The sequence below is a fragment of the Rhamphochromis sp. 'chilingali' genome (assembly GCF_963969265.1).
Source record: "Rhamphochromis sp. 'chilingali' genome assembly, chromosome: 7".
NCBI lineage: Eukaryota > Metazoa > Chordata > Actinopteri > Cichliformes > Cichlidae > Rhamphochromis > Rhamphochromis sp. 'chilingali'.
The window spans coordinates 32,055,405-32,296,417 of NC_137934.1; the positions used below are offsets into that span (position 1 = coordinate 32,055,405).

At 40.7% G+C, this 241,013-nt stretch overlaps 7 protein-coding genes across 38 annotated transcripts; 3 read left to right on the plus strand and 4 right to left on the minus strand.

Moving 5' to 3' along the window:
• The first annotated feature begins 1,366 nt into the window (after nt 1–1,366).
• On the plus strand, nt 1,367–17,566 carry fxr1 (FMR1 autosomal homolog 1). 13 transcript variants are annotated; one of them, XM_080886913.1, is made up of 19 exons: nt 1,367–1,461; nt 4,542–4,594; nt 6,134–6,227; nt 6,332–6,403; nt 6,497–6,645; nt 6,857–6,950; nt 7,157–7,273; nt 8,721–8,891; nt 10,773–10,851; nt 12,636–12,745; nt 12,900–12,995; nt 13,878–14,103; nt 14,316–14,409; nt 14,515–14,624; nt 14,948–15,157; nt 15,390–15,506; nt 16,118–16,200; nt 16,336–16,529; nt 16,659–17,566. In XM_080886913.1, exons 1-18 carry the CDS (start codon nt 1,411–1,413, stop codon nt 16,522–16,524), a joined length of 2,115 nt encoding a protein of 704 aa, XP_080743039.1. In that variant the 5' UTR covers nt 1,367–1,410; the 3' UTR covers nt 16,525–16,529; nt 16,659–17,566. The 13 variants fall into 13 exon arrangements, with proteins under 13 accessions (XP_080743039.1, XP_080743034.1, XP_080743046.1 ...); XM_080886908.1 differs by having other exon boundaries at nt 16,336–17,566; XM_080886920.1 differs by having other exon boundaries at nt 15,390–15,467; nt 16,336–17,566.
• Nucleotides 17,567–20,865: 3,299 nt separating this feature from the next.
• dnajc19 (DnaJ (Hsp40) homolog, subfamily C, member 19) lies at nt 20,866–25,733 on the minus strand. Its single transcript, XM_080887952.1, has 6 exons — nt 25,624–25,733; nt 25,217–25,268; nt 22,660–22,733; nt 22,439–22,518; nt 22,149–22,219; nt 20,866–21,102 (listed from the first exon to the last, which is right to left on the minus strand). The coding sequence occupies exons 1-6, from the start codon at nt 25,624–25,626 to the stop codon at nt 21,032–21,034; spliced, it is 351 nt and encodes a 116-aa protein (XP_080744078.1). The 5' UTR covers nt 25,627–25,733; the 3' UTR covers nt 20,866–21,031.
• Nucleotides 25,734–30,719: 4,986 nt separating this feature from the next.
• Nucleotides 30,720–229,293, plus strand: LOC308399117 (uncharacterized protein). Of its 16 annotated transcripts, none has more exons than XM_080886123.1 (8): nt 129,223–129,601; nt 183,286–183,587; nt 189,838–189,931; nt 210,506–210,578; nt 216,518–216,648; nt 217,597–217,730; nt 224,172–224,259; nt 228,657–229,293. In XM_080886123.1, the coding sequence occupies exons 1-4, from the start codon at nt 129,594–129,596 to the stop codon at nt 210,522–210,524; spliced, it is 423 nt and encodes a 140-aa protein (XP_080742249.1). In that variant the 5' UTR covers nt 129,223–129,593; the 3' UTR covers nt 210,525–210,578; nt 216,518–216,648; nt 217,597–217,730; nt 224,172–224,259; nt 228,657–229,293. The 16 variants fall into 16 exon arrangements, 12 of the variants coding, with proteins under 12 accessions (XP_080742249.1, XP_080742248.1, XP_080742246.1 ...); XM_080886122.1 differs by lacking the exon at nt 216,518–216,648 and adding an exon at nt 219,003–219,097; XM_080886120.1 differs by lacking the exon at nt 216,518–216,648 and adding an exon at nt 219,013–219,097.
• LOC308399768 (uncharacterized protein) lies at nt 83,404–84,617 on the minus strand. The gene is made up of 2 exons (XM_080887202.1): nt 84,141–84,617; nt 83,404–83,886 (listed from the first exon to the last, which is right to left on the minus strand). Exons 1-2 carry the CDS (start codon nt 84,344–84,346, stop codon nt 83,544–83,546), a joined length of 549 nt encoding a protein of 182 aa, XP_080743328.1. The 5' UTR covers nt 84,347–84,617; the 3' UTR covers nt 83,404–83,543.
• On the minus strand, nt 100,223–115,254 carry LOC308399103 (uncharacterized protein). 5 transcript variants are annotated; one of them, XM_080886092.1, is made up of 4 exons: nt 114,974–115,254; nt 108,624–114,825; nt 104,097–104,185; nt 100,223–101,709 (listed from the first exon to the last, which is right to left on the minus strand). In XM_080886092.1, the coding sequence occupies exon 2, from the start codon at nt 114,676–114,678 to the stop codon at nt 108,985–108,987; it is 5,694 nt and encodes a 1,897-aa protein (XP_080742218.1). In that variant the 5' UTR covers nt 114,679–114,825; nt 114,974–115,254; the 3' UTR covers nt 100,223–101,709; nt 104,097–104,185; nt 108,624–108,984. The 5 variants fall into 5 exon arrangements, with proteins under 5 accessions (XP_080742218.1, XP_080742221.1, XP_080742217.1 ...); XM_080886095.1 differs by having other exon boundaries at nt 108,624–108,803; nt 109,066–115,254; XM_080886091.1 differs by having other exon boundaries at nt 108,624–115,254.
• On the minus strand, nt 147,333–149,595 carry LOC308399663 (uncharacterized protein). Its single transcript, XM_080887024.1, has 3 exons — nt 148,947–149,595; nt 148,526–148,808; nt 147,333–148,398 (listed from the first exon to the last, which is right to left on the minus strand). The coding sequence occupies exons 1-3, from the start codon at nt 149,237–149,239 to the stop codon at nt 147,727–147,729; spliced, it is 1,248 nt and encodes a 415-aa protein (XP_080743150.1). The 5' UTR covers nt 149,240–149,595; the 3' UTR covers nt 147,333–147,726.
• Nucleotides 187,024–189,589, plus strand: sox2 (SRY-box transcription factor 2). Its single transcript, XM_080886113.1, has one exon. It carries the CDS (start codon nt 187,529–187,531, stop codon nt 188,489–188,491), a length of 963 nt encoding a protein of 320 aa, XP_080742239.1. The 5' UTR covers nt 187,024–187,528; the 3' UTR covers nt 188,492–189,589.
• Nucleotides 229,294–241,013: the final 11,720 nt, after the last annotated feature.

The following is a 241,013-nucleotide window of genomic DNA, read 5'->3' on the forward strand; positions in this document are numbered from 1 at the left end:
GACAAATGTCATCACTCTGTATGACTTTGAAGTGACTTGTGCGTACAATGGCAATGCAGGGATTGAAAAGGGAATCACTGGAACAAATCCCCACCTGTAAAAAAAGAGGCGAACAGTCAGAACTCTTTGCAAAAATGAGGTGAGGTCCCTGTATTCTTCTTTTTTTCCCTTCTTCCAAGGCACCACAAGTTTGCCTTTTCAGAGCTATTCATCATACTGTTTAATTTTTCCCTGCTGCTCAGTACACTGCTACATTTTCTTATACCTGAGAAGATGTAGTTTCATAGGCAGGTAAAGCTGGATTTTTAAAATGGGTTTAAACACTGGAAATTAAAAAACTGGAGCATGTATCTCTTAAGTTTGAATCTCGCACCACAGAGATATGCACAGCAAATGTCTTTTTTTTTTTTTTTATCATAGTCTAACTACAGGTGAACAAAGCATTTGACCCTTTTTCTACAACTCTCATTACTGATGACGTTTACTATTAGAGCAGCGTTTCCAGCTGTATCCCAATAAAAGAGACCTACATTTATATTCTGATAGTGCACTTTTTTTTCTTTTTCTTTTTTTTTTTTTACAATTTCATACAAATTTAGAACTGTTGACAGTAGAGTCCAGGAAAGTAATTCTGAAGTAGCAGCAGATAGTTGCCCCTCCTTAAGGTGGGTACTTCCTGTTAAAATGGTGTTTTTCTGTTCCACCCTCACCTAGTGCCTGCTCATAGGGGTACGTTTGATTGTTGGGCTTTTCATTCTAATGCTTTAAGCTCTTTACCTTGCAGGATGAAGTGCCGTGAGGTAACATTTGCTATGATTTGGCAGTATGTAAATAAAATGAACCTTAATTGAATTCCATCAGAAATTGACTGTCTTTAAGTTTGTGGTTTTTTGGGGGGGGTTTCGGTCCTTCACTACATTTGCAGAGTAAATATTGCTCCTAAATATCACATAATCAGACCAAACTTTTTGTGTTACAATCCTTCCACCGTAGTTCTGCTAGGAAACACTGCTCCGGAAACTGAAATGGGGATTTACTTTTTACTACAAGTATTGCATCTGAATCAGCTATCTTGACTAGGTCAGTTTGGTTGTCTGTGTTATTGCAAAGAATGGAATAACATGTACTGAAAGTGATTTAGTAGGTGTCTTCTAATGGTCATTACAACAGCACAATAAAACGGGACTAAAACTACAAAACATAAATAAAAGGGCATTCATCTTTTGTAGTTTCACTTTTGGTTTGTCAGGTAAGCTACATTAGAATAACAAGTTATATTTTCATTTTAATTCAGTTTTAAATGTGCAAATTTTACATGTACTCGTTGTTATACATTTTACTGGTGCTAAGCTGTCAAGTCCTGACGCTTGAAGGAGCACCTGTCGTCCCAACATCCTTTGCGTTTCCAATATGGAAGAACTGGCGGTGGAGGTCCGTGGCTCCAACGGGGCTTATTACAAGGTAAATACCGGCTTATCAATGCAGTTTCAAACATAAAAGTTGTTCATACGGTACAGTATTCTAGTTTAAGTCTCGTGGATTGTGGCAACATGATCCGACTTCCTCTGTACGTACCCGAGAGTTCGATATTAGCTTGTACTAGCAATGCTAGCCATAATTAGCAAGCTAAGCTAGCGTCACTCCCATGTCCTCGCCAGCTGACACTTTTGAGGACCTTTCTTCAAAGCCAGTTTGGAAGAACCGCAGTCTTGCATGCGATAACTTGAATACGTAACACAGAGCAGGTGTTATTAATTTTATTTGACTTCTTGTGCCGCTTTCTCGAGCTGAAAGTTAGCTAACTTGATAGTTGCCTAGCTGTTGACGTCGAAAGATGTTGCTGAAGTAAATAGTATCTGCATGTGTCATCATTGGCTATTGAGCTGATATCAGAAACACGGAGGACCAGCCCATTATACCTTGACGCAGTTTACTAAAGTGTGTCGTGTTGTGAAGGCACCATGGTTGGTGGTGTGAGAGATTTTGAAGTCTCTCTGCACAGACTTCACGACTGACTGTCGCTGTCTATTATTTGATACTCCATCATTCCGAAGCTATTTTTTTCGGTATGTGTGAGCCAGCTGTTCCTTGTCAATCCCGACCAGCTGGCATGTCGAGTGGGTCACTGATACCATCGACTTTAAAGCTATTTCTAGACGTGCTGCCCACAGCAACACCCTCGCCTCTTCTCCCCGTGTCTCCTCTCTCTTCTCATTTTTCTCCAGACTTTCAAGTTTTTCTTTCTTGTCTCACCTTCACATCCCATGACTTCTTTTGTACTACTGCATTTTCACACTGTTCTCATTGCTTTTCCTTATTTAACACACCCCTTTTTTTCCCTGGGCGATTCTGTCCACTCTGCCACCCCTGTGTCTTAAACTCTTTAGACATACGTGTGTGTGCTTTCTTTGAATGTAATCAACACCGTCCTTCACGCAAGCGAGACACATGGCTTAAATAAGTGTCTGAACGCATTGAACCTGGGGTTCAGTACTTCCAAGTCTGGTGTGTAGTGTTGGGTACCTCACGTTTGACTCTAGCACAGGCGTTGTGCCAAAAAATGATCCACTGCCAAAACTGATTTCTGATGTTTCTGTGTGTGCGTGTGTGTTTTCTTTTTGTTGGGGCTTTTTTTAATGATATCTTTACTTATGTTGTTAAATAGACTGTAGTCATTAGGATTTATGTAGGAGTTATACGTTAAGTAAGGAAATGACTAGTTTTACAGTGTTTTTATGTCTCTCTGTTATTGTGCCTGTGTATGAAAGAACTGTGATGATATATTTGTTGCGTTTTCCACTGCCCTCTTGGCCAGATCTGTCTTGAAAAAGGCTTTTGTAATGTCAATATCACTTTCTGGATAAATAAAGGATATATAAAAGTAATTTTGCAGCTTCCACCCTGTGATAGGAATGTTGTCAAATGCTGGAAAGCAGTTCAAACTTAAACTTGCAAAACAAGTCCATACTTATCAAATATATCATTTTGTTTTTTATTTATTTAGATATTTTACACACTAAACTATCTTGTGTTGGTCACTATCTGTTACCATCAGTGGTGCTGATGTCACTGTCACAGTATTAGCATACCACAGTATTAAATAGTAGTGCTAGACTATTATCGGTTTTGGTTACGTACTAAGGTTTCAAACATGCTATCTCACATAGTGTAAGAAAGTATGATTGTTTACTGCAGATAATATTCTAATATGCTAATAAATGCAGTGTTAAACATGTTAAAACATAAACTAAGACAGTGACAACAAAGCTCTCTTTCTCTGATAGTAATTGATCTAACTGCCGAATTACCTGAAGAAGCTCATGAAGCTGTCAGTGTCTCACTAAAATACTTTTCTTCAGTTCACTGCCACTGCCATTGTCCTTTGTTTTTGTTGTTCTTTTGTTTGTTTTCTGGTACGTTTTCTGGAAAGTTGCTGGTTTCACTGCCTGCAAGTTTGGCTTTGATTCAAAGACAGGAGGCCGAGCTGGAGGTGGCAGAAGTGAAGATGTTTAGATTAAGTTAGAAAATGTAATGTAAGAACAAGATTAGAAATGAGTACATCAGAGCAACAGCTCAGGTTGAGCATATTGGAGACAAAGTTAGAGATGCAAGGCTGAGATGGATGAAAAGGATGTTGAAGATGGAGCTGCCAGGCAGGAAGAAATGAGGAGGACATCACAGATGGTTTATGGATGTAATGATGGAGGACATGCAGACTGTTGGTGTGACAAAGAAGAATGCTAGGGATAGGGTGACATGGAAGCAGATGGTCTGCTGTGGCAACCCCTGAAGGGACCAGCTGAAAGAAGTCTTTGTTTATGGCTTTCAGATTTTACTAGTCCAGTTTTAAGACCTCTGCTGCTGAGTGTTGTGGCAGTCATCAGTATCAGTCAGCTGCTAATTGACATCCAACATCCTGAAAGTTGGAGTGAAGCTGTGGGAGGCTATGCTACTTGGTTATTAAATTATTTGCAGGGGAGAAAAGTATTTAAAAATCAGATAATATAAACACATTATGTAATAGTTCTTTTAAGAAAGCCAGTGTGTGCCTTCTATACACAAAAGCTCAAGATCACTTATCTGCGTGCACATGCCCACCTCCTGCAACAAATTGAATCTAAATCTGTGGGAAACGTAGTTATGTTCACATTCAGTTTTACACTTTGTGCTGTCACACTGTATCCTAGTGTTTTAACAAACATGTTCAATTTGCTTCTTTTCATTCAGGGTTTTTAAGTATTTTAAATTCATTATTGTGCACATCCTTGTATACATCCTAGCACTTTTCTTCAGAATTGTTTGCTAGTGCTTTGCATATCTTAGCATGTTACTGTGAGTTGTATAGAGATGAGATAGTGGCAAACAATCAGCAGGAGTGTGCATCTTGTCAACAATGCGTATATACTTTGTGTGCATGCACAAAATAAAAAAAATGGGTTCCCATACCCAAAATGTCACTTTTTCTGCTAGACATAAAAAACTCTTCTTTTAAAGCAGGAACTATATTTAACCGCTGATCTGTGTTTCTGTCCCTCCTGCAGGGCTTTGTCAAAGATATCCACGATGACTCTCTCACTATTGCCTTTGAGAACAAGTGAGTCTTTACTAGAGCTGGGCGATAGAACGATAACGATATGTATCGCGATATAACTTTTACTCGATAGAGAAATTAAGCTATCGCGATAGACCTCGCCGCTCTTGTCCTCTTTTTTTTTTTTTTTTTTTTTTTTTTAAAAGGTCAGCCAATCCAAATTAAGTAGCGCAGAGCCGAACCAATCACAGCCGCAGCGTCACGTCGCGTGACTTGTTACGTACAGCACAAGTGCCAAGCCGCACGTGTGTTTGTTTGGGAAGCAGCCAGCGGGTAATGGAGCCAGCGCATAATGGAGGAAATGAGTGTGCCGACTAGAAAAATCAACCGAGCGTGACCGAAGAGAAAACAGATGATGGTTCCAATGCCGGAGAGATTGTCGAACGGAAGAGCCATAGAAGTTCCGTAGTGTGAAGGTATTTCGGCTATTTCAAGTCTGACAAAAAACAGAGTAGCGTGCACTGTAAATTGTGCCGAAAGCAAGTCTGGAAATACAATAAACTGGTGCATGCGTCACACTGTGCGCCGCGTTATTGTTTCGGTGAAATGAATTTCTACAATACTGTTACTGTTAATTCTACTCTCTGCAGTGTTTAAATGCTTACATATACACACAGTTACTGTCCGTCCACACATACGACTCTGTTCTGCTTCTATGCCCCAGCTTTGTTTACTTTTTCCCACCGAGGCTTCTAGACTTCTGATTGGCCAACATTTCGGCACGGTTAGGAATCTAGCGCCACCTGCTGCTTTGGCATGTTCATAGCAGCGTTTTCCTTCATTTCTGCCTTTATGTGTGGACGGGATTATTTTTTTAAAACGAAAACGGAAAATCTCCGTTTTCAAAAATACCCGTGTACGTGTGGACATAGCCTCAGTCTCTGACTGGAAGCGCTAATTCGTCATTCGGCTTTTGTCAGACTAAAGTAACTGTTAAAACTGTTTGAAAAGCTCAGCTATACAACAAGGAGAGATTGAGAATTTCCTTTTAGTTCTCAGTTTATTTGATATTGACAAAAGTTAGTCAGTTTTGTCTGTTCTTCTGTAAAACAAACTAAGATTTATTTTTAGAATTAATATTTTGTTTCTAAGTGGAATTGACAATTTAGTTTGTTTCGTTTGTTCTATTTTGAAACTTAAACGCTTTAGTGGCTGCCTTTTGTGTAGTTTGCAATATTTGCCTTTATTTATCTGAAAAAGTCTCATGTTCCTTAAGTACATCTACCCTGTTGAACTTATTATGGGAAATAAATATTTAAATAAAAACAAGCTGCTGATTATTTCACATTTTACTTGTGAGCAACGGCACATTTAAATCTTACAAATATAGTTATTTGGCTTATATCGTGATAGATATCGTTATCGCCTGAAATGAAAAAAACATATCGTGATATGAAAAAATCTCATATCGCCCAGCTCTAGTCTTTACTTCTTCTGCATTTGACCAGTTTTCATAAAACATGTAAATTTAATATTTTATCATAGATCCAGAACCACCATGTTTTAGGTAAAAGAAAAAAATGGGGTCTTTTTTTTTCTCAGTTGGCAGCCAGAACGCCAAGTGCCCTTCAGTGATGTCAGGATGCCCCCACCTGCTGATGTCAAGAAGGAGATTGGAGAGGGTGACGAGGTGGAGGTAAGGACACAGATATAAGTTCTCTCCTTTTTTCTTTTCCTCTTGTCCTCACCTGCTTCTTTCTATATGTGCCTTATCCTGCTTATGTTTTCGTCTCCTGGCAGATCTTTTCTAGAGCCACTGAACTTGAGCCGTGTGGTTGGTGGTTGGCTAAAGTCCGCATGATGAAGGGAGATGTGAGTAAAACCTTTTTTGTACATGTGACTATAGGCACTATGAAGAGTATTCTACTTATTCATTTTTTTTGTTGAACCTTTCCATATTTCCAGTTCTATGTGATTGAGTATGCAGCCTGTGACGCGACTTACAACGAAATAGTGACCTTTGAACGTCTGCGTCCGGTCAACACCAACAAGGCCATCACCAAGAACTCCTTTCACAAGTGCTTTGTCCCGGTTCCTCAGGATCTACAAGAAGCGTATGTACAGCACCTTTACAGCAACAAAATTAGAGACAGACAGATTTTAACTAAATTCACAGGCTTGTTTAGTTCATTAGCAGTGAGAGTGTGTATATGCAGTAGAGCCTTTATTGTACCTGTTATATATGGTCTGTCTCGTTTTTTCAGTAGATGTGAACTGTTTGTTTAAGGATTGGAAGGTAATATGTTTTTTGTTTTTTGTGGACAGGTGCCAGAATGAAAATGCTCATAAAGACTTCAAGAAAGCCGTGGGAGCCTCTCACATCTCATACTGCCCTGAGACCAGCCAACTAGTGATTGTGGTAACTGGCTTTCTGTGATTCTGTGGTGACATGTGGATATGTACAGTAGCACCAAGGCTAATGCACGATGTGCTACACCTTTATCCTGCCCTGCATGTTTGTCTAATACATGACTCAGCTGTTCATTTCTTTTAGTGATTATGAGCAGAGGAGTATCCCCACATATTTGCATAAGTCTTTTTATTTCCTGTGTGTGTGTGTTTTAGTCCACCAACGAGACGACAGTGAAGCGTGTGTCTTTGCTGAGTGACATGCACCTGCGCAGCCTCAGGACCAAGCTACTTCTAATGTCACGCAACCAGGAAGCCACAAAACACCTTGAGGTAGGGTGATGGCAAGAAAAAGACCTGTTACTGAGATGTTCTGGGGTTACTGTATGCACTGTAGTTGCCTTGGAACAATCTCAGTTGGTAGTTCAGGCCATTTATTATGGTAAATGGTAAAATACAATCCTATTGCTTAAAGTAAGCTAAAACAATAGCCAAATTATACTTTTTAGTTGAGCAATTGTCGTTTTGCTTATAGCTTTTTATTGTGCCATTTAGTATTGGGCAGTGATCTCCAGACTGATTGTTGTATAATACCATAATATAATACAATAATTGAGGTGGGAGAGTGGGGTTAACATAGTGCGGTGCACTTAATGCAAGCTGTGTGGCTGAAACTTAAAAATAAGAGAAAAAAAGAAAGAAAGAAGTAGGTAAGTAACTGGCAAGTTTATTTTCTACTTCCAGTTCAAAAAGAACTAACGTGTGCTGTTCCAGCAGGGTGGCCTTCATATACAGCAGGGATGGGGGAACTCCAGACCTCAAGGGCTGGTGTCCTGCGGGTCCTTGATCCAACACAGCTGATTTAAATGGCTAAATTACCCTCTCAACATGCCGTGAAGTTCTCCAGAGGCTGGTAATTAAGTAATCATCTGATTCAATGTGTGCTGACCCAGGGTGATATCTAACATCTGCAAGACACCGACATTTCAGGCCTGGAGTTCCCCACCCCTGATATACAGTGATGGATGGTTTAGCCTATCATTGGGTGACTGTAAGTAGGCGGATGATAGCTGAACAGCAAAAACTGTATAAAGTTATAACATTTGACAGACTTTTTTCTTTAACTAAACTTTTTTTCCAACAAACTTGTTCAGTCTGTTTTGATTGTTGTTTTTTTAATTTCATTTTCTTTTTGAAGTAGCTCACCTGTCTCTGCTCAGCCCTGCATCATGTGCTCCTCATACATATTAATCTTTTAATCTAAAGAAGTTAAGGAAAGAAGACAAAGTAGCATCTTTCCAAATACTTTAAAGTTACATCTACAGACAGGAATCCTCTTCTTCTTTGACCTCTAGTTTTGTGATGGTGGATCAGTGTAGCCGTTCCTTACAGAGTTTGAAGTTGCATCTGTGTCACAAGTGTCAGTAATATGTAGAAATACTGAAATGAAGATATAGTGAAGCTGATAAAGTTAATGACTCATGAATCTGATAAGTGTAATGTAATGCATGGAAAAACAAGACAAAAAAATGCCTTGATTGGCAAGCCACTAGCAGTTCCTCTGATCATTGTCAGTCCATGAGCTCAGCATCCTTGGACACAACCATATTACCAAAGATATTTCAATAATCTTAACCTCTGTAAGGTCGAGCATATAGTTTTTGAGTTTAAATTAACAGTACACTTAAATTTGTTATTGTTCAGTTTTTGTACAGGATGAAAGCTTCAGACAGAGCTGACTGAGTTCATTGGTTTTGACTATGTCTTGTGTTTTTCGTAGAACTCCAGGCACTTGGTGTCTTCCTTCCAGGAAGAGTTTACAGTGAGACTGGATCTAATGGGCCTGGCCATTGGCAGCCATGGTAGCAACATCCAGCAAGCCCGGAAGGTTCCAGGTGTAACTGCCATTGAGCTGGATGAGGAGTCAGGCAATTTCAGGATTTATGGGGAGGTAGGTTGGTAATACAGGAGGTAGTAGGGTTACTGGATTGTACACCGGGTAAAATAACTATTTAACATGTCAAAAATGATCTAAGTCACTTTTTAAAGATGCTATTGACATAAATTCTCACCAGATGTCGGCCAATCCATACATGCAAAGAAATCAAACCATAGATGTCCATAAATTATGTGTAATAATGAGAAATGTCTCAGTTGTTGAAGTTCATTCAGTACTTTGTACAAAAGCCTTTGTTGGTGACGAGAGCTTCAAGGCGCCTCCTGTATGGAAAAGTAGTTGTAATGTGGGATTTATGTGATTCTTCCACATAAATAGTCTTTAAATCCTAAAGGGTTCTTCTATGAAGAGTTTTAGTTCTTTCTCTGAAAATTTTATAAAGGAGACAGGTCAGGTGATTGGCTGGGCCATTCTAGCAGCTTTTTCTTCCTCTGAAACCAGTTGAGAGTTCACTTGGCTGTATGTTTTTGATCACTGTCTTGCTGAAACATTCATCCTCATTTTATCTTCATCATCCTGGTGAACGGCAGCCGATTTTTATCAAGAATGTCATGGCACATTTTCCACGTTCATCCTTACTTTAATAATATGAAGCGTGCCAGTGCTGTATGCTGAAAAACAGCCCCACACCATGATGTTCCCAGCTACAAACATCACCGTTGGTATGGTGTTTGTGGGGTGATGCAGTGCAGTGCCTTATGGCATCCAAAGGGTTCATTTTGGTATCTGACCAGACTGTTTCCTCTGGGTATTTCACAGGCTTGTCTAAATGTTGTTGTTAAACATGCTTCAACATGCTTTTTCTTCAGCAATGGAGTCGTGCGTGGTGAGTACAATTGTACTAAAACAATTGTACCTGCTGATTCCAGGTCTTTCTGTTGCTGGGCTCTTGAACAACTCTTCTAATAATTCTTTTCACTCTGCTGTCTGAAATCTTATAGGGAGGTCGTTTTATGTTGAAAAATTTGCAGCAATAAGGTTGTGAAGGTCTTGCGAGAGCTCATTGGTTTTACCCGTCTTGTGTGTTTCTTGTGAGACATCTTAGTAATGGGACAGCTTTTTATAGGCCATCATTTGGGACTGAATCAGCTGATAATGAATTTGCACTAAGTGGGAGGATTGCTTTCTAGTTACTGATAGTTACCATGCCCTTTTTCACATTTTTCATGGGTTGTTACCAATGTCTGGTGACAATTTCATGTCAAAAGCACCTTTAGAAACATACTTGCTTAGAGAATTGGTGACCTGTTCAATACATACTTTACCCTCTGTATATAAAAGCAAAGTAAAAGTAATTTCCACAACAAAATCAGTAAATATTTAGTATTTTATCGAGCTTAAATTGGCTAAATTGTCTTTCAGTATATATTGAATTATCAGCAGGGCTTTATTATTCTATACAACAACATGGTTGTCACTCACGTCTTAGCTCCTGCCAGTGAGGATGTGAGAAAGAGAAGTGATGACGAGGGTGACATGGTGTTTAACATGTGCACTTAAACTGGTAAACAGTATAGATGCTTTCTCTAATGGTGAACAAGAAAGAAGTAATAACATATCTTTCTTATGAAATTGTTGCTTTTAGTTGACGAGATTCCTACAAAGAAATGAACACCATTTAAAGAATCCATAATTATTCCTGTATGGCAGGTTATGTGTGAAGTAATATGAAAATGCTGACATGAAATTGGATTTGCTAAGTCTCTTTTTTTAATGGTCTCACATGGAGAATGTTATTTATAAGAGAAATAGCGTGGGACTCTTTAGACGTGCTCTTTGTGTATATACTGTACATGTTGTACAGTGGTAACTGGGTTGTGTATATGTTTTAGCTGAGTGTGTAATATATGTAAGCGACCCTGTGTCTTCCTTTAGACAGCAGAGGCAGTAAAGAAAGCCAGAAGCTTCTTGGAATTTGTAGAGGATTCGGTCCAGGTGCCAAGAAACCTTGTTGGTAAGTAGATTCAACTATTTTAAGAAGGGGATAAAGAAGTTGGTATTTAGTAACAGCAATGAGTAATTAGTAACAAGTCATTCATTCATTCAGTACATTATTTGCTCAACTTCTCAGCAACATTTAAACAAAAACTTTCATCTACAGGGAGTGCAGAATTATTAGGCAAATGAGTATTTTGTCCACATCATCCTCTTCATGCATGTTGTCTTACTCCAAGCTGTATAGGCTCGAAAGCCTACTACCAATTAAGCATATTAGGTGATGTGCATCTCTGTAATGAGAAGGGGTGTGGTCTAATGACATCAACACCCTATATCAGGTGTGCATAATTATTAGGCAACGTCCTTTCCTTTGGCAAAATGGGTCAAAAGAAGGACTTGACAGGCACAGAAAAGTCAAAAATAGTGAGATATCTTGCAGAGGGATGCAGCAGTCTCAAAATTGCAAAGCTTCTGAAGCGTGATCATCGAACAATCAAGCGTTTCATTCAAAATAGTCAACAGGGTCGCAAGAAGCGTGTGGAAAAACCAAGGCGCAAAATAACTGCCCATGAACTGAGAAAAGTCAAGCGTGCAGCTGCCAAGATGCCACTTGCCACCAGTTTGGCCATATTTCAGAGCTGCAACATCACTGGAGTGCCCAAAAGCACAAGGTGTGCAATACTCAGAGACATGGCCAAGGTAAGAAAGGCTGAAAGACGACCACCACTGAACAAGACACACAAGCTGAAACGTCAAGACTGGGCCAAGAAATATCTCAAGACTGGTTTTTCTAAGGTTTTATGGACTGATGAAATGAGAGTGAGTCTTGATGGGCCAGATGGATGGGCCCGTGGCTGGATTGGTAAAGGGCAGAGAGCTCCAGTCCGACTCAGACGCCAGCAAGGTGGATGTGGAGTACTGGTTTGGGCTGGTATCATCAAAGATGAGCTTGTGGGGCCTTTTCGGGTTGAGGATGGAGTCAAGCTCAACTCCCAGTCCTACTGCCAGTTTTTGGAAGACACCTTCTTCAAGCAGTGATACAGGAAGAAGTCTGCATCCTTCAAGAAAAACAAGATTTTCATGCAGGACAATGCTCCATCACACGCGTCCAAGTACTCCACAGCGTGGCTGGCAAGAAAGGGTATAAAAGAAGAAAAACTAATGACATGGCCTCCTTGTTCACCTGATCTGAACCCCATTGAGAACCTGTGGTCCATCATCAAATGTGAGATTTACAAGGAGGGAAAACAGTACACCTCTCTGAACAGTGTCTGGGAGGCTGTGGTTGCTGCTGCACGCAATGTTGATGGTGAACAGATCAAAACACTGACAGAATCCATGGATGGCAGGCTTTTGAGTGTCCTTGCAAAGAAAGGTGGCTATATTGGTCGCTGATTTGTTTTTGAATGTCAGAAATGTATATTTGTGAATGTGGAGATGTTATATTGGTTTCACTGGTAAAAATAAATAATTGAAATGGGTATATATTTGTTTTTTGTTAAGTTGCCTAATAATTATGCACAGTAATAGTCACCTGCACACACAGATATCCCCCTAAAATAGCTAAAACTAAAAACTACTTCCAAAAACATTCAGCTTTGATATTAATGAGTTTTTTGGGTTCATTGAGAACATGGTTGTTGTTCAATAATAACATTATTCCTCAAAAATACAACTTGCCTAATAATTCTGCACTCTCTGTACTGTGCTTATATATCCTCAGTTTACTAGTGTCTCATCTTTTTGACCTAAGCTGCGACATCCTACCTTTTGATCCTTTTCTCTTTTCTTTGTCTTTAGGCAAAGTGATTGGTAAAAATGGTAAGGTCATCCAGGAGATAGTGGACAAGTCCGGTGTGGTGCGTGTCAGGATAGAAGGAGACAACGATACCAAGCAGCCCAGACAAGAAGTAAGCCTGCTACTGCGATGTGTTTACCCCCAACTGCTAAAGCACTGATCCCTATGACAGATGTTTAAAAGTCTATAGGAGTACAGAGCGTACAAACAGTGTCATTTAGTTGGACAGTCCCATATTAACATCTGTGTTGTGTTTTTTTGTTTTGTTGACACAGGGAATGGTCCCATTCACATTTGTCGGCACTAAGGAGAGCATTGGCAACGTTCAGGTCTTGTTGGAGTACCACATCTCTTACCTAAATGTACGAGCACCTTTGTGCGTGTGTCTGCGTGTTGCGTTTGCTAACCTTTTTCAAATGCTGCAATGTGAATTCCCAGCTATGTCAAGCTGCTTTTAATGTCCACTCTGGCACAAGACTAATGACACTGCCCGGCTTTTAGCATGGAAACAGCACACAATAAACATTGCTCAAGCAGGATTGCTTTTTGTATGTGCTTTGCAGATAGTGTTCTCAGATGTGTTATTATAATTTCTTATATTTAATTTGATTTGAATATTAAGTGCAGAAGGATGGAAAATATGTTTGTATGCAGTAAATAGAAATAATATTGAAATGATTATATTACAATATTGTCAAAATATTTCATATTGGAGGCCGTTACTTTAGTTACAATGAAGCCTTCGTTTCCGTATTGTTGAGCTGGATTTTAATTTACCACCAATTCAGTCTTTAGCAAGTAATCTTATATAAAAACGTAGTGCAGGATTCATAGATATGTGAAATTTGCTCTTCTGCAGTCTGTATTTTGCTGTGTATCCATTTTACACCATGTGTATGTGTGGGTCCTGTGCTGTTTGCATGTTTTGTGCTGCGTTGGTGCTTCGTGTGTGCTTTGTTTTGCACCGTTTGTGTGTAGGACATGGTGGAGCTACTTGCAGAGGGCGCACAGCTAGCGGAAGAGCTGAGGCAGATTGTGGATTATACACAGGGAGGCAGCCTAGCAAGATTAAGAATAAACAACACAAGGCGAATTGGATGTGATGTAGATGTGTGTATGGTCATTATGCATGTGTGTGCCGTGATGACTATTTTAAAACAAAGCTCTCAGATTTGCATTTTTTATTTATTTAGTTTAGAACATACTGCTTTTTTTGTGTTATTTATCGTCTTCCTTTGCTCTAGGAGGTGGAGCAGCTTCGTCTGGAACGGATGCAGATTGACGAACAGTTGCGTCAGGTTACCCAGGGCCACCGACCAGTTGACAGGGACAGGGGAGAGAGGGGGGAGAGAGGAGGCGGGTATAATACAGAAAACAATGCCAATGCCTCCTCTACGTCCGTGCATGGCAGTCGCTCTTACAACAGCCGAGGGCGTGGACGCAGGGGCCACAACTACAGCACTGGATATGGTAGGCATCTCTAAAAATCAAACGCTATATGTGCAAAAAAATCACATATACAGTAAAATCATGCAGGAGGTCAAATGTTTGGATTGTTCGCACCTGTAACAAGGTGTATAACTATCTCCTTCTTTCTCCCTCTTTGTTCTATCCTTTTTATGTGGGTTATTCTTTCTTTCTTTCTTTTTTTTGTCTTCTCACACGTGTTTGGTTACACTCAGGCAACACCTCAGAGCAGTCCAACGCCTCTGAGACAGATTCTGAGCGCAAAGATGAGCTGAGTGACTGGTCTCTGGCTGGAGAAGATCATGAAAGGTGAGGTTACTGTGATCCATATATTGCATTATCTCACCAGTTTTTGACTAAACTGCTGGTTGCTGTTCTGTGTAATCAATTTCATTTGGTTTGGTGGACTTGCAGGGAGCGGGAGAGAGGCCCACGGCCACAGAGAGATGGCCGCAGAAGGCCAGGACCCGGCCGAGGAAGGGGAAGGGGACGTGGAGGAAGAGGAAGTTACAGCAACAGCTCTGGTAAAATTGATAATTCAAGGAAAGTAGGGACACTCTAATTTGTCTAGGGAGCTTGGAAAGAAAAGCGTCTGGACTTGTTTAAGTTTCCTTGAAGACGTTTCATCCAAGAAGCTTCTTCAGTTCTGGACTGAAGCTTTAAGTTTCCTTGAAACGTCTTTCAGGAAACTTAAAGAAGGCCAGAAGCTTTTCTTTCCAAGTTCCTTAGACTACGACCTGGATGATTGGGAACCTTCACAGATATATTGACACTCTAAGTTATCATTTTCTTCTGTTAAAGTTCTGTTTGAAAGTTTTTGCCTATTAATCTGATCCTGTATGTGCAGCAGGGCCTCGAGACCATGAGGATAACCATCACTATGGAGCCTTGGAGGTAAACACAGAGACCGATCAGACAGCTGATACAGATGCTAGCGACTCCAACTTGCCTGCTAACCGCCGCAGAAGATCTCGGCGACGCAGAACAGACGAGGATACCACTCTGATTGATGGCATGAGCGAGTCAGACAACGCCTCTATGAGTGAAAATGGAACAGGTATGAACGTTACTAGATGTTTGTTGTTGTTGTTGTTGTTGTTGTCGTCTCACACAGTGTATTCAGGTTATACCGACTGCTGTTCTGAGCTGTCAGGACTGTGCAGCAGTGCATCATTTCTATTTTGAAACATAAAGGGCGTCAGTGCAGCTCAAAGTAGATGACAATTGTAGATCGCGATGTAAGTCCCTCCACCCCAATCCCTCTGTTTGTGATGACCTGACACCTTTAGATGACCAGGAAGCTAAACCTCAACGTCGTAATCGTAGCCGACGTCGCAGAAACCGTCTGCCTGAAGAGAGGCAGCCAGGTAACCAGGCAACTGGATCACCTAGTGTGCCCTCCTCCAGTGAGCACTCTGAATGACTTGACTAAAAAAACCTTGTGTTTGTTTGTGTTCCACCAACACCATGCTAAACACAAACTATGGAAAACTGAGCAGTCGTGTTCTTGGCTTTTGCTATTTGATTCAATATGGCTGATCAATACTGTAATATAGCATTTTCTAACAAGGTTTGGTACGTAGAAATATAAGTATGCATCTCTTTTTAGCAGAAAACCTTTTTTTACCAATAACTTTGTCACAACTTGCTTTTGCTTTGTCATGCTGACATTAACAGCAATTAATAGTCTTGTTTGTGTGGTGTGTCATTGTAAATTGTTCTAACATATTTTGGTGTAATCTTGAATCTAAAATGCATAATTAGTAAAAAGGTTATTCTCAGACTGTGAGAAAGGGCACTTTTTCTTTAACTGTGTACACAGGTTTAATAGTAATTCACTTCACACTGCAAATGCTGCTGTTGTGTGTGTTTCACTAATCTACAAGAACTGTGAAGACGATACAATCCTGATGAAGTTTGGAATATCTGAAACAGATTTGTGCCTCTGCTCTGGTATGAAGGAGTCAGTCTTCATGTGCTTTCATAGTTTATTTTCTCTGTTGTTGTATTTGTTTAGTTACTGTGGCTGACTACATATCCAGGGCTGAGTCTCAGAGCAGACAGATGATCGAGAAGGACTCCCAGAAAAACAAGGATGTGGTCAGTACCTAGTTTACAATATCCTCACTTCTCGCTGCTTTAAAAGCCTGGCAGTCACTGGTGATTTAGTGTTCGTCATTCATTCGTCATTCTCTCTCACCCATCACACACTGTTTGTCCCACCTTTCTGTTTAGGGTCAGGTGGATGTCATCGCCGAACACAGCCCAAACTCTGCCGTGGCAACCACTAATGGTTCTAACGGTGCAGCCGATGGCGACGGCAACAATGGCACAAGAGCTCCCAGGTCTTCCACTGAGAAGTCCACTAAAGTCTCCTACAAGGAGGAATCTAACCCACAAGCTGTTGTTAATGGACTCTCGTAGTCAGGGCAAGGAAAATGGTTTCAAATATTTGAACTTCTAGAGCTGCACTTGATTGAATCTCCATGACTGGAGCAGCTTCAGAAGTGAACCATAACATTTAAAGCACTGTTTTCTCTCTCTCTTTTTTATTTTAGATTTTCCAAATATTTGTGACCTGTTCCGCTGTGCAAGTTTCAGAGGTCAGAACCTGAACCTCCCTTTTTACACCTGTTTTATCCAACTATTCATTTTCCTTTTTTTTCTTTTTTTTTTTTACAATAGTTCTTCCTGTATGAGCTTGCCAAAGATAGTCAAACACACATAAACTTACAGATGTGTACATGAACTGCTTTTCAGTCCTGTCTTCACTGAGAGCTCTGGGAGAGGCTGCACTGAGTACAGCGTTTATTAAATCAGACAGGGATTCCAGTCAAACCCATACTGTGGTATGAATGCAGCAGTCCTTTTTCTATTCGTAGAAACATCACAGCAGGGTTTTAAAAAGCCTTTTCCTAGTTGGATCCAGAAAAATGCTTCCATAAACTTATTTCAGGATGTAAATTAACTGATCTGCATGGGCAGTAGCACAGTGCAGATTGGCTTGTTGGAAACCCCAAGTATGTTTGACATAAACGTGATTAGCTGTCGTGCCTTGAGAGTAGATTCAACATGTCGTTGCCTGGCTCTGCATGCCATCTGAAATCCTTTCACCTGTTTCTGTGTTAGCCTTCATCTGCCACAGCGGAACCAGACACGGCGTCTCCATGTGCTAAATGTTCTCTTATGGTACTGCGGGAGGTGAAGGCAACCACTGAAACACCCCAAAAAGATTTTAGGGGCATCTTTTTAAAGTCAGGAGTGTCTGTTCTCGTTGTGGGGAGGGTGGGGATGAATCCAGTTATCCTTTATATATATATAAATATATATATATAAATAAATATATCTGTTGAAGAATTTCACATTAGCTGCTTCCTGTTTTTCCAATATGCAACCACTTGGGTCACAGAAGAAATGCTTTTACATCGTGTCTGGAAAAGAAACTGTAGAAGAGTCGTTTTCTTTGCACTGAAACATAACCTTTCTTCTGTTTAAAACGTGATTGTAGTTGAGTCTGAAAACTGGCTTGTTACCGTTTAGTGCTGGACAGATATGTACCATCAGTGCTCGGCCACCTGGAAACATCTCATTCCTAAACATTGTTTCATTACGTACATCCCGAGTAATGCTTGATGCTGATTAATTTTTTTCCCTCACTAGGAATTCAATAAAGTCACTTGAGTTTCTTTTAGGGTATTGTCCACTTTTATCTGCCCACTGTTGGGGAAAACAGAGCCCTGTAAAAACCGACCACTGCGGTGTTGAGATGTTTCCAGAAAACCTTGCCCAGGTGACGATGTCATTTTCATGGTTCTTCCACACTGGCTGGCTGGAAACTGGTCATGACTGTTCCACTAAGGAAGGAGATATATTTGGTTTATTTATTTTTAAGAAAATGTACAGTATTTAAAAAAACAAACAAAAACAATCTCTTCTGTTTTCTTGACACTAACATGCGATGCTTAGAGGTTTTCTTTTGGGACAAATTTGGACTACTGAGAGTTGTGACATCCCAAGTGTTTTTGTTGGGTCAACTACAGTAAAGTTTTTTTTGTTGTTTTTTTAAGGATCGTCTGGTTGGTTGATGTGCAATATGTTTTGTATGCAGGTGGTTCTTAAATAAACTTGATCTTTCGTGTAGATCTAAAACCCATCTCTGTGTCTTGCTTGTGACTGTTAGCTGTTCACATACTTTTCAGGAATGCTGCGTCGCTGCATTGTGTGGAGATTCTGATTTGGATAGTGAATGTGACAATAACCTGTTTACTGATGTGTAAAGTATACTGGTGCAGTTCGAGTTTATTAAACAAGGTTTGTCTTTTTCAAAAACTGAGACATGACCCACATCATCTAACTCTTGACCAAGTTTATTGAAAAGTGTCTTGTTAGTTTTTGTATTATCCTGCAGCCAGAAAGATTATTAAATGTATGAATACAATGTAGGCATCCTTTACTAGCCATGATTTGTATATGATAGCTGTGGTGTCTCTTTTACAAGTTAAAAACTTATGAAATGAGAAATAGGAAAAGTTGTGTCTTTGGCTGAATGTAATGAAGTGTTTTCACCACAGATGGGATCCTGCCAACACACCCTCTTGGCTTCTGTGGAGTCACAGACAGTTTCATGTTGCTAGGTTCACAGACTTAGAAGCTGTTGATTTGGTCACCACTCATGTTTCAGTATCCATCAGACAGAATTTCTTTTTCAGCATACAACCGGCTTCTTTTCACTGGCTAAGCTTCAAAACATTTCCATATGCAAATGCAAAATGTTTCACCTGCTTAAGTTGATTTAAACCACAAATCTGCTTTTGAGTGAATTAACCTGTTACATTGGAACATCACATACAGTGGGGCAAAAAAGTATTTAGTCAGCCACCGATTGTGCAAGTTCCCCCACTTAAAATGATGACAGAGGTCAGTAATTTGCACCAGAGGTACACTTCAACTGTGAGAGACAGAATGTGAAAAAAAAAAATCCATGAATCCACATGGTAGGATTTGTAAAGAATTTATTCGTAAATCAGGGTGGAAAATAAGTATTTGGTCAATAACAAAAATACAACTCAATACTTTGTAACATAACCTTTGTTGGCAATAACAGAGGTCAAACATTTACTATAGGTCTTTACCAGGTTTGCACACACAGTAGCTGGTAGTTTGGCCCATTCCTCCATGCAGATCTTCTCGAGAGCAGTGATGTTTTGGGGCTGTCGCCGAGCAACACGGACTTTCAACTCCCGCCACAGATTTTCTATGGGGTTGAGGTCTGGAGACTGGCTAGGCCACTCCAGGACTTTCAAATGCTTCTTACGGAGCCACTCCTTTGTTGCCCGGGCGGTGTGTTTTGGATCATTGTCATGTTGGAAGACCCAGCCTCGTTTCATCTTCAAAGTTCTCACTGATGGAAGGAGGTTTTGGCTCAAAATCTCACGATACATGGCCCCATTCTTTCTGTCCTTAACACGGATCAGTCGTCCTGTCCCCTTGGCAGAAAAACAGCCCCATAGCATGATGTTTCCACCCCCATGCTTCACAGTAGGTATGGTGTTCTTGGGATGCAACTCAGTATTCTTCTTCCTCCAAACACGACGAGTTGAGTTGATACCAAAAAGTTCTACTTTGGTTTCATCTGACCACATGACATTCTCCCAATCCTCTGCTGTATCATCCATGTGCTCTCTGGCAAACTTCAGACGGGCCTGGACATGCACTGGCTTCAGCAGCGGAACACGTCTGGCACTGCGGGATTTGATTCCCTGCCGTTGTAGTGTGTTACTGATGGTGACCTTTGTTACTTTGGTCCCAGCTCTCTGCAGGTCATTCACCAGGTCCCCCCGTGTGGTTCTGGGATCTTTGCTCACCGTTCTCATGATCATTTTGACCCCACGGGATGAGATCTTGCGTGGAGCCCCAGATCGAGGGAGATTATCAGTGGTCTTGTATGTCTTCCATTTTCTGATGATTGCTCCCACAGTTGATTTTTTTCACACCAAGCTGCTTGCCTATTGTAGATTCACTCTTCCCAGTCTGGTGCAGGTCTACAATACTTTTCCTGGTGTCCTTCGAAAGCTCTTTGGTCTTGGCCATGGCGGAGTTTGGAGTCTGACTGTTTGAGGCTGTGGACAGGTGTCTTTTATACAGATGATGAGTTCAAACAGGTGCCATTCATACAGGTAACGAGTGGGGGACAGAAAAGCTTCTTACAGAAGACGTTACAGGTCTGTGAGAGCCAGAGATTTTCCTTGTTTGAGGTGACCAAATACTTATTTTCCACCCTAATTTACGGATAAATTCTTTACAAATCCTACCATGTGGATTCATGGATTTTTTTTTCACATTCTGTCTCTCACAGTTGAAGTGTACCTCTGGTGCAAATTACTGACCTCTGTCATCATTTTAAGTGGGGGAACTTGCACAATCGGTGGCTGACTAAATACTTTTTTGCCCCACTGTAAGTGTAATTTCAGTAAGCACAGGAACATTTTTTAAGTTTCTGCTAATGCTAAAGTGTTCAAACCAACTAACATTTTACCACATTAACAACAGCGTGCTGTCGCTAAAAAAAGACATGCAACATAATATTCACATGTCCAAATGTATCTAGTAAAATCACAAGTAGAAAAACTGTCTTTGTTCTCTCACAAAATGCATAATACTCAATGACTCCATTAAGTTTAGCAACTGCTTATGAGACATCTGTAGGTTGGACTAAGAAACACACTTCATGTGTGATCTTAAAAAACGCAAAACAACAATTTGAAGTTCTGTCAAATGGAAACCTCTTTATAGAATTTCACAAAGTCAATATAAACTGAGCAGTAATAATGGCAGGATTCTGGTCTGCACTTGTACAGCGTGATTTTATTTTTAGAACAATCAGTTAGAAAAACTTTCAAGTCAGTCAGTGCATGAATAAGCATCTCCACTTTTATTTCTTGGCCTGCCCGTCCATCAGATCCTTTGCTTCGTTTATCTTTGCTGCTAAGTAGGGAGATCCACCTGCAACACACACACACACACACACACACACACACACACACACACACACACACACACACACACACACACTTCACGTTGAACAACAAAACAGTTTCTTTTACTATGCAGGATGTTGACAATACACCTAAGACCTGTTAACAGACTTGCCACTCATGCGTAACAGCTCAGGACTACATTCTGAAGTTAAATGTTATGTAAACTTTATTTATACAGCACCTTTCACAGGTCAAAACCCACAAAGTGGGTAAATAAAAACAATAAAAACAGGCATATAAAAACACAGAAGACAAAACGATAAAACAGCATACATATGACATCATACAGCCTAAAACTAGTTAAAAGCCAGTCTGAATAAGCGAGTCTCCAGCTGCTTGATTTTTTTTTGCATGATCAGCTTTTCATTGTAAATAAAGTGCAATTGTGAAACGTGGTCACCGATTTTTATGAAGGTTCTCGAGCCAGTGCAGTGTTTTCCAGAAGAGAGCTGTGTCGGTTCTTCTGCAGTGATGCCTCAGACTTGTGTGCACAAATACCAGGAGGGTTGAAAGCTTTTAAAGTCTGAGAAGAACTTTATTCCTTGATTTTATTTTTTTGTTGACTGCAAACAAGTTTGAAACTATTTTATTGTTTTATACACCTTGATATATAATCCTAAAGCTGAACACCTCTCTGGACTTTGTGGACCTTGTATCATATTTGTACATTTGGCAGGACTATGTCTGAATGAACTTTTTATGCTTATTCTTTTGTAAAAATTCTGTTGCTCTGCTTTCAGTATACATGTCTCTGATTGTTCTGGTGCTTCAACGCAGCCATTTTTATCCAAATTTGCTGACAGCTACACTGGGAAGTCCCTGCTTGACTTATAAAGTTGACCACCGTTATAGGCAAAGGCAAGTGAAGCCAGATAATGGAAAGATACTCTGATTATACTGAACTTTGTTCATAGTATTTTAGTGGTATTTTGTTTATTTTTTATTTTCACTAGATAACAGACTCATCAGAAAAATAGTCGGTCTTTGAATAAGCACTAAGCTTTCTCTTACCTCTATCTGGATGGTTCAGGATCATCAGTTTTCTATGAGCTTCTCTGATCTTATTCTTGTTGGCTGTGGGACTGAAGACAGAATAGTGGTGCAACAGTAAATGTATGTAACAGTGAGTTATTATGAGTGATTAGTGGTGGTTGTTAAATGTGCTGCTGTAGTGGAGAGACTACAAACAACACAACAAGGTAGCCGTGCAGCACAAGACCAAACCTCTCTGAACCTGGAAGTATTGTAACATCACAGATAGACTAAGAATCAGTGCTGAGTGCTGATCAGCATCCACATACCTGACACCTAAAACCAGAGCAGCTTCTCTCTTTGTCATCTTTGGTTCAAATCCACCTCTATAGTAGCCTCCTCCAAATGCCTGAAACAATGTGTGCAGTCGAGGTTACGAGTTAGGAAAGAGAAAACTAAATGCAGACTGAATGCAAAGACCAACATGTGTCTGTGTTTTCTGCACATCGAACTGGCAGAGTTATCACAGCAAACACGGGTTCCTTCTTACAGTTTTAGGGAAGCTCTGAAGGGCCTGTTTCATCTGGGGTTCCATCTGCTTCATGGCCTGCATGGCATAGCGACCTGGTACATGAAAAAGATGAGACATTTACAGTGATGGGCAAATCCACTTTATCTCAGATGACAAATCAATCTGTGGATTTGTCCCTTAAATGTTTTACTGTTAACACTGATGCGGTTTAGGGTTGGGCGCCGGTGCAACTAACAATACTTTTCCCACGATAATGCTACTATCACAGTACAACAATACAGATACAGTACTGACACTACAAGACAACCTGTAATATATGAAAATCTGAGAATATATTAACTAACAAAAAATCACCTAGACTCACCTAGCTTAACCGAACTACCAAAAAACATTTGTCTTACATCTTCAGTTTCTGCTTAATAATTTATTTGTTGAAAATCAATAAAAAGCCACATAACTTAGAAACTATGATTCTTACAAGTGTGTTGTGTACTGTAAACATATAGAGAGCGTTGTGTAAAGATTTAAAATATCATCACATTTGACCTCTGACCTCTTCTTTAAAGTCAAAGAATGTGAAACTTTCATCTTTTATCTGTAAAACTACTTCAAGTTCTACTACCTTTGTTTAGGACATGATACTGGTATATGGGGATTCTAAAAGTCACATCATAGTTTGCCTCCAAATATCATGTCACCTCTCCCCTCACTTTTACATTTCACGCCTGCCTTTCTTTCAAGTTTATTAATATTATACAATAAACTCCAGTTATTCATGTCCACCTATTTACAAATTAATACCTATAATCTATAGAGGTGGGAATCACCATACATCTCACGATACGATATTATTGCAATTTTTTAAAAATATTTTGCGATATTCAGATTCTGTACATAAAGGTAAACTTTATCAATATTCATTATATCTAATATCAAAGTCTCGCACTCAGTCTTTCTCTCATTTCAGTCAGTTATATTGGTGACAAACTGGACGGTTTGTATTACAGTCTAGTCCAACTTAACTGAATGCAACCATCTGGTACAATTATAGCTATTATGAACTATGCAATTTATGAAAACTATGCAGCTCATTAAGCAACTGAAGAATTTGAAAGTAAATTAAAACAAAATATAATTTTACATTAAATAAAAAAGTTTTAAACTTAATTAAAATAAAACATGTCTTAAATTAAAATAAGTAAACTGTCATGTTTATTGCTGCCAAAAAAAAAGTGAAACACATTTGGACAGTGAAGGAATGTCAGGATTCTTGCTCAGAAAAAGGATCAACATGCTCTGAAGTCATATCACGATACTACACAGTATCGATTATTCCCCCCACCCCTAATAATCCATGACCTACTCCAAAATAATGTTTGTGGAATCAAAGTAAGCATGTCATGCCACCCTTATCTGATTTTTTCCTGCACTTCAAACTTCCTAAACTTTATATAATACTACTCCCTTAAAAGTAAATACTGCCCAGAGATTAAACGACATTGGCAGAGGTTTGCACTCTCAGGTTTCTGTAATGTAAATGTTCTTCATAATTTAATATCTGCTTTGGAGGCGAGGAGCATTCGCATACTGTTAAATTAAACCTTAAACACAAGGTTTCATGTAGTTTCTGTCAACACACACAGGACTCGCCCTTGACCTACTGATAGATGACAAACGGAAAACCAACATAAACATGAAAGTTAAATCATTCAGTGGTTTTGGTTTTGAGTCAAAAAGAATCTGTTATGATATGGGACGGATAGAACAACAGTCTTCCAAAATATAATATTTATCATTTGTGATGATGGTGCTGCAAAACACCAACTATTATAACTGCAAGTCTATTAGTCAGACTGTAAATCTGTGTTTCACACCATCCTTCCTTCCCTTTAGATTAAATGCATTTACAAAGTGCTTCGCAGTCTACAAACATTTCTAACAATGCTTTTTACTATACATACTATGTGTGGAAAGCTCTGTCACACTGCTGCTGCGCTGCCTGCAACATGTGTTACATTTAGTCTGCATTGTGTGTTTAACCTTTTTCTATGTTAAACATTAAAATTTGCTTTACTTTTGTTAAATATGCGGCTCTACTCTATATGTTTGTGATCAGTCACTCGCTGCCAAAACCGCCTCTTTTATGCGAGTGCTGTCATTGCTAGACCAGGAAATCCAGGGTCGAGTTACTGAGTTGATATCTAGCTTAACCTGACCACTTAGCTAGATTGCCGATGTTGAGAGGTCTAACCACACAGTTATATTTTCTTCATTACATTATTTGTAAGACAGTTCAAGCCTCTTATTCCTGCTCGGGATAGTATATTAAGCAAAATGACACTATAAATGTGCAAAGTGCAAATAACACTATTAAAAAGTTGTCAAAAACATATGTAAATTTACAAAAATAGAACTAAGTAGAGCTATTTTTATGTCATCCATATATGTGTATGCATTTTGTTTAATAGTTTCCTTGCAATTCAAGTGCTTTGTACTGAAGTTCAATGTCCATGGTGCTGTACACTCGTGAAACCCTGTCTGACAAAGTTAACAACAAAATTTTCCATTCACGGACCTGCAAATCCAGCTGCTGCCAGAGCCAGTCCCACTGCCACCATGGAGCTGGCCTGCGGAGGCAGAAAGGTGGAAATCAGAAAGCTTCATGACATTAGGGGATACAAAGCAAATCAGCAGACCAGTGACCGCGTTGGAGCTCGCTGCGAAACCCAAGCGGCGTGTTTACATTTGATTTAAACCTATCAATGGTCCAATTATCAGGCTAATAGTGACGTGCTGGTTAAAATAAGAAGAACACCAAACTTTAGCTTAGCTTGGTCCAGTCGTGTTGGGTCATATGCACGTTTAAGTAAAGCTAACACTAGCTTAGCTATTAAAAATAACGCCTTCAAACGCTATTTCCGTAGTCTCTCGAGCATGCAACCATTTTCACATTTCATGTGGTAAATCACGATTTCAACTTACCATGTTTCTGTGTTATGTTCCGTTTATGCTGAAGATTACGACCATAACTTTTGACCTCTCATGTTTTCGTGGCTCAGGCGTCCATGTGTTTATGCCGGAAATGAAAGAGAACTGTCGTAAACGCCGGGTAAACGCAACTCGCAGCTGTTTCCTTGGTTTCTAACGTTTGTGTTTATTCCTGGATAAATAAAAATTTGCGGGAAAGTTATTTGACTTTATAAAACCATACAGTTAAAAGAAAAAAACACAGGTTAAACATTTTAAGGGAAACTTTTTTTAAAAGGGAAAAAAAATTGAAAATAATACTTTACCCAGTTTATGTCAATGAAAATATTCTGTTGTGATTCTAGGATGAGACAAGTACAAGTAGTGAATGTGCAAACTCGTGTTAATGCTTATGCAAGGTAGTTTATTAGTGTGACAGATACTTCTAATAATACTGTAAGAAATAGTGCAATTATACTTAATAGCTGTGATGAGGTGGTAGAAGAGCAGTGTTGATTATTTTATTCAGGTGTCTAATGGTCTTTGGGTAGAAGGTGTTTGAGAGTCGTTTAGTCCTCAATTTCAGACTCCTGTAGTGTGAATAGATGACGCTGTAGGTGATGTTAATTATGTTTTGGGCCCTCCCGATGATGCTGGTGCTATGAATCCCCTGTAGTAAAGGAAAGGTTACTCCTGAGATATACATTAAAAATTTTATCCCGCTGTAATGAACAGTGTAAATAAATAACCACTGTAATTCTGGTAGTAATCACACTTTCAGCTACACATGCATAAGAAAACAACAACAACAACAAAACCTTAAAGATCACAGATGCATACCTTTGTAATTTCTTTAATCTCTTCAGTCTGATGATTTCATTTTCCCCTTTGAATATTGCCTCTAATGTTGGTCTTAGCTGTGTGTCCTTTCCCCTCCCATGCTACTCTTGGTCCTTTTCATGAATGCTGTTGGAAGTTGGAACCTGACATGAACCTTTTTGGCAGTGAGTTCAATTTTATTAGTTTCAAAAGCACATTTTAATTTTTAAATTGTGGGTCTCTGTGTGGTCAAACTAGATGCTATTGTTAGCAACCCGTTAAATACTAGCTTAAACTGAATGCTTTTTGAATGCTTTTCTTGTCACACGTGTTTCTGGTATGTATACTCATATTATAGGTAGCTGGTGAGTGTGATACACCGCAGCTCAGGAGTGACTAGAACACTTGAAGTGTGATACACAGCTAATGTTAGCATTTAAAGTGCACTGGGAGGCCAGGGCTAAAAAAATAATTAAACTAAATAGTAGTTTAGCTAATTAGCAATTTAACCCTTTGTTAAAGAGCTACATGCACTGGAACAGCTAGACTGTTTTCCAGCAAGTAAAACTTCTTGCCAAAAAAGTGCGCGTGGGTTCAGCCGCTAAGCGTGCTGGTTGATCAGAGGATGGCCACCTACATCTACGTCGTGTTCCAGAACAGTAGCGCGAGACGGAGTGTTGGCAAACAGGGAAAGGTGATTTTCAATCAGACAGCACACATTCTTCTTGGCAGAGTCATCCAAGTGTTTTGGGTGGGATTTTAAATTGTCTAATATTTCTGAGTTGAGAGCAACCCTCGGCACAAACAAAAAGTAAACCATCACTTTCTGGATTGTACTGAGACGCTGATGCTGGCACAACTACGGGCATTAGTGATGGGATTTCCGGCTGTTTTTAGAGAACCGGCTCTTTCGGCTCGACTCACTAAAAAGAGCCGGGTCTTTCGGCTGTTTTTAGAGAACCGGGTCTTCAGGTTGTTTTGTTGCTTTAATTAATTTATTATTAACAATAATATAAAATTATGTACAAAAGGAATTACTAATGTAAAAAAAAAAGTGGTTTTATTTATATATGTTTATATATAAATATATACAGTGGCCCCTAGAGACAAAACACGTACAAACTCCAAAACACATTTCTAGCATTAACTGAACTTCAAAACAGAGCTACCTAGATCACTTAAATTACACAATTGAAATATGTGTATTGTTTGTGTATTTATACACAAGCACTCATATATATTCAAATAATTTAAAAAAAAAAGTTCATTTACCTGTTACTATCACACACCAAATCCGGTCGTTTGAAGTTTGTACGTGCTTTGTCTGTAGGGGCCACCTTAAATATACTTTTATTTATTCACTCCACATAAAATGTAATAAATAAATCATATAATACAAAAACCAACTAGTCACATTTCAACTTTTAACTATTTAAATTTTCAGCTTTTTCCTTTTAAACAAATTTAAAATGAAACAACACAAAACACTGCAAATCACAACACAATTAAATCTAAATTAAAATATGAAAACAAAAAGAACATGCATATTCTCTGTCATATAGGCCTGCATGAATAAACTTTCTGAATCCTTTATCATCCGCAACTGAAAATAGTTGTGGGTGATTACTATACTTTTCTAATGTGACGTTGTTGTCCCTGGCTCTCTTTCTCTGTCTCTCCCTCCCGCTCTGTTTCTGTGCTACTGCGAGCGTAACTACCGCCCCTCCCCCCTCTGCCCAGTGCAAAGCACAAGCTCGCATGCGGAGTGAAGTGGAAAAAAAGTGCGAGAGAGAGGGTGATAGAAAGAAAAAAAAACACGGCTCTCGATAAGGAGCCGGCTCGCATCGTTCACGTCAAAGATCCGGCTCTAAGAGCCATTTCGTTCGCAACTGCCACATCACTAACGGGCATAGCTGATGGCACAGCCAGGGATGAAGAGGAGTTTACACTTGTATGGCAAACGAAATAAGGCTTCATCAGGTTAACGTGACACACACAACGTTTTTTCCTATGGTCTGGGGTACCTGCAAACATTATCAGCATCACTCAATTTCTCTTGGACAGAGTAGGGCCCACCGAACTTTGCCTGGAGATAGGGTTTTCAAAACAGCCACTTGATGATGGGAACCAATCAGCGGCTGCCAGCTCTCCAATTAGAAAGAGAACCTGCAGAGACACTCAACGGCACAGAACACACACATGGAAGAAAATCCAGACACTGATTCAAAATATGACCAGAGCCCTAACCCACACTGGTGATTAAGAAGTCTGAAAAACTCACTAAAACAAATTTATCAAATGTTAAACACTAGGCTTTAAAGGGTTAAAAAGAAGGAAAGCAATGGCTGGCTCTGCAACAGCAGACATCCTGAAAGATCCCAGAAGACAATTAAAGTGTGTGATGGCTGAATTATTTTTATGGTTAAGAAAAATAACTTCAGAGCATCTAACCAAGTCAAGAACAATCTTGAGCTGTATCACTGTCAAAGTCAAGAGATGTCCTCATGAATGGAAAGTTTGCAACAAGGCTTTGAACAACTAGAGGGTTCTGGAAAAAAAGTATTTTTGGACAGATGAAACCAAGATGAGCTTGTACCAGAATGATGGAAAGAGAAGCACACGGTGAAGAAGAGAAACAGCTCATGATCTGAAGTGTACAATATCATCTGTCAAACATGGTGGAGGCAATCTTATGATTTAACAATGTATGGCTGCCAGTGGTACCAGACCATTGGTGTTTATTGATGATGTGACTGCTGATAGAAGTATCAGGATGAACTGTGAAGTGTACAGGGCTATACTTTCTGCTCAGATTCAGCCAAATGCTGCAAAACCCATCAAACAGCAGTTGGTAGCACAAATGGATCATGACCCAAAGCATACTGCAAAAGCAGCCCAAAAGTTTCTCAAGGTAAAGAAATGGAATATTCTTTGATGGCCCTAATCAGTCACTTGATCTCATCCAAACAAAGCGTGCGTTTTAGTTACAAGCCCGAATACAATACTGGATACAAGACAATCACAGAGAGACCCACAAACAAGCAGCAGCATTTTTTTTCAAGCCTCTTAAAATGGAAGCCATATATAGAAGTGGCTGTCATTTACTAAACAGCTGGTCCAATACTTTTGTTAAACCCTTTAAATGAAAGCTGAAATCTGAGTTTTTATCATACCTTAAAGACTATTTAAAACTGACAGTGGTGGTGTACAGAGGATAAATTACAAAAATGATGCCATTGCTCAGATAAAACTTATTATGACAGTTACAATACAGCTAGACTAACAGCATGAGCAGACATAACACAAAACTAATAGTCTCATTTTGTGTAGACTACAGTGGAGGATAAAGGCTACAGCTGTATGCTATGCTGTGGTATATAGAGGCACCCTGGCTTTGGGTGACGGCTAGTTGTAGCACAGAAGATACTGTGAACATCTGCAGAGAGTCTGCAAGGAGCAATTTTAAACCGAACATGCCCCGCTGCGTTTCTCCCACCATTGGGCTGAAACATGACGGCAGGCAACACAATGGGACAGTGAAGGGCCTAATTATTGCCCCTATCATTTGCATAATTACAATGTTTTTTCTAAAGCAGGGGCAGTATAGAAATTGTAAATTGTAGTGGACTAGCTGTCTTTCCTTAGTGGAAGTCATATTTAAATGGAGAGAGCCTTTTCTGCTAGCCAGGCAGCCAGGCTCAGGCAAGAGGTCCCAATCAGCCAGCCTCACAGACTGCTCATTCAATAGGATTTAAAAAGCCAACTGTGTGGAGAAATGAGAGTTTTGCCCCCCAAATCATATGGAATTACAGTGCTGGTTGCATATGGGGGGAGCCAGTGGAAGGCACAAAAGCCCACAGGAAGCAGCTATTTCTGTGTGTTTTATTAACCCAACCAAGCAATTTAATTCTTTTGTTCGGGGGAGTTCTACTTCATTGATTAACAAAAGCGGGGATATAATTTTTTCAGCCCCTTTTGAAAAGCCTGAAATGTCAAGCCTTTTAAAGGAGATTATTCTGCCTGTGTGCGATGAATAGAGCCCAGAGTAACCTTTTGTCTACAATTAAATATTCCAGCATAAATATAAAAGAAAATCAGAGATGGGGAAGATTGAGTCAGGAGAGATTGGAGAGGTAGATCCTCTGCCCGATAGTGGCAACAGCCTGGCTCTAATTAGATATGCCAGGCGGGCTGTGAGCAGTCACTCTCCACAGCACACCGAGAGAAGAGGCAGCCTGAGAGAAGAGGACAGAGGAAACCTATCTGCTCATCTGTCTGTCCAGCGCCTTCCTCTGGGCATCCACAAGGTATTTCAGGAGACTTTGTTTTGTTTTGTTTTCCGCTGTTATTTGTTTTCCCGACATCTTAGCTGCCAGAGAGGAAGGGTCTAAAAGGCAATGCCTTCTGGGAACTGCATAAGTAGATAGGGCTGAATGGGGGAAAAAAGTTGTGAGATTGTTTGTGATTGTGAGGAATGATTAGGATGACAATAAGATACTTTAGGGACAAAGAGTGGGTTTTTTGGCACTCTGGAGGTAGACAGCGAGGCTGTCTGAAGGAGATGAAGAGGGATGATATTAAGTTTTGTATCCCTGCAGTGCTGCATTTGATTGTGTTTTGTGAGTTGCAGTTGGACTTGGCATTTGCATTGTGCACTTAGTAGGCTGCAGTGTACAAGGTGACCTGCATGCTTTGATAGGAAAGCCGTGTGTTTATTCCTTACGGAAACATACAGCCGGTGATAAAGTTCTGTCATTAGCTGATTAGAAGTTTGTGCAAATGATCAGATGCTTTCCTCTAAATCGCACAGTTGCATGTAGTTCTGCTGGTTCAATTTGTGCTGAGCCGGTGCTAGTTAAAGTCAGGTTATTACCTCCTGTCAGCAGATTATTTTCCTGTCCAATCATTTTCTGGAGTGACTTCATTAGAACGACACCATTTCAGTAAGTAGGCGTGGTGCTTCTTCTTTTGGCTTTTTGACATCATGTGGTCATACATGGGACACTTTTTGACACAATTTTGATTTCTTTTTTAAAAAAGCCACGTGTTTCCTCGATTTAACCTGATGCTTGATGTGTAAAGTTCTGCAGTTTGTCTTCATACAAGCAAATTACTTTGAAATGAAGTGCTGCTGTGATCTTTGAACCACTAAAAATAGATTCTATCGTCACTATAGAAAGGGGCTCAGAGGAATGTATTAGAGGAATTTGTTTAAAAAACAAACAAACAAAAAGAATATGACTAGTGGATTGTCTTTCATGTGAAAACATTGCCACATAATTCTGAGATATGAAAAGCAGTATTTTTGAAGGTTTGTTGCTGGAGATAAAAAAAAAGCCGAAATATATCTGAGTGCAAGGAGGAACACCTTAGAGAGCCTTTCAGCTACAAAAATCATGCAACATTTTACACAGTGAAAAAGAAAGAAGGCAGTTGCTTTAATGGCCTACGCACAGTTGAGCAATTCAGTAATAATTACAACTGTGAGTTAAGTTTGTGGTGGTGAGCGTGGCGTTGACTCTGCCTGGAAAATAGATGCAACAGGCTCTCTAGGCCAGTCAAATGACTTGATGATGTCATCGTTCTGTGTTGCTGCTCCTTCCTCCCTGTTTTAAATTCTCTCATCTTTAAGTTCTCTATGAAGGTGAAATATGTCTTTTTGCATCAAGCAAGTTGAGAATGTTCATCTTTTGTGTAAAAAGCTGCTTTTCTTCCTTTGTTTTTCCAGTCAGGATGCCCCAGAAAGACATTGTGACTTTTTGCTTTTGTGCCAAGCTTAATTCAGAAGTAGTCACTCCATGGAAGTACCCATCGCATATACTTTTTTTATACGAGGAGTTTAGAATGAAATCAAACTAGATGAGCTTTCAGGGGAAAGACATTTTTTATGTACTAGATTAAAAAAAATTAATGTATAGAAAACTACAAAAGAAGTCTTTTAAATATTAACAGGTTTAATGAGTCTTGTCTTTTTGGGAATGATAAATGATAACCATGATGAACACAGTGTGAGTCACCAACACGTTCACAAATGTTTATTCAGCTACTGTGTTGATGATAAATGAAGCCCTCCCTCGTTCAAACAGTGTCTCACAGATTGTATACTGACAGAACGCCAGCCTGGAGTTAACTGGTGACATGTTGGTCCCAGCTGATGAACTCACGGTGTGCCTCTTGAGATGAATTACCTTGTGTTTGAATGTGAGTCTGATAGATTTCTAAGAAAATCCTGTTTCTGTACTGAACAAAAGCTTCGCCTCACCTGACGCGATGTTACATCTTTTATTTCCGACACAACAGCAGTGCTTGAAAGGGTTTTTTCTTAGAATAGCATCAAATCAAACCTGAGAAACACTGTCCCACTTTAGTTTCACTCCTTTAAATAGACATGCAAAGGTCCATGTGGGCTTGCTGTCTCAGAATATTAACTATTATTAATATTCATTGATGCAGACATTTGGTTAGATAGTAAATACTGTATTCTGATGAATATAACAGTCTCCTATATTTCATACAGTTTGAGGTATGCATATCAGACAGTTAGCAAGACATAATCATTTTTATGGTAACATGAAAAGTCAACATTTTTTAACAGAAAGTTTTTGGATCCAGGCTGTTTGTAAAGCAGTCAGTTGTATCTACCAAATTCATCGAGGTTAACATAATTCATCTATGTGTGTGTCTTGTTTCAGGTTATTTGTTTGATGTGTGGCCCATCAATAACAATCAGCATGTTCTTCTGGAAAAATAAAACAAAACATACTATCCACCCCTGTTGTACCTTGTGCTGTATTCAGGATATTTTCTGAATATTTGTTTTTTCCGATCTGTCCTGTTCACTCCATTGATCATCAACTCAGTGCAATGAACATGTTTTTTAAAAGAAACACAGGAAGCACAGTAAAATATATTTGATTCCCTCGAATTATAGTTTATGGTACTGTGCAACTTGAGCCATCCCTCTTTGAACAGTGGCTGCTTTTTCACTCGTTTTCAGTGCAGTCCTTGGATCTTAGCCCACAACTTGCTATATCTCAGCATGGTGTGCAGTGTGTTCCTGAAACTTCTGAGCAAACTGGACAAGTGAAAGACAAATACAAATGTGTCAGGCAAACAGTATGTGAAGGTCATGTTCTTAAGAATTAGGAAAAAATCCTGTAGAGACCTGACAAAGGGCCTGAGCAGTGTAGCTGGCCCTTCAGTTGATCCAGCTTCTGTTTGCTGATGATTCATCAGAAATTATCTCAGCGGAAGGGTGGAAGAAGGGAAACATGACCGGGGTATACTAAATTACACAAAAACTGGACTGAAAATCATTGGCAATAGTTCTTATGTAGCAGTGAAATCCAATTTTGAAATTCTGAGTTCTAATTGTTAATATTATCTACCATGCTATACATACCAGGAAGGAGGTACAGCTGTGAGTGTCTACAGCCATCTATAAAACACGGTGGAGGCTCTGTCGTGGTTTTGGGCTAATTTCTGCTAGTGGTCTTGAAAATGCTGTCATAACTGATGGAACTATGAATGCACAAACGTACCGTCAGGTTTTGATCAACCCTGCACTGCCATCTGCGGAGCATCTGATTGACAATAACTTTATTTTTAAGCATGAAAGTATCAGTACATATCGGTAAGCATCAAATACAGTGCTAATACATACTGTGCTTTCATTTATCTTTGTAGATTTGAGTAAAGTGTTGCAACTATTTTCTGTTTTCCTGACATATAAAGAAATGAGGGGTATCTCAAAACCTTTGCACAGTACTCTTCTAAACTTTTCTAAACCCTCTTGCATTTACCTAACATCAAGCAAGCCTTTACCAGGAACTGCCCCACATTCAAATCTGTTACCAACCCTGTTTTAATCTTAATCTTAACAGTCAACAGAAATACTAAACTAAGCTCTGCAAGAAGTGTACAACATGAAAAAACCCATCTTTGGGTGTTTTTTAATCATTTTTTTCTATGATTGTGAGAACACCCTGGTCCTTATAAGTAATGAAGCACACAACACACACACACTTACAGCAGTGTGCCTGTGCTCAAGCAGTACTAACACACATGCATAAATCTAATGTCACCTCTATTCCAGCAGCCTGTTTGTTCCCAGAGGGCATCTTCAGAGCTTTGGAGGGCTGATTGGAGGAGACAGCAGTAATGACTGCAGGTCAGGAGGTCACAGCCCTGTTATGATAACGAAATTCTGGGGTCAAACGCCTTAACGGCAGCCCGTTGTGACTGCTGATGATGCCCCGATAACAGCAGATGAATAATACACTGTTATTTGAACAGTTTAAATCAGAATTAAATCAAGATTCATTCATAAATTGAATTTTCTTCTTGCTCAGTTGTCATGCCTCAAGTACGCCAACTCGGTAACCCTGACTGACCCAAATATAAGCTTTTTTTTGGAAAGTTATTTTATTTTATCATGCATTTAATTTGAAAATATTACAGTGGAAGAATTTTGAATGCTCACAGAAAATACGTTTGTGTATGGTTATAGACAGCAAATCAAGCAGAATATTTCAAAAACATACAATTTTGTTCTAATAGTTGCCAGTTACTCTGCAGACAGAAAACAAAACTGCAAAATACCTCACCATGTTTTTAATTTTTCTTTCTCTTTGTTACAGACTTTTTTTTAACAGGAAATTCTTTCTTTCTTTCTTTCTTTCTTTCTTTCTTTCTTTCTTTCTTTCTTTCTTTCTTTCTTTCTTTCTTTCTTTCTTTCTTTCTTTCTTTCTTTTACACCAGAGTAGTTATTTGAATCAAGGCTGGTTGTAAAGTGGTCACTTTTATCTACCAAATTCATCAAGTTTACACATTTTCTGTACAAGGCCAAATAGTCTTTAAACATTGTGTAAAATCCTATAATTAGATTAAATATCAGAGACATAGTAAAAATAATGTTAGTGAGATTTATTACATAATCTGAATTTTATACCAGTGCCAGTGCAGGTTCTTAGTAAGGAGTTACTTTAGTGCAGTTCTTTTCTCATATGCACAACACATGGCTATTGTTCTACAGAATAATCAAACTGGGACTTAGACAGTACCAGTGACTGTAGAAAACTGTTTTCTAAAGTCATTGAATGGTACTAAATGAAATAGATATACTTTTTTTTTAAAGTGTCTTTTATTTCCACATTTTTGACCATTAATGCTAGAAATTGTGCTTGAAATGTTGTCGACCACACAGTCATCATCTCTCTACATCCCCGAGCACACATGGAAACATTCAAACACATACAGTAGGCAGGTAGTCAGACATACAATATTGGCACACTTACTTCTACAGAGAGTCAGAGCACATGTATAAATCTGGCATAATGCTGATTTTTACTTTCCCCAAAGAGGACTGCTAGCTTGGCAGAAAGGAAACAAGAATTATTCAATCAAAAAGCTCTCCTTCCATATCCAGATTTGACTCCAGCCACATAAAGCTGGCCACATAATCCTTTTATCAAACCTTCCGATGCAATATTTTTATTGGAAATGCCCAGAGAGAGAAATAATATTAAGGTCATTTCTATATCTAGTTTATTTTTTTCCTTAGAAAAAAAAATAAATCAGCGCTGCCTTCCATTTTTATCTTGAGACAATAATTACTTCAGGTTTGTGGATGGAGACCTAACTGCTGATTATGAAGGTTCTCTGCCCACTAAGGGAATCTCTGTCTTCATCAGTAATAACAAAATCAAATTGCCCTCATTAAAAAAAAAAGTGTGTGCATGTGTGTGTGTGTGTGTAGAGTTGGGGAGGGGGTCCACTGCGGTGATCAGGCAGGTTGAGGGGAAAATGTAGTCGGTCAGCTGGTGATGTTGGCTGCTACTACTAATATCTCTAAAGTGGTAGATATGGAAGCTGTGAGAGCTGCTATTCTGTCCTGTCAGCGTTTCACAGCTTTATATCTCTGCTCGCCAAAGCTCAGTGGGCTGAGCTTGGTGTGTGCAGCCAGTGGGGTTTTTACTGGACTGAAACCATTTTCTCTACTGGAAGAAAATTATCTCCTTTTCTACTACCTCCTTTGCTTCTAAGGGGTGTTTTGATTGTTTTCTGTTTCCTTCCTGGTGTGAATATAGCTGATAACTTACAGCTATACGTGTAGCTGTTAGATGTAGGTGAGCATCTATTTGTATGTACACCTGGCTGGAAAAAAAATTGGATAACTATCTGTACATATAGGCTCAAAACATGTGAACCATCTGAGAAGTTGTATTCAGTAATAATTTGTAAAACTTGGTCTGATCCAAGTCTCTCTTGCACAGTCTATCCTTTCTCCATGCTCTTGCCTCCAACCCATCAAGGCAGACGGCTGCCCCTCCCTGACCCTGGTTCTGCTGGAAGTTTCTTCCTGTTAAAAGGGGGTTTTTTCTTCCCACTGTCGCCAAGTACTTGTTCATAGAGGGTTGTCTGATTATTGGGGGTTTCTCTCTATTACTGTAGGATCTTTAACCTATAGCATAAAGCATCTTGTATAACGTTTTGTGTGTGACACGTGGCAGGTGAAGTGAACAAAATGTCTGGCAGCCTCTTTTATATGATTTATTTAGCTAGATTTGGATTCAAAAAATGTTTTATATAGCATGGAGACATTAACTCCGTGGGGTTTGGCTACAGTTACTTTCATATTGGTCTTGAATTACTGTTAATAAGCTGTACGACTGTAGCAAATCATAACGTCACACTGCTTAAGTGCTAACATGAGAAAAAAAGCACATCAAGCACAGATTTGTTGAGTTTTTAGCATTGCTAGGGACTTTTTTGTAAAAGACGGTTGATTCCTGATGCTAGTCAGCTGTAGCCATGATAAGAACAGTTCATTCACCTGTTGGCTTATTCCAGTCTTATGTTCCTGAGAGATGGAGTGGTTCAGTAGCTGTGGAGTAGCTCAGTGTGAAGCCGGTCTTTTGTATCAGACACAAGGAAAAACAAAAGGTTCTGCTGTACAACACAACAACGGACAAAGACTAAAATAATGCCCATAAAAGATGCCACTTTTGGCTTTCTGACCTCAGTAATGGCTGCTACTTTATCACACTGATGGAATGATGCAGCCTGCGACCTGGAAATTGATGTCTGGTCAGTGGATCTGAGAATTAAGTGGCTTCTCTCCATTAGACTTTCTGACCGGAGTGGCCATGTAAGGTCCCAGACTGTGTCTTCATCTGGGTGGACTGGTAATGGGAAAACAAGTCATAGTTCACTCTGCTGCATAGGTGTATGTTTGTGTTAGGGAAAAAAATCCAACAGCTACAGAGCTGTGTGTGTGTCTGTGTGTTTGTGTGTTTGTGTGTCTAGAGAGCTATGATTATCCGCTGGAGGAAAACAAGTGCAGAGTGAGGGGTCCATTGTGGAAACAGGATTATAGCCTGTGAGGGAGAACAGAACAGTCTCTGCTTTGTGTTAATGTGCAGTGTTTTCAAGTATAATGTTAAATAACAGCAGATGAATAATTTGAGTTCTGTGCGAGAGTGTGTGTGTGTGTGTGTGTGTGTGTTAGTTGATGATTTAAATAGTGAGTGTGTCTCATTAGTTTTTTTCTGCTGAATATGCAAACCTTGTTGTCTTGGAATGCAGGCCCAGGGCATGTGGTTATTAATATGACAGCATGCACACACACACACACACACACATATGCGCGTGTGTGTGTCTGTATAAGTAAACACTTCCACAATCAGACATCATTTAGTTTGTTTTGATCAAGGTGTACAACCCAGAGCGCACAGAGACAAGAAGAGCGAAAGAAAGGAAGAGAAAGAGAAGGCAGACTTTTCTTTCTAAGAGTTCCCCCATGTCAGTCGTGTAAGAAAGCCACCAAACCAATAATTTTGTCAAGTTCTTTTTTTAGCGGAGCGGCTGAAGCGTCTTTGGATTGCCACATGTATAAAGGCAGCCCATATAAAGCCATTCACAGCACTGAATGAACACGCCATCTGTGGGGCTTTCTTATTTCCTCTTCTCTTTTCTTCGTCTCCTTTTTCAAGCCTTGTAATCAAATTTGAGCAAAATCAAATGGCGGGAGGATAGAGGGAGAGCAGTGGGGGGGAGGAGGGGGGAGGAGGGTTCAATGAAAGTACCTTTTGTTGGTCTGAAACGAGCAAGTAATTTACAAAATGCCCTCCCTTTGTGCAGGGGGCTAAGGGAAGAAAGAAATCAGTAGCTTTTAGAAGCTAGGCCTTGCGCTGCGACGGGCAAGATAATGAAAGCCGTCTTGTGTTTGTGGGCTAGAGAGCATCTCAAAGGCAGACCAGGCCCCGGCTCAGGGTTAGCTCGGCTGCTGGAAAAAAAAAAGGAAGAAAAAAAAAGAAACCCTACAACACTCTCCTCTGTGCATGCGTGTGTGTTTGTGTGTTTGGCAAAGAGCGGCAAAACAGGACTGCTGTGCCCGACTACTCTTGGCAGAGACACTCTGAGGAACAGCCAGAGTTGTCGATGCTGAGGAGAGAAGAGGAATGAAAGAATGACTTCAGTGGCTACGGGTGGTGCTTCATCTCCTCTTACCTGGTGTCCTGTCGCAGGTGCATCTGGCCGGCCCTACATACAGAGGTGGCAACACCTCCGCAGAGGAGTCTGGAGCTGGAGAAGAAGAAGAGGAAGAGGAGGAGGAGGAGAAGAGAAAACATCCTGCAGGGATCATTGTGCTGAAGGATTACGAGGGGCAGGCAGAGGATTTGAGCTCGCTGGTATCATGTTGCATCCTTCTGTTCCTCTGCTTCCACATCACGGGAGCTCAGCACCTGACTGGTGAAGGGACAGTCAGCCTTTACCTGCGTGGACCTGCTACGTTATTACCTAAGTGACACCTGGTTAGATCGCTCCCAGGGATTATTACAGGTCAGATCATTTGCAACATTTAACTTCTGTTTGTGCAAAAACTAAATTAGTCAAACTTGTTATGAGAGTAAACGGAAACTAACTATATTAAACATATCTAGAAGCCATTCATCTGCATAGATACGACAGATGTCTACAGAGGAATAATAAGTTGTTACACGTTATATACTTAACAGCGTTACTAAAAGTTGTAATGACCACATTTGTCCTAAGAAGTTGTTGTAAGGTTATGTTTAAATGTGTGATGGGTGTTTGTGTGGCCTACAGACTCCATCCTGGTTGACAGTGAGTGGACTGATACCTGAAGACACCACCTGAAGTGCAACTCATGGTGAGTCAGGACAAAATATGTAACGGGTTTCTCCTGCTTCCTACACACACACACACACACACACACACTATTCTCACCTTTTAATCAGCTGTTTGTCTGCGTGTGCTTAAAGCAGCCATTGCCTCTTTGCTCCATGTTTGTCTTCATCTTACAAATCTTACATTTGAAGTGCCTGAATTATAGTGAAGATAATTAATGAATTTCATATGAACTATATTAGATTCTTCTCTTTGTGTGTGTGTGTGTGTGTATTAGCTTAAAAAGCCTTTAAAGTTTTCAGATAGAAGAGGTGTTACATTAAAGTAACCGTCAAAGTGTTATTCTGATATGGCTTTGAACATCTTGGACCTTCGTACTCCTCATTTTGTTCTCTGCATTGAAGTCTAGAATTCTCACACTGTCAGTGAAGCCAGAGAAGATCGGCACAAGTGAAGGAAAACTAATCTGAGCCACCTGTCTAAGTTAGAAATCACATGACATAATTTTTAATTGCAAAAATTGTGTTTGATTACAGACTCACTCCTTGTGTCAAGAAAGTAGTGCATGTTTATACTGCTGAAAACACAAGCGGATTTTTGTTGTCAGTGAAACTACCTCAGAACCTTTCTCTGCCCCTGCTTCCTCTTGTATAGAAGAAAAACGAACAGTACAGTGAAAATAAATGAATACAATTATTAGCAAAACAATCACAAAGTCGGACATTAGAAGATTAAGACTAGAATGAATGATGTCATCAGGTGCTGACCTTCTGACCATAAAATGTGACACACCCAAATAAAACATGAGTGAGAATTATACATTTTTGCACCTCCTAATTTACAGTGTTTGCTGTCTTACTCTTAGGTACACTGACCTTATTTAAAAGTCGAATGCTATTTTTTCACATTATTTCATACTTGTACTCCACTGTAGTTCAGAGACATTTTTTTATATACCTTTTACTTGAAAGCCATTGGTTGGTTATTTCGTAGAAGCTGACCAGCAGTTTGAACACACATGTGAGTCCAGTGTGTGTGTATTTACGTGTTAGATAAAGAAACGTTTAGGATCTGCAAACTTCTCCCAACATCTCTTATTTTGTAGAAGATTTTGCAATATTATTTAGTTGTTTTTATATGTATCGGCACCAGGATTTGTCTTTAGTTGGTGTCATGAGTACAAAGTGTTTGTGTGTTACTCATCTAAGTGTAGGTTCAGATTTATAAATGAAAGCTAAGCCGTGCAATGCAGAATGACCATATATACGAAGCAGCAGTGGTGGAATGTGCAAGTGGGAGGCTGGAGGTTAGTTGTCATGTTTATCAAATATGTGAACCAACTTCATTTGTTATTGTCTATCGATACATTAAGCAGTTAAGCAGTTTATTAATATATTAAGCAGTTTCCTGCCACATCTGTATTAAAGCACAGAATGATATTCCATTAAACTGTTATTCGCAGGTGCTCCTGTTGTTTTAGAAGAAATGGATTGAAATGTATCTATGCCATTTAACAGTGTTACTGATCATGCAAAGTGGTTTACATTTAAATAGTGCTTTATTAAATGCACTTGAAGCACTTTACCTGTGTCAAATCCACACCACCACCCTTAGCATCTGCAGTTAAGATAAAACACGCATGTCCTTGGATGGTTGATAGGCACAGAGAAAACATTAAACTTAAACTTAAAGACTCAACAAGGTTCAGACACAGACTCCACTTACTGTGAGACCGACTGATATTGGGTATCTGAGGCCATTATAGACTGATCAGCCAATAGTATCATTATGTATACACCTATGTGCATACACCCATACATACGTAACCTTACAGGACTGATTGATACTGTAAGTATTGATGCACAGAGAGCAGAGGGTATTTTTAAGAATGATGTTAGAGCTGCTTTGCTAGACAATCTATGTGTTGACACCTTTTTAAAATATCCCAAGCATTTGTTTGTACACTCCTGTATCAGCTGAACAATACATTGACCTGTCTAGAGAGCACAGTAGTGTAAAGAAACACCTGAGTGTCTTAAAAGCAAGGGCATTTTAGATGTGTTGTGTTGCCAGTTGAAATTCAATCAACTGCAAGGTAAAACTGAGTGAAACATCAAATCTTTGCTTGCAAGACTGCAAAGAGAAGTTTTGTTTTGTGCTTTCGCCTAAAAAAAGCTCAAAATTGTCAAAACTACTGTTGCTTTATAAAGCTTGTAAGTGCAGACAAAATGTAAAATCATTTATAATTAGGTGTGTGGCTTATTGTCCTAAGGAGTTTTGCCATTCTGAATGTTAAATTAGAATATGTGCGATAGTTAAAATTTAATTTGGTTAATGCTGATTTACCTGAGTCAGTCACCCTGTTACAGAAGTTTCATGCTGTTATTTCTCCTCCTCCTCGTTTTTTTATTCAGGAAACAATAAACAAGCGAGCCACATTCAAATGAGCTGATTTCTCTGTTGGCATATTGAAATGTCAGAATTTGCACTGGAACAAATACGCTGGTTAAAATTCAATTGGAACAGAATGGGTAATGACCTATCTTGGTGTTGCCACACGCTAACAGGCAGAGTCCCAGGCTGCCTGGAGGGTTACAGTCACTTAGTCACATGGCATGCATCAGCGCTTTGATTGTTACCGACACATCTCTAAGCCCCTGGCTCCCCAGCACAGGTGCGAGGATGCGGGGGCGAGGGGTTGGTGGGGTGGGTGAGTGCAGAGGAAGATAAGCATACCTTTTCGCCATGCAGTCAAACTGTTTTTTTTAGATTTCATACAAATAAACAAAACATTTGACTTTACAAAAACAGTAGAGAAAAACAACAAAAAAGGTTCAAAAGATAATTTTTCTTTTTCATTTTGTATGATTTTTTATTTTTATCCATCTTGCAACTGATATGAGCACCTTATGTAAAACAGCAATTTCCTCTACACTGCTTGTGATGCACAGCTCTGGATTAAGTTGTTTAAAAGAGACATTAGTTTGCTGGATGGATTTAGTGTTGAGATGCAAGAGGGTTTTGGGTATTGTGTGCATTAGTCTCCTCTCTGAAGCTTGTGCATAAGAGGTAATGAATATATATGTGTATGTATATATGCATGTGCATGTGTGTGTGTGTGTGTGTGTGTGTGTGTGTGTGTGTGTGTGTAATTCCTATATCAAAAGGAATACAGAGAAACTCAGTAGAAATGGTAATTATAGGGAGGAAAATCTAACTTGATCAGAACTTCGCATCCATCTGTTAGCAGCACAACAGTAGTAGCATTTGGACTAATCATGACAGGCAAAACAGCTGAAACACAATCTGTAAACAGTAGCTGAGTTCCTTAAAAGTCATAGTAAATGATGAGAGCCGGTGTGCTCCCCAAGTGGATTGCAGCCATCAATAAAATGCTGTTATGAAGATGCTTGACGTTGACAGCATGTTGCTGGATTACGTTACCAGCTGACTTCTTCCTATAACTCTAAGAGGTCCACTGGGTTTACAGGTCTTTGAGCCCAAGCATCATTTTTATAACCTTTTATGAATCTTTATAACTCCATAAATGTTTTATGGTGCCTGTAAACATGAATCGTATGAAATAATTGTTTCATCTGTGATTCCAGTTGCTCCTTGTTATCTTTTCACCTCTTCCATCTGTTATTTTCAATTTGACCGCAGAAGCATCGCCTCTATTAAATCTCATGGGTTATTAATCTCCTTTAGGTTGGCAGTGTGTTGTGACCCGTACAGCTCCCTGAGGACCCTCTAATAACTGCTAATGGGCTGTTAAAGTAGTGGGCGGGGCCTGCGCCGCTCACGACTGGATGGCGAGGTCTCACTGCCAATTACAGCTGATCGAGCGGGAGAGGTTGAGGGTGTGAGTGAGACTGCACCTGCATGCATGTGTGTCTATGCGTGTCTGTCAGTCACACTCTTTTTCCACCCAGCTAGCTGTGAGTCATTAGCAGCAGCAGCTAGTCATTAAGCCCGTCATTTCCTCTGTCTGTCAGCTGACCTGCTGATTTGGACAGCTTCTATACTTAACCTATGAACTCGGATTCCCTTTCTTGTGAGGAGTGTGTGTGTGTGTGTGTGTGTGTGTGTGTGTGTGTGTGTGTGTGTGTGTGTGTGTGTGTGTGTGTGTGGGTTGCAGTGGAGGGCTGTGTGCAGAGCATGTTGTATAATCAATCAAAGGAGCCATATTTAATGTTGGGTACATGTGTTTGGCTGTGTGCCAGTCATTGCCATGTGTTTGGTTGAACAAAATTCTGTGAACATTAGTGGTTTCAGCGTGTTTTTTAAAAGTGTGTTACCAAACCTGAATACACGCAAGATCAAAGGCAAGACAATGAACTGATTCCTTTAGATTTTTAATGATTTTAATGATGGAGTTGGCGTGATGTTTTAAATCCTCTCTTATAAACTGTTACGTTTTGCAGTTATTGCCATTATGTAAAGTGCTTCTATGAAAGGGGTAGAAGTAAAAAGATTACCTGAGACTCGGACTCTATAGCTTGTATTTTGAGTCACTCTACTTGTTCCCTAATGTGAGAAACTTTTGGCTTGCTTTTTAAAATCAAACAACTAGTGTGAGTAGATGTATAGAGTCTAATCTGTGTAAAACTGTGTAAATGTCGCTGTGTGGACTATGTGGTGTCTCTGTTGGGTTAAAATCTGAACCAAAGTACGCTAGAGAAGACAGCCATCATCGAAATGTGATTTTCTTGTAACTTTTGCTAGCCTTGTTTCTCTTTACTGTCTTTATACAAAGCATCATATCTCCACTGCCACATTCCTGTAAATACAGTCTAATTACTTTCAAGAATATGCTGCACTTTTACCAAATTTTATGTCTTTGCATAATAGTACTTTGAAAACCTGCTGCAGGGAAAAAAAAATCATATCCTCCCTCACTAAAGTTTTGTACAGGTGTGTACTGTTCCCTTCATTTAAATATCTTCTAATACCTTCTGACTTCTCCACCGCTGGGATTAACCTTGTGCTACTTTGTCTTAACTGCTGCTTCGTGTGGCTCTCGGGGAGCTTTCTGGAGCCCTGCTAGTGGTGATAGAAGCAGAAATTAGGCAGCTTTCTGCCCCAAAGCTGCTGCATTAAGACAGCCCTCACCTTGGCCTGCGGGAGTCGCGTTAGTCGCATAGCTAATCCAAAAGCTAGCAAAGTCAGGCAGTCAGACCTTGAGCTAACTAAAGCTACCTCTTTGTCTTCCCAAGATAAGGTAATAGGGATACTGAGGGGTTAAGGTGAAGTTTTGTGGTTGTATTTCAGTTTCAGGTGCCACTTGTAATGGATGACCAGTGAATATCTCAGGTAGAAGAGAAGGAATCATGGGGGTATTGTCTTAAGAGGATAAGGCAATGAGAGGCTTAGAGAGTTGTATCAGTGGACCAGGATGGGGCGACTTGCATAGTAATACCTGCTATCTAGATGTGACACCTGAGCTTGGCCCTTGAGTACAGTAGGCAGTGTTAATATTCCCTTTTGTCTTGTCCTGATAAGCTAATGAGGTTTATAGCGAAGGGTGATGGGAGTGTTAAAAGCTGCATTAGTGGGCGGAGAGGAACAAACGAGAGCCAAGCTGTTAAAGCTCCTTGTTAGAGTCCGTAGGGCAGGTTTCAGCCCCATGTGTTGTCTTGTGCTGATAAGGAGCAGAGGACAGAAGAGGAACAGGTTAAAATTAGAGCTCAGAAGCGGGAATATTATGATCGACATTTCTTCTTTTCACATATGTAATTTCTGTTTTCTGTCTCTACACGTGCTTGTATGGATTGTTTTAAAAATATTTTTCAAACAACTTAACATACTTTCACATATAGTTTGCTGTTAATCACAGAAATGAAACAAAAGTGTTTGACAAATATTTTTTTAATGATAGCCCCTTAAATTTGTAAAGGCTGTTGCACAGTATTTCCATACTACATTTGAGTCTAATATGACTAAATATAGCCACGACCAACTTTATGTATAGGAATGTATTTATCCTATATATTCAGCTTATAAGATTGGTTTAGCAAAGGCCATATTCAGGAAGCACAATAGTATCAGAGCTTAAAGTAAACACTAAGCTTATATCCATCAGGAGGCAGCAAACCTGTCTTCTAATAAAGAATAAAGTTGCTCCATAACTATTTATGGAGCCAAGTTAGTTTAAAAGTATTGCATGTGTCATTTGTCTTTTCAAACCTTTTTTCTGCTGGCCAAAAAATAAATTTAGTTAATGTTGAGTGTTTTCTTAACACCTATGTAATCCAGTTCTTTACCCTTTTCAGGCAGTCATTGCAAGTACAAGCAAGAAGTGATCACATGTTTTCTGCTGCCTTGATTAGTGGATTAAAGGAGGAAAGTGCAGGACTCAAAGGTGGGATGAATAACAAAAAAAACTTTATTCAGTGTTAAAAACAAACAAACAAACAAACAAACAAACAAACAAACAAACAAACAAACAAACAAACAAACAAACAAACAAACAAACCCACAAACAAACAAACAAACAAACAAACAAAAAAAACAAACAGAAATCCAAATCCGGACTTGGAATCAGGAAAACAAGGAGCACACAGTGGATAAGCAGACACAATGAGAACAGTTAAACAGAAGGACTATTTAATTTTAATCTATTTATTTAAAAGGGACAATGCAGTTTAACATAGCCCAAGTACAAAACATGAAACTGATGTAACGCACATAAGTTTATAGCTATTGCTAATTTTCAACAATTGTCCCTTGTTGGGCTCACAATCAAAATAGATACATTTTACAAAATGTATCTATTTTGATTCATTTTGTTCATTGATTTATTTTGATTATTTTACAAAAACATACATTTTCATAAAACCAAATTACATCATAAATACAACTGCAATTAATAGACAATAAAATAAAATTAAAAATCATTAGTTAAAATGACTACATTTCTGATTTCCCTTCCCAAACTTTAACCTACAGGATCTGATGTCTGTAATCAATTTGATTTCGGTTGGAAGTGTGTTCCACAGATGGCCTTTATGGAAAAAGCTGACTGACCAAATTTAGATCTGCGATATAATATCTTGCAGTTGCCGTTCACCATGCTCCTAGTAATACGAATACTATCTTGTCTCTGGATGTATCTATTGAGACACTCTGGGGCCATCCTATTTATACATTTAAAGACTAATTTAAGAAAACACAAATGATTAAAACTCTTAAAACTAAATAGATTATATTTCTTTAAAATGTGACAGTGATGCCACCGAACAGATTTTTTATCCATTATTTTTAAAGATTGGTTATATAAGGACCACAGACTGAATTGTTGATGGTGCTGCTCGGGTCCAAACTGTCATACAATATGAAAAATGAGAGAATATCATAGAATGCATAAATATCTGAGCTGCTGAAGTAGGTATATAGTGCCGAATTAACTTAAAACAATTCAGATTAGCCTTGACCGTCTTAGAAATCTTCTTTACATGCTTGTCAAATTTAAGATGTGAATCTAAAATTATTCCAAAAAACTCAAAATCTTTGACCTCCTTTATTTCTTTGTTCCTTAACTTGATTTTAAAACCATCAGATAAACTTCGTTTCCTAATAGAAAAACACATAGAAACTGTTTTTTTTAATTCAATACAAGATGATTATGTTTCAGCCATTGTTGGACATCATTTAGATGTACCGTTAAGGTGTCTGCTGCTTCGCCAGGTGACTTAGTTGGTATGTGTATAACTGCATCATCTGCATAAAGCTGGCAGCTAGCTTTTGGACAACTGGCAGGCAAATCATCTATAAACAAACTAAACAGCAATGGGCCAAGAACAGATCCTTGGGGAATACCGATTCTGTTTTCCAACATGGATCACTTTTCTTTATCAACCCTCACACACTGCTCTCTTTTGTGAAGACAGGACTCAAACCAATCAACTGCTTGCTTTGAAAAGTCAAATTTTATCAACTTGGAAAGAAGTATGTCATGGCTGACTGTGTCAAAAGCCTTTTTTAGGTCAAGGAACACTGCACCCACAACATTACCATTATCCAAATTACACTTAATATTTTCAACAAAATAGCAATTTGCCACTTCTGTGGAAAATTTTGGTCTAAAACCAAACTGCATTGGATGAAGCAGTTGGTTAGTCTCTAAGTAATCAATTAACTGTGCTGCCACAACCTTCTCAAGCACATTCGAAAGAACAGGGAGTATGGAAAACACAAAGGGTAATCAGGGAAGTCGAGTTTTGGAAACAAGATACAGGTGAAGACCATAAAGATGATGAAGGGAGTTTTTCAAATTAAAAAAGGCTAAAATAATAGAGAAATAATCAATAATAAAGAAAATGTTAACAGGAATAACATTATGAGCAGAGATGCTTGGTAGCTGTTACTGACTTTACACCAACACTTTCTACAAGTAATTCTTATATAATGAAGCTGGTAAGTTTACATAGAAATATTACGTTAAACTGTTCATCTTATGCATTTCATAAGATTTTACAAAAACAAAAATGGGCTAATTCTTTAAGTAATTTTGTTGCTTGTATGTGACACAATTGAATTGAGGCTAAAACCTCAACAAATACACAATAATAAACATAAATAATAAATAAACAAATATTTCACTATGCTCAATTTTTGCATTTTAATATTGCAAAAATGGATTAACTAATGCTACACAATGGATACTTTGGTTAATATGTTTAGCTGTGAAGCATCATATTTTACTATTGCACAAAGTTACATCACAAAAACTCAAACAGAAATCAAGAGTAAGAAAGAATGAATATTCCTTCTTTTTACCAAATGTGTGGACACTGTGAAAAATATATGTTTTTGTAAAAAATAATGTATACATATCCTTGGCTAGTTTTTTAATTAAAATTTTGTGACTGTTTTCTTAATTATTATTTTTAGCAGGAAATTGTAAAACAGGATGTAATGTTCTGAGAAATTGCCGTGAGTGGACTCTCCAATGTTCACATCCCTGTGTTTGAATAAATTCAGATTATATGAGCTTGCTGATGCTGGTGTTTTGTCTCCCTTGTATTAAACAACTGTTAGTGATTCTTTTTTCATATCATAATCTTGTTTCCTGTATCATCTTAGAGGGATGTTATCAGAAATACAAAATTCAGTTTTTATGGACACACACGTACATATCTAATTTTTTACACAGCTCAGAGGAGGCATAGACTTTATTCGATATTATTAAAAGTAGCGCAAAGAGCAAAAGTAGATCTTTATATATGTAATTTTCTTTTTTCTTTTTAACTATTTTTTCTCTGTGTGGCTACTTTAAGTAATGCACCAAATATTTGATGGACACCAGCTATAGAAACAGAAAAATTAGTACTTAATACTTTTCTCATCTTGGAGGGAAAGTGGTGTCACCAAACTAAATCATGCACAGAGTGAGAATGAATGCTGAAAATAGAAGGTGTCAACAAAGACATGGCTCTGTGTGTGTGCTGCCTTTAAAGATGCCCGGTGGATAAGCAGCAGCGTGCGCTGGTGTTTGTGTCTGAGTGTGGATCTATAACTAATGGTGCCGATTATGAGCCAGAAGATGTGGCCTTGTGTAATTGCCTGCCATTCATCAAACAGCAAGCTGACAGCATCACAATAAAAAACCCAGGGGGAGGGGGGAAACCCAGGAGGACAAATGACTGGAGGTTAGCATACATGCACACGCTCACAAGAAGTTCGATACACATGTGTGAGCGTAATGTAATACAAACACAATTAAACAGAAAAAAAGTATTTCACAATGAAGTGTTCAACATAAGCTGCTTTTACTTTACAGCTTTAATTCTTCATCTGTCTGCGATTACACTGATACTTCAGCAAAACATGTTGATGGTGCAGTTTTGTCTACTTTTGATATTAGATTATATACTTCATCATTTCAGGTATGAACTAGTACTTGGAATGTCAGCCCTGAGGTTTAATAGACCTCTACACCTATTATTGATTGGAACCTGTATTTGTGAGCATACAGGCTTCTGGATGTGCGTATATGCCAATCGCTGCTGTTGATGGCAGTGTGCGCAAGCCTCTTGAGGCCTCAAGGCCTCTCAGATATGTCATGCACACACACAAAGGCAGACCAAGCCGTGCACACATCGACTGGCACCCTGCTCTGCTTTTAGAGCCATTACTGTCAAACAGCTGTTAGCATGTCAAGAGAAGTGCTGTTGATGGGATAGAGCAAAGGAGGGAGAGAAGCTGAAGGATAAATGGTCAGGGCCAATAGATAGATGGATAGATGGATAGATAATTGGGTGTAGAGGGAAGGAGGAGGGGTGCAGGGGATGAAGTGGTGAATGGGGTAGTTTGAAGGGAGCGCAGATGGGGGGTGAAGGGCTGGGCTAGGCCTTCTCTAAGTGAAGACAGATTGATGTGGGTGTCAGAGAGGACTCCAGAGAGGAACAGCCCTTTATTTGACAGTCAATTATCAGATAGACCCAGTGGCCTTGCAGTCCAACAGCCGTCACCTTCATACAGTACACAAGTGCGTTTCAAACACTGGCTTGGGATCTAGAGTTAGACAACTGGAAACGAAAATGAGGTCTTAAAAATATCAGTTCCAGCTGTGATCTGTATCATACTATACTTTGTGGTGTTTCTTACACTTTTATGATACTGACATACTAAGTAAACCCAAGTGAGCAATAAAACAACATACGTAACTCGAATGGTAGAGGCCAAACCAATGAGTGAGTTCAACAGTTTTTCAGTTTTAAACACATTTTTGAGAGATTATTTAAAATATTTGTTCGTTAAAAAAAAACAAAAAAAAAACAAGATTAAGCACAGTATAAAACTGATAACCTAAACATATTCAAATAAACAAGAGAAAACATCTAAAAGTTGAAACAGAGATAGCTGGTAATTCTAGAAGCAGTCCAGTTTAAGTGATGCTATTGCATAATCTTTTAGTGTCACTCACATAAAAACCTGAAAAGTGTGGCGATGTAAGCGATTAACCAAAAATAAAGAAATGTATTTAAAAAAACAAACTTTTGGTAGGTTAAATGTGACATACTCAGCTGTTTCCAGAGCTTTCTACAATCAGAAATTGGCTTATAAACAGTGTTGGTCAAGTTACTTTAAAAAAAGTAATTAGTTACAGATTATTCATTATGTCTCCAAAAAGTAATCCCATTACTTTACTGATTACTTATTTTCAAAAGTAATTAGTTACTTAGTTACTTAGATCCAAGGTTTTCTCTGTGAATTTGTGGCGGCTTGCTAGTTGCTCGGATTTGAAGTTTAATTTTTAGCTGTAAAAAGAAGTGTTCTTCCCACGCAGAGTGTACAGCATGTTTTAGTCACTTTTTACAGAATAAAACTTGAAAGGACTTTCACCCTTTAAATGCTGCATGTTAGTACTTTCTCCCAGACTCCATATTATCCATTGGTGATCTACACAAAATCACAACGGTTTAGTAACACAGTAACGCAACATGCTTACAGGAAAGTAACAGTTATCTAATTACTTTTTTTGCAATAGTAATCCCATACATTACTCGTTACTTACAAAAGGCAATCAGATCACAGTAATGCGTTACGTGTAACGCTTTACTGCGCATCTCTGCTTATAAATATCAGTATGTTCACCGGGAACACACAAGCATAAAGTTCGCAATTTGTCTGTTTTTCAGTAACGATGCTGCAGTCAGTCTTTCTCTTATACTCCCTGAAGCTTGAATATTGAATTCCACTGGACAATGAGCAGCACTGCATCACTTTAAAATTTCACACTGTAATATCATCAGTACTGTATATCAGCATCTAGCATCACAAGAGGCAAATATTCAAATTAACTACAATATATATATATATATATATATATGAGGTGTAAACCATTTTCTATGCCTTGTTAGAGACAATTAGTCTGATAAATAGAATCAATTTTGTAACTTCTGATTATTCTTCCTTAGAAATGTGCTGTAGCTCAGTGATGACATATTAGTTTAAAACAGTGAGTATGTGAGTTTTGGATCTTCTCATAAAATGCAACTTTTGAGGTAAACCACATTTTAGTTGTGGATTTGTAGAAATTACCACCTTTTATTCTCAACCTGTCACTGATCGTGTAAAAAATGAATTGAATCATTTGGAACATTCTCTGTGGCATCTATTAGCAGTATGTTTTAAAATAATTTCAGTTCGATATCTCTGCAGAAACATGATGTATTTTTTTTTCACCACTGTGAGACTCATTTGCTAAATCCACCACAAAATAGAAAGCAATATTTCTCTTTTTATGAGCTTTGAAAATGATGTTGCCCATGTAGCAGGTTCTTTCAGTGAAGCACACTCACCAGGAATGGGGAAGTTTTTGAAGGGGCCTCACAGAGCGCCGCAGCCTTGCAGACAAGGTCGGCAGAGTTGCGTTTCTATTGGCTAGCTGTGGGGTTTGGCGACGAAGCCTCATGTGTGCTATTCAGTACTTAGCCTTGAGCTGGATGCCACAGGCAAGTGTTGCAAAAAACCCCCAAACCAAAACAACAAAAAACCTCCAAAATAAAACAAAAGCATGTACACACACACAGATTGACATGATTACTTCCCACTGGAGCAGATACATAAATAGATGTACTGTAGAGGCCTTTAATTTCGCAACTAGAGATCATGGTAGTTGTGTTCAATTTAAACCAAGCAGGACAGGTAGAATACTGAATCACTTAGTCTTAGTTTGAAACCACTGGATGCACACATAGATAAAAAGAAAAATCTTCAAAGGTAAAAACAACATACAGAATACAATTGAAGAGTCCTGTGTGACCCAAAATATTACGCATGATCTTTGCAACACATGATCTTTGTTTGTTTATTTGTCACCTCCTCAGGCACAATATGATTTTTATTCTATGATGATAGCATCTCCTTTATATGCACAAAACCTTGAATCCTATATTATGATGTCATCACATTTCCTAGCAAATGTCTAGCAACTAACTAAAACCACAGACCATAGCCATGTACTTGTATCTGAAATGACTGCTGACTTGGTGGTTTATCTGCTGACTGCTGAGGCGTACATTTCAAGAAACAGTTAAAGTTCATAAGTTTCGGTGTATATTTCTTTGTGTAGTATATCATATATGTATGCATATACGGGTGTCTACCTGTCTGATTGAAACTTTGCATGAACATCGTCGTACATACAGCGATTACTAACATCTAAATGTTTATTTAAAAAAAGATACATATTCATGTCACGTTCAACACACATCGCTGCTACGTAACTCACCCAAATTTATGTCTGCAGCTGAATTTTGTTCGAGTCAACAGCAGATGTGGGATGAATGATTTGGAGGCTGCTCAGTAAAACAGAAATTAGTAGCATTTCAAAAGCTCGTGTATAATGGAAATCAGTGCAGTGGTTTGCAGTCACCTAACAGTCATTTGGTGTACGATCTCCGGTTAAGTCCCGCGAGTCGTGTTGGGAAGAGCAAATGTGGCAAGCTATCTGCTGTTGGTCATCCCTTGTGAATAAGGGAGCAGCTGAAAGTTGCTATACATGAGTGGATCCAGAACATCACTGATTTCTAGATTGGTTTACAAAAGTTTGCATCCTAGTCATTAATGGGTTACTCATCCAAAGATACTGCAGGTGATATGAAAACATTGGCAGTCTCTGTCCTGTTAAACAGACAGACAGACAGACAGACACACACACACACACACACACACACACACACACACACACACACACACACACACACACACACACACACACACACACACACACACACACACATAAAATTACAGCTGTTTTGTGACCTGAAGATCATATTTTCGGTCCTTCAGTGAATCTATTTTCTTTTTTTTTTACTGAGTGCGGATGCTAGCACTGTGCACTTCATATTGGCATACTTTCATAGAGACACACAGTCTGAAAAGGCAATATCATATGAGCGGCTTACTTTGAAATGCAGGTCAAGTTAACACCATTTAAAATAAAGCCTAATGAGATCAGGAAGACAGTGGCACAGCTTTGTTTCTCGCATTTTCATGGCGTCAGTGCTCTTTTTATGCAAAGTCAACATCAAACCTTCTACGTGTCTTTCACCTTCACTGATCTTCTTTCATGTTGTGCTTTTTAATCACAAGAAGCAGATTCAAAGAACAGTTTTCTATTTCTCAATGTTAACTGCACATTCTTTTCAGGATTCATGAATTAAGACAAAGTTATTAAGAGACCAGTTGTCTTTCTGTGAGGTGTTTGCATTAGGAGGTGCTGGAGCAGCTGCTGTGTAGATAGAGAGATGATGGAGACAGGTGGAGCTTTCATGGCCACATCTGCGAGACGCTTCTTTGTATTCCTGTGCTTACTCCTGTGATACATCTAGCATCTATAGCTTGGTTCTTTGGGGCTGATTTAGTGTGCTATCAGTGCCCCCTGCAGTAAAACCAAAGGGAATAAAGAGACGAGGGAACAAGAGGGACACAGCGGAGGAAAGATATGGAGAGAGGGAGAACAAGAGGATCGTTTTCATTATCTCCAGCCCACAGAGGAACTTAATCACACTCATACGACCGAGAGGTCTTATAGCCAAAAATGGGATCCTGTGAGCAGAGGTATCTGGCAATTTGCAGCAGTCACACAAAAATGCCCAAATCAAATGCCCGAGATTTCATTTGAACAGGTAATGTAAATAAAATGGCAGGAATTGTACACAGTGCCTAAAATCTGCCACCCTATTTTTTAAAAGATGAGCTTCCATGAGTGTACTGGGCAATGATGTCCTTTTTAATTTCAGGGCTCCACAAGGAATGGAGCTACAGAGGGAACAGTATGTGAAAATACATTTACTTTCATCCTTTGTTTTTGTAGGAGTGTTTAGTGTTGAAGGCCTCGTGTTGTTCAATTGTTCCTCCATCAATTCAGCTGCTTTTTTTAAAAGCTGCTTTGAATCTCACTCTTACCGTTATATGCAGGCAGTTACTGGATCTCATGAAGGTCTGAAGGTTGTCAGTGGCACCAAATTATCAGATTTCAAGGCGGCGAGTGTCCGCAAAATTGAAAGTTAAGATCTTTTTATTTTTCTTTCTTTCCCTTTTATTGTTTAATTTCTCATATTTTGCCACAGATTAAGACCATGAGCAGAATCTACTTTCAATTTGAAACATTTTGGCACAAAAAATTTTCAACACCTTCAACCGTGGGTAAATCCTAACCTCTTGTGATGTTGTTTAATCAGTACCGGGTATTCGCGGGTATGCGCAGCTGCTTTCTTTCTTGGTGTTGTAGCCATTTGTAATCCAGAATCTAGCTGTGCATTTCTTTTGATTCCTATGTGAACAATATGCTAAAAATTATGTGCAAATTTCTGCTATTTGTCTCTAAGTTTTAGCTAAAGCCTCCCACCACTGTCATCATTTTTAGATATTTATTCAACAAATGCACCGGTATGTTTTTTTTCTAACGGTACGCAGAATAATAGTAAAAATACTGTCAGCCACAGATTTTACATACTCAGCCCCGATCACCTAAAATATCCATCAAAAGATGCCATCAGTTATATTTACTTACCTAAATTTACAGATTAAAAGTCCATAACTCCTTTTTCTTCCCAGCAGCTTTATTCTTTGGAGCTTTTTCCCCCCTGTGTGTCTCTAGCAGTGTGGTTTTAGCTTTAAAGTGTCTCTCCTCTCTGCCTAATCCTGTTAAAGAGGCAGCTGGGGCTCCAATAGATGGCATCACAGCACTAGGCTTGAGCCATCTCTCTGCTCTGCTCTGCTCTGCTGTGCAGTGCTGTGGTGGGATGCTTGTGAGCCGCGAGCCCTGCTGGGATGTGGACCACATTAACAAAACATAAAATAAAATCAGACAAAAAAAGTAAAAATTAAGAGTATAAGCCAAAATTGAGACAAAGCTCAATATATTATTTTATTCATTTTTTAAAATTTTTATTTCTCTTCTTTCTTTGCTAAATATATCTGAGTAGTTTTCCCACTCGGATTAGTATTAGATTTTTATTTATAGCATGGAAAAACAAAGAAAATAGTGCTGTGCTTTTAGGCATCCTATTACGTGGTAATCTCAGAACATAAATATTTAATATAAACATGTATTTATACCAAATGTGTGATGGCTAAATCCATTTTTATTTCACCTCAGCTAAAAAAAATGGATACATTTAAGAGTATATATAATATGGATAATTGATGTATTTCATGGGGCTTTAATAAATAAAACTGGTGAAGCGATATGTCAGAAAACAGAACCCCTGCCACGTTTCATTTCCTCACTTATTCAGGTTTTATTTCATTACAGTTTGGCCTTTTGAAGCCAGTCAGTCCTGTAACTCAGTGTGAATCACTTTGCTGTTGACAGTTATGACTCCGGATTATAACCTGTGTGTGTGTGTGTGTGTGTGTGTGTGTGTGTGTGTGTGTGTGTGTGTGTGTGTGTGTGTGTGAGGCCATGTCTCTGTAATGTGATTAATCGCACTCTATTATCCCGCCCTCATTTGTCCTCACAATGCACTGTTTTATAAGGAATTAACACAGGTATTCATGGCCTCGCACAATAAATCAACATCAGCACCTCGCTGCTCAAGCGAAATCATATTTTCTGAAGAAGCGTCAGTTTGGCGCCGGTGTGTGCAGCCCTCCACCGATCTGCCGTTGTGGCTTTCAGCTGTAGATATGTGTGTGTTTCGGCTTGGCTTTAATGTGTTTTTGTGTGTGTGTGGGAATCCCCTGCTGGTCTGTTTGGTGCAGACACTTAAGAAAGGAGAAAAGATAGACAGCTTGGATAATAGTGCATTTTTCTACAGCAAAATGTATAAAAAAAAAAAAAAAGGGAGGGGGGCGCCTGAAATGACAAATGATTGTGGCCTAAAACAGGCAGCGACAGAAAAAGAGAGAAAGAAAGAGGTAGATGGGGAGAGGGAAAAAAATGTATTCATTAGAAATTGCACGTGGATAGTAAGGAGCGCCGTGTTGGCTTTCAGTGCTGGCTCGATGTCTCGATTTGAATTTGTGTTTTGGTGCACGACGTACAGAAGCACTGAGTTTGAGTTATCTTCTGAGGTCGGTTGCTTTGTGAGAGACTAAAACGTATAAAAAATATATTGTGTTTGATAAAATAATTTCTTTTGTCTTCTTTTTTGAGATAAAATAAATGTGGAATTTATAGATACAGATGTGACTCTGCTATATTTATTATTTGGCTGATTAATACTGCAGCAGTTAACAAAAAAAGACTCTTATTTTATATTTTCCTTTAAATACTGATGGCAGCTGCTTCTTCTGTGGTGTTGGTCTTACATTACAGCACTGTAATATTTAAAAGGTCAAAGCTCCTCAGCTGGATTTTGTCATTTTCCTCAGATAGAGGTATCATTTCAAAATGACAGCCGCTCCCGTTTAATGTCCTTTAATGTCATTTAAATCTCTAACTGTTGTGTGCAGGCTGATAATCTTCCTCTTTGTGATCTGCGGACTAATGAGACCTCTCTTTCTGCCTCCCTGGGCTGAAGTCTCCATCCTAATTTCTTAATGCTGGAACACAAAGAATTGGCTGCAGTGTGGCCTCAGAGGAGATCCACACTGACCATGATTTGATTGAATAAAGGGGAGGGAAAAGAAGAAGAAGAAGAAGAAGGAGACAGGGTGAAAAGGAGGGAGGCAAAAGAAAAATACAGGCAGTGTAAGAAACAGCGGCGGTGCCGAGCATTTTTAAGGTGGTGTTGATGAAAGGCTGTCATTTTAGCCAATTAAAGGGATGTAAGGGAGGGAGAGAGGCTTAATTTTACGCTAAAAGGTCCCACCTTTGCATACAGGGGAATGAAGGAAAAAAATTGACCAATCTTCTTCTTCCATAGCAATGTCACATCTGTGATTAGCATGCAGGAAAATCCGACATGATATTTAATAGCAGATGAGAGGAAGGACACCGTTTAGAGGGAAGTGTGGACACCTGGGCCGTGTGCTGTCCTGCTAACATCACGCCTAACGCTCAAGGGTAACGCGCGGCCTCGGCTATGAGGCATGAATGCAGATATTTTCATCTGATAACACATTTGCTCCGTGTTTTCTTCACATTTATGTCAGACTAAAAGCTAAATGTCAGCATTACGTGTCTTTGTCACAATCTTTTTGTTCGAAGCGGAGTGAAAAATACAAACACTGTAACCGGTTGTATTTTAGGAAGATTCATTAACATCATTTCAACAAGAAAAGAAAAACTAAAAGTGCTTTAGTTGGGCTACTGCTAACTGATGCAGTCCTTTCCTGTCAAACAGTTTACAGTAAAACAACTCTAAATGCTGAAAAGCTTTACTTAGGATTGCTTGCAGTTTCCTGCTGTAATATGCTAATAAGCTCTGTGAGCCAATGTATACATATAGCTTCCATTTATACTCAAACTAAACGATGTATTTTTAGATGTATATTAATAATACTTAATTGCATGTTAGAAAGCCATCAACACCAAGACACTGTACTGGTAGACAATGGCTTAAATGCATCCGCATCAACCATACCATGACAGATATGATCCTATACGAAATGCTTAAAGCCTTTCTTTATTTGTGAGTCTTCACTCTGATGGAGTTCGATAGCTTTCAGTCTGGCTCTTATTGTGAAATATTTCACAGGATTTCAATCAATCTCCATTCCCGCACTTTCTCCATCTCTCATTCTCTTTGTCTTCATCATCAGACCTCAGATAATAAGCTCCCTCGCTTGTCTGCCTTGTCTCATTCAGCTCGTCTTGTCTCCATCTCGGCGTTTCTTTGCTTATTTTTTTCCCCTTCATCCGTCAGTCGCTCCCTCCATCTCGAGAGGTCTGAGATTTGTTGTTGCTGAGGCACACGAGCACCGTCTCAAGGTTGGCTTTTACATCACAATTTATGTTAAAAAAAAGTGTGAACGTCACTTGTTTTAACTCTCAAGTAGTCTGCACTTTTTGTTTCATGACAGAATGCAAAATTTGAAGTGTTTTCAGTGGTTTATATGACGAGACCGAGGATATCCCACATTTCTCTCATTGTCTGCCTTTGAAAAGCCCAAAACCCACAAGTAACTAATCCTATATTGAATATTGTCTTTGGCTCACAAGTAGTTTAATCCACTGTGCCAAGGAGCTCCACATCAGTGCAGCACCCAGTGACACGATGCTTCGCTAAGATGAACGTAAAAATATGGTCCTGTGCTGTATTTTAAAATGTGTCTCAGTCCTCAGGAAGTTAGTAGTCCCCCCAGAAATTCATTGTTTACTCTGTTGTGACCCAACTTTGTTATAGTACCAGCTGTTTGAGGAAATCAGTTGGCCTTCTCTGAACACCTTAAAAGGAGCTGAAAACACTTTTAGTTTTGGTCTTTTTATAGGATTTCTCAGCAATAATATTAATAATGATAATAAATAAGTGGAGTAGTGCCGCCCTCATCTTTTACAAGTAGCAAAAGTGGGTTATTATTGTGGTGGACACAGGAGAGTAATTAAATAATGATGTTATGTCAGGGTTAGGTAATTGGATTAGCCTCAACAATATTTAGGTGAAGTGCATTAAATGATTTCTGATTTCCACCTGCTTGGTGATTTACTTACGTAAGAAAACATCTTGCTCAGCCTCGATACACGTCTGCAAACACACACACATGCTCTTCACACACACTCGCAGACAACATGAGTGTGTGCTCATACATTTAATGTATTACTCACAGATCAAATACAGGCTACCCACCTCCTTCTCTCCCCAGAGAGAGTGAGTGTGTGTGTGTGTGTTATTAACCCCAGCACCGCCGCTGCTTGTCTGCCGGCATTAACCCCATTATCTTCTCCTCTGTCCCCCCCGCTCTCTTTCTCTCTCCTCCCTCTTTCCAGCAGCAGTAATGAAGTGCAATAGGTGCACTTTTCCTCCCTTTCATGCGCTTATTCTTTCCTCTTTTACTCTCTCCCTCCATCTCTCCACAGTTGGCAGTGGCAGAGGTTAGACAAGCACACTCTCTCTCTGTCTCTCTTTCTCTCGCTCTCCCTGCATCCACCCCCTCTCCCTTCCTTCCTCCCTCTCTCTCTCTCTCTCTCTCTCTCTCCCTCCTATCCTCACTAGGTCCCTGAGGTGCTTTCTGCTTAACAAGGCTGGATATCTGTTTCCTGAAATCAATCGTCTGTCTTAAACGAACATCCCTGACCATCTGCTTCAGGGGCTTACACACAGAGACGCACGCACACACACAGCAAACACACAAGCATTTCGGTTTGTTAGAGTTCCAATCCCAATATTTGTTGAGCGTATGATCCAGCGGGCTCTTCAAGGGCCCCTGAGAGCCGATGTCGGTGTTCTCCCGAGGCCCCTCGGGCTGCCTGGCTGGAGGGCCTCGCACTTGGCCCTGGCTCCCTTCCTCCTTTCCTCTCCCTCCCTCCCACTGTCGCTTTTCTGTTTGATTAATCTCTAAATGTGACATGTGGACGAGGCTTGGAGACTCAGCCAGGAAACTGTGTGTGTCTGCGTGTGTGTGTGCACAAGTATGTGCTGTCTGAATTTTTTTTAAATGCACAGCTAATCCCTTTAGCAAGCTGTTAGCGGTTGCACTGTGTTTGCGTGGTAACAGTGGCACTAGAGGACTTGACAGTGATAATCTCACATCTTGGTGAAACACTCTCACCCATGTTCACCTCGTGACCTTCCGGTTCAGTGATGCTCAAACTTCAAAGGAATGTTTCTAAAGCCCCGTCCACATATAAAGCGATTCCCTCGCTGCCCTTCACTCTGTAGCTGACACTTGGTCGCTAGGCTTTGGTTGAGTAGGTACATTTCCCACCCGTTCGTATAGCATCCGTTGCTCCCAGCGGTTGTCGCTTTAACAGCTTGCATTAAGTTTATTGCCACGTCGTTGCTGGTTACTTCTTGTGTGTTGAGCCCGTAATAATGCATCTCTTGACTGGGCCTGTGTTCTGTAAGGATTTCAGTTTCACAACAGATTTTATTTGACCTTGTATAGGACATATTTGAATAGTTTCCATGAGTGAAAATAGATTTTTTAGATCAGCACTGGAAACTCTGTGTGGAGAGAACTTCTCATTTTGACCTGTAAACTTGGACTGATGGTAAAATCCATTTAGCAGCAAGATGCTCCATAGTTTCACCTGCTAACAAAACAAAGGAAACATTTTCTCTTTCTTTTGGGTTTTTTTGTTGTTGTTTTTTTAATTAGACATTTGAGATTTTCCATATAATAATGATCTCCAAAATGGTCTAATTCAAAGAGAGTAAATACTGAGACTGGAGTCTTTCCAGCTTTAACTCAATGCAGTCGGAATCACCGTTTAGAATCCGGCATCTTTTCAACCCCAGATTCCTCCCCCTCCTCCCCGAGAGCTCTATTGTATTCCTGTATTCCCTCACCCCCAAGTCCCCCTTCAGTAATTACAACCAAAGTCAAAAGACGTTCCTGTCAGTCAAACACTCAGCTGTCACTTTCTGTGCTTTGTCTCTCACATCTCTGCCTGTCTGTTTGTCTGTCTGTGTCTTTGTCTCTGCTGAGCTCATGCTGGTCTATCAGAACAGCACAGTGTCGTTCTGTATGTACTCGGCTATGTTTTGTCTTTGAGCACATATGTGCATTTGCATCGTCTTCATAGTTTATGGGCTGTGAGAAGCAATTAATACCTGCCACTGTCGTTGGATGGTGGAGTGTGCAAAAGTTGATGTCATCGCTGCCAGCACGCAGCGTGCATTGGTGTGGCCTCAGCTGGTTGCACATCTCTTTTTTTGTGACTTTTCCTTAGCGATGTGGTCAGTGATGGTGATGAATGATCTAAAAGTTCCAGGAATGGGCGTTTAAAAATCAAAAACCTGATCTGCTGTAAATATAGCTGATGTCACTTTCAAGAGTTGTCATGTGACTCGGGACTGTATTATGCATGATGCTCTAGTCCCCTGAGCCACTTTGGACATGCACCACACTGCCATTGGGCTTGAAGAGTGGGGTCCTCTTTGACTGAAAACTGTTATAGGTCATAGTTAGAGACAAGGTTCTCAAGTGAACATGAAATTCTGATCAGTTTGCAGGCAGAAGTTGGTGCTTTTTGTGCAAGCTTGAAGAACATGGTGTAAGTATGGACACCACCTAACTGGACTTTCAAGGAACAGTCAAAAACTAGCAGCTGGTTTGGAATCTGTCAGATCCAAGAGAACCTGCCTAATTTAAATTAGGCAGGGACATGAGGGTTTCCAAATAGAGTGGACAAGGCGATCCATTGTGCAGAAAACCATGTATCTGTTTTCTGCAGAACTATTTTGTCTCCTGTTCTGACTTGTTCTATTCCTGGACAGCTACTGAGTTGGTGCAAACTTTAACACTAACAAAAGCTCCCCAAAACTTCACTCATTGTGGTTTGGCACTGTCATGTATAAATTAACTCAGAAAGACATCATTTGAAGCAGGCTGTGCAATGAAAAACTCTTTTATTCATTCTGACATCAACATGTGCCCCCCGTACCACAACTAGACCCAAACACACTGTCCCTTCACCTGTCATTACTCTCTTAAAATCTTTTCAGTCACATACCCTGTGCACATGTAGTGTTGAATGGTGAACGTTTTCCTGTCGGTTGCTGGTGCATTCACCTTGGATCACGGCAGTTTCCATGGATTCAGAGTAAAATAATAAAAACATTGAGTTTGCATGAATAAATCCTTTCTGTTAATTCATATATCCTCATTATTTTCAAGCAATTTTTATTATTGGTATACCTGATAGCTCCAAGACGTCTCAGGTGTCTGTTGAGGGATTTACTTGGAAAGAGATAATTGCTTTGTTTATAAAGTTTCTATGCAGGTTTTTGTTCATTTCGACCTGTTTTACCTCAAATCCATGATAGAACTTTTAATCCAAACTATCTTCACCAAAAATAAGAAACTCACAGCTATATACTGGTTTCTCCCCTCTTTTACTCTCCACTGTTGAACAAATGCAAAAGAATCCCAAAAATAAATCTTAAAAAAATATCCAGCTGTTTACTAGAAAATAGTAACGACTATCATATAGACGTCTGACATCTTTAGCGGTCATTTCAAGACCGATATCTTAAACATGGAAATGTCTGGCTGTGTGAGGATACTAATACTAAAGAGCGTATTTGTGAGTTTCACATGGTTCCTGGTGTAACAGCATAGCCACGGCATTGGCTGCAGGGACTCCAAACATCCTTGCAAAGTATGGGGTGATTGTGCATTCTGTGCATCCAGTGGGGGAAATATTGAGCACTTGGGAACATTTTTTGTATTTAACCCTTTTTTATTCAGCCATTTATTTTATGTACCACAAGTAAAACAAACAAACAAACAAACAAAAACACAAACAAACAAACAGCCTTTTAAAATCAAATGATTCTTTTTGATACACCCTGTATATGGTAACTGAAAGTCAACACACACATACACTGAGCAAGTGAACGCAAGGCTAATAGGGTTAATTGTCATGTAAAACCATCACTGCAGTCAACTTCACGGCCAATCACTCAAAATCTCTCTCTTTACACAGACATATTTACACATACTCCCGTGGGATCTGGCCTTGCCCAGATGGCTTTTTTCCCGGTGGCTGTGTGCTCTAGCATTTGTCTGTGTGTGTGTGTTTGTGTGTATGTTAGCATGTCAGCGAGAAGTGAGTGTGTGAGACCCTGGCAGGCCACAAGGGGCTTTGCGGTGAACACAGCGCATCTTCTCCGTCTAATTAATTTACTATTATATAGCACCTGTTTCAGGCTAGATAGAGCTGGGAGCAGACACACACACACACACACATACACAAGCGCGCACACACACACAGGCTTATGAAATGGAGAGGCAGTGGGGGAGGTAAGGATGGACAGAGGGGAGAGAATAAAAGCTGCAGAGATAGGGAGGGCACGAAGGAAGGGAAAGAAAGGGGTGAGGAAAGGGTGGAAGGAGAATGAAAAGGCAGGCTGGGGAAGTAAGCAGTGGAGGGAGGGAGGAAGGGGGAGGAAGGGAGGGAGACAGTAATAAATGGGTTTGGAACTGATTATATTAAGCCGATTCTTTGATCATATTTAAGGCCTTAAAATGGAAATATGTTTTCTCTGATTGGGGGAGGAATGAAACTGGCAGTAGAGGAGGGGGTAGCTCATTACATTTCAGCAGCATAAAAAAAATAACGCAGCATACACAAATAAGAGTCATTTTCTCTTCTGTCATTTGAATGCAGCTATCACTCCCTCCAACCTTTTATCTTTAACATATTACTCTGTGTTTTGTGATTTATTCCTGTCATTTGTCAGTTTCTCCCTTTTTTTAACTTGTGCTCCTATAAAGCTGCTCTGTAAGTACCAACTCATTACTTATGACTTCCCACTGACGACGTTAACACCTTGAAGTCTGTTTTTAATTCAGTTTCTTAGCAGTCAACTGGATAAATCATTCAAACTTGAAACTTAGAAAAGCCTCGGCAGTCCATTAGAATGATGGAATTTCTTCTTTAAAAGTCAGCTGTCTTACGAAACACTTGCTTCTTTGATAAACAGTTGAAGGTACAGTTGTACTTTAAGTTTCCATGGAAGCCTCTCAAGGTATGTTTCATTATGAAACGTCAACCTGAGCTGCTAATTGTTAAAATGTGTTCTGCTGAGAAATCTGAAGTTTGCTGTGGTATCGCATTGAACTCATTTATTTCCCCACTGTTTCCTTTGTTTCACCTCTTATCAGCCACTGTGTCAATATATTTTTCTACAGTGCATTGCTAAACTAAATCCCTGATGTTCAACAGGTCACAGAAATGGTGCACATTCATACTTGTAGCAATAATTTCTACCTTATACCTGTTTCACTCTGAATCACTCTGGCAGTTTCTGTGATGTTTTCCTTGAGTTTTCAGCTTTGTCAAATAAAAGTCCTCAATAGGATAAAGGTTTCTGTCAGTGTTTGAACTTTAGCTTAGCCCTACAGTCTCAGTAGGGAAAAGAGTGGTTTCAGATAGTGACAGAACAAACATATTGTGTACCTGTGCATTAAAATTGTAATCTTGTTTTGAAATTGTTGCTTCAGTGATGGGGATCAGGTTTTTGACCACTCGCATTCAGTTGCCATCCAAAGGCAACTTTGGTTTGTCACGACAGCAAATAAGACGGAGTCAGTTTGTGTTTGAATGAGGTTAAGCTCTAATTAAATATGGTGAAGTTGGACATTACTTGCATTGTCTTCGTGATACTATGCCAATTAATTGTGATAAAGCAGGACAATGATTTAACTGCAGAATGGCACTGATGAGATGCTCAACTATTTGGCAGTGAGCTGAGTCAAGTCCTCTATTGTAAAGAGATGTTTTGCCTATGAGTTGCTCTCATCGGTACAGAGAGACTCAGATTAATTGCAACATGTTCGGCACTCTGCCTGAGTTTATAAATTAAACTTCAGTTATTTGCAAACCTTTGTCAATCTGTCTGAGAGTTTACAGACAGGTTGCCGTTCATCAGGCGATCAGTGCAATTGGTTTGCAACTGAAAATGCAACTGATAATGAAAATGGGTTGCCCAGAGGATGAGGGTGTTGCACAATCAACCCCTGATCATGGCAACTAAAGAGCAAAAAGTAATGTGTGATACTTTACTTTTTACAACTACACAACCGGCTACAGCACAAACCTATCAGGCTGTTACAATATTTAAAGAAAATACTGAAAAAGAAGTAAAGATTAGTGAAATACATTTTCAGATTCAGACAACGTAATTTCCCCCCCAAAAAGGGCGGTTTGTTTGTTGCTTTTTCACACAGCCTACCCACACATCATACTCACAAGACCTACACGACCTTCTAAGCATGGAATGAGCACTCCACTTTGCAACTACACCTGGGAATATTGTTACATCCAACCAATCAAATCTGTTTTAAAATAGTTTAATTAAATTTTAGTGTTATTTTTTTCTGTTGATATATTTACACCTTAGTGCATTGTGGCATCGCTTCGACATGCTGTCCGTTTAAAAGTAATAGAAGCTGTGAACAGCTGCAGCGAGATATCATCACCTAGCTAATAGTTAATTGTACATCTAACAAAAATGGTTCATTTGGATTCATGTTTCTGGGGTGTGGTGAGTATAAGTGCAATAGTCTGTCAGACTAACACACTTTTATGTGTTACACGCACAATGTATACAGGCCATACTTTAAAAAAATAAAATAAAAAATTGTATGTATAAGAGATATCAACATTTTAGGGTTAGGGTTAGCATTTTAAGGAAATACATAAAATGAAGTACAAAAAAAATATTTTATTGAGTTGATTGATTGATTATCTTGTCCTCAGATCTGAGTATTTGACTTGGTGTAAATAGAATCAGGCAAAGTGGAAAAGATGCTTCGTTTAAATTTGATGCTCCTGGTATGGAAATATGTGAGTAGAATATGTGGCTAAAATGGTTTTCTGCCTGTACTTGTTTCTGAACAGCCTTTCTTCCCATTGTTTTTTTTTCACATCAAGCCCCCATGATCTGTCAGTCAGCCAAGCGATCACTGAGTAACACATCATCCCTGAGATGAATGCACTTTAATTAAGCACAACGCGACTTCTTTCCATGTGTGGGAACGAGTAAAATAAAGCATCAATGATACAAGAACAACTCCGCTCCCAATACTGTGATACACTGCCACCTCATCTTTCTGAGTTCATTAGTTTCCAGACCGGTGCTTCTCCTGGATTACCATAACCTGTCAGCCGTGAAACACCACAAAACAATTTTCTGCTTGTATAAAAAAAAGAGAGAGGAGAAGAAGAAGAAGGAAAAGCAGCCTACCTCGCTCTGTTGCCTTCCACAGCCACAGAGAGAGGGCGGGGAGGTTATGCTACCTGTATGTTGTTCTAATGAACACCAGGCTGAACTAATAAAAACATGTGAGGCGGAGAGAAGAGCTTGGAGTAAAGGGGTGGATGGAAATATCTGAAAGTGGAATTAATGCAGACAAGTGGCTGTGTTTCAAACATGTGATAGCTGTTTGGTTAAATATGACTCATTGATACATGAGGAACTGAGCATGGGCAACTGTGATCAAAACGTAGCAGGATTAAATACATTAGACACCAAATGTTAAAATTGAAAGGGCTAATATTTTAATTTTAATATTTCTTAACATCATTATTAATTTACTACCTTTGCAAATTTCCCTATGCTGTCCTGCTTATTTAATTTAAAGTACCTTGCAGACCAGCACATTAAATGTTTTATTTTAATTATTATTTCTTTTCTTTCTCTTTCTCTCTCTTTTATATGTAATTATTTATGTTTTAAACAGATTATGAGGTCATGGCTGAGGCAGTTAAATTGTAGTTGAGGTATTTTCACATTTTCAAGGTTGTGATCATGGATCAAAACAATGTAAAAAACCAATAGAGCCATATTGATTACAGAACAAATTTTGTTCTCCTGCATGAATTTGCTGTAAATTGGAAACATTACATGCTTGCTGTTTGGTATTGGTATTTGGTGTAAATTGTACTGTAGGTCATCGTCCAATCAACCATCTGGAGTCAGGACACAGTGGCAGCAGGCTACACATGGTAGTCAACACTTGGCGTAGCAACATTTCTCCATTGAGCCTGAAGCATGGACCCAGCATTCCCCAGATCCTAAACTGATCAGACATCCATGGAATGCACTGGAACAAGCCAAATCTACCAAGACATCACGCTATAACCCAGATCACCCAAAGAACCAGCTATCAAAATGCTGGAGCCAGCCAATAACAAAAGACACTGCCAAAGATGCCTATACTCCTCAAGGGTCAGACAGGCCTTGGCAGCTTGAAAAAAACATAAAACTTTAGGTCAGTGGTTTTAACGTTGTGGCTGTTCAGTATTTTTTCCCTTAGATTAGGGTATCTGCCCAATTATAACTTGCCCGGGTAACTTAGGACTTAAAATGTCCTGCGAAATATATACATAAAATTCATTGATTGGATGACACTAGAGTTCAATATTGGCTATTTGAAGATGCATCCGAATTGGCATCTATAATGGCTGAAAAATGAAAATAAAAAAAGTAAAGAAGACACAGGAGAAACACCCTTCAGCCACATAGTTTGTCCACCAGACGGCACTCTGCAACTTCCCTGATGCCAACACAACCACAACAACCAGTTGATCTGAGCAGAGTCAGGCGGTCCGTAAAAGAGTAATCTAACAACTTTTTGTGTCAGTAAAACAATAATATTTTTAAGCAGCATTGTCATTTTATCTTCATAGGAACTCCTACACACAGTGTCTATTTATGGTTTGTGTGTCCATCCATCCATTCGCTTCCGCTTATCCTTTTCAGGGTCGCGGGGGGCGCTGGAGCCTATCCCAGCTGTCATAGGGTGAGAGGTGGGGTACACCCTGGACAGGTCGCCAGTCTGTCGCAGGGCCAACACACAGGGACAGACAACCATTCACACTCACATCCACTCGCACATTCACACCTAGTGGCAATTTGGATTATCCAATTAACCTATCCCCACAAGCTGCATGTCTTTGGACGGTGGGAGGAAGCCGGAGTACCCGGAGAGAACCCACGCAAACACGGGGAGAACATGCAAACTCCACACAGAAAGACCCCGGCCTGATGGTGGAATTGAACTCAGGACCTTCTTGCTGTGCGGCAACAATGCTAACCACCGTGCCACCGTGCTGCCCTGTCTGAAAGAAAAATATATTGGCCAATATATCAGATTTTTATATCAACAAATCAATATTGTTATTGGCATCAGTCTTTAAAAGTTATATATTCGTTAGGCTCCAGTTGAAACCAAACCCATTTTCATTTGAACCAATAAAAATTCTCTAGGGACTATTTAATTCCTTTTTTTTTTACCTAGATCTGTAAAAATAAAATAAATTCACATTAGAAACTGAAAGAATCTGTACAGGTAGTACATTTGCTTCACATTATCAAGCATCTTCACAGGCTTTTATGTCAACTCGAGAGTGAAAGCACAATTATGTTTGTCATATTTCACAAAAAAAACAAAGAAAAGTCTGTTAACAAATCTTTATATTTCACTCTCTTCCAAAACCACCAAAGGCTTCTGTGTCTCTCAACTACATCTTGTTCCTCCCATCACATGATGCTTTGCAGTGTTGATGTTTGATTTCCTGACAACAGCCTGGCGCAGATAAAGAGACTTGCTTCGTGGAAAGCAGACTCTCGTCTCACTCTTCCAACACTGTGAGTTTACCCTGCCCGCTGCTCTCTGTATTTGTTCTGATAAAACTGCTCTCTCCACAAATGAAAAATCGGACTTCTCTGTGTTGACAGTTGAGATGGCTCAGGGCCCTGTGAATATTGACCCATTAGTTTTGGTTGGGTGATTCTTCTGAATGCAAGATACTTTCATAACCAGCTTTGTTTATGCTCATATAGAGTCAAGCAGCATCCACAGATTACATGTACTGTTCAGATACTTTAAACCTCTGGAGAAAAATAACCAAACCTTGTTAATACATGTCCTTGAAAGAAAATCTGCCATCTATGTTTCTAACCATTAAAAATTATTAGCTTTGTGCAGACCGATTATAGGTGTTTCATGTCACATCAGTTTCAGGTAGCATTGAAAGGTCATTTGCGGAAGTCAACATGTGTGGTGTGCACTGACACACAAGTGAACTACCTGCATTTCTTATACTTATTTGCTTAGTATTTGTTGTAAACGATTACATTAAACTGCTAATTTGTTGACAGAAGTTAATGTTTTGATAAAGATGAACAAATTCAGTAGGGATCCCTTTAATTTGGTGATTAAAGAATTGACAGGATGTAAAGAACAAATATTCCACCTTCTAATGATTTTCACTGTGGAAACTGCCTGGGAGGCAGAAATCCTCATTAAAACACCAATAAAGATGATTAAAGAATTATTAAAGGAACATGAGTTGATACTGATATTTCTGTTTTACTATTCGTGTAGCTATAAGGTAACAGTGACTAAAAATATTTAACCTCTACCAAATACGGTACCAAAGAGATTTATTGAGCTAAACAGAAACACTTTTATTAATAACCTTATACACAAGGTCACCTTAATCCATTATATAAAGAGGCAAAACAGAAGCAGCTATTGAAAATATTCATACCCTCTCAACCTGTGTATTACCAGCCATAAATATATGCTTACATCAGTCTCTGCCCTTATCCATGTAACCTAATTTTCTCAATAAGCCGCATAATTAAACAATAATAGATATCACATTTATAAAGGACATGTAAGGATATAAGCCTCACTCACGCTTATGCACATGCATCATTTCAGAGGCTGGGGCTGTAATTTCAACCATTTGTGGATCACAGTGGTAAACGAGTTAGACTTCATGTTTTTTGGTGGCACGTCTAATTCTTACAGAAATGCACGAGCACTCACGCACGTGTGGAGAGAACTCCAACGAGGAGCTGTTTTTTATTCTAATATTTATTTTCTCACTTTCTCCTTCCTCTCATTTCCACATCAATGTGTGTGTTTTTGTGTGTGTTTCTGTGTACGTGTGTGCCGGTGATTACAGTCTGAAGGCTCCCCTACTTACCTTGGCGTGAACAATAGAGAGCTGTGAATAGGAGCTGCTCACGTGGTTTACTCTAATGGCCTTGCAGGGGCAGTTGCTTGCTGTGTGTGTGTGTGTGTGTGTGTGTGTGTGTGTGTGTGTGTGTGTGTGTGTGTGTGTGTGTGTGTGTGTGTGTGTGTGTGTGTGTGTGTGTGTGTGTGTGTGTGTGTGTGTGTGTAAGACATATAGAGACAATGCATGTGCTTGTTGGCTCTATAATTACAGGTGTAATCTTACTATGCAGATGGTTTCATTCACTGCAGTGGGGGAGAAATGGACTGACTTAAAGAGTATAGGTTGCAATATATTTGAATGTAAGCTTAGTCTACATTGTGCTCTTGTAACAGCACCCCATGACACATGGCGTGTTCTGAAAAAGGGGAAATAACAATGTATTGTGAAAAATTGGAAAATAAAAATAATAACAGAGTAGTTCAGCAGTGAAATGCGAGACGGTGTAAGAGGAACATTCTGCTGAATATCTGGCATTCAGTGCCTGTTTTCCCCTAATACCATTATATTGTCAATGAAATGAAGCAGGCTGCAGCTTCTGCATCACGTATTTTACTGCGGTTATACTGTTACACACTTTTTTTTAAAATCGAAACTAGAAAAATCAGCCCTATGTCCAGGTTTTTCCAGACATGCAGCTCTTTTTTCTTTTTTCTTTACCCGTATATGGCACAATATAATTAATTTATCGTGTTATTCTTAATATTTTCAATATACCACCACTATAGTATATTGCGAGATGACAAAAAACTGGCTCGTTTATAAATACTTGACCAAATAATGTATACATGTAACAAAGCTATACAAAGAGCCAAAGCCTTCAGTCTCCACTCTAATTCATCCCAAAAGTGTTCTGTTGTGTTGAGTACAGGACTGTGCAGGCCAGTCAAACTCTTCCACACCAAACTCGCTCATCCATGTCTTTATGCCCTAGTGCGTCATGCTGGAAGGAAGGAAAAACATGTGAATTGCTGTATGTGTGATGACGCTACACACATTCAGTTTCAGCATACGATGTTACGTTCTCCATTTGTGTTTGTCTTCTTTGTGTTTCTGTTGACTGTAGGTAACTTAATGGTCACCAAAATGTTTGATTGGCTATGGAGGTAGCAAGCAAAGCGGCGTACTGGCCGACAAACTACTCCAGTGATAGTCTATATACAGAAAACTGTCTTTATGGGTTTTTCTTGTTGAAGCTATATTTGCTTTCCAATAATAAACTCTTTTCTTTTGTGGGTTAAGATCAGTCTCCAGCAAACAGTGTTAGATAGAGATAAACCCAATACTCCTAATGGACTTGCTACTGTAGATCTCTGTAGCTCCGTCTCTTGCTTGCTGTATATCTCTTCTCTCTCTCGTTCATTGTCTACAAAAGATTACAGAGGGGGAGACACTTTCAGAGAGAGAGAGATGAAGAAAGGGGGAGAGTTGGAATCCTCAAGCCAAGTATTTAGCAGCCAGTTAATGTACTGAGGGATAATACGACGTGTCCACAGGCAGCGTCTTTATGTCCAATGTGTTTTTACCAGCTTCTCAGCAGCTTGGCAGTGTTTACACACTCTAATAACAAGTGGCGTCTTTCAGGGACCCTTTCGGTTCATTCACCATTCAACCGCCAGTCCAGCTTTAGCCTAATCCCCTCCCCCTTCCCAGCACACCACTCCAGTACAAACAGAAGATTTCAATTTTTTCACTGTAATTGCCTGGTTTTTAATTCCACGCACCCCATCAAGCCAAGATTGGAGCTCTAGCCAGATTTCAGGGAGGGGAGGTCATTCTGGGACTGGTGGGCAGTAAAGATTTTTGGGCGGGTGAGGCGCAGATTTGGGCGGCTTGGAAGTGGAACTGGGCGAAGGGGAAGTAGTTTGAAAGTGGTCTGCGTGGCTACGATAAAAAGTAAGAAATTAAAACGTCTTAGTTTTTGAACAGCTGTGGCTGAAGCCTGCGCGTTGTCCGCTGTGGCAGCTCAGACTCGCACAAATAATCTGCTCTGTGCTGGGAGGGAGGCCTGCTGGGCGTGGATGGCGGCATGGATGCAGAGGAAGAAGATGGGGGAAAACAAGGAGTTTGTGGGTGATATTAAACTTTCATCTCTGGTTTAAGGCTGCTGTGTGGTCACTGAGCACTGACACACACATACATACGGTTTTCAGTAGGATGGGCAGTCAGCATGTTTAAAAGTGTTATTTCTATACATTTGAATAGATGTGGGGTGCAGCGATATTTCAAGGTAACTGGATCTTCAACTTTTGTACCTTATTGTGAGATTATCATATTCTCTGTTCACTGTATTGGTCATTTTGGTACAGACTTATGCAAAGTATGATTTCTGTTTACTTTGTATCACTGGTGTTACTGGTTGCTTTGTCCATCTTATCTAGCATAATGCATATGCAGTATATTTATTATATCAAAATACTTTAACTTTTTAAATGTCATGCTTTTCTTATAAATTGCCAATAAAAAATGATTGGATTATAAATGAGAAAACTGTGATAGATGTTTCTTATGGTCTGACATTGAGTTTTGAAGGCATTTTCACCTCTGGTAAACAAGCATTAGACAGTTCAGTAATGTTAGAGCCCAGTAATTTTCCAGCGCTAAAAGCCACTCTTGTCCTACAAAAGTGGCTTGGTGTGATGGTTGCAACCATGGCAAGCTATGCTTCCTTAGAAGAACTTGGGTTGATTTGAAAGATTAGTGATAGACGGTTGTATTCAAACAAGAGAAGCAATCAGAAAACAGCCCTTGAAATATGAATTTGTACTGCCCAGTGAATCCCGAGCCTCTTTAACCAGAGAGATTGCTCTCTGTAAGCATTCCTAACTTTGATTACACCGAGCTTTCCCCAAGCCAACAGCTTTGCTGATTGGTTTGGAATTAGCCAAAACATAACACTGTAAAAGCAACGCAACAGATTCAATGTTATAACACACAGAGAAGGTCAGTTTATAACTATATTGAGACATAACATATTTGTTTTTCATCCATTTATTTACTTGTCTGTTTGTTGTTAGCAGTCTAGCATCCACACTTTTTAAGATATTTTCAAATTTTGTGTGATTGCAATTAACAATAATGCATCGAGCTGATTTCATTTTGGTGAAAAATTTCACACCAAATATATAAATCAGTAAAAAGTTTATATTACCCACAATTTTTTATGGATCGTCTTCAGACTTCACAACAATATATTAGGTCCTGGGGGACATGAGTATCTAGGTTGGCTAAGGAGTTAACATTGACCTTCATTGTTAGCACCAAAGGTCAAAGTTGACCCTGGAAAAAAATTCAAGACCACACTGAGTATATAATATATCATGTGAAAGGGCGTGGAAACAGCTGTGCAGCACACGTTTTATTTTTTTTAGTATTCAGTACGATTTAGCTGTACAAAGTTTCCATATAGTTTCTAAAGTATGTTTGGAAAAGTATAACTGGCCTACAGAAGCAACGACATCCATCACCTTCCAAATAAACTGGAATAACAACTGTACATCCGTCCTCTTTGCCTCATAAGTGTTTGCCTAATGAACTGGCGATCGAATGAAAGCAAATTCCTGCAGCCAGGTTACAACATCTGCCGGCAGGACAGCGGTTGTTATAGCACCATATTACTACCTGTGGACCTGGCATAAGACTTTCGACAAAGACAGGGGCTTAATGTTAGGCTGTTCATGTGCATTTGTTCATGTGTGGCTTACCTTCGTCAGCAGCAAAATTCAACCATCTGCTCTTACTCCTGTGATTATCATATTGTCGCTTATCTAAACTGAAGCTGCCCATATTTAGCTGATTTAAACCCAGCTGATATAATGCAGAGTCACAGTACGCCTCGCTCTCTCGTATACTGTACAAACAGTGCTATTATCTTCAAGTGGACAGGAAAAAGGCTTTGATTTTCTCTTTAATTTGGCTTCTACTTGATGCTGGGATGTTTTCCAAAATGCACTTTCTCTCTCGCTCTCTCACACTAGCTCTCCTCTTGTCTCCTGCACACCTGTTAGCGCCCCACAGATGTGCACTTGCTGCGCTGTACGTTTGTTCGAACAACAACACCGTCTCCATCATCAAACCCAGGATGAGCTAAAACAATCAGGCACCATTTAAACTGAGCGCCGGCCAGCTGCACTGCCCATTACCTCCATTCACACTCAAACGCACTCACACACACTCGCACACTCTTTTGTGCCCCACAACAGCGCCGAGTATGAATATACCGAATATATCCACAAGAGAGTAGTTATTCTCCATTTCCCATCACTCATTAAGGTTTGTGCCGTTCCTCATTTATCTTTCTCCGCTCATCATTAAGCTGCTTTGATCGCACCTTAACGAACGACGCAGTGCTTCAAACAAAAGGTGGATATTGTGACAGTCATAGTTTTTGTCTTTTGTCTCTTCGGAGTCTTTGATTTATTGCAAATGAGGATGAGGGAAGCATTGATTGTGCAGCAGGATGATGGCCTTACCTGCCACACACTATCATGTCTGCTTTTTTTTCTTTTTAACATTAGCATGTTGTAAAAAAAAATGCTGCAGCACTACCACCTCTGTTACACAGAATATTCTCATAAGGACGGAAATGAATTCGGCTCCAAATTGAGGGCTATGTGTGAGAAACTGGTGGCTGCTGACTATGACATCATTTTCAGACAACTTATATCTCTCCAGGAAGTTAGCCCATTGGTCAAAGTGCTTCTAATCAAAATGCTCCCACGCTGATTTTAAAACCGCAGAAAGATGATGATTACAGATCAAAAAAACAATAAATGAACATACCTGTAAGTTGCTCTGACCTCTTTCTTTGCCATGGTAAATCGATTGGTTCTTACATAGCACTTAAACAACATGTGTCATTCACACAAGCACTTTTTTCACACACCAATAAGAACATCAGGAGCACCTCAGGGTTCAGTATTTTGCCCAAGGATATTCTGGCATGCACACTGGAGTAGCCAGAGATCTAACCACTAACCTTTTGATTAGTAGATTACCTGCTCTGCTTCCTGGGCCATGATCCACATTCCATGTGTAGATGGTATAAAACATGGATGTAGCGTCCTGGTTTGTAAAATTAATCCAGTGCAGAAGCACCTTAAACTGAAGAGTGTACACTGTGTTTACTCTAGTGATTACACTAAAGCGTACATTGACTTTGAATTGAAAGTGTTTGCAAAAAGACTTCTGATGCTAAAACAGTCAAGTGAACCTCTGTGAACACGCTCCCAATGAGTTTGTGGGCTCATTTGCTGAAATTAGAGTTTAAAGTTATTACCTCTATTTATTACCATATTATAAACAATGATTTCACGGAAAGTCCATGTATCAAAGTAGCCTGTCAGTGATCTACCTGAAATCCACACAATGCAGGTAAATATTTCACCAGTTTCCTGAAAATATAATTTTGTGTAATGCTGCTGAAGAACAGGCCCAATTTTCTGAGCTGAAGTTGGTTTGATGTTGCTAACCTGTAGGTCCTTGCAGGCAGCTGCAAGGCTTCTAAATCGACAACTGGTACAGTTTAAAGAAAGGAGAAAAAAAAGTGGTGTGGAGATGTGGTCTGTGTGACCCAGTGTACTTCATCAATTACCTGCAAGTCCTAACCTGTAGTACTGAGCTGACCTCGGGGCCCGAGAGGTTAATAAACTATCTCAGTACTGTGTAATTGACAAGCACAGACACCCAGGTACACACACAGAGTCGCAGGAACAGACAGGCTCTGATGGTTTTTTCTCTTTCTCCTTCTCTTCTTTCCCTCTTTTTTCTTTTTGTCCTCGGTTTCCCGCATTTCCCTCTCTCTCCATCTCCTCTCCTACCCCACCCCACTCAAGGAGGTGGAATATCTGTGTGTGTGTGTGTTAGCGTGCATCTGTGTCTGTTGTGTATCATTCCTCATGCGCAGCCTTAGCGAAACTATCAGTGTTATCTGCTAACTTTACCACCTGTGTTAAATTGAAGGCAGTGATGTGGAATAGGCGTCTACCCTGCTTTTCTCTCTCCTACTATCGCTCCCTTTCAATTCATTCTTTTTTAAACCCTCCCTATTCCCCCCTTTTTTGTCTAGTTCTCTTATTCCATTTACCTTGCCCGTTGCCCCTCTCTTTCCCCCCACCCACCCACACATCATATCATCTTCCCATTAAAGAGGATATATATGTGTGTAAAGCGGTTCAGCGGTTGTTGACGCCCATAAATGTGCAGATATACTGTGAGGTTTTTAACCGGGTGGTCGCCTTAAACACACAGCCCAGAAGCTGTTTTTCTGCAGGCTTCCCATTCATCGTCAGCACTTTGCAGCCTGGACGCTACACCCTAACAAACTGTTTTGTCATGTCATGTCGTATTGCAGGTGTCACTAACTTTAGCAAAATCTGACCATGTTTCATTATATGTCAGGACATTTCACGATGGAAGCAAACTGATTTTTGTTTTCTTTTAGGTTTAAGGACATTCTTTTTCAGACACTTGCAATAAGAGATATAATAATTTTGTCTCCAACTATACACTATGAGGTTAAAATAGAGCTGTTCACACACATCCATAAACACTTTGATCAACATAGCGGTGCGTGCAGCATACAGAATCCCAGTATAGTGTTCTTCCCATGCAAACAGTGCAGAGCGGATCAGTAGCAGAGCAGAAAGATTTGATTTGGTTCTGTGAGTGTGTGTGGGTGTGTGCACGTATGTGCGCATCGTGCTGTGATAGTGCATGTACCATGACTCCAAAGAAATCTATCTCCCTCAGTAGATTTCACCCCTCGCTTCATTTCGTTAATGACTAAAACAGCGCCACTCCTCTTTCCCTCTCTTTGTGTGAAAGCCAGAGCTGTGACATGCACGCCGGGCGCGTGTATGCTTCCATGTCTGAGAGGGCTGGAAATGGAAGTGCGCTGCCATTCATTTGTTTTTACGCATGTTTCAAATTTGCATAACCACCTGAATGAAAATTCCAGCTGTTTTTAAAGCAGATGCCCTAAAATCACAAAATATATGTATATAAATTATATTTGGGTGTGAAAGAAAATGTAATATGCTAAATAGGAAAATGCTATGAATCCTGATAGTAGCAGCGTTTTCCAATAAATCTTCTAGCCTCTTCTAGTTTTAATATCGGTAGTTCATCCAGGCTTTGGTGCGTTGCTGCCACCCACAGCTACATCTTCTTTCTCATCACATTTTGCACTTTCTTCTTCCATTAGAGAGTTCAGTCTTATTCTTTGACTGCCTTAATCTGTCCTAAGATAGACTCTACAAATGCTTTTTCTTCATCTTGAGGACCTTGATTAAGCTTTATTCCATTACAACTGTCTGCACATGTGTTTCCTGGTGCCTGCGCATATATGTCCTATGTCCTATGCATTGTGTGTATGTGTGTGTATGTTCTTTGGATGGGGGTAGGTGGTATTTAAAGTGGTCCTATAGCTCATAAATACCCCCACTTACCCCAGAAAGAGAAAGAGAAGGAGAGAGGGAGAGATGGGGGTGAAATCTATTGAAGTGGTTCTGTAAAATGGACTTTGTTCAGGTAGTCACTTTGTTTTCATGCTGATAATATTCATTTAGTGAGGGAGATCTTCCTTCCTTTTCTTCTCTGTTCCTCTTCCTCGTCTTGCTCTCCTTGGTTTAGCTCCTGGCCGCGGGATTAGCCGCCAGAGAAAATGCAGGGTAAAATTAGCCTTCGGCTGTCCTCGCAGGCCGCGACCATTGATTTTCTGCCACAGATGGGGAGAAAACGCTGCTGCTTAATGTTCTTAATGCCGACAGAGAGAAAGTTTTTTTTATTGCCTTGGTTTTTGTTTAGCTTCTCTTCTTTTGACTTTTATGGCCTTGAATGGAACTGCACCTAAATTATTCCTCTCATTTCGCATGTATAAAAAAGAAGGTGGAAATGCACAGTTGGTTGGTGTCATTAATTCTTTTTACGATGAAGTCTGATGTCTTTTTTTAAAGGGGTGCTTTGCTTAGACGTTATATGATGATTGCAATAAACCTTTCCCCAATTTTTTTCTACTTTAACTGGTTTTGGTCAACTTTGGCTCTCCAACTGTAAAGTTATCCCACTGAATTATTTTATTATTGTATGCTGAACTGAAAGGAAATAAAAAAAGGAGCTCAGCAAGCAAAGTTGTGATGAACTTGACTTTATTTCTGATCTGTAAGTCTGACTTTACAAATTAGTTTTGATTACCAGTATTGGACCTGTTATTTCAGTGTGTTGGAGGTTGTTACTATTGTTCTTGTCCTCATTATCTTTGATTTTAAATGAACTTTTGTGCTCTTTTTCCGGTGCTATCACAGTACTACAACTTCTAATTACAGTAGCACTTGGATTCAATACCAATTTTGATACAATTTTGGAATAAATGTACACAATATTGACAGCTTACATTTTTAAACTGACAAAAAGTACTTGAAAAATGCTCTTGTTTAATAGACTTCATGCATTCAAGTGCAAGCAAAACAGCAAATGTTTCCAACATATCTATTCCTAAGTAAAGCATTATAAGCCTCTTAACATCTATAATATAAAAGTCAAGTGCAATTAAAAAAAATAAAAAGCTGTGCAATCTTAATCATTTTCAAGCAATAAATGAGTGGAAAGAAATTAAATTGGGGTAATTACTGTTCTTATAGGATATATACCGACATGCTTCACAGAAACTCATTATTGTAGCCTTAAGTAAAAGACCGCACTGTGACTGGATGGGGGCGGGGCCATCTTGCTAGTGTGGTATGGAGCCAGCTTTCATAGAGAAGAGATAGCAAGCTGACATTGGTATATTCATACCAAGGAAAAGGAGTACTGTAACCATTTCAAATATTCTATATCACTAAGGATTGAAAAGCAGATGCTACTGAAAGCTTCTGACTGGTTTGGTTGGCTTTAAAAATGTTTCCATCATCACTGTAAGAAAAGTGGGGAAAAAGTGGATTTGATATTGATACAAAGACATCATATCACCACATTTGAAAAACATTTTAGATAGTAACATTCCAATAAACAAGATTGGGACACTGTCCAAAAAGTCTGTTGAGACACATTACAAGTAAATAATAATAATTTTAATAAAGTTTTATTAATTATCGATGACCTAGAACTTCTCTCTGTGCTTGTTGTTCCTAGATTACAAATCGGTATTCTTGTTTATTAAATGAGTGGCTTATTTCTGAGAGTAAGAATAGTTTGTTCCTTCACTACAGTTGAAATACTCTCACTTTGCTAGGTACATCTGTTTAACTGCATTAAAGTAGAAATCCAACCAGCCAATCACATGGCAGCGACTCAATGCATTTAGACATGTAGACATGACCAAAACAACCCGCTGAAGTTCAACCTGAGCATCAAAATGGGGAAGAAAGGCGATCCATATTGGACAGACTGTTTTGAAATGATAGGAAAACAACAGCAATTCAAGTAACCACTCATTAAACCAAGATATGAAGAGCATCAACACATTAAACCTTGAAGTGGATGGGCTTGAAGAAGACCACCCTGGGTGCTGCTCCTGTCCGCTACAGGACAACACAACACAACAACAGGAAACTGAGACTACAGTTTATACAGCCTCACCAATACTGGGCAAACATTTCCTGGTGTGATACTACACCATTCAGATGGTAGGGTGGGATTTGGTATAAACAACACGAATGCATAAATCCATCCTGCCTTGTATCAGCAGTTCAGGCTGTTGGTGGTGGTGTAACGGTTTGAAGGATATTTTCTTGGCAAACTTTGGGCCCTTTAATGCCAACTGAACATTGTTTAAATACCACAGCTATGAATTTATTTATGAATAAGTTCACTGTACTCACATGGCCTCCACAGCCACCAGGTCTCAATCCAAGAGAGCACATTTTACAGGTAAATGAGCGAGAGGTTTGCATCATGGATGTGCAGCTGACGAATGTGCAGCTAGTGTGTGATGCCATCATGCCAATATGGATGTGCACAAAGTACTCTGAAGGAAAGCGGGTCAAACCGGACAATATTGAGGTGTACCAGAGAGTGTCCAGCAAGTGTATATGATTTTGATTGGTTGATGAAATGTGCCATTGATGAGTGCAGCTGTGTTGAATAATTACACAGTGAGAATGAAGGAAGCTTAGAAAATGCAGCTTTCTGTGGATACAGACTCTAAAAAATGTACATTTTATAATCCCTAGGTACGATTCCTTGCCATAGACAGACAGACACACACACACACACACACACACACACACACACACACACACACACACACACACACACACACACACACACAGATATACTCTACCACATCTAGTTTAAATATTGAGGTTATCTCCATACTCCATATGATTGACCCAGAGGAGTTAGGTGATGTGGATAATTGCTTTGAGACAAACCAGCTGATTGTCTCCTGCCTAGTCTTGAGGCTTCAGTGTAAACCCATGCAGCAGATGTCTGCTGTTTGTATTCACTTTCGTGCCAGAAGCTTAATTATTCTATTGTCACGATAGTGAAGGCATATCTGGTATATTACTACAACAAGAGGCTCGTGCGGCACACATAGGGATGCTTAAGTTGAAAGTGTTGATGGATGATTACTGTGTGTCTTTATTGGTTGAGGAAGTAACTAATGGGGGGTGTTTAGCGGACTCTGTGATATCCTGGAACTTCGGTCTTGAGTGAGGATCTCAGTGGACTGGGTGGACCTACTTCTCATGTCTGCGAGAAAAAGCAAGCAGGAAGGTCAAGTTTCAGTCACGGTTCCACTTAAATTTTCAAAATGAAGAAATTCTGCACAGAAATTCCGGTGAATTTCTGTCCTATGAGTCTTGAGCAAAACAGCTGGTGGTGGAGTTTCTCCTTGCAGAGTCCATTACAGTTTTTTCTGATTGCTTAAGCACATTTTTTGTAACTATTGGCTAATTTTGCAAAACTCTTCACACAAATAAGAAAACCTGTCACCCAATAATCAAAACATTGTAGTTCTCTTGCAAAAGCAAACACAGCTAGATTAACTCTTCACACCTTCGTAAAAATGGTGTTTCCGTATCAAACAGTACACACAAGCCATCATCTACTAAGCACACAATGCGCCAACTACACACTGATGGTATGAATACAAAACACATCTGGCTTTTGCTTTCTCTGTGCACAAGGTAGGCTATGTCAGTTTGAGCTCATACTTCTGTCATAGATCCATAAGCATAGAGGGATCCAAACTTCAAGTTCTGGTGTTTATTCAAACACATCAAAACAAACACAAGTGTTCATTTCCAAGTATAGGATTATTTGCAATCGCCATAATGACTATATGGGTTACTTGGTCTGCAGTGAACATGCTTCCTCTGCCCCAGCATCTGGTCATCTAGCAATTCTGTAAAGTAACAATTTCAGTATTTTTACATCAATGGTATTGGTGTGTTTCTCATTGGCATATGGCAGTGCTACAAATCTTTGTGCAAAGTGACTGTACTAACCGATTCTCATTTCAAGATGTCCTTATGGTACTTGCTACAGTGTAGCGGCTCGAGTTAGGCTGGACCCGTTGGCCAGCTACCCTCAGGGTCATTCCACGGTTGATTACATGGTCCACTATTGTAGCTCTGATGTCATCAGCAATTCTATTTCTTACTCTTCCTACCCTTCCTCTCCCCCCTCCTCATCTTCCTCTCCCCCTTCCTCGTCTTCCTCTTGCTCCTCCTTGTCCTTGTCGTCCTCTTCATCCTACTTCTTCACCTCCACGTCCTCTTCCTCGGCTTCCTCTACTTCTCACTCTTTCTGCTCCCTCCATTGTACTCCGCACACACAGCTTACCTGTATTATAGGGCTTAGGCTGATTGCAAAGTGAACTAATTATCTAAAAAAGTTTTCACATGTGAAAGTGTGCCAGACAGTTGGCAAATTAGTGTTAATGATAGCCATACATGTGTATACTTTTGCTAGGAGTGTGTTGGAAATTTGGTAATTGAGTGTTGTGCAGTGAATTGTGCCTACAGTTTTGCAAAGTGTGTGTTACAAAATTGCAAACTGAGTGCAAAGCAGTTTTTGTGCTTTTAGTTTTGCAAACTCAGTGAGTGGTTTTGCTATAAGTCTGAATAGTTTTAGAGATTGTGCTACAGGAATCACAGTTAGGGTTTAAGCATTCAGAAAAAACTGTAAAAGGATCACTGGAGAAAAGGCTGCAGTGAGATGTAATTAAGAGTGCCAGTCAAACATAAGGTGGTAGAAAACCACATAGAAAACCTGGTTTTGTGCCTTGACTGAAGAAGTTAATGTTTTTATCAGTCCACACACATCACATGTATTTGTTTGTCACTATTTTTTTTAATCCCTCCATTCGAGCGGGAAGTCGTGCATGTATTCTGCAAACACTGGTTTCCAGGTTGACCCATGACTCATTAGTGGAACATCAAGAAAGTATGTCCTTGTCGACTGTGTTACTTTCTGAGAAAGGCGTCACTCCAATGTCAAATTATATATATATAAAAAAAAAATCACTGATTATTTTATTTAATATTTGTTAATAAAATAAAAACAAACAAACAAAGCATTTTGTCAAAGAAACGTGATCTGGCATGAGTAGTTTTCTAGATACTTTGCACATTAGTTTATTCTCTCTGTTTGCATGCACAGGGGGTTTCTTACAGTTTTTGCCCGTTGCCTGAACACATTTTGCAAAACTTTGCTCATTGTGCCAAAACCCTAAACACAAGTAAACATGACACAACACTGGGAAATATACCATTCACATCTGCACCAAATTGAAACTCTACTCTCAAAACCTAAACTCTGCTATCAAAACCTAACATTCCTTTGTCAAAATGTAACTCTGTTGACAAAATGACACTTACAGAGCAGGAGGAACACACTAGTCTACTTTATATAAAGCACTGCAGTCTTTGATTTCCATTGTTCATTCAGAAGGCATATTTTCAGGAGACACATTTGCAAACAACCAAAAAAGCAAATAGACCTACTCAATATTGTACATTGCAGTACCATGAATTCAGATAAAGCAAAAAAAACAAAAACAAAAAAACCCCCATAATACAGTAATAGAAAAAACACTATATTGTAAACAAAAAATCATGACAATTGTGCATACGTGGGCTCATGGATCCCGCCGTCTGTTGGGGTCTGGCCACAGGACCTCATCAACATCGCAAGCAATGTCTTCTCCCGCTAGGCACTGGGGAAAATATCCTCTTCCATGTCAAAACCATCCATGGATTGCTGTCACCTGAATGTCGCCGCATTGCTCAGGTCGAATCCAGCTTCATCAATGAAAATGTATTCATGAGGCTGTGCAGCTCCATCCATGGCCAAGATTCTCTGAAAAAAAGGGGAACATATCACTGTACTACAGTGCTACACATACAGCACCCTCACCCCATCACACAGGTACCTGTGTAGCTCTCAGAATAGATCCATGTGGTACTGATATGGTACATATTCAGCTGCTACTGGACTTCACCAATACTCTATTGTAAATGTAAGGGACAGTTACACGTACCCGTACATATTCAGCTCGAAGTCCTTTGACCCTGTCACTGTTCCTCTCGAATGGGACTCTGTAGAGCTGCTTCATGGTGATGCTGTGTTTACCCAAGATGCGTCTGATGGTGGTGATGCTCACATGGTCTATGTTGCTGAACACTCGCCTGTCTGCAAGTATTTTCCGTCGTAGCTGGTGGAGACGGATGGCATTGTCTGCCCTCACTAGGTCCACAACAGCAAGTTCCTGCCGTTGTGTGAACAGGCGTTGGCGTCCTCCCCCAGAAGGTCTTCGAGTCATTCTAGAGAAATACAACCACATATTGTCATCGGTTTGCTTATTTTTCTTACAGTACTTCACTGTATATACTGTATCATCCACTGTACAACACTGTACTTCAATATAAGTAATCATGGTATGTTTCACAGAAACTACCACTTTGGCTGCAAAAGGAGCATTAGCACCCCGTACACTTGATATGGTAATGTGATATACTGTAGAACAGTGCTATAAAACCATCTGAGTAGAGCAGAAGGTATGGAGGTGAAGACAGACCTGTTTTCTAGTCGGAATGTTCGTATTACAGATGCCACTGTGAAGCGGCTTAGATGTGGGTGGACTCTCTGCCCAGCTTCCCTCATAGTCAGGCCGTGGTTGATGACATGGTCCACCAAAGTTGCTCTTATATCATCAGAAATATGGGTCCGTGCATGGCCTCTTTGACCTCCTCCTCCTCTTCCTCTTGCTCTCCCTCCATCCATGCTTGCAAAGTTCTTGAAATGGCTAAACTGAGGGCTTTTTGTGGTTGGCTAATTGGTGTTCAGTTTTGCAAGTAAGTGCCTTCAGGTGTATATTTGAGTGGTTGCAATTACCCGATGTGTTTTGTATTTTGGATACATGTGTTTTCCAAATGGCACCCTGAAATTTAATTTTTGAACGAAGTGTCTTATGTATGAAATAGAGTGTAGTATGCAGGACCATGTGTGTTGCATAAAGGAGTAAGTGTGTTGCATAATTGCAACCAGAGTGCAAAGCAGCACTTTTGTTTAAGGTATGGGTACATGTGTTTGGGGTATGGTAACAAAAGCTTCAAGTTGTGTTACTTTAGTCTAAGCATGAGTTTATAGTGTTCAAGCAACGAGCAAAAACTGTAATAGTACAAACTGGATTTTTTTCTTCTTCTTCTTTTGTTATCTGGGTGGAAGAACCATTTTTGTTTAAAGGTCACCGGTTTTCTCAAATGTAGTAAGCAATTATCTGTGTCACAATGGGTTTATAACTAGGTGGGTGAGAGAGGTGTAGCCTCTTCAGTCCTGCTGTTAATTCGAAACCTTACACACCGCGTGGATAAAGAAGGTAAAAGAGAAGAACAGTACGGAGAGGGTTTTTTTTCTGTTCACAGACAAAGCAATTTTTGTCAAATTATGTATTTTGTCATTAAGTTCAGTCTCATGTGGATTTTTATGTACTATGAGTAAACAAGAGCATTGTTGGAGAGAAGCAGTGAAATTATGCTCATTGATCTGAGGCATGAGCACAGATTAAACTAATTAAACTCGTTCTTGTGAATTCTCAGTACAAAACCCTTGTTTTGGGGTTGTATTTATGAAGCCGAGGAGATATTCAAAACCAGCTTATGTATTCTTTGATTTTTTTTCTTTGACAACATTAAATTAGTTATTTTTTACGTCTTCCTGTGTTTTGTGTGTTTGTGTTTTTGAAATGTGTGATATTAAAGTAAACTATGGTGGTTAAATGATGTCAGGTCCTTGGTTGGCATGATAAATTGTGATTTTTTTGTAGTGTGCTTGTTTGTTTTCTGTGATCCAACATTAATTGGACTTCACAGGAGAGTAAAGGTACGAGCTGTTAATGTTAACGAACCAAGTGGAACAGCTATTGATGAGCTTTTTCCCCCCGTGTTTGTCCAGCCTTGGTCTAATTTTGATCTTTAGGTAATTATTTAGTTCAGCAAAGTACAAAAGATCATCTGTTTCTTTGGACTCTGATCCACTTTCTTTAGTTTCTTGAGCACATGCGCACACTGTGTGTAAAGCTTGGAATTTCCTTCCCTCTCTCCCTCAGTCTTTCCGTTTTCCACACTGGCTAATCTCTGCTCTTTCTCTCACTCCAGCCCTTACCATTACCCTCCCCTCGCCTCCCTCCAGTCGTGTCATCTTGTCCATACCCCACCTATCTGTTCGGCTACATCTCCAAGATGCTGTAATTTCCTTGGCCCGGCTTGATGTTTATTGTGAGGCTGAAATTGAAAATGGCCTGTAATGGAGCGAGCCTCGCAGCCCCGGGACCAATTCACAATCTAAATGACTTGCTTCTTTTCAATGGCATCGACTGGAGGGCTCTTTGTGCAGCCTCGTACCTAATCAACCTCCGGTGTGACCCCCAGCTCTCGGGGGCCGCTGTTGGATTAATGATAAAATCATTGGTTCAAACAATTATTCGACCTGAAATGGCTGGCCATTTTATTCTGAAAATTAAAGAATGTGAAATTAATTTTTTTCCCCTCTGCGCCGCGTTATAGCCGCGCCACTTATGGCTGAACTCTGCCCTCTAAACTCTTGATTTCAAATGAAAGAGTGCTGTTACTTTATCTAGTTTCTCTCTTTTAGCTTTTTTTTTTTTCAAATCCCCTCTCTGCGTATGTTGTTGCAAATAGCTTCCCGGGTGTCAGAGTAGCAAGGCTTCAGCTATGTGTTTGTCTTTCCGTCCTTCTGTCTCCCTGTCTAACTTTCTTTTCTATCTGTGCTAACCAACCTGTCTGCCTGAGTGTCTTTCCGCCTGGGTGTGTGCTTAATAGCTATTCTCAATAAATGACTGTATTAGTTGTTTACAGTTTTTTCTGATTGCTTAAGCACATTTTTTGTAACTATTGGCTAATTTTGCAAAACTCTTCACACAAATAAGAAAACCTGTCACCCAATAATCAAAACATTGTAGTTCTCTTGCAAAAGCGAACACAGCTAGATTAACTCTTCACACCTTCGTAAAAATGGTGTTTCCGTATCAAACAGTACACACAAGCCATCATCTACTAAGCACACAATGCGCCAACTGCACACCGATGGTATGAATACAAAACACATCTGGCTTTTGCTTTCTCTGTGCACAAGGTAGGCTATGTCAGTTTGAGCTCATACTTCTGTCATAGATCCATAAGCATAGAGGGATCCAAACTTCAAGTACTGGTGTTTATTCAAACACATCAAAACAAACACAAGTGTTTATTTCCAAGTATAGGATTATTTGCAATCACCATAATGACTATATGGGTTACGTGGTCTGCAGTGAACATGCTTCCTCTGCCCCCAGCATCTGGTCATCTAGCAATTCTGTAAAGTAACAATTTCAGTATTTTTACATCAATGGTATTGGTGTGTTTCTCATTGGCATATGGCAGTGCTACAAATCTTTGTGCGAAGTGACTGTACTAACCGATTCTCATTTCAAGATGTCCTTATGGTACTTGCTACAGTGTAGCGGCTCGAGTTAGGCTGGACCCGTTGGCCAGCTACCCTCAGGGTCATTCCACGGTTGATTACATGGTCCACTATTGTAGCTCTGATGTCATCAGCAATTCTATTTCTTACTCTTCCTACCCTTCCTCTCCCCCCTCCTCATCTTCCTCTGCCCCCTCCTCGTCTTCCTCTTGCTCCTCCTTGTCCTTGTCGTCCTCTTCATCCTACTTCTTCACCTCCACGTCCTCTTCCTCGGCCTCCTCTACTTCTCACTCTTTCTGCTCCCTCCATTGTACTCCACACACACAGCTTACCTGTATTATAGTGCTTAGGCTGATTGCAAAGTGAACTGATTATCTAAAAAAGTTTTCACATGTGAAAGTGTGCCAGACAGTTGGCAAATTAGTGTTAATGATAGCCATACATGTGTATACTTTTGCTAGGAGTGTGTTGGAAATTTGGTAATTGAGTGTTGTGCAGTGAATTGTGCCTACAGTTTTGCAAAGTGTGTGTTACAAAATTGCAAACTGAGTGCAAAGCAGTTTTTGTGCTTTTAGTTTTGCAAACTCAGTGAGTGGTTTTGCTATAAGTCTGAATAGTTTTAGAGATTGTGCTACAGGAATCACAGTTAGGGTTTAAGCATTCAGAAAAAACTGTAATCAGGAAAAATAGCAGATAGCATTGAATAATACCATGAATCAGAATCAAGTCTTCAAATGGAGGGTGAAATATGTTATTTTACTGACTGCGACTAACAGTCAGTAAAGTGAGATATATGAAACTATTTAATCTCGAGAGAGACCACTTCTTGGTCCCAAAATACATCAGAGATAATCTGTGAAGAGAAATGCTAAAACTATGGGGAAGGATGCAGTTCTTTGGTAACTCTTGCCTCTTGGGGGCACTCTGTCTGAGTACAGGCTCTTTGGAGCATCCAATGCAGGGGTGTTGCATTGACAAATAGAATTGCCTTTTGAGGAACTGAGACAATTCATCCATCCATCCATGCTCTGCTGTAGATTTTTTTGAACTTCGATTTAATTCTTTGCTTTAAAAAACTGTCTGAAATGAAACGACACAACAGAAAAAGAGATATTACATCTTAAGTTTGACATGAATACCTGGATCTTTTTCTCATTTTCAGTTCTTTGCCTCAAAATACCTCCAGTGTGTCACTGAAACGTAACATTTTGGACTGCGGAAGTGTGACTTTTTGGAAGTGGTTGATAATGTGCGTTTCATCTCTGTTTTCCTGCTGGTCTGTCGAGTGTGTGCTGGGATAGCGAGTCCAACTGGATGGAAGCTGGATGGATTATAGATCGCCTGCCCGCGTGCAACTAAACTCTGATGAGCCCTGCTGTGCACTTGTGTCCGTCAAACACCACTTGATTACTGGCTGTGTATTTATCATCATCATCGTCGTCGTCATCATTATCATTATCAGTCTGCTCCCCTCTCTTAAGTCTGAGACAATGGCTTCTCCTTAAAGGCTCTTATTGAACTGGAGCTCGCTAGCCTTCACAGCCCCATCCCAGTCCTGCTCCTCCTCAGCAGTCTGCAGTGTGGCTAGGTAATTACCCGAGGATTGATTCCCCTTACAGAGACCATTTCTTCACCTCCTGCAGAATCACTAAGAGGCTTATAATAAGCCCTGCTCACCTCCATAGCTTCCTAGCTAATGTCTCGGTGAGCCAGAGGCTCTATTGACTTGTTGATGGAGATGCTGAAGCTGTGCTAAATGCAGCCGAGAGAGGGGAGGAGACTGTTCGCTGTAGAGACTTGATTATTAAAAAGCCACCAAGTTCTGTTTTCATCACACCTAAGACGATACGTGTGTGTGTGTGTGTGTGTGTGTGTGTGTGTGTGTGTGTGTGTGTGTGTGTGTGTGTGTGTGGATGGGAAATTCACTAAAATACATCAATGGAAGGTTTTAGGGGACTTAAAACAATCCTACACCTTTTTGGCCCGTGGTTCACAGTAGATGTTGGTGATTTACTGAAGGGCAGCATGAGAGATAACTGACAGATCTGTATGCATTTTATACTTGACAACAAAAGCCAAAGTTTCAGTCCGAAGTGAAGTTTTATTTGTGAAGTTTAAGGGTATCAGAAGTCAGTGAGGTGACTAGAAAGTTTGGCTTCATTACGTCCCTTTAAACAAAACCGCCTTCATGGCTTTGCTAATTATCATTCTGGGAACGCAGCAATTTGTTACTTCCAATCTGCCAGTCAGCAGCGGGGCATGAAGAGGGCTGTGAGCCAGCGAGAACAAAGACTTTCATTCATTCAGTGGAAACAGGAACCTCTGGCACAGAAGTTTCTTTTTTCTTCAGTGTGTCCGTGTGTGTATATGTCCACTAGAGATAAAGCTATCTTCTTGTACATCTTCATCACTCATATCAGTCAGTTGTTAGCCACTGAATCCTTGTAGCACCTGTAGTAAAATGCTGCAACTAATTATTATTTCCTTATTGATCAAGTTCTTAGTAGACTAATTGTTCACTAATTCTTCATCTGTCATGTTGCTTACTGAGCTGAACAATGATCCACAACCCAAATATTTTTATTCTATCTTAAAAGTCTATGAAAACTAGCAGATATTCACATTTGCAACCATAGTCCAAGTTTGAGCTGGTTGATTGCAGGTCAGTCGATGTCATCTGTGGTTACTATGCCTTCAGACCGTAGACTGTTTATAAATGATGACACTTGTCACTGTGACATCACCTACCTTTGAATCCTCAATTATAACATATTAGATGCCACCATGGTGTTTATTTGGAGTCAGAAGGAAAATGAGAATTAGATGAGAGGTTGGTGTTATCTACTAATTGCATTAAAAACCTGAGTTGCTTTAATCTTGTTTAGTGAGTCAACTGACTCCTGACCGGTCATGGCAAATGGCAGCCCCACACTGAGCCTGGTTCTGTTGGAGGTTTCTTCCTGTTAAAAGGAGAAAGGTGAGGCCATCTGATTTTGGGGGTTTTCTTTGTATTATTGTAGGGTCTTTACCTTACAGTATAAAGCTATACAGTATAATGCTCCCACAAAGAACCCAGAGTGATGTCAAAGTTGAGTGAATGCCCAGCAGCCAGACCCTGAACTTAAAGAGGTGACAAAGTGATGAGAAGTCAGGCAGTAGCCTTCGTTTCTATCTGTGTTTAGTAGCATGACTGTGGCAACTGCTTTGAAGTCTCTTTGTGCTGGTTTTCAACTTTGCTTTGTGCTGTTAGCCTTGTGCTCTACTCAGAGTTACTTTGTGTAATACTGACAGCATGATCATATGTGTGTCCTCATTAGGTTAGGTGTCCTCAAGTAACAGCAATGTTAAAGCAAGGTAATGAGTAGTATATTTTCCTGGGAGTAATTAAGTAACAACTTTTACTTACTTGTAAGAAAGGTGTTCTGTGTAATATGTGTAACAATAACAATTTTTTTTTTAGAGGAACGAGCCCAACACTGTTCACAGCGAAGAGGGCAAATACTTCCAACGTGCACAAACTTTGGACCACAGAGCATGCAGTCAATTTGCACTAATATAATACTTTGATATGCTGCTTAGTGGTGGTGGTGACTCTGAAAGCGGAGCCAGTGAGAATCGATAAGGCATTGAATTGATAAGTGACATCAATAATGGAATCGGTATCACTCAATTCTTGTTAATTCCCATCCCTGACTGAGCACATGAACTCAGCAGGACAATCAAGACAGAGCGGCATTTTCCCATAGACTGCTGTACAGATATAACGCCCTTTTGCACTGGCTTTATTTTACTGACCCAGAAGAGCCCCCCCACCCCCCAATAAAGTCATCTAAATAGCTAAGTATTCACAAGAATGGGTGGACAAAATCCTTCCTTTGTTTGTTCCCTTCTCTGAGGACAGCAGACCAGCATTTCTGTACGACTTTTACAACTCACGAACTGCTCCCATCCACCTAAAGATGAAGACTCATGAATAACACTTTCATTAAATTGTTTACTTTGAAATTGCGAAAATGCAAATGATGCGTGCATCCATACAAGCTTTTAAAGTGTTTTCATTCCTGCATTTGGCTCTGCTGTATTCTGAAAGGTAAACACTTTTTTGCCAAGCTCACCCCAATTTTGCGAGCACACTGCAAACTGCTGACTGTCAGTTTGTTTGTGTGTGTGGCTGCGTGGTTGTGATGAATATGACTGAGCACAAACATGGTGCGCCTTAGAAATAAGACTTGTTAACCACAGTTGTAGTCTTTGTGTGGGAGAGAACTTGAATTTTCATGAGATTTCTTTCTCACTGCTTAAAAGTCTATAACCTCTTGTGGAAGCTTGAAGTGACAAAATTTGGCAAGAAAGTAGGCAGCTGCAATTACTCATTGAAGTCTCTAACTCTTCAGTGCCCTCCCTGTCTTTTTTCATTTGCTGTTTCTCACCCTTCCCACCTTCCCAACTGGGACAAACATTTCCCTAATGAGGAGATTGGTTGGGAAAGCTGTGGGGAGTGGAGCGTGGATGTGACCTCTGGCATAGTTGGACACTTATTATTCATGGGACCGTGTGCTGTAGAAATGTGTCAGCGAGTGTTGGAACATGGTGTTACAATCTGTGTGTGAGGCTGCATTTATTATATAACTAACTGGAATCATATATTCATATTTAGCTTTTTTGTGTTTGAATGGAAGAGTGGTAGTGGGTTAGGAGTGGGTTGAAACTGGCTGGGAAGTGTGTGTGTGCGCTGTGTGTCTGTGTGTGCGTTCAGGGCACCCAGTTTCTAAGGCGGCTCTGTCTCTCTCTCTCTCTCTCTCTCTGACTGAAGCACATTGTTCCAGATCAAGGGATGGGAATGGGGCCTTTGGCATCAGGCGAAAGATGAACACACATGCACTAAAGACACACATACAGTGTGAACAAGAGGAGCAACTCTTTGTGACACTGCCCAGAGTCTATTAATAGTGTGTGATAGTTCAGTCAGACCCAGTGTTTGTAGAAAACACTGATTTTCTGACTGACTCTCCCAGCTCCACAGACTGCTCTCAAACTGTAAGCTCAAGAGCACAAAATCCAAAGCCTCACTTCTTTCCTCACAGCTCCTTACTTTAACTCCCAAAGCTTATTCATAATAAAATAAGGTTCAAAATTCAAAGGATAGCTTTTGCCGTTGTAATTCACAGATACACCTGCTCAAATGGTTGTTAATGCGGTTGCCTAATGAGTCAGTCATTTGCCAGCAAATCTGCACATGGACATGGTCAGGACAACCTGCTATTATTCAAACTGAGCATCACAATGGGAAAGAAAGGTGATTTTAGCACTGTTGTTCAAGTAATCCAGTAACTCCTCCAGCCAACCTTACAAGCAAGGTATGCAGAAGAGCATCTCTGAATGCACAGCAGAAGACAACAGTTGGTACCACTTATGTCATCTCCAGGAAGGAACAGGATACTGAGGCTCTGCCCCCTCCACCTTTATGAAAGCACTTTACCAAGTGTTGTTAAGTGTTAAGTGTTGCGTTGTTTTCTTTCATTGCGGTCTTTAGATTGTTTTTCTTTGTCTTTTTATTTTAAACTTAAAAAATAGAAAGATGGGGCTAAATAACCGCTCTAGTTTTGGAGACAACCATAATTTTTTTTGCATGTTTTAGCACTACAACAAAATCCTGCCAAACTTTGAAAAACGTTTAACAACCTATGATGAGCTATAAAGTTTACACTTTATTATGTCACAGACTACCAGGTAATACTTGCTCAAATTTAGCATAAATTATTCGTTATGGTTACAAACCTGTAACATGTAGCTACCATACCATGTCAAAAGCAAGAGTTTAATAACATCATTGTATGTAATCACTGGCTTTTTTTTTTTTTTTTGGGTTGTATGGAAGCCCCAAACGCAATTTCATTGTTCTTGACAATGACAATAAATAAATAAATACTAATACTAAATACTAAATACTCTCTGCTCTGGTCTGCTCTATTGAAGTCAATGTGGAATAAAACCGTATAAAAGATGGACAAAACCTCCCAATGTGAAAAGTAAAGCCATGTCCAGCATGTCCAGCAGAGGGACAACTGCCCAGGGTGCGATAAGAATTATTTGTATAAAAGGCTAGGGAAAAATTATCCCACTGCTCACGTAATTTATTACTTCAATAAGCACTCTAATGATGAATTTGTGATCTTAAATGCTAGACTCAAATCTGCTTCGATAAAGCATGGGTTTCATTTAGTGAATTATGGTTCCATGTAAAGTAAAATAGATGATAAAGCAAGATATGATGCTTCAAACAACACTTCAATTTGGGACTTCACATACTGAGCGTCTGGGTGAAGTCACGGCGGCTACGTCCATCTTTTAAATAATAGTTCCAAATCATTTTCTAAGTGCACTACAGAGTTTTTAAAATAGCTCACAAGATCCTGAGATATGTTTGCCATCTAAAATAGCTTTGATATGATTATGTGTGAGCTCAGGGGTTGTGTATGTGTCTAGTAGATTTGGCCACCTACTGCATCACATGGTGGTGGACTGGTCATCTGTGGGCGGCCTGTGTAAAGGTCAGCTGGCTTAGCAAGTAACCAGGATGCGTGTGTGTGTGTGTCAGAGCTTGGAACACAGTGCTTCCTTTCTCCTCCTGGAGCTGCAGGGGTTTCTGGGTAAAGCCTGACTCAACACACACACACACACACACACACACACACACACACACACACACACACACACACACACACACACACACACACACACACACACTCACTTCCTTTCCAGTAAACCATCTCTCACAGCTACCACGACTACCACCATGGCAGCGAATTCAGTGTTGCCATGGGTATGCCAGTGTTTTAATGGCACCCCCTCTGACCTGTGACATCACCAGAGGAACCGTTATTTCATTGACGCGCCAGTGACCATGACGCATGATGAACAAGGTTGACTTTAACTAGTTTGGGTAGGACTGGATCATTAACTGTGGGAATGACACATCGAAGTGGAATTACAGGACATTAAAGCAGATAAAAACACAAAGAATACACACAGTTCACTGCTTGTTACAAGAAAAATTTTAAATGTTAATTCTTAAAATATTAGAACTGACTTTACTGTCTATTACTTTAGAAATCTAGTCAAGGATCATTGCAACTGGTACCTGATTGTTTTTTGATCCAGACAAGCTAATATCACTTTGTATCTTAGTAATACGATTTCCTACAACCATAAACATCACATTTATTTCTGTGGCAGCCAGTAAGATTAACTAAACTAAATAAGATTAACAAAAATTTGTCTTGTGTTTAAAACCAGACACATCAAGAAGTGTTAGATTTGAAGATTAATAATAAAATTAGTAATAAAATGATCAAAGTAGTAGTTGTTATGGAGGACAAGCGAGCATCAGTGACATTTTTAAAGAGCCTACAAGTTTCTGGAACTTTACCAGAGGGATGGAGGGAGCATCGTTCTTCTAAAAGGTTTTCCTTTCGTTTGTCGACCATCTGTAGGCAGCATGCAGCGCAGAGACACGCTGCCATTTTCAAGCCCTCAGTTTTCATCCCTCTCACCATCTTTTCCCAAACCCGATCAACATGGCTGTGCCTTCCCTCTCCCTGAATCTGTTTGTCTGACTCTGCCTGTCTCCTTGGCTGTGTTGATGGCGACAGGAGACAGTGGCGTGCTGGCAGGTGCATGCCACTAAATTACCATCCGCACACGTACACACAAACACGCACACATACACACACGCACACACAAAGCAGGCCTCTCCTGTGCTGAGAAGGCTTCCATTATCATATCAAAGCGTCTCTCAGAGAGACGTGGCAGCGCTTCAATTTAAGCAATTAATGCAGAGAGAGACTCTGTCACACAGCCCAGCATCCCCCCACTCCCCACGTACTCTCCCCCCAACCACACACACACACGCATACACATGTACACATGCAGGGCTCTCTTGTGGCACTCTGAGACAAACAAAGGTGTTGGGAAGCGAGGATCCATTTTCTCAAGGCCATCGTGCTGCTGTTCTCCTCTAGATGCCCCCCACCCCTCAGTCTGCCTTAAAATGAAAGAGTGTTTTTCATACTTTGTTCTGGGTTTCTCCACCTGTAATCGTAAAACATGTTTGCTAAGGTGTGCTTGATTTTAGTATGTGCTTTGTGTAGAGATTCTTTCAGGAATGGACACATATAACATGCATGCTTTGACCGGGAGTTGAACAGCAAGCAAGTAATCGTCCAGTTTGTTTTAAAGTTGTTGTTGTTGTGTTTTTTTGGGGGGGGTTTTGATAAATTTGGGCAAAGTCTGATTTGTGGGGAAATATATAAAGGTATGGTAGCCTTTCAGGAGGGCTGTTAAAAGCCTAAATGATTTCAGAATGGGATGTTATGACAAGGCCAGCAGTGCACAGGGTCTTAAAGGAAAAAAAATACTAGCAATGGTGTGTCCTTGTGTCAAGAATAATAAAATAACGAGTCTTTAATTGAAATATATAACTCAGCCCATTTATTTCTATTGATGAATAGAAATAATCTAGATTCAGTGTTCTTGACTTGTGCATTGGGGCAGAAGGCATTAATTGTACTGGCTGTTTGAAATAGAAATAAAAAGAGTAGAAAAGAATCAAGTGCGCCTTTTTACAAGATATTTACAATGTTGTGCAAGAGGGACAGACCCATCCATCTATGTAAACTCACCCTGCAACATCCTGAATGGAAAACAAACCCATAAAAATCACGTGACCCATGATTAAAGAATTGTAAATCTAATGACTATAAGAAGGTATTGATTTGTAAATAACTCGACATGAATATCCTGATCATATTATTTAATATTATAGCCCAGTATATTTGTAACTTATTAGGCAGCTTATTGTAACAATATAATGCATTTTGGGGTCAACGTAAAAGAAAGGCAGATGCGAAATGTAAAAGTGAGGTCAGAGGTCATATGTGACATAGATGCAAGCTACAATGTGATATTTAGGATCCCCAAATTCAAATTCAAATTCAAATTCAAATTTTATTTGTCACGTACACAGTCATACACAGTACGATATGTAGTGAAATGCTTGGACAACTGCTCGTGACCTAAAGAAAACAAAAAAGGAAAAGGCTATGAATAAGATAGGAAATAAATATGAAAAATTAAAAAGGGTAAATTTAACTAGGAAGGAATAAAATATAAATTAAGGTTAAAAATGAAATAACTGTACAACACAAATTAGAATGAAGGGTAAATTTAACTGGGAAGGAATAAGATAAAATATATAAATTAAAGTTGAAAATAAAATAACTGTACAACAAAATACACAATACACAATATAGAACTATATAAGAATGTATGAAGAAATCTAAATCTAAATAAATATATACACAATAACAGCAGCTGTACAAGTATTAACTGGAAATGAAGAATATAGTGACCAGTGTTGTGCAAAAACAATGTCCAGAAAGTCCAGTGTGTGTGTAAGAACCATATGTGTGGGTCAGTACTGTGTGGTGGTGTGATTGAGAGACCGTATCGCCTGCGGGAAGAAGCTCCTCCTCAGTCTCTCTGTGTTGGTCTTCAGGGAGCGGAATCGCTTTCCTGACCTCAGCAGAGAGAACAGTCTGTTGTTGGGATGGCTGAGGTCCTTCACGATCTTCCTGGCCTTGGTCCAGCACCGCCTGCTGTAGATTGAGTGCAGGTCAGGGAGCTCGGAGCGGATGGTGCGCTCAGCTGACCGCACAACCCTCTGTAGAGCTCGTCTGTCCTGCATGGTGCTGTTCCCGAACCAGGTTAAGATGTTTCCCGTCAGGATGCTCTCTATGGTGCACGAGTAAAAGTTCCTGAGCACCTTGGAGGGCAGTTGGAAGTCTCTCAAGCGTCTGAGGTGGTAGAGACGCTGTCGGGCCTTTTTCACCACGGTGTTGATGTGACAGGACCATGACAGGTCCTGCGTGATGTGAACTCCGAGGTATTTGAAGCTGTCCACTCTCTCCACTGGGCACTCGTTGATGACGGGGGTCTGGTAGTTCCTCTCCTGCTTAGTGCTGAAGTCCACTATCAGCTCCTTTGTCTTACTGACGTTTAGAAGGAGGTTGTTCCTCTGGCACCAGTTCTCCAGATTCCTAATCTCCTTCAGGTAGGCCGTCTCGTTGTTATCAGAGATCAGGCCCACCACGACGGTGTCGTCAGCAAACTTGATGATGGTGGTGGAGCTGGTAGTGGCCCCGAACACCAGCATCATGTCCTACATGTGGCCAATACAAACAAAGGCAAAGGCAGCAGTTTAAATCAGTTTTAAAGATAAGAGACATTTCACGAAAGTTTGACCTTTGACCTTGAAGAAGAGGTCGAACATCCAAAGTAAGGTGATATTTAGAATCCCTATATAACATTCGCTATATGCCAATATGTTACAATACAAGCTATGGCCGTAAGAAACATTTTAAATAGCTCGCGATATAACCTTATTATACCTTCAGATCAATCTATTGAATGAGAGGTCAGAGGTCAAATGTAACATATTTTATGTCTTTATACAGTACTTCCTATAGGCTGATGATACAAACCACATTTGTAAGATTCATAGTTTCTAACTATAAGGCTTTTTGTCCATACTTTCATTAATTACAGAAATTCTATCATACATAAAAAAGATATGCTTGTTCTGAAAGGGTCAGGTGGGGACTTTTTTTGTATATAGAACGAAGTAACATACAAACCATTAATAATTACCTTGAATTTATTTAGCAGGTTCCAGTTTCCAAGGAGAGCAGGTTGATTTTGCAGCTATTCCACACAGAAAGATTTGTATGTTTAAATGCCTCTTTTCCCAGTCCAGCACTGGCTTTAGGCAATATATAGGTTACTTTTTTTACATTGAGATGATTTTTATGTTTAATGTTATTAATATGTTCATTATAACAATTTTCCGTCTGGCATCCTTTGTTGTCTTCATCCATGTCAGTATGACCTTCTGAGATACAGGGCCCACCACCAGCATACTTCTGCATTAAAAGGCGAATACAGAATACAAACGCACATGTTTGTATGGATCTGCATTTTACACACAGCAGATTAAAAACCTTTTTTTACAGCATGTAGAGCTCTTCATTGCGGTGATCTGTGGCTTAAAAGGATCCACCTTCAGCAGCACACTGCTTTCTGCGACAAATGCTACAGTCTCGGTACACGACGCATGAGGGACAGATGCAGTTTGGAAGGACTTTCAATGTGCTATCGATCTAAACAGGCACAGGCGGATCCTCTTCAAATCAAACAGTCTGCTCTTAAACCTGAGTATCCACCAATCAGTGGACTCATTGTACCTTATCCCCCTGTCATTTAAGCTTTTATCAAAATCTCTTCATCATCCATCCCCCTCTTCCTCCTCTGCTGCCTTTCTCTTAGTGTTGGATTGTTGTGAAGTACTCCGTTTCCCCCCCCGTTTTTCTTTGAGGCGAGACACTTTATTAGACACAGCTGTTCAACCGAACCCAGCAAGGCCTGGATTCACTGCCAAGTGCCTCTCTGTGCCTCTGTGCCTGGTCTGTGCTTCTCTCTCTCTCTCACTCTCTCTGTCAGGTGGGATGCAGAGGGATGAATAGGCAGTGATGGGGAGCAGCTATATGAGGCTGTTTGCTCTGGAAACCTTGGCTCTGGGCCCTGATTCTCTCCACAGCAACCCTACTGATGAGCCATGGTTTTGCCGTGAATGAAGAGACTTACAGAGTCTTTGCTGATCATGGTCAGTACTCTAGTATTTTTTTTATGTGACAAATCATCGATAGACAAAACCAATAGTTACTTCAGCTTTAAAGTAGAAGATGTCCAGCTACCAGTTGCTACCCTTGACTTTGTCTCAGCTGCCAATTTCTCAGTGCCGTAATGTTTCAACCAAACGCTTGTCAGTGAAAACAGAATATCCTGTTCATATCTGGTCATATCCACCAATGATTCATAGATACTGAAGATCCCATTCTTATAGCTTTTGTGGCATCTTGTCATTTTACATCATCAGACATGACTTGTTCACAACAAACATACAGAAAACCTGTTTTTGCAAAATACTGAGCAAGCTCTCCTGCAGCTTAACTGAGCCACATGTGGGTACTGTGTGACTCTGGGCTGTTCATTATGATAGATGACCTGTGTGAATGTGTCAACAACTATACACACTCAAAGAGGTTCAAAGTTGGCTGTAATGGTCTTGTGATCAATGTTTGTTAATGCTAATTGCACACTAAGGAAAACAGTGACCAGAGAACATGGTACAACCAAAAAAACCCCCAAAAAATGTGACCATGCACACTGAACTTGCACTCTTATTGCCTTTGAACTGGTTGCTTCACAGACAGGGACCCTGTGACCACTTGCAGCTCTTGCTATCTTGAGAGGAACTTTGGTGTGTCAAGACGGCCATAAAACAGATTCAGCCTGCTCTCAGTTTGTGAATAAACGGGGTCAAGCCTGCATTTACAGGCAGTCTACTTATATACTATAATCTACAGATAATATGTCCCTTAACTGAGATAAATTGATGAAAATTGCAAACTTTGCCAAATTCAATTTAGCAAGTTCAGCCAGAAGCTCACAGATTTTGTGTCTTGTGTCATTTTGCACAAACATTAGCAAAATATCACAAGCAGTCTGCAATTCTTCTTTTATGCAGCAATAAAAACAGAATACTACAACTTGGCAACCACTTAATCTCATCAGCACAAACTAACTCAGACTGACTGCAACATGCTACCATTTAGATTTGAGAGGGCAGTTATTTACAAGCTTTCTTCAATCTGTCTGCAAGTGATTGCAGCCAGTCTGAGTTAAACCGTGATAGCTTGGAGACAGTTTGCCTTCTGAGAAATGATCTGTTCAGTTGCCAGGTGATTGAAAAAGGTCGCCCAGGGTTTGAGCTTGCATCACCCTCAACCCCTGGGCGACCTTTTGGTCAACACAACTGTTTGGAAAAAACAAACAAACAAAGCCTTACAAACTCATTAATACATACACAACACAATATTTAATCTACATACATGAAAGTTGACAACAGAGGTTCTGCTCAGTTTGGCAGCTCGAATGTTCACTTGTTACCATTCAAGATTATTGAAAGTGAAGACCACTGTGAGCAATTTAAAGACTAATAAGTAGTGATTTTCTCCTTTTTATTAAGGCTGATTGATACTGTGATCTAACAAAGGCTACAAAATGAAATATTTAAAAACACAACTTGAAGGTCAGTGTGACAAGAGTCATCTTTCAATGAAATGAAATTCAGTAAAAACATTCAGTTCAATTCAATTTTATTCATATTGTACCTAATCACAACAACCATGCGTCAAGGTACTTGATATTGTAAGAAAAATATTCTACAATAACACAGAGATAAAGCCCCAAATAAGACAACCCCCTCTAAGAAAGCACTTGGCAACAGTGGGAAGGAAAACTCCCTTTTAACAGGAAGACGCCTCCAGCAGAACCAGGCTCAGGGAGGGGCGGGGCCATCTGCCGCGACCGGTTGGTGATGAGAAAGAAAAAAACTCCAAAAGCTGCTCAGACGTGTGTCATCAACACTCCTCTGCCTCAGTCGAACATGTTTTATACGTATCATTGTGATGACTTTCTCCCTGCTGTCTTTAAGAGGTTACACTTGTAACTGACTTTCACCCCATAGTGCTTCATTGGTGCTGGAGCGCCAAATCCAACAAACCATGAGGTCTGAACCTTCACTTGACCCTTGTGACCCTTGTGGCTCTTTGCCAATCATGAAAGTCTGACTCTGCAGTCATTCGCCGAAAATCAACGATGTGAAACAATAAATGTGAAAAATCGTTTTTAAACTGATGCTGCTTAAATAAGGGTAAGTAGTGCTGGTGAGTGCTTGACAGCTGCAGATCAGGTGGTGAAACAGACTTCATGTTTCTCATTCCTTGACCTTTTCCACGCCTGCCACTCTCTCTCTCTCTCTTTTATATTACTACTTAATGGTAATCCATTTGTTGTTTTTCTTCCTTTATTTGGGATTAGCTGTATCTGTCTCGTCACCACTTGTCTGTCCTTTGGCCTGTCTCCCTTTCTCTATCTCCATCTCTGTCTAAGTCGCTCTCTGGTCGCTACAGCTGCTTGATGTTTGTGACAGGCAGTGCGATAGCGCTGACAGGCTGGAGACGGTTATCAGGGGGGGCGAGAGGCTCCGTCTGGATAAATTGAAAATTGCAAATGAAAATCCTGCTCAGCACGTTTTTTCTTTTTTTTTTAAAATTCATCAGCCATTATGTCAGATGACCTTTTGGGCATCAGGCTCTGCAGATAAAACTCCAAATGACAACACTCGGCTCTGATCCAATTTCCGACACTGTCCCCTTCCTCCCGTCCTTCATCCCTCCTCCTCCTCCTCCTCCCTCGCTCCGTCACCGTTCGACCCAGTGCCAGTGAAAATGATAGGCTTTCGGGAGAGCCTCCTTTGTGCTATAGATGAAGAGGTTTTGTTTGGAGGAGATGGCTTTGCAGTCTTTGTGTGTGTGTGTGTGTGTGTGTGTGTGTGTGTGTGTGTGTGTGTGTGTGTGTGTGTGTGTGTGTGTGTGTGCGCGCTGAAGGGAGTGTGAGAGTATGGGGGCACTGAGCATGACCTGGCCTGGCCTCGTTTTGGTCTCACTGTTGTTGTCCAATCACAGTGGAGATCACAGGCCAGGAACCTGCAAGCATTTAGAAACACATCCGGGCTATGAGGACAGAGAGAAAGGTGTAAGGGTATAATAGACACTGAGAGTAGATGTCACTCTAAATGGCTTTTCCTGGGTGGGTCAATGTGTGCCAATATTGACTGACACATATGTGTGTGTGTGTGTGTGTGTGTGTGTGTGTGTGTGTGTGTGTGTGTGTGTGTGTGTGTGTGTGTGTGTGTGTGTGTGATCTCAGGAAAAGGAAGGAATAGAGCTGATCCTTTATCTGTCTGTAATTGAATTCTCTCTCTTCCATTGTTGTTGTCTTTGTCTCTGGGGAGTGGCTGGTCAGATTTTTCTTATTCTTGCTCAGGTGGTGCTATATTACATCGTCTATGCCTTCCCTTACAGACACATCATTTAAAATGATCTGTGGCCTTTTCTTTTTAACATTAGTGCAAAGGTCAAGTGACCCTAAAATTTCAGCTCCATGCAGACACTTTAACGATACACATAGATGTTTTCAGGTTTGCTAACACCACTACATTTTTCCATCTAAGCTGTGGATGTTAATTTGCTTTATTCCTGCTACATAACAATTTTGGCATTGTGTGATTCTGTAGCGTGTCTTATCCAGTAGTAGAAGAAGAAGTGCAAAGAGGATAGTTCACATTAAGATGAGGTTGTAGTGGATGAAATCTGAATCAGGAAGACTTTATTGATCCCAAAGGAAAAACTTTCACCCACAAAACTGGAGTTAGTGTCCTGACACCACCATTAGAGTCACCGATAATTCTACCAAATTTGATGCAGGTGTGAATGTGACTGTGTTTTTGTTATACTAGTTGGCTTTCTGTGCTAGCCCCATGAGAGTCTGGCAACCTACCCAGTGGGTACCCCACTTCTCACCCTGTGACAGCTGGGATAGGCTCCAGCAACCCTGTCAGTGAAACTTTCTTTAAAGCGAATCTCAGTTTGCTGAACTGGGACACTTGGCAAATAAACTTGCCCATAGTATTTGAGAACGTTATCAAAGTTTATTGGAGCATTTTCAGGACACACGGGCCTAATATTACCTGTTATAACGTTAGCTTATAACCAGCTATCGTTGGTATTAACTGGCTTGTTGTCCAAACAGCTGACATCTAATCTGCTGACAGTAAGTAAGTGCATTTGGGAATAAATAACCATGTTTGTGAGCATTTAGTTGTTCATAAACATGGTTTAGTTCAGGAGAGGTTTGAGGTGAAGAGGAAGACGATAATGTGGAAATGTGATGAATATACTGAAAGAACTATTTGTATCCATTAAATTAAAAGTACTGCATATGTGTCTGTCTGCCACTGTATTCAAAATGGCGCGGCAACATGGTGGCTTCCACAAACTAGCACCTGCTTCCCTGCATTTTCGATAAGTAAGCGTAGGTTTGGACGACAGTTACACATGAGTCAATATATATTAATGAGCAAAATGTTCTCTATTTCTGTTAAATGAACTCAAAAACAACTGGCTGCACCTTTAAAGTATCATGTATGACATAACATTATAACATGAAATTCATAATAGTACAGTTTAACTAATGAACCAGGGTGTGTACCTGTGCTGTTCACATAATGGGTAAACATTTTTTAAAAAGGCATAAAAATGTTTCTCTTGTTCTGATTGATGAAACTTAAAATTCTTTTCTAACATGGAAGTTGCTTTTCTGAAATTTGTGGGATTCTTTTTGGAGTTTGGCTCCAAATTCACAATCTGAATGCATATAATTGTGTGTGTGTGCATGCAGAGGGTAAGTGCAATCATCAGCATGTGCGAGTACTTGCATATGCATTGATGATGTGTTGGCTCTTTCTCTGTTTACAAGTGTGTCTCAGCATGTGCCTACATCTGCGTGTGAGAGTGTGTGTATGCCTGTGTGTGTGTGTGTGTGCAGCTGTCCCAGGTGTGCGTTATTAATCAGTTATCAGGGCAGTTTATTTGCTGGGTGACAAGTTGCAATTTCCCCCCTGATTCAAGGCCTTTTTGTCAGGTGGGAATTATGCTGAGAGCACATGACAAAACACTTCACCTCTCTGCTCCATTCTCTCGCTTCTTCTCTCTCCCTCTGGATTTTGCTAACTGTCTTTTCCTCTCTTTCTCTCCACTCTTCCCTCCCCTCATATTAGCATCCCTTCCTCTGCTCACCACCTCTCACTTCTTCATCTCCATCTGTTTTTCCCTCTCTTTTCCTCGTCTGATCTCCCTCCATCTTTGTCCCCCCCCTTTTTCATCTTCTATATTTATTTCTCCTCCCATCAACAACACCATCCTCAGGCCTTGGAGTAAAAAAGGCGGACTGTATAATTAATCACACAGCTTGGTCTAATTAGAGATGAATACACGCTGTCCCTCTAGTGACACACACACACACACACACTCACCTCTCAGTTTCCCGGACCTAATAGCAGCTGATGCTGTATTAACGGCAAATGGTGCAATCCCCATGAGAGCCCCTCTTGCCTTGATGAATCTGATGAATGTGACAATAATTAGTGAAGACAGATGAGAGTTAAATTACCACTGACAATGTAATGCTATCCTGTCTGCAACTAGAGAGAGAGAGAGCACGAGAGAGGGGGACAGATTGCCAGGACATGACACAGACGTGAGAGGGAGTAACAGACAGTGAGAGATGCAGAGCATAGTTTAGTTTCATGCAAATTTAGCTTAATGGACAGCCTAATAGAAAAATGTGTAAATGCCTTCAACATGCAAAAAGTTTTTTTTAAAATATGGATCCTAAATAGGTGCTAAAAGATTACAAAGATTACATTAAATAGGTGTTAAAAGATGTAGTAGAAATGACATCCAGGCCTTTTTGAGACCTGTTAACAGTTTGTGTCTGTATGTCTTAGATAACAGCACCATAATGTAAGACATGAACCATTCAGACTGTGGTTTGAATTGTGACAAGGTCACAGCCAGGTGTAAATGGAAGCTGTAAAACTTGGCCTTATCCTTAAGAAACTAACCTTAATTTCAGTATTGTTGAAAGGCTGGTTTCTGTTATGTCTCCCTAAACGGTGCGCACAGTCCTTTTTGACATATATTGAAATAATGCCATCACCCACCTTTATGACTGGATTAGACAAAAGAAAAAAAAGGGCTCAGGAATAGTTGCAATGCAGGAAGCCTTTGTTTTCGTTGCCTTGTGACATGTGCAATAACAATAAAGTCGAATTCTGTTCTATTCTATTCGAATTCTAATGTTCTTTTATGTATGTATATATATAAAAATGCATTAAATCCAGAGGAAAATGTATTAGAACGGAGATATATTACTAAAACGTGTTTGTTTTAATCCCACAAACTGTCTTTGGTCTTGACTTTTTCTCACCTCAGAAGATCTTACAGAGTCTTGATAGTTAGATAGTAATGTTGAAAGCCTCTAAGAGAGGCAGAACGACACATAGGAAGTGTAGCAGCAGCAAAGCCTCAGGACTAATTAGTGCTCTCTGCCAAAAGAGAAAGAGCAAGGATGATGAGGGAGAGGAGAGAAAGAGGTGGAGGGGGAAGAGATGGTAATTGTTTTTGTCAGAGGCAGTGGGGAGCTATCAGGGTAATAAAGTTAATTAGCAGAACAAACAAGGAGAGAGAGAGAGAGAGAGAGAGGGTTGGAGCGAAGGAGAAGGACAGAGAGATAGATTTGATGATGATAAACGGAGCAGATCTGACACCAGAAGAAAACAGTGAAATCAATTATTCTTATTTTCTCCCTGCGGTGGGGAAGAACACACAAGAGCCACTGTAGAGCTCAACTGAATGGAACCAAAACTCCTCCTCCTCACTTATCTGAAGCTCATTTACCCTTCATACTCTGCAGCTCTGTGTGATCAGTTCCCTTTGTTGTGTCTGTATTTACTACACATTTCCTATCAGAGCAGCATAAATATTAACATATATACACGTGCGTATGTCTTTTTTTCTTTCAGAGACTACACGTTTCATCTTGTGACCTTTAGCCAAGTGAAATCGGAAATTCATTTTCTGTAAATTATTTTTGCATTACACCTCTGAGAAACAAATAATTTTACTGTTACCACAATTTTACTCACTTATCACAATAATCTCAGCAATTCATAAGGACAGAGCACACCCGTGGAGCACATCAGATTAGCCATTCTCAAAAAAACCCACTTTCCATTAAATAACAGTAAAGTTCTGCCAGCTAGATTTGCTAGCATACTCAACAGTGTACCTACTCTGATCTTAATTGTTTTTCTTACTGTAAAAGTATTGTAAGCTGTGCTTTACAGAACAATACTGGCAGCTGTGTTGTTGCAGTTATACTGGGAAATAAATGTTCTACTGTAATATCCTCAATCTGTTTTAAACTGTAGTTTTATCTGAAAACAACAACATTTCTCATGCTCTTGTCCTTGCACGCTGGATTAATTTCCTTTTTTTTCCTTCAGCTATAAAAATATATCAGGTTTGTTATTATTCCTTTAACCCTTGCGCTTTATGGTTATGGAAATGTGCTTGATCAGCCATCATGAAGATGAAAGCCAAGCCTCAATCATGGTTCTCCATTGCTAGCTTTTTGGATGTTACATTTATCATTGAAAGTGAATCATAAACGCACAACAACAAATTGTAAGTGCAAAAGAATTTAAATAACATCAAAGAATCATACTGAATTGAATTTTTTTAATTCGTGCATATACTTGCACAGTGCTATTATAACTTTGTACTGACAATATTGTGAACACATTATTATGATTATATATTTTTTTAGTATTATAATTGTAGTAATATTGCTGTAGTTGTAATGCATACTTCTTACGTCCTGCATGAGGTAGTGAGACCTGCGCCAATATAATTCTGCTCAGCAGTCTTACTTGATGGAAAAAAACTGTCTAAAAAACATAAAATTGTGCAGTGTCTTTCTGTGAGCAGAGGCATTTATCTCCTTTATCTCCTTACAGTATTCAGCCATAATGGTACTGATACAGCAAGTACACTATACTTATAAACGCAAGGAATAGTAGTTGTTAGTTTTTCAGTAGCTTTTAAGGTCCAAAAAACAGTAAACTACTGTATAAAATACTCTGTGCTTTTGAAGTTAGTTTATAATAAAAAACTCAAATTCAGCTCTCATAGCCTGAAATATGAGAAGAATAAAAGTTCAAATACTGCCGTGCTTGGGAATAGGCATCATTTCCCAAAAGCTAAACCAATCAGTGTTGTATTATTGAATCATGTGGATTCCTGTGCCTCTCCTCATAGCAACCAAACAGTATCTGACAGGCTGTCACCACGGCAATGTGGTGACAGGTCAGGTAATGGAACCTGTGTCACTGACATCACACGCACGGGAGACACTTCATTATGGGATGGCACTGTACGTGTGTGCGTGTGAGTGTCAGAGAGAGAGAGAGCTGAGTGAAAGAAAACAGCTCTCTACATTACTAGCATCCTTACTCTGTCATGTCTCATTTCCAAGATGCTGTAATTCTGTAATTGTACATGGCACGCTTTCTCTCTCTCTCTCCCTCTCTCTCTCTCTGTGTGTGTGTGTGTGTGTGTGTGTGTGTGTGTGTGTGTGTGTGTGTGTGTGAGTGTGTGAGAGAGACAGAGAGACCCTGAACTACACTGAATGTTCATTTGATTTCCTGTTTGTGTGGATGCCAGCTACATTGGGAGGCAATTACAAAACTTGTGAAAATCAATTTAATTCTTTCATTTTCATTTCAGCTCTACTTTAAGAGCTTAACTGCCAATCTAAATCCCTTCATTACTGTGTATTTTACTATGTAATGCTATGTTGTTATGACAAGTGTAGATTCAGGTTGTAAAATATAACACAACTTTCAGTTGAGTTTCAACAGCCAACCAACTTTGCACAATGTCAGTCTTAGTTTGTACTCTTATTTAACTAACTTCATTTTTATTTTGTATTTTCTTTGTTATTTTTTCATCACTGCTGTAAATGTAAAACTTTTCTCTCGTTATACGTCTGTGGCACTTTAACTATGTTGTTTATTTATTGTGGACTGTACTATTGTTAATCTTTATCCTGATGCTGTAACCCAATAATTTCCCTTGTGGAGGCTATCTATTATCTGTATTATAATACATAATACATTATGTATTATGTATTATTGCTTAGGCAATGATCGGGATGTTTTTTATTTCATCAGATACCGGATCAGCAAATAAAAGCTATTAGTTCCTGTAACTACAGGACATGTTTTCTTTATCAATACAATGCAGATCTGCACATTTGCTCCCTTAGAAACCTTTCACAGGTGGAAGCTTGACAATCACTTCCATTATTTTTGCTGGGAGTTTCCACAAAAACAAACTCAAGCCTCCCAATATCTAGATCTATGGTACTATAACCATACACAGCCCAACTATTTTTATACCCCCTTTGACAACAGTTATGCATTTACCTCCATATTTATGGAGACCGAAGGAGCAGCCTCAACAAAATGAACAGAAATCACTGCCAGCACAAACACATCCACAGCACAGTTTTTAATAACAAACTGCTAGCCTTGGCTTTGTCTGCTTTCTTCTTCTACAGTAGCCTTCATGTGAGCTTGCTCTAGAGTAATCTACAGTGCCCACTATAGTGTCAGAGTAAAATGGCAACAAGCACATTAAGTAGCCTACATTTGCTGCACTGAAAGTACACATGCACATTGTAGTGTTTTCAACGAGGATGTTGGTGACACCGAATTAAACCACAAATGAAGACCCTGGAGTTTAGTTGCAGCTTGTTTAATTGTCTCCATGAACATGTGGTGAAAAACTGAAATGACAGAAAATAAACTCCATCTCAACAGGCAGAAGCATGTTTACATCAATAAAGTGCATTACTCTCACTAAAACATTCATGTTAGCAAATACACATTAATATCCAAAGTTATCTGTACAAACTGTCATATAAAGTAACTTACGGCGTTCCGGCCTGATAATTCGGAGTAGATGGCATTTGATTACATCTCCATACTGCCTTTAACATGAGGAGCCTGTTTCTCAGCAAAACCGAGCGCTTGACCAAAACCGGAAGTGCTTGACCGGAACCGGAAGTGCCCCGCCAGAACAGGAAATACATTTTAGCGATATTTTCCTTTTAACTAAAACGTATATACAACATGAATTATTCATTTTAACAACACATATTAATTTTTAATGACAAATCTTTTTAGAATTATTTATTTCAAATTTATGAACCTATTTATTCAGAGAAACGCCTTAAGGGCAACACACTCCCCGCCTGGCCTCTCGAGGCCACTATGCTAAACGAACATTATGCATTCAGTCCTTTGGCATGAGGAGGATAACTTCTGTAACTGGTCGCATAAATGTCTTTATGCACCCTTCAGTACATATCTTTACCTCAATTTTCCTTACTCGATCGTCCTTGCTTGGGAATGTGGCAGTGACCCTGGCCATGGGCCAGCTGTTTCGTGCAACCTGCTTGTCCTTGAGCAGAACCAGGTCACCAACTTGGAGGTTTCTGCGCGACCCGGTCCATTTCTGCCTTTGCTGCAATGTGGGTAGATACTCTCGCCTCCAGCGTGTCCAGAACTGGTTGGAAAGGGCTTGGACCCGTCTCCATTGTTTGTTGTAGAGGTCTTTATCCGAAAAGTCTCCAGGTGGGGATAGGAGGCAAGATTTCTGCGTAAGGAGCATTGAAGGGGATAGGACGAAGGGGTTCTCTGGATCAGAGGATACTGGGACGAGCGGCCTTGCATTTATTATGGCTGTAACCTCAGCCATGAGTGTGCATAACACGTCGTGAGTCAGTTGAACCTTATTTTGTAGTAGCATGGAGTCCAGGATTCTGCGGGCGACTCCGATCATGCGCTCCCAAGAGCCTCCCATGTGGGATGCGTGTGGTGGATTAAACTCCCAACTGCAGCCTTGGACAGTTAGGCACTGTTGGAGTGATTTATCCATTCCAAGTTCCTTTGAAGTGCTAATAAAATTGGTGCCACGGTCAGATAGCAGCTGTTTGGCGGGGCCTCTCAGGGCGAAGAAGCGGCGGAGGGCGTTTATGCAGCTGGATGTGTCCAGAGATTCGATTACCTCAATATGCACAGCTCTCGAACTCATGCAGGTAAACATGATGGCCCACCGCTTACTTTCAGCTACTCCGCCCCTGGTACGCCTGGTTGTTATGGACCACGGTCCAAAGACATCAAGGCCGACGTAGGTGAAAGGAGGACAAGTTTTTAGGCGTTCAGGTGGTAGGTCCGCCATGAGTTGTTGTTCTTGTTTCCCACGTAGTTTGCGGCAGGTTAAACATTTGTGGATTACTGAATTGACTAGTTTTTTGCCGCCTAAAACCCACAGCCCAGCAGCTCTGATTGCTCCTTCCGTCAGATGACGACCTTGGTGCCTTGTTAGCTCGTGATAATGGCGAGTGAGCAGAAGGGAGATGTGACTGTTTTTTGGAAGAATTACTGGGCTCTTTTCAACACTCTCAATTTCTGCGTGTTTGAGTCGGCCTCCAACAGAAATGAGACTGTCCTGTAACATTGGGCTGAGCTTCTTGAGGGGGCTCTGTTTTGAGATTGGCTTGCCAGCATCAAGGGCAGAAAGTTCCTTCTCAAAGTATGCCTTCTGTGTCTCTTTGAAGATGACAGTTTTTGCTTGAGCAATCTCCTCTGGAGTTTGAGGCAGATGACATTTGTGCCAGCCTTTGCATTTTTTGTTTGGATTAGTCCCATTGAAGGACTTTGCAATGTGGATAAGATTTGCTATGGCTCTGACTAAAGACTGAAAAGTAGAAAAGTGCTCAAAACGCTTACAGATGAGTACTTGGAGGTGAGTGACGTAAGTTTTTACTTCTGGTCTAATTTCTGAGTCTTTATCTGGTTCAATCAGGTCAAACCTTCCACTCAGTTGTGTTGTCTCTGCGGCAGGACGGTGGATGAAGGGTGGTCCGGTGAACCAGGTGGACTTTTTTAGTTGGAATGCCGACAGTGACCTAGACGCATGGTCTGCTGGATTTTCCTCTGTGCGCACATAATGCCACTGTTCTGGCTTTGATGACTGGCGAATGCGCTGTACTCTGTTGTGAACGTATGTGTAAAACCTTTTTGACTCATTACAGATGTAGCCAAGCACTACTTTACTGTCCGTATAGAAATGCACTGCATCAAAGTCTAAGTCTAACTCATCTTGGATGAGGTCAGCCATTTCTGCTGCCAAGACGGCTGCACATAGTTCAAGTCTTGGTATCGTAGGTTCTGACAGGGGGGCTAGTTTTGCTTTGCCCATTATGAACCCAACCTCAACCTTCCCATCTGTTTGAACTGCCTTTAAGTAGGCCACAGCTCCTATGGCCTTAGTAGATGCATCTGAGAACAAACACAGTTCCTTTCGCTTTGCTCGACTTAGTGAGGTGGATGTGTAGGTTCTGGGAACATGTAGTTCTCTTAGATCCTGAAGGGAATTTCTCCATGTTTCCCATCTGCTTCGTTTGTCCTCTGGAAGGGGTACGTCCCAATCTGAACATTCTGAAGTAAGCTCTCTGAGTAGGGCCCTTCCTTGGATTGTAATGGGTGCCAATAGGCCCAGGGGATCGAAGACGCTATTGACAGAGGACAATACGCCACGGCGAGTGAATGGCTTGCTTGAGGTGGCCACTGAGTAAGTGAATGTGTCTCTTGTTATTTCCCAAATGAGTCCAAGGCTTCGCTGGGATTGTGTCTCTTCACCACTTAAATCTAAGTTTTTAATGACAGGAGCACAATCTTCTGGGCAGAAGGCCTGCATAACTGCCTGAGAGTTGGAAACGAACTTATGCAGGTGTAGGTTGGATTCAGCGAGTGAGGCTTGTGTTCTTTGAAGCAAGTCTATAGCCTCAGCAGGAGAGGGGACAGAGATCAAGCCGTCATCTACGTAAAAGTGCCTCTCCACGAACTTTACTGTATCTGCACCATAGTCTTTCGAACCTGCTCTGATGGCCTTGCGTAGTCCATAAATGGCAACAGCGGGGGATGTTGAGTTGCCAAACACGTGGACTTTCATCCGGTACTCGACAACTTCGTTGTTTGGGTTGTTGTCCCTATGCCACAGAAAACGGAGGAAGTTGCGGTGGTCTTCGCGTACCATAAAACAGTGAAACATTTGCTGTATATCTGCCATGATTGCAACACTTTCTGTCCGGAAGCGGAGAAGAACTCCGACAAGTGTGTTGTTTAAATCAGGGCCAGTAAGGAGGACACTGTTAAGAGAGACACCCAAGTACTGGGCGCTAGAATCGAAGACAACCCTGATCTGATTGGGTTTTTGGGGGTGGTAGACTCCAAATGTTGGAAGATACCAACACTCTTCTCCCTTTTCCAGTGGGGGGGCCACCTCAGCGTGACCATTGGAGAGGATTTTTTCCATGAAGGCCACATAATGCTCCCGCATTTCAGGTTTCCTATTAAGGGTGCGTTTTAAGGAGGAGAACCTCGTGGCTGCCTGCTGTCTGTTGTTTGGTAATTGCTGGCGGGGTTCCTTAAATGGAAGTGGGGCGACCCAACTGTTGTCCACGTCTCTGTACATAGTATTGTCCATCATTTTTAGAAAGAGAGTGTCCTGTATTGAGTGAGCTGGTTTGTTGTCGTTATCTGTCCGGTTAAAAACTGTTTGACCCAGAGTTTGTTCGGGCGCTTTACCTGGCCTGTTTGTGTGTGGCATTTCTTTGAGTTGCAGGAGGCTACTGCATGGTTTGAAAACTGTAGGGCGGCCATTTTCCAGAACGACTGTCTTCAGGGTGCTGACTGTAGGCCTATGGACATTACCCAGACAGACCTCCCCAACTACAACCCACCCTAGGTCTAGGCGCTGGGCGAAGGGGGCATTATGGGGGCCGTTAATTCTCTGCCTGACCTTGTGTGCCTGTAAAATGTCTCTCCCTAGTAGCAGGAGTATTTCGGCTTTAGGGTCTAGCTCTGGGATGTACTTTGCTATGGTACGGAGGTGCGGCTGGTGTAGCACTGCGCTGGGAGTTGGGATTTCATTCCTATTGTTAGGGATGTCCTGACACTCTATGAGCGATGGTAGAGGGATCACCACTGACCTATCCAGTGACTCGATATGGAAGCCTTCAGCTATTTTACCCCATGTTTCTACAACACCAGAGCATGTTCTAAGATTGTAGGAGAAAGGTTCACTTTTAATGTCAAAAAGTTCGAAGAACTCAGGCTTGGCTAAAGAACGATTGCTCTGATCGTCTAGTATTACATATGCCTTAACAGCTCTGTCTTTGTCACCTTTAGGGTACACCCATGTGAGACATATCTTGGAACATGAACGTCCCCACTGACCTGGACCGCACACGTCTGTGCAGCTTGTTGTGACATCAACCATGTCATGACTGTTTTCTCTCTCCCCGCCATTCTCTTGTGCCGGAGGTGGAGCCTTGCTGGTCTGTGGTGGAGGACCGGGATGCATGGCTGCATCGTGACTTGTGCTGTCACATTCAGAACACTTTACCGAAGATTTGCATTCCTTCGCAAGATGAGTATCTGAAGAACAGCATCTGAAGCACAATCCTTTCTCTTTGAGGAAGGCCTTCCTTTCGTCCAGTGCTTTATTCCTAAATGTTCTGCATCTTTTGAGCGGGTGTGGCTTGTTATGTAGTGGGCAGTTCCGGTTAAAGTCCTTGTTAGGGGGAGAAATATATGTTTTGTGTACAGTAATTGGCTTGCTGGAATTTAAGTTTTTTGCAAAAGGTTTTTCTGGTTTTAAGTTTTGCTGTTGGAAACTTGGATCATTGCGTTTCTTTGCCTCTTTACATATGAATTCACAGAAGTACTCAAAAGGTGGGAAACAGCCTTGGTTGTTCTCTTTATATTGAGAGCCGTGTGACATCCACCTCTCCTGAAGTCCATATGGGAGTTTGTCTACGATTGGGCTGATTCCACGAGAAGTGTCCAGATAGAGTAGACCAGGCAGATGGCCGTCTTCCTTAGCGCCTTGAATCTCTTGCAGTAAATCTCCTAGTTCACGAAGCTTGACATGATCTTTGACTGTTATTTTGGGGAAACTGTCCAACTGTTGGAAAAGTGACCTTTCGATTATTTCTGATGCTGCATAACATTCATTCAGTCTTTCCCATGCTTTGCATAGAGCTAATGTGGGGTTGTTGACATATACTGAACGTATGTGTTTCACCTGATCACTTGACTCTCTCCCTAACCACTTTGTCATGAGATCTAGCTCTTGAATGGGGGTGAGTTGGACTTCAGCTGTTGCACTGGTGAATGAAGAGCACCATGCTCTATAGTTCTCTGGCCTATCGTCGAACTGGTAAAGGCCTGAGATTATTAAATCTCGACGTGCCATGTATTGGGCAAAGGGCTCTGCTGGATTTAAAATGCTGGCCGTGGTGTTATAGTTATGCTGAGGTATGAATGGTGAGCCGCATGGGTTGAGAGAGGTATTTTGTTTCTCCACTTTAGGTTTTGTTTCACCTTTCAGCTGGCTGGGCTTATTTAGAGCAGCAATATTATCTTTGGTAAGTCTTGTTTCAGAGTTGATGGGTTGTGGCTCTAAATTGCCTTCTTCAGAGGGATGCCACGTTACAAATGTGTTGGGTGAACTTGCTTGGGGGCAAGAAGTGGTTGGTAATTTTTGTGGACTGGGAGATAGCTTGGTCTCCATTTGAGATCGTACATATTCATTTGTACGTTCTAATTTTACGCTTTCTGATGGAGATTTTCTACTCTCAGGTTCTTCTTGTATAGCTTCAGCTTCCTCTAGCACTTCTGCTTCAGCTACAGCAGCATCAGCTTCCCTCTGTAATGTTAACACTTCTAATTCTGCATCTATTTTTGCCTTTTCCAGTTCGCTTTGAGCTTTTTCAACCTTCAACTGTGCTTCTTTTGTTGCATAGCATGCTCTCACCTTGGCAGCTTCTGCTTTAGCTCGAGCATGGGCAGCGCTTACTGCTGATCCAGATGAGCGGCTGGTCCTTAAACTGCGTGCAGACTTGTTACTGGATGCCATTTTGACCGTGATGAATCACCAGTAGCCGCCTTTTTCACTGTAGTGTTTTCAACGAGGATGTTGGTGACACCGAGTTAAACCACAAATGAAGACCCTGGAGTTTAGTTGCAGCTTGTTTAATTGTCTCCATGAACATGTGGTGAAAAACTGAAATGACAGAAAATAAACTCCATCTCAACAGGCAGAAGCATGTTTACATCAATAAAGTGCATTACTCTCACTAAAACATTCATGTTAGCAAATACACATTAATATCCAAAGTTATCTGTACAAACTGTCATATAAAGTAACTTACGGCGTTCCGGCCTGATAATTCGGAGTAGATGGCATTTGATTACATCTCCATACTGCCTTTAACATGAGGAGCCTGTTTCTCAGCAAAACCGAGCGCTTGACCAAAACCGGAAGTGCTTGACCGGAACCGGAAGTGCCCCGCCAGAACAGGAAATACATTTTAGCGATATTTTCCTTTTAACTAAAACGTATATACAACATGAATTATTCATTTTAACAACACATATTAATTTTTAATGACAAATCTTTTTAGAATTATTTATTTCAAATTTATGAACCTATTTATTCAGAGAAACGCCTTAAGGGCAACACACACATACAAATGCAGATTAGTTGGGTTGCTGCAGTGACAGATTTTTTTGGATTTTTAAGGATATGTATAAAATGCTAAATTGTTTTAGAGGTTTGTTTATTTATCCGTCCACTGTTGCGCCCTCTGTCTGGCAAGACTGATTCGAAATGTTCTTTAGAAACTGCACTGTAGTAACACTGCAGAGCTGAAAGCGTGGTCTCAAAGTGGCGTACTGTGCTTTAAGGCCCTCCAGTGGCTCTCTGGGCCAACATGGTGAACCACCTGTGGGTTCCTAAAATATACTTTCTTATCAGGGATCCTGTTTCCCTTTTTGAGAAACTAGTCGCAAATAAAAGCCTCTCCTTTTTGTTAGTGTGTTTCAAGGAAACGTATGTATGATGTATATTGTCGGGTTTGGTTTGTTTGATTTGGGTTGCTAGGATGTCTGGTCTGGGTGCAGTTGATTTGGTTGTCAGGCAGTGCCTTTGGACTGATGTGCTGTTAGAGACCATCACCTGGGACATGTGATAGCTTATCAAAGTCTGAGCAGCCCTTCGGCTACACACACACACACGCGCACACCTTTCACCTACCACTAGAAAAGGGTGTATTTAGTGTGTGTTCACTATGTGTCTTTGTGTGATAGTGTGTGTGTGTGTGTGTGTGTGTGTGTGTGTGTGTGTGTGTGTGTGTGTGTTTTTCTAGTCGTCAAGGGAACCCTGGTTGGAAAGACAGTTTGACGTCTCGCTTGGCATCATGGGATACGACTGTCACCTGACGATGCTGCCACCACGGAGATAACCTTCAGGGTGACAGTCGAGACAAAGACACACACACAGACACACACACACACACACACACACAACACACACACACAAGAATGTATATGGACAAACACACACACAAACGGAGGCACATACATGCATGACTGCACAAATGCGTATAGCAGACTCCACCTGCTGAGCTAACCACAGTGGGACTGTTCCTAATTAGTGCTAATCAATATGTTGATTGATACTTTCTCTTGAAAGAAATTGTTCAACCTCCAACAAAGAGAGGGCGGGGCAGCATCTTTTAATTCATTTCATAATCTGAATCAGGGGCACGATAAAAAAGGTTTCTATCATCCTGCAGCATCTCTTTGAATGAAGTCAGGACAGGATGATTTTAATGTGGAAACCCTGGAAAAATGATTTGTTTTGACATGGGAACATGTGACATTTTCATAGCTTTTGTAGTTTTGCAGGGACTGTGTAAAACCACATATATAAGGTACCAGTGATTTTAAAAGCAATTTTTAAATAAAGGAGCTTTTATAGGATAAATGTTTGTTTTGGCATCAACTAGAGTATCAAGTATTTCAACTAGTATTGATACCAACCACTAAATTTCTAGTATTATGATGTTCCTACTGCGAAATACTGAGTATGAGTGTCTGGCACTGGAACATTGGCAGCATATTCTTTGGGTTCTGTGTGTTATTAAGTGGGGTTGTCATTTATCAGATTTGCTCCATCACATCCTGCAAATTCTCCACTGGATTGGGAGCTGTTGGGTTTGGAGGTCAGGCTGGTTGTTGTGTCCTTCTGACTGCCCCTGAATAGTTTTTGTGGTGTGTCCCAGAGATGAAAAAAATGAAGGTGATGCGTCAAAACCACTGTTGCTCTAATGGCCACAAGGGATTTAATCCCTTTATAATGCCCATGTTAAAATGTTACTGTATTAAAAAGCATGCTAATAGCCTAGTACATTGGACATTTTTGGGCAGTAAAGATAGCTTTCTCTTTTTTAACTCTGAGTGGGGTAATTTAAAATATCTCTTTTTAATTTAGATACTGGCTGACTGGTTTCCTGTCTGGTGGGCCTCTGCTTCATTAATTTGGGTCATTAAATTCAATTGTTGTGTTTGTGTTGTTTGTGTTTTGGGGATACTTAAATTTAGTGCATTTTCTGCCGAATATTATGGCTTGCTGTTTGGTACAGAGGTACGGAGCCCCGCAGGGGACATGGGAGAAAAAAATAATTAAGACGGACAAAAGTTTTGGTCGCATTCTTCAGAGGCCGCCGGCTTGAAGCTGACCGGGAGGTCGAGGCACGATGTGCCGGGAAAGCGGTGTTCCTCCCGGCTGTAGTAGGTCTCGACCTCCCGTTAGCTTCAAGATAGTGGGTGTCAGATCTCCGAAAAACGTCGGAGCACTTTTGCAAATATGTGATAGAGACCAGAAAGATACTTTAAGATACTTCCTTGTTTCCCAAAGGGTCGCCACAGCGTGTGACCAGCATATTCACACACTATGAATATGTGGGTATTTTATATTATTGTCATTGTCATGTGTTCAGACTCCTGCTGAGCTTTCTTGTTACTTTAGAAAATCAGCAATGAAACAACTTAAATATGGAAAGCGTTTGCATTACCCACTAAAGGTGCTTACAAAGTTAAATGGTAATAATGATCGTTATGATGAGCTGACTTGTCTTAAAATTCTTAAGCACGGGTCTGTGGTTTCCTGTATCCACTTTTTACACTGGTGTCAGCTCTTGGTTCTCCAATAATGGCTATGTTTTTGCTAACCTGTCTGTGTGGCTGAAGCCACTAGCAGCTGCCTGGGAAGAAGCAGGTTAACCACATCTGCGTGAGTGTATATGTGGATGCATGTGAACGTAGACGTTGCTACTGAGAGCAGTTAGTTGTTTCTTAGGCAATCCAACTGTTCATACTCTTTGTCCAATTGCAGTCTTTATAAAAAGGAGTTTGATCCTGAAAATGCAGATGCACGTCCCCTCAGATGGTGAGGGGCAGACTGATTCAGAGGCAAAAAAAAGTTGTTGTAAGAGTTTCAATTCGATTACACATGATCTTTGACTACCCTCTTGTTTTCTTATCACATCATATTAGACTTTAAGTTTCCTCTTTCGTTTTTTGTTCTGTCAAGCTGTGATAAATTTTCTTCTTGTCTCGTGTGTTTAGTTCCATCTGTCTGCGTATATTTCTGTCATGTGGATTTTCCCGTCACGCTGACAGGTTATCATCTGACCTTTTGTCCCAAACTCTGATAATTTCCCCTTTTCGCACCATTTGTGACAGAACAATCAGTACAGTAGGAGTTCTTTAATTGGCACAACTGGGTTTTTGAACAAGCAGCTTTTATTTCAGTATTACTGTGCCTGTGAGGAGCTGACTGACTTTTTCAACCAGCATTGTTTAATTGATGCTAAAAATTGACATTCTCACCCTTGAATTTGCATGAACTCTGTTTCACCGAATGATTTAGCAGATAATAAACATTATTAGTTATATTTCTCACTACATTCATGTCAGATAACCGCAGAATCCTAAACAAAGCATCAATGCATTTGTTTGAATCTCTTACAGCTGCAGTCAATTCATTTTAAACAGTTAAAGTTTCATCAGGTGTTAATGTAACTGATTTATGCGCTGTTAATTTTAGCAGCTAGGATAATTAGAATTGTAAATGTGTTATTCTTTAGCTAACACACACGCACACACACACACACTCTCACACATGGGTTATTGTCCCGAGGGGCGAACAGAAGTCCTTAAACAGAAGGTTTAGGAAGCCCCGTCGTTTTCCTGCAGAGCTGCACTGTCATGTAGATGCACCCCAATGATCATCTCTCCCATTCAGCACGCTGTCTTTGTTTTAAGTCCCCGGCCTTTGTGTTCACATGTGCATATGTGTGTGTGCGTGTGTGTGAGAGAGAGAGAGTGAGTCAGTGTGGGTGAGTAAGTAGGTAAGTATCCCTCCCAGCATTTCCTGTCTTAGAAGCTCAGGCAGCGTTAACCAGGGTTAGCTGCAGCTTTAGCACCTGCTGTCACTGCTGCAGTCCCACTCACTTGTCCAGACACAATGCGTTTAGCTTGGAGATTTGTGCTAGTAATCTGTGTTAAGAGCATTAGCTTGGCCCTGGGTGGGGTAATAGATTGCTAGAAAGTAGCAGACAATAACCAGGAACTGCCATTAATTGAGTTGGTAAGACCAAGTAAAGCAAAGCCTGAGGTTTTCTGGATAAAACTCACGTAGGACAAGGAATGTTTGTCTAGGTGAAAAATTCATGAAACTTGGAGCTTGCGTTGTAAGTGAATGTCACGGTCTTAATCAGTGAAACAACGGAAGAAAGTGGACTTCATCAGCTTATCCAAAACCCCGGAAACAGAGGTCATTAACAGAGATTTTGATGACTGTGGTTTTTCTTTAATAATGTGGACATGTGTTACTCAAATGTGCGTTTCATCAGTTTTGACAATGATGTTTTTAGCTTGTTTGCATGCACTGCAAAAGCTGTACAGTTAAATAATCCCGTAATTATTCAGAGTGAATAACATCATCTACTCATCATAATATCATAACACTGTAATCATGATATATCTTCCTCTTCAGTTGACCACATATAGTGTGAAAAAGTATTTGCTCACTTTCTAATTCAAATTTTTTTGTGGCATATTTGGCATGCTTAAATGTTTCTGATTATCAAACAATTTTCAATATTAGAGAAAGACAACCTGAGTAAACAGTAAATGCAGTTTTAAATGGTGATTTTACTTTAGGGAAAAGCTATCCAAACCTACCCGACCCTATATTAAAAAGTAATACCTCCCTTGTTAAATCATAAATGAACTGAGGCTAACCACAGTTTTTGGAGAGCCGAGTTCATTTCCAGTAGCCAAACGCAGGTCTGATTATTGCCAGACCGGTTGAATCAAGAAATTACTTCAATAGAACCTGTCTGACAAAATAGGCTGAAAGATCTCAAAATGCAGCACATCCTGCCACGATCTAAATAAAGTCAAGAACAGATGGGAAACAAAGTCACTGGCATCTATCAGTCTGGAAAGCGTTACAAAGCCATTTCTAAGGCTTTGGGCCTCCAGTGAACCAAGATGAGAACCATTACCCACAAAATGAGAAAACTTGAAACAGTGGTGAACCCTCCCAGGAGTGGACAGACTACCAAAATTACTCTAAGACTGCATCAATGAGGCCACAAAAGAACCTAGAACAAAACCTACAGAACTGCAGACCTCACTTGCCTGCAGTTGGTCAGAGTTCATGACACAACAATAAGAAAGAGACTGGGCACAAATAGCTTCCATTGAAGAATTCCAAGTGTTATTATTATTATTATTAGTGGCACAGTGGCAAACATTATAATTGGGTGGTGGTCTCATAAACATTAAGGATTGTATTAAAATATTATCAGGGCTCGCAAAATTTCAAAATCCCTGGTAGCCCTTTGGGCAGGGACTCTTCAGTTTTTGGTAGCCCAAAATAAATTTAAGTAGCCCAAATAAAAAAGAGAGTGATTTGATTGATGTTTTGTTTCCTGTTTTGTTTCCGTTACAATATTATACATTAAAGTATAATATTGTAACGGAAACAAAACACTAATCAAAAAATTGTTGAAAAACAAATTACAACATTGTATAAAAATTACAATCATCAACTCAAATACTTGGTTCTAATTGAACAGAAATTTCTATGAACTTGTAAGAACTGTGTAGGACATGAATCAGTCTGTGTCAGATCCTGAATTTGAAATTTCCACTGAAGTCACGAGTAAGAGGCAAGTGGAACCAAGATCTAGGCCATTTGCTTTTTGAAGCTTGCAAAGACTGCTAAATTTTACCAGTGGTAGTTCACTCTTTGCAACATAGTACGCTGTTCTAAACAGATTTTTCAGGTTTATTTTTAGTATGTTATTTGCAATTGGTGTTTGTTCTGGGAAAGATATTGCAGACTGAGCAATAATGCATTTCTAACGGGGGCCTTTCTTAAAATTACTGGTCCCAGTAACAAAGGCGCTTGTTGACTCAGAAATCGAGGGAAAACCAACAACACACCTGGCAGAACATTATGTTATTTACACGGGTGCACATAAGTGGTCCGCATGCGCGCATTCACTGTCAAAATAAAAGACGCGCACCAGATAAGAAGTTGCAACGCACGTTTGCGTCCATATAAAAAGCACTGTTTTTGTCCGCTAGAGTGGGATTTTCACGGCACATTCTGCACCACATCTCTGTGCGTTCATCATTTGTTTGAAGCCAGCTCACTTCTTGCAACCACTTTTCCGAGAATACGTGCTTCTTTTGTGGTTCGGACTCCTTCTGATATTTCTTTGGAGGTGGAGGAACACCAAAGTAATTGGTTAAAGGAGCTTCTTCGACATCTTTAAGAGTTCTAAACAAATGTCTGTCCTCCTCCAGAAAATCTTATGTACGCAAACACGTGTTGCAACTTCTTATCTTGCGCGCTCTTTTTATTTTGACAGCGACTGCGCACCTGCGGACCACTTATGTGCAGCCCTGGTTATATAGCTTGTCATATTGCAGCCACAGAAATTCTTTTGTCCATGAAACCATAAAGCTGCACTTTCTTTTTGCCGTATAGTCTGATTTGTCATAACTTTTCTGTTTTGTGGTCACTTCTTCACCCTGACCTGTCTTATTTGGCTCAGCAGAACTAAAATATATATCCTGCTGCTTTTACACACGCACTCACATAAGCTCAGCGATTCTCTGCGCGATCAACCTCTCACATGTTTAAGTTTGCTGCGGGAGATTTCACTTGTCATGTTTGCATAGTAAGCTAACGATTGATAAGACGATGTCAGAGGAATTGGTGCGCAAATTATCGTCACTCACCAGTCAGTGCTGTCGCTCTCTATACACAGTTCGCGCGATTGCAAAGTGAAAGCAAAAAAACAAGCGCAAATTCAAACGCAATTTCAATATGTCACATATTGACAGTGGCTCACCGATGCCAATGACATAATTACCCAGCTACATTTCCGAAAGAATGCAAAAGCATTGACATATATTTTCCCTTCCTATAACAGCCTGACGGGCAGGGCAGAGATAGATTTTGGTAGCCCGACTGGGGCTAAGGAGTATGCTAAGAGGCATCGCACATACACCACTCTGGCTGGTGAGCACTGGTCTTCAAACCTTCTGTTTGTTTGGGGCAGCCAATCTGAAGAAAGTAAGGGGTGGAAAGAGCTTAAATCGTAACTTCAGCCAGTGCAGGAACTGGGTGCCAAGCTGAGACCCAGTATAAGGTAAAGAAGGATCATTCCAAACTGTGAGTCATGGAGAGCTACTCTAATAGTCCAAGAATAAAAACATGTAGTTGGAAATGAGGATAATTGGTCCCCTTTAATCCAAGTGCTTTTGTTGCCTAAATCAAGCTAAAAGGTAGAATAAAGGATCCAATGCTCTCAGTGTACCACAGCTATCTTCCTTTAAAATTTTCACAGTAACTATATAGTCTTTGATCAAACAAAAACTGGCACATTGAAGTAGACAATTTTCCCATCAAAGGTGAGCATTTGTTTGGCCTTGACTGTGGCCTTTCAGTAAATGGTATGTTAATTTCATCGGGAAAATGAAACTCTGTACACTCAGTGCAGTAGTGCAACCTTGAGTTGTTTTTATACATTTTTAAAAACACTTTATAACATACAGTGAAAGCTGTATGTGTTTGTAGGATGAATCATATTGTTCTTCCACTGATTAGCATCCGTCCTGCTCTAGTAAGAAATATTATGATCACTGGTCTTCTGCGGTCCACTGATTTGACTGACATACACACATACACAGACCTCTCAGCGGGTGCCAACAGCGGGACCAGGTAATGATGGCTATTTCAGTTTCTCTACTCCTGATGTTCACTGGCAGCGTCACACTGAGACAGATTATCTCCTCTCCTCTCCTTGGTTTGGTATCAGTTGTATGCCACTCAGCTCTATAGGATCCTCACATATACACAGATATACACACATGCAGCAGCATAGACGAGTAGAGGAGGCAGTGCAGGAAAAGAACAAACACAATTTTGGGGAAACTGGGCAGTGAACTTAAAAAAGCAGAAAAAAGGGATAACGTAAAGAAAGTAAACACAACAAAAAAGATACAAAGATACAAAGCCAAATAAGCAAATAAAAAAGAAAAAAAGAGAGAGATATAAACTAACTGGCATCAGCTTGCAGCAAATCTCCACAAAGACAAATGAACTCTTTGGCTCAGTGAAGGAAAGAAGAAGCATCAGCAAAAGATGCCTTGGTGACTGAAAAGGTTGTCATAGAAACTTGTGGTGAGAGAGAAGCATCTGAGAGCATCTGTTGGTGTAGCAAACAAAAGTAAACTAAAGATGAAACTGATATCTTTTCTGACAGCTATAAATATCTCCTTATCGGGCTTGTACCTGAAAGGGTTCACTGCCCATTCAGATAAGAAAAAGAGTAACGAAAAAACAGCCTTGATACATAAATGCAATTTGTTTTAATCACTGTTAATTATACCCGAGGATGCTCTTTGTACTGTTACTCCTACTGTAATAAAATACTATTTGACGTGAGGCTGACGGAGAAAGAGGGAACGAAAGAGGCTTTCCATGTTTCCCGCTGAACTGGAGGAACTGCACCGTGTCTCGGTGTGTAAAAGACACAAGACTAATCACTCTCATTGTGGCCTATTTCCATGGTAACTCTGCACCCAGTGGTAATTTAGCCTCACTAGCTAAAGACACAGAGCGAGTCATTATCTTAGCGCCAGGCTAGGGCCCCCCATTTAAAGATTCACACCATGAATGAACAATTAGAGACCAGATTGCTGGCCCAAGTGGCGGCGAAAGGAGACCAGGCCAGTATGTGGTCACCCCTTTGGTTGTCTGTTCATCCATCCTTCCTGCTATCCAGCAAAGGTCTTGTTACTTCAACAGTATATGACACAAGCATTCATTTTCTCATCCTCCGAACGTCTGAGCTCAAGGACAAACAATCATCCTTGCTCAGAGTAGATAAACGGTGCAGACAATAATATATATAATACGTAGCGCAGAAGAAGAAGTAGAAAATGTGGCACTCATGGCCTGAGTGATAGAATAACTATGCATTCCTCTCTGGCCAATGCGTTATGACATTCACCTTTTTACGTGGATTTAATTATTGAAGCGCTCCGTGCTGTAGGCTCTCTGCCTGAGAACACTGCTTTCATTAAAATGAATAAGACGGTAGCATTTACTTATTCACTGGTAAAGTGGTGTTCTCGTGAAAAATGTGTACGTGGTTGTTGAATCAAAAAAGGGTGGATGCTGAAAAGGAAGACTGCTGTTTGTATCTCGTGTTGACTGTGATCTTCTCCTAACCTCAGCCGAGCGCTTAAAAGCCCGAGTTTGCTTGAAGCTTGTTTGTGTAAAGTGTTGAGCAAACGCGTCTGAGGGGTCACGGTGGCAGGACAACATGAATCATAGTAATGTGAATATCGCTGCAGAGGTTTCAAACTTACTCACATTTTCGAGCATCTTTATCTCCTCTCATCTACATATTTTTATGTGAAACAGAATATGTGAGGCTTGTTCGGCTGCCTGGGATTTAAATCAAGCCTTTCAGGTATGATTGAATTGCTGACAAGCAGATGTGGCTTAGCAGACCTTCCTCACCTGTGTGGTTAGAGCAGCAGGAGGATAATGCTTAAATTAAAAAGTTTTAGCTTTTGAAATCCAAGAACATTCTCCTAAATTGCTGTCAATTTGCTAGCAACCCATGTGTAAAGCTTGTTTTTAATACCTAGTTAGCAATTTTTATTTTATTGTTTTTAATTCTTCAACCATCTTGGAAACACCTCTGAGCAGTTTTGGACATCCATCCATCTGCTTCATCTTATCCTTTTCTTGGGGGTGGTGGAGACTACCCTAGCTGAGAGGCGGGGTACACCCTGGACAAGTCGCCAGTAAGTCGCTAACACACAGGGACAGACAACCATTCGCACTCACAGCAATTTAGATTCAAATAACATATTCAATTAACAAAGTGCATGTCTTTGGACTGTGGGAGGAAGCCGGAGTACCCAGGGAGAACACAGCACAGGGGAGAACACAGAAAGACTCTGCCCTGATGGTGGAATTGAACTCAGGACCTTCTTGCTGTGAGGCAACAGTGCTAACCACCGTTCCACCGTGCCGCCCCAGTTCTGGATAGGTCTGACCAAATTCTGAGTGAATGCAATGACAATCCAAACAGATCTAAAAATACTTTAGACATCTTCGACATTACAGAACTATCCAATAAACTCAGTATCACTGAATATTATTCTAATATTATTCTAACACTGTGGGGTCAAATGTATAAGGCCCCAGTCACAAAGACTTAGAGACCAGTTGGAGACCAACTAGAAACCACAAGTCAGGAGGGAAAAAATATATATTCCCCAACTAGTTGGTGAGAGGTTGCTGGCAGTCGTTGGGAAACTGATTGCTAAAGACCGAGTCATACTCACTGACTGGCAACCACCAGTCACCAGTGTTTATTCCCTGACCAGTTGGTGAGTGGTTGCAGGAAGTTGTTTACTGTCACTGAGAGAAATTGGCTGGTCGTTTTTGTTCTTCTTCTTCTTTTTCTGCTCTGACCTTTAGCACAGCAGATTACCTGCCTCCATCTCACCCTATCCTTATCCTCTTTTGTCACACCAACCCTCATCTTTAACCATGAACCTTCCCCTTTTCTTCCTCCATCTTCAACATCCTGAATACTAAATACGAGAAACCTGAATAGTGTCTGTGGCTGAGATGGAGATCAGTTCAGAAAAAACTAACATGGAAGGAAAGTGCAAAGTTTTGGGCACCGGTAGCTTGAATTAGATTTCAGATGAAGAATATCTTAAACACTTAGAACAAGGCTGTGGTCTGAATGCTGGCAATCAATTTACAGTTCACACTCCTCAACTAGACATACATTGTGAGAGCCATCCCAAACAACAGCACACACAAACCCTCACCAAGGTCAATGTCTTATTCACATTGTACTGTGCTGTTTCTCTTTCAGCCTCTCTCTCTCTCTCACTGTCAGGCCTTTTGTGTGCCTCCTTCTAAAGAAGCTGTCAAGCTGCACTGTTTAAGGGCTCACACGAGGGACAAAAAGCATACTTTGTTTTGTTTTGTTTGCCTGCCGTAGTGTTGGGCTGAATGAGTGAGTGGAGTGGGAGAGGGAGAGAGTGAGAGTGAGGGAGAGGTACAGAGAAGGGAGTGAGAGCTGAGTGGGGGGTAACATGTAATTTACTGTTTGCCCCACTCTACTGTACATTGCTTTAGTTATGCTAATGCTACTCATTGTCAGGCTGAAGAGATAGCCATCAATCACCTGTCAATTGGTCAATTGGAAGAAAAGAGAGAGAAAGAAAGCGAGAGTGAGAGAGAGAGAGAGGGCCCCTGTCCCCTCCCTCCTCGTCCTCCTCTTCTTCTCCTTCTTCTCCTCTGCTACCTAGCGGACTTGGGGGTCCAGGGAAAGCCCGGCAGCTGGATCTGGATCTGGATTTGGAGTCCAGGTGGAAAGCAGAAGGAAGACCTGTGACAGCGCCATGAGAAAAATAAACATTTAAAAAATACATTTGAGAATCTGTTTTCAGGTCTTTGCATTTAGTCGTCTGCGTGACAAAAAGTCCTCCGAGTCTTTGTTTTCCTGTTGTTGTTGACATCTGAAGGCTTTTTCTAAAAAGCGTCTAATTCTAATGTGACACCTCCAGAAACTTGCAGTGCCACTCACAGTCGTCAGCCGCTGTCAGCAGAAGACAAACCCTTTATTATGCTAGCTGATGTTAGCGCTAAGATAAGCTAACGGGCCCATTAGTGCCAGTTCATTTAGCTCGTTAGCCGGAGCCTCGGGGCTGATGACATTCATTACATATCATTAGTGCACAATTAACATGTCTCACTCTGACACCGTTGCCCCCAGTGTTACATGACACTTTTAATCATGTTTTATGAAATGTTTCCGCCGGCGTGACTTGATTTATGAGTTTTACATGACATGGCATTCATTACATTAACCAGCTGTAATCATAAATGCTTGTTCAGACTGATTCCATGCTCAGAGTTGGAATCCAGCAGCTGTCCTTGTGGCTGAAAATTGGGCAGTGCTTTATTTTTTAAAAAATGTCCTCTTTCATTCTCACACTTCAGTACCTCCTTGCTGTTCATCTTTAAGGAATGCAGTTAAAATTCTCTGCAGCGTTCCACTGTGTCAAGGTAAAAAAATTTAAAGCTGGCCCGGCTCTCACCGTTGGAAGATATTTATAACCCAGTTATGTTGTGATTAGTTGGACTGAAGACCCAGAGATTCTAGCTCAAGTGTGTCTCCCACATGTGGATTTTTAAAAGGGTGTTATGTCTATTAAAGGGCTGCTCTCTCATCAGATTCAGGTCACTTGTTGCTGGGAGCACCACCTGGTTTCTTTAAAACTATTGATTATTTGGGATGGTAAGTTGCACTAGAATAAAAGTCTGGGTTCTTTGATGTTTACAGGTTTAAACCACTGAAATAGCCTTTTATTCATCAACTGTGAGGCCATAGACTGTATGTAAAAAATGGACATGTACTTAAAGCAAATTTTATGCCCAGAGTCATTGCTGTCATTTCATTACAGGCAAATTTTTCCATGTAATCTTATTACGTAAGTACATGCGAAATGTTAAATTCAAAGGATTCTACTTAAATGACATTTACCTGATTTTTTTAATGAGGAATTATTATCATTTTATATACTTCATTTGCATTTTTCTCCAAATTATCGCTTCATTTTTATTGAGGATTAAAAGTAATTTATTTGAGTGCAGTGATCATGACCCATTAGTAAGCGAAGTCCAAAGTCCAGTGGCCAGTCATACAGCATATCCTGCTTTATCCTACTTTTCATTTTCATGTGAACCATAAATCATGATATCAATACAATTTTGTGTTAAATAAGATATAAAAGTAGCAAATGATAGAGAGATGTAAAAAAACATAGTGGCCCTGTTTTTAAGTCAGAAGTGATTTCTTGAATAAAGCCATATCTACATTAAAGTTAGATTTCACTTTAATTCATATGAAAATGGTGTTTGTTACTATAATGCTTAAAGTTCGGCCAAGTTTGCAGAATTTGCAGAGTGGATAGATACTGTTTTTTAACATGAGGTGTGCTGTATTGTTTTATTTTATTGATGAAATTAACCCACTTTGGTCCTTTGTGAGGCACTTAAACAGCAGGATTGTGTTGTGACCATACAATTCCACTGAGAGTTGACTGTATTGACTGTATTTTAGGTAGAAATCTTTCTCGGGTTTAAATTAGGTGGCTGCTTAACAGATCTCTAAATGTTTTGTGTCAGTTTCATTAAAAAACAACAATCTTTACTGTTTTAAATTCGTTTGTAGTACAGTTGTCATCACATTGCTTCAGTTAGTTCCTGTGCAAGAAAACCTTGAGAAATCTTATATCTTATACAAAGATCTAAGAATGCTCAAGACAGTCCGACACCACCCACACACACAGACACACACACGCTCACACAAACAGTATACTCTTTTTTCTTCCTATCACACTCATCCACCCACTGATCCACACTCAGACAGAGACAGAGCGAGCAGTATTGATTTTGCTGTCTCCAGTCTGTTGAGAGTGTGTACACTTGCGTGAGTGTGTGTGTGTGTATAAAAGGGATTAAGGCCTCGCTCAGCTGAGATACCATCAGCCATCAGCCCTGCTAGTCCGCTTCGGGCTTTCCCGGCTGCCGCATTGTCTATTCTGCTCCGCTATGTGAAAAATGTTGAATATCAACAATGGCTTTCAGTGGTGTATTGTTGAGTTTTTGTATGAACTAATCTTGCCTCAGTGAAAGAGACCTAGGGCTTGGACAAAACGTCTAGAGCCACAGCATTCCTAGCTGGCTCTCCCCTTGAACACTGAGCAGAAGGCTGGGGCTCAGGGAGGCAGAGTGGAGGGGAAGGCAGGCTGGAGGCGAGGCAGGGAGAGGGAGAGCTGAGGCCGGGCTACGAGCTCCAAGGCTGGGGGGGATAAGGGGACGGCAAGCCAGGGGATGCTGGGTGGAGGGAGGCGGGGGAGAAAGTGAGAAGGTGGGAGGGCAGGGGATGCAGCCCAGCCCCAGCTAAGGTGAGAAAAGGTAAGGCAGTGGTGACTGATAACAGGCCGCACTGAATGCTAGTAGAATTAGGTGACCAGGTAGGGAAGATGGAGTGTTAGTGAAGAAATAAATGACTTGTCACAGAAATAGTGCAGGTCATAGTGTAGGAGGACATTTAATCTGCAGAAGTGTGAAGCCTGTTAGGAGGCTAGGCTGGAGGATGGAGCGAAAAAAGAGAAACAAGACGCTTGCAACAAGACCAAAAGAAAAAAAAAGGAGAGCCAGAAAATCAGTATTAGAGTTTTGTGAGTGTGGAGTCTCCTTTCCTTTCCCTGCCATGGATGTAATGCTGGTTTGGATTACATCCAATCAGATGAGAGGACTGTGGCCCTTGTCATAATGACAAGCATGACATCATGGCAAGGTAAGCTGACTGAAAAGATCGGGCTGGATGATTTACTGACTCCCTGATTCCCTGTTACCGGCTGGCTGAGCGATGCGGAGTTGTACGATTGGCTGTGCGAATATCTTCATATCCTTTCTCCTTCGTTTTTTTGTCTTCTTCCTCTTTCTCTCTCACTCTTATTAAAAGCTGGCTATGCCATGAGAGAGCCCAGGTGCGGGTGCAGATGTAGAGGGAGTGAGGAATAAGTGTCTCTAAAGCAGGCCTTCCTGGCTGTGCTAGTGTTTTCATGCAGGTTTATCTGGTAGCAAAACGCTGGCGCTGCTGTGTGTGTCTCTGTGTGTGTTGCCATCTCTCTCGGCATGCATCCTTCCTGTCCTGCTGTGTCTGAGGGTCCCCCTGCAGGGAGAGGAAGACAGCTAGACGTGGGTTGCAGGAAATGGTTATTTTTTTCTGTTTTTTGGCTCTGTTTGGAGCTGTGTGTGTTCATTTCAGAGTTGTGGTAGAGTAACATTATAGTGAATTATCAGCTGAACACAGCAGCTGTACAGAAGTCCTGCAGGCATTCTCTCAAGCAGCTGACCAGGACTTCCATACATGTCTCAAGAGCAGATACCTTGCTAAAGGGCACTGCAGAAGATTGTGTCCCAGTTCTTTTCTGCTCTGTTAGTGTTTTTGCAGTTAGTTTAAGATTATGAGTATTCTTGTATACTAACATTTGTTATGCTGTTACCATAAAGCTGTAATTTTTACGGTAACTCACCGCAATCTCAAAACCTACTTAAATTGTGGATTTTAGGCTGCAGCGACCATATGCACTTTTCCTGCTCACATTTGACAAAAGGTCAAAGCTCAAAGGTGAAAAGTCTCTCTTGCTCTTGTCTTTATCCTCTAACTTGAAGCCTGCATTTCTGTGCACGTTAAGATGTATTACACAATGCACACAAGCATGAAGAAGATATGAGAAGTTGTAAAAAAAGTTCAATTTTTCTCATTTTTCTGTCATTTCCTTTCAGAGAGATAAATGCATCCAGCAGAGCTGTAGTTTTCTCTTTTGTAGTAAATCGCAAGTAGGCTCTCAAATTATTCTCAACAGCCTGGTGTGTAGCACCGTGGAGTCTGCAGGGGTCAACTTGGTGTGCCTGTGTGTCTGTGTGTGTGCACGTGTGCCTCTTTGGGGTCACTGCCACAGAAACTTGGAAGTGAGAGATGGTTGGCTTAACCCCTCACCCCCAATACACACATAGTCTCTCTCTCTCTCTCACACACACACACACACACACAGACACACAGATATGTGAACATTGGTGCAGTCTAATCGCTGGCCTCTGGTGATTTGTCCTCTCAGCTTGAAGCCATGTCATTCCTCCCAGCTCTCCTCACAATTACAGCCCTGAACTGAACTAGAAAATCTGCTCCAATCTAGCAATTAGTCCTGAGGCCACTGACTGTGTGTGTGTGTGTGTGTGTGTGTGTGTGTGTGTGTGTGTGTGTGTGTGTGTGTGTGTGTGTGTGTGTGTGTGTGTGTGTGTGTGTGTGTGTGTGTGTGTGTGTGTCCTGAAGACCGAGCAGGATCACTGAAGTTGACGACAGGCCAAATAGCGATTCTTTTCATTTGAGTCGGAGACATGTGTGGGCAAGTTAATATTCCTACCTTTTCTTGTAATTGTTGTAAACAAATCGGTGCAAGATGATTGTTGGGCTCACACCAATGACAGTATTCCTCAAAATTAAGACCGCTTTCATTCCCGAGACCCTTTTAAAAGATGCTGCTGCAAGTTATTAGTCACCTTCTTTGTGTCTCTGCCTGCTGCGAAATTAAGCAACTTTTAATTTGAGCTCCATTTGTACTCAATGAACTGATCCACCTTCACAATGTGTGCCTCTAAAGCGCCACAGAGTGTTTTGTCACAGGACGTTAAAAGATACATTAGCATGACCCATTGGGTTGTGAAAGAAGGTGTTGCGACTTGACTCGGTGTACTTTTCGGGAAGATTTTGAAACTTTTCCATCTTTGAAAATCTCTTTTCCACCTTTTAGATTGCCTTTAATACCCTCTTCAGATTTTCTTCATACAAAGAAATTGCTCCAAAGAAATGTGCAGTGCAGAGACTGCTGCTCTTTTTATGAGTTTATCTTCATTGATAATTGTTTTAATTTTTCAACTGCATTATGGTGGAGTTCAAATGGGGCCTTTTAAACCGTCTGCCCTCTGGGTGCACACTACAGAAAAACACAATCTTCTACAGTTCTTCACATGCTATTTTGGATATGAAAAGTATTTTTATTTTCACATACTTTGTCATTAAAATAGCCTAGAGCTTGTACGGTACTCTGACCTCACAGAGACATGTAGTGACCATGTTGTAAGTGTCTGAACCGAATGAGAGATGGCCTCGGGTTCATAGGGGTAAAGCATGGAGCTGGAAAGTCCTTATAAGAGTAGCAAATCTGAATGAAAGTGGGAGTGTGTGAGGTGGAATGAGAAGAGGAAGTGGGCAAAGGAGGAGAGGAGGAGGCTGCGGTCAGAGAGGGATGTGGTGCGGGGGAAGGAGGTGGGGATGGAAAGGTTTTCATTGCCAGGGGGGCAGGCAGGCCTGACTGCTCAGCAACAGAGATGCTTAGTGCCGCCTGGCTTCCTCCTAAAGACTCGGCCTCCTTTCCCCCCAACCCACCACCCCCTTCTGTCCATCTCGCTCCTGTGTCCCCTCTTTCTGCTCTGCCACCACTTTTCCCATCACTTCCCTCTCTCCTCCTTTTGTACCTTCTCTCCTTCACCCTCCAGTTGCTCCTGCTCGGTCTCTTTTTCTTCCTCCATTTCTCTCACTTCCTTAGTTTCTCTCCCGCCCCCCCACCTACCCCACTCCACGTCTGGGCCATTACAGACACTCAGCAATGGGCTGAGGAGGGGTGGGGGTGGTTGTGGCGGTTGGATGGCGAGATTGAGGGGGGCACAAAAAGCCTGAGATGCAGCGGCCCGACGAGAGTGGCTGGCTTTGAAAAGAAGCCGGGCAGCTTCTTAATGCAGCGAGTGGACGGACAGACTCGGGCAGACAGACAGAGCGGACTCAGCCCTTTATTCCCGTCCTTTAGTTGATGCCTGTTTTCGGCCAAAAAAGCACATCATCTGCTGTGTGCCCTTCCCTCTGCGCCTGATGTTTTATCTAACACATTAAGATGAGATGGAGGGATAGGAGGGAGGGAGGAGGAAACGAGGGTAATATAGCTGAAGGCCAGCCACTTAAGAGGCTGACAGAGAAAAACTTTTTTTCCGCTCCCTGAAGCAGAGGAGAGGCGCACGCACGTGTATGGGATAGAAGTGCGTGCGTTCGCTTCTTTTAGAGGTCGCTCCTCTTTTATTGTACATTAAGACATTACGCATTAGTGTCTGTGTGTTTTTAGGGTTAATGCTGAGGAGGAAAATATTGACAGTGCAGCACAGTAAGAGAGCTGAAAGCGCTGCTCGATGTTTTTCTTTTTTTAATTTGTTCCAAAAACAGCTTTTGAAGATGGAGCTTAACTGACAGACCAACTGCAGTAAAATGCTAACATAATCAAACATATCTTGGTATGACGTTGGTGATGGGGTTTTTTCAGTCAGAAACCTAAAGCTTTTCACTTTTTTTTTCTTTTTTTTCTTGCTGTTAAGAGATCAATGAACAATAAATACAAAATAAATACAAACGCACAACTCTTTGAGACACTTATCTTTGTGACACACTATCAAACCAGAACAACAGTTTTGTTTAAAAGGCTTCGGCAGTAAACAGATGAGCTGAATGGATTTAGTGTCCAGGTTCCATCTTTTATCAACCTAATTCTTCAACCAATTATGGAGGTTTGTATTCGGCAGTATTATTTCACTGAGATGGGAGGGGTCCTCAAATGATATTTTCTGCCTGCATTTATTTACTTGCGTTGGCTGTCTCTTTGTTGTGGGTGGTGTAGGAGTGTTATTATGGATTTGGCTCTAAGAGCTTAGCTGCTCCGTGATTCTGATATCAGCTGGACTTTGATCAAATGCAGCGAGCTTGAAATCCACTTTAATCGGCACTGCTGTGTTGGTTTAGCAACAAGGAGACTTCACAGCAACATTTCTGAGGAGCTGAGGAATAAATGCACGCTTGTTGACACTTGTTTGTGCTCAAAACTTTAAGCTAAGTCGCACTAAAGACACATTTTGATGATCAAGGTTGTAATCTGGATGCAAGGGCTAGGATGACAAGCAGTAAGTAAGTGAATCATATATTTTTCCTTGCAGTTTGGCTTTCATGATGAAGTTAGGGTTTCGTTTGGGTTCTATCAGTCAAAGTGACTGCCTATTAATTAAGTCAGAGTTGGGCTGCTGCAGTTTTTCTGGTATTTAACTTATATGAAACTCCATCAACATTTTGGTATGGTCAGGTTTTTTTAAAACGTTTATTTAATAGAAAGAAAGAATGTTGTACTCATAACCATACATTGTGTGTAATTGTGTGTGTCATTCAACAACTGATGCAGTCACATGTAATTGTAATTAATCTGTTAGAAATGCATAAGAATAAGCACGGGTCTGTGGAAGCTGCTTTATTGCTCCGCCATATTTGAATACCGTTACTGGAAAGGACATCTCCCTTTTTACTAGTTTTAGATATGTAGCAAGACACCGGCTACATAGGTGGAGGAGAAGAGAATTCATAGGCATTAATGTGCCGTGGAGGGACATTTTAATCTGCGTCTGCACCTTCAGACTCGAAATATGAAGAATAATATCTAAGTTTTGTCATCTAATAAGAGGTGTCCTTCAACAAAGAAGTGACAACACGAAGGAAAGACGCAACGCCACCGACATCTTAATAAAATGTCGCCCTTCTTTCATGCTCATTTATTCCTGATATTGCGACAGTTATTCTCTGTCAGCAGATGACGTGTGACCTTCCTGTCTCCGGACAATGAACTGGGTAAGCAGCTAAGTTAGCTTTTTGAAAGCTATCATTAGGCTTCAGTGTCTGACAAATCACATTTTCCCTATGATAAACAATTTGAATAAATGAGTTTATTCACTAAGGCTACGTTCACACTGCAGGTCTTAATGCTCAATTCCGATTTTTTGATCAAATCCGATTTTTTTGTCTGCTCGTTCACACTACAAATAAAATGCGACAGCAAACGCGCTCTAGTGTGAACGCTCAAAGCGGCCCGCATGCGCAAAAGAAGCTGTCACACACAACGAGCTCTGTTTAGACCCAGAGCAACAGTATTGTTTGACTGATGGCCCTTAATATGCAGACTTCGGACTTCGTTTCCCAATTTTTGCTTTAAGTTATTTTGTTATTTACATAATAATGTAAATAACCTAATAATGATCCTTATTGCTGTTTTAGAGAGGAGCGGTGCTTCAAAGGATAGCTGTAGATTTCTGTCAGAATCTGCAGATTATACAGTACAAATAAAATGTTCACATTGTCTTCCCAACAGTTTCACTAACATCTACACTGGATGGCCAGGAAGCGTTCGCAATGTCTTCTCGGGCGCTTCTCTGGAGCTGATAATTGCCGTCTGTCTTGTGTCGGTGACGTAAAAGGCGGATTTAATGCGACTTGACCGTTCAAACAGCAGTCGCTTTCTAAAACATCGGATATGTATCGGATTCAGTACCACATACGAAAGTGACCCAGATCGGATTTGAAAATATCGGATTTGCGCCGTTCACACTGTCATAGCATGATCGGATATGGGTCGCATAGGGTCAAAAAAATCGGATTTGATGCGCTTTCGCCTGCAGTGTGAACGTAGCCTTAGTGTCACTTCAAAGAAGGTTTCACTACATTAGCTAACAGCAGCTAACAGAGTCTAACAGCGACCTTTATCAAAGGAAAAGTTTATCCTAACAGTTCACTTCAGCATCACTGTCGTCAGACAAAAGTGAACTTCAGTGACTCACTGACTTGTATTGGATTCCTTTTGCAACGTTTTTTCCTCCAGAGTAAATAGACACGCATGCTCCTCAGCATTCACCATGTCGACAGCAGAGGTAAACAGTGAACTGACAGTCTACCCAGACAGAAAAAGACCCGAGGGTGGGTCCAGTCCAGAGTCAATTTGCAATCTGAGTAGACTCACCACAGATGGAGCAGTGGCCAGATATTTTGATGTGATTTGGGGGTAAAAACATAAAATGCCACAGAGTATTCTGTTGACACGTTTTTTTATTCCACGTTTATTTATAGTTTATTATTGTTAAGTGTTGATGTGATTCAAATATGTTCAAATGTATTTCAATTCAATACAATTCAGTTTTATTTATACAGCACCAAATCACAACAACAGCTGCCCCAAGGCGCTTTATATTGTAAGATAGACCCTACAATAATACATAATAATACATTGGGAAAACCCAATAATCATATGACCACCTATGAGCAAGCACTTTGGCGACAGTGGGAAGGAAAAACTTCTTTTTAACAGGAAGAAACCTCCGTCAGAACCATGCTCAGGGAGGGGCGGCCATCTGCTGGGTGAGAGAAGGAAGACAGGATATATAGTGCATTTCTTACACAATCAGTAGTAGAAACATGCTAGCTGGCAGTCTAAATCTAATGTTTTCTCTCTCTTGGCTGACTAAAAATGTTTGGCCCACGGCAGCCACAGTAGCTAGGGTTATGCACATAAATTGGGAGGATAGGAAAAGAGAACTCATTTGACTGAAGTCTACAATCTACGGACTTCTTCTGAAAATATCACACACTATAACTTTAAAATTTCCCATTTGTTTTTGTTTTCACTACAAGACACCCAAAGAATGAGTCGTGAATTACTATACAAAATTAATATGTATACTTAATCATGGGAGCCATTCCTGAATTAAAGAAACGGGTTGATTTCTTTGACCATTGGACCCTGAATTCATTGTCTACCCACTCACATTTGTGGCACTTGAACTGACACTGACCTTCAATTTAACTGACGTCAGTGGGATGTCAGTGGGATCTGTGACCTGTATTGACAAGTGTGTTGTATTCACTTCTTGAAGCTCCCTGTTGGAAGAATAGCTACGCAAGTCAAACATCATAATTGATCTTTGGAACAACATGCTGTAAAACCGTATTCCAACCTGAAGTGTCCTAGAAATTGCTGAAAAATAAATCTGTTCATACTTGATTTGATACTTTTTGGTATGAAATTACTATCTTATGCACCTTATGAACATGCACATTAGTTTGGTCAGTGTTGGGTTAAAAAAAGCACATCGTGATATCATAACAAAGAAAGAAAAAAAAGGCTTTGGGGAACACCCATAATCCATTTTTAAAAAGTCATACCTTTTGAGTGGGCTCTCCTACACTCTAAAAATATTCGTGGTGTTTGTCGGTAGAACTTAACAAAAAAGCAATTTTCTGCTTAAAAAAAAGTAAGTTGTCTACATGTACATGTTTCAGTGAGTTGACTAATCAATGTTAAAGTCAGTGCAACACAAAAATTAAAAAACAGCTCCTTAAATGTTTGAGTATATTGAACAAAATACTTTTGTAATCAATCAACAACAGAAAATATTAAGTTTGTGTAACATGTAAAAATGAGTTTCAACATCCTTCCTGTTTGAATTTCCCGTACACTGGACCATAACGAAAAAACAATTATAACTGCCATAAATAACAGAAGAAGAAACAGAAAAAAAAAAAACAGAGTTTGGCAACACCACCTGGTAAGTTCCTTATTTTATTGTCTTTTATTAATATATACTGGCTATATAAGTTTACTATGCAAAATATATTCGTCACGCTACAAAGAATTTGTATTAATGCAATTCAGCATTATAAAATTAATTTTAAAAATGAGATATCTGGTCATTTTAGCCAGCTAATACAGTGCTTAATATTGTTTTTCTCTATATCTGTGTAGATTTTTATTTTTTATTTTTTTTAGTCTGAAAATGGCAGCTACATGCTGTGAATTGGCTGTGTCTCTCCGTGTGTTATGCTAGCTGTTATGCTACAAAAGAAAAAGGGATGTATTTTTTTCTGCTGTTATTTAAATATGTCACTCTGGTCGTTACTTTGGTTAGACATAGGTGTGTGTGAGACCATGCAGAAAGCAGAGGGCAACCCCGTAGCATATGTTCGTATCGTACGCAACAGTTTCTGGATTCTTGTGGCCTCGTGGGAGAAGAGGTGTGTTTGCCCTGGTCAGTAGCTGCCTGCATTTTTATCATGGTGTCAGAGTAAATTCGTGTTTCCACAAGATGGTCTCGGGTGAGGTAACTAATTACTGACAAAGTAAAATGTGGTGAATTTATCCCTGACTAAAAGTATTTTTATCAATCGTGTTGATGTTCTAAGCTTGACTGCGAACTCTGCCTGAGGTTAAAGTTGGTTGACCTAGACTAGCAACAAAAAAACAATATTGTGTGTGCATACGTCTTCCATTTGCTTTCTGTAAATGTAAGCATAATGTAAAGTGTGGGATTGTGGCATAACCACAGTTGTATTTAAACAGTTAAAAAGAAATTTCTCTTACAGATTTGGATTTGACACCTTATTGCAAGTTTAAACTGCAGTCTGTAGATGTACATTTTAAATTTCAATTTTGTTCAGTCTTTATGATTCATCTTTTAAGTGTTGCATTGTAGTGTTTTAGAGAAGGTTTTATACTTAAAATAGCTTGTTAACTCAAAAGCTTCAATAATTCTTTGCAAATATGAAAAGGTGGACAGTAAAAATTTGCTAAAATGCACATCACTCAAAACACGTTTTTTTGTTGTTGTTGTTGTTGTTGTTGTTTTTTGGGTTGTCCAAGTCAAAATTACAGTGATATACTTGTAACTTAATGGGTAACTGAGCTTCGAGAGAAAAAATAAAACTTCAGAAATCAGAAAGGGTTTTATTGCCAAATGTTGAGCAGGTTTACAACATTAGGAAATTGCTGCGGTACTTAGTGCAAAACATACTGTCAGATAACGCTGACTTCCTCATAAGTGTGTTAAAAGGCCAGTAATATAACTTTTGGTCACATTGTTGCAAACTGAGGTTGGTAAATTTAAATAGGTACTTTTCATGTAAGGTAACTTGAGAATACATTAATGTAAGTATTGGTCATGTTGCAGATAACCTGAGGAGACTAACCTGAGTTGTCTGTGAAGGTTCTCAGTCATCCAGGTCATCGTAGTCAAAGGAGCTTGCAAAGAAAAGCGTCTGGACTTCTTTAAGTTGCTTGAAGACGTTTCACCTCTCATCCGAGAAGCTTCTTCAGTTCTAAGGTCAAATGGTGGAGAGTCCCAGATATAACCTAGTGGGTTACTCCCACTAGGTTATATCTGGGACTCTAAAATGAATGTGAATGAATGTGAATTGGAATTGGAGTGTAGCATTCTGATATGCCTCTTGTGTATGCAGGCCACTCATGTAGGACTGTATGCAGTCCTACATGAGTGTAGTTTTGAGAGAAGTTCGTATTACATATAACCTTTGCTTTGGATTGTTCCGTTGTTGAACATTAAAAGCTTTTGTCATTTCCTTGATTCTGTGACAAGTTGACTAAGTTAATACCAATTTAAGTTAATGTTAATGTACATGAAGTACTTTTTTTTGCTTAGTCATTTGGTGGTCCCCTGCAGTTTACTTTGGTTAAAGTTTTGTTCACTTCGTGAATATAGCTATGAGTATGTGTGTGACTATTTGCCTGCTCCGGTGTGGGTGTGTTGTACATGCATGAAACGGACGGGCTCATAACTGGACATATGGGGGGCTGACAAGCCTGACTCCAGTAAGGACCAAGAACACTGGAATGATTCCTGGGCGGTCAGCTGATGAATGTCTTTTTAATTTAATTTAATTTTGTCATTTAAGATATTTAGATTGTGTTTTTGATATTTGTGATCAGTTCAATGAAAAGAAATTCTGTTTAATCCCCTTCAAACTAACTCTGTTTTCATCATTCTCCCATTTTCTCATTTCTGTCCTGCATAGTGGATCCATGTTTCATGACAAAATGTCATTGCTTGGTCCCGACTGATATATTATATACTATTAGTCCAAAGTGTGTTTGCATATTAACAGGAACATGGATAGAATATCAAACAAAGGGGTTATGACAAATCAAAAAGGATGGTTTTATTTCACAACAATGGGTTTATAAGGCTTAAACTGATCTGCTGCATACCTATGCCAACTGCCAAGCATACACACACGCGCACACACACACACACACACACGCACACACACACACACACACACACACACACACACACACAGATGCAGCCATGCACATGTATGCATACTGCAGCCCAATTCAATATAAGTGCCAACAAGTTACACAGACAATGTGAATGACAAAATCCGGTTAGACCTCTCCCAAGTCTGGCCAAGTTCATCATCTGTAGCCATAAACACACACACACACACACACACACACACACACACACACACACACACACACACACACACACACACACACACACACACACACACAGCCAAAACCCAGTGACACCCAGGCCAACTCACAATTTAACACACACACATGTAAAATGTGACCACACAGCTAAGCCCCCCACTAAGACCCACAGAGCCGACCATAGCTCTGTGTGTTTGTGTATGTGTTTATGTGGCGGTCAGTACTGAGGCCTTTTCTGTGTGGTTGGGGAGAGCGTATGGAGGGATGGAGAGGCAGAAAAAGAGAAAGAGGATTAGAGCGATATGGAGACAAAGAACAACAATAGTTTGTCACATTTTGTCAGAGAGGATTTTATGGAAAAGCTGATTTAGAGTCTGCCACCAACAAACAATGATCGGAAATATGGGATTTATTACTAAATCAGTTTTGAGAATTTGCATGAAGTTTAACAGTGCTTAGGCGATAATTTCCAAACATAACTGTGCACGCAAACTCGATCAAAATCTTATCCAAATTCAATTTTAGCTGTAAAACGTGACATAAGAGTTATTTTAGTTTTCATTTGTTGGTATTTAGTAGATACTGTGGATACTGTGCTAATGTGATCTTTGTTCATTAATATTTTCTGCTGTGTGAAGATAATTTTCAATTAACAAGTCTTCAGTTAGTGTTAGAAGTACATGAAATGCTTTCTCAGACTAGAAAGCGCCAACAAAAACAAGCTGCTGAGCTGGATACTTCCCACCCAAGCAAAACATGTGATTTAATATGGCTGTTTCATTTTAAATCAAGCAAAGTCAACTCAGTATTTCACTTATATTGTTAAGATTATGTCCTTATTGTTAGAAAGAAGCAAATTAAAACAAGTTTGAACAGTAGAAAGCATGATCTCCAGCCCATACAGTCTCTATAAATTAAAGTCTGCTTCAGAGTGGAGATGTTGAATTCAGTTTAGGAATGTCCTGTAAGTACTTGTGTTTAAATCAAGAATAAGGTCCACATACAAAAATAGTTACTCACACTTTGAACTGTGACCTAACCATCCATTTCAGTGGCATTAAAAGCTGTTAACTGTATTTAACAGTCACATATATTATAGTTTTTAAAAAAACAAAAAAAAAACAAAACCTTGTCAGGACACCAACAGTGAGACACCTGGTGCGCTGAACATTTTACAATATGCTAAATAAAACTGAACGAAGAGGTTCCAGCTGTGAGGTTATATATATTCTTCTGAATGTAACTAAAGCACTAGCAGAGTCATCCATAGTGATGATGAGGTTGACTATATGAAACTTTATGGGAGTTGAAGACTTCAGTATTGGATTACCATGCCTGCTGTAACGTGTGTTCACTTTGTCCTGCTGATATCAAGTGATGTTCCATAAGAAATATTAAATGCTAAAGTATATGCTATTCTGCACCACCTGGACAATTATTTCTCCATATGGTAAAACCTGATCTTAATCATCATAACTTCCATTTCCACTTGAGACAAAGCAAAAGTCTCCATGATTAGGATCCTAAGAGGTCATTTATACCACCATCATACCTTTGCAGTGTAAATTTCGGCTCAAAAATATATGTAAAAGAAACTTGTGGTTTAAAATGTATTGCATTCCTGCTGTTCCTTGAATTAAGCAAACAAGAAGGTTCACCCAATATCTGATAACTAAAACAGCCTTTCTTTTGGTCTTTTACCTCGTTGCCTTCTAAATGAGGCACCACTGCAGTATCACAGCCTCCGAGATCCAAGCTGCTTTCATCCAATCCACAGTTTAGTGAAAATGTCGCCAAAGCAGCAGGCAGTGGGAGATGTCGGGCACACAGGCAATGCTTGGGGGGGTGGGGGCAGCAGGATCGGTTTGAAGTGAATGAAATGATTTAATGTTTCAGAGTCGGCCTCGCCCCCAGGGAATGGAACAATATGGGCTCCTAATTGACACCAGGTCAACTGCCTCCCTCTCTCGCACTCTCACACTGCTTTCTGTTTCACACTGTTTCTGTTTCAGCTGTCTTTCTCTCAGACTCTCTCATACACACACATTACAGTCTCTCTGTTAGCCAGGCCAGTCCAGCGCTAGCCGGTGCTGGACAAACAAAGGCCTGTGCTGTCTGACTATAATGATGGATGACCACCAGTCTCGCATTTTATAGGGATTTCACAGGAGTCACTACATTCCCAGGCTAAGCTACAAGTCAATAGTCTTCTATCATGCTTCCCCAAATCTCTAAAACCATGTTTCTGAGTTCTTTGGCAAAAAAAAAAGATGATGAAGAAGAAATATTTCATGATTTTATTAGGCCTGAATTAGTCTTTGACAGAGCAGTGGTTAATGATGGCTGAATGTGATTAGCAGAGAGTGGAATGTTTTATAAGTGTCACTGTCAGCTGATTGACAGAGCCCTGGTGGTCATTATTGTTCGCTTTTGGAGTGTGTGGACATATTGTGCACAGTAGTTGTCATGTGAGAGCGTGTTTTTTGTGCTTTTAGTGGGACTGAATTGCCACGATACCTTTTATGAAGTAAATCTCTGTCTTAACAAGTCATTTAGTCTTTTATTGAGTCCTGAGATCTTGTTTTCCTAAACAGGCTACTAATGGATTGGCATTATTGCACTTTTGATTTGAACAATCTCATTTGAATCATTTTCACAAATGAAATGGAATTCGTCTTGATGCTAATGGACCGACCTCATTGCCTTCTCGATGTGTATTCTGATGAATACATATCGAGTCTTTTGGAACTAAAAACTTTCAAGATGGACCTTTTAAAGTGTACTGCACCAAAGAAACAGTTGATAACCATTATAAAATGCATCACAGAACACCAGTAAAAAGCAGTGATTGGCTTGTTTTTTTTCTTATCTGCTGCAGGTTTTAAAAACTATTCAAAATAGTATTTATATTGAATGAACTGAGTTCAGTAGATGACATTCAGGGACACTTAATTACACTATTAATTGATTGTGGCTCCACTCTATAGCTATTGCAGAAGCAGTTATTTGCAAAAAATGGTTCATGTTGAACTAAAGAGCAATGCAAAGACATATTCAGCCTGTCATGAGCAGTGGTGTCTTACCAAACCTACTGAAAAAGAAAGAAAGTGAAGTAGACAATGGTGTAAAACCTTATTACACTGAAGGATGTCAACAATATTTTGGAATAGCAGCTGCAAAAGGTTTTGGAACGAATGTGGTTGTGCCAGATATGCTATGAATGTGGTCTGATTAGGGTTAAACCACTTGATTACGGTCAGAGAAAATTGTGGATTGTTGTTAATAAAAACAGAATTAATTGCATGCCGGTTAATTACATGTCTGTAGTAAGACGGAAACTCTGTTCTACTGAATGAAAGTCACACGCACTTCATGCTCATCCACCCTGACCTATACGTCCCACATAGTATTCTACACTGGTAGTGCTGGAGGCACTTAAAAATTGGAGGTAGCCTCTGGGTCTGAATCAGGGGTATCATTTTTAAAAAAGAACTCTCTCCCTAATGACCAGCAGGGGGAAGTCTTTCTTTTTTCTTTCTTTCTTTAAAAAAGTTACATTTGTATAAAAATCTATGGGGAAACAATCCTTCTGCTCCCTTGAATTATGACCTCATGAAAAAAAATGCTGATAAGTTTATGAGGACAAAAATAATTATTCCCTGACTAGTTGGTGAGTGGTTGTGAAAGGTTACTTGTTGTCACTAAGTGAAAGTGGTCACAGTGAGGTATACTGTGTCTATAGCAGATTGCCAGAGTGGCTTGCAGGTTGCATGGAGGATGCTGATTTGTCTGCAAACACCCTCAGAGTAAAGGTTGTGCCTTAGAGCTGCATTCAACACATTTCAGCAAGTGCAACTCTCAGTTTTTGGACCAAAACGCTCTCTGTTACTGACTTTGTGTTGGCGGTGAAACTGGAATCTCCCATGCAAGCTGCATTGCATGGCAATCCTCTGATAACCACAGCAATCCCAAGGAGTTTTCTTGGTACGGCACCCTTTTTGTGACTGATTTCACCTGGCAAAAACCACCAACCCCCAACGACCAATCACCAACCAATCAGGGAATACAAATCAGCGACTGGTCTCTAGGCCTGTGTGCCTAAAGCCTGACTTGCACTGAGATTTGACTTAAAACACAAATATAGGTTATACAAAGGTTATACAAGTATAATCTGTGTGGCGACTTTACTTTAAATCAAGGTTGAATAGGTTCAGTTCAGTTCAGTTTTATTTATATGGCGGCAAATAACAATAACAGTCGCCTCAAGGCGCTTGACCCCTTGGCGACAGTTGGAAGGAAAAACTTCCCTTTTAACAGGAAGAAACCTCCAGCAGAACTAGGCTCAAAGCAGTGCCTGTGCTGTGTTTGATGAAGCCATTGTAACAGTGGCTGGATGTTCAGTTGTTTTCTATAATGGCCTTTGAATGCAATGTTTAGAACTCTGAATGAAACGTTAAATTTGGAGCTCTTCTTGGATTCACTCAGTTGTTAGATTTGACCTGACCTTGGTAAAGTTATACATAGCTCAGTCTGGGTGCTGCAAGCGTCTATATGTTTAATACCTGATTTATCTTTTAGCAGATGATAGTCATTATGGAAAAATGTGCTTTTTGACATGACAAAAAGAGTGCAAACAGGTAAAACAACAAATATTATTGCTTTTTTTCTCTTCACTGGTAGCCAGCGCTCTTTCTATTGAGATCAGTTTGATCTGATACAGTCTGACTGGCTCTAATTATCCTTGGCTCTAATAGTATTTTAAGTCTTATGTAAACTGGGAGCTGACCGATACAGCCGGCAGCTCCACCTGCAGTTTGCTTATTTTATTATTATTATTATTTTTGTCAGTGGAAGATGACTTTGAAAGACTGCGGCGATTCACTGTTATATTACAACATTTTTTTAATTACCCTATGAATTCTGAAGCCAGCTCATAGGTGACCTTATAAACGTTTGTAGAGGTAGAAAGAGAAAACATGGTGCAAAAAAAATAAAATCTGCTCAAGTTAACAGACCCGCAGATGGAAGCAGAGAGAAAGGAGTGCAGGTGTCAGAGGCGACGCCAGCAGATGATCAGCTCCCTCCATGACATTTTCAACCCCTCTGATTTTGTAGCGTGCGAGCAAGAAAACACGTCTCGCGCATCTGAACAGCTCCGCAATGACATCTAATCAGATGCCAGAGGAGACGATTGGTGTCAGAGCTTAGAGAAAACACGCTGATTCCCCACCGGCTGTATTGTCACTAAACGCCGCTTCTCTCTATGGACTGTAAATGATTTAATTTGAGCGCCAGATGTGGTGTTTAGATGCTTCTAGCGCTCGTTGAGAGAGAGACAGAGGGAGGAAGAGAGCGTGAGAGAGGGAGGGAATGAGGAAATGACAGGAAGGAGAGAAACAGCTTGGCAGACCGACAGCCAACAGCAGCCCAGGCACTTGACAGAGCTCTCAAACACCATGATTGTGTGTGTGTGCTCGCCAGCGTGTGTATTTTCTTCCTCCACTTGTGTATCATGACAGCTGAATGAAAATCAATCTGCTTCTACATCTGCCATCTTGAGTGTCGGAGAGTGCAGATGGGCCTTCCCTGTTACACTGAGCTTGCTGGCAGCCGACCAACTCAGGTTTTCCACCTCTTCTTTGCTCTCTTTTCTAATCTCAATCTCTTCTTCTCTTGCCCCCTTCTACCCTCTCCTCTCCTCTCCTCTCCTCTCCTCTCCTCTCCTCTCTAATCAGATGCCAGCCTCTGAAGTGGAGTTTTTTCCTGCGTTGACATCTCCAAGTCACTCTGACAGCAGCTGTTTGGGACCTTTTCGAAGCTGCAATCGGGGGCTCTAATCACCCTCATTGACGGCTCCGAGGGCCCCTGTTGCAGCTCTGAATGGCAAATTAAAGCGTTTTTAGATAACGTTGGTAATTGGCTAAATCGTTTATAAGCCCGGAGATCACACTTTTAATCTTCAGCCTAACATGACGGATCATGAAACCGCGGGACAGATCTGGTCCGGGTGTCCTTGGCCCTGCATCCCCGTTTCGGTTTCTTTCCTCACGACGTGCTGCGGTAATGTTTGATGCTTAATGATTTGCCCATCAGATTAACAAACACTAATCGTTCTCTCTGCTGCGGCTTGTCTCACTGTCAGGATCCCCCCCCCCCCCTCCACCACCACCACCACGCTATCCTTTCTCTCCTCTCATCTCCCAAGCTCATCTCATCTCTGGCATTAACTCCATTAGCCTGGTAATTGGCTCTCTTAAAGCAGCGGCCACAGACTCCGAAGGCCACTTAATGTCCATCTCCTTCCCTCCCTTCTCCTCTCTGCTCCGCAGTCGATCATCTACCTTCCTCAGTAAATAGCATTAACTAGTCCTGCATAGAAATCTGAGGCCACATTAGTGTTATCCTCCCCTCTCAGCCTATTGCCAGGCTTATGAGTCCCGATCGCTGGAGGTGATATGGCTAAGTGGATATTTTCTTTCTCACATCACTCCCAAATGGGACCCAAAATAACCCCCAACTGTCAAAGATGAATATGTAAATTTTGCATATGGAGATCTCCTTCCATTTTCTAACAGAGCCTAAGAAACTAAATCTGTATTTAAAAGATGTGGATGTGGAAACTCAGCTCATCATCACAGTCTGGGCCCCTCTGCGACGTGTAGGCCCCGCTTTCATTTCCACTTAGAAGATAAAATGTGTGGACTTTTCGAGCCAACGGTAAATAGTTTTCATTTGCATTTTTTTTTCTTTGTTGATTTTGTGTTCTCAAAATCAGGTTAAAGTCATCTGCACTTGCTTGATTTTACTTATTTAATACAAAGCACAGAAGTCAATCATTTCTTGGTTATTGTATGGTTTTTGTTGAATTTAATAGAGCCCTTACTTTACTTTTTATGTCTATGCATGGATAAAATAAATAGACACTAATCTTCCAACGTCCAGCTGGGTTCTTGATTGATTTTGAAACTTTCTGAGCCATTCTCAGGTCTTGATAGAGGCATTTACAGTAAGTGATGGATTTTGAGAAGTTTAGTAAAGTTTGGTGTAGAAACACAACCCATCATAAGTCTTAACACCTCTAATAGTTGTTTACAGTCAGATCAACTGAAGCGGGTCATTGCAGAAGAGTGTTTGGTACTTTTGAATGTGACACGATTGTCTGTGTCAGATGGGCTGGACTGAGCATTTGAGAGAAACTAGGATTTTCCAACACAAGCACCTCTATACTTTACAGAGAATGATCAGAAAAAGGGAAAATAACCAGTGAGTGGCAGTTCTCTGCAGAGAAAATACCTTGTTGTTGGCAGAGGTGAGAAGAGAATGGCGAGACTGCTTCAAGCTGTTCCAAGGATGGGAACAATAACTTAAATTAATCATCATGTATTACAGTTTTTCTCGATTGCTAAAACACATTTCTTGAAACTACGCCTCATATCCTCACAACTGTAAACACAAATCCATAACATCTCACTCAATTTCCCAAACATCCTATTTCCAGGTCAAAATGAAGCTCTACACCCAAAACTATTCACTCCTGCTGAAAAACCAAACTTTGCCCTCAGACATCAAACACAAGCCCTCAAAAACACACACACCACAACAGAGTTTTGCACACTGGTACAATTAATTCAAAACAATAGTTCCAAAACAAATAGGTTGCTTATGGTTCTCCCCTTCAAAACCCTTGTCACATGATAAACACAAAAGACACAACCAATGTATGTACAGTGGCACATTGTCATTCATGTACTATACAGTACAACACACACCAGAAACATTATCCCACCTCAGCATCTTGTCTTTGGTCTGGGTCAGGCCAGAGAATCTCATCCACATCACAGGCTATATTGGCCCCAGCCAGGCAGCGGGGGTAAAATCCTCTTGCATGCCTGATCCACCCCTGGCATGCATCTACTGATATGTCTAGGCAGGCCTCTTCCATGGCCTGAAGGAGGTGAACACGGACATAAGGTTCTCGGTCATACACTTTCCACCGCCATGCCGAAAATAACTCCTCTATCAGGTTTAGAAAGGGAGAGTATGCAGGCAGAAAGATATTAGAAAACCTTGGGTTATTGGTAAACCAGTCACGAACCAGAGCAGCGCGATGGAAGCTGACGTTATCCCACACAACAACGTAGTGAGGCTGCTCTGGCTGTGCTGGTTCCCTGTAGTCCAGCTGGAACATATGTTGTCTTAAACCATCAAGAAAAGCAAGGAGAAGCATAGTGTTATAGGGTCCTAGTACGGCATGGCGGTGGAGTACCCCTCGTTGGCTGATGGCTGCGCACATAGTGACATTCCCCCCACGCTGACCAGGGACATTTACAATAGCCCGATGGCCAATTATGTTCCTCCCCCTTTTCCTTCTTTTGGTCAGGTTAAAACCTGCCTCATCCACAAAGATTATTTCATGGGGAACAGGCCGTCCTTCAATCTCAAAGATTCTCTGCAAAACACATAACACAGTAGAGTCAATCGGTACCCTGAACCACAGTTCAAGAGTGCTGAAATGGCAGCATAAACTGCCATGCTGTGATGGTACACAATACTTTATACAATATCCAAACTCATACCTGAACATATTCCACACGTTGGTTTTTCACTCTGTCAGAGTTTCGTTCGAAAGGGACTCGGTATGCCTGTTTCATCCGGAATTGATTCTTTCGGAGGATGCGGTCAATTGTGGAGAGGCTGATGGCATTTATGCCTCGAAAAAGATGATCATCCTCAATCACTCTCCTTTGAATCTCTTGCAGGCAGATTACATTATTTGCAATTACCATGTTTACAAGTTCCCTCTCTTGCTCCTCCAACAAAAGCCTTAACCTGCCTCCACCAGGTGGTCGTCTCTGTGTCCTACAAAAATAGAAGCACTCATTACTGTAACTGTCACACATTCATTTTACAGGCAAATAATGGAAACATACTCAAGACACATAAGTTCAGTAACTTAAACGTTACTGTACAAAGCAGTCTTACTGCAAGTACACCTACCTGTTTTCCTCCCTGAAGGTTCTGATGATGGAGACAACAGTGAAGCGACTCAAATTCGGTTGTACTCGTTGCCCAGCCTCCCTCATAGTCATCCCATGGACAAGGACATGGTCAACTAAAGTGGCTCGAATTTCATCCGAGACTGACTGTCTTCTTGCCCTTGCTCTTCCCCTTCCTTGTCGCCGTCGTTCTCCACCTCCTTCACCACGTCCTCCTCTTTCACCACGTCCTCCTCTTTCACCATGTCCTCTTTCTCCACCACGTCCTCTTCCTTTGCATCTCTTTGGATCCATTGTTTCAAACCTGAATGAGCTGACTTTGGCCCTTTTATCTATCCATCGCAGGTTCTGATTGGTGTGTGCTAAATTTTGACTCCTAGTGTTTCCACCTGGTTAATTGTGTGCTAATTGAGCTCAAGCTATGCTGACTTAAGTTAACATTATTGCATGCTAGTGCTTTCTAAATGACTACATGGTGTAAGCACTGTAAAATGTAGGGATTTGTGTGTAGAGTTTTGCAGTAACAGTTCACCAAATTTGAGTCATGTGTCAAAGCAGGGAATAGTGTTTATAGTTCAGGGAAATGGGTGAGCTTTTTGAACAATAGCGTTACGGTTTTGAAATTTTAGTTTAGAGGCCTGGTTATAGTGTTTAGGCAATCGAGAAAAACTGTAAAACCAAGATATGCAGAAGAGCATCTTTGATCACACAACACGTTGAACCTTGAAGCAATTAGGCTACAGTAGCAAAATATCATACTGGGTTGCGCTTCTGTTAGGTAAGAAGAATAGGAAACTGAGGCTACAGTTTGCACAGGATCATTAAAGATGGACAACAGATTAGAGCAGGGCGATATGACCAAAAATATTTATCACGATATACATTTGAAAATACAAATCATTTAGCTTTTGTTTGAAAAAAAAACCCTGTGTAATTGTTTTAGGTCAATAAAAGTTTTAGCGCAGAAAACTACAATGTCATAAATAAAGGTAAGAATTCTGTTTCTGAGATCATAAAGAGAAACCTCGAGGTGGTAAAAGGTTATCGTACGTTTTGCAGCTGAGCACAAAATTAGTCAGCCAATATAAACACCAGACCACACCAGAAAAATGTGTCACATAAAAAGTTTCATTTATTATAGCGTGACTATTGAGAGCATGGTGTTTAATGTTGGTAACTGTCTTTCTCACGCTGGTTTATAGCCCTTTTTTTTAAGCTTTGGTGAGGAAGCTGTTCTAATTTTTTAAGTTAAGTTTAGAAGGTTTATAGTGTAATGATGTATGAAACAGATGGGTTGAAATTACAGAGAAATTCCTGATTAGGCTCATTACGAATTGGTGGATCATGGATGAACGTATAGTAGTGCTTTCTTTACTTGTAAAAGCAACAGACACACAAATGCTTAATTTTGACCTTGAATAAAAAAACTTTGGTAATTTTAGACCTGCTGATGGAAGTGTGGACCGCGTTTTTCAGTTTTTACGTGGTATTACATTACATTATAATATTATGCTGTGATGCTTTTTCTCTTCTCTTTTTTCTTTGCCACTGAGTGGCAGTTTCTGTTTTTTGTGTTCAAGTATTTTTGTATTGCATGTTTTCTTTTTCTTTTTCTAGGAGTTTTCCTGAGAACAGCCAAACAAATGGAAGTAAGGTGAAATCAGTAAATCTTTTTCTTTGTACCACTGGTGCTCTGATCATGAAAGATCCTTATCATACAAGCATCCAGATTTCTCCTTGTGCTTACTTTGTGTCAGCTACGTTGTTTATATCTGCACATGCTCATTAACTGTGTGGCTTTGCTAGTCATTCATTCCTGTTGTATTTATAGACCTATTGCCCTGCAGCTTCTCTGGGCTGCTATGTGAGTATTGCTCAGATCAGTGGCTTTAAGACATTCTAAGAATTTCCACACCAACATGCATGAAAGCAACATCAGGCCCAACACCATAAAATCCTGTCGCTTGTTGCATGTGAAACGCTGAAGCTAACCAGCTTCTCTTGTTCTTTACACTCTCTGATGATTCCCTTCAGCCTTCAGATCTGTCCTTGTCCCTTTGCTTTTTCAAAGCTCTCCTGTTTGTTGTACGAAACCTCGGTGGCTCATCTGAGGGATTTAAAAACTAGAGTAATTAGCGACAGAGAAGCCATTGGCGTGGAATGATAGCTGCCGTCGCCCTCCAATGTACCCCACAACAAGAGGGAAGCAAATCAATCAATAAACTATTTCACGTCCTTATCATCTAATTTAAGTGCTTGGTCTTTTTGTATCTGTGGAGTCTGGAGAGGATGTTGATGGAGGGAAAGATGGAAGTGGTGAGCGTTTTTTTTTTTTTGTTTGCTTATTTTGTTTTTTCGGGAGGGGGGGGGGGGGGGGGGGGTTATTTCATGTTCTTGTGTTTTTCGCCCATGCATGGCAGCAATTCGTGTTTTTCTGAAGCCACACCGTTCAGCAGCCTCTGCAGTCTATTCACTGCTGCAACACTGCCTCCGTTGGTTCACAACTCGCGAAGAAGCAAACACACGTGGGAGGGGAGGAAGGAGAGAGAAAAGCAATCCTTCCAATACAAATTATCAGAAAGAAAAAATTTAATTAGCAATATAAATGCCGGGCGGGCTACATTATGTACAATTGTCTTGCTATCTTTCCAGAAATTAGTCTTTTAAAATGAATTTGCTGTATTAATCATCTCCTGAAATATTTTTGATCACTGAATTAATAGTTTTGCGTTGGGGGGCTGTGTTTTTTTTTTTAGGTATTCATTGACATAGGTGATTGCCTCTTAATTATGACAGCGTCCTCCTCCTATCCGCGCCTATTAATTCCTGTGTTGTGGCATCGCCGCAGCCCGCTGCCTGGCCCTGTATCTACTAATTACTTCTCTAATTGAATTTGCTCTCTGTTGCCAGGCTGTTTTTTAAGTGGCTGTTTGTTGCCGGGCCTCATTGTGTCTTTGTGTGACAGCTAGCTGCTCGCTGCCATGCTGATGGGAGCGGGATGCACTCCCTCTCTCTCCCTCTCGTCTTTCTCCGTGTCTCTTCCCGCTCTCAGTATTCATGTCGCTCCTTCTGTATCATTGCCTATACCTCCCAGACCTATGTAGCATTTTCAGTTTAAATGAAGGAGGGAAATTAATTAATGAGAGCCGCCTGAAACAATTACACGCCCCTCCCAACCCGCTACTGTCTGCCCCTGCTGTCGTTGGTTCAAACCTCTGTAGGATTGTTGTGACTAAGAGCAACCGGCGTTTTAGCCTCCAGTTCAGGCTGGCATGTGTTTGGCAAGATGATAAGTTGCATAGAGGCTAGTTGTGTACTTTTCCATCAAAAGCACAGCTCATCAGGCATCAGGTGTGTATCCACTAGTAGTGTGCCATACTGCAGGTTTTGGTATCAATACCAAATAAATACCGATACCATTACTTTCAACCTATAAAGGCAGCATATGTAGGGTAGAGCAGTGTGTCATGACTCATGAGTTGAACTATCTTAAATTTGCTCTAAGTCACTGTGATTATTAGTGTCCACAATAATTAGTTAATGCAACAAAACACACCTTTCAGTTTTCTGTGAAACTGGGTTGTTTTTTGGAGACCTGAAATGAAAATGCGCCGGTTTCTAAAGCACTTTGGATCAACTTCTGTTGTTTACATGCCCTATTGGCTATACATACATAAAATAGATGTGACAACACAAAAATATATTTATTTAAACACAATTCAATGGGTTACATACTAAAGTTAGACGATAGAAACAAAGTACCAAAAGAAAAATTCAAATCCTGTCTATGACAGTAATGTTTTGGAGTATTTTAGGTAAACTACGTAGTGTCAGTTTATGTCTTCAAATTCTTTAAAAGGTCACCAAGAGATCAGAGTCCTTAACCAGTCCCAATGTCATATTATGCAGTTTTGAATTAAGCCATCTGGATCCACCACATACATGCTCAAGCTTCATCAGGTTTTAATGAAGCTTGACCTGATCCTCAAAACAATCTTGCCTTAGTGCCATTTACAGTTTCATTACTTCCTTTATGATGAGCCATATTTGTAATATGAACGTCAACAACACGAAAAATACACTAACCTTTTTTTTAACCACTTTAGCAATCATCGCGCTTTTGGCGAGGGGGGGGTAATCCATGTTCCACGTTGCTTGGTGGTGTGCTGTTATGAAGTGGGGTACATCCTGGCTAGATCAAGGCTAACTCATAGAGACAGACAAGCATTCACACCTAACTTTGAATCACCAATTAAGCTGGCATGTCGTTGGACTGTGGGAGTGTGCAGAGAACCCACAAAGGCACAGGAAAACATGCAGACTCCACACAGAAAGACTCCAGCCCTGCAGTGCAGTCAAACACAGGACCTTCTTACTCCTTCTTTGCTAGTGTGCCAACCTGTTCAGAAACTACTTGTGATAAAATAATTCCTTTGCGTTGCATTGCCCGAGCAAAACTTGGCTGCAAAACTTAAGTGATTTTTACAGCACAGAAAGACAAACAGAGCTAAAAGTAAACACAGTAAAAGTAACACACATAGATATTTTGGTCATTAATGTTGAATGTTGGTGCTTTTGTCAGCTTTCTTAGCAAAAAAACCAAATACAAATATTCTTCTTTTTTTTTGTTTTTACACCATTTTTCCTGTTAAACCTTGCTGTTAAATCTGTTGTGACATTGACAAAGTCTGTAAATTCACCAATTTCAAATTTCACATTTTAGAATGACCAAAATGTGACTGACTGACAAAACAGACCTTAATTCAAACACTGACTTCTTTTGGTGTTGGAGGAATATTTAAAGAGTTTTGTTGAGTTCTCAAAAAAACATGAATAATTTTTAGTAAAATACGACTGTAATATGTAAAATCAAGTTGATTTATTCAAATATTAAATCATTAAGGAAAATATGGTGGTATAAATTGAATGTATCAATAATTGGATGAGGTTTCATAAAATGCAACAATTTACATTATGTAACAAAATAAGAAAAAATTCACATGTATTCAAACTACGTAATGTCAGCATACTGGGCATAAATAGTTTTTGGAGAGTTGATTGAAAGTTTTTCAGGAGCGTTGAAATCTGCTAGATATTCTGCTCATTTTATTGTACCTTTCAGTGGGTGTTTGGGATAATTAGGAAATATATCAGGCATGCAGACCTGCATGGAATACATAGAGAAATCTAAAAATCTGAAAACTGTACTTGTTTGAGTTCCACGTAATGTTGCTGATACCACCACTGCTTGGTCTTAGTGGAACAAACTGGTGATGGACTAAATTAGGACCCTGGATCGTCTGCTGGGTTGCACACACTATAGATTGGGCCAAATTTTGTTCCTTTTCCTTTTATTTAGGCACCAGTTCCCAGTGTTCTGGAAAGGTTCTTCTTGTTAAAGGATTAGGGTTACAGGATTCTTTCAAAACCTGACAGACACGAATAGAAGGACACAATTTCACAAGGAAGTGAAAACATCTTTGGGTTATTTCTTAGTTTTATCAGTGGAATTGAAGTGACAGTAGAAATACAGATTCTTAGGCAGCCAAGCTCATAAAGACTAATCAACAACCTCACATCGAGCATTGACAGCCTCTCGTCAGTAAAAATGCTCAAAATAGCCTCAGATGTTTAGCTGCAGCAGGATGTAATACAACATTGCTGCTATCTTTATCGACCCGTCTGTCAATCTCTGCTTCCTACCTACATTCCACCTCTCAGCATCCTCTCCTGCATCCTCTCTCTCTGTCCTCACCCAACTCCACCCCTCCCTCGGTCTTTGTGCAAACTTTCTCCTCCTGCCTCTCTTGATATTGATCCTCTCTCTCTTTCCTCTTAATCCATCCTTCTCTTTCTCATCCTCTTCTCTCTCTTCCTCTATCGATCCCTCCTTTACTCCATCTCTCTCTCTCTCACTCTCTGCTTGCTGCTATCTGGCTCGGCCTTTGTCTTCTTATCGAGGTTTCGGGGTTTATTCTGACTGCTGTTATTGACAGGCCTCTCGCTCCACGGCCAACTAATGCATCCCTAATCCCACCTTTGTTACTCTGGAATGTTCTCTGTCACACATACACATCCATACGTAGCACTATAAACCACACAAGCATGTGTAAGGTGAAAAAAAAACAAAAATGGGGGGGGGGGGGGGGGTATTGATGTTGATCCCAGCCTTCTATTTGTTGGGGAAAGCCATCTATCAATCAAACAAGGCCCAGCTGTCTGTGTGCACTTTTGTGTTTGTGCGTGCGCACATGCGTGTGTGTGAGCGTGCACGCGGGTCTTGAGTGACAAGCCGAATCATGGCTGAGGACGTTTGATAAGCTTGTATTGTCGGTCGTCTCTCTCCCCCCGCACACACCCCTCCGTTCCACCTCCCTCCACACCTCCACCTCGATAAGAAATACATTCGACTAGAGCTGATAACGGTGTCAGGAGCAGCAAAGCCCCACTCTGAAGAGACACACACACACTGTGCCATGGGAGAGGTGTCTTTCTTCAAACACCTTGGCTGTAAATGATACTCTCAACAAACAGCAATGACAACACCACTCAGGAAAAAAAAAAGATTCAGATATCGTTTGTGTCTGTGTGCGTGTTTGTGTGTGTTTGCAGTTTGATGTGTGGTACGGCTGGAGGATATCCAAGACTTATTGAATAAAGTCTTAGTGATAGCACTGGCATATGTGTGTGTATGTTGTGAACAGCGCAGAAAGAATATAGTAATAGGCTTAAAGCGGCTAAGGCAGAGTGTCAGACTTAACAAACAACACACTGATCTCAAAGACTGACTGACAGCTGTCTCTGTGTGTTTGATACGTGCGTGTCTCCCCGTAAACAGTTCACGTGATTCAGTGTGCAACAAGCTGTTTTTAACACGAGCGTGTCTTGTTGTACATTTGTCCCAGTCCACAGCAGGTTTTAAAATGAGATCAAGACCTTTGTGAACATCAGCTCTTCTGTTCAAAACGGCCCTCAATGAGTTTAAAAATGCCATCACCTGACCTAAAAAGGCCATCACCGGGCAACAAATGCTGGCACAAGTAACAGATGATTACATTAGAACAGGGGTCAGCAACCTTTAACACCCAAAGAGCTATTTGGACCCAAACGAAAACACTGGGAGCCGCAAATACTTTTTGACATCTAAAATGAAGATAACACTGTATATATTGTTTTTTTTTACCTTTATGCTTTGTGTGAACAACTAAGGTGTGTTGCTTATGAAATCCTTGAAGTGCTAATGAGAAAATTACATTTTATTTATGTAATTAACACATTTTGAACTCTTAAAGAAATATAACAAAAGGAAAGACACCAACCTGAACTAAAATGATCCAGCAAACAAAAACTGTTGTGAGCCGCCATCTTTATATCGCCTTTGGGCTTTTGGAGCCTTGACCTGACTTTTAAAAAATAATTGGGAAAAAAAGCACTATGCTGCTGAAAAATGAAAAATTGATATTTGCAAAATTCTGCCTACATATGTATTTTACCTGGTTAATGTGTGTGGCGGGGCATGGTCTGCAGCGCCGCTGCAGGGGAGGCGGACGCACCTGAGCGGCACCCGCAATCACGCCTCACCGCCTTAATGTCTGTGCTATCTATGCTCTTGTGTTGGCATGTGTCGGGCTGTGAGCTGAAAAGCTACAGCGGCTGTATGCGTACAGCAACCGTGTGTGAAAAGTGGTCAATAAAGAGATGCTGAAAAGCATGTTCATGCAAACAGCGTCGGGTCTGCTGTGGTATGTTTACAATGGGACTTCTGGTCCTGAACCTCTGCGCACAGCGTCTGCAAACAGCTGCTGACATAATGTGGATCCGAAGGTCCATAATTGGCCTACCTGGTGTCTCGATAAATGCACGGCGTTTCGGCGGGTACACCGGCTTCCGCGAGTGTGACGCTTATTTTGAGCGATGAAAAAATAATAGAATATAATTGTATTTTTATATTTCAATATCACAATAATCTTCCAATTTAGAACTACAAGTTAAAAAAGAACTAACATAAATAAAATACACTTCAGCTAAATACTTCTAATTTATTTTCCCAAACCACGCGGAGCCGCACTATAAGGACTAAAGAGCCCCAGGTTGCCGACCCCTGCATTAGAAACATCACCAAGTGATGGAATGTCATCGATGTGGCCAGACACGTCATTGCTGGGTTTTGAAAGGTCATCGCTCTAAGCAGAAGCATCATCACAGAGATGTCACTGCCATGAGTGGAAACATCATCAGCTATGACAAAAATCTAAATGCAAAGAAATAATCAAAACAGACAGGTGTCACTCCCAACTTGTCACATAATGATGAGAACTATTCACAGATTCTTGAATATTCAAATAGTCACTAAGAGTGACTTTGTTTATGACACACTTCTTTTTCTTTTTGACCTAAAATATATATATATCTCACTTAGGAGGAGATATATATACTTAGAGGATTAAGGCCACTGGAAAAAAAAGGGGGGGCACTTTTTTTTTTCTTCTTTTCCTGAATTCTGAGAAAAAAGTCAGAATTCTAACTTTAATCTCAGAATTCTGACTTTTTTCTCAGATTTTTTTTTCCAATGGCCCTAATCCTCTTCCATACACTTGAGTACGGTCAAATAATCTAAAATATTACCCCCTTGTTGTCCTAATCACTTTTCTTTGTTCTTAGTGGAAAACTCAAAGCAATGTGTGAAGTACATTTTTTCAACAGCTTAAAAAAGGAAAGCTTGGTGCAGAGTGTTTGACTGCATCAACTGAACAGAAAGGGCCAAAAAAATATAATTTAATTATAGAGGTTTAATTTTAAAGGAAAAGGTATGTGGAGGGTTATGGAAAAGGAAAATACACTTATATTTCCACATTGTCTTGTCAAAAGTTGCTGTTTTGTAGTGGTCCAACATAAACAGATGCATGTGGCCACCATGATGTTACCCAATGGCTTTTGAACCCTGGTAGTGTGAAGTCTCAATGTTAGCATTTTTGATGTGCTGTCTTTTTTGGAGCTGAAGTGGCTGTGTTTTCATAGGAAGATGAAGTATTTTCAGCTAATGCTAGCAAGCCTGGCTAACAAGTTTGGCTGGCAAGCTGGATCTATAAACTGTTTGGGCAAAACATTTGGGCACATGTACCTGCTAGTTAGGGGGAAGTAACAGTCCACGTAAATGCTAAAAATTTCACTGACAAGCCTGGTTCCACTTTTCTGCTCAGAAAGACATCAACATCACAAACATGACAGAGAGGTGGAGATTAGCGCATTGAATTAGCCCAGGTGAGGACTAGCAGACAGTTACCGGCTAACCGCTATCTTTATGCCCTGTTATGCAGAGGAGGTTAGCTATAGACAGTGTTGGGCAAGTTACTCTGAAGAAGTAATTAATTATAGTTACTAGTTACTTCTTCAAAAAAGTAACTGCGTTAGTAACTGAGTTAGAAGAGTCTAAAAGTAATTAATTACTTGAAAAGTAACTATTGCGTTACTTAAAAAAAAATGTTTAACCCTCTGTGGTCCAGGGTATAATTGGTATAATTGGCCATTTTTAACTACTTTTGATTTTACCTCTACATTTCACCTTTAAAAACTATTTACTTTGCCTTGTTTGGTATCATCCTTTTCAGCACAACCTCACATGTCTGAATTTACAGTTATGTTTTCAGTTTGACATATTGTATTAACACAATTGATCTAAAATCAGACATTTTTCTGACACAAAACACAAAACTATCCACAACACTACACACTAACTACACAAGACAACACATTAACTACATACTCCAAACATGCTAAATGTCACAAATCTCTCACATCTCAAAACTCACTCTCTATCTTTTTCTGCTGTCTCTCTCTTTCTCTCTCCCTCTCTCTCTCTCTCTTTCTCGCCGTCACTCCTAAAACGTCCCCCTCTTCCTAAACAGCCAAATGTCATGTCACCTTATTATTTTTTGATTGGTCGACATGGTGCATTTTTCCACCAAAACGAACGGGCTGTTTTTTTTTTTTTTTTTTGCTCATAAGCAGAGAGTGCTTGGTAGCACTGTCCTTAGACAGTAAACATGACAAAACTATTGAGGAAAAAACACTGCGTATATATTGTTTATCATGACTCTGGTTTTACGTGGCCTATCAACACAATTTAAAAACTGGTATCACCTTGTTGCTTTGTCATCTTGAAGTGGTCGTGTGATTGACTTACCACGACTACTTCTACTACTTCACGACTACTACTTCCTCAGTCAAACAGCAGCACTCCTGCGATTGTTTTGCCCCCTTAGCTCCAGGTGTTGTGCCAAAAAGCGATCCCTGCCAGAAAGCGATTGCCGTCCGCGAGAGCGTGCGCAGCTGCTTAAAGCTGTAGCGCCCAGATTACTTACAGCTACTTCCGTGCAACTGATATAAGATGCAGTGAGCTGAAGACAGCTTCCACCGTCTGTTTGTTGAAAAATAGTAACGCGACCGCACCGCATTTTCTTGTAGAAGTAGTAATTAGTTAAATCACTCGTTACTGAAAAATGTAATGCCGTTAGTAACGCCGTTACTTGTAACACCGTTATTCCCATGACTGGCTATAGACACCCAAAATGTTTTTATGCTAAGTTGTAAACATTTTTATTACATAGCTAAATAGCTGGAGTTGAGTTTTTTAATACGGGAGTCCATGAAGCTGAAACTGTGCTTGGAGCTAATCTGAAGGGCTCAGATTAAATTTTGTGTTGGCCTAATTTTTATCCCTGGACATTGCGCTTGGTTTTATTACATTACAAACTTATAGACAGTCATAAATTACTACCTTAAAATGTTGCAGTGACATAAAGGATGGAAATGAAAGCTCAGACTTTAAACAGATGTGAAAAATGATATATTTTGAAGCTTAGTAAAAGGTTGTGGGCTGCATATTGCTTACAAGATATAGACGTGCTTAGAAGTGGTTGACAACATGTGGGACATTCACTTCAACAAAAGAAGAGAAGTAAAGAAATGAAAATAAAAGTAATAAAAAAATCAGATTGAAAACACACAGACACACACATACACAAACACACACATTTGTACAAGTCCATTATGGCAAAGAACAGTGACCTGTGAAGAGAGTTCAGCAGTAGGGCCGGAGCACAGAGTGCTGTGGACGAAGGAGATAAAGGAGGAAGGAGAGAGAAAGTGAAAAAGATAATGAAAGAGTGAAATTACCAGAGGGCAGGAGAAAAGAGGGTTATTGTGCATGTGCATTAACGGGGTGTATGATGAAGTTAGTTTTTTTGTGTTGTGTGCAGTGACTAGGGGCTAAGGAGTCGGTAAGGGAGTGAGAGGAGGGGGGAAATCAATGGCAAATTACATGCGCTCGGCTGGCCCATTGTACAGTATGGCTGCTATATTCTAAAGAAGGCACTTCCAAGATGATGCAGCCAAATGGTGGATGGACTCCAAGATCATTTTTATTGATTTTGAAGAGCCGTCAATAGAGGAGAATGAGGGGAGGGAAGGAGGAAGGAGTGTGTGTGTGTGTTTCGAGGTTCGGATGTGTGTCACATGGCCAATACAATACCCCGGCTTTTTGTCCCTGTCCAGACATTAGCAGCACACCCACTCCCACTGCTTTTCATTTACATTAGTGCCTGGATGGGCGAGCGAAGGACACTGACAGAGAGTGAGAGAGAGGGTTTTCCATAAAAGAATTGGTGTGGTAGCAGATGCCGGCATTGTTTGGGTTCGGGAACCAAGAAATATTTGGTATTGGGACTCCATCAGTGTGGTCATCCAGTTTTCCACATCAGAGCTAATAGGTGTGTAGCTGGTTGTCTGTCAGGGAAAGAAGAGGAGAGGGGTTTTGGGTAAGTGATAAAGTAAGGATTGTAGTCTAAAGCCCTTTAAATGGGCAAAAAGAGAAGTATTTCAGAATGACTCCTGACTGAGAGAATCTGTATGAAAAGGTTTGTTACATACGTGAACCTCCTGGAAAAACTCCAGCATCATAACAAATTTGAACTGAAAGAAAAAGAACGAAAAGCAATATCTAATGACATCAATATTCACGCTTGCTGTTATTGAAATATTTAAGTATTGAAGAGTTAAAAATCCTTCGCTGCTATGCAACAGGTTTCAGTGTTTAAAAGGACAAGCAGCATGTGTGCGATACACTGGCGGACAGAATAATGAGGCTGTGTGTTGGTGTTACATGATAAACCTTGGCAGTGTGTGATCATTTGATTCTATCAGAGAGTGTGTGTGTCACAGAGCAGCATGGCAGCACTAAATGCAGCAGATGTTAGCTGCAGGAGGCCAAAGCATGACAGCTTGGAACTCTTTGGTGGATGGTGAACACACACACACACACACACACACACACACACACACACACACACACACACACACACACACACACACACGCACACACACACACACACACACAGGCATACACTTGACTTACATGTACAATGATAATTAGCGGCAAAAAGCAAGTCGTGATGAGAAATATTAATATGTTCTACCCTAATAATGTGTCTGCTGGTGAACTCACACACAGACAGAAATGCATGCAGGACAGAGACTTGAATTACCTGAATGAAAATGGCTGTGAAATGAAAAATACAATTTTAAAAGTGATAGCACTGCAATTTCCCAAGAACAAAACTACTGATATATTTGTTGAAGTAGGCACAAAATTACAAAGTAGAAATATAAAGTATAATGTAGCCCAACTAAATGTATTTTTGCCAAAAACTGAGAGGATCAGAATGAAGAAAATACAATCACGTGGCCAGGTTTGTGCCAGCTGCAGGCCATCTGTAGGTCAGAATTTATGATGGTTTAGGTCGTGTGCAAGGACAGTTTACCTAGACCACACATGCAAATGAACACATGCTGCATCTCTGTGGAGAACCTAATGCACTCTGTCTCTGCTTTCACTTCAGATTATATATTGCTCTTGAATCAACTTGTACCAAGGCTTTTACAGTTTTTTACAGACGCTAGGACACATTTATGAGGTGCCGTAAGGGACATTATTACTGAAACGCTCTCACACACACTACTGAGACGCTCTCACACACACTACTGAAACGCTCTCACACACACTACTGAAACGCTCTCACACACACTACTGAAATTTTAGCTCTTACACACACTACTGAAACGCTCTCACACACACTACTGAAACGCTCTCACACACACTACTGAAATTTTAGCTCTCACACACACAACTGAAACGCTCTCACACACACAACTGAAACGCTCTCACACACACTACTGAAACTCTCTCACACACACTACTGAAATTTTAGCTCTCACACACACTACTGAAACGCTCTCACACACACTACTGAAACGCTCTCACACACACAACTGAAATTTTAGCTCTCACACACACAACTGAAACGCTCTCACACACACTACTGAAACGCTCTCACACACACTACTGAAACGCTCTCACACACACTACTGAAATTTTAGCTCTTACACACACTACTGAAACGCTCTCACACACACTACTGAAACGCTCTCACACACACAACTGAAACGCTCTCACACACACTACTGAAACGCTCTCACACACACTACTGAAACGCTCTCACACACACAACTGAAATTTTAGCTCTCACACACACAACTGAAACGCTCTCACACACACAACTGAAACGCTCTCACACACACTACTGAAACGCTCTCACACACACTACTGAAATTTTAGCTCTCACACACACAACTGAAACGCTCTCACACACACAACTGAAACGCTCTCACACACACTACTGAAATTTTAGCTCTCACACACACTACTGAAATTTTAGCTCTCACACACACTACTGAAACGCTCTCACACACACTACTGAAACGCTCTCACACACACTACTGAAATTTTAGCTCTCACACACACAACTGAAACGCTCTCACACACACAACTGAAACGCTCTCACACACACTACTGAAATTTTAGCTCTCACACACACTACTGAAACGCTCTCACACACACTACTGAAAAACCAAGGCATTTCAGTTGAACAGGAAGGCATTTCAGTTGAACAGGAAGGCATTTCAGTTGAACAGGAAGGCATTTCAGTTAAACAGGAAGGTGTTTCAGTTGAACAGGAAGGTGTTTCAGTCGAACAGGAAGGCGTTTCAGTTGAACAGGAAGGCATTTCAGTTGAACAGGAAGGCATTTCAGTTGAACAGGAAGGCATTTCAGTTAAACAGGAAGGCGTTTCAGTTGAACAGGAAGGCATTTCAGTTAAACAGGAAGTTAATTCTTGACAAGGAAACTGAAGGAAAAAGTGTTAGATTTCAAACAAACCACTACACAGATGTCTACTCAGCAACCTGTTAGTTAGGGGTGGGTTTTTATAATCGATTTATTGATTAAAATCGATTCTGGCTTGGATAACGTGAAATCGATTCATTAAAATCCTGAATCGATTTTTTAATATAAATTTATTTTACCCGAAATGCCAGAATCTCTGGTGAAACCTCACAAAATTTCAACAACCACCAAACAGCTAAGACAGTAAATGAGAGCAGGTACATGGCTTCCACAAAGACGTAAACACACAGCGCGGACCCGCGGATCAGAATCAGTGAGATGTCGCCTTTCTCACCCGACAGCACGGACACGGTCGGGGCTGAAAGCCGACAGCTCGCTGACTCTGATCTGTCGGCAGGTCCTCGCTTTGTTTTCACGCCGTTTTTGCGCCGATTCTAAAGCTGTTAGTTTTATCTCTCTCCAAACAATATTGACTGAACCAGCAGCAAAAGAAGATCCAAACTGCGCTTCACATAAAAATCGTCATGAATTCCCTAACTGTTTTGCTTCCACCACGATAAAATCGCACGTCATGCACAGCCCTCTCTCTCTCTTTCTCTCTCTCTGTACTTCAAGAACAGTTTCCCGTCTAAAAATCTGTTTTCTGTATTATTCGCTTGCTTGTTATGCACAAGTCTACTGTTGTTTACAGCGCAGTCGGCCGCTGTTTTTTTTTTTTTTTCATTTTACATACTTCCGAAAAGAAAACCTAATTTCTGCCGTTCAATACTGAATAAATTTAAACTTTTTAAAATTATGCAAAATGCAAAACGTTAGCCGTGTCTCTAATAAAACCGCTGTAACGTCAGAGGTAACGTTCATATGTTAATGGTTTTCTTTCGTTTTTGATGTACTGCAGAATATTTTTTATAAAATCCCAGGCCAGGAAAACCACCTTCATGTTTTTATGTGTTTTATCTTCAGCTACTTTGACACAAAGGCATCTGCTGTGATGCTCACACCTTTGATAAAGTCTTGCGTGTGTCAGCTTCCTTTTTTTAAATACAAAAATATGTAAATGTACTGATCTGAATTATAATATTTCTGACTGTCAAAATTCCCCATAATCAAATCGAATTGAATTGAATCGAATCGTGGAACAAATCGATTCTGGACCTTAGTGAGACAGCTGCATTACTTAACAATATATTAGCCTCAGCATAAGTCAAAATTTAGAATAGCGGGAGACGTGCATTATCCTGGTTATTTTTTTTGGCATATGTGCTTTTTGTCTTTTTTTTAGCAAAGAAAAATATCTTAAAATCATCAATAAAACCAGGGAGAGAAGGCTTAGCGTTCCTCCATTTAGCACAATGGATATGATATTTACTCAAAAGTATTGTTAAGATATTCATTGTGTGTACTCATGTTGTACAGTGTTTAACTGCATTATGGTTACTGTGGTTTAACAGAGACAGTATTTTAGTTGCCACCACAAGGAGGCACTGTTTCATTGTAAGAGCACGGATGCTGCGTCATCACGCCCCTAAGAAAAAAAAAAGTATACCACAACGAAAATGGCACCATGAGAAAAGTTTTGCCGCATGTTGATGAGGAATAAAGTTCCCAAAAATATTAAGGACATTTTTGCCTCCGTCGTCATTTTCCTTCGAGTTGATCGCTGTTGATGCTGCAATACTCAACAAGTATGATGATGTTAATAATGTCTGAGACATCCAATGCTAGATGATCCATATAAAAAAATTATGATGTAATTCAAACAGTGGCACATCATTAATATTTAGGGAAATCCAATTTTTTAAGTTGCACCAAATACATTGTGTGATAGGGCATAGGAAAAAAAAAGATGTTCTAGGGTTTCATATTCATCAGTACAAAAAGAACACTGATCCACCTCAAAGCCAAATCTCTTTTTTTAGAAATTCTGCCACAGTATTAGTTTTGTTTAAAGTGTGTTTCTTTAACTTTAGGTAGAATAGGCTATTTCATAAATTTTTGGTATGCTTTATCCAGTGTATATGAAATAACTAAATTAGAACCATGCCATGTAACCATTCTGTTGTAACTATGAAATATTTTGTCTTTGAAGAAACTACTAACAAATTTCTTATTGCATTTTTATCAAACAGCTGACATTGCCCTAGCAATAAATTTGGGAGCACTGATGAGAAATTATTGTATATCATAAAAATTTTAATCAAATGAAGCAGAGGCAGTGGGACCAGTTCACAAAATTTGTTATATTCTCTTTGAGAACAGTTTAGACAATATTTTTCTGAAAAGTCTGTGTAACTTAGAATGACACTGTTATCATCCAACAAATCTGTTATGAATATAATATTTTTGTTCAAACCAGTCACTCTTGAAAATTGATTTTTGATTAAGTGTTATTACCCTATTATTCCATAAGGTTGAATTATGGGGAGAAGTTGTGGGTAAATCTCATTTTCCCAAAAATGCAACGTCTGTTTTGGAAAGTTTGATATCTTTATGGGGATTTTATTTGCCGCAAAATCACATTTCAAAATAAAGTCTAATCCTGTATACTATTTTATTAAACAAGAATCATGGGATGTGGAGCTAAGTAGAGTCTGGCTGTGACAGACAAGATTTTAACCATTTAATTCTAAGGGTGCCAACCATAAATTCCAATTCTGGAGTTTTGATACCACCTTTATTGTATCCCTTCACAAGCTGAGATCTTTCTATGTAATGGGTTTTATTCCTCCACAAAAATTCGAACACATTTCTATTTATGGTTTTCATGGTATTTATCGTTTTTTTTATTTTTTATATTGTTTACGTGGCGCAAAAAAGGTTGGGGACTGCTGTACTAGCAGGTTGCTGAGTAGAAATCCTTGTAGTGTTTTGAAATATACCACTTTTTCCATCAGTTTCCTTGTCAGGAAACAACTTCCTGTTCAGCAGAAATGCCTCTGGTTTCAGTGGTGTGTGTGAGAGCGTTTCAGTAGTGTGTGTGAGAGCGTTTCAGTAGTGTGTGTGAGAGCGTTTCAGTTGTGTGTGTGAGAGTGTTTCAGTAGTGTGTGTGAGAGCTAAAATTTCAGTAGTGTGTGTGAGAGCGTTTCAGTAGTGTGTGTGAGAGCGTTTCAGTTGTGTGTGTGAGAGCGTTTCAGTAGTGTGTGTGAGAGCGTTTCAGTTGTGTGTGTGAGAGCGTTTCAGTAGTGTGTGTGAGAGCGTTTCAGTTGTGTGTGTGAGAGCGTTTCAGTAGTGTGTGTGAGAGCGTTTCAGTAGTGTGTGTGAGAGCGTTTCAGTAGTGTGTGTGAGAGCGTTTCAGTTGTGTGTGTGAGAGCTAAAATTTCAGTAGTGTGTGTGAGAGCGTTTCAGTTGTGTGTGTGAGAGCTAAAATTTCAGTAGTGTGTGTGAGAGCGTTTCAGTAGTGTGTGTGAGAGCGTTTCAGTAATGTGTGTGAGAGCGTTTCAGTTGTGTGTGTGAGAGCGTTTCAGTAGTGTGTGTGAGAGCTAAAATTTCAGTAGTGTGTGTGAGAGCTAAAATTTCAGTAGTGTGTGTGAGAGCGTTTCAGTAGTGTGTGTGAGAGCGTTTCAGTAGTGTGTGTGAGAGCGTTTCAGTAGTGTGTGTGAGAGCGTTTCAGTTGTGTGTGTGAGAGCTAAAATTTCAGTAGTGTGTGTGAGAGCATTTCAGTAGTGTGTGTGAGAGCTAAAATTTCAGTAGTGTGTGTGAGAGCGTTTCAGTAGTGTGTGTGAGAGCGTTTCAGTTGTGTGTGTGAGAGCGTTTCAGTTGTGTGTGTGAGAGCTAAAATTTCAGTAGTGTGTGTGAGAGCGTTTCAGTAGTGTGTGTGAGAGCTAAAATTTCAGTAGTGTGTGTGAGAGCTAAAATTTCAGTAGTGTGTGTGAGAGCATTTCAGTAGTGTGTGTGAGAGCTAAAATTTCAGTAGTGTGTGTGAGAGCGTTTCAGTTGTGTGTGTGAGAGCGTTTCAGTTGTGTGTGTGAGAGCTAAAATTTCAGTAGTGTGTGTGAGAGCGTTTCAGTAGTGTGTGTGAGAGCTAAAATTTCAGTAGTGTGTGTGAGAGCTAAAATTTCAGTAGTGTGTGTGAGAGCATTTCAGTTGTGTGTGTGAGAGCGTTTCAGTAATAATGTCCCTTACGGCACCTCATACACATTTCTCAATACTTAGGTCACGTTTGCAAAACTCCTCACACAGTGAGCACAACAGAAGTCTATGTGGGCTAAACTGAGGACCAGTTATCATTGTTTTGGCACAAAATGCATTCAATGACTACATCTCTCAAATTTCATGAATTATCTTCTCACTCAGACACAACAACTGCCAAAAATCTTTGTACGGACAGGACATTTTGCATGTGCTTACATACTGTTGTCAAAACTGTTAAACTTATGGCCAAAACAATAACACAATGCAAAACTTAAAAAGACAGCAAAATCCAACAGCAATATTTTATTGAAACATATTTTAAATCTAAAAATGCAGTTTAACCAGCCACAGCTGATTCTCATTGTAGATGAACATCTGCACAGGTGTTACTCCTTCAATTGTTCAACTCCTTCAATTCTGGCAGCCAGAAGATTCTTTCCTAGGTGTGTTGCCCTAGATGACATAAGATGTGATGTGGATGAGAACCTGTGGCCAAATGGAGAAGACCGAGTAGATTAGCATTACTATTGTATGTGTATCAGTGGATGGTGTGTATACAAATTCTTGTATTTTGGGATTACTTAGTGCAAAAAACTAAAAATACATAAACAAATATTAACGAATTCTGCATGTCTGATCCATTCCAGTAACATATATTGAAATTATAAACAGAGATGTGTCCTTGTTTTACACAAGAAAACACTGTAATGCTACATGTTGTTAGTGTTTTTTAGGTCATTGTTTTGTGGGTGACAAAGTGTGTTTGTCGGCTGTCAACCTTTGCTAGTGTTCTGGAAGAATGAGTTTATTTGAGACCTGAATAAAGTGTTTTGGTAGTTGTAGTGCATTTTGAATGTGAAATGAACTGCTTTGCCAAGCTGACGGTCAGTTAGGAGGATTGTGTGAAGAGTTTTGCAAAAGTGACCTAAGTATTGTGAAATGTGTCCTAGCGTCTGTAAAAAACTGTAAATAAAACTTAAGATGAAACTAAACAACATTTTTATATTAAAAGGTAACTGAAAAGTAACTCAAGGGAACACTCACAAATTGCAATACTATTGCAGTACTTTACCTGTCTAGCGGAAAATGTCGAATCTTTTAAATTTTTGGTTGATATTCTGTCTCTCTCCATCAAAGTAAAACTACCATAAAAATTAAAGACTGTTCAGTTCTTTGTAAGTGAGCAACCACACAAAGCAGCAGGGGATGAAATAATTATTTCCACCTGACTGTAGATATATACATTTATAGGGTAGATTAGAAAGAATTATCATTTCAAAAGGCTTTACTTTTTAAAGTGATTGTAAACTTTAAGTGTTCAACATCATTGGTCCATACTCATCCCATGCTTTTGTGATCATGTCTGAAGTTACTGCAGCCACTGCTGTTGCTATGCAACCTACCATCAACCACATGGAACTTACCAATACGCGCTTTCTAACAGTATGTGTTCCGTTAGTTATTAGTGAACAGCTGCAGAATTAAAGAACTTTGAAATCTGATGATTCTTTTTTACACCTTGTATATTGCATGAGCAAAAAGCCTATCTTGGAAGTGACACAAAGCAAAAGCCATACCGACTCAGACGTCACCCAGCTTAATAAGGTCCAGGTCAGGTCCTGGAGAACTAGGACATACTGATGAGATGTGGGCTACTGGAACCAGGCATACATGGAGAAGGACTGAGAACATGGAGTTGATGGAATGCTACGATGCACACTGACCAGGAAGCACCGTGTAGCTCAGTGCTATAATATCAAAAGAGCCAGAGGCTACAGCAAAATAAAAACACCAGTGAGCATTAGGGCCATATGCCAACCCTGGTTGAAGAGTGTAGTGGAACTGAAGCAGATGATGCCCAGCCACCTGCATTACTGACAGATGCATTACTGAGCTGAGGAGGAACATCATGGGTGAACACCTAAGGTAGCCACCCAGCCCAGAGCATGACTCTCCGAGCTTGCTGACAAGGTCCTGTCAGAGGAGATACTTCCAGACATGAACACAGCGCTGTTCATCATATCGCTGAAACCAATGAGTTCATGGACGCCACAGTAATCCTAGAAGCACTTGGATATGAGATCAAGAGAAAATCCCCCACGGAGACAAAGACCAGGAAGCAAAATCAAGGAAAGCCAGAAGAATGTTAGTGAGAGACAGGTCCAAACCCCGTCCACTAACCTGTCATTGAAATTGAAGGCAGAACGTGAATATTTATACGTAGTTATAATCTAGTTAGTCTATTTAGTTACTGATATAAAAATGTTGATTTCTAAAATATACCAATACTGCATAAGAAGTATGTCAATATACTCATAGACGCTAAGACATAATAGGCCTTATTTAGGCGGAAACAATAGTTCATACCCTAACGGGGTCTTAGGCCAATCAGAGATCTTTACCTTTCACACACTCTTTCATATATGTACACACGCATGTACACAAGAAGTGAGGCAAACAGTCCGGATTTATTTTCCCGCGGATCTTAACACATTTTTGCGTCCTTTATGAGCTGGTTGTGAAATTCAACAGATCCTGTTTAAACAGGACGGAGACAAACCAAGTGTACGCGTGTGAGCTCAGGGCACGTTAAGTCACGACTCGCTAAGACCGCAGTGTTTGAGTCTTTCCCGAAACGCACACATTATCAGTGAGGTGTGAGGTTTCTCAGCCTGAAGTTAAACACTGAGCGTTTATGGCTTTTACACTTTACAGCTTGTTGACTCTGTGATTCAAACTTAGACTGTCTGTAGGCCTGTCGTAGACACTGTAGGATGAAATGCCTGCGTCTGTGGACAGGCGTTACACAAGGAGCAAATACGCCTGTTCAATCAGTAACTTTGTGTGCTGTTCTTTTTTTATGCACTATATTTATGCCCAAAATGCTAACTTTAAGTATTTGGATTATATATAAATTTTCCATCTAATTTTGTTACAAAAGTACAACGTAAACTGTAAATTTAAAACTGTAAACTGTAATTAAATGGTTAAAAAAACCTTTTATTTGACATGTTTAAGTTGCATTTTTTTTTTCAAATTGATTGCTTTATATTTCTTATGTCATTGGTGTTTGTTACTTTACGTCTTCATGAGGACAAAGAATCACTTTTTTGAGTGTCAGTAAATGGTTCCTCGACTGTTGTTTCCAGCCTTGGTTAGTGTCATGGTCTTTACATCATTTCTTTAATAAAAACCAGGCTAATTTAGGAGGGGGGGGAATCAATGGCACGTTAATTTTATTTCGTAGACTCGGTTTTAAAATGGTGTGCAGGTGGAGACAGGAAGTCTGAACCTGTCTGTGGTGGACTCAGGACTCAGTGGTGAGTCCTTATTCATTTTATAAGTAGCTGCTAAGCAGACAGGAAAAGATCTAGAAGAGATCAAACTTTCAACATTGACGTGTGTGTGTGTGTGTGTGTGTGTGTGTGTGTGTGTGTGTGTGTGTGTGTGTGTGTGTGTGTGTGTGTGTGTGTGTGTGTAGGGACTATTAGTTTGTCAAGCTGCGTTGTGCCGAAAAGAAGACCCCTCCCTGTGAGCACTGATAGGTGGCGAAGAAGTACCACATTGTGTTTTTGTTTCTTTTGTGTTTCTATATTTAATACCAGATTATTCCGTGTTTTCCCTTTTTGTCATTTGCAAATTAGAGCCGCAGTGATAAGCTGATTAACTGATTGGTAGATGAACAGAAATTATTTTGTGCAAAAATACAGAACGAGAGTGAGAGAGAGAATTAGATGTCTTTTCATGTCCTTTCAACACGGGTGGATTTAGGACTTCTTATTGTCATCTGTTGATGTTTCTTTTTGTTTGAGTAAGTAAGTAAAGTTTATTTATTAAGCGCTTTTCATAGACAGGTAGTCACAAAGCGCTGCACACAGAGATTAAAATAAACAGTACGATAAATAGCAAAATGCACAGTATACACAATATAGAGTTTAAATGTAAATTAAAAATATAAAAATGTAAAAAGCATTAGTCAATAGAAAACTTGTTTAAGCCGGAGACGGCGAGCAGTAGTGTATTTTGTGAGAAGCTTGGATAAATAATCTGGGGCTTGGCCATTTAGTGCTCTGTACGTTAAAACAATAATTTTAAAACAAATTCTAAAATCTATTGGGAGCCAATGTAAAGAACATAAAATAGGAGTGATGTGAGCTCGCTTGCTAGAGCGAGTTAGTAGTCTGGCTGCTGCGTTTTGTATAGGACAATTGAGGACAATCTGCTTCTTCCCCTTCACACACATACACACACAAACACACACACACACATTTTAAACTTTTTATTCGCCAAATCCATCAATGAATAAATCAAGAAAATAAACCCAAGAGCAAACACTTTTGAACAAGATAGCTTCAAGTGTGCACTATGTAGACGACAACAGAGTGATTATTGTGATCAAGAGTGCTAAATGTCATCAGAAGAGAGCAAATTAAATAAACATTACCACGCATGTTCTTCCTCTTCCCTTCATTAACCTTTGTTTAACCTTGCATGTGTTTGTGTGTGCGTGTGTTTGAGTGTGTACCCATACGTGTCACATATACCAGTGTGTAAGTAAAGGCCAGGGGAATGTCCTGGTATGTGACCAACATCGGGCCATTCCCTCGCTCACCATCCAAGTCAATCACAGAGCTCTGATCCTGCCATGCTCATCCACAAACCTGGATAAACATCAAAACTCTCCTCTCCACTCGGTCTCTGTCTCTCTCCTCACCTCTCTCTCTCTCTGCTAATCAGATGCCAGGCTCAGTCACTTTGTCAGAAGACACGCCAACATGCTCTCAGTGTGGACCGCTGCTATCTCTGTGTGTTTGTGCCAGGCTTAAATCTTCCTGATTCTCCTGTTGCCTTGACGCCTCTCTACCCTGGTGACCATGGCTTACCCCTCACCACACACACAAATACCAGTCAGTAAGCGTGAGCATAAATGTGTGTGTTTTGCATGTTTTACAGCAGTTACTGTGTGTTTGTTTGTTTTTTAAGGGAATGCTTCAGTTAGATTTCCAAATGTGTCAATGTACAGTCAGACTGAAAACAAGGTATAAGATAAGTTGAAGATAGCAAGTTATAGCATGTAATATGTACATGAATTAGAAAGCTTATCAGACAACAGCGAGAGACGGCATTAGTTAAAAAGGAATATAAGGCATGAAAGTATTCAGTTGTCTTAAATTCAATGTCTTTAGTTCATTTCCACCATAAATTTAAACCATCCCCTAAAATCTTTCATCACCCTGAAGATGAGAATGACGAAGAACATGTTGCTAGCTGGCCTGCTCATTAAGCTTCATCTGTAGAGCTGCAGTAAATATTAAATAATAATTACTTTGAATGAAACATAGGATAGAAAGAAGACTTCAGAGTGGCTGTACATGTATTGTCAGAGCTGTGAAAATATGAAATATCGTGCAGTTGTGCAGTCAGCAGGTTCCTAATCATTCTTTTAGAAATGCTTGTAACGGTGAACTGCATGGCTAGGTGCTTATTGTTACACACCAATGATGATGAGAATAAAAACACTTGAACTCAAAGATTAGAAGTGTGGCCCACGTTTGTGCACGATCTGCACTGTCAAAATGCTATCCACTATATTAGCATAATGAGCATGCCAAGTGCAATTAAAGCCTAAAACATTCAGTTTTTACAGAGTGCTAACCAATATACTGAGTTTACGCTGCATATTAAAATCAAGCCATTAGTGGCAGTTGTTGAGGTCTGTGTTGCTGTGACATGCAGTTTGCAGTTATTGTCTGGGGGATATTGGAGAGATTTAATGCGTAACTATACAGCAAGTATTATGGGTGTCTGTGCCTTGTTGCATCCTTCCAAGGCACACTGGGAGAGTTTCTAAATTAAAGTGTGGATTAGAGTCTCTTATTTTGAAAATTGGTATGCCATTCTTGCATCTGATTTTCTGCCATGCAGCCATGCCCAGTATATTTCAGGAGGTTAGTCTATGGAAAGGGGAAGATGCAGGGCCTTGAAAATAATAATTATGCCTGGAATTGAAAGCCGTGTGGCCACAAACTTGAAGTGATGCCATATTGTTTACATCAGCACATTTGGACTGTGTTTGAACAACGTTCACTGTTCATTTTGAGCTGACATAAAGCACATTTCTTTGCTGTTAAATTTTATTTAATATGGTTTGAAAATTCTCAAACTTATCTTGCAAATATATTGTGAAAGCATGAAACAAAGGTAGAACCCATAAATAGAAATAGAATTTTAGGTTCATATTGCAAACATAGAATAGGGTACAAAACAGGCCCAAAATCTTTAAAGAGATTCAGCATATTTTACTGGACTAATATTAAAATTGGCAAACCGCAAACAATTGTTGTCGCAACAGTGCAAAAACAGACATCTTAGGTTAGAACAATGAAAGCTTCATATAGCCTTGAACATATACATATGATCGAGGCTATGCATGGAAATTGTCAGAGAAGTTGTAGTCATGTCCTTTGTCGCACTTTCTAAATACTTCACAGTATTTAAGGTCAACACTTGAGATCGAGAGGCTCAGCGTGTGACCGAGGAACAAAAGCAAAGTGTCAACAGTTAGTGTCCTCACATGTGTAGAAATACAAATGCGTATATGTATCTGCGTGAGTGTGTGTGCGTGCAGGCACGTGTGAAGGTATCATCCTGGCTCGGTAGCAGCTAGCTACCGGCTAAATGACTCTCCACACTTCATTAGCAGAGATGAGGTGAGCTGCTCATCTCCTCATTGTTAGCTAGCGCTAAGCTGCAGTAATCCCAAACAAAGGGCCAGGGCCTCGCAGCAGCCGGCGTGGATTAGAGAGATTCATTCTCATTCAAATTGGCCTGTAAACAAAACCAGCGGTGGCTGGGAGTGAGATGAGAGTGGAGAGAGGAGAGAGATGAGTGTATGATGGAGTGAGCGTGAAGCATCTTATATGTATACATCTGTAATATAGCTGCAGTTTGTGTGTGTGTGTGTGTGTATGTGTGCGATATTACAGACAAATCTGTATTTTGCGTCTGTGAATATTTCAGTGTACAAAAGAGGCCAAGAAATTGTTGGAGTTTGAACTGGAGCCCATTGTGCATGCAAAGTGTGGAGAGCTTATTTTCTTAGTTCCCTTGACTGGTGTTCTTGCCATGCACTCATGTTGATTTGTACAGGTGAGGGAATGTCAATATGAGACGTTTGAAGTTAAGCCAATACACGGGAAGTCAGGTGTATTTCCGGTCTGTTCCCAAAAGCAATCATAAATCAGATTTAAACCAAGAGCACAGGTAAATTTCAATAATGGTGAGTGGTCTTATAGCACCTTTTACACTTCCCAGTATAAGAGAGTGCTTAACTGTATTTGTCACACACACTCACCATGTGAGGTCCCTGCTGTTATCGGCCTTACTTCCCTCCTTTGCCTGAGCCTAATAACACACAGTGTGTATTTTTTGCCTACTTTTAATGAAGCTTTAATAAACTTCAGATTGCAATAGTCATTTGAGATGTGGCTCCACTTTTGGTTGGCTGGTGCAACCTACACCTTTAGCATTTTAGCATGAAGATGTCATGGACATTTTGACACATGGAGACAGACCAGGATTCATCTCTTTCCCCTTGTTGGGTTTTGTAATGCACAAGACATAATCTCAGTGTTTGTTTAAGAGTGGTGTCGTTGACATATATGCACTGAATTTACATTGACTGATATTAGAGCTTATATCAGTATGTATTGTACCTGCTTTAGTGTGACTGGATTTTCTGTTAACTTCAATCCTCTGGCTCTCCATGAGGCAGATGGCCCTAAAGCAGATTCCTATGATTTTATTTTCAGCTCCTTTCAGCATGCTGAAGTACATTTTTAACTGCAACTCAAACCATGGGAGTTGTCCTTTCACTCTGCCTGCTAATCTGACTTGATCACTAATAATCGTCAATCAGCTCAAGTTATTTCAAAGTAAAGTGTCCTTCCTCTGGCTTGATCCGTGACTGATGTTTGGGTTAGATTATCTTTTAGCTTAATGGTGAACTGCAGTCCCACCAGACGCCCTGACATATCAGATCAGCTGCATTTCCTGACACGCATCAATTTTTGCAAACGCCAATTTTGGCTGGGTGTGATCATTATTAGCTGTCAATCAAGCAAACTAGTTGGTTATTATAAAATCATAATTTTAATATGATGCCAGTAACTGAATATCTTACTTCACTTTTCCTCAGGCATTTGAATTTGATGCTTCTAATTTATGATATCGGTCATGTAGTCCTGTAATTCAAATGACGTTTGAGCATTTGTAACCAGCTGTTGTGGTTTGTTTAACATGATGAAGCCTTTAAGTTGTGCAAGTTAGCAATAAAAACATTATGAAAACTATCCATAAACACTAAATGAGCTAAAATGCCATTTTAATCATCATCCAGATAATTTGTAGTGGTGACAGCATTCACTTGTGCAGCCAGGCAAATGTCATGTTTAATCTGAAATCTAACCCTGTTTGGGTTTGTCATTCCTACACAGTGACATTTAACTGCTCGTTTAATTGGAGTTTTTATGTCATGCTGATCTCGGTATGTAGAGATGTAATCCACAGATAGCTTGTTCTAAATTCAGAGTGGTGTTGGTTTTTGTCAGGTCAGGCCATCCCCTGCACACAGATGCTTCTTTAATTCAGGAAAAGACGAACCACAGCAATTAAAAAGAACACAAAGAAATCTTAGATTATCTTTATCTCATTTTGCTGTTTGACATACTTGATCAACTTGACTTTGATCACTGTTATAAATAAATGTTATAAATATCTCTATCTATCTATCTATCTATCTATCTATCTATCTATCTATCTATCTATCTATCTATCTATCTATCTATCTATCTATCTATCTATCTATCTATATATATATATATATATATATATATATATATATGCATTATATATCGTGCTCCTTGGTGCAGACGGATTGCAACATGATGAAAATCTGTCTGCTTTTAGACAGCAAATATTTGCAAAGCTTTGTCATTCTGTCTGAGAGTGATTGCCATCACTCCAAGTGTAACCACGATTGTTTGGAGACAGGTTCCCTCACTACATGGCGACCTGTACAATCTCCTTGCAAACAAAAGTGGTCACCCAGAGGTTGAGCATGCAACACCCTCAACCCCTGGGAGACATGTTGGCCACTGTTTCAGTCGGTGTCAGGGAACAACAAAATTAAATGCAGCCAACTTTTTTTTTTTTTACAAGAATGTGGTAGTCTTATTTTTGCATTGGTGTGATTGAGCCTTAACTTGTGTTGAAGAACAGGAAAGAAACTTATAAAGGGGAAATGGTGGACAGTGGGTAGAAAGCTAAAAAACTGGACTGGCACATTATTAAAATGGATAGTAATGATAGCTCACACCAAAGTCCTTTTAGAGGCAAAACTCACAACTTAGTCACCAGCTTGGGTAATCCTAGGCTCATTTGAGCAGTTATCCACTTGTTAAGTGATGATGTAAGAACCCTGGGTCCAAATTACACTGTTTTTATTAAGGTTCTGTTTTTAACATGTTTTAATGCTTTTGTATCTTGTTCTATTTAATCTGCACAAAAAGTCAGTGATCACTGTCGGTCTCTATCGGTTTTTATTACACTATTCATCGACAGCATGTTTTAAAGCTCAGTTTTTAAAACTTTACGGTGTAACTACAGCCCAGCCCATGCAGCAGTATATTAATGACTAACCTTGCATTGTAAATAGATTATCTCAGTTGTTCTCCCGATTGAAGTTCAGTCCGTTTACAGCATCCTACCATGCAATTGCATTTGTCCCTAACCATCGGAAACCCTCATGTGGGTGGAAAAAACATTAGTGTTCATCCTCCAGCTTCACTGTGCTAATGTGTTTACATTATGCTAACCCTAGCTGTGGCGCTAGCAACGACGTAGCACATCATTATATACCAGCTAGTCCAACTTCAGTAACCCCACAAACGTCACTGCTGTTTAGTTTTCTGTCTGCATTTATGTCGAAAGTGATATCAGAGGTGTACATTTTAATTTTTCAGAAATCCTTCAGTCAGAACATGGAATATCATCTTTAGATGGAAAGTAGCGAGCTAACTCCCTGCTAACGTCAAACTAAAACATATCATTTTATTAAAGATTTCATTTTAGACAGTTTATAACTCACCGTGATGCCGCAGTGTTTGTTTGACTTTGGGACCAGAAGCGGAGTTTGGATGTTGACTTAATGATGTCAGACTTAAAGAGTGGATTGGGTAGTTAAGCGTCATCTAAATGAACTCTAATAATGCCAGTAACTAGGGCATGGAAACTATATAGACTCACCCATCTGTACAGTTTAGAAATTGTGACTTAAAATACAAAACAAGGTTTAAGAAACTTTTTTAACTGAAAGTTGACTTTTGAATATCGTCTTTGCTATGTAAGAATTCTCCAACAGGTATTATAATTCAGGTTTTTGTGAGTGTTTCCCTCGTATAATGAAACCATTTCTATGTTTTGCCTTCTTAGGGGTGTTTGTAATTTCTTCAGTGAAGTATTGTAATATAGCATAGACGATTGTTTTTCAGTGCATAGTTATTGCAGAATCATTGTCATGTCATGTCATGCACTCTGTCATTATCACCTCCATTTTCTGGATTAGCTTCTTGGCCATAGTTGGAACAACATTTCCAGCGTTTTCTACATCAGTGAAAGAGCCAGTGGGAGGCGAAAAATGAGCTTGGTGGTTTTGTTCAGAACAGTGATAATCATATAGGATAGTCTGTGACTGTAGAGAAACAAAACATGATCAGAATGAATAAACAGCAACGTTTCGGAAGTGAGTTTACAGCTGTACAAACTTGAGGCTAAGCTCAGCCTGCACAGCAGTGATTAGTGTTAATGCTAACACTGGTATGGTAATATGTTAGAGTGCGTAACTTATTCTAATAGTTTTGTTGCATTTTTAATTAGCTCCAAACAACCAGAGATTTAACATAAAGTCATTGGTTTGCACTGCTAGATCATGACTTTAAGAATCTAATTAGTGTTTTGGTTATCTTGTTTGACATCTGTTGCAATGCTTTTATTTATGTTAGAATGTTTACCTGTATGCACCCTGTTAAAGAAAAAATCTCAAATGAAGGTATTTGTTAATTAGCAGAGAATTATAGATTTTTAAAAAGTCTGTGACTCTCCAAAGTTATTATTATTCTTAGAATAGATATAATTGTGTTACATTTATTAAAATTGGCTGAAAGATATTTCATTCAAAACTGTGAGTGCAAACTGTCTTTCATGGTGGTTTAAGAGGAAGAGTCAGTTAATTACTAAATATCTAGAATACATCGTCTTAGAAACGACAATTTAGTGTTAAGAAGTCATTTCCTTGCTACCTCGAAGATATTAGCTGTCCAGTACTTTGACATGAACTCACTGACTCTAAACCTTTTATGCAGCTACAGAAGGCATTTTAACACCATCGCCATCCAGGTAACAAGGAAATGATGTCCTTCACAGACCTTCCTGATTGGCTGCTAGCTAGCTCAAAATTTCAACCCACTACCTGAAAAGCTGTTTTTTTTCAAATTTTTGACTTATTAACTCAAAATTTTTTGTTATGGAAGCCTTTTTTTCCTTTCAGTGGGGGAAACGAGCTTCCACTGAGACTGCATTAATGCTGACACAGTCCTGTAACATGAACTATAGCTAAAGAGCGTGGTGGCCTACAAAAGGACGCTCTTTGTGCTTCTGTGTTTAAACAGTTTGTGTTGCATTCTTCATTAATGAGATGCCACTATATTGTGTTGCTCAGCAAATATCTGACAGCTGTGTCCGTATGTGTTCCTGCCTGCCTACTGAACAAACAGCTGCAGGACTGACCAGCCACCTCCCTTCTTCTGGCGGTCAGCATTTTAGTATCTTCAAAGCTTTAATCCTCAAACTCCACAGCTTCGTGCCCTGCGCTTCTCAAAGTCCGACCATGTCCACATTGTGGCAGATAACTTTTAAAATGCTGTCCGCATATGGAAATTTATGTCCACTCTAGCATTTTCAGACCTCTTCTTCTTATTCTTCTTTTTTTTTTTTATTTCTTTTTTGAAAAGTTGTCTGTCCACTCTCAAACTTGAAAGCAACATCAAAGCTGGGCATTACATCATGCGGAGGAGCGGGACAGCCACAGGCCGGTTACTCTGCAGAGTCTGCTGCAGAAACCTTCAATCACCTTCTGTTCTCTGGCACCACAGAGGTGGATTTGTCACTCAAAATGCTGTGCAATAGATGAGTGTGGTTCTTTTAAGAGACCCAACTGTAACGTGAGGCTTTGTGACATCGTTAATAAACAAGTGTGGGAGCGCCTTTTTTAGTAACGAGAGAGATGTTGTTTCTAACTCGTCTCTTTTTACGTGCCTTGCTGATTTCACAAAATGTAACAATTTCAATGTTTTTAACTGTTTGTTTAGTAAAATTGAGGATTTTGCTATTTTTGGCATGCTTCTTCGTGTCTGGTGATGTCGCCACAGCCGACAGCTCTTTTGCTGAAGTTGGTTCAATCTGTCGAGCCCCGTCAAATTCTACTTTCAACTTCTTGTGCTTTCTTTCGGTCAATTTCAGGTAAACATGAAAGTGTTAAAATGGCATCATCATATAAAGAGATTTATAGCAAAGGAGGCTTAGATTTGCCTTTGAATGTGGCGTAAATTGCCTTGCTGATACCTTTTGAGGTTATAAGTATCATGGCATGATACTCGATGATGAGAGGCAGGAAGGAGAATGGCTTAAACTGAGAAAAAAAAAGACTTGAACTCGTAATACTGAACGTAGTTTAGGTAGTCCTGAAAACATTGCGCAGTGACCCATGATCCTCAAAAAAAAAAGGAGAAAAAAAAAGCCTTCCAGCGATGTTACTATTTCTTCTCAAGGACGAGTTTATTGGTGCTAATGAATGGGTATTTGTGCTGTAATGTTTGTGTTTGTAGCGTGATTGACAGCTGGTTGGCCACGTCTCCTTCATCCAGGGCCTTCCCTTTTCACTGATTACTGTGTCAGTGTGTCTGCATCACACAGACACAAACACACACATGTTATGCAGACACATGAGGGGCTGGGGGTTGGGGGCAGCACCGTGGTTCTCCCATTAGGCCGAGCTGGAAAAAAACCCAACAAAACACACACAAACAAAACAGCACCACATACGCGCTCATGCATATTGAAATGCAGGCATGTATGTGTAATATGCATCTGATTGAATGTCTTTGAGAGCATAAATATGTGTCTGTGTGTGGCCGTTTGCTTTGTGTATGTTAATGGTCAGCCTCAAGGTAAAATGCATTAGTATTCAGTGATGATGCTGGTCGTTCTAAAAAGCTCTCATGGTGCCAGTGAACTCTCCCGCTCTCTCTGTCTCTCGCTCTCTCTGGTTCCAGTTTTTCAAACATGCTATCATATTCTCCGGCCCCTGTGGATGGGTTTATAATTAAAAGTGCTCCGGCTCTTCTAATATGAGTGGTATGGCTGTGATTTAGACTACATGGCACAGACTGATCAGATAAAGCCAGAGAGTTGAGCTTCGTTGCAGCTAAGCTTATTCACACTGAGAGCGCTGATCCCCTCTCGCTTTCTCTCCGCCATGTTTTCCTCTTTAAATCTTGCTCTTGTGCTTTTCTCTTCTTTTTTCCTCTCTCTCTCTGGATGCCTTTTAGGCCTTTGCTCCTATTGGTCATCACTTTGTGTTTGGTTTTTCTTTTACACCTTTTGAGTAAAACTCCACCTCTTTTTATACCTAAATGCAGATGTAATTGTGTTACGAGCTCAGTGACGCGCAGACAGTGTTTGCGGTGCATGCACACTAGGTGCATTTCAGATTTTCTGATGCTTGAGTTTCTGTCTTTTCAAGCAAAGTTCTAGAGAATCGCTTAGCCTGTGTGCAAGTGATTTTACGAGGGCATAAAAATGCTACTGGGTTATTGTTTTCAAATAAAAGACACACAAAATGAAAGTAACTAGGTATTTATTTCTTTAAAATAAGAATACAAATGAGTTCATGCAGAACCTGTTGTTAAACAAACCCCCACCCCCACCCACTTCCTGTCACAGCTGATCGTAGATTCAACAAGCACACTAACTGTGTGCACACATTGCGTTTCTACTTTGGAGAGAAACTCATTTAGTTCATACAAATGTAAAAAAAGGAAAAAAGTTTGAGCTCTTGCTTTTGAAATTAAGGCATTTGAAGAAGATGGTGCTTGTAGCAAAACAGTCCTGCTTCACAGTGAAAGAATACCAGCAGACTGAGAAAAGCTTGTGCTGATGACACCAAACTTTCCAAATGCTCTCATCTTGTTTGTTATTATCAGCCTTAATAGCATTTTTCTCATCTTATGAACTGATGAATGAATGAACTTTGTCAGGAGGCATGAGTGAAGCCTTCTTCTTAATCCATTATTCACTGATGTCATTGATAAGTACATATCATATGTGTGTGTGTGTGTGTGTGTGTGTGTGTGTGTGTGTGTGTGTGTGTGTGTGTGTGTGTGTGTGTGTGTGTGTGTGTGTGTGTGTTGGGGGGCTGATTCGGTGAGTTTGAAATGTGATTCTCTCCTTGCATCTCCTTCTCACCTTTTCATCCCTCTATACCCCTCATCCCCTCTCTGCCCTTCTCTCCATCCTGCCATTCATGCCCCCTCTCCTCTCCTTTGCAATCTTCTCCAGCTGCCCCCACCCTCACCCTCCAACCCTGTGTGACAGACAGGGTGTCCTCACCTTGTAACGATCAGTGACATCCAATATGTTTGGCTTGGGGATCATCCCCTGTGTGTCCATTGTGCGTTGTGTTAAACGCTTTATTGATTAGCCATGAGTTAATTACGAATTACATCAAGACTGTGTGTGTGTGTGTGTGTGTGTGTGTGGGTGGGTGGGTGGGTGGGTGTGTGTGCAGGGGGTCTTGCACACTTCTGCAAGAACCATCCTATAGGCCTATAGGCAAGCATCTCAACATTACCATGTTACATGAGTCACCCCCGCCCCTTTTCCCATTAACACCCATGCATTTATGACATTTCCCAGTTATAGTTATAAGCACTTTAAGGTCATGCAATATTATTATTATTTATTTATCTTTGCTCTGTGATTGTGTAGTGAGAAGTGAGAAGGGTTTGCTGCTATTTTGCACCCTGGACACTTAATTGTGTGGAGTCCAGAAGTTGACACACCCTGTGCAAAATCCACAGCAGACCTCTGGAAGCTAATGTATTCTGGATTTAAGCTCCATTGTAAAAAAAAAAAAAAAGAAAAAAGAAAAAAAAAAGGAACATGCACCTGACCTGCTCTGCTGCAGCTCTGCAACACAGCCCCTCACATCTGACTTCTGCCAGTTATAATCCAGTTATCATAATAATAATAATAATAATAATAATAATAATAATAATAATAATAATAATAATAATAATAATAATAATATCTTTGCAATCTGCAACTGCAAGCACTTTTTCCAGCCTTTTCCCCCCTCCTTTTTATCCCGTGTCAGTTTCTCTTTGACATTGCCGTGTACTTTGCAAAAAGAAAAAAAAAAGAAGAAGAAGAAGGAAAAAAGGAGCGAAAAAAAATCTTTATCAAATCCCCATTCTGAGGCTTTCAATAAGGCAGGCCATTACCTCACTGGCGCTTTTGTTCGGCCTATACAAGAGAGAACAAAATGGTTATTCAGGAGGACGCTTTAGATTTTTATTGTGGGCTCGCTATTCACAAAGAGCACCGTTATTGTATTAAAAAGAACCATCTGTGGCAGAAACAATGGCTTCAAATTATCTGTGAATACCCAGTGAACAAAATATAAAGCTTTTTCCTGCTCATTATGTGGGCTAAGCTAGGGGGTGGAAGATAGGAGAGGAGAGGCACAGACTTTGCTATAACTGACTTTTGTTGTTCTTGCTTGCATTCTTCTCCTTTTTAAATCGGCCCCCTTTTCACATTGTGTGTCGCCATAAACGGCTTTTTCTTGTTGCAGGGCTAGCGGAGAGGAGACAGCGGAGAGCTCCAGACAGACGACGGGGCTGCACGCCGGGATCTGCACGCCGACAATCGCGCACCGAAAGCGCACGGACTACCAGGTGTTGGTGGTTGGTGGCTCGGGTCGGGGGGGATACGAACGGAAAGTGCGGGCTGGGTGCCGGCGACTGGAGCTCTGCCCCGGACAGGCTGAGGCTCCATCAGCGGTGGGAGAGATAGACACGAAGGAGGCTGAGCGACATGGCAACTTGTTTAATTTCTGCCAATCAAGACGAGAGGAAGACAACTCCCAAACTGGCAGTAAGTTGGAGTGCGGCGGAGTGGAGAAGCCCTGTGCGTGTTGGTGTGTGCGTGTGCGTGTGCGTGTCAGTGTGTGTGTGTGTATAAAACAGTGTTGTGGAATGACACTGCCTGGAATCATGAGCTTGACTGACTGTCTGTGTTGTTGTCGGCCGGTTTGGTTTTCGTGTAGCTCAAAAATCATTTACATTTAAAAATTATTTAAATTGATTTAGCTTGATAAAAATATAAAAACACATTCTAATTTTTTATTTTAAAAACTCACGAGTATCATAGTATTTGCTCTGAGCTGTGTTCCAAACCAACCCCGGCTTATTGTTGTTACTTACAGGCTTAATTTACGCGCCTCTGTGCTTACTGTATTCGGACCGCCATAAATTTACAGTAAATCCACGTTTACATTTTACTTACATTTCACATTTTCTTACATTGTATCTTCTTTTTTTCATAATTCCTCGATGTCTTTTATGTTTAATGACATCAGTTCAGTTTTGCAATGTCTTTAAACTTTAGAAGCTTGACCATATAATCGAATTTATTTAATTCACTTTGACATTTTTAGTTCTGTCATTTAAAAAATCAACAGCAAATCGTGTTTAAATATTTAACCTGCTTGATTTTATATATATATATATATATATATATATATATATATATATATATATATATATATATATATATATATATATATATATATATATATATATATGTGTGTGTGTGTGTGTGTGTGTGTGTGTGTGTGTGTGTGTGTGTGTGTAAAACAATCTCTTCATGTATTTTGTATTATTCGCGTTATTAATTATGGTGAAGATTCTGCTTAGATTATTTCTTGTTTGCTTCTTTAGCCCTTGTGGCAAAAAACAAAAAGCAAAAACAAAAAAAAGAAGTTTATTTCACCTGAAACAACAAATGTGGTTTTTATTTTGTTTCACTGTAACGGGAGTAAATCCCTTCATAGATTTTGCCATGTGTTGCATTTGAAAATTGTCACCGGTAAACTCTGATCATTGAGATCCTCTGTAGAAGGATTCTGACAGGAGATACTTGAATCATTTTCCACCCATACTTGTTTTTAAAAAATACTCTTGCAGAGATTACGTCACCTAAATTGGTGCAACCACATAAACAGCATATTTAGTTTCACAGACCGCTGCGTGTTTGCAGTTTTTCACCCCAAACCTGGTGAATATACCATGGGGGCTTACAAGTGGTCCGAGGGGGCCGCCCCACTGGTTTCTCCCTTTTTTTTCCTTCTTCTTCTTCTTCTTCTTCTTTTTTTTTTTTGTTAAACAAATTCAGGATGATTGCGGATGCATGGGGCCATTCCCGACTGGCTGGGGCCTGCTTTCAGAGAACCGCAGAGCCCCGCTGTTCCTTTATTATCATAAGCAGATTAGAGGTAGGGGGAACACACTCAGATGCAGATAGCAGCCGAGCGGCCCATTTCAACCTTGCATTAGAATGGACCGAGCTGCATGTGTCGCCTCTCGCAGCCTTTTAAGCACAAGATGAATCTTATGTAAGGTTGCCGGGGGCCGGCATAATGAGTGCACGAGGGAAGGGGTGGGTGCGTGGGGGATCCGCTCCTCTATTTATTATCAAATGATTAAAAACAAAAACAACAGAAAATCGTCATAATAAGGCCCGATATGTTGACTTTCAGTTGGGATTTCATCTGGTTGAAACGGAATTTTTTCAGGTGTGTGGACTTCATCTCTCTTTAATTATCGTGACTCTCTGGCTTAGCGATCCAGGCCAGGAGATGTGTGACAGGTGACTCGGGTTTTTCGGAGCTTTATTATTACAATATATTCAGTATATATTTTTTTGTCTAAGGGCGGTTTTTGTGATAAAAAAAATACTGAGGTTTTTAGACTCTTCTTTTTTAAGCATTTCCTTGGCGTTGAACTGAACTTCTAACTCATCCTCTACTCCCCTCAAGTTTTGCAGTCGCGTGTAGGTCCCGTGTTCTCCACTAGGCGGCACTGGTGTCACGCAGCACAGAGGCTCTGGGCACCTCAAATGCAGTTTGAGCGCGGGGGGGGGGGGAGAGAAAGAACTAAAACAAGTGAAACTAACACTTCCAGCACAGACCCCTCCCCACAACAAAAACTTATTTTTTCCTCCCAGAGACTCTAAAGCCTGATAGTTTCGCACTCTGCGGCATGTGTTTCCCTACACGGTAATCTCGGCCTGCTTCGGCCTGAGGCCGCTCTTTCCTCTCTCTCTCTCTCTCTCTCTACCCGCCCCCCCCACCCCCCCCACCCCCCGCCCCCCCTCTGTCTCTCACACACTCACACACACTTTATTTGGCTGACACGCTCGTTCGGGCTCACTGAATGAGCTGCGCCTTTTGTGCAAACACACTTTATCTTAAAATATTCCTCACCTTTATTTCTCCCCCTCCTCGCGTCCCCCGGTAAGGCCTTACTTCGCCCTCTCTCTCTCTCGCTCTCTCTTACACACACTACAAAGCCCTAACAACAACAGCAGCACTCGCAGTGGAAGTGACGTGGAGTAGGGTCTTTGTCCGGACAGATGTAGCGACAACATCCCAAACAAAAAAGCGCTTATTTGTGCTGAGATGAGCCCGTCTGCCTTCTGTGTGTTGGCATTCAACTTCACTAAAAGGGACAAAAAGGGGGGGAAACATCTTGGATTACCTTTCCTCTTTTCAACGCTAAAAACCAGCTCATAACCCCCCGGCCCTCCCTCCTTCATACGCACACACACTCACAAACGCACACACACACTCAGACACACAGTCATTCGATGCTTTGAGTTAACTAACAAAGTTTATTTAAGTGTTGTTGTGCTTTTGTTCTGATGGATGTGGGTGGTGGTGTTGGTGAGCGATTGTTGTAAGCGGAGGGGAATGAGTGACTTTTCGATTTTGGGGACGAGGGTTAGCTCCCGCAGGCTGTGGCTTGTGTCGGACGCTGTCTCCACCTTTAGGGTCGAATGATGCTGAACATGTTTGATAGTTGCGCATGTGCGTTTGACTCCCAGCTGTGGATTTGTTGTTAGAAGTAAAGTCTAAAGGCTCTAAAAATCATTTCCTGAACGTTTATACTGTCATTTATTCTGTTTAGTTTTTTATCCAACTTTAACTTTCTGTGTGGGGCTAAAAGTTTGCAAGCAGCCACTTTCTCGCTTCTGCATCACGCGCTCTCTCAGTATGAAGTGTGGAAATAATCATCAAGTGCTCCCATTAACATGTTCCCACAGAAAAATCCCCATCAGCCTGGAAATAGTAAATATGTACTTGGTATTGGCCATATGGGCACCCTGTGTATGTGTGTGTGGCTCTCTCTGTGTGTGTCTGGGGCAGGCAGACTCCGCCCCTTTATGCTAATTAAGGTCTCCCATTGGCGTGTCGCTGGGAAAAAGGCCGGCTCTGATTGGCCGAGTCGAACCCATTTATACGCTGACAGCCCCCGGTCGCATGAATGGTTGTCTATTAACTTGTTTCACAAACTATCCGGAGTTGTCACGGCTCGGCTCGGGCGGACAGAGGCGAAAAAGTGCGGGTTTGTTGACGCTCGTTTTCGGAGAAGCGACGGGAGAAGTTTTGTGGACACAACATTAGCGGGGAGCTGTTTTGGAAGAAGGCTCTCTCTCTGCGCGCTGAGAGGGAGAGAGAGAGGAAAACAGAGCGAGTGTCTGTGTGTGTGCGTGAGCCTGTGTGTGCGTGTCTCTGTGTGTGTGTGCGTGTGTGTGTATATGCGTGTGTGTGTGTGGAGAGAAGCGGCTTGATGCTTGTTGTTTTTGTCCAGAGAAAAGTTGCATAGAGAAATCCCGGCAGGTAACTTTTCGCTGCAGCCCTGCTCGCTCCTCACTGTCCGCTCCTTTGGCTGCTGGAGTTTTTCTCTTGGCTTCTTTGTTTTTTAACATTTTTTTTTCTGGGATTCAACTTTTTTGAAATTAAAAATCTGTTCCCGATGTATAACATGATGGAGACTGAACTGAAGCCCCCAGCTCCCCAGACCAACACGGGGGGCACGGGCAACACCAACACGTCCGGCACCGGCAACAACCAGAAAAACAGCCCCGAGCGGGTCAAGAGACCCATGAACGCCTTCATGGTGTGGTCCCGGGGACAGAGGAGGAAGATGGCGCAAGAAAACCCCAAAATGCACAACTCGGAGATAAGTAAGAGGCTGGGCGCAGAGTGGAAACTCCTGTCGGAGAGCGAGAAAAGACCTTTCATCGACGAAGCCAAGAGACTGCGGGCCCTGCACATGAAGGAGCACCCGGATTACAAATACCGGCCCCGGCGGAAAACCAAGACCCTCATGAAGAAGGACAAGTACACCTTGCCCGGTGGGCTGCTGGCTCCGGGAGGCAACGGGATGGGGACCGGGGTCGGGGTCGGGGCCGGGCTGGGCGGCGGAGTGAACCAGCGCATGGACAGCTACGCCGCGCACATGAACGGCTGGACCAACGGGGGCTACGGCATGATGCAGGACCAGCTGGGTTACCAGCACCCGGGGCTGAACGCGCACAACCCGAGCCAGATGCAGTCCATGCACCGCTACGATATGAGCGCCCTGCAGTACAACTCCATGACCAGCTCCCAGAGCTATATGAACGGCTCCCCGACATACTCCATGTCCTATTCCCAGCAAACCACGCCAGGGATGACCGCCCTGGGCTCCATGGGGCCATCCTCGGTGGTGAAGTCCGAGTCCAGCAGCTCCAGCCCGCCCGTTGTCACCTCGTCATCCCACAGGGCCGCCCCGGGCTGCCAAAGCGGGGATCTGAGAGACATGATCAGCATGTACCTGCCCGGGGCGGAGGTCAGCGAACCGACCGCCCAGACCAGGCTACACATGTCCGGGCACTACCAGAGCGCCGTGCCCGGGACGACGATCAACGGCACGCTGCCGTTAACACACATGTAAGAGACATGAAAGCAAGAAAGAAAAGGAGAGAGAAAGAGAAAGAACTTTTATAAGAGAAACTGTGGACTACTTAACGTTGGACTATTTTTGTACAGAAAAATTTCGGGGTGGGAAAAGTTGTATAGAAGTCTCCAAGAAAAAGAAAAAAGGGACACACGACTCTTTTTTATTTTGTCTTTTTTTTGTCTCACATTTTATTCTAAGGAAGCTCTAGAGGAACGGTAGGAGATCCCCCACCACCGCCACAGCCACCATCCCCACCCCCTTTCACTGACGGATGAAGTTTGGAAGACTTTAGAAAGTGGGAGTCGCAATCAAAAAATGTTTTATTATTGCAATCACCCTTTTGTACAGTATTTATCAAAGAAACATTACAATCAGACGAAATTTGTTTGTTAAACTGCAAAAGGTTGCATATTTCTTTTTCTATTTCTCTTTTTTTTCTTCGATTTGTTTCATTTTTCCTGTTTTATATAAAGCAACGCCAGTTCTGCAGATAAAAATATAAAAAAAAAACAAAAAAAGTGAAAGATAGCAGAGCTGAAATTCTTATGGGAGCTCATTTAACACTTCACAACACTGGAAAGAAAAAGGGGACATGAAACGAAGCAGGTAAAACTGCTCTTTTTGTTGTTGTTGTTGTTTTCATTTTTAAAGGCAGCATTACTAAACATTTTATTTCTTGGAAAAAAAATATATATATTAAAAAAACGACGCCTTTTTTGTTTTTCCTCTCAATGCAGCTTAAAATATAGGTTCTTAATTTATATTTCCGTCTCCCACTTTTCATCTGTTAGAGGTATATGACGCTTGTACTTTTTATTTTTTATTTTCTAATTGATTTGTACAATTTCTGTATATTTCCTGTGATATTTTAAGTTTTTATTTCAAAAAGAAGAAAAATTGTTTTGGGTTTTTTTTTTCATTCCCGTAGTTGTATTTTAAGAATTGTGGCCTGTACGCAGAACAGCCAACCACTCCATGTATATATACTGGAACTAATACCATCCTTATAACAGTTACAATTTCAGCTGAGTATATATTTTTTTTTCAATATGCAGTTTGAAATGAATAAATTTTGGAAATTTGGATACTTGAAATTGTTTGAGTTTTGATTTGATTCATCACTGGGTTTTCTTTATCTTGTTGTAGTTGTTGTGTGCCAGGCAGTCATCACATGTTAAGTTGTCATCTGTCTTCTTCGTCTTCTTTTAAATGTGTACTGTAAATTCTAGTATTCTTAGTATTCTACTAAGTGCTTACAGAGTACAGCTTTGGGGCGACATGCCTCCTTTAAAGTCCACAAATAACTGTGCGTCGTGGTTAACCACGTTTCTATTTTCTAGTTCCTGCGGATGGCCACATCAAGCCCAAAGTTTGTTGCCTGTTTCCTAAAAAGTGGGGGGAAGATTTTTCCACCAAAATACCCATCATCCCCAGGTATAGACTGTCATTTCTCCTCTTTTATAATTATTACTATTAAGAGCCGGTTTACGGTTTGATGTTTTTTCTTTCTCTTTTTAAAAATGTAATATACAAACTACATTTTTTCCCTTTCTTTCTTTTGTTCTTCTTGGATTACTGGGCCTTCTTTTGTAAGGCTGATAGATGACTGATCATGCAGGAGCGCTAATGCCAGGCGCAGATCTGATTCCAGGTTATTTTAGATTAGAGAAGAGAATGTGTGTCATCCGTGGGTTTTTATTGTCTGCTGACACCGTGTTGCAGTGTTTTTTGTGTTTGTTAAGGAGTATTTTCAGCAGCTTAAACCTTTGAGTTCAGGCTTTATTTCCTCTCGTTCATTGAGTTTATCCAATAATAATGATAATACTAATGATAATAATAATAACAACAGCAACAATAATATCTATTAGTTTTGGAAGCTTTCTCTGTGTTTCTCTCACTCCTTTCAAAACACGGAGCTGGCTGATCAGGCTGAAATAGACCAATTAGGTGGAAATTGAAGGTGGAGCCCTCTTGAAGGGAGCCTGGCCGGGATGCTTTTTCCTCGGCCGTGTAATAGCTCCACGCCGATACTCGAGTGTGGTCATTTTAATTTTAATGTTTAATCAAACGGGCCCTGCTGTTTCCCGTTAACCCCGCTTCTCATGGTTCAAGCTCTCCGGTGACTTGCTGCACACCACCACCACCACCATCCACCCTTATCCACCCTCATCCACCCTCTGCCTTAATAAACAAAAAACAAAAAAACAAACGCATACAGAACAGACTCCAAAATAATCCACCCATGCACCTTTCTGCCAACCAGGCGGATTCCTCCCAATCATAATCATAATAATAATGATGATCCTTATGATGAGCTAACAGCTCGCCCTGAATTTAACAAACGGTTTTAAATCTGTGGGGGGAGAGTGTGTGTGTGTGTGCGCGCGCGCATTGGGCCGTTGTGTCTTGCAGGCTGTGTCCCGGGGGAGCGGCAGATGAAGAGGCCCCTCGGTATTCATCCGTCCAGTTCTCCATCTCCCTCCCTCTCTCGCTTCCTCCTAATCGGACCTTTCGCAGGTCAGGGGATCGTTGGGAGTCCCATTAATTATTGATGTAAACAGTTGAATCGGTTGTAATAGCCGAGAGCGCTGGTGATAAACAATTTGTTTTATTAATTACTTTATTCCTGCTTAAAAAAAGAAAGAAAAAAAAGCAGACGCGTAAAGATCTCCTGTTATGTTTCCAGGAGCGCCGTGGGCCCCTGCAGGCCCACGGGGCCCCGCAAAATGATCATTTTTTTTCCCGGCTGAGCGTGGCACCTTTGATGTGATGGAGGGGAAAAACCTTTAAAAGGCAAAGAACACCAAACATGCTCGATGGGCAACTTATATTTTCCGTGGCGTGTCATAAGACCTGTGGCTGACTGGTAAAGACTTCCATGTGGACACAGGATGCTTGACTTGAGGCCGTGGGCAGCTTTTATTATATTATTATATTAATGCTCCTATTTTCTATTACTGCCCCATACCCAGCCACTTTTTTTTGTTTGTAACCCTTCTGTAAATGGTTTGCTCTCTGTGTGAGCGAGGCAGTCACAAACTAGGACACTGTGAATGTTCACTCGGAAAACACTGATATCGCGCTATCTCGGTAGAAAAATATTAGCCCCGCATTTAACCCCGCGTGCTTTCCAAAATCTGAGCTGGTCTGAGAGGCTCTGAGCTCCGAGCCCGGCGTTCCTGTTCAAACAGCACAGCTGATAGCGGGAATTAAGTGGCCTGCCTAAAACGTTACACCCCACATGTGGTGTTATTAGTCCACGGGGACGCTTTGAACGCGTCTCAGTGTTCAGATGTATGTTTGCTGCACTTTACGCAGTCAGGTGTGTTTTGTTTGGTCCGTGTAGGTTGAAGCTGGGAGGCCCGGTTGAGGTGTTCCCCTTCATCCTTTCGTTCACCCATTACTCCCCCATCCGACCGTTCATCCATCCATCCATCCATCCATCCATCCATCCATCCACCCACCCATCCTTCTGTTCCTCGCGTGCAGAGTCTGGCTGCCCCAGCTCGAGGATATTTGGCCTGCAACAGGTGGTAAGCGCGCGCCTCCTGTTTTTTTTACGCCTCGGGTTAAAAAAAAAAGAAAGAAAAGAAAAGCAATAAGCTCTCAGATGTTATCTGTGATAACCTGGTGTGCGTCTGTGCCCATATTGACGTGCGTGTTCCGTTACAAAGGTGTTTCTATTAAATGCAATTAAAAATATAATGACTGTAAAAAATAAAAAGCAGCGCAGCTTCTAACAGGACATCAAAGTGGAGCCGAGCATTTTGTGTAAACGCTGTGAAGTGAGCTCAGATTAAACTGGCTCAGCGAGGCCTGCTGGAATTTCAATGTAAATAAATGAAGAAACGGTGGATCGAGTCAGACCTGTCATTTATCCTGGACAAAATCCAAATCCCGTGTTTGTTGTTCAGATTATATTATTATTTATTATTTAATTAGGTCAAATGACCCACCTACCAAACGCGCGTGCACACACACGCAAACACAACGAGCTTAGTGGCCTGTAATCCCACGAGAGCCACTTTCCCTTTTCACCCACCACGCAAATAATAAGGGGGGGCGCTGACGTCACCCGCACATGAAGCGTCTATCTCCGTTTTCATAAAATCGCTGTATGATTTTTTTTTCTTGCAGGTTTTTTACAACATAAAAACTCTACCAAGTGTACACGCGCTGGCTTTGAAACCAAGCCGTTATTATTATTATATAGTTAATAACAATTATTATTATTTTTATTGTTATTTTTATTATTTTAACAAAAGGCAGACACAAGACTAAATGGGAAACATGTTTAGTAATAAACGAGCCGTGATGAGACAAAACAAACAGCCATGGATCTGTGTGTGTTTTTATCATTCTGTCTGTGTAACTGACGCCATGTTTAAATGTCGGTCAGAGCACGATCACGGTTCCCTAAATAAGGGGGAACCCGGCCATCCCCTTGTTCTCGGGCCGGGTGCGGGGTACGTGAAAAAAATTGGACCGCTTCTATAAATAATCCCAAACGCCCTGTTTAGATCCGTCCTCTCGTGTCGCGTCGTTATTCTGCATCCCTCAAGTCTTTTTGTTTTTTAAGGCTGCCTGACATCTCTGCCTGCATCACAGCGCAGAGAAGAGTTGAATAGCAAAACTGTCAGAGCAGAGAGCTGTCGTGTGTTTCAGCTGCCCGTGTGTGTGTGTGTGTGTGTGTGTGTGTGTGTGTGTGTGTGTGTGTGTGTGTGTGTGTGTGTGTGTGGAGCGCAGAGGGACTGAATGGCAGCCAGTAGCCTGCTGATCTAGCGCAGGTGCAGGGGTTCTCTCTCTCTCTCTCTCCCTCTCTCTCCCGCTACTGCAGTGAATAGGACCACACACTGACACAGACCAGCATGCCATCAGCCTCGCGCTGCTCTCGGCCTGCATTCTCAGAGGCTCGAGGCCTCTGCGACAGCCCCCACCCACCACCCCTCACTCCCTCTCCCACCACTTCTCCCCCTCCTCCCCCACCCCGTCACTCGTAGCTCCAGCTCCCGTTTATCATCTCCGCTCATTGATGCTGACAGCTTTATAGAGCGCCATCATTAAGGACATGCACAGTTTGAAGGGGGATCACGACTCTTTAGTAAAAAGCAAAGAAAAAATCCCCACAACCAAAACACCAGTGTCTCTGTTTCACCGTGCGGTGCCTCAGGTGTCCGCGTTTTGTTCTTTTCGTGTCCTCCATCGGCCGTGAACGCGCACGTACAAAACTTTGGAATTCACTCCCGTTTGCAGTAACATTAAAGTTGCTTGATTGTTGTTGTTGTTTTGGGGGTTTTTTGCTTTACTTTCCATTGTGCCTAAACTCTTTTTTAAATATCCATCACTAACTGCATGTCATTACGAAATCTGCATTCCGTGTTCCCGAATGACACTTGTAAAACTCGTGTTTCACACCCACGCGGTTGCATAAACGTGATGTAGCCTACTCCTGCACTCTACTTACTTTGTTACTTTTTTAAGGCCTTTTAGAAATTAGCGCTGCAGGCCTCGCTTAAAGGCCTCCCGGGCTTCCTGAACCTCAGTGGAACATAATGTAAGGGCTGCAGATCGATTAAATTTTCTTGATTAAAGCTGATCATGGAACTGATCATATACGCCTCATTTTGCTTCTTGTATAAAAACTGAAGCCAGGATAAAGAAGGCTGGGAGAGGGATGGATACAGAGGGATGTGAATATTTTTTTCCCCTCTGGTTAAAACAACGTAAGGCCTGGCGCAGGTTGCTGTAGCCTGGTAGGAAACCTCTCTTGCCATGCGCTAAAACGGACCCGAGCTTTGCCACAAAAACGAGTAGAGTCGATAAATTAGAGGGCTCATTAGAGGAAACAAATCTTTACTGTTCACGGGCCACTTACAATATATTTGGAATGAATTCTAAACTCCATATATTTATATATATATATCGAATCGAATTTAATAATTAAGGATAACTTTAATTATTTTAATCTTTGTTTCCTTGCATGCCGGTTTAATGTAGCTGTACTTTCAGTCTTCATTTCTGTCATACACTCATTAAAAAATCTAGAAATAAAAAAACACACACACACATACAAAATGCAAGTATCAAAAAGCACATTGTCTTATAACTAATTCGAGTTAATACAGCCATAATGACAGTATAATGGCATGCCAATTGGCCTTTTCCCTTCACAACAATGCTACCAGATCAGCATCTCTTTATTATTTAATAACGTCAAACGCTTGGCTGGCTGTGCTGGCTGCTGAGCCTGCTGGCTGCTGTTGGGGAGAGGACAATGCAGCTCCAATTCAGGAGTTTCACTCAAGAGCTATATGATCGCTAAAAAAGAAAAGAAAAGAAAGGAAAAAAAATCAAAGCGATTAGAGGAAAGCCAGAGATTACGCACTGCTAGTGACGCTGGCGGTGCGCAAAGGTGTCTTAATCAAATCAGTGTCGCGCATATTTATGCTTTTTCGTCTCTTTAGAGCAACAGGTGACCGGTGTGAGGTCCGTTCCTGCAGTTACAAGGGAAAATCGGTCCTTTCTTGTCCGGATATTAGGAGACCGGTGAGGGCGGTGAGCGTGCACTAAAGCATCCTCTACATATACTAGTTTGTCGGGAAAGTCCACCCAATGTCCGATTATAAATAAAGAGTGGACATCGGAAGTGATTCAAAGGCAGAAAGGTATAAACTCAGTCAATAATCTCAATTAAAAATAAATAAATAAATAATAATAATAATAATAATAATAATAATAATAATAATAATAATAATAATAATAATAATATGCATTTTTCTTCTGTAGACTTTATAAAACAGAGCGACAATTTCCCGACTCCCACAGCATGTCGTTTGTCTGGAACAACATGAGCGGGTTTCTAGGCTGACTGCCACCCCAAGGCCGGCTCAGGCAACTCAAGGAGACCCGGGGGGGGGGGGGGGGGGGGGGAGGAGGGGAAAAGGAGAGGGAAAGTGGACGGGTGGGGTGTTCTGCTGAGACACAGAAAGGGCCGATCTGTGCTGCAGTGACTGGCTTTTTCTTTCATTATAACCCACCACACCCACCCATCGACCGCCACCACCCCCCACCGGTGAAAGTTTCGATCCACTTGGCTGAGGTGTCGTACTTTTGATTTTCGACAGCGTCACTTTTCGAATTAGGGCGAATTTGAAACCGAGGTCTCGATTTCTTTGCTCCCAGAGTCAGTCTTTGGATACATTTAGTGTTCGTTAGTCTACACAGCCGAGAGCATCACCGAAGCTCTCAAGCCCTTTATTCATGTTCCACATGGAGAAAACCGATGTTTTTTAAGCATTTATTTCTTTTTTCTTTTTTTTCCGGCACTCTTTATTTTCCAAACTGTTAAAAGTCAAACAATAAAATACCGATCGCACAGGAAACACGTGGCAGACAAATTTTGATTGATTTGAATTTTTGCACCAGATTTCCGCGCATGAAGCCAAAGATGAGTGTGACAGCGACATATTGTTTCATGTTAGAATGAGTGTAGCTGACAGGTTTACTGTCAGGAGCCTGTTTCTGTCGGGGCACCATAGCTGGAGGTGGTTTGCAGGCATTCGGAGACTCTTTGATAGAGAAGGCTGTTGAGCTGATGGGACTGAATCATCATTAACAAGCCAACAGACACAGGAACCCCCACCACCACCACCCTCCCTCCTCTGGTCTCATTTCCCAGCATAGACACTAACCTCTTTCACTCTGTCATCAGCCCGACTCTCTCCCTCTCTCTCCACCGAGTCCAGCACAACAGCACAGTCCATTGTTCCCGGGCCCCCCTCCCTCTGCCTGGCCCCCCGACCCAACTGTTGACCAACAACTACACTCGCACATTAAATCGGGAGGGGGCGGCGGGTGCTGTCCTATTTTAGAATATGACACATCTAGAAATGCATGCTGAGAAAAAAAAAGTGGGGCTAAATGGGTGAAAAGGTGTGGTTTTAGTGTTTTAGTACAGCAGAAAGTCCGGCCAAATGATACTAAAGAGCATACACCCATTATGAAGACCGTTCTAGAACAGATAAAATATATTTAAAACAGTCTGATATTTTGCAGACTGGTCCAACGCAGTTAGCTCATCTGATTGCTTTTCAAAATAAAAGCAAAGACGCACACTCTTAAAAAAAGAAAAAACTCTAGCCTTTTTGTTTTTCTCAAACTGAGATTTTTACCTATTTCTTTTTTGCTTATTTATGGATTATACAAAGTTCGTAAATGATAAATGTTAAAGCAGGCTTCAGTCTTTTCAAACCCAAGAACAATCATACATCAAACCTGGACAATATCCAAACAGTACAGACAGAAAAACCACGAGAACTCTGATCACTTTTTCCAAACCCAAACAAGTGAAACAGGCTTGATCATGTCTGTTTATAGTGTTTGAATGGATGTTTCTAAACTGGGCCACCTTTTAGTAGTGTATCTACAGTTTTAACAACATTGTTATACACTTTAAACAAAGTATACAACTTTTACCACCCAGTGCTACTAATATTTAATTAAACCAGTGTAATTTCAGAGGGATTCTGCTGTCATTGTTGTGGAGATTGTGGCACATGTCATCAGTCAACACTGGGTTTCGTTTTTAAGGAACACTTGGAAGAAAATGTGTTCATGTGGGGTTTATAAGGTTAGACTTGTATTACAACATGTCACAGAGATGGTGCAGTTCCTGAAAGCCTGCTGAGATATCAGCACGACACTTTCCTCTGCTACAAGCGCAGTGTATACATACACATAGGGCCCGCTTCTGTCTTCCCTCACTTTCCCCTTATTTTCTCTGGTCTCTAACTATCAGATAAAGGCTGAAAACATCCTCCATGTGTCATTTGCCAAATGGTTTTATGGTTTGGGCCTCAGCAGCAGCAGGCACATTTTGATTTGCGGCGATACTGTTTTGATAACTCGTGTCGACACGCAGATCACTTTCTGTCACGTAGAAATGCCATAACTCTTCCAGTATTGAATTATTTATCTGACCTTCTCTTTGTTTACTTACATTGTATTCTGCATCCTTAGCGAGTTTAAACATTTTGCATTGAAGCAAGGAACTAGAGAAGCTACAAATGTGCTGGTTTAAACTGACTGAAATTTGTCAGACAGTTCAGAGTTCAGGGAATTTATGACTCTTTATTTGGCCCAAAACAAAATCCTACTAGTGTTTTCTCCCCCTTTTTTTCAAGAATTGAAAACATAGAGTCTTAAAGGAAGGCGAACACGGCGTGGCATGGAGCCTTCCCTCTTTAAAATTTCTGCATTTACTCAGCTCCGAGCGAGAGCAATTTCCTTTTATTATGCGTAAAATCTGGCTCGCTGGACGATGGTGCGGACTGTAGTGTAGATTTCGATTGATTGCATCAGTCACTATCAGGCTATTCTGGAGCTGGTGACTCTGAGGTCTCCCTCTCTTCGTGTCTCTGACAGAAGCTGTTGTTGAATGGAAGAGTGGCCTCTTTCAGTGTGGGTGTCCCCTCGGGGCCAACTGGGAGAGATAATCAGACAGGACAGTTACAGACAGACGGACGGATGGACGGATGGGCAAGCAGATGCAGTAGACTGAAGTTGTTTCTCCCAGACTCACAAGAATTTGAGACTGGGGGTTGTAATGGTGGGCAGGGTTATTATTTTCTACACGTTAAATGTTTCAGATGGTGTTTTAATTCGCTGTTTTCATTCTTCTACCTTTAAAAGTCACTCAGCGAGGTCTGAAATCCCGTCTGCAGATCTGTAGTGGATATGCAGCAAAATCTTCTGTTTTATCTCACAAGTGGGTGCAGATTAGCTCAGATTGGACTGGATTAGATTAGAGTCTTGCTGCTTCTTGTAGCACAGCACACACACGAAACAGGAAGAAACTAAGATTACTGTAATGATTATAAAAATATAGAAATCAGCTCTACTCATAAATGATGATATGAAAACGTTAATTATTTCTGAAAATCTGTTGTTAAGAAAAAAGATGTCACCTTGTCTTTGATTATATTTACCTCAATTCATCCTAGTTTCTCATTTCATCCATAAAGATACAGACTTAGAAACCAGGCTTTAGTGTAACATACTATATGCTCTTCATCTTCTTTTTATCCAATCGGGAAAAGCATTTCTCTCTAGGGAACCATAGTTCTGTAGCTGAAGAAAGTGTGTCCCTTAATGTAACTCTGCACCCAGATATATTTGAGCTTTAAAGTGTTCATTGTGCGCTGTTAGGCTACAATACTGACATTTTTTTTACTACAGTTGTTCATTTATTATGATTTGCTTCACTGATAGTGCCGGCGTATATTTTCCAGAAAAAAAATACATCAAAACAAAAAATCTTCTTGTACACTGAAGCATTAACTATTTGATTGAGTGGCTTAATCACTAATATGTGATCTTACAAATGTGATAAATGTATTAATATGAAAAAATAATCGCAACCCACCCCCTTTACTCGAGCTCATATTTCAAAAGATTGCATGATCATTACAGTGCAGCTCATTGCTGGAAGTTTCCATCACAGGTTTATGAGTACACCTGTATGTGTGTGGGTGGGTGTGCGTGCGTGCGTGAGGGAGGGAGGGAGAGGGACATGGCAAATATAGGGCAGAAAGTGAGAGAGAGAAAGAGAGAGAGAGAGGGAGAGAGAGATGTCTGCAATAGGTTGGGTTGGGCAGGTCAGTGCTGCAGCATTTGATTGTAAATAAGCGAGGAGTCAGTTCACACGCCGATCAAGTGACTGCCGGGAACAAGCGAGCCATTTGAATCAGGTGGCTATCTCCCTATCTGAGAGATCAGAGCCCTGTCACCCCCCCCCCCCCCCCCCCCAACACACACACACACACACACACACAACCTGCCTCCTCCCTGTGCTCTCGTCATTGTGTGTTGCACAGTAAAGGGACACACACGCACACACACATGCACACAAATGAAATGACATGTCCCTCCCTGCTGGCTGTAAGGGCAGGCAGAGTGGCTGGATGAGATTTCACTGTCTCACGTTAGAAGAGGAGAGGAGGCAAGAGGAGAGAAAAGGAAAGGAGGAAAAAGAAAAGGAGAGGCGGCGAAAGGAAAGGAGAGAGAAAGAGGGGGACCCCCCCCACCAAAAAATAAATAAATAAATCATCCAGAAATCTTTCCTGTTACCGGCTTTGTCGTCTCTCAGAGTCCCTGCAAGGAGAAAGTGGTTGAAATCATGTTTCTGTTAAACTCGTGGCACAAAAAAATCACTACAAGTCAAAGAGACCTCATGGTTACACTGTAAACTTGTTCAGTCTTTAAAATGTGAAGTAAAAAAACAGATTAAAAAAATGAACGGCAACACTGAAACCACAAGACAGTTACAATATTTTGAATCCAGTAATGACTCCAGATATTGTCTTTATAGGGAAATAAAATAAAACATGAGAAGATGAACTAACAATTAATTTTCAAAAGGGCTGGCAGTCGATTTCCATCAACAAATCACTAAATTTGTTCCTTCAGGGCAAAATTCATCAACAGCCAGTACCCTCTTTGCACTGACCATACAACCCTGAGAAGCCAGAGGATGCTCTGCAGCTACACTGCTTGTCACAATAAATACCTGTGAAAAATGGATCCAACACACACACACACTGCATTCACACGCGTTCTCTTTTAGTGCTGCGTCTCAACAACGGCCCCCAGGGGAGTCGATGATGTGCGACAGCTGCTCCCTGTTCATATTGATTAAATGACAGCCGGGATCATTTACCGATTTACAGACTGACGGAGCTCAAACGTACAGCGCCGCCCCGAGGGAGCGTTTCGGACTGTTAGTCCAGACAGCCTGCGGTTTATGTTCACAGCCGCCGCTTTAATGCGAACATCATCCTCTACCCCACTGTGTCCCTCAGGACACACTTAAAAGATTATGCTGTTCATTTTCGATGTTGAGATCATCACAACAGTGACTTCTAAACAAGCGCAGATTAAGTCATGATGACACGGTGGCATTGCAATGTAGTGATAAAAAGGTGATTTAAAGGAGGTTTAGTAACTGTTTGTGTTTGTTTCACAGTCAAAATTTCAGTTTCCTACCAAAAGGACTTTTAGGATTCCACAATCACTGTATGCATGAGAGGCATGACAGGAAGGGAGGAGGATAGCTGGAATTTAAGACAGCAAAAGAAAGGATGGGACAAGACTGGGATGGACTTGGCAGGACAAGGAAGGACGAGACAGGTCAGCCTGGGCAATATGTAGCAGCTATATTTAATGTGATAGGATAAAAAGATGCAAAATAAATCAGGGGAATACAAGAAGAGACATGAATGGCTATAAAAAGTGAGGACAGGACAAGAGAGAAGAAACCAGACAGCGGGATGGAGAAGCAGGGCCGGCTGTCCCATTACTGGGAGTTTTGAGTCTCTTTGTAGACTGTGTCGCCCTGGGAATGAGCCAGGTGAAGCTGTTGAGCACAGATTAAGGCAAAGATGGATCAATCGCCTTAATATTAGGGCGCGTGAGTGACAGCAAGCCCGGGGACACAAACACCCAGACTATTGATTTTGATCTCTCTTGAATTGCTTTTCTCAAGGCATACGCATGCCATCAAACATTTACAGTTGCACACACATAAAATCATGACAGGCCTCATTGCTTTACCTCCGTCTGTCATTCTTTCACTATTACTGTCTAAATCAGACACAGTCCAGTTGACTTTTGTTTGAGACTCGATGGGCAGGAACCCTCTGGCTGTGCTTCTTAATGAGCTTATAAGATATTTAAACAGTAGGAGGGAGGTGACTTTAAGGAAGCCATTAGCAATAAATTGTTGCCTATTAAGATGGTTACAGCGTGTGAAGAAGCGTAGCCTGAAAAAGTTCAAACGTGCCGATCAATGCGCGTATTAGAAATTGCAAAGTAACGGCAAATTATCCAATAACAGTAAAAAAGCAGAAGGAGGTGCGAATCCATACATCGTTTTCACCAGTCCAGTCTTCAGTGCTCTCAAACAAAGAAGCGTGGAAAACTCTCGAATAGTTAAAAGTATTATGGATTCATATAAAGGCTACTATTACAACTTTCTTCCATTTACTTTGGTATGCCTGATTGCTTGAAATACTACAATATCTATTAGCCTTGGATGTGGTTGCTATGGAGAAGAAGCCATTCAGGGGCACAAATTAGAGCTGTGGCAAATTTAACATACTGCATTATTATTATCATTATTATTTTTAATTAACTTGCTTATTTCTAACTTTTGGATCATCAACAAAAACTGGCATAGATGCTTTCCTTTAAAAAAACAAACAGTGTGGCTCAGGTGGGAGAGCAGGTTGTCTACGAATGGCAAGGTCGGTGGATCGATGCCTGACTCCTCATAATCTCCTTCAGCCCGTGTGCCAAAGTGTCTTCGGGAAAGCTGAGTTGTTCCTGATGCAACTGTGTGAATGTGTGCGCGATTGGGTGATTGCACGAGTGACTGAGACCTGCAGAAGAAAGCGCCTTGAGCACTCAACTGAGTAGAAAGGCAGCATGTAAGTGCCAGTCCATTTACAGTCACAGTCCTCAGATGAAGGAGGTCATGGTTGTTGCGTGGATGGGTAGTAAATTAAAAGAAATGTTGATTACACGATGTAGTGGCTATAAATTAAGTGCATTATCTGCACTGAAATTAGTCACAAGCCTTGCTTTACATGGGGTCAGAGAAGAGTAAGAAAGAGCTTTTGTTTTTTCCCCGGTAGTTATTGGTCGCTTTCCCCCGTTAGCTGGGATAGATGCTCGAACAACTCTGTAACTGTGGACTGGACTAGGAAAGTGTCAAAGTGTCGACCGGTAGAGAGAAACCTGCCCACTTATTGTCATGATACATTTTTTTTAAACCAAAACCTCTCCCCAACTGTATTAAGTGTTTAAACCTTGATTACAAAGGTTACTGCCTCTAATTAAGCAATCATTTAACAACCGTGATCCAAAATCTGCAGCTGGACTGATTTCAACCTTTTGCTGTAGGCTCTGTGATTGGATTTATCTCAGCACAATGCTTCCTGAAAGTTACTCTTCCAGGTTTTGTTTACACAAATGTGTGCCTTTGACAAACCTGCTCATCTTTTGTTCTGACAATTCAATCAGTCGCTTTTTTTTCTCCCCAAGCTCTGGGAGTGCTCCAACTGCCTAACGCTATCCAATGAAAACCAACAGGACTTTTCCTTCCAGATCCCCGCACAACCCACCCTGAATTATTTCTTCCGTTTAAAGAGGGGAAAAAAGTGCAAACTGTGCATTTACTAAAAGTTGAATGTACACAAAGGTGAAGGAAATGTGAAACAAGCAAATAAATATATAAAAAAATCTCCAATGTGGCAGTGGATGATGGGAGGGAAGTCTGCATTGGGAGCAGTGGCCTAATAAGGCTAAATACCAGACTGTGAATAATCTCCCAGTAAACTGTCTACTCATGAAAAACACAGAGATGCAACAGCAGCAACTCTCGCTTTCTGCCTGGCTGTCCTCCCTGCCTCCCTCTTTGCCCCCCCACCCCCCCACCAGTATCTTTCTCTCTGTCCACACCGCTCTCTCTCTCTCTTTCTCTGTCGCTCTTCTCCTTCTTTACCTCCCTCGCTCCTGCTCTCCTTCCTCCCACCTCTTCCTCGCTCCTCGTCTCGTCTCGGTAAGTAGGATAAGGCTTGGAGAGCTCTGTCGTCGTGGTAACTGCCAGAAGTATTCAGTTTGAAGTTTGAGGAGGTCAGTTTGCGGGTCAGACTAACCCCCCTCCCCAACCACACACACACCGACACACACAGAGCCAAAGACAGAGTAGGGGTGTTGAGGGGACCCCCGTATGGGCCTGGGCCCTTATACATGAGGGGATCCGGAGGGGGAATTGATGTATTTGGAGGGGCAAGGGCCACTGCAAAGCTCTGCTACTAAAACAGTTGTGGTGTCAGAACTTTTAGAGATTTCTCGGATCGAAATTAAGCTGATTATGAGTGATATCGGACATTGTTGTGCTGGGATTTTCTGCAGCTCACTGACTTCAATCACTTTCAGTCCTTTAGTATGATGATCAGCAAACCCACACCTCAATGCTGATTTATGCTAATGGGTGTTTCAAAGCTTTTACGTCTGAAAAGTGGAAGAAATCGAAGGGAGTAAACATAAAGAAAGTGTCTGCTTTCATCTCTTATCCTTCTCTTTTTTCTGAAGGAAATTTTACCTGACAGCGGATTTTGATGTCCTAACTTGTTGAAAAGTACCACCATTGTACTGACAGGAAAAATAAAAGTGCATCTAAAGCTGTTAAAGCTCAAGTCTTCCCCGTCCACGTATCAGAGGAGCTGGTACAGTACTAGCAGCATACAGACACCACCCCCAAAAAACAAAACCATTAATTCTGGCCCAGCGAGGCTCAACGGTCACCAAAGCCTTGTCAATGAAACTTTGTTGTCCCGTTGACTGTAAGCCAAAGTCTCCCCGTGCACACTAACAGCTCTGGCAGTGTGTCCACTCACACCTTAAACAATCTGGCTATTGGGCAAGAGTTTCAGCCCATCAGTCTCCGACAAATGCTTGCACTCCGAGCAGGCGCAGAAGCCCTCGACTGCTTCCACACTGCCGCTGCAGGTTTGGACTCCTCATCATAAACTATTGTAAAACAAAAGTGAGTGAACAGGTTGTAAAGCTGAATCGGTATTAGTTAAACAACCGCTACTGGAACCTGCGCTGTACGCGATAAACTGATTTATTCTCTTGTGGCACAACAGTCATCTGTAAAAACAAGAGATGAGTCAGGTTAACTGAGCAGATGACGAGTAAAGTTTCCATGAATAGTGCTTGTTGTCTCAACTTCCTCCGTCTCTTAGTTTTACTTTCTTTTTTTTCTTTCCCCTCTCTTTCTCTTTCCCTATCCTGGGTGGTTTCTGATGTAAATGTTTTTAGTCAGTTGGCGGCTGAGGCTCAGCAGGTGGTCCACCAAATCCACCGTAACCCCCGGTAACCCCTGTCCAGCCAATCCAAATGCTGCCCTGCCCGCCACTGCGCTTAGTTAGCCCTGACAGGACCTTCTGTGTGTGTGCGTGGGTGAGAGAAAGAGAAGCAGCACTAAAAGGACGGGCTGTGTGCGCGGAGTGGTCATTAAAAGTTTATTAGAAGGTTTTCACATGTTGCGAAATTTGGTTTAAGGCAGATGAAGGCAGATGTGCGCACTGCGTGAGTGTCTGCTGTTTGTTAGATTATCTGTATCTCACATCCATCCATCCTTTTTTGACTGAAACAAAAAAGTTACCCTTTAATCGTTCTGATGTGATTAATACAGCATTTCTGAAATATTTTGAAGAAAAACAGGTTAACCTGGAAGTGAATTCTCTATATGTGTATTTTCTTTTGTAAAAGAAAACAGATAGAAAAATTACTAACCAATATCTATGAAGGAAAAGTGTGCCTTGAGCAAATTTTTCCCAACTAATATTTGATCGTATTCAAATTTGGGACATTTTAAACTCCTAAACCTGTAAAGTCTTCAAAAACTGTCAGCTTTAAAATTATGACATGTTTTTTTTGGTGTAAAGTAGATTCTTTTTTCCCCAAAATCATAAAAAAAATATGATTTTGTTTATCAGAATTTACAAAATAAAAAAAAATGAAGTAGACTTTTTTAACCCTCGTGTAGAAAACCTTGAATCATGAGACTAAACAATTTTTGGAAAGGGACAACTAAAAATTAAACTTTTTGAATGAAATAAAACAGCCCATTCATCATTCAAGGTTCTTTGAAATGAGTGCAATTAATAAGATTTAGCTCATTAATAAGACTGTTTTTCCACCAGGGTAAATAAACCCAGAGTAAACTGCTTCTTTGTGAGTGAGAAATCTAAAGTGCAGGATTAAATGAGTCCAATAAAGTGAGTCTGTTGAAATGGACAGCTAGAAAGATAGATATAGATAGAGAAGTTGATTTAAAACTTTTAAAGGAATAAAGTAAACATATATGGACATTCAACAAAACAACCTTGCCAGTATATTAATCATCTGCATGTAAGTTTTATCCTCATAAAGAACAAAGAAAAAGACAGCTATCATTTGATTATCTTTAAAGATTAAAGATGTGACAGCAGCAACAAAAAATCTTGTGAGCTTACGTCAAAGGCTAGTCGTTTTCAGAAATGCAGTGATTTTTAATTTTATTGGAAAATATTTCATAAAGCTAAGATCTGAACTACAATCTGTAGACTGCATCTATATCGTATAACACACATAAGTTACTGTAATCAACACCAGGCAGGAAGACGTTTATCTGTTCAGAACCATGTATTGTTTCGCAGATTAAAAAATGCTGCTGTGTTCTATTCAATTTTTTATTCAGTATTCCTTACATATGTTTATGGGGACATAATAACATTTATTTATAAAAGAAGAGTGTCTTGTAGCAGTGTGTCGGTGTAGTGCTTATCACATTTACCCAGCAAATTAAAGATCACCAGTTTTCCTGAAGGAAACACAAACCCAGGCTCAGGGAACATGCCGCTGAGCAAGAATTTTATTATTAACCTCAAGAGAGTAATTAGGTGAGCGAGGACATTCAGGTTCCCAGAAGTGTTGTCTAAAATCAAAGTAAAGTCAACAACACTAAAAGGAACTGAATCGTGTTGCCTTGATAGTTTGAGTCCTCTTCACTTTTTCTTTTCCACAGTGCCGTATGAACAGCAGCACAGTAAAACTCAGTAAAACTATGACTTCAGTGCTAATCAGATTCCCCGTGCGTCACATGTAGAGAATGGCAACCCAGGCTTCAACCCATCTACTCACTTTGAGTTCCTTTTACAAATACATTTCACCCACTGTTCATCAGAGGACAGAGCGCAGAGCCTTCCTCTGATATATTCAGAATTCACCTAAACACTTCAGGACATTGTGTTTCACCTGTAAGCCAGCATCTCCGCAGAAAGCTCACCCTGCCAAATGAATGTTTGATCAATCTTTTATGAGTTAGTCTTTCACTTCTCCGGTAGTACAAATGCACCATTGGCATCATTGTGCTCACATTTTCTCCGTTACCATGATAACCCTTTACCTCCTCAGTGATATGTGGATGGAGATCACTTGAAGAAGGCAGTTTTCAAAAATGCTTTTGTGTGTGTGTGTGTGTGTGTGTGTGTGTGTGTGTGTGTGTGTGTGTGTGTGTGTGTGTGTGTGAGAGAGAGAGAGAGAGAGAGAGAGAGAGAGAGGCAGTGGATTGATGGATAGTATAAACGTCTGTGCTATCATCAGCTTTGATTGGCTTTGAGTGGCTCTGAGTGCTGGGTCCATCCCAATCGCTTTCTGGGGTTCTTAGGAGCAGTGTGTGCGTGTGTGTGTGTTCTTGATGTTCATGCTTTTTTTCTCGTGGTATTTCTGTGTGTAGATATTAAGCCCTTGTATGACCTGCAAAGTACAAAACCACACGAGGGCATCAAGCAGGATGAGTGGTTTTTAGAGACTGCTATTCAAACAGAGGATGTAGGGTGAATCTGCGTCAGCAGGCAGCTGCTACCCTGAAGTGTCCCTTGAGCAAGACACTGTATCCCTATCCAAGAATGAAATGGAAAACAAATTCACAATGGGATCTTTAGGAAACATAGCTCCGGTTCTCTTTTTTTTTCTTAAATATGTTCATATCAACACTTTGAATGCATTAAAATGTAACATTTCTTCCCATTTGAGAAGAACTCATCCTGCTGCAGCTTCAGACTCTCAGTTGAAATCTCAAGGCAACCTGTTTGGTATCATCATTTATCACCTTGAAACTTTTTTCCCCTGGTAAACACTTTTTTCTGGCACGTTGACGCTGGCCTCGTTTCTCTCTATCGAACAAATTAAAGCAACCAATAAACAATTTAGCGATGTACTTTTTACAAAACCAATTACCAATTTCCTCTAGGCTGAGGGGGAAGTGTTGTCACCGTCATTACCCGACGCCTCCCGCCCTCCTGCTAGCTGCATACATACCAAAGACAGCACTAGAGGGAAGAGAAAGGCTCTCAGTTAATATTTAACCAGGCTATGTAAAGACGCAGTCAGATAGTTGAGCTTAGAAGCAAATAGACTCGTGTGTGGCACAAGTTGCTGAGAGGAAACAGTGAAATACTCAGTATGTAGGAAAACATGTAAATACCATGAATATCATAATATCCTTGTGCGTGCATGTTTTAATGTTGTCTTGGATGAATCTGAAAAAGTCAGTGTGGAAAACTTTAAGGAATTATTGAAATTTATCTTTAACTGGTGACTGAATGTCAGTTTGGTGATCATTAGTTTGAAAACAAGCTGTCATTGCTTTATAAAAATCTACAGGTCGACGACAGCGTCAAATATCTGCTAAAAAGCTCACGGTATGATGGCATAGCCGCATCATGGATGTCTGGATGTGTGTCAAAAAGAGAAAGCGCATTTTTTTCTTTTTTTTTTGGCTAAGTTGGCATTACTTGTACCATGTGTCCGCATGTGTGAGAATGTGTGTTTGTATTTGTGTTTTGTATAGAAAGTGCTGCGTGCAGTAGAACAGGGATTTGGTGCCATCAGCACAGTGATGTCAGCACACAGAGACAGACAAAGCCAGAATCCAAACCCTCTCCCAGCTACCCACAATCCTGCTGGAAACTGTGGGGGGCCCAGCCCTGGGGGCCCACTGCCATTACACACACACACACACACACACACACACACTTACACGGACGTGCATTAATGTGCGCATCCACACACAGATACCCAGAAATGAACACGTATGCATTTGTGCTCACAGGTCAATAGATGCATACATACCTGCATACGTGACAAACTTACATGTCCACTCAGTGTATATTAGTAGAAGTAATCTCACAGGGACGGGGCCCATGACTGTAGAACTACACTGCAAAAACTGGTGGTCGTGATTTTTTAAGCTAATTTTTACCAATTCAAACGTGATTAAACTAAAACCAACTGCACACCTTCTTTTATAGCATGCTCCTGTAACTCCCTTTTAAGGAAGTTACCCTATGACTTTTTAGGAAATGACAGCTTACACCAGCTTTGTGATAAAATTCAATTCAGTTATATCTATATAGCAAACCCCAACAATCAAACGACCCGCTACGAGCAAGCACTTGGCGACAGTGGGAAGGAATATCGAGGGGTGCAAGATTTCTTTACTTCACTTTCCAAAAATACCACCGCTGATTGGTGGTAGCCACACTGCATTATGTGAGCGTCTGTATTAACTCTGTAACGGCACTGAGCGAGCAGTCAAATCAGAAACACACCTCTGTTTGCTTTGGCCTGGTCCTGTGCCACGCTGTACCAGCCTCAGTCATATGCCTTGCAAATGGGGAATGACATTACTGTTTTTGTGGTGTAATTTACATTAATGTTCTGTCACTGTGCTGATGCAGGTGTTAATAATGATGCAATAACAGGTTTAGATAGCAAAATGTGAGACTGATGAAAGACTAAGAGATGCTGCAAACAACTATAAATTATTGACAGCTTAAATTCAAGCTAAAGCTATCTTGTTTAGCTAGCAGCAAAGTAAATCTTACAGTTTTCCAGCCTGTCCTCTTTCATTTTCCATTGCTCTACCTGTCCAGTCATACGAGCGCATGAGAGCACTTAGTGAGAGCACTTAAAGAGGGGATTACACACAGATTACCATTTATCCACAGCACATTTTTATGCAGTTGGAAAAAATTTTAATTAGTTTTTTGTCTGTGCATCACATATCCTGCCTTGTATAGTTTTGATTTATTATTATTATTGTTATTTTAAATGTTCAATGATATCTTTCTGCCTGTTTAGGTGGTGGCTCAATATGGTTGTAAAACTAAACATCTCAATCCCATTTTAATTCCATATGATCGATGTCTGGATAAAAAGGATTCTGTCTTCTTCATGAGAAAAAAAAAGCAGAAAATCGCCATGTATATTCGCAAATGTATCGCCTTAAAAACGTGGTCAAACCCAGTGTCAAGAGACAGCCTTGAATCCCAAATCAAAATGAAACTGTAAGACTTTCTGTTTTAGCGCTGCTCTGTCCTTGTCGAGTTGTTACGCAACAATTAGCAACTGTTGCTGTTTATCTCGCCTCTTTAAATGCCCCTCTGTCCCAAACAGTAAGAGCCAGACTGGGCCTGGTAGTATGTGTGTGTGTTCGTGTTTGCGCATGTTTGAGGCTTATTTTGGGCAGTGAAATCGGCGTAACTCGGCGTACTGGACCCAAACAGTTCTTCATTATGCTGCGAGGAAGAGTCCGCTCGTACTGCCCCCTATTCAGCCAAGACAGGGTCTGAAAGGGGAGCACTATGTACGTGTTTATGTACGTGCTTTTTGTTTGCACGGGTGTGCTTGTGTGTGCGTGTGTACAGTTGTATAGAGCGACTGCAGGGAGCCATATAAAGATATGTGTTGAGCGATTTCTGTCTGAGTTGTGCCCTCATCCCGCCTCCTCCTCACGCTGTCTGTCTGTGAGTGTGTGTTGTAGTGGAGTGATAACAATAGTTTCCTCTGACCCGCATAATGAGGGAGTTCCTCATATTCAGACAGCTGGGAGTGGATCTGCTGTGACGTTAGTTTTAGGCAAAGTTTGCAGTCGTTTTAACCAAAGTCACCTTTAACTTTCTGAATCTAAACTTTATTGAAGTGCACAGGGGGGGAGTCAGCAAGTTACTAGCCCCCGAACACTACTCGTTGCCTGGTAACACAGCCTTGCATCAGGAAACACTGGGAACTATTGTGGGTATACATGGATTCACTGTGAACTCTGACCTTATAGTCTCAGCAGCTTTTCACCAAGCCAGAGTGTTTTCATAAATCTGCCTTCTATGAATTCACCCACATCTGCTCTGCTAAACACACAGAATGAATGATTTTATCGTGTTTCTGTACTCTGCTGATCATCCATTAAATATATCTGAGCATCTGTATGTGGCAATCTTCCTTCTGGGTCTGCTCCTAAACAGATCTCCAAGTGAATACTGAAACAAGGCAGAATACATGCTGATTTCCCTTAAAAACAACACTCCAATTTTTCACCCCTTCTTCTTCTTCTTCTAGTGATGTAACGAGAGAGTGAAGACGCGAGTGAGAGAGCGGGACAATGGGAAACGGGATGGCAAAATGACAAATGGTAAGTTTAGGGAACACACCCAAATACACACTCTCAAACACGTACACGCACTCATGCACACAAACACACACAGAGTCCCATAGAAAAAGACAGCAATGCCTTGGAGGGTGCCAGTCATGCCCAGCTTCCGCTGCGCTCCAAATTGAGTGTGGCACAGAGTGTATGAAGTCAGCCGTCTGGAAGAGAGCCAAGCATTGTTCCTGCAAGCAGCTGGATGGTAATTACTAGAGAAGGAGAGAGTGAGTGTGAGAGAGAGAGAAGCTTTGCATCCTCACTGCTGTTGACAGATTTATATAGTAAAAGTTGCACACAAACACACTTGAGAGTACATTGCCGGGCATTGATTTTTATTTATTAACAGCCTAAAATCAGTCACATAAAAATTGTATTCAATATAGTGGGCAGAAAGCCCCCCCAACCCCCGAACCCAACTGCTCATTTGAAGTGAAAAGAAAATGAACCAACATCCCTCAAATAGCTTTTACTTGTTTCAGGCAGCACATAATTTTAGTAGCAAACGTTATGATGTGGTACGCCGATATCTCTATAAAAAGTGAGCAACTCCATCTGCACGAGGAGTGGCTAAAAGCTACTGAAAATAATTTGAGGATATACACTAGTATTGGTACCAGAGCAACAGCACATTCTTGTTTTGTTTATTAAATGATTTATTAAATGGCATTAAAATAGTGTCCCAAATAGCACTTATGGGAGTGGTTAGTTTTACGAGTGATTTTACTCGGTTTTACTGTTTTCTAAACACAGGCACAGTTTGTTCTTTTTCATATCAAGCGTAAAAAATAAGACATGCTGTTTTCCTAGCATTAAATATTGGTGTGGTCAGCAGTAAACTGCATGTCAGTGTTAGTAAATTACTTCCAGAAATACTTCCAGGAACTTCCAGAAATATATATGCAACATGGTCAGTCGCAAACATCTCTGAGTTCCTCTTACACACAGTCTTGTCACTGCAGTTTCTTTGTCAGTACCAACGGTACTTTGTCTTTAACACTAAAACCTGGCCCTTAATGATTTGTGGAGTACCTTTCAAAGGCTGCCAGTTTGGGGGGCGGGTAGATCTAGGGAAAGGCTAGCTAATGGTAGCACTAGCTTCGTTAGCTTGCTAATTTTGACTAGCCTTAAAGAAATATGCTTAAGCAGAGAAACTGACCAGCTCTACTAGTGAAAAAACACATGCCTGTTACTCAAAGCTGCCAGACCTCTACTATTGCCTTCATCCAAATTAAACAGCAGCGGTATAAAGAATCAACATGTCACAAAGTGAGAAATTAGCTTTGTGAGAGCGAAACCCATCTTGGAGCCAAGCTGTATAAAAGACAACAAATGTCTTTTGTTTTTAAAAGAAGCTTTAAAATGCCCTGTCCTCAACTACTATAAATTTCCTGTATGGGCTTACCTAACACCAACTATACTACTAGCAGTTTTAATCTTCCACTGCATCGCTGCATACATACCATTGTGTGTTTATCAGTTCCAAGCATGTGTGTTGTGCACATTTATCTGATATATTTTTTTAAAGCTTCAGATATAACCTACATACAGTGAAGCATCTCATGCTGTAAGAAGATTAGAAGAGTAGTAGGGCAGTTAGTCAGAGAGGAGGCCGGGCTGGAGGAATGTGTCAACTTACTGTCAACTATGTGCTGCTTTGTCATGAGACCGCAGAGCACTGAAAACACGTAAAGTTGCCTTTTTCACACCTTCGACTTCTCCCGCCCTCTTCCTCCTCCTGCACCATCACCCCCCCCTCTTCCCTCCCCACGCACACAGTGGCAGCAGTAGCCAGGCCAGTGCTAGTGCAGCTGTGACCAGAACAATAGCATTCCTCAGGTTTTAAACGCCTGGCACTTAGATTCCTAACAGTCAAATTCCTAGCAGGGAGAAGCTGGGGGTTGCTATAGGACGCCGAGAGCTGTAAGAAGCCTTGCAAGGAGATGTACAGCTGTAAAGCACTGTGTGATTTGGGGTTTTTATGAGAGGGATGGGTTTGGGGTGGGGGGACATCTCTGTCGTCTCACCTCGTGTTCTCTCTCCCCCCCCCCCCCCCCCCCCCCCCCCCAGATGTGGCACTTTCAACACTCTAGTTTTAGCAGTTTAGGTTGAGAGGCGTCCCGCTGCTTTGCCAGGGCGTCATGTGTTGATAGAGGCACCTGTTAAGTCAACACGTTCACCGGCTTGTTTTTGGCACATGCGGCGCTGAAAACCACACAGATGCGTTGAGAGTGACACATTAGTTTTAAGAGTGTTAAATTAGGTGTTAACAAAGGACACAAACACACGGCGGTTGTTTTTCCTCCCTAATTTTGTTCACATTTTCATACAGAAAACATTTTAGAAGCTTAGATCCAAGTGATGTTCTAAAGTTAAAGAATAAACGGTGATGCCAAGGTGCTTGTACATTCTACCGTTTTCATTAACAACGTGCCTCAAAATATATATCTAATTTAAACATGTTTAATTTTTTTTGTGTTAGAGAAAACGTTAAGCCCAACATCACGTGTGCCTCTACTCTGATGGTTTTAGTTCAGCACAGCACTGAGCTGCCCCGGCTATCGGCCCAATCTGAAATAACCCCCCAAAATAACGACTCTCTCATTAACCACGCCTGTTTCACAATTTAAATATAAATGAATCCAATTTACAAACCCTTGGCTGCGATGAAGGAGACTCATTTAGAGCCAATCTAAAATTAATGAGGGCATCTGGAGAGAGAGAGTGGAGAAGGGGCCCAGTGTGGCTTAACAGATACTGGAGTTAACAAGCTACTGTACTTTAAACACTGGAAAATCCCCATTAATTTTAAAGTTAACACAGCACTGTAGCGTGAATGGTGGAGAAGAGCTTTAATGTTACTTCAAGCACATTACGGTGACATTTTCAGACTGACTCTTGGCCTCTCGCTGTCTTAACCTCCTTTATGTTGTCATACATCAGCGTTTGTCGGTCTCTCCGTAGTCGTGCAGTATTAAATTTTCTAGACGTTTTTTAATATAATGGTCGTGAAAGTGTTCCTGTGTGTACGTGCATTCAACTCTGACACCTCCATCCTGTCGGATTTACAATGAAAAATCAAAGCCCTGAATAGAATAACTCACAGGAATTGAAGGAGGTAGTTCTCCTCAAGATACGTTTAGTTTAGTAAAACTTTGAAACATTTGTATTATTATTGTTATTTGTTGTTGTTGTTTTTTTTGTTGTTGTTTTTTACTTGATGTCCTGGCTACTTAATGGCACAACAGGTTTGGCAATAAATCTACCCAGGTCGTGGATTTTAGTCCATTAAAACAGCACAGTTCTCGCGCCATTTGCAACATTCCTTTCCCCTCAGCAGCCGATGGAGTGGCCCCAGCAGATGCCAGCCAGCTCCCACAGTGACTGTTTGGTTTTGCAGGTTTAATTCCCGATGGGTTCGGGTCTAGAGTGATTAGGCTGAGCCCTAAAGGCCAGCAGGCTTGTCAGGTGTCTCCACACATTAACGTTGTTCTGCTCACACCCTGAGCTGACAGCACAGCGAGGCAGAGGAGGGGTGGAGAGAAACGCTGATCCGGTGCGGTGGATGGGACAGAAGGATGGAGAGAAAGGGACAGACTGTATTGTTTGGATTGGATTGTTAGAACTTTTTTTTTTTTTTTTAATTTAAAAAGAAGTTTTATTTTCATAATTTCCATGATTGGGTGGAACTTTCCTGACATTTAGGAAGTGACTTTAGCAGATAATCAGTTATGTTAAAGGAGAAAATGACGATTGAAGGCTGGGAGCTCATTCATAGTAAGATAAACAATTTCTGGGTCACTTTAAAAGCATCAGTGCCTTGAATTGTTACTATTAAAACTACACCATCATTTATAAAGTGAATCTTTTAGTTTAAATTGACAAAGACTCAATTTAACCTGACTCCCCGAAGAGTTGTTCATACAGATATGAATATTTCTGTTGCTGCGTGTAAAGAAACACTTTTTTTCCCCTGACTTTTAGTTTCATTTTTCTTTTTGCCAGTGAAGGCAACACACTGGTGGGTGCTACCTCAACATTTTCTTTAACCTTTGACCTTAAAACCAGCTGAGTGACAACATTGCTCACTGTTCCCTGCTGGATTCAAATAAACTTGCATTGTGTCTGTGCACAAACAACTTCCTGCATGCAGACGTGCAGCTTGTTAAAAAAAGAAAAAAACTCTTCCTGCTTCTGACCTCCAACCCCATCCTACTCCACCCACCTCCACCACTTATACAGCATGGGAGGGGGTGAAGGTGGCGGTGGATGGGGAGGTGGCATTAGACACAAGGTTTTGAAGTAGGGGGGAAACTTGTGTCCTCGTCTTAAGGAGTGGAGGAGGTGGACAGGGTGGCGGGAAGAGGTTGGATGAGGAGATCTGCTGAGAGGGCAGCTTGTATGCGCTCCACCTTCTTCCTGCCATAATGCTCCCTCCATTTTTTTTCACTGCCTCCTCTAACACCCCCCTGTACCTCCCCCCGCCTTTAGCTTCAGGGCAAAGTACATTACATGCTTGCTAATCAAACCTCCATTACAAGTTTGGAGGGAGTGGAGCAAGAATCTTCTTCTTCTTTCCCCTTTCTGCTCACTTCAGTAAACCACCTTCATCTTCACTCGCAAAGCTCTTCTTCACTTGTGTGTTATGTAAGTGTCCTTGAAGTATACCAGTGATGTGCTAGCATTTAAACAAGATACAGTTTATTTTCTGGATATTTATTTGAGAAAAAAAAATACAAGAATCCAAAATCATGTTGTCTGACTACACGTTGATCACAAGTAGCATGACAAGCATTCCCTGTAGCGCTAGTTACAGGTGAGGGCGAAGAGCACAAACAAGCTCACTAGCATAGACAGGCAGTTGGTCACAACAATATTACAAAGCAGTAGAAAAGTAATTAAGATCAGAACTCCCAAGTTTTTATTTGAGTTTACGATTTCATTTGGGGATTTTCTCACATTCTGACAGTGCTGAAATAAAGATGCCAAAAATTGAATGGTACTTTAACAGGGTTAAAAGCCCACCAAGCAATGCCGTATACCTTATATTGCCAGTAAATAAATATATCAACAAACATATTTAGAATATTGGTAAAATAATGCAGGTAATTTATAAATCTGACATACAATGAATTCTGTTTTTATTTTCCTTTCCCATGATGCACTTTTTGTTTCTTCTTCACTCACCTCTATGCACTCTCTATATGTTCATACACCACTCTGCATTAAATCATTTATTATTATTACTCTTCACTGTCTTCACACACAGCAGTTTATTCATATAAAAAGGGAGCTTTTCCTTGCCACTGTCACCAAGTGCTTGCTCATAGACGGTCATTTTAAATATTGGGGTTTTCTCTCTATTAACGTGGCCTCTTCACCTTACATGCACTATGAGGTGTAATGATGTAATTTGGTTTAATATAAAGGAAATAAATTGAATTCATTTGCATTATTTACATTATTTTGGTGCATTTATTTGATGAACTTTAACTTTTTTCCACACTGCACACCTCCATAGTTTAGGATGAGCATGTCAGGTATATGTTCATTATAATAGTTACTATTATTATTATTATGGGATGTTCAGTTGAAGAAGTTTAATACTTTGCATGTTTATTTAAAAAATAACTCTATTATTTTTTCAGTCAGGTCATGTCTTATTTTGGTTAGAATTTGATTGTACAAATCAGGTGAAAGCAATTTTCGACATAAAATCATTAACAGTTTTATGCTGACTACTTTGTGCTGTTTAGAAGAGTCTTGCCCATGCTTACTGTGTAACAGAATGACTGCCTTTGTTTCTAATCTCATCTCATTTCAGTTACAATTAAGCTAAACTAACAGAAGCTTTGATGGAGTAGTGCTCTGATTTGAATAAGCTGCAAAAGCCTGCTCAGAGCTCTGTGGTCTGCTTAACCATACAGGGGATCAGAGGATGAGGTCTGCACAATACCACAGTGACACATACTGGATCTACTGTACACAATATCTGGACTTACATATTAAAACCGATACACGGGAATACAAAAGAAATAGCAGAGACAGTCTTAAAGAGGTAATTATGCATGTGCTGTACCAAAGCTCAATTACCATTTTTAAGAGCATGAGCTCTCCTGACATAAATAGGCAGCTTTTGAAATATAATGCCTCGTCTTTGTTGCGCTCTGTAAACATAGGGGCAGTCATATGAGTCCACTATATTATCAGCTATTGTTATGTATAAGCTCCATGTTGGTAGTGCTATTGACCTTATTTAAAAGACAGAAATCTATAAACACAAAGTCATTTATGAAAAAGTAAACTACAAACTCAAAGTCTGACTGAAGTGTAGATGCTCTGCTAATATTTTCATTTGCATATCCGTCTCCCCGAGTGACTGGAAAATGCATTTTGAAGGTGCAACATACAACTTTATTATTTGGCAACCCCCCAAAAACGTTTCAGTATTATTTAATGCTAAAATAATTTAGCCTTCTCCTCTCCACTGCCTCTTCTGTTGGTAATTGGATTTAGTGAACACCTGTATGAGTGTAGATTGTTCAGAGGATTATGGTCAGGGAAACCTTGAGTCACAACTAATTACCATCTTTTTCTTGCTCTTACTCTTTACTCTCTCACCCCCCCCCCCCCCCCCCTTCCCACACACACACACACACACACACACACATATTAATACACTCACTGATTTTTTTTCTGTAAACGAAACTCAGTTGATGTAATTGCTATTTTAAGGCTTTAGTTAAACCTTTATAGCGGTAGTTTATGAGGCGTGTTGTTATTTTATGATTCTGGTTTCCCTTTACTCTGTCCTGGGTTTACATGACAGATCGTCATGTTAAAGCAATCCACAAAAAAAAGATTGGCCTGAACTTGTTTTTTGTTTTGAGGAATGTAAATTATTGCTGCTCTGCAATTTTTGTTAATCTCAATGTTTTGGCTTCTGCGGTGTTTATGGAAGAGCACTTATTTTCCTGTACTAAACATTGCCCGTGTTTCTCTTTAGAGCTAAGTTGTTGGTCCGCTGTTCCTGCAGAGCCACCCGTGGTGTTGGGGGTCTCACAACATTTCCTCTGTGTGTCCTCTTGAGCTGAGATTGCTGCTTTGAACCAGCAAAGAAACAAATCGAAATTTTTCTAGGTGAGAACAAGACTTTCATGCTGTTGATTCTCTGTTGAAACATGTGCAATGTCAGTGAGGTAACAGTAAGCACCTTTAGCTCTGAGATTAGCTTTCTGAAAAAATTATGGCACAAGGTGAAAATGTCAGTTTTGTCCCCCGACTGAGGCACTTTTTTTTGGACTCTTGTGGGAAATGTTACTTTATTTATATATTAATCTGTGTTCACAAAATGTGGGTTGTGTCCGAACCTAGTAATATACTGCGGTTCAGCTCCAGGCGGTATGTCAAAGACGTGTATTTTTGTGTCTATACTCAAAAAATGTTTCATTTGCTTCACTTGAATTAGATGAGTATTCAGTGCTTCTCTCAAAAGGCTCTTCGGCTGCAAAGGAAGTCTACTGTGGTTTCAGAACCACTGCGGAGGAGGTTAAGGTGGATGGAGGGTTTCATCAGCCTCAAAGACATGAACCAATAGTTCTGAGTTAAATGCAACTGGAATATAGAAAATCAATTTTTTTTTTAAATTCCAATAATTAATCAACAATGAAAGTATGTTTGGTATAAACATACTTTCATATACATGTCAAGTACATTTTATTTGTCCAGATTCAATGATGTTGTGATGTACCAAAATTTCATGGAAAATTTACAGACTATATAATAATAGAGCGAAAACCTCAAAAATCAGACGGCCCCATACCCAGGAACTGGAATTTGTTCACTTGGCAACAGTGGGAAGGAAACACAGTAACACTCAAAATCTTGGACATCTAACGATGATTTAAACAAGGGTTTTTCCTCTAACCTAACAAAAATTCTAACAGTTTATTGTTGCCTGTTTCCTGTTGCCAGTATGCTCCTATGCTCCATTTAGTTGGAGAACTTGTTGAGTGCCATTGGACACAGGACAGAAGTCTCCCCTCTCAAGACGCTTCTCAAGCTCTTTAGACCTGTCTTTGAAAGTGGGAACGGAAACAAGCACACAGCCTAATTATGTGGCGTAACATGAATTTAGGTCAGTAAGTAGACGATGCTGATGACCTAGAGCTAAATTGTCGGACAGCAGAGGAGGACTGAGGACGGGCCAGGGGTGTGTGATAAGTCAGGTGAAGCAAGAAATGAGCTAAAGGAAGAGAGAGTGACATATATAGGGAGGATATTCTCTGTCCCACAATGAAATTTAAGACAGCCGTGTAGCTCTTGACTGAACAGAGACAGAGACTGTGTGTGTGTGTGTGTGTGTGTGTGTGTGTGTGTGTGTGTGTGTGTGTGTGTGTGTGTATACATGAGCAATGAGCAGGCTATGCTTGTCCTCAAGGCAAAGAGGTCCAGCGGCTTAAGCTTCATCGGGCATCAAGACAGAGAGACACACTCCATGTGAACAGGTGACATTTCATGAACAGTGAAGACTTGAAGGAGGGAGAAAGTAGATGGGAAGGAGGTGAAGCGGTGGAGCAGTGGGGGGGGGGGGGGGGGGGGGGGGAACATGAGGGTAGAGAGGCATCCAGCAGGTGACAGGGGAGGAGCACTAAAGGGCAGCGGACAGTTCACTCAGTCCAGCTTACTGATGTGTATAAGTAACACTGAAAGTGAAAGATAATCTAAAAAAATAACTCTTCAGTTTTTCTTTACTTTGCGTTACTGCACTGAACTTTCATTAATCTCTGTAAAGACAACCCGCCAAACAAACAGGGCTGTGTAAACTGAGATTGTTTTCTTGGACTTTGCACTGATACTGAACCCAGTAGGCTACTTGTCAGCGAGGGCAACATTTTCCTCTTAACTTAACTCAATGTCCAAAAGAGAAAATTTGTCTCGAGGCAAGTGATACACACAAAGACATAAATTATGAAAAGAAAGACAAAAAAAAAAAAGAAACAAACAAACTGATTGTCACAAAGAACAATTGGAAATTCAGTTTTGTCTTTTTAAAAGAGAGAAGTAGTCATCATCAGTTGACTCATGCTAAACACGTGAACGTGAGACAAAAGAAAGTGTTGTTGTTGATGTTGTGAAGAAAAGCTCAAACTCTGAAGAGGATGCCTTAAATCATTCACAAATAAAATGACTAATTATTGGTCTGCACACTATTCCAACCCCCAGGTTTTTTTCTTTACTATTACAATACGCTACTTAATAAATCCCACTGAAATCATACAGCCAGGAGTTTGACAGTATAGATGACTGTATCCCCAGATGACAGTGACATTACGGCAATATTTGTTCACAGAATGTTCACCAGCTATTAAACAAGTCATGATAGTTAAACTGTTAAAGCATAACAACTATAGCCTGGTTTAAAAAAAAGATTCTCTTACAAGATCTGCGTTAGATATTTTTTAACTTCGTCAGCAGATAAAATAAGCATACAACATCCTGCCTACTGTATTGTAAGTGCTCGTGTTTGAAAAAAGAAGGAAAAAAAGACCTGAAAAGCAGTGGGAAGTTTCACTTTAAACTTTTACTTTTTCAGCCTTGTGTTAGGGTGGAGGAGTCCCGCTTTTGTTGTCGCTAAATTCAGTTGAAAAGACTTTGTGATTTGCACAGAGAATCCGTTCCTGTCGCAAAATCGCTTCATTCCAGCTCCGAAAATAATGACGCTAATCATCGCAGCAAATATCTGTGACTGTGAGGACTTTAGAACAAAGCGCTGTTGTTTTTCTGCTCCACTGCTGCATCGCTTTCTGATGTAGCCACTGAAGCAGGTGCAGTTTTATTTTAAAATTGTGGCTGGTCCAAGGGTTGGTGAGATGAGGATAGGGGGAGGAAGTGAGTGATGGACAGCTAGAGGGGGGGTGAGGTGGTGGTGGTGGAGGGGGTGATGGAGGGCAGCAGAAACTTCCCATGCTGGCCTCCCAGTGTGGCTACGTAATGAGGGCAAGGGACACACACACACACACACACACACGCACACTCGCAGACACACACTCGAGGCTGAGCATGGCCCCACGGCTGATTAGCGGCACACAAAGGCCCCAAACAGAAGTAGCAGAGAAAACACAATGGGAGCAGGGCCTCAAGGCGTGGTCTACTTCTGCCCCGAGGGAGGGGGCGAGAGAGGTAGAGAGAGAGAGAGGGGAGAAGAGAGAGAGAGAGACATGGTCCCACTGTGCTGGATAGGCAACAAGAGGCAGGGAGGAGGGGGTTCAGTGGGGTTAGAAAAGTGACAGAAGCAGAGAGGAGTTTTGTTTTTGTCCTGATAAAGACATGACGAGTTTTTGCTGAGTTCTGTTCAGTGACTTCGGCATCAGGTGACTTAAAAAACATGAATCCTGCGATAGTGAGTTAGCAAATATTGACGCACGGGTGGGGAAGGCTGATCAGTGCAGTTCACAGGGAGAAAGAGTGCGCATGCCTCAATATTTTCCCCACTCCAATTAAATCATTTCTGGCCAGTACTTGTGCTTTTTTTCCAAGTTGTAATTTACACAACTTACAAAAGTATGATTTACACTAGAAAATCAATTTTACTGCTTTAAATGCTGAGCAGGGGCCACAATTTGAGTTTTAAAGCTATCAGACAAAAAAACACCAAGACAAAAAAAGTTCAAAAGTTGTGTGTTATTAGATCCTAAATATAATTCCTTTAAGACTGCACGCTAACATATATTTGAGTAATTTTATTACTCACTGTGACTGTGAGGTGGGCCGTGCTAGTCTTTTAGTGCTTCTTTCTCGCCTTTTACTAACTTGCAACACATTCCTGCTTCTGTCCTTCCCAGAAGAAAGTTAGAAGAAAACTATAACGTTAGACCATCCAAACTTTCCTGCTTAACTCTAAAATCTTTTGTCTGCCTACTTTCACTCCCACCTCTGCAGGTCGTGCCCACTGCCTCCTGTTTCTCTCTGTCTGTCAATACACGCACGCAGAGGATGCACCGCACACACATGGACACACCTGCAGTCTGTATAACTCCATAAACTAGTTAAGATGAGTAATTGGTGTGTTTGTCATAAATTCACAGTAATGGCTGTGAGTATAATAAACTCTGCTCTCACTGGACGTTCTTGATTATTATTTTTTCATTCATTTATTCACAACTGTCTCCATTACTGATTCACAAACCCTTCAACGATATACTTCAGTTAACTTTATTTATTAAACAATCATCCATCCATTTTCTAAACTGTTACACCCACAGGACACCTGACATTAAACATCCCTAGTATGTTTTGAAGGTTATTTTATGCTTTTATGTAAAGTATTTTTTTCTATTTAATGGTACTGTGTTTTTAGTTGAGTAACATTTCAGTTATGTAACAGTAATTCTGCTTTAGTAGCAATTTTCATTACACTTTCCACCATTATTAATAGAGATTTCCCCTCAGAAAAAGGCTCATGCTGTCATTTATACTTGATGTTATTAAATCCTACACTGCAAAAAATATGCATAAAAACATGGAAAATGTCCTTGCAAATTTCTGATAGTACGTTAGCGGTTTTTTAAATGGAGGTTTCTGTAAATGGTAAATTTGTTGTGTTTATAAATTTATTTATGTATTTATTTTATTGTATGTTCACTTCAAACCAAAAGTCTTTTCCTTACATTAACCAAGAAGTGCTGCTAGCTAAACCTAACCAAATGGTGAATGACAATAGAAGTTACTGGGGAGTCAAAGTCCATTCATTTTCTTCTGTTTGCCCTCATCAGGGTGTTTTGGGGGTGCTGGAGTCTATCCCCACTGCCATAGGGTGATAGGCAGGGTACACCCTGGACAGATCACCAGTCTGTCATTAGGCTAATGTCTAGAGCCGGGAGCCCATTCACACTCATATTCACACCTATAGCCAGTTTAGAATCACCAGTTAACCTCACCCCATATATATCATTGGGAGGAAACCAGAGTTTTCAGAGAGAAACCATGCAGACATGGGGAGAACATGCGAGCTCCACACAGTAAGGCCCCAGCTGCTGGACCTACAGGACCTCCTTGCTTTTACCAAGGGAGTAAAAGTGAAACTCAAAAATGGTAGAAAGCCGCGAGACTGGAGCCGGGTGTGTTTGTGAAACCACAAGCCCACCTGCTTCCTGATGTGGACTCTCTGGGTCCTTTGGAGTGAAACAGCACTGTATGTCATTTTAGGAAGGCTTACTCACGTGGGCCTTTTCAGACAGTAGAAACAAATGACCGAGACGGTCGTTTTAGTCACACAACTCACTGTACATGTAAGAAAAGCTTATAGCATGTTGCTCGTTTATCACAGGACCGCACTACAAAATCAAAGCCTAACAACCTGTCACATGAGCGTGAAATTCGTGAACATAACACAACAAACCAGAGACATTAATCAACCTCACGGTTACACGAGTGTCATTGCTGCAGCTTTTAATTATGTAACATTGCTTTGTACACACATTCCCTTAATCTTTGTACATGGGTACAAAGACATACCTTGTAATTAGCAGCATCAATTTTCTCATGCACAGAATAGGTTGGATGACAATGGCCGTAATTTCTATTCCAGAATGACTGAAAATAGAAGAATGCTGGTAATGACAAATAAACATTTTATTATTACAAATGTGGTGGAAAGGCTTTTGAAGAAGTGCATTAAAAAAAGGCCAAGATTATAATGTGAGACAAGTCCATTGACAACTGGTTTCAGGTTTTTGGTGACTAAAGACTGCCTGTTTTAAAATCGGGACAACTCTCTGATGGCCACAACTCCAGTTTATACACCATCAATTTGAATACAACAGGACGCCGCATAGTGCTACCTGTTATCTCAAACTCAGGGCTGCTCCTGAGTTTCTTGCTACCTTACCTGCCTGATTATTGGGGTCTTCTTTATTATTGTAGGCTTTTGACCCTACTATACAAAGCGCCTTGAGGTGACTGCTGCTGTGATTTGTCTCTATATAAATAAAGCTGAATTAAACTGAGCCTTTCATGACTAGCTTTGCCATCTTGTCTTGCTTTCTTGAGGATTTTAAATTGACACATATTCCAGCTAGGGGGTTCAATGACTCTCCGTCCATAGACTTTGTTTTACTTAGGGCAGCCTAGAGTTGCACTGACATGCCTCAGTGAAGTCTGTCACAGTGTTACCAAGACTATCAACTGTGCCCATTATTACTAGCTGCGCAGGAGTTATTGCTCTCTAAAGCCATTCAAATAATTCAAATAACACTCAGATACTGATATACTTTAGGTTTACTGTTTTTACTGGTTTGTTAAATGTCAAAATTAATACATTGCCCTACATAAATATTAATAGATTCTTCTGAGTATACGTCTAATTGATAAAGGCCCATAAATTCAGTGCGAAGCAATAAAGTTAAACATAGACACATGCAGTATTTTAAATCATGGTTGTTTGAGTTATTGCTACCAGAGAACGTGCTGAGAGCTTTATAATCATACCAGCAGCTCTTTGCATAGATTACTATCTACATATTTCTACAGAGAATGAATATTATATGGCAACGACTAATGAACACGGCCCTCTTTTCACAGAGGGGAGCGACGGCTGCTGTAATCTCCACTGTTCAATTAGCTGAAGTGACCGGGACGCCACCTACACTTCATTAGCTGGAAGGTGAAGGTATGGAATTAACCTCTTTCTCTCTGTGACTGTTTCTTTCCTTTCCCTGTTTCTCTATATCCCAATTTTCCTCATTCCTTGAGAAATATTGTGAAATATTGTCACAGCACAAGAATGAAACTATTTCAGATTAGCTTCTATCAGTTAAAACACAATTTTCTCTTATTTTACGTTTAAAATAGAAGCTTTTTGGGTATTTACTCAGAAGCAACAGAGAGAAAAGGAAAAGGAGAGTGTGTGTGTGTGTGTGTGTGTGTGTGTGTGTGTGTGTGTGTGTGTGTGTGTGTGTGTGTGTGTGTGTGTGTGTGTGTGTGTGTGTGTGTGTGTGTTTGAATGGGGGGTATAAATCCACAAAGACAATTTAGATTTTCCAGCTTCTCGACCTGTTTTTCCAATTACTTAATGCTATTTAAATACACCAGAGCTGACACACACACACACACACACACACACACACACACACACACACACACACACACACACACACGTGCACACATTAATGGTCCTAAAATAAGTCATGCAGTAATTGTTGTATTTGATAAATCATAAAGGGAGCCCATCAGAGGAAAGCTAGCTGTAATAAAATGATAAACTAGACAATTATGAAAAAAATCCCCGGCCTTTAATTTCCTAAACACACTCTGGAGAGAGACCGTTTAAGCCGGAGCGATTCGACGAGATGCTCACCACATTATTTCCTCTTGTATCTGACACACTGAATTACGCCACAGGGCTCTGAAATGTCTGTAGCATTGGCAGAGCACTGCAGATCCATACAGACAGACAGACACCCACACAAAGCTTGTTCACATCTTCTCAGTCGGGTGTTTTCCAGTTTCATATGACATTTGTCCAGCAAAGACCTCAATACAGTATGTAAGCAGCAGTAGTGCCCAGATACTTTATACAGTTTTTATGTTTCAAAAGCAGTCGTTTACAACAGACTACTTCATATTACAAACACAATTTTAGAGCAAGAACATTCAGACGGTCTTTTGTGAGCAAGCACTTGGCAACAGTGAGGAGGAAGAAGTTCCTTTGAACTGGAACTTCTTCCCTGAGCCAGGTTCAGAGAGGGGCAGCCATCTGGCATGAGGGGATTAAAAAAGAGCAAAAGGAAGAAACCATGAAAAACAACATAAACGATGGGAAAGAATAGATAAAAGTTAATTACATTCAAAAGTGCCATAATTCAGATTGTGTAACCTTACTTTAAACTTTAGTTCTAAAAGTGGATGTGTACTCTAAAACAAATATTTAACAAATATTTATTTATATTTTTATGTAAATTTCCCCAATATGACCAATATGGTGTTGTAACATATACAAAAACTTTATGCTGGGTTCAGGTTTTAGTATATTTTCAGCAAAGCAGGGAAAAAATAAAGCAAAAATGGCACTTTCCCCATTGTTTAAAAAGATCTTAAAATGTCTAATTGCTCTTATTGTAACAGTTAATACACTCAAATTCTTTATCTTGACAATAAGAAAAGCCTGAGCTGTTTGACAAAATAGAAAACTTTCTTTTAAGAAGTGTACAGATCACTTTTGTCCTTTGTTTTTTACATCTTGCTACAGACAATAGACTTCATTGTCTGCAGACTACTGTGAATTTATTTTGTCAGCAACGGTAAAATATTTAACAAGAGATTACAAGTACGACATTATGACAAGCATTTTGCAAGCTGACAAAACTTCTGGTGCAGATTAGCTCTGAAAGGTTTGCTGCTAATTTAGCATTAGCTTTTTTTTTTTTTTTTTTTTTTTTTTAGCTACCTCTTCTTTTAAAAAGGTTTCTAGAAAAACTTGACAAACCCCAGTTTTGTTCGGCGCAGCCCTTCAGTTTCTAATGGCGATGGACTCTAAAATGACTTTATCGTTAACTTATTTAGCTTATGTGCTACATGAAAATGGGCAATTAGCTCTACAGAAAAAAAACTTAAGCTAACCTTACTAGCACACCATACCTGATGGACAGCTACTGGTGAACTGCCAAAATTTCAGGGCGAGCATTTGGGGAGTGCGAGTATGTGACCATTAATAGATCCGTGGCAGTTTAGTTCCCAGGGCGTACTGCTCTGAGGACATTTCATACCAAACTTAACATTGTGTTCTTCATGCTTCAGGACAAATACGCCTACTGATACACCCATAATTTCTGTTCCTCCTGGGAAGTGACCACAGAAAACAATATTTACTACTCTCAACAGTTGCTCTACTTTGTCTGTGGCACTTTAATTTTGTTATGAAATTTTGAGATCCGGTGATATTTGTTTAACCGTTAATGGACAATAATGGACCACTATGACATCTAAAAAAGCTATAGCTAACACGTAATGATTACTGGATTACACTGACACATGGGATTTGTTGAAAGCAACGGCAGAACAGAACATGACAGGACTTATCCTTTAAGTCAGAAGCAACTCTGTAGTAAAGTTCTTTCATGTAAGGTGTTATTATGTTTCTACTTCACATATAATATTCACCATCTGCTTGTAATGTGGTTGGTTGATGAGAGGGTTCCTTGTAGCACAAACTGTGTGTGTATGTGTGTGTCAATGGCTTATGAACAAATGTTGCTCAGGTGAAGTTTAATTATATATAAATACTGTATCTTAGACCCTCACATGATGCCATTTCATTGTCAGGCTATCCAACAGGAGCACAGGGATATTTCTTAGTGGCCCGAGGATATTTTGGACGCCATGAGCAATCAACATGACGAATTCTGACAGACCATCTAGAATCCATGCAACAAGCACCATGTTCTTGCTCTTGGCCCTCAGTTTGATCGCTCTCCCTGCGATATCCATAGCATGAGGGTGCACACAAATTGCTAGGAAGGGATCATGCCATTCAAAAATGTAAAAAGTTTAAAATTCCCTGTCAGAATGTTATAGAGAGAAAAATCAGTATAGGAAGTTACAAAGTATACAGGCATTCGCCAACTACTGTGTGACAAGTGTGCCACAAACTTGAAATGCAGAACATTTGCGTTCAAAGTAAAATCGTGCTGGTTACAGCAGTAAGGCACAACTTTTACTATGAAGGCTCTCCGTTTCCAAATTCTGTTGCATTTTTTAGTATCACTGCTGCTCAAAGAGTAGTTGGCAAGTGTTTGCAGACAAGCTAGCATCTTCCATGTAAACCATGGGCAACTGTGGCAATCTGCTAGCAACCAAATTGATCACAAGAAGGCTTTGTGGCCAGTTTCACCCAGAGGCAGCCAGCAACCTCTCGCCAGCTGGTCGGGAATTGCACATTTTTCCCATTGACAACTGGTTGTTGTCAGTGTGTCTCTGACTGGTCCCTACACCTGTGTAACTCAGGCCTTAGATGGAATTTTGGTTGCTGTACTGTTGTTCTTGTTCTACTCTCTGAGCTAAATAAGGTTCCCATGTCAGTGTCAACATCAGCACTACCAGCACTACTACTAACAATAAATATATATTTATATGTAAAATAAAAGTATTGATTGTTTGACCACAGTAATTAATAAAAGACAGATTTTTTGATATTGTGGATAGTCTACAAAATTAACTGCCCCCTGCTCTTTATTCCTCATTCATTGCCAAATAACTTTATAGAGAAAAGTGTCTGTATATAAGTATATTCAGGATTCCGCGATTCAACATGGCCACTCAAGATAAGGTCACGTATCAGGTTGATGCAACCTTAGCTAAGCACGCTTACAGCAACAAACCCTGTATTGTCACAGGATGACATTAACTCTCTGAGGCACGTTTTTTTTCTTCATGGCTGAATAAAAATCTCATTCCTCGCTGACTTCTGGCTGAGACAGGCATGACGGTGTGAGATCAGCACCACAAAGAGTTAAAAAAAAAATCAGATCTTTTGGGTTCCTCGTGTAAATGCAGACAGACTGTGTAGGTGTGTGTCTGCGAGTGTGTGGCGTAGGTGCTGCTGTGTAAAATAACATGGAAAAGGTGATTTTCCACTATAGTGAGGTTTCCACAGTGAGTTCCCCCAGGCAGCAGCAGAAACATGATTGAATTTTGTGTGTGTTTGTGTGTGTGTGTATGTGTGTGTCTGTGTGTGTGAGAGCGAGAACAGCGGCTTGACTCGACTAAGACGCCTCACCCCTCCGCTGCACCTCCACCACAGTCTAATAGTATTTGAATTCATTAAGTATGAGAAAAATGTTTTTATTATTTTTTACAAATACACGTCATCTTTATTGTTTAACAGTAAGAAACACAAGCTTATCTCCATAATTCCTCAAAAGCAGAATTTCCAGAGCTGTGATTTCTTCATATTACATCACACTGATGATGCTAGACGAGAGAGAGCGAGGAAGAACGAGGCATTATTTTTACACAGTCCGATTTGTTGCTGACAACACGCCACAATCCTGTTTCTCTGTCTCCTTGTAGGTGATGCTGACGGTGTAACATCAGGCGAGTACGAGAGATGGAGAAGATGCTGACGTTTCCCAAAAAACCCCACACAAACACACACGGACACACACATGCAGGCAGACAGTAAATGGGAGTCTTCTGTCAGGAGTGTGAGTCATTCCCCAGTGTAGAAAACTGAATTAAAGTGAATCAGGCTGAACTGAAATGACCTGAGCTGAAAAGAAGGCTTCAGCTGGACAGCTCTCTGAAGGTGCTGAGGGAAAAAAATTAGATGACAAATAATTTGGAAATAATGCAGATGGCACACTGTGGTTTCTCGAGGGGGCCTCGCTAGATTTCCTGTTCGGCATTCACTTATTTCCTTTTTTCATTTTCATGTTTACATTACGTTCTATAACACTTATTAAACTGTACGTCTCCGGACTCTCAGCATTTGTGTCCTATCTGTTTTTGTATTTGAGCTTGTGCCATAACCATCAAAAGTGTACATTAGTGTACTGTGACATTTCCTTTTTTGTCTGTGTGCCAACAGTCTGTTCATTATTGTGGAATTAAATATTAGACACAGAATTAGATTTTTAAAAATAAATCTAGAGGCTATTTTCAGCTAGCTGGTGCCGTTTCATTTCAAATCGTTTGTTTTTCTTTTTAACCACAACTGCACAAAATTAGTCTTGCTTAATATTTTGTAATGATGGCAAATTATTGTTTTCCATCTGAGCTTCACACTTGATTCGATTAAAGATAACCGGTACAGCAGATCTGGTCTCTAAGCAACTCCAGATTCAGTGACCTTTGCATTTTGAGTTTAACTGAGACATGACAAGAAAAAAAAACAAGTATGTGTTCAGTGTGATCGTGCCAGTCATAAGTTACTTCATCATAAGACCTGGGCAGCTGATTTTGATGTGGTTTAAATGTGGGTTTAATCACAAACTCTTCTTTTTTTATTGTACTTTCTTGTTCTTGAAGCTTGCGCTCCACTGTTTAAAAGATAAAACAAAAATAAAAACATTGTGAAAGACTCCTAATGTATTAGTGTTTCATTTATATGTATATGGCGTGTAAAAACATATACACTAATACATCCAAGCAAGTGTTGTGAATTCAGACACTAAATCACTGCACACTAGTACAGAGGGACAGTAGCTTCTGGCTATCTCCTGCACTGAGTGTAAATGATCGCATAGCTGTGGTTATAAGTCACAGTCATACATGCTGCTGATGGAAGCTGACACCCAGGTGTGTGTGTGTGTGTGTGTGTGTGTGTGTGTGTGTGTGTGTGTGTGTGTGTGTGTGTGTGTGTGTGTGTGTGTGTGTGAGAGAGAGACAGAGAGACAGTCATTTTAGACTCATCGTGTCACTTCCTTTCCCTTCTGTGCATTCTCTCTTTCCTGCTCATCCTCGATGCCTCGGGTGATGAAACTGACTCTGTTACATCAGAACAAATGACTCCTACCCCCACCTATCGTCCTGCCTGGTCCACACACACACACACACACACACACACACACATACACACGTATTTGTTCTCACTTTAGACCCACATTAGTGTGTTTAACCTTATTGATAAGGTTTTGCCCATTGATACAAATCAGGATGATCCATCACTGATGCCTCTGTTTAAGGGGCGGAGAGGAGTTGATAGTGATGGATGGCAGACCAATCAGTAAACACAGTGATCTGAAGAGCACTGACACACACACACACACACACACACACACACACACACACACACACACACACACAGTGCCACAAAAAACATAGTGACAATGGCTTTAGTTTCACAAAACCCTTTGATTAACAATGTGTTTTCTTATATGACAAGGCAGTAATATTTATAGAGAATTACACTGGTGCACAAGAATCAAACGGAAGTAGCAAAATGTCAGAAATATAAAATTCCCATTAAGGAAAACCAGCCAATAATCAAATAGGTCTCAGAGACTACTGTAAACTTCTGTTTTTAATGTTTATATAGTTGGAGGACATGGAAACCTGATGACCAGTGAAGTGAGAGCAAACCAGACTGATTGTATGAAAGTAGCTGTTTGATAAATAACAGCCGAAGTCGAGTCGATTTTGATCATAAATCCCCAATTTTAGCCTTACAGTGCACACGTGGACATGAACAACGTCAGTGTAACAACGTCAGTGTAACAACGTCAGTGTAACAATGACATTTCCACATTTTTGTGTGTGGAGTTATTATCAAAAGCATGCCATGATTTATACTTGCAGCCTTCTCGGAATAAAAGGAGCAAATTAAGACAAATAGAAACTCTTACTCCTGCTATCAATCAAAATTCTAATTTGAATTCAGTTTTGAATTTCTAATGCAAATTATTCATATTAAGCAAAATAAAAGTTCATTAAAAATATCTCTGTTAAACATTTTATGGGCAATACCTTCATTAGAGGACTAGAAACAATCATTTCTGATCAGTTTTTATTTTTATTGCACTGTTTTTGCTTTTAATTCAGTTTAGTTTCAATCTTGGTTTTAATTCAGTTCAATTTTATTTATATAGCTCCAAATCACAACAACAGTCACCTCAAGGCGGTTTCTCTTGTGAGGTACAAACTCTACAATAATAGGTCCTAATTAATTATTATTTTATGGAGAAGGGATTTAGGAAAATCAGTACAGGTGTTACAATAAAGACACAGAACGTTCTGAAAGCAGTTGACTCGCAGTCATCTAAAGTGTCGATAAACTTTTCTATGTATTTTAATTAAACTTTTATCAAATCAAAACACTGTATTTTTACTTTATTTGAATTAGTTTTGCAAGTTCACAAAATTGTTTCAATTAGTTTTCAAAAATCTAGCTTTTATTCTTATTTAAGTTGTAACTGAAATGTTTGGGTTTTTTTGTTTTTCACATCTAAATTTAGTTTCAGTTAACTATAATAACCTTGGTGTCTACTGTTATGCATTAACCCCCATAAATCTCATATTAATGCACTGATGGTTTTGCATAAAGTAAGCATCTAAGTGTTAACAATAGAAGAGCTAAAGGACCAAAAGTTGAACATTTGCTTTTGACCTTTGTAGCTGGCCTGATGGGATAATCTGGTGTGTGTGAGTGTTTGTTGGAGAGTGTGCTTGCTGGTGTCCAGAGCATCCTTTGTGATGCTGGAATTAACTCTGACTTGTCACGTGCATGCGGCTGCTGACCTCCGGCCCCATTCAGGAACCATCCCCTGTGTGTGTGTGTCTGTGTGTGCGCGCGTGTGTTTTGTCAGAGGTAAAGATCAAGCTCAAACACAAGCAAAAATCATTGTTCCTGATGGAAAAAAACTACAAATGCACTAGCAGAAACTAGCTTACTGTGGCTTTCACCTGCTTTGGGTGGATGACTTTGATAAAACCTCAAATAAAAAATATAAATGGTCTTTATTTATATCTAGATCTATGCAAAAAGCACATTTTCTCATTCAACTTTAGCCTGCATGAGGCTCTCCTATTGGACGAATACTGCCTAAATGGATGGGAAAAGGACTGGTTGTTACACAGTGTTTTTTTACTTGTGCAATCAATGTACTTTGCACCACACCTCATTCGCCCATTCATACAATAACTTATTTTCTACATCTAAGAGCTTTCTATCTGTCATTCACACTCCAATGAACACACCCAAGGATACTTTGGCATGCAGAAAGAAGCTGCCTGGGATTGAACCAAAAACTCTGTGATTATCTCTACCTCCTAAGCCACAGCCACTTTGTGATTTTGTGAGGTTGTAAGACAAGTTGCAGTGTAACGATGCTGAACAATGAATGAAGGGTGCGCTTTATCGTCCACATGCAGCATTGTTTGTTTTTAGTGTTGTTGTTTTTTTTCGATCTTCAGCCTTTAATGTCACTGTAGTTACATATTTAGAGCTTCCCCAAGAGTTCTCCAAGTTTGTCCCGTAAAACACTTTCTCACTTTTTCCATTTCAATGAGAATATATTTATGGTTTTTTTTTTTCATTTTCATTCGATAGAAGAAAAAAAAAAACGAGTCGATGAGCCTGTATTTGCTTTCATCCTTGATTTCAGCTCCTTGCAACTCCTCCGCTCTTCTCTCTTGTTACTGAAGAGTGACATGATTGCTGAAGCCTGATAATGTCATGAAAATACAGCGTTTACTGCAGTACATGACAGTGAAATTCAACATCTCTGACTTGCTCTGCAACAGTCAAGTGCAATTGCAGCAGTGACAGTAACTAACTTAGTAACTTCACATAACTTGTGAAGACTGTATCCATTTCTTAGTCACATATCTGTCCAAAAGGCTTGTTTTTCAAGAAATACATGGAAGGTTTGATTTCTTTGTGAGTGTAACCGCTCTCTCTTGTCTCTCCAATATCGTCATAGATCCAGAATGACACTTTAAAAGTATTTTACTTGAGACACAAACAAAAAAGTGGCAGTTTCAGCCATAATGGCCTTGCGTTATATTTAAACGTTCAAAAATCAAGTGTGAAATCCAGACAGAGAGGCCACATTCCAACGCTTGATCACTTCATTTTTGGTATATTCTGAAAAAAAAATCTTAACAAAGAATTTGAGGCTTCAGACCACAAATCCGTAAAGTCTCACAATATAAACGGCAATGCAGACATATCTGTTGAGTAAAACTTTATAGAGCAATTATTTCTACATCTTTTAAAAAAATGTCTTGAAAGGTCTTAACAGCAGCATTGTATCAGGTCTGCAGATGACAAACATCTTATTGAGTACAGCTAGCTATTAATACAGAGGCCTGGAACTGCAAATTTACGTTCCCATTTAGCAGATTGAGGTGGGGATTGCATCAGGAGGACATTTGGCACAAAATTCTGCTGATTAAAACATGCAGAGCTGCATCACCTGCTGTGATGAAAAAGGCAGAACTCGAAAAGCAGTGTCTTCATTTAGCGGCCTTTAAGTTTTTCTACCTTTTCTTTGACCTTTCATTCGTTCCCTTGAGCCACTTGCTGTATGTGGAACAGATTAGATAACCTAACATAACATAGAAAACATTTCTCCTGTACAATCAAAACTTGAAGTGAAAATTTTTACCTGCATCCCACATACAATGCCACAACTTTGTTGCCCTTATGTTTTTCTTTGATGCTGCACAAGGTGTCTGGTAAACTGTCAGGAACAGATGCCACAGCTGTGGAATGTGACTCTGTGAGTTTTTGGACTTGTGAACAAAGATACTGAAGGTTAGTGCTTCTGAAACAATTTCCCCAAGCTAAATTCTTCAGCAGCCATTTGTCCTGATGTGTGACCTTCGAATGAATTTGGTTCAGCACGACTACATGTGGCAGAACCGAGATAAAAAAAAAACAAAAAAAACAATGACTGGATGATTAAATCAATGAATCAACCAATCATATTACCACCGATTGAATCAAAACACAAAATGAGTGACTTAATTTCAACTGATATGTCACCTTTTGTCCTGTCTCCCCCCCACCCCTGCATATATACAGTGGGGCAAAAAAGTATTTAGTCAGCCACCGATTGTGCAAGTTCCCCCACTTAAAATGATGACAGAGGTCAGTAATTTGCACCAGAGGTACACTTCAACTGTGAGAGACAGAATGTGAAAAAAAAAATCCATGAATCCACATGGTAGGATTTGTAAAGAATTTATTCGTAAATCAGGGTGGAAAATAAGTATTTGGTCACCTCAAACAAGGAAAATCTCTGGCTCTCACAGACCTGTAACGTCTTCTGTAAGAAGCTTTTCTGTCCCCCACTCGTTACCTGTATGAATGGCACCTGTTTGAACTCATCATCTGTATAAAAGACACCTGTCCACAGCCTCAAACAGTCAGACTCCAAACTCCGCCATGGCCAAGACCAAAGAGCTTTCGAAGGACACCAGGAAAAGTATTGTAGACCTGCACCAGACTGGGAAGAGTGAATCTACAATAGGCAAGCAGCTTGGTGTGAAAAAATCAACTGTGGGAGCAATCATCAGAAAATGGAAGACATACAAGACCACTGATAATCTCCCTCGATCTGGGGCTCCACGCAAGATCTCATCCCGTGGGGTCAAAATGATCATGAGAACGGTGAGCAAAGATCCCAGAACCACACGGGGGGACCTGGTGAATGACCTGCAGAGAGCTGGGACCAAAGTAACAAAGGTCACCATCAGTAACACACTACAACGGCAGGGAATCAAATCCCGCAGTGCCAGACGTGTTCCGCTGCTGAAGCCAGTGCATGTCCAGGCCCGTCTGAAGTTTGCCAGAGAGCACATGGATGATACAGCAGAGGATTGGGAGAATGTCATGTGGTCAGATGAAACCAAAGTAGAACTTTTTGGTATAAACTCAACTCGTCGTGTTTGGAGGAAGAAGAATACTGAGTTGCATCCCAAGAACACCATACCTACTGTGAAGCATGGGGGTGGAAACATCATGCTATGGGGCTGTTTTTCTGCCAAGGGGACAGGACGACTGATCCGTGTTAAGGACAGAATGAATGGGGCCATGTATCGTGAGATTTTGAGCCAAAACCTCCTTCCATCAGTGAGAACTTTGAAGATGAAACGAGGCTGGGTCTTCCAACATGACAATGATCCAAAACACACCGCCCGGGCAACAAAGGAGTGGCTCCGTAAGAAGCATTTGAAAGTCCTGGAGTGGCCTAGCCAGTCTCCAGACCTCAACCCCATAGAAAATCTGTGGCGGGAGTTGAAAGTCCGTGTTGCTCGGCGACAGCCCCAAAACATCACTGCTCTCGAGAAGATCTGCATGGAGGAATGGGCCAAAATACCAGCTACTGTGTGTGCAAACCTGGTAAAGACCTATAGTAAACGTTTGACCTCTGTTATTGCCAACAAAGGTTATGTTACAAAGTATTGAGTTGTATTTTTGTTATTGACCAAATACTTATTTTCCACCCTGATTTACGAATAAATTCTTTACAAATCCTACCATGTGAATTCATGGATTTTTTTTTCACATTCTGTCTCTCACAGTTGAAGTGTACCTCTGGTGCAAATTACTGACCTCTGTCATCATTTTAAGTGGGGGAACTTGCACAATCGGTGGCTGACTAAATACTTTTTTGCCCCACTGTATAAGTAAGCTCCTAGCTTTGAGTGACTTTCTGCAGTTTCAAGTGTAGTCCCTAAAGCTAATTTTCATCACCATACTTTGAATTTTTGACTCAACTAAAGTCAAGGTTTACACGATTTCTCGTCTGCTCCTTATAAACAGAAAGTTTGAACCACAGGTGGGTGAAGCTGCTGTGCCTGTGATGGTTATATTAAGGATACCGCAGTCGGGGATCGGGCTTTTCAAGCGGTGCCACCAAGATTGAGGATTTCTCTTTCGCTGTCTTTCCATGGTACAGACTCCACTGACTCATTCAAACAGCAAGTGAAGACATTTTTCATCCAAATTGTTGCTAAATAACTTAGTATTGTATGTTATAGCCTATTATGTTGTAGATATGATATACTTCTATTTCTTGTGTTTTATTGTGAAAGAACTCTTTTTGTTGCAAAAAGCTCACCTAATCAGAAGGGAAACCACACTGCTAAAAAAAATTAAATAAACATTTTTTAATCAAAGCAGAGCATCAAGTCAATTAAACTTCTGTGGTATTGATCTGATCAACTAAGTAGCAAAGGGGGTTGTTAGTCAGTTTCAGCTGCTTTGCTGTTGATGAACAGGTGCACAAGAGGGCCAACAACGAGACAACCCCCAAAACAGGAGTGTTTGTTTCCACTAGTTTTGCATTTGGCCCGGGTCGACTTCACTACCAGTAGCATAAGGCGATACTTGGATCATACAGAGGTTGCACAGGTAGCTCCTGTTCGAGGAAGACACATTAATACAGGCCATTGCCACAAGGTTTACTGTCTCAGTACAGTTTCAATAGCATGGAGGAGATTCCAGGACTCAAGTTACTCTGGGAGAGCTGGACAGGGCCGTAGAATGTCTTTTACTCAATAACGGTACACGTATGTACTCCTTAGTGCAAGGAGCAACAGGATGAGAACTGCCAGAGCTACAACATGACCTCCAGCAAGAGGCTGGTGTGAGAGAGCTATGACCAAACAAAGACTTCACGAGGGTGGTCTGAAGACCCACTGTCCTCCAAGGGGCCATAGAATACCAGACTGGGCAGGTCCACCTCTGGTGCCCTGTGCTTTTCACACATGAAAGCAGGTTCACCCTAATAACGTGACAGACATAAAAGTGTGTGTTGATGCCATGGAGAATGTTATGCTGCCTGTAAGGCATCTCCACAGAGGGACGCACAGTGCTCTACAGGCTACGCAATGGCACCCTGATTGCCATTAGGTATCAGGATGAACTCTTTGAACCCATTGCCAGATCCAAAGCTAATGCACTAGGTCCTGCTGGTGATACCACTGCCATAGCACTGAGAGTTACTGGTATGTGGGCACCGGTCGTCCCCACATACACCTCAGGAACATCGTGCACCTCAGACTGCCCAGGACTTCAGTGATATCCTGATTGAGATCTGGCAAGTGAGATCTCCTACGACACCCTCCTTTGTCTCATTAGGAGATGCGGGATGTTGTCAGGCATGAATACAAGCATGTGGGGGACAATCAAACTCCTGAGTACCATTTTGAGTTGCTGCAAGGATTTTTTTGTTAATGTGTTCCTACACATTACACAGTCCATGACAGTATGGATATCCAGCATTATTTTTTTCCTACTGAGATCTGACAAATTTTCAAAGTGTCACTTAAATTTTTTTTTGAGCAGTGTACATAGCTCTCTCATTTGAGGTGTAATTGCGTGATAATATGAAAATTGTGAAAGACTTTGATACAAGATTATTTCAAAAGTGATTCAACTGACAGTTAATTTGGGTTTGGTCTAAAAACACAGTCACGACTGTGTGTGTTTACAAAAGAAAACAAGTTATGTATGTTGCTAGGAAACAAGATGTGAACTGCAGCGTCCCATGTCAAACATTTTGTGTGCTTTAAGTGAAATACGTTTTTCAGCAAAGGTTTTGCACCATTATAAACTCTAGCCTTTGCATATCAGAGGAATAGCTAAAATATGATATGTTTTTAGAGACTTTCATAATGAAGTGCTGCCATTTTTTGTTTCAAGAAAATTGTCTGTGAATCATCAACGTCTCAATCTAGTGACAGAGAAACTATAATGCAGAGTAGTTGACATGCATTTACTCTAAGCACGCTAATGTCTCAGGCCTGCCAGATCACACTTATAAGAAAAACAAACAGAATGAATCAATATCCCTTCCTACTGCAAAGTGGGAAGCAGATTTATCAGTCAACCTAGACCAAAACTTCTGGTCTCAGATTTGCTTAAAAACTTTTAAATTAATTAAAAATCCCAGTCTGCAATTAATACAATACAAAATACTTCATAGAGTGCACTATACAGGTCATCGGATGTTCAAGATGGGCTTTACATCTTCCAACAACTGCTCACACTGTCAAGGCAATACACCAGACAATTACATCCACGCTCTTTGGTTCTGTCCACCAGTGCAAAAGTTTTGGCGCGAGATATGTGAAGACTTATCAAAGTGTCTGAAATGTAACATCCCAACTTCCCCCTTAGTGTGTCTACTGGGCAGCTTAGATAATGTCACTTCAGAAAAGAATATAGCCCATATGATCTTCACTGCCCTATGCATAGCCAAGAAAACAGTCCTCATGAACTGGAAAAATAAAAATAATCTTAATTCTAACCAATATAGAAATTATCTATTAGATTACATTAGTCTTGACACAGCCTCTGCCACCACATTAGATCAATTGCTCTGGGCCCCTTTTATCAGCTCCATCACCTAGTGGGGGTGGGGGGTCATAGTTTGGTCCCGCCTTCACTGTTGTGATTGGTGAGGGGGTAGGGACAGGCTTAGGGCGTCGGGGGGTTCCCCGGAGGCATCTTCCTTGGGGAGCTCAACCCGGGGTAGCGGTCACGTCCGGTTGGGGGCTCTGTTGGCTCTCAGGTGACTGTTTCCTCGCGGCTGCGTGCAGCGGGGCTAGGGGAGGGTCTGTGCTGACGGACGTGGGTTACTGACCTGGCAACCTGGCTGCCCCTGGGTGGGTCCGGGATGGGCGTGAGGTTCTGGGGGCGCTCCGTCTCTGGGCTGGGGCCCGGGCCGGGCCTCGGGGGCTTGGGTCCTGGTTGGTGTGTTGCCGGGGTTGTGGGCGGGTGGGTGCATGGGGGCCCGGCCCTGGAGCAGGGTGCCGCCGGTGCGTCGAGCCGCCTGGGGGGCTCTTCAACTGGTGGGGGGGATGGTCACATCTTGCAGGAGCTTTCTTCTCTTCAGGAACTCTCTGCAGGAGGGGGAGATACAGGAGAGGTGGAGGAAGATCTCAGCCTGGGCGTTTACCGTCTTATGTAGTCTGGAAGATGTGTGGATGGTGGGGTGGGTGCAGTTTTCTCTGTGGTGGGGTTGGGTGGACTGTCCAGGGCTCTGTGGAGCCGGGGGGCGCTACTGCACTGGGCCCCGGTCTGATGGGCCTGGGCCCCCCTTCCCTGGCGGGTCGCGGAGGGTGGGAGTGCCTACTGGGGTCAGCGGGGTAGCTGGCCCCAGGGAGGGGTTACCTGCCCCTCCCTTCCTTCCCTCCCCATCTCCAGCTGCCTCCCTCTTCCCGCTCCTCCACAACCACCCACACATGCAGGGCCTTGGAGTGGGGGTATGTCACCAGGGTGCAGAGGAGGCTACCCCCCCCCCCCCCCCCCCCCGTCCCCCCCCGTCCCCTTCTGGCTGCCTCTGCCTCAATTTTATCCCACAACTTAGACATTCACATTATTCACACTCTCATTACACATACATATAGGATCTTGGGGGTGGGCACAATCACGGAGTCCAAATCACCATCAGGGTGTATACCTCACCCCTGACGTCGTTGCCCACCTCTCAATTTTAAATACACTTAGTCATTGAGGGCTAGCAGGAGGGACTATGCGCTTACCTGCTGCTCCTTGGCAGGTAGCTCCATGCCCTCCTGGGTTTTAATTGCACCTTAGAACACATATGCATCAACACTACAATGAGCGGGTGGAGGGAGGTTTGGAGTCTTCTCCCACCCCCATTCTCTGCGGCCTGCTGGAGCGGGAGGGCTAGTAGGAGGAGTTGGCCGTCCGACTGCGGTCTGGGGTGTGGGGCCTCCCTGCTGCTGTGGAGTCGGGGTGGTCTGCCTCTCCCCACCGCAGGGAAAAGGGTAACACCACCTGGGTCTGGGTGCAATTCCCCCCTCCAGGGGCAAGGGTACCTAGACCCGGTTTGTAGAGTACGCTTGGGGAGTGTGATTGTGTGTACAGCGTCTCTTTATGTCTGTCTCCACGTTGGTTGAGTGTGGAGTGAGTGCATATGAGAGCATGAGGGTGGGAATGGATGTTTGTGTCTGTGTGTGCCTGTATGTCTGTGTCTATATGTCAGGTTGGGTATCAGACGCCACCTCTCTGGGGACACCTCAGGCCCTCCAAGGTTTGGAGGCCTATCTCCACCCACCACCACTTCCCCTGCCGGTGGCGGACTCCCTCAGGTGTCGGTGTGTTGGTGGTTCTTTGTGTCTGGGGGTGGGCGTCCGGGTACACACCGGCTCACTTCTTGGCGGCCGCTTGTCGGGGCCTGGGGCCTGGGGCTCGCTCGGGCCCCTTTGGAGGTGGGGTGCCCCCGGCCTCTCGGCCTGGGGCTCGGTCACTCAGGCACAGCTGGGGGCCGGCGGAGCTCACGGGCGCGTCACTGCAACTCCCCCTGACTTCTGCTCCGCGGCTGCTGGGCGAGCCCTCATCTGGGACTCTCCTCAGCTCTTACTGGAACAGTGGCACGGCTGCCCCTCTGTTGGTCTTCCATGGTCTCTTGTGTTCTGGGGGCCTCTGGATGTCTGGAGTTTTGATCTCCTCCATACCCGCTTCACACCCTGGAGGACGGGGCTGTGGCCCCCCCACACTCCCTAGCAGATCATTACATGGAGAAACCTTTGGAATGCAAGCATGCTGATCCACACAGGTATGCACACATGGGTATTCACAGACGCGGACTAAAGCTTTCTTGGCTGCTGCCTCAAAGCACACTGTGCGCTGTCTATCTTGCGTGCTGCACAATATCGTTTATTATTTAGTAAATATTGATATCTATGACTAGCTAGTTTATTGTGATGGTGCTTTGTTTTCTCTATTATTATGTTACTCTTTGTTGTTTGCTGTCTCCTCTGTTTGTTTTTTTTGTTTGTTTTTTTTTTTTTTTCTCCATACAGGTGACCCAGGAGTTCTTTTTTTTTCTCTCTCTCTCTCTTCCCCCCCCTTCTCACCGTCTCTTCTCCCCTTTGGTTTTCTTTCTTTCTCTCCCCCTCTTTCTCTCATTCATTCCCCCTGTCCTATTTATTAAAAAAAAAAAAAAA

What these genes read in the sequence shown, in the direction of transcription:
- fxr1 (XM_080886908.1), top strand. Translation starts at nt 1,411, where the DNA reads ATGGAAGAACTGGCGGTGGAGGTCCGTGGCTCCAACGGGGCTTATTAC. An exon ending in GCTGGAGAAGATCATGAAAG is followed by an intron (nt 14,410 to 14,514) that starts GTGAGGTTACTG and finishes GTGGACTTGCAG; the next exon opens with GGAGCGGGAGAGAGGCCCAC. An exon ending in CCCAGAAAAACAAGGATGTG is followed by an intron (nt 16,201 to 16,335) that starts GTCAGTACCTAG and finishes CTTTCTGTTTAG; the next exon opens with GGTCAGGTGGATGTCATCGC.
- dnajc19 (XM_080887952.1), bottom strand. An exon ending in GGCAGCAGCTGGATTTGCAG is followed by an intron (nt 22,734 to 25,216) that starts GTCCGTGAATGG and finishes TTCATGTACCAG; the next exon opens with GTCGCTATGCCATGCAGGCC. An exon ending in CCTGAACCATCCAGATAGAG is followed by an intron (nt 21,103 to 22,148) that starts GTAAGAGAAAGC and finishes TGTGTGTTGCAG; the next exon opens with GTGGATCTCCCTACTTAGCA.
- LOC308399768 (XM_080887202.1), bottom strand. Translation starts at nt 84,346, where the DNA reads ATGGATGGAGGGAGAGCAAGAGGAAGAGGAGGAGGAGGTCAAAGAGGC. An exon ending in ACATTCCGACTAGAAAACAG is followed by an intron (nt 83,887 to 84,140) that starts GTCTGTCTTCAC and finishes GTATTTCTCTAG; the next exon opens with AATGACTCGAAGACCTTCTG.
- LOC308399103 (XM_080886092.1), bottom strand. Translation starts at nt 114,678, where the DNA reads ATGGCATCCAGTAACAAGTCTGCACGCAGTTTAAGGACCAGCCGCTCA.
- LOC308399117 (XM_080886123.1), top strand. An exon ending in AGACAACTCCCAAACTGGCA is followed by an intron (nt 183,588 to 189,837) that starts GTAAGTTGGAGT and finishes TCTATTTTCTAG; the next exon opens with TTCCTGCGGATGGCCACATC.
- LOC308399663 (XM_080887024.1), bottom strand. Translation starts at nt 149,239, where the DNA reads ATGGATCCAAAGAGATGCAAAGGAAGAGGACGTGGTGGAGAAAGAGGA. An exon ending in ACCTTCAGGGAGGAAAACAG is followed by an intron (nt 148,809 to 148,946) that starts GTAGGTGTACTT and finishes CTATTTTTGTAG; the next exon opens with GACACAGAGACGACCACCTG. An exon ending in AACGTGTGGAATATGTTCAG is followed by an intron (nt 148,399 to 148,525) that starts GTATGAGTTTGG and finishes TGTGTTTTGCAG; the next exon opens with AGAATCTTTGAGATTGAAGG.
- sox2 (XM_080886113.1), top strand. Translation starts at nt 187,529, where the DNA reads ATGTATAACATGATGGAGACTGAACTGAAGCCCCCAGCTCCCCAGACC.